General features: G+C 53.5%; 1 protein-coding gene and 3 long non-coding RNA genes across 17 annotated transcripts; 1 reads left to right on the top strand and 3 right to left on the bottom strand.

Moving 5' to 3' along the window:
* Nucleotides 1-3,427: 3,427 nt before the first annotated feature.
* LOC105496189 (nucleolar protein 4 like) lies at nucleotides 3,428-152,405 on the bottom strand. Of its 14 annotated transcripts, XM_011766356.3 has the most exons (13): nucleotides 98,915-99,791; nucleotides 96,837-96,945; nucleotides 95,455-95,554; nucleotides 91,223-91,378; nucleotides 84,409-84,520; nucleotides 74,593-74,702; nucleotides 34,469-34,610; nucleotides 16,019-16,296; nucleotides 13,892-14,077; nucleotides 13,619-13,810; nucleotides 13,200-13,322; nucleotides 12,538-12,739; nucleotides 3,428-8,138 (listed from the first exon to the last, which is right to left on the bottom strand). In XM_011766356.3, exons 3-13 carry the CDS (start codon nucleotides 95,494-95,496, stop codon nucleotides 7,918-7,920), a joined length of 1,764 nt encoding a protein of 587 aa, XP_011764658.1. In that variant the 5' UTR covers nucleotides 95,497-95,554; nucleotides 96,837-96,945; nucleotides 98,915-99,791; the 3' UTR covers nucleotides 3,428-7,917. The 14 variants fall into 14 exon arrangements, with proteins under 14 accessions (XP_011764658.1, XP_070935633.1, XP_011764655.1 ...); XM_071079532.1 differs by lacking the exon at nucleotides 95,455-95,554; XM_011766354.2 differs by lacking the exons at nucleotides 95,455-95,554; nucleotides 96,837-96,945; nucleotides 98,915-99,791 and adding exons at nucleotides 11,802-11,878; nucleotides 151,637-151,972 and having other exon boundaries at nucleotides 7,980-8,138.
* Nucleotides 10,230-13,923, top strand: LOC139358479 (uncharacterized). Its single transcript, XR_011613429.1, has 3 exons — nucleotides 10,230-10,385; nucleotides 10,479-10,714; nucleotides 13,653-13,923. It is a non-coding gene; the product is annotated as an uncharacterized lncRNA (long non-coding RNA).
* Nucleotides 152,406-199,020: 46,615 nt separating the features above from the next.
* On the bottom strand, nucleotides 199,021-221,212 carry LOC105496192 (uncharacterized). The gene is made up of 3 exons (XR_011613425.1): nucleotides 220,603-221,212; nucleotides 201,790-202,871; nucleotides 199,021-201,665 (listed from the first exon to the last, which is right to left on the bottom strand). It is a non-coding gene; the product is annotated as an uncharacterized lncRNA (long non-coding RNA).
* LOC139358477 (uncharacterized) lies at nucleotides 209,953-220,596 on the bottom strand. Its single transcript, XR_011613426.1, has 3 exons — nucleotides 219,427-220,596; nucleotides 217,480-217,703; nucleotides 209,953-211,679 (listed from the first exon to the last, which is right to left on the bottom strand). It is a non-coding gene; the product is annotated as an uncharacterized lncRNA (long non-coding RNA).
* Nucleotides 221,213-243,608: the final 22,396 nt, after the last annotated feature.

Raw genomic sequence — 243,608 nt, 5'->3', positions numbered from 1 at the left:
TGTAGCCTCTGGTGGCAGTGAGAGGAAGGTGCTGGCCCAGGGTGGGGTGTCTGATGCTGGTTGAGTGAGCCTGAGTAGATGGCCTGCTTCAGGGATTGACTTCTTGACTGAGAAGTCCTCAGACGTCTCTAGAGTACGTAAATACATTGACTTTGTGCTTATCAGAAATAATTTTATTAGTATATAAATAAGCCAAAAGACCGAATGATGGGAGTTTAAACATCTATTCATTTATTTTTTCCTGTGAATTGGAGGAAACACTTCGTGGTGGGATATCCTTTGGGCAGTTCAAGCTGCCATTTTGTAGTGCTGCTGTTTGATCGACATGCAGTTTTGAGAACTGATGATTCGGAGGCCCTGTAGTGACTGAGCAACTGCCCGGTGGTGGTGATGTGTCCTTGTGTCACAGGACCCATTTGCCCACTTACGTCTGCAGGAGCTCAGAATGCATTAGGGTCCCAGATGAGGGACCTTCCTGTGCCTATTGCCTCTCCTCAGGGAGGCAGAATGATGTAGTGAGTTCTTAGAGTACAGCCTCTGCGACACGCCAGCTCTGTGGTCTTGGGCCATGTTATTTAACCAGGCTGCCAACTATCATCTGTGAATGGTGTAATAGTTCCTACTTCACGAGGTTGTTAGTGCCTGCCTCCTAGGACATGATGACTGTTAGTTCACAGCAGGCCAAGACAATAATAGGTGAACTACAGTAGAAATCTAGACAGCTACTGCCACCTACTTCACTCTTGCTCCAGAAAGGAGCTGTCAGGATGTAGGCCTTGTGCCCGCTGCGCTGAGGGGTGATGCAGGGTATGAAGTCCCTTTGGACCCTGGCTTTTGGTCTCAGGCCACAGACCTGACCAAAGGTTGGTGTAGTCCTGAGTTTAGATTGAATATTTGGTCAGGAAGGCTTATTTTGCTCATGGTCCAAAGGACAGGGAAAATAATGTTTCAGAATATAGGAAAAGTGCTATTGGCCTGGCAAGGTGTCATTTATTTGCTATCCAGCCTGCTGTAAGACTGTGTTAGAGGGGTGTGTGGGTATGTGTGCCTGCTAAATAGAGCTACCTGCATCCATCAGGGGTCTTGATGGCCAAAGCATCTGCCTGCCCTGTCTCCCGGAGAGGAGGGGACCCAGGCTGTGTTGCCCTTATGTGTGGGTGTTGTTTGAAGCCATGGAAGGGGCAGGATGTGGAACTTTGGAGATTGCTCCAAAATTGGACAACATCCCCACGCTTCCTATTGTCTCTGGTAAATTTGAAAGCCTAGAATGAACATCTCTACCACAAGCCGTAGACGAACGCCTTGTAAGAACAACAGTTGTCAGTGCTGTGTTACCTGATATGGGTGGGTCTTAATCGTTTTTTTGGGAACTCTTCCCCCCATGGAATGCACATACAAAGCTTTTTGGGTTTTTTTTTTTTTTTGCAGACTCTCACTCTATTCAGGCTGGAGTGCAGTGGCATGATCACAGCTCACTGTAGCCTCGAACTCCTGAGCTCAAGTGATCCTTCCACCTCATCCTCCCAAGTAGCTCAGACTACAGGCACACACCACCACGCCCAGCTAATAAAATTTTTTGTAGAGACTGTTGCCCAGACTAGTTTTGAACTCCTGGCCTCAAGCAATCTTGCCGCCAGCACACCTGGCCTCACAAAGTTTTGTGTGCTGTGTCAGGATTTACCAGCTCCTTAGGCAGCTGGGGCCCTGTGTTTAAAAACTACCGGCTGAGAATAAACCTAATAAAATCTGTGTTTATACAAAAGATCAATTAAGGGAAGATAGGATTTTGCAAGGATTCTTCTTGCAAAGAAATGTAACTACTACGCTTCCCTAGTGCATTTTAAGTTGTTTTTCATAAAGGGAGATTTGCCTGTTTTGTCGTTGAGTACATTTTAGTTCACTCTTCTGAGGGGACATTCCCAGTTGATGAAGTCTTTTATCCACTGTTAACAACAGTGGTGTGGAGCCCTGTTTAAAGAAGCCAGACTGGAATCAGCGAGCGGGAATCCCAGTGCTCCGGTGGAACAGCAGCATTTCCTGTGGAAGGAGGTAAGTGTTTGCGGGGCTGGCCAGCAGGCCAACGGGGTCTGTGTTCTGGAGCTGTTGTCCCAGGTTGTGGGTTTCTAATAGTCTCAATAGTTTGAGCAGTCTCATTGGTGATCATTTTAGGCAGGACAAGGAATTTCCGTGGTATTAACTGAGGATTTGCTGCCCCTTGATTCCCCACATCCATGGGAAAACGGAGGCATCAAGGGCCATCTTCTGTGCCCGGACCTCCTCCTGTCTTCAGTGAGTCTCAGCCCCAAGGTCATGCCCTTTTCCATTTTATATATTTGGCTACTGTACGGAATTTCTATGAGAAAAAGGATTATGTCATTATTTAAAAATCAAGGTTGGCCGGACGCGGTGGCTCACGCCTGTAATCCCAGCACTTTGGGAGGCCAAGGCAGGTGGATCACGAGGTCAGGAGTTCAAGACCAGCCTGGCCAAGATGGTGAAACCCCGTCTCTACTAAAAATACAAAAAATTAGCCGGGCATAGTGGCCTGCGCCTGTAATCCCAGCTACTTTGGAGGCTGAGGCAGAGAATTGCTTAAACCTGGAGGGTTGGAGGCAGTGAGCTGAGATCACACCACTGCACTCCAGCCTGGGCAACAGAGTGATACTGTCTAAAAAAATAAATAAGGTTTTAATAAGTCCCATAAATGTATACACATATACACACACACACACAGAATTTTAGCAGTAAAATGTATGCTTTTAACATGCCTAAAGTTTTTAAATCCATGATCACGTTTGTTCCCAGCCATATTCCTACAACTTTTCCTTAAAGCTTAACCTAAACCACATATATAGGATGAAAAAAAATCAGCACAAATAAGTATCTTTGGAAAAAGTAGCCCTTTTGTTTCCTTCAAGGTGGGATCCAGGGTTTTGCATAGAATGGAATGTTAAGCACCGAAGGTTCAGAACCAGAGATCGTGTTTGCTCAGTTTTCCAAATTAGCACTTAGGGATTATTATGGGAATTTGGTTTCAGTCAATTGCCCACGTGCTAGGGTGAGAGGTTGTGGAAAAGCAAGTTTGTTGCTGGTCACTGAATTTCAGCAGGGCGTGTACTCCGTGTGCCTGTGTGTCTGCGTGTGGCGGGTAAGGGAACTGAGATTTAAAAGGGTGCATGAGAGCTCTGCATGTGCTCAGCAACTGAAGAGCGCCTGGGAAAGTTTCATTTCCTTCCCTTTCTAACAGATGAGGTGCTGGAATTACAGGTTCATTTGTTCTGGAAAATGTACTGAGGACCTTCTGTGTGCCATACTGTTGGCTAGTAGATTCCACTAGTAGAAAGATGTTTCAGTGCCAGACTAGATGAGGAAGGGTGAGAAGTGGCAGGTGGTGCTGCTGTTGATAGGACACAGTGGAAGCAGAGCATTCAGTTTGTTGTTCAGTGTTTATTAAGTAGATTCAGTCTTATATATGATATACAGATTCAAAAGGAAAAGGATTCCACATACTTATGAAATCAGTGCATTTAGCAAGTAATACCATGGAGATAACAGCTCGATTAACAGCTCATTGGTCTTTTGTTAAGTGAGGGAGAGAGGGAGTCGGCCTGTGCTAGTCATTCCACAAACAAAACAGAATTTAGTCGCATCACGTACAGAAGACACATTCTAAGAATTAAAATATTAAGCCACATTTACTGGTAAAACTCACTATATAGAACACAAATGATTTTTATAGAGAGCATTGAGGAGGAAGTCCTCACCTGCTTAGAAGAGCCACGTTAAGTTGCATAGGTGCATTATCTGTAAAAATATAATTTAGAGGTGAAGCCATTGATTAACAAAGAGTCACCTTTAAAAGTTGGTGCCATCCACTGTTTGCCTTAAGTGCTTACTATCTGGAGTCCTGTGCCCCTCCCCGGAGGTGGGACCTCATGAAGGAGCTGCCCCCAGAGGAACCCTGAAGAAATGGCTTGTACTGTCTGCACTGAAAGTCTTAACATCTCATCTCAGATACGGAACTCGTGCTCTTCCAAAACATGTCTAAATCACGCCAGAGGACTAAAGACCTCTTGGGTTGTCCCTAAATCCTGGTTGGCTTGATCCTGAAGGCCACGTGAGTCATTCTGACCTTCCCACTCCCAGGCTGCCCAGGGAAGAACTACATTCATCCCATAGCTCTGCAGCAAAGTCCTGCCCTCCCTTTTCCTCTGTCCATGCAGTTACCCACCAGCAGCCAATAGGAGGTCTCTCTTCTGACTCCTGCTCCTAAATGGACCACATAATAGAGGCATATGGGCCATCTACCAGGTGGAAAGTTTTTCAGCCAATATGAGTTCTATATGGTGTAGGTTTTTTGTTGTATTTTTAGGTGGAAACGTAGGTAAAAAGTGAGAGGTTTTTGTTTGTGGCTTTGCTAAGCAGATGAGCTTAGTGAGGTGCATCTTCCTCCTCAAGAGCAAGTCTTGCAGAACACACAGGGACTGGGGGCATCTGTACATGTAAACAGTACACTTTCACTGAGTCCAAAATTAGGAGCAAAAATACAAAGGTTCACATTGGTCTTAGGTAGATACAGGCGAAAAAGGATTGAGCTGTTTAGCTCAGAAACAACAAAAACAAAGTTTCTAAAGCACCACTAAATTATATAAAAATCAGACCATGGACGGATTGAAACTGGTATTCTGGTGAAATACTTTACTATTTTGTAAAAAGTTTTACAAAAAATTACAAATTAAAAGTATCAACCCTCTGAGTTCAAAGCAGCATTTTGAAAATGAACTGGTAGTTAATCCTATAACCACCCTTGGAGTTGTAAGTGGCCCTTGGGAATAGGGATGGATGGGTTCCACCTGTTTGAAATCCTCGAAAACCCTCCTAACTCCCTGCCTGTCCCCCTCCCTGTCAGCACTGTCCTTGGGAATAAACTGTCCTCTGTAAGAGTGGCGACGGTAAAATGAGTTTCAGATGGGTTACACACACTATCACTTGTCTACCTGATGGTCCACCACTAAGACCAATGCCCACTTCTCTGATGCTGCCCTTCTCATGGGATTAGCCCCTGCAAAGACTCTGGAATTGGAGTATCCTACTCTTGCATTTCCTTTTTAACTTAGGATCCCAAATGATTACTTTGTGCCCTGAGGCCCGTCAGAAGATTTTTAAATGGCTGCGGGACAGGGCTTTGGGAGCTCCTTTTGGGAGAAGGCAGTCTCTCTGGTGAGGGTGAGACAGCAGCGAGCTTGGTTCATCAGAACCAGCTCTTTGGTGCCCTCCAAGTCAGGAGTAGGGGGAAGGGGTTGAAGCTGTATCTTTTAAAACAAAAGCAAAACAGAACAAGTTCCCTGACTGAGCCAGCTAAATGGAATCCCGTTTCCATGCAGAAACTTGCTCCTGATTCTGCCATCTCCAGGGCTTCAGGTGTAGTTTCACTGGAAAGGAGGAGCCCACCCAAGAGATGGGGTCAACATGATGAAATCCCTTGTCCTGGAGGGGCCTGGGAGGCCCAATGGACTTTAACCACTGACATATTCTTTCCTTTCTCTTGAAAACACATTGAACCTATGCTCTTGCCGCAGTAGTAAGGCAGGCTAGAGGGTGGTCAGTTCCAACAGCTTGAACTCAGAAAAACGTGATTTCAAACTGTAGCTTATGCTGATCTTTAGATCTAATCCTTGTGTGGGTAGTGGGAGGGAGCCCCTCCCCAGTCTTTCTCACGCCTGTCTGCCAAGAAATGCAAACGGTCCACGTCTAGCTTGGGTACTGCCTCTGGGAGGAGAAGTGACATGTTAAGTAACTGATACCAGGAATTCTAGGGTGGCGATTGTCTCTGCCAGGTTTTAACATTAAGATTCTCACAAATTGCCTGGGGTAACATTTTGCAAAAGATCTCACTGATTACTTTGTAGTATTGTTCACACACAAAAATAAATATTTACACGAATTCAAATGTTGAGGGGAGTAGTACTGAGCAGGTGGGGCTGGATGTGTGGATGGCTGGGGTGTGGGAGAGGCCTTGGGCACTGGAGGTTGTGCTGTGCTAAGGGTGAGTCTCAGGTGTCCTGGCCCTGACCAGAGGCCTGGGGATTGGTCAGATGGAAGGCAGAGGTGGTGTGGCTGGGTGGGTTGTTGGAGGCCACTTGAGAGAGACGACCACCCCCAACCTCTAGGGGCCGGAAGTAAGCACGGGGTAGGCACCCTACCTTTCAGAGTTCTGGACCTGAGGCAGGATGGGGCATCTTCACTGGTGCCCCCTCCCTGTCCCTCCTCGGGGGGAGTCTGCCACAGTGCCGGGAGGCAGTGGCCACAGCTGCAACAGGCAATTGGCTGCAGAAAAGCTGGTTTGGGAAGGGATGCCTGTTCTAGGAGCGAGTGGCTCTCTGTGGCCATCCTAGGATCCACTCGGCCCTGGCTCCCCTGGGGCCTCGCTGCTCTGAGGGAGGAAAGGCAACAGAGGGCTTCTGCCAGTTCTGGGCAGGGGCGGGCAGCAGAGAGCTGCTGTCATGGCTACGGAGTGTTGCATGGAGAGGCCCTGGGGGCCTGCTGAGGTCTGGGCGAATCCCTGGTTTAGCAGCACTGGTAGGTATTGCACTGAGCAAGAGGAAGTGCCTATCAGGGAGGAAGGAAACCAGGCCAGCTTTTTCTTTTTGCCCTTTTTCACACTCCAGGGATTATGGGTTTCTTCCAGGACTGGCCCCTCCAGAAGGGCTGGTCTTAGGAGAACCCCAAGTGGCTCCTCCACTTCCGTTGATCCCTTTACTCCAAACATGGCGCAAGGGGATGGGAGCTGCAGTCCGCCCTGGAGCTCACAGCTGCCTGACAGCCGGGGCTCACCCTGAAGCAGCGGCCCCTCTTGGCAGGAGTCTTAGGGCCCAGGCCTGTGCACAGAAGTTCAGACCGGCAAGGGCCCTGCCGACCGGCTGCCATCTCCCAGCAGTCCGTCCCGTCAAGCAGCCGAGAGGGCCAGAGCTAGAGGACTGCAGTGGCTGGTTAGGGACAGGACGCTCTCTGGGTTCCAGCTCCTGGACACCCAGTCTGGACTTACCTCCCAGGCAGACACATTGTGTGGGGGAGTTGGGGTGACAGCTGTTCCGAACAGGCTCAGGGCACATCCTGGAAAAAGCCCACGCTGGAGTGTGAGGTAGAATACAGGTGACCATGGACTGGGGCTTCTGGAGAATGGGGTGGGGGTACCTCTTTTGTTTTGCTTTGCCATGGGTGTGGGTGAGGTCCTCCTGCTTGGCGGTGCCTAGGGAGGTGCCTGGTGGTGTCCCTGTGGCAGCACTGGGATCTGCAACAGGATGGCCTGGCCATGGGATAGTGGCCACAGGGTGCGCCAGGCATGCAGAGGAACAGCCAGCCTGGCACCTGCCCTGCCCCTGGCCCCAGCCCACATCAGTGTAGTGATATGGAATGTTAGGTATGGGGATACATCCTTCTGATCAGACAGACACAGACTAGCAATCTGTACAAACACAAAAGAATCCATTTTCAGAAAAATAAATTACTAAGGGGAGAGGAAGAAAGGGTCCACTTTGTTTTTCTCAATAAATATGCAATTCTGCTCACCTAAGACTTGAAAGGTAATTATCTGGGGGTGGGATTCTAACATCAGGGTCCACGAAGGTGATTCTAAACAGAGCTGCAGCCCCAGCGCCTTGTCAGGGGAGCCCCCAACCCTTCCAGAGCTGCCCCGTTGGCCTCTTCCAAGCAGGTCAGAGCACCCGTGTGGTGAGATTCCAAAAAAAAAAGTGTCCTTGTGCCCAAAGTCTCAGGTGCTTGGAGTGTGGCTAGAAACAGCTCTTTTGGATCCCACCTCTTTCAAAAACAAAAGGTACCAACTGGTGAGGCAGGAAGCTGGGTCCAGGCTGGGACAGCCTCTTTCCCTAGGGCAGTGCGCTCCAGGTGCCGCTGGGGTCAGTTCTGCTGTAAGATGAGGTTTTCCAGTTCGTCTGCAGAGCGCAGCAGGAAGGCAGCAGACTCCCGGTAGCCCGCGATGAGCTGCCGCACGGCGCTGATCTCTGTGGGACTGAGCTGAGCGGTGGGCACGGGCCTGCTGGTGCTGGTGCTGGAGGGGGTGGGTGTGGGGGTGGTGGAGGTGGTGGAGGCCCCGCCTTTCATGCTGAGGTCCGTGGGCCCTGTGAAGAGGGAAGTAGGGTGAGGAGGGAGCGGCCACCCTGCCTGGCATCTGGGAGGTGTGTCTTCCTTGGCGCTGTCATAACCTATGGCCTAGTGCCCACTGTGAGTTGAACACTGGAGTCTGTGGCTTTGGTCCATCTCCCTGATGCCTCTATCCCTAGTGCTTAGAACGGGCCTGCGGGCGACAGGGTTCTCAGGGAATCCTCAGGGTGATCTTGCAAAGATCTGGTTTTAGGTGAGGAAGAGGAGGACTTGGGGCAAAGGAACTCCTAAGATCTGCCTCTCAGTGTGGTGAGCAGAGCGTGGGAATGGGAAATACTCCCACCACTGAGGAACTGTGGGCCAAGTGCTAAAGCCTCTGCCAGCATGCCTAAAGGAGCAGCACCCATCCGTGTGCTCTTCCCCCACCCCAGACATCGAGGCTGGAAGGGGAGATGGTGTGCAGGAAACTCTGCAGGTAGGCAGGGGCCTAACACACCTGAGAGATGTGTGTGGGGAAAGCCCAGGAGGAGTTCAGAGTGGAGCCACAAAAGGCCAGGAGAAGAAACATCTGTGTGTGCTTCTGTCCAGCTGGAGAGAGACCAGCTGCCTTGGTTATCTGGGGGAAGAGGTACAGGCCAGACTGGCCAGGCCATAACTGCACCCCCAGGAGGGACCGTGGCAGCCAGTGGATGGAGGAAGGGGCTGGCTGTGTGAAGCCTCTTTCTGCTAAGCCTCAGCACCTCGAATACCCCTCCTGGGAGGAGTCCTGTGCCTGAGTGAGGTGGAGGGTTCATGCTGCTGGGATACGAGGGAGTGTGGGCCGAACGATCAGGACAAGACCCAGACTGGTTTCTGGAGAAACTGCCTGCCCTTTGTCCTCAGATGATGATGGCGAAGAGGGAGCCTGCCATCTTCTAAAACACACTAGGGGTGTGCGTATTGGGGAGGGGACCGCCAGGCCCTGTCCTCTCTTGGCCTTTCCCAAGAAGCTACTGGCTTTGGAGTCGGGCAAGTGTGGATTCAAGTCCTGCTCTGCTACTTCATTGGCAAATCCTTTAACTTCTGTGGGCCTCAGAGCCCTCGTCTGCCAAAACTAAGTGGCTCCTGTGAGCAGAAGCTAAGATGCCAGGTGTGAAACACTCGGCCCAGGCTAGGGCTCCTTCTCAGCCCGCAGGAGGCCTGCCTGCCTAGACTGGCACAGTAGGGAAGGGCTTCCAAACAGGTTTCACGGCTTTCTGAGTGGGCTCCCAGGAGACCTGGAAGCTCCTGGAATTTGAAAAGCATCCTGCAAGGTGTTCACAGCAAGAAACAGCCAAAGAAGAGAGAATCTGGGCAGGTGCAGGCAGCGCTGCCGCTTCCCTGGGAAGCCTTCTCTGATGCAGCCAGGTCAGCTTCTCTGTTCTCTGCCCTCCCCCTGGAGTCCCTTCCCCACAGCTTTCTCTTCCACGGGGGTGTGAGACTCCCCCAACTACCCTGAAGGTTCTGATGGCCACATTCACTCATGATTGCATCTCCATGGCAGTTTTTATGCTGCTATGAAGAGGGACAAGCTCTTGTCCCTGGAGGCATCCAGACTGGAAGCGACATCTTGGGATAAACTATGGAACCTGACTGCTGCTAAAAGGAAGCTGCTGCAGCCCCCGAATGGGGAAGGAAGCTGGAGCCTAAGATGGGACAGTTTGTCACATGGGGTTATTTCCTCTCTGGCCAGAGAACGTGGACACCAAGGAGGAGGTCCTAGGAACTATTTTCTAAACAGCGTCCTTGGAATTGAGAGTTAAGGAAACAGTTAAGTCTGTTAAAGTCAAACACGGGGAAGGGGTTGGGGCCGTGTCTAGAAACAGCAGCCAAGCAGGTCACTGACTCCCAAGGTGTTGTCACAATGGGGGACTGAGAAGCTGGGAACAGGAGTACCTCTGCTGGCTTCTGGATATTGCAGGGGCTGGACCCAGAGGGATGGGGAGGAGAGGGTCTGGTTCCCTCTAGGGTGGCTCTGGTCCCCTCTGCATCATGCTTGGGAGTGGCCAGAGCCTCCTGGCATAGTCAACATGAGCAGTGGCCTCAGGTCCTTCCTTTTCTCCTCCTCTCCCCAAGTGCTGTCCTGTTCATGCCTGTGCTCAGAGCTTCCTCCCTTCTCTCCTGGGCGGTAGCTGAGGCTTGGAAAGGAGAAGGTCCCTGTTTCCTGTGGCCAATCTGATCTGGAGACATCCCATGCAGACTCTGGTTACAGCCAGATGCTCAGGTTGCCGAGTGACTACTGTATGGTGGGTAGAGGGATAGGAGCGAGCATGAGTTACCCAGCACTCCAGGCAAGACAGGGTGAGCCTGATTCTATCTAAGCTGATTTGCATCTCCAGATGACAACATAATGAACAAAGTGAGGAGCTCTGAGCCATTAATACGGCTGCCCAGCCGAGATACCAAACTGATTGAACAATCACTTGAAAGTCTGAGGCTGGGGAGGCCAGTGGAGCTGGGTGGCCCTGCAACCACGTGGCTGCCTGTCATCTTCCTTCAACCACTGGAGGATCTAAACAATGTTCTCCAGACGAGGTACTAGTGCTCACGGACAGGGGCTGCCCCAGGCGAGGAGGTAAATGACCAGATTTCTGCCTCAGTGGCCTCCCTACCCACCATGAAGGAACCAGGGTATTCACAGATGGGAGACTGAGGCCCCAGGATGCACAAGGGCAGAGCCAGCTGCCTCCCTGAAGAATCATTATCTGGCTGCTGTTTGTGCCTCTTGGGCAGGTGTGAACGGGGCAGGCCTGAAACAGGCCCAGCCCCACCATGAGAGGCCCTTAGGAGGGTCAGGGGAACCTGGCAGCAACACCCCTGAGATAGGTCATGCTGGGTGGACACCAGATAGAGGCTTGTCACCATCACCTGCTGCTAGGAGGGAGCAGACCCCAGGCCACCCTCACTCATCTGCTGGGCCGCAGACTCCCACGTGTAGGGAGGGCAGGGCTATGGGATGGCTTTTCTTCCCGGAATGAAAGGAGCCCACCTAGGACAGCCACTCCACCTCTCACTGTGCTGGCCACTCTGGCCTTAGCTTCAGGGATTAGGGCCAGGCGGCCTCTTATTTTAGGTTAAGAGGCATTAGGAAGGGATGAGGAGTTAAGCCCAGGCACGAATCTTCCAGGGACCTGCATACACTTCCTGGTTCTGGGGGGTGGAGGGTCAAGGCGAGTGGAGGCGGCCTGGGTTTCCTGCCATGGGTGGGGACTAGCTCCCTCCCTTGCTCAGCCCAGGAACAGTGAGGGGTCTCCTGCAGCCAAGGACTGGGGCTTAGGGAATCCTCAGGCATGTTTAGCCAAGACCTCGCACCAGTGTTCCCCAGCTTACAGGTGGCACCTTTCTCCAACCTACTCAAGTTCCTCAATTCTTCCCTTCATTCCCTGGCTTCTGAACGACCCCCAAAGCACACGGCTTCTGCCTCCTGTTCTCCCCATTCAAACCTTCTTACAAGGGCAGACAGAATGACAGACCACACAATTCAAGGCCTTTCTGTGCTTAAAACCTAGCAGGGGCTCCTCCTGCACACAGAACACAACCCGAGTGCCTGGCCCAAGAGGTCCTGTGACCCACCAGGCTGACCCCACTCCTCCCCTGCTTCCCTTGGCCTCACAGTAAAGGGGTCTGAGGTTCCCCACTCCAGTTCGTGCTCACGGCAGCACCTGACTCCATGAGGAAGCCTCTGTCTCTTCGGGGGCTGTCTCCTCTAATGGTCTGTGCCCCATCTGCGCAGAGTAGCCTGGGAAGTTACCGGAAAAGCACCTACTGAATCACCCAGCTACAGCAGCGGAGCAAGGGAGCAGGTGTGCGCCATCACCCCGGGTGTCTCAGATGTAGGCTCCATGAGTTGCAGGGGCAAGAACTGAGGCCTAGCACCCGGGTGAGAAAAGCTTTCACCTAGAAAGGCAGGCCCTGCGCTGAGGCCTGGGGAGGGAGCCGCCCTGCAGGCCAGCGGGGCCACAGCTGGGCCAGGCCAGCAGCCGTCTCACTGAGCCTTGGTCACTATGGGTGAGATGGGGCTGTGGAGATTCAACTCAGGTCAAGAACAGGCCCTTGGCTGGGACTCGGCACCCACAGGGTCCCTGGGGGAGCGGAATCAGTGAGAGGCGCTGGGAGTGAAGGTGGGAAGCGGCGGAGCAAGCGCCACTGGCGGTGAGAAGGGGGTGGTAGCTTTTTGCTTTAACCAGCTAAGTCTCCTTCACCTTCCAATCTAAGGACCAGCTGAGACGATGAAGTGGGAGGGTGCCAGAGCCGCCCCTCCTGCTCCCTGTGCTGTGAGGCAGTCCCTTTCCATCACAGGCCTCTGCTTCCCCCTACCCCTTGCCCTGCCGGGGGCTGCTCTGCAGACCCAACTGGGTGCTGGTCAGGGAGCCAGAGTCCAGGCCTCCCCCGACTCACCATTACTGTGGTTTCCTGTTTGGAGGGAGGCAGGGGGCTGCAGGTTGCTGCTCAAGGCCCCGTACCCGCGGTAACTGTAGTTGAGGCCGCCGTTGGCGTACACAGGGTCCTGGGAGTAGGAGGAGGCTGGCAGTGAGTAGGTGGAGTGGGTGATGGCTGTGGAGTCCCGCGAGTGCTGCTTGTCCAGGGCTATGGGCTCATCCTGCAGAGGGGAGAGGGGGGCGCTGGGGAAACCAAGGGGCAGCTGGCCCCAACTACCATCCCTGGACACAAGGTGGATAAATGCTGCGGCCCCAGGACTCCTGGGACCCAATGCTGTGGTTTGACCTGCGGGATTCTGTCTGTCCCTCCCCCGGCCACCTTCCCCGCTGGGGGCTTTTCCCGACTCTGCTCATCTCGCTGTCAGCATATTTGATCTGGGCCCTCTAGTCTCGGGATGAAGTCCAGGCTTCCATATGAGGTCTGAAGACCTCTGAGAACACCACCCCTGACCTCCACGCACCTCCTCTCCTCGTCTTTGCTCTCCTGTTCCCCCTCTGCCCCTCCCCGACTGCACCCATCACAGCTCCCTCAGTCCACACCCGTCTGAGGCCTGCCCTCCCTGCACCTGCTGTCCCTGGCTGCCCGGGAGCAGCCCCTGTAGTGGCTGCTGTGGCAGGTACCTGTGAGGACTGGTAGATCTCCAGACGCATCCGCTTGGCTGCCTTTCTCGTCTCGCTCTCACAGGCAGCTGCCAGGATGTTCTCTGCCATGGCCGAGGTCAGGTGGGGTGGCGTGGGTCTGGTCTGCAGGCAGAACGGGGATGGAGCTAGCATGGGGTCGTGGGGGCCCTGGGCTTGTGCAGAGACCTTGCCCCAGGGGTGGGTGGCACAGGGTGGGGTTTGGGCTCCAGTGCCTCAGTCTACGGAGCTATAGGACCTTTCTAGGCCTTAGTTCCCTCATTTGCAAACCAGGGATTATGGTACTTGCTTCCAGGACTCCTGGGAAGACCCTGGGTGAAGGGGCCCGGGCATCCTGGGCGTGTGGCAGGAGGTCAGTGGTGGCGCCGAGGGGAAGCGTGGGCCAGGGAGGAGGGACTCACCATCTCCATGCCGTTCTTCTTCATGCGCCGGCAGGACTTGAGGTACGTGCGGATGCGCTTGCGGGCCCGCTCCTGGAACTCGGGGAACTGCCGGCTGCAGGACTCGATGATGGCCTGGATCTTCTCCTTGGGCTGCTTGGAGATGGGCACCATGCGGTCCAGGTTCTCGTCCACAAAGAGACGCACAAACATCTGCAGAGACACGGGCCATGGGAAGGGCCGACCCTGGCACTGCTCCCATCCCCATCCCACCTGTTTCCGGCCGGTGCTCACGTTGAAGGCCTTAAGACGCTCAGGGTCCATGCCTTCAGAGTCATTCATCTTGTCATTGTCCTCATGGTCGTCATGGTCATCATCGTCGTCATCTGCCGTCGGGGCCCGGCCCACTGTCAGGTCCTCAGGGCAGCCGCTGACCTCAGTCTTAATGGAATCGTAGCTCCCAGAGCTGTAGGGGGGGGACTAAAAGGAGGGCAAGAGGCAGAGGGTTGGGCCAAGCAGCTGCTCCTGCCCTTGCTGGGTCTCCTACAGGTGGTGAGCCTGGGGACCAGGGTGGCACGCACGCCCTGCTGCCACGAGAGCCACAGCTGCGAGGCCCTGAGCAAGTCACTCCTCTCTTCTGCTCCCTTCATCTGTGCAATGGGGACAGCAATGCCACCACCTCCTCCCTCCCTGGGCTGCCGAAGGGAGGACCTACTGCAACAGTATATGCAGAGACCTGGCTCCTGGGGGTGCCGAGCACTTAGGAGGGTGTCACCTGTTTCCTCAGCAGAGGTCCACACCAGGACCTGCCACGTGTGCAGGGGAAAGGCAGACACGGAAAGGACTCCCACCACCCGCCAGCCTCCTCTTGTGCCAAGATATGTTTTGGCTTCAGGGTTTTCCTCCCTGATCCCCAAGGGGCTACAACCCCAAGCTGACAACCGAGCTGTCACCAAAGCAGCGAGCATGCTGTCTGTCGGGAGGAGAACAGATGGGCTAGGCGAGGTAGCCAGCCAAGGCGACAGGTCCATTAAGCAGGATGTGTTCCCGCAGCTCCTGGCCTGGCCTTCTCCTGTCTGCACCCCCACCAGGACAACACAGTGGCCCCTTGAGAATATATGGGTAGAAAGGGAAAGGGAACCAGATCCAGCTTCCACCAGCAGTCTCCTGTCCTCCAGCAGAGAAGGGCTCCAGCCCTCTGCTCCCACCATGAGTTCCTCCCTGGACAAGCCCCCTTGCCCATCTCTCCTTAAGAGGCAGCTTCCTCTTTTCCTCTGTGCTTCCTCCATCTTCTCATCCTTCATGGCTCAGCTCCCACACCACCTGTCTCCTGCCCCTGCCTCGGGGCACTGCTCTGGGATGGCTGAGGACCACTGTTGTCTTTTGGAAAGTTTGTGCCTTCGATGTGTCCCAACTACTCATTCAGATCCTGACTGGCAGTAGCCTGGGGACACTGTCCCTGCCCTCAAGGAGGCTGGCATCTAGCAGGTAAGGCAGGCTCAGGGAACAGGTGGCTGCATGGTCAGACCTTGTGATGTGGCAGCATGGCCATGGCACAGCCCAGGGGGAACAGCACTCACTGAGGAGCAAATCCAGGAAGAAGTGTACTGCCTGGCACCTGGTCCCACAGCACGGCCCCTGACAGGCCTCTCTCCCTGGGACTAGGCCCACAGGGGTCGGTCCCCTAGGGTCACTGGCCTGGTGCCTGTCACTTCGTCCACATACAGACTTGGATGGGGCAGGATGCCAGGGAGGGAGAAGAGTCTGGCCAGAGGTGCGGGCTCCAGGAAGGCGCCTCTGGCCCCCAGGCCCAGGTGGGAGAAGAGGCACTACTGCAGGAAACCTTTGTGGCCCGGAGGCAGCTTGTGGAAGTGTGAGGGAGGCCCCAGGAAGCAGGGGGGATGCCCATTGGTAGCGGTACCTGCTGTGCCCACCCTCTATCAGCCTGGTCAAAGGAGGAGTTCCACTGCCCACGTGCCTGGGCCCTTGCCCCTTTTTTGCACCACCTATAAAATGGGGACAGGCACGCAGAGAAACCAGGCAGTGGGAGGCCTCGTACCTGGCTGTGCCAAAAGTGGCCACTTGCTGTTATCCACAGCAGATGCTGTTCTGGGGGAGGGGACGGGTCGTGGGGATGCATATCCATCTACCATCTCTACCAAGGCAGGGACCATCAGCTCCACTTCACAGATGGGGAACCAGACTTGGAGAAGGGGGCCTGGCTTGAGGGCACACTCCAAGCCATCTCCCATCCCAGAGCTCCACCAGGAACCCGATGGCATACCAGCCACAGCCACCACCCTGGCTTGGTGTCACACACATGGGCTGGCTCCAGCTAAGTTCTGGGTGTATACAATTTCATTCTCGCCTCACGACAGCCCTCTACAGAAAGAAAGAGACTGAGCCCCCAGCCCCACACACCTCAGGGGTGGTCTTCACCCCGTATTTGACTCGGCTCCGCAGCCCGTCGGCACCACAGCCATCGGAGGGGTAGGAGGGTGTGCCAAGTGCCGTGGCCGGCGGGAGCTTGTCACACAGGTTGATGGGCTGATCCTCGGCGGCCGTGGTGAAGTCCATGGGGGCCACGGCGCCGTTGCCATTCATCTCGGGGAAGGCAGGGTCGCCCTGCGTGCTGCTCGATGTGGAAGGGTTCAGGGTGGAGGAGCCATTACCGCTGCCACTCTCAGAGGAGGAGTCATCTGGAATGAGAGGCCTGGGTGTGAGGCCCCATCCCACCCACTGTGGCCACTGCAGCCACCTCGGTGTATCCCACCCTGTGTCTTCCTCATGAGTATCCCTGGGTGGGGATGAGTGCTGCTACCCCACCTCAGAGGCAACTTGCCCCAGCCCACAGCCTTAGCTGATGCAGCCACAGGGTCCCCTCTGCCAGAACAGAGGGGCCATCAGGAGGGGAGTGGCCAGGCAGGGCTGTGCAGGGCATGGAGGGTCTTCCTGCACCCCAAACTTGCAAGCGTTATGTCCAGGCTTAAGGGAGGCCCAGCTCCAGGGGTTTGGGAGTGAGTGGCCTGCCAGAAGGCCCTGGAGGCCCTCGAAGCCCGGCCAGGCTCTCCCTTCTCCCCAGCTCCCAGGACCGCACCTCCCACCCACCCTGCTCCTGCTGCCCGGCACTGCCTTGCAGCTTCAAGCTCTCAAAGCCCCTACCCACAATGGGCCCTCAAATGTCTCCTTCCTCTGCCCAAGGCAGGAAGGATGGCTCTGTTGTGACCTCCAGCCATCCACTCCCTCCTGCAAGCAAGCCCAGCTCAGCCCTGGCAGCCTAGGCACAGGCACGGTGGCCCCCGGATCCGTGCTCCGTGCAGGCCCCGTGGCCTGGGACATGCCAAGCCGGGGCTGCAGGGTCTGGGGTCTGCACGCGGCCCCCGAGTGGGCCTGCCCGGCCCTGCCCGGCGTCTCAGGGTGGGCAGCCTCGGCAAAGCACTGCGAGGGCGCCCCCTGCCGCGAAGAGTGCGGCACCGCCAGCCTGCGGGCGCCGGGGAGGAAACTTTAACCGGGAGACCAGACAGTTCCAGATACATTCCAGGCCTCTCTGCCCACCCAGCCCCAGCTCCAGCCCCGGCCTCCTGCTTGCTCGGCTGAGACGGCAGAGGCTGAAGCTGCACGGGAACTCCCGGGGTCACTGTCAGGTGAGCACCCGCGAGGGTCCCAGGGATGCACGGGTGACCCTGGCAGCTCCGCACCTGCACCCAGCGTGGATGGGGGAGGGGTGGTCACAGCGAACCCTGCCACCCCTTCCCCCCGGCCAGGGTCACGCTGGACCCCACCCCCACCCTCCCAGCCGGCAGATTATGAAGATTTAGTCCCCGGTGCAGGGCACTGGGCACGCGCGCCTCCAGAGCGTCCCCATGGCGACCGAGCGGCTCTAGCGCCCCAACCAATTGCTGGCTTCCCGGCTGCCCGGGGGCGGGTCCAGGCTGCCCATCAAGCAGCTGGGCCGGGCAGAGGGGGATGGGAGACCACGGTGGCGCAGTGCACCCCTCCCCCTCGGCTGCCGCAGGTCCCCTGGGCCAGGCGTCTTGTCCTCCTCCGGGCAGCCTAGCTCCACCACTCCCTCCATCCTCCCGCAGGGCAGCTCCGGGCTCTGCTCAAAGCCCGCCCATAGCTGCCCCTCACTGGCTGCATCCTCGGAGTCCCGGCCCGCGCTGGCAGTCCCCAGGACCCCACAGACTACTCGCGCCCAGTCTGGAGTGAACACATTCCTTAGCATCTTTACTGAGCACCTACTGAATGCTGGCCTGGAAACAAAGTAATGACTGCAACCAAGGTGCCAGACCTCCTGCGGGGACAGATGTGTCTTACTGAGCCTTGTGGGTAACAGGGAAGGTGAATTGTGAGAATGGGGGTGCCCACTGTCCTCCACCCGGGAATCAGACCAGCTCCCCATGCAGCCCCCGCTGGCTGCTCTCCAGCGCCCAGGCCACCCACATCCTGCCTGTGAGAGCCAGGCCTAATCCTCACTCCCCTGTCCCATGCTTTCCTGCAGCTGAATAAAAGTCCGGCCCATGGCCACTGGCACTCTCAGTCCTGTGACCTCTGCAGTCCCCCAGCCCAGCCTCACTATCCTCTGCTGGGGCTCTACAATCTGCCTGCCATGATACCTTCAGCTGAGCAGATGGCAGCCAGCCTTCAAGGTCTGGTTCCACGCTGCCACCTCAGGCTGGCACTTTTCTCCACTGTCCCTATGAAGGAGACATTCACGCCTCCAACCCCAGCTTGCTGTCCAGCCCTGCCAGGGACCCTCGTGCTTCCTTCACCTGGCCCAGGGTCATCGTGAGGGCCATCTGCCCCACCAGGACAGACCCTGTCACCAGAGAAGCCCCTGCACCTGAGGTCCATGGGGGACAGGGATGACACCCATACTGGCTGGTTACCCCCGCTCCCATGAGCTGCGGGGGCCCATCCTTCACCCACCTTGTAGGTGTGACTTCACATACCGACACCACCTTCACAGACCACTTGCTTGACCTTGGAGGGCCTTAGATTCCTCCTCTGGAAGGAGGGGCTGCTCCTCAGTGGGCATCGTGCCTGGCACACAGCAAGCCAGTGGTCACTGCATTCATCACAGGCACCAGGCCCAAGGCTGGCTGCAGTGCCACACCGTGCACGGGGCCAGAGGTGACATCCCATCATCCCATCACCCACCTCCCAATCAGGTTTTCCCGAGAAGATGGACTTGCCCTCCCTGGGTGTGAGCTCCTGAGACTCACACGCTGCTCAGGGTGCTCCTGGAGCCTCCGCCAGGTCAGATGCCTGACACGGGGGCCCCAACTCTCCAGCTACCAAGACCTTTGCCTCAGGGCTGTGCCCCCGGCTGCCTGGCTGGGGATTGACATGCGGAGGGCAGAACCTCCCCTAACTGTACTTAGACGCCACCCCAGTCTGGCCAGGGAAGTGGTTGGGTGGGTAAGACCCGTAAGGCACCAGGTGCTAGGACCTCGTATGGCCACGTGTTCCAAGCTGTTAGAAGAAACTGGAAATCTGCACCATTATGTAAACTGATTTTAAAATACTGGCGACTGATTTACATGGCTTATTTTTTTTTTAGGGTCTTGCTGTGTTGCCCAGGCTAGAGTGCAGCGGTGCCATTAGGGCTCACTGCAACTGCTGCCTCCTGGGCTGAAGCGATCCCCCCCCAGTGCACACCACGATGCTTGGCTAATTTTTCTTTTTTTTTTTTTTTTGAGACGCAGTTTCATTCTTGTTGCCCAGGCTGGAGTATAACGGGGTGATCTTGGCTCACTGCAACCTCCGTCTCCCAGGTTCAAGTGATTCTCCTGCCTCAGCCTCCCAAATTGCTGGGATTATAGGCACCAGCCACCATGCTCAGCTAATTTTGTATATTTTTAGTAGAGACACGGTTTCACTATGTTGGCCAGACTGGTCTCGAACTCCTGACCTCAGGCAGTCTGCCTGCCTTGGCCTCCCAAAGTGCTGGGATTACAGATGTGAGCCACCGCGCCCGGCCTCGGCTAATTTTTAAAGTTGTTTTTTTTTTTGTAGAAATGAGGTCTCACTATATTGCCCAGGCTGATCTCAAACTACCAAGACTCAAGCCATCCTCCCACCTTGGCCTCTCCATGTGTTGGGATGACAGGCGTGAGCCACTGTGCCCAACCCATTATTTGTATTTTTAAAAACCCCGACAAGTAAATGAGTACACAAATGTGGTCTATTCATATGATGGAATAGTATCCAGCCATGAAAAGGAACAAAGTTTGGATAAGTCCTGCAATGTGGACGACAAAAACATGAGGCTGTGGGAAACAGGCCAGACGGGCAAGGATGGCAAGTGATTCTGCTTCTGCACAGCATCTGGAGCAGGCAAATTCACAGAGGCAGAAGGCACAGTGGGCTCTACGGGCTGGGGGAATGGGCCGTTATTACTTAATGGGTGCAGAGTTTCTGTTGGGGGGGGGATGAACAAGCTGTGGAAGTAATGGTGCTTCTGGAGTGTACACTTAAAAATGGTTAAAATGGCAAATTTTATGTCACACATTTTACCACACCCAAAGAAACCCAGAACAAAAACAGCCCCTTAGCCCTAGTTTATAGACTAGTTTATATCTAGTTTATATCTGCCATTATCTTATTTTCTCACGCCGCACACACAGAGCCCACTCAGAGGCACAACATGGATCGCAAAAGCCTGCCTTCCTCAGTGACACCAGGGTCTCGCCTACCCCCAGGCTCCGCTCAGGCAGCCACCACCCCACACAGCTGCCCTGGCACGACGCGCTCTGGGGAGCTGCCTACAACCTGAGGCCCATGTTTTGCTGACTGGGGAGGACACAGGTTTGAGCCGTGGAGTGGCTGGAAGAGGCTACTCCACCTTCCGGAGCGTCCGTTTCCTTTCAGAGCGGGTCTCACGGCCATAAAACACGGTTCTAAGGTGCGGATGCCCGGGATGGGGCAGGAGCTCAAAAGGAAACTCCGGTTCCCTGCACCCCACCTTTTCTCACATCATGACTCACCCACTGCCGACGCACAAGGCTCTCCCAGACTGCAACGGGGGCTTCTGGGGATCCTGGAGCCCAGCCTGTGACAGTCTGAGGTGGGCCCAGTGAGGGACTACTGTGGGGATGGGGGTGACTGCTACCCTCCAGGCTTGTGCTCCAGCAGTGACAAATCAAACATAAGGGCTCCAGAGGAGACGGGCCTCCAAAGGGGTGTCACCAGTTTTCTGGCCCCTGAGCCATGGTCTCTCCCTACTCTCGGTGACTGCTGCTTACCCTTCCGTGCTAACCCGAGCACCACCACCTCAGGGAAGCCCTCCCTGCCTGCCCCAATCTCCACTGTGGCACTGGCTCTGGGCCATGGCTCTGCAGAAGCCATCCCAGGGATGGTGGGGCAAGGGCTGATGCCTCCTGAACCAGCAGGGGCAGAGGTGCTGCTCGGGGTGGGGTTGGTCCAGCCTGTCCCTTGGCCCCACAAGCAGTGGATTTGATCCCAGCTGTAGCCACACAGGCTGAGTTGACTCCAACTGGAAGCCAGGTCCCTCCTTTGGGCCCACCAGGCCCTTCCAGTGAGCCCCTACGGCTCACCCACCCGCCCCAGCTGTGACCCAGCCTTGGCACTTGCTGTTCCCTCTTCCTGCTCCACTCTGTCCTGGGTGTCCCCTTGGCGCAGTCCCTCACTTCCAGGGCTCTGCGTAAAGGTCACCTTCTTGGTAAGCCCAGCTCCCGCCCCACTCTGGCACACTGACCCCTCTACCTACTTTTTTTTTTTTTTTTTTTTTTTTTTTTGAGACAGTCTCACTCTGCTGCCCAGGCTGGAGTGCAGTGGCGCGATCTTGGCTCACTGCAAGCTCCGGGTTCACATCATTCTCCTGCTTCAGCCTCCCGAGTAGTTGGGACTACAGGCGCCCGCCACCATGCCCAGCTCATTTTGTGCATTTTTAGTAGAGATGGGGTTTCACCATGTTAGCCAGGATGGTCTTGATCTCCTGACCTGGTGATCTGCCTGCCTCAGCCTCCCAAAGTGCTGGGATTACAGGCGTGAGCCACCGCGCCCAGCCCCCTCTACCACAGTAGTATTGCAAGGAGAGGATAAGTGCTTGGAAGAAATACTACTGTGTTTATTGTGTCTCTGGCCTGTGCCCAGCCTTCACAGAAGCGGCCCCAGCCCTAGAGACCCAGAGTTGGTGCAGCTGTATTGGGTGGACCTGGATGGCTCCTGCTGCCCCCTAGATCACACCCCTCCCGCTGGTGAGGGCAACTGAGTCTTCCTGGGTGCCCCAGGGTGAGTGCATGCCCCAGGTCTGGCCAGTCAGCCCATCACAGCAACTGGTGAGAGCGTGTGACCAAGCTGGACCCGAGGACATCACGTGGGGGCTCTTGCTGCGATGGCTGGGAAGGCACTCTCTACCTGGGGTTGCTGGGCCCATGGTGCAGGGAGGCCCACGCTGGGGAAAGCAGGGCTGACAGGGGGCACAGATGATCCCCTGGAATCCATCTGTGCCTGCTACCTAGGAAGGCCCTAGAGGTTTTGGTGAGGGAACTGACAATTTCCTTATTGCTTAGGCTGGCTAGGGGCGGGCTCACACCAATGGCTTGGTCTCTGAGTAGTCCAGGGTCTTCTCCCTGGCAGGGACCTGGGGGCTGGGATCGCTCCGCATGGGGACCTCACCATGACGCCCAGCTCAGTCCTGAGGAGGCTGGTACCCACAGAAGGAGGTGGTGCCCACGGAAGGGCTGATGCCCACGGGAGGGACTGGCTGCAACCCTCGCACCCACCCCATACTGCACCTGGCCAGGAGAACGCGCCTGTCACTGGGGAAAGAAGGAATAGAGAGACTGGGGGCAGTTGGGTTTTGATCCAATTGGAATTCTGCCTCCCACAACCCTTAAAAAAAAATGTGATTTAGGCCAGGTGCAGTGGCTCACGCCTGTAATCCCAGCACTTTGGGAGGCAGAAGCAGGTGGATCACAAGGTCAAGAGATTGAGACCATCCTGGCCGACACGGTGAAACCCCGTCTCTACTAAAAATACAAAAATTAGCTGGGCGTGGTGGCACATGCCTGTAGTCCCAGTTACTCAGGAGGCTGAGGCAGGAGAATCGCTTGAACCCGGGAGGTGGAGGTTGCAATGAGACAAGATTGCACCATTGGACTCCAGTCTGGCGACAGAGTGAGACTCTGTCTCAAAAACAAAACAAAACAAAAAAACTGATTTAAAAGAGACATAGGCACACAAACCCATGCTGGATGGAATGCAGTGGGGCCTGGGCAGGGATGGTGCAGGTATAGGGTCCTGTAGTCTAGGCGACCTTGGGCACTGCCACCTCCTGGGCCTCCTCTTATCTACAATCCTGGGAGTTGCCGCTGACGCCCTCCCGGGCTCTGGCACTTTATGACTCTGTGAAGAAACCCAGCTGGCTCCATGGGCACTGAAGCCCCAGCACACAGGCCTCACAGGGTGCAGACCTCCAGCTGGGAGGCTCAGTGGGAAGCTGGGAGTTTTAGATGGACCCTCCACACCTGGAGCTGGAAGTGGAATCTAAGGGTGCCCAGGTGACCTCTTGTCCCCACCTGGTCCCCATCTTGCTGTTGCCAGGAGGCCTCTCCAGGAGGGTCACCCCTGAGGCCAGCCTGCCGGGGCCCAGCGTGATGGCAGCAGGGTGGGCCCGCCCCCAGCCTGTGGCTGCGTGGGCAGCAGAGAGGTGTCCTGAGGGGCCTTGGGGAGGCAGCCAGGGATGGACCCCCTCTGAGCATTTCTACAAAACTAGGCCTTCCTCACTGTGGCAAAGGGTGACTCCTTCATCTGGGCAGGACCCGGAGCCCACCACCTGTGCCCAGAATGCCTGCGGGCAGGGAAGGACTGCCGTGCCCATCTATTTGAACATGGGGCAATGTGCTGCTATTCAAACGGAGGAATTAGTGATGAATGGGGGAAATTGTTCCTGCCTCTGTCCCGTCTCCAGAAGGAGACAAAAACCCCTTTTACCTCAGCAAACAATGCCCTTATGTGGGCGCCAGTGCCCCGCAGCCCGCACAAGCCCAGCTCTGTGTGAACCACCAATCGCCACACCACGCTCTGGGGCCCAAAGCCAGTGGCACCCTCTCCCGGTGGGCGACTCCCGCCAGCTCCCAGGCTAGGCTCGGAGAATGGGAAGGCCCACCATCCCTGGGACCATAGGCCAGGTACACGGCCACTGGAGGCCAGCAGGCCCTGCGTGCAGACTGCCTTCTGTGTCCAGAGGTGTGGCTGCTGGAGGCAGTGCCACCTCCATGAGACTGTCACAGCAGCAGCCAGGCAGGGGACGGGAGGGGCATCAATAATTCACACACAACAAGGCGACGGGGGAGGAGGGGGTGGGAGACTGCTGCAGCCAAGGCCCACCATGGCCAGGGAGGCGTGGACAGCAGGGCTCTGGGCTATGGTCTGGGGGTGCTGACTCCGCTCTGAATTTGAGGCGTGCACCTCCCCAGGGCTGGCCCCCTGCCTGCTTTGACAAAGGCCAGCGCCCAGGCCGTGTTTACATGATGCATAGTTCCAAGGAGCACCAGGCTCAGGGCGGGCTGCCCAGCTCTTCCTCCGGACAGGCAGGAGGGGCGCAAAGGTCAAATGGGGGACACTAGGACCCTACCATCCTGGGTGATGAGGCCACACGGGGCACCTACATTCTCCACGTGGCCCTTAGGCCCCGGCAGCCTGCAAAGCTGCTCTCCTGAGTACCCTGCTCTGTCCCTGTGGTTCACACAGCCTGACCCAGCCCCAGCCGTGGGGCAGGAAGCCCATGCCCCCCATCTGGGTGCCACACTTGCCCCCTGATTTCCAGCCCTGGGGCGCCAATGCCTCTACCTCCACAGCACCTGCCTCCTCTGTGTGTGCCCCTCAGTGCCCGGGCAGCAGGCATTCCTGCTGAAACTCTGGTCACTCTTTCCTCAGGCAGGTGCCAATCTAGTTCCTCACAGTCAGGAGCAGTGCTGTCCGACAGAAACAGAGAGTGAGCTACATGAGGGATTTTAGTGCCCTAGTACCCACATTTTAAAAAGTAATAAAGAAACAGGTGAAATCAATTTTAATCATCTACTTTATTTAACCCAATATATCCAAAATATTACCATTTCAATAAATAGTCGACACCGTGTTATCAGAGCTGAGGTATTTCACCTTCTTTCCTATGGAGCCACGGAGACGCAGCATGTATCGCATGCCTGTCTGCACCAGCCTTTTCCAAGGCTTGGTAGCCGTCCCTGGCTACTGAATTAGACGTCGTACACCTAGATTTTCCCCTAAAACTGAAATCATTTCTCTCTGCAGTGACTCTGGGGGTCCTCGCCCCTAGACAGGTGTCCAAGCTGCAGATGATATTCAGGCCTTGGGACAGGTGGCTCAAGCGGTGGGGCCCTGGAGACAGACACCACCTTCAGTGGAGGGGAAGGCGGACACCAATTATGCGTCAGGTCCCAAGTGTCAGGCTGTGGGTAACTCATCATGCCTGATTTGCACAACCACCCTCTGCAGCAGACATCAGGGAGGAACCAGAGGCTCCAGGGGGAAGTCACTGGCCCATCACCCGGGATGAACGGCGGCACTCAGACAGCCCCAAAGCACCACCTAGGCCACCCAGTGCTCTCAGGCATTCTGGGAACCTCCAAGGCCAGCCTTGATTTGCCCATCTGTACTGTGGGACAATTCCCTACCCCTGCTACCAGACTGCCCCATTTCCTAGAGCCCCTCCCCCAACACCCACTGGCCCCTGATGCCCCGGGGAAGCGCTCCCAGGATGAACTGCCGGGATGTGGGTGTCCTCCCTGGCCCCGTCCTCCAGGCCAAGCACAGGCGGTAAGAAATAAACACTAATTCAGTGTGCAAAGATCGAGCTGAGACACACACAGCCTGCTCCCCATGTTCTCAGAGCAAATAGAGCCACTCCAGGCCACCATGTGTGAATGATTCATGGGGCAGGGCCCTGGCCCCAAAGCCCCTACAGGCCTCCTCCAGCCCTCCCGGGAGCCAGTCTGGGTTTGGTGCATTGTAGTCCTTAGGTTGGGGTGATGACGCCAACGTGGCCTGGTCACTTCCTGGTTCCTAGGAAAGTCACCCTTGAACAGGCTCCCGGTGGAGGTGCCTCAGGAGGGCCTGGCCTGACAGAGGAGCCTGCTGGACAAGAGCTCTGTATGTATCCTGGGCTGAGGGGCAGCCGCGAGGGGCAAGGGCACTGATCCCCACATGGCCCCACTGGCCCAGGCTCACCTTCACCTCCATTTTTTTTTTTTTTTTTTTTGAGATGGAGTCACTCTGTCACCCAGGCTGGAGTTCAGTGGCGTGATCTTGGCTCACTGCAACCTCCACCTCCTGGGTTCAAGCGATTCTCCTGCCTCAGCCTCCTGAGTAGCTGGGATTACAGGTGCCCATTACCACGCCCAGCTAATTTTTATATGTTTAGTAGAAGTGGGGTTTTGCCATGTTGGCCAGGCTGGTCTCAAACTCCTGACCTCATGTGATCTGCCCGCCTTAGCCTCCCAAAGTGCTGGGATTACGGGCGTGAGCCACCATGCCTGGCTCACCTCCCCACTTTCTCAGTAGGTGAACCTCTCAGCTCATCAGGCCCCAGAGCTTGTCCTCTGGAGACCCAAGGCCCCAGCACCCCGGACAAGGCCAGGGCTGTGTAGGCCCTGCTCGCTCCTGGATAAAGGGATCTCTCGGTGCTGTCTCCCAGCGTCTCTCACCCCTTGGCGGGCCAGGGCCCAGCACAGCCCAGCATTGTCTGTGCCGCCCGCGGCCCAGCTGATGATGGACACTTTCCTGTGACCGGGGACTGCCAGTGTGGCCTACAGCCAATCCCTGGAAGGCCTGGGCCCCAGCTCTCTGCTCCTGGGGGAGGGGAGGCCAGGAGGCCGCCGCCTGCTCATCTGTTGTGGGTGTTTGGAGCCTTGAGGAGGAACAAACAGCTCTTGCTCCTGGGGTGGGGGTGGGTGGGACCTGCACCCGGAGAATGGGGCCCAGTCCTGGTTTCTGGCCTCAGCTGTGAGAATTAGGGTTAGGGCAATGGACATGGCCATAATGAGCAGGTGTTAGGGAGAAGGCTTGGCTTAAAAGCCTACTGCAAGAGAGGCCTTTCAGAGGCCAACCCAGGGAGACTGGTACAGGGGCCACACCTCCTGCCATGCAACAGTGACCAGGGCAGATGTCTGGCCATGAGCGTTGGGTCCAGGGGGAGTCAGCAGCAGGCCAGAGTTCTGTGCCCCCTGGTGGGAGAGGGCTGCTGTGACCCAGGGATGGGCCCGGGGAGGGTGGGCATCACCTGAGGAGGGCACTAGAAGGAGCCGTGGCACAGGGGTAATGCGGGTGATGGTCTCTGAGCCCTGGTGGCCTGGCCGTTACTCCCACCAGCTCCTTCCCCACCAGCCGTATGGCCTCCTGCCTGATCCCTCACTCAAACGGCTTCACCCCTTACTGGGGACACCCCATGGCACCCTGAGTACCAGAAGCCGGAGGCACACTTCTGCCTGGCACCTTCTCCTTGGATGGCAACACTGACTCCTCACTGCCTTAGCTGCCCATCAGTGTGGGCACCTGGGATGGGTCTGGCATTTGCCAGATTGAGAAGCAGCATCTTGGGAACTCAGGGTCCCTGGACAGGGCCTGGCTCATGTGGGTGGGGAGGGAGAGACAGGGACTCAGGAGTGCCTGGGTCTTGTTGACACCAAGGACCCCCTAGCCCGGCTCCCTTTCCAAAGAAGCATGACCTGGACGGTGGCTGGGGGCTGAGAGTAGGGACAGGGACGCCGTTGAGGGTGGCTGTGAGGTAAGCTGCAGTCAGGGTCCCACAGGCCTCCATGGCAGAGGGGACCAAGGGAGACCAGGCTGGCTGAGGAGGCAGGACTGGACCAAGGGGGTGGTGTGCAGGGCTCAGAGAATCTGGGGGAGGTGACGAAGACTGCCCACATCCAGTCCCAGCCTGGCCCCTGGCGGGCCTCTGTGCTGTCCACATCTGGTCCTCAACCACCTGGCAAGGTGGGCCAAGATGATCACCCCTGCCTGTCAAGGGGACGGCACCTCCCAAGGCTGCCTGGCAAGGAGGGAGCTGAGCAAGATCTGAGCTCTGTGTGCCCCCACGCTTCCCTGCAGACCCCTTGGAGGCCAGGGAGGAGGCACCCAGGGGAGGGGGCCAGGCCAAGGAAGAGAGGCCAACAGTGCTGCCACTGTAAATACCGAGCCCTGGGCGCTCGAGCAACACACCTGCTCCCCAGAGGCCCGCCCTGCTGCCCAGTTTGCATTTCTAGGTGGCAGAGGGCCCCACCCGAGGGCAGCAGGGGCCACAAGGTAGGAAGCCTTGGTCTTCTCACTAAGAGCTCCTGGGGGCATGCCAGGGTGAGGGGCTGCAGCCCACAGGCCATGTCACAGAGAGAAGCTGTGGCCCAGAGTTGGGGGGTCAGCTAGCTCAGGACCATACTTCGGGGAAGGGCTGGCCAGATCCATGGCACAGAACCCAGGACCTGCCTACAGGATGCCACATATTGGGCCCGACCACTCCATCCTCCCAGAACCCTTCCATGCCAGACCCTCCCCAGATGGCCTGGTTGTGGCCTCTCTGCCCTTCTCTCCTGGTTGGAGCTTCTCTCCTGGGTCATAGGGAGCTTTTGGAAACATGTGACCCAAGAAACCCTGGCATTGGGCACCTCCTCCCTTCCCAGCCCCCTGCTGCCACGCCTCTGCCCGGCTTCCCAGGCCACCTCGTCCCAGGCCCTTTCTATGATCCCCCATCTATTCCAAGAGTGACTCAGTGGCCGTTCGTTGAGCACCTATTCAGTGCTAGGGCCTGGGAATAAAGCCCAGGACAGGAGACTCAGGCCACACGGGGTCAGCCCTGAAGGGCACCCTGTGGCACCTGCTTCCAGCAATAAAAAACAGGGACTTGGCCAGGCGCGGTGGCTCACACCTGTAATCCCTGCACTTTGGGAGGCTGAGGCAGGCAGATCATGAGGTCAGGAGTTTGAGACCAGTCTGACCAACATGGTGAAACACTGTCTCTACTAAAAATACAAAAATTAGCCAGGCATGGTGGCGCATGCCTGTAATCCCAGCTACTAGGGAGGCTGAGGCAGGAGAATTGCTTGAACCTGGAAGGTGGAGTTTGCAGTGAGCCGAGATTGTGCCATTTGTACTCCAGCCTGGGCAACAGAGTGGGACTCCATCTCAACAAAAAGAAAGACAAACAGGGACTCAAATGTCCTTCCATAGGAGTGGTCAAAACGCTGGCTCTGGGTAGACCCAGTCCCCGTGGTCTGGGCAAGTTACTTCCCCTCGGAGACGACATTTCCTGCCCTGTGGAACAGCGACATGTATAGCTCCGGGCTCACAGGGTCAGGCTGGGCACACAATGGGCTCAGGAATGGGCCCCCAGTCACTGGGCTGACTGGACAACCTTCGAACTGTGGCTGGCCCACATCAGTGTCAGGGAGGCCAATGACTACGTGAGAAAAAAGGTGGTGCCAATACTGCCTCATTGAAGAGAAAACGAGGCTCTGGTTACTTAGATAATATAAAAGTCTGAGAAAAATAGGCCCCCCAGACATCATTATTTTTCATTTTCTTTTTTCCTCCTTTCTTTTTTTCTCTTTTTTTTGAGACAGAGTTTTGCTCTTGTTACTCAGGCTGGAGTGCAATGGTGCGATCTCGGCTCACAGCAACCTCTGCCTCCCAGGTTCAAGAGATTCTCCTGCCTCAGCCTCCCGAGTAGCTGGGATTACAGGCATGTGCCACCACACCCAGCTAATTTTGTATTTTTAGTAGAGACAGGGTTTCTCCATGTTGGTCAGGCTGGTCTCAAACTCCTGACCTCAGGTGATTCACCTGCCTCGGCCTCCCAAAGTGCTGGGCTTACAGGCATGAGCCATTGTGCCTGGCCTTCTCCTTTATTTTTCTACAATCATTGTAATACTTCTGAAATAAGGGGAGAAATCAGGGACATTTCTACAAAGACATGGCTCCTGCCCTCAGCAAGCTGACAACCGGCAGGGGTCCCACACTGGTGCCTGTTTGGCTTCAACCAAACCCCAGACTCCTCCAGGGAGGTGGAGACAGGGCTCATCACCCTTGAGTGTCACAAGGCCAACGCTGGTGTGACAAAAGTGGCCAAGAAACTGGAAGAGCCAAAGGGCCCTCAGTGCCTTCGTCCTGCCCCAGGCCTGCACGGTGCGGGAGCCCCAGTGTGTCCCGAGGCCCAGGCTGGAGGAGCAGCTTCATCTGAGAGGCGCACACACCAGGCCCTGACCTGCCCCAGCCAGGGCTCCACACCACTCTTGCTCAGCAATCCCCCAACTGCCCACCCTGTGGAAGGTGGAAGCAGGCCCAGCGAGCAGACCCCCGCTCTCCCCTGGCGCTGGCTTCCTGTCTGCCCAGGAGGTGAGTAATGTCCGCTCCCTGCCCCCATGCATCCCTTCTGGAGGCCAGGCGGGCCTCACATTTTCCGCTCAGGAAGGGGCAGAGTGAGAGGCCTGCTGAAGCACATCCAGGGGAAACGGAAGGAGCGGCCCCGCCTGCCCGGTCAGGAACCCAGGCCAGCCCCGGCCTGCAGGAGGCGCACTGGCTCACCTGCCTCTGTGCATGCCTTCGTTCATTTTCTTTTTTTTTTTTTTTTTTGAGACTGAGTCTGGCTCTGTCGCCCAGGCTGGAGTGCAGTGGCCGGATCTCAGCTCACTGCAAGCTCCGCCTCCCGGGTTTACGCCATTCTCCTGCCTCAGCCTCCCGAGTAGCTGGGACCACAGGCGCCCGCCACTTCGCCCGGCTAGTTTTTTGTATTTTTTAGTAGAGATGGGGTTTCACCATGTTAGCCAGGATGGTCTCGATCTCCTGACCTCGTGATCCGCCCGTCTCGGCCTCCCAAAGTGCTGGGATTACAGGCTTGAGCCACCGCGCCCGGCCTGCCTTCGTTCATTTTCATCCACTCATTCACTCAACAAACAGTACCCCAGCACCTGCGCGGTGCCAGGCCCTGTGCTGGGTGCTGGAGTCCTGGCTCTCAGGGTGCTTATGGTACTTGGGGAGCAGACTGCATCAAACAGATCATCCCACCAGTGGGGGCGTAATTACAGACGGATGTGCTGTTCAGCCCCCAGGCAACGCCAGACCACAGTGCCTCTGGACAAGGTATCTCAGGCAGCCAGACTCCCTCTACACCCTATGATGTGCACAGAGCCCTGTTCAGACCCAAAAGAAAGCCCAAGCCCAAGCCTCGGCCAGGGCTTAGCTGAGGGTCTTTAGGGGACCTGGCCCGTGCCTGGGCAGGAAACTATGGCAGAAGCTGGCTTGCATGGCCCTGGGCCCCAAGGAGGGAGTGCCCCAAGTATGCAGAGAGGGCCTTCTTTGGTTCCCTAGCTCCCCTGCCCATCTTCTGGTGACCCTCACACATGGCCCCTACACCTGCCAAAGGGGAGAAAGGAGAAGCACTGGCACCTCCCCAACCCTGGCTGAGTTGCCCCAAGTCTCTCCCTGATTCTAAGTTTCCTCCCCATGAGATGAGAGCACTGTGATGGTGGCTCCCTGCCAAGCACCAGCGGCTATGATCGTGGGGACCCAGGAGCATCCCAGGACTTCAGAGTGTGGGGAGCTGGTGTAAAGAGGTCTGGGAGACCAAGACTCGCAGACAGTGGCAGGGCTGGGGGCAGAAACCCAACTGTGTTTCAGGACAAGCAGACACTCACCCCGGTAGAACCTCAGAGACAAGCTCCCCGGGGAGTGAGAGCTGGCATCCGCACAACGCACTCTTGGGCTCAGTGGTTCCGCCATGGGATTTGCTCTGCCACTCAGCCTTCATCTGCCTTTAAAGAAGGGCCCCGACAAATCCACAGCTGTAGATCTGTGCTAACCGCCTGGCTCCCTGAAATCACTCCCGGCTGGATTACTCGTCAGCAGGGAGGGGGTGCTGATACGGTTGGCATCTGGGTCCCCTCCAAATCTCATGGTGAGATGTGTCCTCCAGGGTTGGACGTGGGCCTGGTGGGAGGTGTCTGGGTCATGAGGGACTTGGTGCTGTATGGAGTGAGTTCTCACTATGAGTTCGCACGAGAGCTGGTTGTTTAAAAGAGCCTGGTACCTCTTCCCTCTCTCTTGCTCCCTCTCTCACCATAAGACATACCTGCTCCCCCTTCACCTTCTGCCATGTCTGTAAGCTTCCTGAGGCCTCACCAGAAGCCAAGCAGATGCTAGTGCCATGCCTGTACAGCCTGTGGAACTGTGGACCAAATACACTCTTCTCTTTATAAATTACCCAGCCTCAGGTATTCCTTTATAGCAACACCAAACGGACCAACACAGGTGTGTCATCGGCACAGCCTTGGGAGTCCCCACGCTCCTGGCAAAGAGAAAAGGCCCAGGTGCTCGGATGGGAAGGATGTCCCTAGAAACAAACAACCCAACTTATCCCCATCAGAGGCGGAGCTCCATCTGCTCTGCAATGGTGTGCTTGGACAGGGCTCAGTAAACGTCTGTTCATTTGTTCCTTCCGGGATAACAGACATTCAGCAGGCACCAACAATGGGCCAGGTTCACAACCGAGTCCCGGGGGCAGGGCAGAGACCGAGACTGAGCTTACGGCAGGCCTCTGACTTCCACGGAGGCCTGAGGGCCACAGCCCACACACCAAGCTCACCTGGGCATCAGTGGGGTTGGGGGGCTTCTGCGATGGAGACCCTCAGGCGGGGAGTGGAGCACACAGAGGGCTAAGATGGGTGCCTCTGCTTGGGCTGTCCCTACCTAGTCCTGCATCAATAACAGGGGCCTGAGAGTGCTCTGATGGGAGCCCCTTGACTCACTCACGGGAGCTGGACCTCACATGTCTGCACCGTGAGCACCTTCAAGAGGGGCTGGCTGTGTGTCTCCATGGGGGCCGGAAGATGGCCCAGGACTCCAGGCTGGAAACCCACTGCTCTGGACAGACACCAACAGGCCCACAGGCCCAGAAGGGGCAGTAGAGGCCAGGCCAGCTGCCTGGGCCTTCCCAAGGCCTGTGCCCTGCCCGGGGTCTCAGCTGGCCAGCAGGGTGGCCCACAACTCCATGAGTGCCTCGGAGCGGACAGTGAGGCCTACGGCCCCGCGGTCAGCAGCATCCTCACTGTCCCAGCTCCGGTGTCCACCTGGAGGGGAAGGCAGTGTGTGAAGGCAGTGTATGACTACCCCAGGCTGGCCCTGCACTGGGCTCTTGGGGACCTACGGATCCCCCAGCCTCCCTGCATCTCTCAGCCTCGTCCTCATGGCCAGCCAGCGTCCGGGCAGCAGGTGCTGAGGGAGCTCCACGGACCCCACAGAAATGCCACTGTCAGCTACCTGATCCTGACAGCCCCCAAATCACCAGACCTCCCCAGGACGTGTCTCCAAGAGAGATCCCACTCTCAAATGGTGGTCATGGGGAATAACAGCAAGAGACCTGCTCGGGAATGAGTAGGGGGACCACGGCCCCTTCAGCCCCACTGCTCTGGGTTTCTGAACAACTGTCCCAGACCCTTCTTGCAGGGACCACAGCCTGCAGCCCCAGTTGAGCTCTGCAGGCACAGCCCTCAGTGTTCCTTGGGTGTGGCCTCAATCAGCTCAGTTGAGGCGGGAGGTCAGCTGCTGAGCTTGTCCCAGTCCCAGAGCCCCCCAGAGCACGTGGCTGCCCCCGCTGGGTCCCCACCACCGTGGGAACGCTGGAAGGCAGCACTGGCCTGGGAGGCTGGCAGCACGAGGGGGTCGTGCAGACCTCACGAGGCATCAGGCACAAAAGCCTTTTCTTTGCCGGCAGCCACGCACCCCACTCCTCCTGCAGCCACTCCCTGTGCTCCCTAGCCCCTGGTCCAGACACCTCCAGCTGCCTCCAGGCTGGGTCTCCTCCCAAACAAAGCCGGATTCAGGCCTGAGAAGGCTGTCGGGAGGCAGGCGCACAGGTTCTGCCATGGAGATGAACTTTGACCCAAACAGCAAGGCTCCTACCCCTTATTTACTCTTTAAGGCTGACCCGTTTCACAGAGTTAACATTACACCCCTTTTTAACCCGTACCTCCCTCCCACATTCCAGGCCTCGACCTTCAACCCCTCCTAATTGCTGGCTCCGGCTCCTACACCCCAGTTCTCTGGGGCCCAGCTTACTCATCCCCTGCCCCCAACCATCTCCTCCGCGGAAACAAAGGCAATGCCGGGCTGCTGTGCTCACAGAGCCACCTCACAATCCTGGCACACCAAGGTAGATGCCAGGGCCCCAGAGCCCAACCACTTGGGGGAGTCCACATGGAGGCCAGGGTGGATCTTTGGGGTCTGATTCCTGACCCTAACTCTCCAATCCCTGAGAAGGAAGCCTCGATTCCAAGGGAGGCCGGAGTAGGCTGTCTGGCAGGCCCTGTGCAGGAGGACCAGGACTAGGGAAGAATCCAGACAGCTCCCCAGCCAGCCGCATCACATCCCAAGGGGCTAGGACGCATGTGGACAGCTGCACTGCCTGGTCACTCACCAGGTGACCCGGGCTATAGCCTCATACATGGCTACAGAAACACAGGTTGTTTCCCTTGCTGGGCAGCGGAACTGCTCTGGGTTAGGTACACAGTGAACCTTCCCAGGCCTGCCCCTGGTAACTCTGAAACCCATATCGCAGAAGCCCATGGCATCTCGGCTATCAAGCAGACCCCCGGCCTCACAGGCTGCCAATCCCATGGGCTCCCTCCCTCATCTTTGGGAGGAAGGAGCCAGGGGCTGGGGCAGTGGGGCCCATGGAGATGCTGAGAACGCTGGGGGCAGTGCAAGCCTGGGTGTGGGCCACCTGAAGGCCTTGGCCCAGATTCCGCCACCCTGGAGTATGTCCACACCTCTCACCTGAGGACAACTGGGAGCAAGGGGCCGGGCACAGCCCCTCCTCAACCGCCACCAAGGGGCACTCACCGTCCTCTTGACTGTGGAGGTTCTGTGGGCTCCGCATCCTCTCGTCCTGGCTGGGGCTCAGGCTGGAGGCCAGGTGCGGGTCAGCTGACATCCATGTGGAGTCGCTCATATCAAAATCCTCGCTGCTCACAGAAGTCTCATCCTGAGCAGGGACAAAGAAGGTGGGCATTCAGCAGGGACGGGCTCTCATCGGCCCGAGGCAGCCTTGTGGGTGGACCCCAGGGCCAGTGGGCGTTTGCGAGTACCCCGAAGGCCTCAGGGAACCCTCAAACCTTGAAGTGAGGGCTGGGTAGTGCTCCCCCTTGCCCAGTGGAAGTGGCCCCAGCTCTGGTTCCTGTCGGAAGCCAAGGCTAAGGGCCGGTGCTGTCTGTAATTGAAGACAATTATGAGGTCTCGCATCCTGCAGGGGCGGATGGCAGGGCCTGGCTCTTACCCTTGTGAGCCAAGGTTGAAACAAGTGCTGTAAACAAGGGCTGCCGCTCCCTGCTCCCAGCCCAGGGACCAGGGCTCACTCTGCACAGGACCCGGCGGCAAGAAGCGGGCAGCAGGACATGCCGGCCACCGGGCACTGAGGCTGAGCTGAGTGCCCCCAGCAGGCCTGGCGCCCTGACTCCCATGAAGCATGCATGGAATTCCTTTCTCCCACTCCCCCAGCCCAGAGGACATTTCTGTCTTCCTCCTTCCTAACCTTTGCTGTGCTTCAAAGATACGCTCTTGGGCAGCTTCCAGGGCTGAAAGGGCCAGCCCCAGAAGTGCAGAGAAGGAAGGGGGCGGGGCAGGCCAGGGTTCGGACCAGACCGCAAAGGGGGTTCAGCTCAAGGGCCTGGGGGGCCGCCAGGGCGTTCCAAACAGCCGGATGGCCTGCTAGAGAGGACCACGCCTGCCTCCTCTCCCCTCGCTGCTGGCTTCGGCGGCCCTTGGCCAGTCATCCGGGAACCCCCGGGGCGGGGCCCCTTCAACCCAGCCCTCCAGCGGGAAGGGCCCCCACCTCCTCCGGCCCAGCCTTTCAGGAGCAGCAAGCAACTGTGCCTGGGAGCTGGCTGTAAAACCAAGAAAGATGACCCAGCAGCTCCCACACCCGGAGTTCTGGCCTCCCCCCAGCAAGACACAATGGCCTCTGTGGGCCCCCAGTGAGGACCTCTGGCAGAGCACCCCCCAAGCCTCCCCTCTGGGGCCCCTCACAGACGCCTCTTTTATAGTGAGCAAACACACTTTGGTTGGAACTTTCTTAGGCTGCTGTCCCTGAGGCAGACACATCTGCTCCAAGTGCTAGGGAACCAGTGTGGATTCGCCTCCACTCCCTCCCCCACCAGCTGGGCTGGTAGGGAGTTTCCTGGAATTTATAGCTTCTGTGCAGTGTGGACCCTCTGCTGAATCCAGAGGACAGGAGCTGGGCTGTGACGACTGCAGTCCCCACGCGGCACACCCAGGGCCTCGGGGAATGGATAGAGCCCACATGTCCTCTGGTGTCCTCTCCCCACACACAGGCACACACACTCACTCTGCCTCCCTCCCACGGGCTGCCTGCTCCATAAACACAAGCACCTCCACCCACAGCCCTCCTTCATGAAAACTCACTCACACACCCAGACACACACACACACGTTCAAAAGGCTCTCCGCACAAAGGGTACAAAGGGACAACAAAACTCTCCCCTGTGCTAACTGGATGGAGGGAGACGAGGGGGAGGGGGAAGAGAGGCTGGCAGGTGGGGGAAGGTTCCTTGGAGCCTTGAGCAAGGCTGCAAGGGGCAGGCGGCTCCCCATCTTCCCAGCTGGTCCTGCCATGCTGGCTCCAGGAACCAGGAACAGAGCATCTCGCGTGGGCCCCTTGCTACTTCCTGGCTGCCCAGGGGGTGCCATGCTCAGGGTTTGACCTGAAGTCACAGCTGAAGGAGAAAGACTCTGGGTATTGTTCAAATGCTCATGACTTAAAAGACAGAGTATCCTAGTAACAGTTGAAAGCGCCACCTACTCCAAACTCCCCATCCATCCATTCGACAGGTATTTACTGAGCACCTACTACGGGCCAAGCTCCCCTCTAGGTGCTGGGAAACTCAGCTGTGGACCAGACACACTCCTGGCCTGTCTGGCACCCCTCATCCGCAAGGGAGATGGACAATGAGCAGAAAAGCATTGATAAGGGCCGCAAAGCAGACAGAAGTGGGGCGAGAGGGCAAAGGGACCTGTTTGCCAGGGCAGCCCAGGAAAACCCCATGGGTCAGAAACGCTGGAGCGGAGGCCTGCAAGAAGTGAGAAGGGGAGCCCGTGAGGTCTGTGTGGCTCCACGCACTTTCCAGGCACAGGCAGCAGCAAGTGGGGCACAAGCTGCTGGGTTTGAGGAGAGGCAAGGAGGCCACTGTGGGCAGGCGTGGGCAGGCACACGGGGCAGAGGAGCCACACGAAAAGGTCCCCTCCCACAGTGCACGCAACCCTGGCAGGGCCGTACCTGCCATCTCTAGCTTGGAGAAAGGCTCTTGAACTCCACTCAATACACGGGGGGTGGAGCAGCGGGGACGGCTCGCACACTCCGGCCTCACTCAGCCAACTTCAAAACCGTAACAACAGAAGGCAAAGCTTCTCAGGGGCCCAGCGCTCCCCTGGGCTTGTGGCATTTCACCCTCACTACAGGCCCACCAGGTAGGTACAGTTGTCAGCCCCGCTCCACAGATGAGGAAACCGAGGCTCCAGGAGGTTAAGGGGCTTGCCCAAGGTCATGGGCTAACATGAGGCACAGCCAGATCTGTGCAGTCGCCAAGGACTGGACACGCCCTCCTAACTGAGTTGGCCCTCGCCTAGAACCCACACTGCTGCTGTGAGCCACAATCCCAACTCCAAGCTGTATCCAGCTGTCGCTGTCTTGTGGATCTCTGCCCTGTCTTTCCCCGGAAAACCTTAGGTCCTTCCAACAGTGGGGACCAGACTGTACGTCCTCTGAATCCTGCACAAGGCAATGAGACTTGTTGAATCCACTGAATTGCCTGGCATGGTGTTGGTTGTTTAATGAGGACGCGGCATTAATTTGACAATTAAGGACTCTGGTCCCATTGCGCATAGTTCTTGAATGGAGGGCATCTGAAGCCCAGGATGCAGGCTGGTGGGCCGGTGGCAGCCGGGTGCCCTGTAATGCCTCCCTCCTGCTGCTGCCAGCCACCCCACACACAGCCAGGGTTTCTCTGGCTCACATCACTGAACTGCTCACCCAAACGCCCCTCCACCCCTCACTTCTTTGATGGGTCCCACTGGGAAAAGGTTGGCTACACCTAACCTGGCATCAAAATTACCTGATTTAGGAGGAGCACCCAGTGCCCACAGGCACGGGGCTTCAGGCTAAGGGTTTTATGAGATTTCCTCCCAAGACCCCATAACACAGGCACCCATGTCAGGCCTAGCTCCAGCTCTGACAACTGCCCCTGCGAGGCCTGCCCTGCCTGCCCCAACTGCCCAGGGGCACGGAGCCACCAGCACAGCTGGTGTGTAAACCCAGGCGGTCTGTGCCCAGAGCCTGTATCACAGTGTCACCGCACCATGGGCCACCTCACCACATCTCCTCCCTTCAATGGGAGGAACCAGATTCCTTAACGACCAAGTGTCTCAAGATGAGGCCCAGAGGGAACTCATGGGTGATGAGGCTATATTTACACACGCACACACACACAACACACATACACACTCATGCATGCTCACTTTCTTCAATGAGTTGATGTATATTTATTGAGCATCTACTATGTGCTGGCATTGTGCTAGGGACATAGATAACCAAGGCAGGGTTCCTTCACACCAGGCCTTGTTAGCTAGGAAAAGGGACCAGCAAAAATTCTGACCCATCTGTAGGTGCAGTGGGGAGAAACTGTGGACACACTGCCTCATTACCTAACAATGATTGTTCTCTCCCCAGCTCCCAAGGAGTTTTCCCACAGCCTCCAGGGTTCTGCCAGGTGAACCCCAGTTTTGTGAAAGAGGTTCTAAGATTCTGATATCTTGACTGCTATGGCTTTTTTTTAAAGACAGGATCTTACTGTCACATAGGCTGGAGCACAGTGGTGCAATCATGGCTAACTGCAGCCTCGAGCCCCCAGGCTCCTGCCTCAGCCTCCCAAGGAGCTGGCACTACAGGCATACACCACCACGCCTGGCTAACTTTTAATTTTTTGTAGAGACAAGGGCTCACTATATTGCCCAGGCTGGTCTCAAACCCCTGGGCTCAAGTGCCTCGGCCTCCCAAAGTGCTGGGAGTACAGGTGTGAGCTGCCACACCTGGCTGCTACAGCAATTTTTTTGTTTAAGTGAGAAATCAAGTCTATTAAGCCTAACTTTTCAAAAACACACGATACAAAAATAAGTTTTGGTCAGACTTACACAAACCCTTCAACACCCACACTTTCAAGGGCTGAGCTAGAGAAGACTTCCCAAGACCCTCTGCAACCTGTCTGGCGCAGCACAGTCCAGTTCATGGGTATAAGCCCCCCAGTCGCAGATGGGCAGACTGTAGCTCCAGTCCCTCACTCACACCCTAAGCCAAGGCTGGAGAAGCAGGCTAATCACAAGGCAGTTACAGGTACACACAGATCAGAATCTGTCAACAACGACTGTGCAGAAGGGGAAAATACACCCAAGTCCAGAGGGCCATGCTGGAGGCAATGGTGCAGGTTTGAGAGTGACCAAGGCCTCAGGCCTGCTCAGAGACCCAAGGTGCTCACTGGCTCACCCAGAGGTCACAGGGTGCCTCTTACTTTTCCCTTCTGGAATGTCAGATGAATTGGGGCTAATTTCTCCCTTTCTGTTAACAAACTTCAACAAAACTTAGAGAATAAAAGTGTGGGCTGGGTGCGATGGCTCACACCTGTAATGCCAACATTTTGGGAGGCTGAGGTGAATGAATTGCTTAAGGCCAGAAGTTCAAGACCCATCTGGGCAACACAGTGAGACCCTGTCTCTATTTACAACAGAAAAGTGTGTGCAGTCTATTACTTCTGGGTTCCCTCTCCTCAGGCCCCATGTGACTGTCCAGTCAGCTACCCCCCGGTTTCTCTAGCCTCTGCCCTTTGGAAACCCTGAAGCCCGTGGCCTTGCCCACCCAGCAATCATTTATTCCAGCACCAAAGCCATCATGGGTCACAGGGTAATAGAGCCAAAGCCAAATGCTCTTCTGAAAAGGGAACTTAAGAGTTAGGCAGGCAGATGGGTAGCACCCAGTCAGCCTCTGGGACACACCCCAACCTGGGAGCCCTGCCTCTGGGGCAGAGGGAGAGGAGCTGACCAGACCCTCCCTGCTCTTATCTTCAGTCCAAAATTCATGGGCAGGTTCAGTTTCTCTCCACCCAGCTTCTGAGGCCCTTCCTCTTCTGCAGGGTAACTAGCACAACCACTGCCCAGCCCAGGAGGAGGAGAAAACGGGAGACCAGAGGGGAAATGGTGGAAACGGGACTGTATCCATGGCTTGTAACTACGGGCAGGTGCTATCAGTAACCTGATTATTTTACAACTGGGGTCAATTTCTCTGCAACTGGGTTCCTGGTGCCTCTGAAGTTGAGCCATTTGCATCCTCCAGGACCCGGGATCCTGGGGCGTGCCTCACACAGTATTTTCCAGACCCTTCCTGAGAGCTGTAATTCTATCTCTACGGCTTGCTTGAGAAAGAAGAGGAGGAGGATTTGCTGAGAATTTAGTGCAATTGTAAGCCATAAGCCCTGACGAGGAGCCCTGGGTGTGTGTTTCAGAGGAAGGCGGGGGCAGGGATGTGCAGGGGATGTTTCTGGGCCGAGCAGGAAACAGACCCCTCTCCAGAAAGCCCCCAGGCTTGTTCGACAGGAGGCTAAAGCTCCCATTGGGAAGAACACCAGCCTCAGGCGGTTGCCCCAGCACCAGCTCTATCCCAAAGTGGAGTCTCTTCTCAACCCACTGGTAGGCACCACCTTCTGGGCACCTGCAGGCCCTGGACATTCTTCCGCAAGAGGCGACTCTCCCCCTTGTCTCCATGTCAGCGAGCATTACACACACAGCCTTCTGAGCATGCCAAGAAGGTACTGAACCGCATGTGACCCCAACTTAACCACTTCAGTTCATCAGATGGCTTATTAATGGGAGACGAAAAACCCCCAGGATCTAAAGCATCAGGGGTTCAAATCCTTGTTGTGAAAGGGCTGCACACATGAAATGTGAGGGTGGTCTGTGCCACAGATACATGAAATATGAGGGTGGTCTGAGCTCCTGGGGGTGTGGGGTCCCAAAGCTGTTGCTTCATGGCTACAACCCAAGCCCACATAGCCACCAGGGAAGGAGGCCAGCCTTCCAGCACTCCCTGCACAATTCCACTCCTTCCTGCGAACATGCCTCCTCTGCTTACTAGCCATGCAAGCACCAGCTCTTCTGGGAAATATGAGGCAGGGAGAGCGGAGACACAGCCAATCACCTACCATACTGGAGTCATTCTCGCTGTCTCTCCCTCACACTCACTCACACACACACCGCGTCTGTCAGAAGCGTATTCCCATCTACATGTGGTCCTGTTGTCCCTGCTGTCATGGACGCCTGGATGCTGGAAGTGAGCATTTCCCACACCTTCCCACTGTATATCGAGTGGAAAACAGGCTTTTGTTCCTAAGCAAAGGCACCTGGCTGCTCCCCATCAGCATTCCTCACCACGAGGGCCTCGCTGGTACCCCAGACCCTGCCATTAACAGGGGTTTCTTTAAAGTGAGGTTGGAGAGAGGAGCTTCAGCAGACAGGGATCTTCCAGCCAAAAGGAAGGCTGGAAGGGAGCCGCTGTGAGCTAATCCCCTGCAGGGCTGTCCTTCCAAGAAAGGCACCCAGACAACACAGAAAAAGTTCTTGAGCAACTCCCAGGCGGTCCAGCTCCACAGAGCCCCAGGGTAGTCGCCACAGGAAAAGTTCCCCAAAGGCGTCTTGTCAGCTGGGAGGAAGGCCGCAGTGATCTCTGTTCCCACTGTGCGGCACGAAGGTGCTGAATAGGGTGGTGTCGCCCAGCCCTAGAGGTGCTGTCTTAAAACCCTGCTCTATTAAGCAAGCCTCAGCCTGAGCCTGGATTAGACAGGAGCTTGATATTATTCAAGGACACATTTAGGCCCTAATGGCTTTCCAATGAAGGGGTAATTTACTACCCGGGGGGTTAAACTACCAGGGGGCCTGGGCCATAAATGGGCCTTTTCCCCAGACCAATTCAGTCCAGAATCTGGCCTGTGTCAGGGGTCAAGACAGGGGCCTGGTCCCATCACACAGACGGCTCTCCCCAGAAGAGTCATGAGGTCCCCCAAACACCTCTCCGCACACCCCCTTTTTGGTGTGTGTGAGTTGGGGTGGGGGCAGGCTGGGGTTGCCAGCTGATTCTGGGATAAGTAGGGCTTTATCTCACGGGACAATCTATTTCAAGCCACAATCCTTCTCAGAAAGGGGAGGAAATCACAGAGTCCAAACACCATTTCAGGTGAAATCAGGAGGTTATTCATCTCCCCTCAGAGCAGACAGAAAGGAAAATCAATGTTTTAGAGGGGGAAAAAAGGTTCCATTTGAATTAATGGGTTTGTGGCTTCTCCATTGATCTGAGCCTCTTCACACTTTCTTTCTGTGCTTTTGTGCTCTTGGGGAGAGGGGAGGGAGTAGGGAATGGGGAGGAGGGGGTGGGCCTCCCATAAGGAAAAGGACGGTCTAACCTTAACCTTTCTACAGGAATAATGCTAATTAGCGAGGCTTAATGAGAACTTCCCCCAGGAAGCGCAGCCCGGTAGGGACGGCCGGACTCGGGCAAACGCAGCTCTGGGTGGAAGCAGGGTCACTTCTGCTCCCGAGTGGCTGGAATAAATATGCGGATTGCACTCCCTCCTCCTCCCCACCCAAAGTGTCCAGCCTTGAGGACTAGGTGGAGGGAGGAGAGAGCGGGCGGAGGTGTAAATCCAACTTAACCCCTGCGCGCGCCCTCGAGCCGGCCGGCTGCCCCCGCCCCGCCGTGTCCCCTCATTAAGGAAGGCCCCTTCGCCAGGGGCCGCCGACGCCCGCGGCTTCCGGTCAGACGGTGCACCTGAGAGGGACACCCTGTCCCCTCCCGGGAAGGACCCGGGCCTGCCGAAGTGGGTTCAACTCTGCAAACCGCGTCTCAACTCCCCGCGCCGCGCCGGGGAACCCCTCCCTGCCACTCAACGCTTCCCGTCCTCACATCCCCAAACAGAGTCCACTTCCCTTCTCGTGGCGGCCGCGGCAACCCGAGCCCGGCTCCCACCCCGCCGCCAGCGAACGCCTCCCTCCCCGGGACGCGGTGCCGAGCCCGCTGCACACCGAGCGGCCGTCGCACAATACCGCGGCGCGGCGCGCACAATCACAGCCCCCCAGGACTCGCGGCGCGCACCCCGGGAATGGGGTGCGCCCCGCGACCCCGGGCGCTCGGGGCCAGACACACCTCTCGGGCGCCCCGCGGCCCCCACAATGCAGCCTTCATCGCCCCCCCCACTCTGGGGCACACTCACCCGCCCCCCGCCCCAGCCCACTCCTCCCAGGGCGCAGCCGCTCCCCCGCGCCCCCTTCCTCAGCCCTGGCAAAGGAAGCTCCCCCTGCGCCCCCCTCCCCAGAACCGCCCCCAGCCCCCCGCCCCCCTAACCGCAGCTCAACGGCCGGCGGCAGCAGCCGGAGAAGGGGGGCGGCGGCCGGGGCCCCGGAAACGGCCCGATCGTCGGGATCCTGGCCGGACTCCGTACCTGGGCGGGAGGCGAGGCGGAGATGGGCGGTCGGGATCCGCGAGTGAGCGGGGCGGGCGGCGGTGACAGCCCCACAGCTCCAGCTGCTGCTGCTGCTGCTGCTGCCGCCGCGGCCGCCCGGGGAGAGGGGCTGGCACCGCCGCGGCGCGTCACTGCCCGGCCCGGGGGCGGGGGTGGCCAGGAGGAGGGCCCAGGCGAGCAGCGGCGGCAGCGGCGGCGGCGCCGCGGCCCGGAGGAAGGGGGAGGGGGCACCGGGCACGGGGAGGCGGGGGAGGGGGGCGGGACCGGGCACGGGGCGGGGGCGGGGGGAGGGGAGCGCAGGGAGGGCGCAGGCAGGGGGAGTAGGAGGAGCAGCAGGAGAAGGTGGCGGAGGGGCGGGTGAGAGGGAGGAGTGGGCACGGGGGGGAAGGGGAGAGAGGAAAAGGAGGCACCCAGGGAGAGGGGAGAGGAGAAAGGAGGGAGAGAGGCGCGGGGGGAGAAGAGGAGGAAGGAGGGGGCGCTGGGCCAGGTAGGGGGGGATAAGGGCGCGCTGGACGCGCCGCCGTGCGCTTCGGTGGGGAGAGCGCTCTTAAGGGGGAAGCGCTTCGAGGAAGATCCTTGCAAGGGGCTGAGCCCGGAAAGAAGGCGCTGGGATCTGTGCCTACCCATCGCTCCCGGAGGCCGCGGTCTCTGGGTCCGGTGGGGGCTGGGGGGCGCGGGCACCCGGCAGGCTGTCTGCAGTCAGGCCAGGAGAGGAGACTTGGCCCAAAGAAAGTGACTCAGGCACCCTCAGGAACTCTCGGCGTCCGGGGCCCCTTCGGGCAGCCCTCGACCCCAGTGCGTCTCTTGGGTCCCCAGGGACGCGGGTACTTGTGGGGCGGGTCTGCCGGGCCTCGGGGTTCGGCTCCCCCGGGCGGCCGGAGCGAGACCCCGGGCTGGGAAAGCCAGGCACGTGGCCGGCTCTAGGCCGTGCCCCCGCCCCACCCCCACGGCAGGGCCCCCGGTGCTTGATCAAGTTCAAGCTCGAGCTCCTCGGCGCGCTGCCCACCCGCTGCCCCTGCGCGCCCCTCCCCCTCCCCCCTCCGTACCGTCTCGCTCTTCACTCTTCCTTTGTCTCTTTCCCACCACTTAGTTTACACCCCCTCCGCCCTCCTCCCTGCCCCCCGCAGGCGCCCGAGAGTCCGGGAGGCGCTCACCTGTTCGACCCAAACATCTACGCGACCCTGAGCGCCCGCCGCCCGCTCGCGCCCGCGTGCCCGCCCCCGCCCGGCTGCCGGTCATTGTGCTCCGCCAGCCCACACGGGGCCGGGTCCTGACGGCGCGCGAGCCACAGTTGTAAAGTAATAAGATAATCTCGGGGACGCCGCTCCAGCCCAGACCCGGGCACGCACTGTCCGCGGAGACTGCACCGCCGGGGAGGGGGACCACGCGGAGCCCAGATGCGGTCCCCCCGGCGGACAGACCCCTGCCCGGGGCGGAGGAGGCGGGACGGGCGTCGCGGGATGGGGGCCCTGGACCTCCGAGCAACCTCGGACTCGGCCCGAAAAGCAACACGCTTGTCACCAAACCGCAGAATTAGACCCCGATGGAGAAAATGGGTCAGGGGACCCATTCCCACCCCACCTCTACAAATCCAGACTCTCCGCTACCATAGATCAGCCTCGAAAAAAGCTTGTGCTTCATCAAGGATGGGGAGCTGCCCTCGTGGAATTCTGTGGGGAAATTGCAAAACAAAACAAAACAAAACAAAACAAAACACTAAAAAAACCCCGATAAGGATCCCACCTCCTGATTCCTCTGGTCGCACCCGAAGAGGAAGGGCAATTTCTACTGACTCTTTACGCTACCATTCATTCACGGTGGAACCAGCAGAGAAGAGAAAACGAGACAGCCACCGCAATTGTTTGCAATTTTGAAACAGACTGCCTTTAACCCTCCAACTTTTTTTCTGTAAAAAGCCTTTTTCTTTCTTCCTCTGAAAGCTTTGCATTGTGAACAATCCGTGGTAAACAAGGCTCCCTCTACAGCCGCGAGTGGGAAGTACAACCCCACAGGTTCAGAGCCCAGCGTTTACCCGTCAGGAAAATAAAACGATGACAAGACATCACATTAGCACCACGCAGGCTTCCTTCCGCACATGCTCAAGACTCTGCTGTCAATAGAAAACTCACACTTTCTTTTTAAAAGAGGGTTTAGGCACATTTACTCATTAGCACCTTTTATTCCTGAAATCAAATGTGTTTTCAAACCAATTCACTCTCCCCGGTTTACTAGATCTTCTCATCCTCAGTGGTGTGGGGCAGGTGGGAGGCTTTCTTTATCCACACATGCTGGTGCCCAATAATGATTTTTAGAATGAACTGGTGGCCACAGCTCTTAAGTTCATCCAGGAAATGTGAGTGTTTCCAACGTGGGAACTGTCCATCCTCACTCTGAAAATGAGATAATTCAGGCTCAGGATTTCCCTCTTTCCCCACCACATTTCCAGAGACCTTTGACTTCTCCTGGCCTGAATTACTATTTCACAGCAGTGGTGGACATCTGAGCTTGAAACACAAAGCCAAATCCAACTGAAGTTCAAAGGTGGAATTGAACCCAGATAACCCACCTCTTCTCTGACTAATAAAAGAGAGCTAGTATTGCCCAGGAGGGCAGAGCAGTGATTTTCTGTAGGCATGAAATGTGAACTCATTTACTATCCCTGAGATAAAACAGCCCAGCCCTGCTCAACCCACAGAAAACAGCTGAGAGCCCTGCAGAAACCTGGCTGTTGAGCAGCACCGCAAATTAGGCGAGTTTTCATGTGTGTGTGCTGAAACCCTGGGAAATCTCCCAGATCCTTATTCCTGCAGGAGCTGCCACTCCTGGAGTAACCTTGTGTAGGTTGTTTGCAGTGTCCTTGTGCCACTCCCCCCCTCCTTAAAGTGGCCACAGCATGAGTCCCAACGAGGAATCAGGTGACCTAGTTTCTTGACTACTAATTCTCCCAGTGATGTGTCCCTTCTTCTGGCCCCAGCCTGGTAGGAGAACATGGCAAAGAAAGCTGCTCCCATCTGCTTCGGAGGGGAGGGAGGGGGCAATGCTGCCCCAGGTCCCCTCCAGCCTCTGAAGACACTGGGTGCTTTTGTAAACAGATGATTGGGGTATGCTCTGATGGGGCTTTTTAAACAGCAAACCCCTTTCATGCAGCTTCCCATACGAAGTGAGCATGTCCCACAGGTAGGGACCTGGCCATGGGACTCTGGTTTGCCACTATTAGGACAAATAGGATCTTAATGTGACCACAGCAGACATTGTTCAAGCATGTCAAAGCATTAAAAAAAATTTATCCCCACAAATGACGTATTAATGACAGAGGAGAAAATGTACCTGCACAATGGAGCGATCTGGCAGACACTTCCCAATCAAGTGATCAAATTCAGCAGCCTCCAAAGTGGGGCCATCAGACATGATGTCCTCGGCTCCTGAAGGGAGGCAGTGGAAGACACAGCATCACTTGAGCCGTGTGCTTCCCCAACGCGCTTCATCTGAATCTGCTCCTCAAGAGACAATCAGACAAGAAATCCAGAAAGAGAAACTTCACAACACAATAGTCGTGGACTCTATAAAACATTCATTGTCACTAATTGACTTTCTAAATGATGAGATGAAAGAGAAATTACAGGTGGCTCACACCTGTAATTCCAGCACTTTGGGAGGCCGAGGCGGATGGATCACCAGAGGTCAGGGGTTCGAGACCAGCCTGGCCAACATGGTGAGACCTGGTCTCTACTAAAAATACAAAATTGGATGGGCGCGGTGGGGGCATGCCTATAATCCCAGCTACTCGGGAGGCTGGGGTAGGAGAATTGCTTGAACCCGGGAGGCAGAGGGTGCAGCGAGCCAAGATCATGCCCTTGCGCTCCAGCCTGGGCAACAGGAGCGAAACTCCATCTCCAAAGAATTAAAGAGAGAGAAATAACAACTAAACTTAATGTGTGACTCTTCTTAGATCCTGTAGAGGAGTGAGGTGCGGACAACGGGTAGGGGAGAGGCAGAGGATGGGGGTGGAGTGAGGGTGGAGGCCAGGGTGGGCTCTGGGCTGAGTGGTCAGGGAAGAGCTCTCCCAGGAGGGAGCCACTAGGTGTCCTAATCCCCAGAGGGCAGAAGTTCACATCTGGGTGAAGACCTGGGGGCACTGGAACAGCTGGTGCAAAGCTGCTGAGGAAGGGAACAGTGGCCAGAGTGGCTAGAGCAATGTGGGCCATGGGGAGGACGGGAGGGATGAGCGTCGGGGGGCAAACAGGGCCAAGTGTCCAACATCCTGAACACCCCCCCTGACCCCGTGAGGTGTGCGGGCTTTACACTGGGAGTGAGGAGAGGATGCAATGTGAATTACGTTTTTAGATCGGGGAGATAAGATTATAAAGGAGCAGAAGTGGTGACAGGGAGGCCAGCGAGGAGGTCCAATGGAAAGAGTGTCGTCAGATGGGACTAGTTCAAATTCTGGCTCTGACACTAGATGGATGACTTTGGGCACCATACCTAAACCTCTCTAAGCATCCGTTTCCTCATCTACACATGATCCACAATGTTTTTGTTTGTTTGTTTTGTTTTATTTTTGATCGAGTCTTGCTGTGTCACCCAGGCTGGAGTGCAGTGGCATGATCCGGGCTCACTGCATCCTCTGCCTCCCTGACTTAGTCAAGCCATTCTTGTGTCTCAGCCTCCCAAGTAGCTAGGATTACAGGCATGCGCCACCATGCCTGGCTAATTTTTGTATTTTTAGTAGAGATGGAGTTTTACCATGTTGTCCAGGCTGGTCTCAAGCTCCTGGACTCAAGTGATCCACCCGCCTTGGCCTTCCAAAGATCCACTATGTTTAACATGTGTTTAATGTAGCATTTGGCACCGAATTTTTCCCTTTGAGATTACAAACTGTGTTAGACAGTCTCCAAGATGGCCCATGATGACCCTCACCGCCCAGTTTCATACCCTGGTACCATCACAACGCACAGGGCTGTGGAACCAGTGGTGTACTGTGGAAATGAGCGTGTGTGACTGCCAAGGCTAGATCCTAAAAGACATCTTGATCTTTTCTCCAGAGGGAGTGCTTGGTAGATGGTAGCTTTTATCATCAACGGTATCAGGATTGTACATTTCATAATTGCACAGTCAGGATCACATCCCTCTCTCCAAATGCTACACCAGTTCACTCTGCCACCAGCAATATCTAGCAGCATTCATTTCGCGGCATACTTGTCACTGCTTACTATTAGCAATCTCTTTTATCTCTGTCAATCTGAGGGGCAAAGAATGCTGTCTCTTATTTTCCTTTGCTCCTCTTCACTTGGGAATGTAAGTAGATGTTTCTGTGCACTGTGTGTTTATGGGGCACTTGTATTTCTTTTTCTTTCTTTTTTTTTTCTTTTGAGAATAACCTGTTCATATCCTTTGCCAATTTCTCTATTTGAATTGTTGGTCTTTTTTTTTTTGGTAAGAACTTTTTGGAAATAAGTAAAATTAATCTTTTGTCATGTATTTTGCAAATATGTTTTCCTTTTGTTGTCTTTTTATTTAGTTTATGACAAGTTTTTTTAGCCATATGGAAATTTTACATTTTTATATAATCTGATTTTTTTGTTTTGTTTTGTTTTTTCCTTTAGGGCTTTAGGGCTCCAGGTTAAAACAAAAGTTTTTTTCCACTCTAAGATTACAAAAGTAATTCGCCCATATTTTCTTCTGGAAACTTTATATCTTCATTACATTTAAATCTTTATTCCATCTGTTAGTTATCTCAATGTAAGTAGCAAAGTGGGGGATCTAGCTTATTTTTTTCTAAATGGCTTTCTAAGTGGTGTTAATTCCATCTTTTATTTTTTATTTTTGAGACAGGGTCTCACTCTGCTACCCAGACTGAAGTGCAGTGGCACGATCTTGGCTCACTTCAGGCTCAATCTCCTGGGCTCAAGTGATCCTCCTGCCTTAGCCTCCCAAAATGCTGGAATTACAGGCAGGAGTCACTGCACCCGGCCTACATATCATTTTTGAAATAACTCATCTTTATCCACTAATTGGAAATGTCATCTTATACTAATTTTCTATTATGTATGGATTTTTATTATATTGTTGATCTACCTATTCCTGTCTCAGTATTATGGCTTTAAAATATGTTTTCTGGGCTGGGCGCAGTGGCTCACGCCTGTAATCCAAGCACTTTGGGAGGCCGAGGTGGGCGGATCACAAGGTCAGGAGACTGAGACCATTGTGGCTAACGCAGTGAAACCCTGTCTCTACTAAAAAATACAAAAAAACTAGCCGGGCATCGTAGCGGGCGCCTGTAGTCCCAACTACTTGGGAGGCTGAGGCAGGAGAATGGTGTGAACCTGGGAGAAAGAGCTTGCAGTGAGCCGAGATCACACCACTGCACTCCAGCCTGGGCGACAGAGTGAGACTCCGTCTCAAATAAATAAATAAATAAATAAAATATGTTTTCTGGCCTGGCATGGTGGCTCATGCCTGTAATCCCAGCACTTTGCAAAGCTGAGGCGGGCAGATCACTTCAGGTCATGAATTTGAGACCAGCCTGGCCAACATGGTAAAACCCCATCTATACTAAAAATACAAAATTAGCTGGGCGTGGTGGTACGTGTCTGTAGTCCTAGCTACTGGGGAGGCTGAGGCAGAAGAATCACTTGAATCCGGGAAGGGGAGGTTGCAATAAGCTGAGATCATGCCACTGCACTCTAGCCTGGGCAACAGAGACTCCATCTCAAAAAAAAAAAAAAAAAAAAAATATATATATATATATATATATATACACACACACACACACATTACACACACATATATATATATGTGTGTATATATATATGTTTTCCTACTAGGTAGGGCTAGCATCCATCTCTACCCCATAAACTGTCCCTGCCCACACCATAACAAAAATAATTAAAGCAGTATCACAGCCAAGAGGTGCTCTAGGTGCAGCATATTTATGGAGAAAGGAGAGATGTTTTTCCTGGGGGACTGGGGGTAAGAGGGAAGGTTCCTGGAAGAGACGACATTTACTGTGAACCAAAGAAGGTGGGAGGCTTGCAACAGGTGGAAAGTAGGGAAGGCATCTGGCTGGAAGAGGAGGACGTGGAGAACACCAGGGTTTCACATGTGCCTAGATTCAAAACACCTGACCTGCAGGCTGGGCCGCAGCGCAGACTATCCATTTGTTCTTTATATTAACTGATTTTTGCATAGCAGCCTGCAACCTCACAGTCAGTTTGACACCTTTGCTGAAATCTAGGAGAAACAGTCCAATACTATTTCCTCATTCTTCTCCATTTAGATAAATTTTCCATTACAAATACAACTAACTGAGCCTGACTTGTTGAAATACATTCTCCTGAAAACCACGATGAAAGGTAAAAATTACAATTTCATTATTCTCCTTTTCAAAAAGTCTTGCTTTAAAATGTCATCAGTTAATTCTGGTCATGTCACTCTCCTATTCCAAAACCTTCAATAGCTCCCAGTCACGGGGGGAATCGAGTTATAGCTCTCTCTGGTCTGGCATTGGGAGGCCCCACTGCCCTGTTGGCCTTATTTCCTTCTGTTCCTCTCTGGGAACTCTATTGCAGATGGACTCACCATCTTTTGTCCCCCAGTCACCCATGTGCAACTCCTCCATGCTTTGACCACACATGTTTTTAGGCCTGTGTACCTTCCAAAAATATGTACAGAGGCCCTACCACGCACCAGGCACCATGACAAGTGCAGGTGACATGGCAATGAACAATACGGACTCAGGGTTGACCACAGGGAGCCTCCAGGCCAGCAGGGGAGACAGAAATTAACCAAGTGACGTCATGGGATCCTGACCGGCCTGTGGGTCATGGGCAGTGTATTCCAATTTGTACTGGATAGTCCTGAAACGTTCTAGGAAGGAAGTGCCCAGGGTGTGAGAAGGACGTAGCAGATCTGGGAGAGCTCCACTGAGGAGGTGACATTGAAGTTGGGCACTGAAGGATGCATGGGTATTCCTGAGGTGGAAAGGTGCCTGGGCTGTCAACAAAGACAGCTTCCACCCCAGGCAAATCAACATCCCTCCAAAGACTGCCGCCCAGCTGGCTCTGAACTGATGCATTTGTGGTACTTCCTGTTTCTTGCATTAAACTTCATTTTCCCAACTGGGCCATTCGCTCTGAGGGCTGGGACAGGTTCTTAGAAGAGTTACCCTGCACACAGTAGGGATGCATCACTCAGGCCCCGTTCTGCCCACTGCCAACACAGCTCTGAAGTCTTCAACAGAGCTCAGAATGCAGCGGGCCATCCTGGACACAGGCACACTTTGTAACTCTCATGGGTAATGCACATGCCTCTTTTCCCTCCCTTCTTTTCTAGTGCCCTTGGAGAGGCTCAGAGAAAACACCAAGGCCAGCCACAACCCTGCATTTCCACTTGCAGGTGTGTACACAATAAAATGAACACAGATGTTCCCTAAAGAACACATAGTAGGCCGGGCATGGTGGCTCACATCCATAATCCCAGCACTTTGGGAGGATCACTTGAAGTCAGGAGTTCGAGATAAGCCTGGGCAACATAGCAAGACCCTGTCTCTGCAAAAAGAATTTAGCTGTGCATGGTGGCATGCACCCATAGTCCTAGCTACTGTGGAGGCTGAGGTGGGAGGATTGCTTGAGCCTGGGAAATCAAGGCTGCAGTGAGCTGTGATTGTGCCACTGCATTCCAGCCTGGGCCACAGAGCATGACTCTGTCTGGAAAGAAAGAAAGGAAAGAAGAAAAACACATAGCAGACTGGTAGGCTAGTCATAGCAGCACTATTCACAACACCTCCCAAATGTCTACCAATGAAGGATGGATACATTATGGGCGCTCCCATACCATGAAATACTACTCAGCCATGAAAAGAAACAAACTACTGATGCATGCCATAACACAGATGACTCTCACACACTTATGCTTGTGAGCAAATGAGCACATGCTGTACAGTTCCATTCTATAAAGTTCTAGAACAGCAAAATCAATGTATACTCCTAGAAGTCAGGTCAGTAGTCACCCTGGCCCAGGGACAGTGACTAGAGGGAGCACAAGGGTCTTTGGGGTGGTGCCGAATTTTTTTATTTTTTATTTTTTTAGATGGAGTCTCACTCTGTTACCCAGGCTGGAGTGCAGTGGCCAGAACTCAGCTCACTGCAAGCTCCACCTCCCGGGTTCACGCCATTCTCCTGCCTCAGCCTCCCGAGTAGCTGGGACTACAGGCGCCCGCCACCTTGCCCGGCTAGTTTTTTGTATTTTTTAGTAGAGATGGGGTTTCACCGTGTTAGCCAGGATGGTCTCGATCTCCTGATCTCGTGATCCGCCCGTCTCGGCCTCCCAAAGTGCTGGGATTACAGGCTTGAGCCACTGCACCCAGCCGATGTTTTGTTTCTTGATCTGATATGGGTCACAGGAGGTGGGGTCAGTTTGTGAACTTGGCTGAGCTGTGAAACTGAGTGATGGGTTCTCTTTTCTGAATGTGCTTTATGCTTCAGTAGAAGTTTCAAAAGGGGAAGCAGCAAGCCAGGCCAGGTTCCATGGCTGAGCAGCCTGGAGCTCGTTGTAGTCAATTACTGCGACCCACTGGACACCAGGTACCTGTGCTGGGCAGTGTTCATGTGTTATCTTATTTAATCCACCAAATAACAAGGTTGATATTCATTGCCATTGTGCACATGAAGTCTAAGGGCTTCTGGGAGGAAGATTAAGTGACTCGCTCAGTCACCCAAGAGTGGGGAAACTGGCACTCAGAGAGCAGAGGACACGTCCACAGTCATGGAGCTAGAATCCAGTGGCTGTGCTGGACTAAGATGTGTGGGTCTCCAGGGTGTGTGGTAGGCCCTGCAAAGGTGAGACCACTGAGCCAGGCCACATGGTGCTGTGCTTCACCGACCTCCAGCAGAGCAGAAGGAGGAACCCACCAGAGCGAATCGGATGCAGCCAGAGATTTCCCTTGGGCCAGGACCTGGGAATGGGCTGGGGCTGCTGTGAGGCCCTGCCTCGGGATGGACCCCAGGGCTTCTCCATACAAGCCTTGGAAGGAGGCTGGCCTTGGAAGCCTAAGGGGTGAAACTCTAGCTGGCTCTCCGGCAGGTGAGCAGAGGTAAGGACCCTCCATGGGCTGTGGGGCTGCGAGACTAGCTTACGTTCACTCGGTCCAAGGAAGCCATGCAGGGAAACGGGAGCAGGTTACCAAGAGAAGGCGGCAGGTAGCACCTCCTGCCAGGGCCCTCAGTCTCTTCGTGACAGAGCCCCCAGGTCTGGTGTGGATGATGGCCCAAGGCTCTGGGGCCTGGGATGCTGCACGGGGACCTTTCTGGGGCTGAATCTGGTGTGGGGGGTCATGTTCAGGTGTGGAGGGGAGTGGGCGGCTGTGGACACGCTCTGTTTGCACTCAGGCCCTTCGTCGTGTGAACTCGGGCAGGTGAGTTGACTCTCCAAGCCCTGGTCTCCTCATCTCTAGAATGAGGCAGCAGCAGCAGGGGCTTGTTTTTGAAGGTTGCTGTGATGGCTGAAGAGGGCTGGACTGGCGCCGGGCACAGAGCACCGCCCGAATTTTAGTTATGGATCATGATGGTACTATGAAAACTAAGTAATAACTCCATCATTAGTCCACACGCATTTACTGAGCCCCTACTATATTCCAAGGCCCAGTCCAGGTGCAGGGACCGCGGTGGTGAGATAAGCAGACCTGGGTCTGTCCACGTGGAGCCGATAGTGCTAGCGCTGCTGCGGCCTCAGCTTGTCCCTACCCTGACTATTGCTTTCTTTTTCCTTTCTCTCTCCCCACCCCTTCCCTTGAGAAATAACAGCATTAAGGTTGGAGAGACTAGGGCTCTCTTTCTTACTAATTCTATGACTTCAGACAAATTACTGGCCAGGCACGGTGGTTCATGCCTATAATCCCAGCACTTTGGGAGGCCAAGGCAGGTGGATCACCTGAGGTCAGGAGTTCAAGACAGTCTGACCAACATGGTGAAACCTGGTCTCTACTAAAAATACAAAAATTAGCTGGGTGTGGTGGTGCATGCCTGTAATCCTAGCTACTTGGGAGGCTGAGGCAGGAGAATCACTGGAACCCAGGAGATCGAGGCTGCAGTGAGCAGAGATCACGCCGCTGCACTCCAGCCTGGGCCACAGAGTGAGATTCCATCTCAAAAAAAAAAAAAAAACCCACACACAAAAACAAATTACTTAAGCTCTCTAAAGCTGAGCCTCAGTGTCCCTGTGTGCTGAGGAACTCAATTCTGTGTCTGGGGGGTACCTGGCACACAGAAGGCCCCCAACAATTGCTGTTCCTGCTCCCCTGCCTCCCTCTCCTCTCTTCTCCTTCCTCCCCACTTCCCCCGTTTCCTTTCCTTACCATTCTTTTTCTCTGCCCAAGCCTTTGGCATCTCAACACCCAAAGCGATTGTCAAAGTTTAGTTGATGGTGCCCAGGCTGTGGCAGAGACTGTGAACCAGTTTTCTTGATATTATACCCTGAATCAACATTCTCTCTTATCTTTTTCAGCCAGAGGGTAGAAACATGAAATTCTTTCTTTCCCAGCCTCCCTTACAACTGGGAACCACGTGACCCTCTTGCAGCAATGAGACAACACAATGCCTTGAACGTGGACAAGGTTAGAGCAATAGCAGGCAACTTGCAACCATGAGGAAAAGACTCAACAACATCACAGAGACACCAACCCAACGTTAAAAATGGCACCAGCGGCGGCTCCTCCATTCTTCTTGTTTTAGGGTAAAATAACTTCATGTTTTGCTATAGTCAGCTGGGTTTGGGGGCCTGTAGTCAAAAGCATTCCTGACTCGTTCACATGGCTCCTGTCCGCGGGTGGACTAGATGGCAAGGATCCCCGACTCCCATGTTGCCTTTTCTCTTTCAAGAGGACACAGGAGCCTCTTGACTCTTTGAAGAGGACACAGGGGTGCTACGTCCAGGCACCTGCTGTGCGTACTGTGGTGCCTGGGGAGCAGACAAGCATTTAGTTCCCTCACCTGTGGACTCTGCAGGAGGGAAAACTGTCATGGCTGCTGCACAAATGTGCCTGGGCACTTCCCCAGCTACAGGAGTATCCCAGTTAAAGGACATCTTCTGTTTCTATCTTACCTCTTCTTGAGGTATTTAGAGCCATTCTAAATGCCACAGCCTTAGAATGACCAGGGGCTGGCAGGGCATGGGCTCTGTGACTCATATCTGTCGAGGAGGCTGCTTGTGCTTGCGCTGGACCGAGCCCCTCTCCCCGACTGTCTTCAGCACCGCAGGCCAAAGCTCAGGGCTGCCCAGGCCTGTTCCTGGAGTGGTGCAGAAGGAAGCAGATGGGTTGCTGGGGACGAAAGGGGCAGGTGGGCGGGCTCTGGGCCCTGTGCCCAGCATTGCCAGCAACATGCCTGTCTGCTGCTGACCCCTGACCCACTGAACTTCCTCCCCAGAAGACAGTCCCTTAAAGAAAGGGGTTCCTCCATCAAAATGAAAAATTTGAAAGCCACAGATGTCTGACCCAAACCTGCTGATCTAGTAAGAGGGAAGCTGCAGCATGAAGAAGTTAGATGGCTGGGGCACAGTGGCTCATGTCCCAGCACTTTGGGGAGGCTGAGGTGGGTGGACTGCTTAAGCCCAGGAGTTCAGGACCAGTCTGGGCAACATGGTGAGACCCCATCCCTACAAAAAATACAAACATTAGCTGGGCGCAGTGTTGCACACCTGTGGTCCCAGCTACTCGGGAGGCTGAGGTGGGAGAATCGCTTGAGCTCAGGAGGTCAGGGCTGCAGTGAGCTGTGATCACATCACTGCACCCCAATAAAAGTTAGATGACCCGTGGGGCACAGGCACACCTAAAACCAGAGTTGCTGGACTCCCTCTCAGGTGCTCATCTCTACTTTCGACCTGAGACAGGCCCAGGTCCCTGCCCTGCTCCCCTCTGGCAGAGAAAGATCACCACTAGGCTTCATATCACAACACATGAGCATCCGGCTGGCAGGCCCTGGGAGCACTGCCTCTGAAGACGGCTCCCAGGCATAGCTCCCCCTCACTCCTCTATTCGAGCCCCACTGCTGTTCCTACCCCAGGGTCTTTGCACATGCGGTCACCTGTGCCTGGAAAGCCCTCCCACTTCATCTCTGCAGGGCTGGCCACTTCTCACCATTCAGGCCTTGGCTCGGATGCCGCCTCTTCAGAGAGGCCTTCTTGCCCTGAGGCACAATCTGTCATCTTACTCTATTTTAATTATCTACTCCAAATTTCTTCCTCTTGCATATTTTTTTTAATATTGCCTTGTTTATCATCTCCAGGCCTGTGAGCTCCTAGGGATGGGTGCCTCATCTGTCTCATTCACTGGGGTATCCTCTATGCTTGGAATGACATCCAGCATGTAGCAGGAACCTCAGAAATGATTTTTTGAGTGAACGAAGGAAGAAATTTCTTTCTTTCCTTTTTTTTTTTTTGAGACAGAGTTTCACTCTTGTTGCCCAGGCTGCAGTACAGTGGCATGATCTCAGTTCACTGCAACCTCTGCCTCCCGGTTCAAGCGATTCTCCTGTCTCAGCCTCCCGAGTAGCTGGGACTACAGGTGCCTACCACCACAGCCAGCTAATTTTTTGTATTTTTAGTAGAGACAGGGCTTCATCATGTTGGCTGGGCTGGTCTCAAACTGACCTCAGGTGATCTACCTGCCTCAGCCTCCCAAAGTGCTGGGATTATAGGTGTGAACCACCATACTCGGCCTAGGAAATTTCTTTAAAACTACACGATGCTGTGTTGCAGGGAGGACAAGGGTCTGGTGGGCCGTGAGCGGAAGCTGTGCTGTGTGCCTCTCAGTCTGAAGAGGGGTGGGGGAGCTACCCACCCGCTGGGATCCACCCAGTCACCCCGAGCAAAACAAAGCAGCCAGCACAAATTCACAAAGCAACACTGCGTCCTCCCGCCCTCAAAAAAAAAAAAAAAAAAAAAAAAGCCCGATAATGAGGTAAACACAATAATGACCAGGAAAAAGCTTGGCCATGCTTCTTCCAGTCCACCCAAAGCCATTATCTCTAATTGATCTCCAGACATCAGCTGCTGAAGCGTCTGAAACCCTCCTGCACCCTCCAGGTCTGGTTACAAAGCCCTGGGCCCACCCACCCGCCCCGTGGAGTCAGGTCTCCTGGAGCTGCTCTTTGCTGGGGGTGATGGGGCCTATCTGGGCCCCACAAGAAAAGGACCCATCAGGCTGACAAGAGTCAGGGTGGGTCAAGAACCTGTGGAAAAGCCACAACCACTAAATGCTCAGCTGCCGGGGGCTGAGCTGCCTGAGTTTCAGTGCCTTAAGCAGAAGGCTTGACAAAGCCATCAGGGGTCCTGCATTCAAAACAAAAAGCAAAGAAAACCAGGGAGGGCTGCAGAAAGCACCCTGCTCAAAATATCCCACTAGTTCTGGGTGAAAGAGGCACCCAAAAGCTGCAGTGAGGAGTTTAGTTGTGAAATGGAACAGCACTTAGCCACAAGATCACGACTCCCTTCTGGACCTTGATCAGGCTGTGGCGGTTACAAGGCGGCCATTGGTACAGGGACCATCTGGATATTTTGAGCTGCTCCTTCCTGGCCCAGCCCAGGAAAGACGTCTCCTTTCCTGTTAGGTCTCTCTTGTCCTTAGAAACAGAGCTGGAGTCTGCTCCCTGGGCTGCCTGGCAGGGGTGTTTTACTGCCAGAGCTCTGACCAGACAGAGCCACTGCCTCCCCTCATTCATGGACGCCCAGGTAGCAGCTCCTGACCACTGCAAGCTTTTCCCTTGACACACACAAAGCTACCCCAGGTCAGCCCTGCATGCAGGGTTGCTGCTTGTGGCACCGGGCAGCTCTCCTGCTTGCACCAGTAAATTACAAGTGCTTCGTACATGTTTTTCCCCAGATAATAAAGTTGAAAGGCCACCTCAGCATCCTCGCATTTGTGGGGGTGGAGGTCTGCAGCCCGGAAAGGGCTCCAGCCTCAAGGAACTGCTGGGGACAATGAGCCGTTCAGGTTTGGGGTATCTGCCAACCCCATCAGGCACTGGCTTTCCAAACAGGGTGGTGGCTGTTTTCCACTTTCCCACACAGTTTCAGGGAAGCAGGAGGAAAGAAAAGACAGACCTCTCCCAGCCCAGGTTGCCCTCACAAAACAGAAGAAATGCTCATTTTCTGTGAGCATTTGGAAACTGTAGTAAGTTTTTAGAAAGCACCTCAGGATGTTCAAGAACATACACTGATTGCAAAAATAATGCCCCATAACAAAAGATGTTTGACAATGAGCTTTTCACACCTCTCTCTGTTCTTAAAAAAAAAAAAAAAAAAAAAAAAAAAAAAAAAAAAAAAAAAGGTTTCTGAGAAATCATTCCCTCTCAAGTTTAGAAATGCCCTAGTTTCACAGGGCACAGTGGCTCATGCCTGTCATTCCAGCACTTTAGGAGGCCAAAGTGGGAGGATTGCTTGAGCCCAGGAGTTCAAGACCAGCCTGAGCAACACGTGAAGCCCCATCTCTACAAAAAATGCAAAAAATTAGCCAGGTGAGGTGGTATGTGCCTGTGTTCCCAGCTACTAAGGAGGCTGAGGTGAGAGGATCACTAGAGCCTGGGAAGTCGAGGCTGCACTGAGCTGTGATTGCAACACTGCACTCCACCCTGGGCAATGGGAGTGAGACCCCGTCTCAAAAAAAAAAAAAAAGATAAAAAGAAATGCACTATTTTCTTTGGGAGGCCCAGAAGTCCAAGATCAGCCTGGGCAACAAAGTGAGGCACTGTTTCTACTTTAAAAAATTGTTGTTTGTTTGTTTGTTTGTTTTTGAGACAGTCTTGCTCTGTTGCCCAGGCTAGAGTGCAGTGGTGCGATCTCAGCTCACTGCAACCTCCGCCTCCCAGGTTCAAGTGATTCTCCTGCCTCAACCTCCTGAGTAGATGGGGTTACAGGCTCCTGCCACCACCCCTGGCTAATTTTTGTATTTTTAGTAGAGACGAGGCTTCACCATGTTGGTCAGGCTGGTCTCAAACTCCTGACCTTGTGATCTGCCCACCTCGGCCTCCCAAAGTGCTGGGATTACAGGCGTGAGCTACTGATCCCCGCCAAAACAAAATTTTTAAAAAAGAAATGTCCTATTTTGCGTGATACCATTTTAGGAGCATGGGGAATGCTGTGCTGTCCATGTTCAGAGCCCCCCGATTCTGACACTGGGCTCATGGTGCTCCTGGCTCACAGTCCACCTCTGTTTGTCAGTGAACAAAGCAGCCTGGGATAAAGTGTCTTCGCTTAATGCTCATGTGGGCAGATCAGTGGTGCTGCTGCAGTATTTTTCCTCCACCAAAAAGGGGGTACACACATTTTCAGGCATTAAAGAAACAATTTTTGGCCAGGTGCAGTGGCTCATGCCTGTAATCCCAGCACTTTGGGAGGCTGAGGCAGGCAGATCACTTGAGGCCAGGAGTTTGAGACCAGCTTGGCCAACATGGTGAAACCCCATCTCCACTAAAAATGCAAAAATTAGCCGGCCATGGTGGCGGGCATCTGTAGTCCTAGCTACTTAGTCGGCTGAGGCAGGAGAATTGCTTGAACCCGGGTGGCGGAGGTTGTAGTGAGTCAAGATTTTGCCACTGCACTCTAGCCTGGGCAACACAGGGAGACCCTATCTCGAGAAAAAAAAAAAAAGGAAAAATTATGTTTTTCAAAGTAATGAAAACTTGAAAGCCAGCAAAACTTTTAAAAAGAAAGCCAACAAAGGAGAAATCACTCCTACTAGATATCAAAACATGTGATAAAGTTTTCACACTTAAAACAGTTTGGTGCTGCTACACGAATAGTCAAGGAGCCCAGTGGACCAAACAGAAGTAGATGCTGTTTTGGATGGAAACTTAGTAAGTTTTAAAGGTGTCATCTCAAATCAGTGGGGGAAAGTGGAGTATTTAACAAACAATGCTGAGACAAAAGGGTTAACCAGAATCTGTATCTCAGAATATGTCAGCATAAGCTCCAAATGGATCAAAGATTAAATATAAAAAATGAAAATAAAACCATGTATGCTTTTTTCTCTGTCGGCCGGAAGGGCCTGTAAGAAAGGACACTTCGGCCAGGCACGGTGGCTCATGCCTGTAATCCCAGTACTTTGGGAGGCCGAGGAGGGTAGATCACGAGGTCAGGAGATCGAGACCATCCTGGTTAACATGGTAAAACCTTGTCTCTACTAAAAATACAAAAAATTAGCCAGGCGTGGTGGCAGGCGCCTGTAGTCCCAACTACTCGGGAGGCTGGGCAGGAGAATGGTGTGAACCTGGGAGGCAGAGCTTGCAGTGAGCCGAGATCACACCACTGCACTCCAGCTTGGGAGACAGAGCCAGACTCTGTCTTTAAAAAAAAAAAAGAAAGGTCACTTCAGTACCAATGAGTACACACAGTACCCAGATCTTGTTGTTTTGTTTTGTTTTATATAAAATGTATAGAGATGAGGTTTCGCTATGTTGCCCAGGCTGGTTTTGAACTCCTGAACTCAAGAGACCCTTCTGCCTCGCCTCCCAAAGTGTTGTCATAATGGGTGTAAGCCACCATGCCCGGTCAGATATTTTGGTTTTTAATATGGTTTTCCAATAAAAGGAATCAGAGCTCCTTGGAGAAATGACTGATTCTAGGATTGGGGCAGGAAATATGCAAGATGAGCCTGGAGTCTTACAGTGCCAGAAAGCAAGGAAGCACTAAAAAAACAAGAAACGAACAAACAAAAACCCCAAACACCAATGAGGTATGGCAAAAGAGCACAGGAAACAACTGAAAAAGCTCCCGATGGCCAAAGCTAGAACAATTTGTACAACAAAATGAAGAAGTATTGAATGATTACCAAAGCATAAAATAAACAGCTATGAGTCCCGACTTCTATAAATGGCTGCATAAATTAACAAGTGGGGGAGGAGAAACAAATCTCCTATGCATGAGCAATCTAAATAATTTACGTCGATAATTCACCCTAAAAAAGGCAGAGCATGACTCCCCACTCTTCAGGTGTGGGTTGCACACGGTGCCTTCCTTCCCAAGTGCACAGTGTGGAAAGAAGGAAAGTCACTTGACAGCAGAGAAACCTGACAAGCATTATCTCAACCAGGTGTGATCAAGGCCAATGGTAACAGTCACAAATCATGTTGATATTATGGACCCTTAACAGGATGTGATTAAAACAATGCCCCATGTCTGTGGTCTTCCTCCTAATAACCCATAACCCCAGTTTTATATAGAGAAAAACATCAAATTTCTAAATCCTATAAAATACATGACTAGTACTCTTCGAAACTGTCAAGGTTATCAAAAACAAGGAAAGTCTGAGAAACTGTCAAAGCCCAAAGAAGACTAAAGGGACATGACAATTAAATGTAATTAAATGTTACAATGAAAATTAAATGTTGTATCCTGGATGAAATCTTGGAACAGAAAAGGAAATTAGGTAAAAGCTAAGGGAATCTAAATAAACTATAGACTTTAGTTACAATAATGTATCAATGTGGTTCATCAATGGTAACAAATGTATCACCTTAATGTAAGACATTGATAATAGGGAAACTGTGTGTGTCTGGGAGTGGGCAATGTGGATACTCTGTACTATCTTCCCAATTTTTCTGTAAAGTTAAAACTGTTCTCAAAAATAGTCTATCAAAAAAATGAAAACATAAAACTACTAAAAGAAAACGTGGGGGTGGAACGGAATTAGCCTTTTTAAGACTCAAATGCAGAAGTGATCTGAAGAAAAAAATTGATACATTTGAGTACATAAAAATAAAAATGACAACACACACAGCATAGGCAAGATCAAAAGAGAGAGAGCTACGGATGGGGAAAAGGAGGCAATGACTAACTCTGGGGAATCCAAAGAAAGGAAATGTAAGGAAACGTAATCATAGCATGCTAATTGGGTCAGCTATGAGTAATATGCACACAGTCATAATAATATAAACAATGAATAGCAATCTATCTAAATAGAGAGGTATAGATATGTTGTGGGATGGAGGAAGGAGAAATAATAAGTGTATTTATGAGAGGGTGTAAGAGTGCAAATACTTATTTCCTACAGCAAGAAATTAACAACAACAAAAGCCCCAATAGAAAAATCAAGAACTAATAGTACAAGCAGGTTATTTTGAAATAGGAGTTAAATACCAGAAGAGACAGCTAAAAGATAAGAAAGAAAAGAGGCTGTCCCTAGGGAGTAGATACTGAAGTGAGGAGGCTGGGGCAGGGTCTGCTATTTTTCTATATGATTTTAAAAAATGTATTCTAGGCCAGGTGTGGTGGCTCACGCCTGTAATCCCAGCACTTTGGGAGGCTGAGGCAGGCAGATCACCTGAGGTCAGGAGTTCAAGACCAGTCTGGCCAACATGGTAAAACCCCGTCTCTACTAAAAGTACAAAAATTAGCTGGGTTTGGTGGTGGGCACCTGTAATCCCAGCTACTCAGGAGTCTGAGGCAGGAGAAACACCTGAACCAGGGAGGCAGAGGTTGCAGTGAGGATCATGCCACTACACTCCAGCCTAGGTGACTCAAAATAATAATAATAATAATAAAGTATTCTATCTATTAAAATAAAAATAAATGCAGGCTGGGTGTGGTGGCTTACACCTGTAATCCCAGCACTTTGGGAAGACGAGGCGGGTGCATTACCTGAGGTCAGGAGTTCGAGACCAGGCTGGCCAACATGATGAAACTCCATCTCTACTAAAAATACAAAAATTAGCCAGGCGTGGTGGCAGGCACCTGTAATCCCAGCTACTCGGGAGGCTGAGGCAGGAGAATCTCTTGAACTTAAGAGCAGAGGTTGCAACAAGCTGAGATCACATCATTGCACTCCAGCCTGGGCAACAAGAGTGAAACTCTATCTCAAAATAAAAAATAAACATAAAAAAAAATGCAAATAAATCAAAACTGTTTAAAAAGGGGTAAAGGGGCCGGGCGCGGTGGCTCAAGCCTGTAATCCCAGCACTTTGGGAGGCCGAGACGGGCGGATCACGAGGTCAGGAGATCGAGACCATCCTGGTTAACACGGTGAAACCCCGTCTCTACTAAAAAATACAAAAAATTAGCCGGGTGCGGTGGTGGGCGCCTGTAGTCCCAGCTACTCGGGAGGCTGAGGCAGGAGAATGGCATGAACCCAGGAGGCGGAGCTTGCAGTGAGCTGAGATCCGGCCACTGCACTCCAGCCCGGGCGACAGAGCGAGACTCTGTCTCAAAAAAAAAAAAAAAAAAAAAAAAAAAAAAAAAAAAAAGGGGGTAAAGGGCCATCCAGAAGTGATTTCTGTAGGTGAGCTGCCCTAGGATTGTGGTGGATGGTCTAGGGGCACAAGGTAGAGGCTCACAGCAGCTTCTCCACCTGCATGCCCTCTCACAGCAGAAATGCGCCAAGAATCGTCCTCTGCCTAGGGAAATCACAACAGCAGGCTTGGTCAAGGACAGTATTTCAGTTGCTTTTGTTTTCTTGCTGTAGCATAAACCTTCCACAGGGCCAGGAATTTACTGAGACAGGACGAAGGTCTGGGCTATAGATTCTCAGATCCTGAAAATGTTGCCGATGGCATTTCAGGCCTTTCCTGTGGTCTCATGGTGGCAAGTAAGGCCCCTGCAGCTCAGCTACACAACAAGAGGAGGTAATAGATAGAGCAAAGGAAAGAAGCCAGAGGCGGACCAGCAAGGCTGGAAGTAAGGAAGACAGGTGGTGGGACGGGTAGGAGCCTGGGAGGCTGTGAACTGAGAGGAAAGTGGTCGCCTCAGTGGGAGAGCCCCATGGGGAAAGAATGAGGCAGACTAAAATCTAGGCAGCCAAAGCAGCAGACCCCACACCCTCACAAATGCTACAGGGTCTACCCCACTTATTGCTCCATGCACGTTTTTAGGAGCAGACACAGATGCTCAAAGTTTGAACAGTCTAGAGAAATGGCTATTCCAAGACAGTAGCAAAATCTGCAAATGGTGGAAAGAGAGTGGAGATGGCAAAGATATGCTGAGAGCTAGAAAGAAAGATTCTGCCTCTTACAGCAAAGCTTAACAGACCTCCTCACTTCCCGCAAGGGCTGACCTCCAAGTTCTGGAGTGTCACTGGGAAACTGTCTTTGATCATCATAAAATATCACACTTTTCCTTACTTAATGCTTTTTTTTGCCTTGAATATTTATTTAACATTATCACTACTCCCTCTTTTTTGTTTTAATTTTCCTTTTTGTGTCATTTTGATAAATGTCTTTTGTAAATACCAAATGCCATTTAAGAAGGCCCATCGGAGCCTTTTATGATACTGTGTAATGAAATTTAACCCATTCACTCTTTTTTTTCTTTTTTTTTTTGAGACGGAGTCTCACTCTGTCACCCAGGCTGGAGTGCAGTGGTTAGATCTCAGCTCACTGCAAGCTCTGCCTCCCAGGTTCACGCCATTCTCCTGCCTCAGCCTCCCGAGTAGCTGGGACTACAGGCGCCCGCCACCTCGCCCGGCTAGTTTTTTGTATTTTTTAGTAGAGACGGGGTTTCACCGTGTTAGCCAGGATGGTCTCGATCTCCTGACCTCGTGATCCGCCCGTCTCGGCCTCCCAAAGTGCTGGGATTACAGGCTTGAGCCACCGCGCCCGGCCCCCCATTCACATTTTTTATATTTAGTAGTTTGGTCTTGTTTGTGTTATGTTACTTTATGTTACTTATTTATTTATTTATTTATTTATTTATTTATTTATTTATTTTTTGAGACGCAGTCTCGCTCTGTCGCCCAGTCTGGAGTGCAGTGGCCTGATCTTGGCTCACTGCAAGTTTTTACGCCATTCTCCTGCCTCAGCCTCCCGTGTAGCTGGGACTATAGGCGCCCACCACCTCGCCCGGCTAGTTTTTTGTATTTTTTTAGTAGAGACGGAGTTTCACCGCGTTAGCCAGGATGGTCTTGATCTCCTGACCTCGTGATCTGCCCGTCTCGGCCTCCCAAAGTGCTGGGATTACAGGCTTGAGCCACCGTGCCCAGCCTACTTTATGTAATTTATTATATATACATTTATTTATCATATTCATTTATACTTATTTTATATGTATACATAAATCTCTTTTTTGTGGTTTCTTCATTTATTCCCCATTTAATCACTCTTGCTGGACTGATTAAGTTTTCTGTGTTTCTTTTATTCACTCTACTGGTTTAGAAGTTTTACACTCTATTTCTATTCCATAGAGATTACTCTTTAACTTTACGGAAACATCTCAGAACCTCTGCTGCTTCCTTTTTTTTTTTTTTTTTTTGAGACGGAGTCTTGCTCTGTCGTCGGGGGGAGTGCAGTGGCACGATCTCGGCTCATGGCAACCTCTGCCTCCCAGGTTCAAGCAACAATTCTCCTGCCTCAGCCTCCGAATAGCTGGGACTACAAGCACGTGCCACCATGCCCAGCTAATTTTTGTATATTTAGAAATGAGGTTTCATCATGTTGGCCAGGATGGTCTCAATCTCTTGACCTTGTGATCCACTCGCCTTGGCCTCCCAAAGTGCTGGGATTACAGGCTTCAGCCACTGCACCGGCCACCTCCGCTTCTTTAAGAGACCATCAAAGGTCACACACATTGAGCCACAGCAGGAGACGAGGCCATGTTTCCATTCCGCTATTACTCCTCTGAACTCCCACCTCACCTGGGCTGCAGGGCAGCCTGAGGAAGGAAAGAAGGGAGTCATCACTGCTATCAGGCCCCTAAACATGGTTGTCTAAGTCAGTACTCTTGGGTTCTCCATGGTAAGAACCCCACGAGTCAGCACTGTTTGAGTAAATGACAGTCTGTCACAGTAACCCATTAACACTCCTTCTCCTTTGTGTCTGCCCATATTTGGGGGGTCTTTCTGGGCAGGGGAGAGATTGAGAGGGTTCATAAGAAAAGAAAGAGAAAAGATAATGATTAAAAAGTAAATATAGTTAGCCAAAAAGGTGCAAACAACCCAAATGTCCATGAACAGATAAATGTAATAAACAAAATGTGGTCTAACCAAACAATGAAATATTATTGTCATAAAAAGGAATAAAGTTGATCAGGTACAATAGCACACATGCCTGTAATCCCAGCACTTTGGGAGGCTGAGATGGGCAGATTGCTTGAGCCCAGGAGTTCCAGACCAGCCCAGACAACATGGCTAAACCACATCTCTACAAAAAAAAAAAACAAAAACAAAAACAAAAATTAGCTAGGTGTGGTGGTGCTCACCTGTGGTCCCAGATACTCAGGAGGCTGAGGTGGGCGGATTGAGCTCGGGAGGGCAAGGCTGCAGTGAACTGTGATCGTGTCGTTGCACTCCAGCCTGGGTGACAGAGTGAGACCCTGTCTCAAAAAACTAACAAAAAGGAATAAAGTTCTGACACATGCTACCACATGGATGAACCTTGGAGACATGACGCACAAAAGGACAAAAGGACAAATATTGTCTGATTCCATGACATGAGGTGCCTGGAAGAGCCAATTGCATAGAGAGAAAGCAGAATAGAGGTTGCCAGGGCTGGGGGAGGGGAGGAAGGGGAATTATTGCTTAATGGATACAGAGTTTCTGTTTCGGGTGATGAAAAAATTTTGGAAATAGATAGTTCGTGATGGTTGTGCAACCTTGTGAATATACTCAATGCCACTCAATTATATACTTAAACGTGGTTAAAATGGCACATTTTAGGTTTTATATATTTATTACAGTTTTCTTAAAAAAATGAATGTGGAGAGTTTTTCAGGGTGGCCTTGTTTCCTTCTCCATTTAGGGGGATGGAAGCCTGAGAAAGTTCCTGCTCAAAATCCGAACCTCGCTCCCCAGTGATGACTGAGGAAGGACTCTCTCCTGGGCCTGGCTTCCAAGGAGGGGGCTTCCTCTGAGTCCTGGCCTCCTTCTCCTCCGTTCCCCAAACTGGCTCCAGCCTCCCCTGGCCCCAGGTCCTGCTCCAGCTGTTACCTCTCAGCTTCCCTCATCCAGGCCCTCTCTCCTTGCCCAAATACCATTTTAAAAATAAGCCAGACCCGGCGCGGTGGCTCACACCTATAATCCCAGCACTTTGGGAGGCCAAGGCGGATGGATCACCTGAGGTCAGGAGTTCAAGACCAGCCTGACCAACATGGAGAAACCCCGTCTCTACTAAAAATACAAAATTAGCCGGGCATGGTGGTTCGTGCCTGTAGTCCCAGCTACTCAGGAGGCTGAGGCAGGAGCATCACTTGAACCCTGGAAGCAGAGGTTGCAGTGAGCTGAGATTGCACCACTGTACTCCAGCCTGGGCAACAAGAGCAAAACTCTGTCTCAAAATAAATAAATAAATTAATTAATTAATTAATAACCAAGCCAGTGTCCCTGAACTGCCTGGCACTAGCCCCGTCTGTTTTCTGTCCCAGGTGACAGCTCTGTGGCTGCTGTTTTGTCCCCTCTCCTAAGAAGAGCTCACTGTCTGTGAAGGGGTCTTCTCCTCCTCTCCTGCCCTCCAGGACCCAAGGAAAATTCTGGGCCAGGACAGCACGGTAGAGGAGAGGGAGGCAGAGGTTAATGGGGGCAAGCTAGAACCTCCATCACGTGGGCTCAGACAATGGAGCCACACCACTTCACACACTGCTGTCAGGACCATTAAAACCATTAGCGGGACATTAGCTCTGCTCCAGGAACTGCTGAGAGGGAGGCAAGGGAGGTGCCCACAGTCCTTCCCTCCAGACAGAGCCCAGAGCTGAGCCCGGAGCCTCTTCCGGCCTCGGCTTCCTCTGGCATGGAGAAGGAGCACAGTTGTCTCTGCTTCCACAGCTAATTTCTACAAGGCGGCCTCAGTTCCAACACTGTCATCTCAGGAAGGATCATGTAGACATCAAATTGCCCCTGCAGACAACGTAGCATTCACAAGGGAGGTGGGTGATGCCCTGTCACAGTCCGCTCCCAATATGCCCTTATTTTCCTTATATTTAAGGTGGCTCCCAGGTCCCAGGCCAAACACAGCCCTCGACCTGTGCTTGCTGCCCTCTGGCACACAGGCCACCAGCATCTCTGCCAAGGGTGTCCCTCTACGAAGCCCACGGGCAGTGGGTGGTCCTCGCAGGCAGCTTGCATTTGCAGTCAGCACTCTGCTTCTAGAAAGCACATCCTTATCCAGGTGAGTGTGGGGAGAAACAGGGTTTGGCACAGGTTTGGGGCTGGGGAGATCTGGGCTCCAATTCATATTAGAGGCTGTGTGGCCTTGAGCAAGGGCTGAGCCTTTCTGAGCCTCAGTTGTCAAATCTGTAGAATGAGGACAGTAACTCAACCTAGTGAGGGATAAAGCATGTAGCGTGCTGGACACCGAAGAATCGCCTAATTAATTACCATCTGCCTGAAACAGCACCCACTCCCTCACTCCCGTGTCCCCACTCCGTTGCTCCTCTGAGCACTTCCTGCAGATCCCAGAGTGTTGATTTGTTTTTTTTCTTGTCTCTCTCATTGAACTGGGAGAGCCCGGTGGGCAGAGACTTGGACCTGTTCACCGCTGTCTCCTTGGCAGCTGGAGCAGTGCCTGGCTCAGAGTACACAAAAGGATATATGGACAGCTGTGTGAATGAATGACAGGAAAATCATAGAAGCAGCTCCTTCGATAGGTGGAAACAGCAAAGGGCAAAGAGACCCAGAATAATGTGGGTCAACAAAGCAGATTATACATATAGGATACTCCCCTCTTTCTTTAACAGTCTGGAAGGGTGTACACCAAAATATTCCATTGCCATGCTTTTGCTTTTTGATGACTGATTTTTCTGCTGAGTCTGTGTGTTACTTGTGTAATTAATTTTTTTTTTTGTATTTTTTTTAGTAGAGACGGGGTTTCACCATCTTAGCCAGGTTGGTATTGAACTCCTGAGCTCGTGATCCACCTGCCTCGGCCTCCCAAAGTTCTGGGATTGCAGGAGTGAGCCACTGCACCAGGCCTACTTGTGTAATTAAAAAAAAAAAAAAAAAAAAAAAGAGGCTGGGTGTGGTGACTTGCACCTGTAATCCCAGCACTTTGGGAAGCCGAGGTGGGCGAATCCCTTGAGCCGGGAGTTCGAGACCAGCCTGGCCAACATGGTGAAACCCCACTTCTACTAAAAATACACACACAAAAAAAATTAGCCAGGCGCCTGTAATCCCAGCTACTCTGGAGGCTGAGGCAGGAGAATCACTTGAACCCGGGTTTCAGTGAGCCAAGACTGTACCACTGTACCCCAGCCTGGGTGACAGAGCGAGACTCTGTCTTTAAATAAATAAATAAATAATACAAATAATAAGGGCCGGGCGCGGTGGCTCACGCCTGTAATCCCAGCACTTTGGGAGGCCCAGGTGGGTGGATCACGAGGTCAGGAGATACAGACCATCCTGGCTAACACGGTGAAACTCCATCTCTACTAAAAAACGCAAAAAATTAGCCGGGCGCAGTGTCAGGCGCCTGTAGTCCCAGCTACTCGGGAGCCTGAGGCAGGAGAATGGTGTAAACCCGGGAGGCGGAGCTTGTAGTGAGCTGAGATCGTGCCACTGCACTCCAGCCTGGGCCACAGAGCCAGACTCCGTCTCAAAAAAAAAATAATAAAATAAATAATAATAAGAAGAAGAATATGAATGAAAGACAACTAAATGAGACAGAAAACGAAATCAGTGGCTGTGTGAAGAGACCCCAGCAGGCCTCATGGCATCTTGCTCGCACCCTTGAGAGCAAACCTGAAGGATCAGCAGCTCAGAATGGCACTTGCCGGCCGGACCTGGCCCTAAGAGCATGGTCTGCACCCCTTTCTGGAGCCTCACTTCATCAGAGAATGTTAACAGCTATTGTCTGAGAGAGTCTACATTTCATGAAATCTTCCTTCCCTGCCCCTTCCAAGAAGATGGCTCCTTCCTCTGTACAACTACATACAATTTCCATTTTATATCTTTGTAAGAGTATTCCCAAATAAAAAAGTCTTTGATCAGGCCACACTCCACTCTTTTCTGCTCAGTGTGGCCACTTTGATGACAGCTCCTGTGGTCTGTGTCTCAGGCCGGAGGTCCCGAGAGGGTGGAGTCTAACCCCCATAGTGGTACCTTGTACATTGAGGACACTATCAATATTGGGTGCATTGAACCAGACTTTAAGAAGAATCTTCCGGCCGGGTGCGGTGGCTCAAGCCTGTAATCCCAGCACTGTGGGAGGCCGAGACGGGCGGATCACGAGGTCAGGAGATCGAGACCATCCTGGCTAACACCGTGAAACCCCGTCTCTACTAAAAACAAATACAAAAAACTAGCCGGGCGCGGTTGTGGGCGCCTGTAGTCCCAGCTACTCGGGAGGCTGAGGCAGGAGAATGGCGTGAACCCGGGAGGCGGAGCTTGCAGTGAGCTGAGATCCGGCCACTGCACTCCAGCCCGGGCGACAGAGCGAGACTCCGTCTCAAAAAAAAGAAAAAAAAAAAAAAAAGAAGAAGAATCTTTGTTCTTTCTGTGAATCTTGTTATTGAATTTTCAGGTTATCTAACACCCTCTGCAGAGAAGGACTCATTTTCTAGCACATTAATCTGATACAACTGGCCTACAAATAACATGATTCTGTCCAGCCCTCAAGAAAATCCCACCACCTGCACATTGATCAAAGCAAAGTGAGGGAAAATGTTCTCCTTGCCTTACCATTTGTCTCTTGGATACGTGATGTTGGAAATAAACAGATTATTGAGATTTTTTCTTACCCAAAGTTTGCAGACATAGAGCTTTGTTCAGCATTAATAAAATATTTATCCTGGCTGGGCACAGTGGCTCACACCTGTAATCCCAGCACTTTGGGAGGCTGAGGCAGGCGGATCATGAGGTCAGGAGTTCGAGATCACCTGGCCAACAGAGTGAACGATGTCTGTACTAAAAATACAAAAAAAATTAGCCGGGCCTAGTGGCAGCCGCCTGTAATCCCAGCTACTCGGGAGGTGGAGGCAGGAGAATTGCTTGAACCTGGGAAGTGGAGGTTGCAGTCAGCTGAGATCACGCCATTGCACTCCAGCCAGGGTGACAGTGTGAGACTCCATCTCAAAATAAATAAATAAATTAATTAATTAAATAAAACAAAATATCCTGGTTACCGGTTACTTTAGTATTGGGCTTATTTTCCATGTAACCTGCATTAGAGTTCTGCAAACACTACAGATGTCCTTTTTCGGCATTTTGTGGTCAGAGTGATGAAATGAAACCACTCTCAAAGCCTTGTCTTGGGACATGGGATTTGACAGCAGCCGAACCTGTCCTGCAGCTGTGTTTGGATGGTGGGGAGTCATTCAGCCACCCTGGCCTGCCTTTGCCGCACAAGAAATAAGCTAGTAATTCAAGTATATGTATTTTTAGTTCTAACTCAAGCTGAAGAATCAAAGATTGCTGGGTCCTTGGCCCTTCCTTGCTGCTGCAGATAAATAATCTGGTGAGCCATGTGATTTCATGTTGCGCCACGTGCCCAGCCATAAAACAGGGATAACGGTGCTGCCTAAGAGGCGGAGGCCTTGAGAGCTCATTGCTTTGCACGGAGTGCTGAAGACTGACAAATGAAGGGCTCTAGGCACGAGGCGGTAGGCTGCTTCACCTGCCAGGCGGTGAAAGGCAGGCCTGAACTTCCATCTCCTGCAGCACTCAGAAGAAGCTGGCTACATTCAGAGGCCCCCACCTGAAAACTACTAATGAAGCTGAGGAAGTCACATCCAGCCCCATTGTAAGCAGAGGCCACCTTGATCTTGGCCCTGCCCCAACTGGACTCCCAGAGCACCCTGGAGACAAACGCCCTCCACAGTCCTTCCTTCCTTTGGAAGCTGCCAGAGCCTCACCAGGGCAATTTCTGCATCTCACGTCATGAACTTCGGTTCATCCACAGATACTCACCAGGTGCTTATGCACCCAACACTGGGCTTTCCCCCTTTTGCTTCAGCAACAGGACTCCTCACATTCTCTGCTGCAGCCGCTGCAGCCACACCAGCCCCTCAAATCTCTTGCAGTCTTAGTCTTGGTCCTCCCTTGAGCCACAAGGCCTTCGCATAAGCTGTTCACTCGGCCTGGAACTCTCTTCCCTTCAGATTCCACTCTCAGCTGAAGCACCCCTTTCTGAGGCACAGCTTCCCTGATCCCTGCCTCAGCCCACCCTCCAGCCCACCCTAAGTACCCCCAGTGCCACAAGTCCTTCTACACCATCGCAATGCCCCATTGATCACTTCCTCCATTGTTTATCACCGTCTGCTGTGAGCTGGGCATTTGTGTGCGATCCTCTGGCTGGTGTCTGTCTCCCCAGATCAGAAGAAAATACAGGGATGCCAGCCGGAATCTCAGCACTTTGGGAGGCCTAGGAAGGCAGACTGCTTGAGCCCAGGAGTTCGAGACCAGCCTGGCCAACATGAGGAAACCCCGTCTCTACAAAAAATTAGCCAGGCATGGTGGCAGGGGCCTGTAATCCCAGCTACTTGGGAGGCTGAGGTGGGAGAATCACTTGAATCCAGGAGGTGGAAGTTACAGTGAGCTGAGATTGCGCCACTGCACTCCAGCCTGGGTGGCAGAGCGAGACCCTGCCTCAAAAAAAAGAAAGAAAGAAAGAAAGAAAGAAAGAAAGAAAGAAAGAAAGAAAGAAAGAAAGAAAGAAAGAAAGAAAGAAAGAAAGAAAGAAAATCTAGGGGTACTGCTGTTTCTGCTAATCCTGTTTCTGTGAGCCTGGCTCACAGAACAGAGCTCCATAAATATTTGTGGAATGACTGAATCCTCGTTAAAGCACCTAACCTGTAGTCTTAACTCCCCTCCTTCCATTGACGCAAGTGAAGATACAGTAAGGATTTTTAACCAAATCAAATATCTGATTCTTTAGTAAGAGATCACAACTTGCATGACACTGACCACTACTGGTTCTAGGGGTGACCTGAATTTAGTGCCATTCTGTAGGAAACAAAACCCGGGGGCTGTGCGCCCCGCTGTTTGTGCGGTTCTGTGCTCCATTCTTCCTGGGCACAGATGAGCACGGTGATGACTGTGTTTACGAAGCCAGGCGCCGGGGACAGTGAGGATGGCTACAGGAAAGAAAGGCCACAGATTGCTCTTCAGCAGCAGTCAGAGGAGACCTAACGCAGAGGCCAAACAGTGGTGCTGGGATTCTATAACCAACAACAAAAGTGACACCTCATTACCGACACTCCTGCAGCCCAAACTACTTTGCCTTTGTGCATTGGAAACCCAGACCAAGTCCATTTTCCCCACTGGAATTATTTGTGATGATGTGAAGTTTCTTGGAGATGCAACCATCCCAGAACAGGCACACTCAGATGAGAAGACACGGGAGACACAGTTCTAGCAAACAGTTCTACCGCTCAGAGCAAAGCCTATGTCACACAGCCTCTAGGGTCTAGGCACAGTGTGGGGACAGGAGGGCTGGCCGCCCCGCCTCCCGAAAGGAATACACAGCTCTGGAGGTTCAAGCCACCCGGCTGAAGTCCTCATACTGGGTATCACACCAGAGATGCCACCTGCACGTGCCCTGCTACATCACCATGGATCTGACCGAGGAGCCACCACCCCCTCGGAGCACGCATGCTGGGGTTGTCAAGGAGACCAGCGCACAGGACAGCTGCACCCAGGGCTGGAAGTCAGACTCGAGTTCTGCCCCATCTTTCAATGGGAGAGAAAGAATCCAGTCCCCTGCTAGGGCCACAAGGACATGATGGGTTTGGATGTCACAAGAGACGAGAACACTCCAAGCCGAAGGCAAGAAGTGATTACCCTGGTTTTAGGCAGTGGCGGGGGAGTGGAGGTGGAGAGGAACTCACCTAGTCCTTGTTTGAAAGACAGTCAGGGTACTTGCTTTGCAAAGGGTTAGGAGGTGGACTGTGTGGGAAGGCAGGCGAGAGGGAGTTTCTTTTCATAGCCTGTTTCCATGGTGTCTCATGGCCCTTGGCAAACCCCAGCTGGGGAGGCTTGGACGGCCAGGAGGCCCCAGGGCCACCCTCCAAGGACTATCCTCCTAGTCCATCTGGGCCCCAAGAGTGACAGAGGCCACAGGCAGGCAGCCACTCTCTCTTGCCTGCCTAGGGGAAGGTGGCCAGAGGCCAGCGATAAAGGGCAGAGCAGGGAGAGAACAACTCCAGGGGCCAGGGCTGCGGCTCCCTCCCTTCCACGTCCCCTCCTCCCCCTCCTCCCGCGAGCCCACCCAAGGGGAAAGTTTTCTCTCTGAAGACCCGCAGGGCTGTCTGCACAGGAGACCCTCTCACGAGAAACACATTCTTGCCTGGACAGCCCAGATAACCAGATAAGGGCCTCTTTGATTTCCCATGTGTTTACACAAGCTGTGGCCCCAAGTCTTGGAAAGAATCAACCACTGCCAGGCAAGTCAGGACGCCTCCAGGTGGGGTGAGGGGACAGGGCTGCCAACGCCTCCAGGTGTGGTGAGGGGACCTGGCCACTGACACCTCCAGGTGGGGTGAGGGGACACGGCCGCCTTACCTGCTCCTGGGAATTCATCACTCGAAGCTTCATCTGCTTCAGGTAGGTGGAGGTGAGGGGCATGTTGTAATCGATAATCCCAGAGACCAGTGGAGATGGAGGCTCGTTTTCTGGCAGAAAGAACAAAAGGAAAGCCCTTTCAGTCTGTCAGTCTGTGCTGCAGGCCTGTCACCCACAGGGAGCATTTAACAGAGCCCGTGGAAGAGGAAGCCACCTTGGAGGAGAAGGGACAGGTCAGAGATTGCAGACTCTGTGGCTCACCCGCATCTGGCCCAGAGATGTGGACTGTGTGGTGTCAAAAATATTTTTTTTATTAGATGCCAGTGTTTTAGAGATTTCATATGTTAAAAAACAATGAGGCCAGGCGCGGTGGCTCATGCCGGTAATTCTAGCACTTTGGGAGGCCGAGGCAGGAGGATCGCTTGAGCCCCAGGAAGGGCCACAGGCCCCAGGAGTTCAAGACCAGCCTGGGCAACACAGGGAGATCCCATCTCTACAATAATAAAACAAATTAGCCAGATGGGTGGTGTGTGCCTGCAGTCCTAGCGACCTAGGAGGCTGAGGTGGGAGGATTGCTTGAGCCCAGGTGGTCAAGGCTGCAGTCTCCAGCGAGCTGTGATGGCACCACCGCACTCCAGCCTCAGCAGCAGAGTAAGACTCTGTCTCTAAAAAACAAACAAAAAAACCCGAACAAACCCACCCCCTCAACACACACACTCGTATTTATATGAATTTTTGGCTTCTTTGAAGAGCATAAGGTCTGGCCACATGAGGCCCCCACTCCCGAAGGCAAGCAACCACTGCCGCTTCAGCAGCCACTTCTTTTAGGCACGGTATGTGGCTCCCATTTTGCCACAGTCCCCACCACTCCTTATAGTATTGCACAGCTTCGCTCATTTGCAAGTATCAATTATGATACTTGCCAGATCCTTGAAGGCATCTGTGTTTCCAACCATTGTCTAAGTCAGTTCTCTTCCAGGTGAACATATGCCACTCTCACCCCACCCAATCCTGCCACCCCACAGCATCCCCCAAAAACATCCTCAGGTGCCATATGGCTCCCAGGTCTGAGTCAGGCCTTCAGTAGCCCCCAAATTCTGGTTCCTCCTTCATCATATGCAGAGGAACAGTCTCCTCCCATTTATTCCTTTGTTGTCCTGAAGATCAAAGTGATGCATGTTCTTTTTGCAGAGAATTTGCAAAGTGCCGAGAGATGTAAAGAAAAAATTTAAAAACCGTAATTGCACCACGCAGCCTGGCATATGCTTCTGTTTATTTTTTCCCTGTGATTTTTCTTTTTTACACATGATCTTATAATGCATACAGAGAATTCCAGTCTGCTTTTAAAAAGTTTTTTTTTTTCTTAACATTTTGTCATAGGTATTTTCCCCAACATCAAGAATCTTATTTTGCTTTGTAAGTAGAATTTTTATGGCCATGTAATAGTTTACCATAATTTGCTTAAGTTACTATGTAATGATTGGCTTTTTAGGTTGTTTCCCATTGGGGCTCTTATAAACAGCACTGCAGGGGACATCCTTGTGCATAAATATTGCTCCGTATTTCTGATCTTATTTCTTGCCTTTTTGGAACAGATTACAAGAAATTAAAAGGTAGGGACATAATTTGATAACCATTAAAATCTCTGGCCAAGCTGCTGTAGGAATTGTTTCAATTATTTGTTATCTGGCCTCCTCCTCCTTCTTCCAAGGACTTCAGGCCAGATTCATTTTGCCCCAGGCCTTTAATCAAAAGGTGCCCCTGGTGCCTAGTCCCACTGATGGGTTGGGATTTCCGTGGCATGAGGAAAAGTGGGAGCAACTTCTAGACCAAGCACCCTCTACCATCACAAGGAGGCCCAGGAGACAGGCTGCAGGGTGACAGGGCGGAGGTCCGGGAGGTCCAGAGGATATCCAGGGGTGACTTATACTACCTGCCCCTCCAGAGCCATAGCCCAAAAGGGTCCCTGCAACCTTGAAAATGCGATACCAAGGGCAAGAAGCCAGACATAAAACGACAACCACTGTATGATTCCACTTACACGAAATATCTAGAATAGGCAAATTCAAAGAGACAGAAAGTAACTCGAGGTTACTGGGGGCTGGAGGCTGAGGGAATGGGACGTTATTGCTTAATGGGTACAGAGTTTCTGTTTGGGGTGATGAAAAGGTTTTGGAAATAGGTAGTGGTCATGATTGCTCAACAGTGTGAATATAATATCTTTAAAATGGAACAATTAAGCCGGGCACAGTGGCTCACGCATGTAATCCCAGCACTTTGGGAGGCAGAGGCAGGAGGACTGTTTGACCCCAGGAGTTCAAGGCCAGCCTGGGCAACATAGTGAGTCCCTCGTCTCTACTAAAAGGTAAAAAAAATGTTAGCTGGGTGTGGTGGTGCATGCCTGAAGTCCCAGCTACTTGGGAGGCTGAGGTGGGAGGATCACCTGAGCGCAGGATATTGAGGTACCACTGCATTCCAGCCTGGGTGAGAGAGACCCTGTCTCAAAAAAAAAAAAAAAAAAAAAAAAAAAAAAAAAAAATATATATATATATATATATATATATGAAAGGCAAGTTTTTATGCTGTAAGTATTTTACCATAATTTAAAAAGAAAAAAAGTCTGCAAACAAGGGGTGAAGCTACCCAAAGAGGACAAGGGAAGTTCCTGCTTGGCAAGGATAGGAACAGCCCTGCAGAAAAGGTGGGGACCCGGAATAGCTGGGGCCTAGAGGATGGAGGTCCGCTTTGACACTGTGTACTTCTGGTGACTTTACAGATTGAATAACATTTTGAATCAAGTTTTACAGGAATGCAGAACTTAGTTTTGCTCTTTAAAGCTACCCTGTCACACATAGAATGTTTCATTCTTTGTTGAGGAAGAAATAGATGTTGGCTGGGTGTGGTGGATCACACCTGTAATCCCAGCACTTAGGGAGGCTGAGGCAGGCGGATCACCTGAGGTCAGGAGTTTGAGACCAATCTGACCAACATGGTAAAATCCCGCTCTATGGCCGGGCACGGTGGTTCACGCCTGTAATCCCAGCACTTTGGGAGGCCGAGGCGGGTGGATCACCTGAGGTCGGGAGTTCGAGACCAGCCTGACCAACATGGAGAAACCCCATCTCTACTAAAACTACAAATAAAATTAGCCGGGTGTGGCGGCGCATGCCTGTAATCCCAGCTACTCAGAAGGCTGAGTCAGCAGAAGCGCTTGGACCCGGGAGGCGGGGATTGCAGTGAGCCAAGATGGTCCCACCTTACTCCAGCCTAGGCGACAGAGCAAGACTCCATCTCAAAACAAAACAAAACAAAAACCACGCTCTACTAAAACTACAAAAATTAGCTGGGCATGGTGGCACGTGCCTGTAATCCCAGCTACTTGGGAGGCTGAGGCAGGAGAACCACTTGAACCCAGGAGGTGGAGGTTGCAGTGAGCCAAGATTGTGCCATTGCACTCCAGCCTGGCAACAGAGCGAGACTCCGTCCCAAGAAAAAAAAGAAAAAGAAAAAGTAAACGTCACTAATGGAATGGCTAAGAAACTGGCCTGACAGGACCACCCCCTCCTCCTCCCTTTTTTAAGAGAGCCTTCCGCTTGGTTGGGTGGCAGGGATCCTCCGCACCGGTCGACGCGGTGGCAAACTCAAATGGGTTTCCACCCCACCATCAACCTAGATTTGACTTTCTTAACCTCAGTGGGGTTTTGAGCCCTAGCCCCATACATTGACCAGGCCGGATGCGATATGTCAGGCAGACAGTCTAGTGATGACATTGAGACGGTATCACTCAGAAGAGCCGTGGGTCCTGTTTTCAAAGGTGGATGTTCGGACTGAGAATTCTGCCATTTCTGTTTCGTCTAAGAGGAGGCTGTCTGGTGAGAAGCTGTTAAGCATCACGGTGAATGTGAAGGGTGCCCATCACTCTCGTGGCCCCGGTCGACCCTTCATTGGGTGTTGCAGGGATTCTCTAGGTTTGGGAGGCATGGAGGCGGGCAGCTGTGTTCTTTCATTGATGGTCGCCCCTGTCCTGACTGCAGTGTCATGCTGCTCATGAGAAAGTATCTTTAATAAAGCTAGTGACAGGGTAGCTTAGGAAAAATAAAACAGTGGCCAGGACAGTACCCTTGGGAGGCGGGACAAGAGGTCTTCCTTGGCCTGTACCTGCCCCAGCATCTCCAGAGATGAGAAACCACTTCCGGTGCCTGCAGGTGAGCCAAGAGAGCTCAGAAGAGGAAGGCAGGATGCCCTGGTCTTGGGGAAGCTGGAACATCCCAAGCAGACCCCTAAACCTATCGGAGAACACCTAACATTGCTGTAAGGTGAAATGCTGGATTTTGCCGTTCCAGAATGAGAGTTCTGTGAGGACCTCAGCGGGGAGGGGACATTCTAGGTGAGGAAATGAGCCATGGAGCCACGGGTGGGAGGTCAGAGCTCAACCACACCATGGTGAGGAGAAAGGCAGGCAAGCTTTTCAGCAGTGAGGAGCCCCAGGTGTTCTGGACTCAGTAAGTGGGTGCACACTGAGAGGATGGGCTTAGCGGGAAAGAGAGACGGAGCAGGGGCCAGTGGGAACCGCAGAGTCAGATGCTCACCAGGGAGAAAAATGCCAGGATGGGGGACGAGCTCAGGTGGAAACGTGAACAAGGAAGAAGTGGGTTCCTTGGGCTCCGCTGAGACAGGCTGCCCCCCTCTCCGCCCCATGATCACCACGGGGTGCCACACTCGAGCCTCCACAAATGACCTGACGGTGCGGCACTGCTGGACTCTGTTGCCATGGAGAAGAGTGAGCTAGGGGCTAGCAAGGGTCACGGAGCCTAAATCATCCAGCAGGTTGCTGGCAAGAGAAGCACAGGAAGTGCCCAGAGAGATGTTTCAAAATCTCTTTGCCAAGAAAAATGGAAACCAGCCCAGGCACTAGACCTAGTTTTATGCAATCTCGAGAATAATCAATGATGTGGGTGCTTGGGCCAAGCCAAGTTGTCCGCTGGCCTGTGCAGCTGGGCGCCAATGGCACTCATCAACCAATGCAAACTTCAACCACAGGAGTGACCCTCGTTTCCTCGCGGGAACACCAGGTGGTGATTCTCACAAGCTTTCACCTACAGCACGAAGAACTCTCGGTCCAGAGACAGGTATGAAAGATCTTCCAGGCAGGGGTGGGCACTGAAGGACGTGTGCACGATGGGGGCCTGGCACAGAGAGGCCGTGAGACCAGCCAGCCTCAGGGGGTTCAAATTTGGAAACAGAGATCCCAGGCCTGAGGCCAGCTGAAAAGCCGGCAAAAAAATCTCCTTCCTGGGGAAGTACATCAATGAATGGGCAAGTCTTCAAGGAGTGCTGACGTGCGTGCATTCGGGGCGGGGAACGTGAGGAAACTGTGTGCGGGGCAGTCCCCGGGCTCAGGAAACAAGGGTGAAGGATGAGCAGGGTGGGACGGATGTGAGGCCATTAGGGTCACTGGAGGAAAAGCTGAGAGGGCCCCGGAGTAGCTCAAGGAAGCTTCATGGAGAGGATCTGAACGGGACTCATGATCTATTGCTCAGCTGACAGCTCCTGAGCACCTGCTTAGGGCTCCATACACACCCTCTGGTTAGAGGCTTCCAGGAACCTTGTGAGGTGAGTGCTCCTAGTAATACCCTGACTTTACAGATGAGGCAACAGCACACAGAGGAGTTATGCAACCTTCCCACAGTCCCACAGCAAATGAGTGTGAGAGCCGGGAGAGGCCAGGCCGGCAAGGAGGAGCCAGGCATGGAGGCCTTGGAAACCATGCAGAGGAGTCTGGGCCTAGTTGCGAAGGGGCGGAGACCCAAGTGGACAACCTGCCTGCTGAGGAAGAGTTGGCATTGCTGCCCATTGGCTACTCCCAGTTTGCAACCATGCAACAATATTTTGTCACATCAAAGAAAAGAGAGACATGCCTCCAAAGGTCCCTTTCCACAAGAGCTGGGCTGGTCTGAAGTCACACCTAGTTTGCATGCTCTGTCCTCAACTCCTCAGGGACTGGTGGAAGAGTAGTGTGGAGTCAGGAGGCCCTGGAATTTCCCGTCCTCAGACTTCCTGATCCTCTGCCACCTCCTTTGTTTATGCTCCTGGCACTGGAGGAGGGCACGGGGCTGTCCAGGCCCCCCCCCACTCTGCTGGGGAGAGACCGCTGAGCAAAGAAGGCCACTCTACTTCCTTTGTTTCTTTTTAACATGAGGCCAGGAAGTCAGGCATTCTCCCAGTAGCCCTCAAAGAGCCTCCATCCTGTCCCCTGTCCCCACTCCCTCCCACCTTCCTGGGGCAGGAACACTGGGCCTGTCTCTGGGGCTGGTGCAGGCTCTGCTTTCCCAGCAGCTGGAGAGGGAGAAGGGAGGGCTGGCAATGCAGGGGTTCCTGGGAGACAGCAGGATATAGCTGCATCCAGAGGCCAGCATGGCGGGCAGAGATAGGACCTGCAGGCTTTCAGTGGGGGCAGGAGGCGGGGAACCTGGGGACGGTCCAGGAGGCGAGTGCCTCTGGCCACTTAGCAGACAGTGGAGCCTTTCAGACTCTAAACTCTCCACTGGCAGCTTCCAGAAACCAAGACCTTCCCTTCTAACCCTGTTCAGGGTGTGGACCCAGCGTGCTTGCCTGGCAGGACTGGGGGCCACATCTGACCCCACCTGGGTAGAAGCAGACCTTGTGTCTCTGTGGGGCCACCTGGACGTTGGCAGCCTCGTGTCTGGGCACCACAGGCCACGACACGGGCTGGAGGCAGGAGGCAGGGTGATGCTCCCCAGGCACCCGCTGCATCCCAGGTGCCCGCCACAACAGGCTCACCCTCACCACCCTGAAAGGATGGCATTTCTTCCACTTTGCTGATGAGAAAATGCAGTTTCCTGCCTGCACTTCTATCTCCTGGGAGAGCCTGGATGAATGATTTCACCTCAACGCCTCTCTGTGCCTCAGTTTCCTCACCTGTAAGCCAGGACTAACACCTCATAGGATACTCGTAACTGTCATGATCAGGAGCTGCTCAGAGAGGTTCCCTGTCCTGCCGAGGGACACGCAGTGGGGAACAGGGCTACACATCAGACCTGCCTGACTCCAAGGCCATGCCCTTCCATGCGCCACTTCCCCGGGCTCCTGCTCCCTCAGCGTCTTCGCCTCGCCCTGCAAAGGGAAGCTCCGCTACCTGGGACAGAGAGGTGGCATTGTGCCTGAGGATGGGGGAGGATGCGTGAGAATGGGCATGGTGCTCATCTTCTGTCCGGCCTGAAGCAAGCCCCAGGAAAGATAGGCTTTAGCAGCGAGCCCACAGCGCTGGTTTATATTCTAGATGGCTCCTGGCCTGTGTGCTCCCTCCCTCCCTGGCCTCTTTCTCCTCCCTGGGGGTGGGGCGTGGTGGTGGCAGCCAGTGAGGAGAGGAAGCAGGCCACTGCTGTGCTCTGCGTTGCCCTCCTGGCCACACAGAAGCCCGCAGATGAGGCGTGAAGCCTGCAGCATGGGGAGACCCAGCAGCCGTCAGTGAGGAGTGCAGGGGGAGCTGAGGAACGCCCTCCACACTGCAGTGGGATGCGTGGCAGGGGAGGGGAGTGGATGGCGCCTCAGACACCCCAGAGCAGCCCACAAACGGAGCCCATCTTGGCTTCACCTCTGTTCCTCCAGGCAAGCAATTCTGTGTCTGACTCCGCCAGTTGCTATGGAAACAACGAGGACAGGAACGGGAGGGGACAGGCGGATGGGTGGGCAGGAACCAGGCAGCCACCACTAGGACACACACCCCTGGCCCCTGTGGCCTAGACCCCAGCAGGGTGGAGAGAGCGGCAGGGAAAGCCCTCCAGCCCATCTGCAGGTACCAAATGCTGTCTTGGCCCAAGGGTTGCAGCCGCTGCCTGGCCAGGGGCAGGCCACGTGGGTAGCAGCATTCAGGATCACTGGCTCAGGCATGCATCGTGGGAGTGTCCCGCGTTATCACAGGAACCACAATAGCCACAGCTCTGTCTTCCTGTACCAATGCCAAGTACAGGGACTAACTCACATCTTGGTAGCCTTCTGATTAACCCCATTTCACAGATGAGGGAACTGAGGCTCAGAAAGATGAAGTCTCTTGCCCAGGACACACAGTAGCTGAATGGCTGTGTGGCCCTGAAGCCCTGTTCTTAACATGGGAACCAGCATTTATGAGGGATTAACTACATCCATTCCTGCCCCTCGTGCTTTGAAGTTGGCCCATGTGCCTGATGAAACAGCCGTGGCCTGATGGCTCCCAAGGGCATGGGAGCCTCTGGATTTGGTGAGTCAGCTGCTGTCAGAAGCCATTCGCGTGTGTCAGGGACAACGAACACGAGCAGAAAGCCCCGCCTGACGCCCATGCTCCTGATTCTTTGTTGTCTGTTCAGGCTTTGCTGTGGATTTTTCCTTCCCCAGATTCAATGGATGCTACTTGAGTGCCGCCTGGATAAACGGCGCACCCTTCATTCGAGTCTATCTCCATCCTCGGGCAAAACACCCACTGACTTCAGCACCTTCCAAAGGCCCAATGCCCAGGAGCTGGCACGATGCACCAGGCAGTCCTGGAAACCCTGATAAATTGCCCACCTGGGCACCATTTCTCAGGGCAGCGTTATAATTGTACCAGCCAAATGTGCTGGGCCGTCTCACAGTGCCAAAGCCACCTGCAAACAGATGGGCCCCCAGATTTACTGGAAGCCTCTGGGATGTTCAGTTTGAGGGGGTGTGGGGGTACTGAAGCGAGGTCCTTGCTGGTCTCACTGGGCAGGACAGAGCTGGAAGGCATGGACGTCGGTCCAAGGGACCAACTTTGGTGGTCATGAGTGCTCTGGGCGTTTTATTGTATTTATTTTTTGAGATGGGGTCTTGCTCTGTCATCCAGGCTGGAGTGCAGTGGCATGATCGTGGCTCACTGCAGCTTCCACCTCCCGGGCTCTACCAATCACTCCACGTCAGCCTCCCAAACTGCTGAGATTACAAGCATGAGCCACTGTGCCCAGCCTGCCCTGGACATTTTAAATTCTCACCAGTCGGCCGGATGCCGTGGCTCACACCTATAATCCCAGCGCTTTGGGAGGCCGAGGCAGGCGGATCACGAGGTCAGGAGATTGAGACTATCCTGGCTAACACAGTGAAACCCTGTCTCTACTAAAAATACAAAAAAAAATTAGCTGGGCATGGTGGCGGGCACCTGTAGTCCCAGCTACCTGGGAGGCTGAGGCAGGAGAATGGTGTGAACCTGGGAGGCGGAGCTTGCAGTGAGCCGAGATCGCGCCACTGCACTCCAGCCCGGGTGACAGAGTGAGACTCCGTCTCAAAAAAAAAAAAATTCTCATCAGCCCCCCATGGGTTTACTGATCAAAGGCCACATGGGTGTGCACAGGGTGGAAACAAGCACCAGGGAAGACATATCATTAGCAGGTATGTGGGTGGGAGGACGCATGCACATGTCTCAGGGAGTGTACAGGCCAGACCACGGCTCGTGCACGGAGAAGCAGTGGGAGGCATGGATGGAACTTTGCGAACAGGGTAGGCTGGCCATTCCCAGCTGGAATCTGGCTGTGAGGAGAGGGGCTGTCCTGGGCCTCGCAAGGCAGGGGAAACATGTTGTTTGCTTTTTTGTTTCGTATGGTTGGTTTTTAAGTGAAACTTGAGATTTAAAAAAAGTTAAACAAAACAAAACGAGGCTCTTTGGGCAGTACCACGGACCCATACTGGCCTCTGGGGCTAGCAATAACAGCTGCTGGACACTTTTCTGTGCCAGCAAAAGCTGGCATCTTCAGGGACAGTCTACTCTCAGCCGGCCCCCGCCCTAGCCCTCCAGCACGCCACCCCCACTACCTTTGGGTTCCAGGCCATTGGAGTTAAAGTGCATCCTCTTCTGACACTCTGTACAGCTCATCAGGAACCGGGTCACAGCCTCTCTCGGGAGGAAAGCATAGGTCTCTGCGATCTGGAGGAGACAAGAGCTTCACTTGTTATATGGATCCGTGGGGAGGCGACTTGGCCATGAGGTCACCAAGGTCTGAGCTTTGGTGGCAAGCGCTTTGGCTCTTGCAAGGAAAGTCAGGGATTTCAGGAGCAAGGGGCAGGTGTCCTGGATTCTCAGCTGTGGAAATGAGACAGTACTTTCGTGGAAAACCATTTGTTTTTAAAATCTCAATAAAGGAGGTTAAAAATTGAAAAAGCAAAGCCTTTAAACATTATCCAGTCTTTAACCTATATCCTAATAAGTAACATTCCTCAGAACATTTTATTGCTGCTATGAAAAAAATGGGCTTATAAACATTGCTCTAGCATAGGGTGAGCAGTTCCCCTCTTAGAGATGGATAGACTGAGACCCACAGATAAATTCACTGCCCTGGACCCATATACAGAATCAAAGGTCCTACAAACAATCTCCTGTGATGACTCACAGGTCAAGAACCTTCTTAGGGAGAGCTGTCAAGGGCTAGTACCAGGCACCAGACTTTTCAAACTAGATAGGCACTGCAGGACCCCCATGTTCCAGGCAACTATGGCTCAGAGAAGTGAGCCGACTCCCCAAGGTCACATGGCACTTTCAAGGTAGTGCCAGACTAAACCCCATGCTCCAGGTGACACCACTCCACAGTTGTCTCCAGAGGGCCTTCCCTAGTTAAGGAGGAGGACAGGGATGCAGGGGGCTGGGGGAGAGACACACAGAAGGGAGGGAACATGAAAAAAGGGCTGGGAGTGGGGAAGAAGTGGCTGTGGGCCCAGGTGTCCAGCCCTTTCCTCTTGCTCTGGGTTTTGGAAAAGCCACTGACCCTGATTTAGCTGTCTGGTGGGGCCAAACAGTCCCTTCAGTCCAGGTTCCCTGGTTTTCCATGTGCTTCCTGGAGCCTGGGTCCTCCCGCTTCTCTCCACTAAGGGGCAGCATCACCCAAGCGTTCCGCTGTCCTCGCCGCAGCCCACAGCCCGGCTGGGAAAGTTGGCCAAGGGTGAGGGGCTGCTCTGGGCTGCGCTGAGCCCCGCCTTCCCCCAGCAACTGCAGGGGTTTGCTCCTTTGGAAATGCACGAATGTCCTTCTCCATCTCTGCGATGGCTGGAGGGTAGAGATGGGCTAGGGCAGGGCTGGGGAGTGGAGTTGTGGGGGATGCAGAAGGCCTGGGGTGTCCCAGGCTGTGGCTGGGCCGTTGGAGGACCAGCTCAGGCACGGCTTCCAGCTCAGCCCACTGGCAGAGTCCAGGGGCCACTCTTGCCAGCTGCAAATGCGAAGTTAATTTTGGTGACACAATTGTTATTTCTCAGCTGATTTGATGCTCTGCGGAGCAGGCAGGCTCCTTGATGAGTTATCTCCCTTCCAAATTCCCTGTCTGATTGCCTTCCTCTGGAGGTCAGGGACAAGGGCAAACCCCGGTGTCTCTGACTGGAGCAGCGGATGGGAGGGCAACATCAGGGATGCAGCTGGTCCTTGTCAGGTGTCAAAGCCGAGGGATGGGGCTTTTCTGCCATGCACACAGAAAGCTTCATTCCCCAGCCCAGGGCTGCCTGGAAGTCTGGGGGCATGTTGCTCTCAGGCCTGCTGGGTCTGGAGGGAGATGCCTGGCTGAAGGGTGGCAGCTGCAGGAGCAAGCGTGCAGGAGGGAAGGGCGTGTGCTAGGCCGAGCAGAGGGCTGTAACTGACTTGGGCCGACAGACGCCCCTCGGCTACCCTGAGACGTGGCACCCTAGGTCAGGCCTCAGGAGAGCTCAGTAGAGGGCCCGGGAGAAGGGTTGCACAGTCAGCTGGGAGAAGAGGGTCAGGTCCCTACCATGAGGGCAGCCCTACTGAGTTACCCGGAGCTTGCCTGCTCACCTGCCAATGGGCAGAGAAATATTTTTTAAAAGGCTCAGGGGGTCCTCCCGGCCTGGCTGCTCTGCTGAGGGCTGCGCACAGGATGGGCAGGGCCCTTCTTGCTGTCTGGCCTGCTGAGGGAATAGGAATGGCTCCCTCTCCAGGGGTAGAGTGGTGGCCACATTTATCCTGGCCTTGGCAGGGACCCCAGCAGTGTGCAAAGGCTGGCTGGCGTGCCACAGGGATGAGGACTGCTGAGCACACACCTTCTGGCCCTGGGTCCCACAGACGGGTGGAAGGGGAGGATAGAAGGCTGACAGGTGAGAAGTCCTTGGAACTGCCTGAAGGCCAGGGAGGGAAGCCCTGCCCCGCAAGGCAAGGTGGGATTGTCTGCAAGCCTGGCTTAGAGCTCCCTGGGGAGTCCAGAAAGCAGAGTCCAGCCCAGCTCTGCACCGCAGTAGGGACCCACATAGAGGATAACAAACCCTCCCCCTGCAACCTTCAGCAGGCATCTTATTCATCTTCCCGGCTTGCCTGGGACCAGAAATGGGACCTCCATTTCTGATTGAATGCATGGATGCCCAAGGCCACAGGACCACAGAATGAGTCGAAACCAGGAGGACAATCCTAGCAGATGCTCTACTTAATAGGATGGTGGTTTTCAGATGGTTTTAGAGCTGCAGACCCTGTTCTAGAAATAGACTCATACACTGAAGCCCAAAACATGAAACAGATAAAGACAGAGCTGCTGTGTCTAAGGAGGGGAAGTTCCAGGACCCTTGTCCCTGCCCAGCTGCCCTCCGCTGCCCTGGGCTGCCTGCTGCCTTGCTCCCCGGGCCTCCTGCCTAGACATTGAGTCCCGTATGTGAATTTGCCTTTTACATTTTTCCTGGTGGTAAAAAACAGGGACTTCACTGGCAGAGAGAGCAGGAGCTATTTGCAGAGTCGCTGACTTGCAAGGCCCCATTTCACTCCCCAACTCAGAGGCCGACAAAGACAGATGAGACCAATTGGGGGGATTTGCACCACTTTACAAGATCCTCCTTCTGCCCTGCGGGTGGATTAGCACGTAGTGGGCCTGGAGCAGCTGCTGACCACATCTGGCCCCAACTCCAAAGTGGCCTGGGCAGTTAGATCCGGACTGTGGAACCCGATCTGACCTACCAGCACCCTGGGAGGGAGAAAGGAAGCAAAAGGGCTTGTTCTGACCCAGATGGGTGCAGAAATCAGAAAAGCAGGAAGACCCCTTGGAAAAAGGACTGGCCCTCTGTGTGAGTTCAGGAAACTCTGCAGGACCAGCTGGAACCTTCCTCAAACCCTGGTGCTGGCGAGATCTCCGAGATCCTCTGGACCTCAGGTCACACGAGAAGCTAAGTGAGACAGGGACTTCCTGCTCAAAATGGGAATCCCTGTATTATCCATTGCACATGGCCATCTAATTCCAGCTCAAATACCGCCAGTTTCAGAAAGCTCATTGGCCGCCCTATCTGATCCATGGCTGGACAGCAGTAGATGCAAAAAAGCTCTTTTCCCCACCAAATAACGTGCCTCCTTTAGTGCACTGAACAAGTCTGCCGCCACCCTGCCAGTCCTGACTTCTATAGTATCCCAGGCCTGGAAAAATCCAGAGGGGCCCTGTGCCCTCGAGACTGTCAGGCAGTCCGAGGATTCAGCTTTGGCAAAACACAGAGATAGATCCAAAAAGTCCTTGGCCAGGCTGTGCCCCTCTACAGCCATCAGCAGGGGTTTCCTTGGGGGCTCTTTCCACAGGCATGGATGGGTGGGGGCCTTGAGTTTGCAAAGTGGGGCTGAAGAGCTAGGTTTGGGTGGAGGAAAATGGGAGCAGATGAAGAGGGGCACAAAGGCATCCAGGCACCACCTCCTGCCCCCAAAAAAGGAAAAGGGTGGCATGAGAAGGGTGACAGATGGGGAGGAGAAGGGGAAAAGGAGAGAAGGCATGCAGGGGAGGAGGGAGGTGTGCCAGCCCCCTCGGCCTCACACCCACTGCAGGAGGGCCCTGGCCTGCTCAGCTCAGCCTTGGCCCTGCTGCTGAAATTCCAGCTCTGTGCGCAGCCCAGCTGGCTCAGTGCCAGTCATGTGCCAGCTCCAGGCTGGGCAGCGGGAAGTGGGGCACGCGGCAGGCATATGGACGAGAAGCCAGGAAGTGCAGAGCAAAGGGCTGGATGTCCGCTTGGCCCAGGGATGCAAGTGCTGGCAGAACCAACCCAGCCCTGCTCTCCCCACAGCATGGAGGCCGCAGACCCCTTCCTTCCTAAACCGCCCAAAGAGTGCCTGTAGGTGAGGCTTGATGCTGGGCACCGAAGGGGCCAGGGAAATCACATGATCCAGCTGGCTCCAGCCCATCCGCCTGGACAACAGCAAGTCGTGCGGCTTACTAGCTGACCACAGGAGGGGTGCAGAGAGGCAGGATGTGTGGTGGTCAGGGCACAGGCTCTGGGGTGGGTGGCCCGGCGCTGAATGTCAGCTGACCGACCTCAGGTAGATTATGTGTTTCTCTGAGCCTCAGTTTTCTCATCTTAAAATGGAGGTAACAACAGCACCTGCTTCATGCATGCAACCTTCATACATGTATAGGAAGTGCTGGTGTAGAGCACAAGCTGACTGCTCGGCACAACGGTGAATTTTTTTTAATTTAATTTTTTTTTTTTTTTTTTTTGAGACAGGGTCTTGCTCTGTCACCCAGGCTGGAGTGCAGTGGTGCAATCACAGCTCACTGCAGCCTCAAGCAATCCTCCTGCCTCAGCTTCCCAAGTAGCTAGGACTATAGGCATATACCACTGGGCCTGGATTTTTTAATGTATTCTTTATTGTTATTTTTGGAAACAGAGTCTCACTCTGTCACCCTGGCTGGAGTGCGGTGGCATGATCTCAGCTCACTGCAACCTCTGTTTGCTGGGTTCAAATGATTCTCATGCCTCAGCCTCCTGAGTAGCTGCGATTATAGGCATGCGCCACCACGCCCAGCTAATTTTTGTATTTTTAGTAGAGGTAGGGTTTTGCTATGTTGGCCAGGCTGGTCTCACACTCCTGGCTTCAAGTTATCTGCCTATCTCAGCCTCCCAAAGTGCTGGGATTACAGGCATGAGCCACCGCGCCTAGCCCCAATTTTTTGTTTGTTTGTTTGTTTTAAGAGAAGGGGTCTTGCTATGTTGCCCAGGTTGGTCTGGAACTTCCAGCCTCAAGCAATCCCCCCATCTCAACCTCCCAAAGTGCTGGGATTATAGGTGTGAACTACCGTGCCCCACCCACAATGGTAAACTTAATGCTGAGAAAATGTGGTCTTCTCAGTGCCAAGGGGCCCATGTCGGCCCCAGCCTGGGTGCCTCTTCCTTCTTCTATGGCCCTCTGGTGGAAATACCCTCAGAACTCCCTTCCCACAAGCCACTTCCCAGAGCACACAGACCGAGAAACAGGAGGGGCGGGGAGACCATCACCACCTCCTGCTTCCCTGGGCAGACACCTCATCTCTCTGAGGCCCTTGGCACATGGGTCAATCCTTAAAATCCATTTAGGGCAAAAGCCATTTTCTGAGGACAAGGACTAACCGGATGGTTGCATTAAAAACAAAAACAAAAACAAACAAACAAAAAAAGACCATAAGGGGAAATTATAGACTTATACAGCCACCTCCATGTAGTCCAAAGCTATTTATACAAAGAACTTGGGGTGGGGAGTTTCACATCTGCCTTGGGTGGGGAAGCCCAGACACAGAAGGGCACATTTCTAGAAGCTCCAGAGAAAGTCAGCATGGAGGACACCAGCTGATTGCAACTCAGCTGCCATCTGACCTTGGACAGGTGACCCAATTCTCCAGGTCTCAGTTTCCTTAACTGTGAAATGTGTCCTCAGTGCCTCGGTCACAGGACTGCCACAAGGCTTGAATGAGCACGAAGGGCTTGGCTTTACTGGCCTCCCCGGGCACTGGACAAATGGTTCAGAGCTGTGCATGAGCCGTGGATAGGCTCACATGTGGGTCAGCAGGGGATGGATCAGAACACAGGCAGGCCCCTCTGCAGGGTGAGGAGGGGCCTCTGGTTTGACCAGTCCCATCTATTTCCACCTCTCCCCTCTCCCGCATTTGTGACGCTCCCTGCCCCTAGGTTGCCTTCTCTGCCCTTATGCCTCCCCAAAGCATAGAATGCCAGCACAGGTGCCACCTTCTCCACACAGCCCCCCAGGCTCATCTGCATCTGGCAGTGCCTTTGCTAAATGCCCCTGAGCCTGGGTTCTTTCTCTCTCAAAGCGAGCCTTGGAGACACTTCTGCTTCTCATGTATCTTGTTTTTGCTCTCAGCCTCCCCACCCCAAATCCAATTGTGATCTCCTGGAGGGTGGGGAGCAGGTCCTTCGACTTCCCCTGGGAAACTCCCAGTCCTGACTTCACAGGATGAGCTCACACATAGGAAGAGCTCAGGACAGGCCTGGCATGCGGTAAATGCCATGCCATGGAGGCATTTGTTCCTCTGTTCATTATCTGCCCCCAGCACCCCAGCCCCAGAACAGGCTGCAGGGGGGTGGGGGGTCGGTGTCAGGTAGGAGCAAGTGAAGCAGAAACGGGGAAGAGGAGGGCACCTCCTGCCCTCATCCCTCTCCTTCCCTCCCTCTCACCCCCTTCAACCTGCTTTTCCTTTGTGCTCAGACCACAGATCCCCTCCCTTCGCCCTGTGAGCCATCTCTGGCTGCCGTGCCCTTGCCCTGTGCCCCCCTAGATCCCGAAAGGCCGTTTCATCACGCCTCAGCTCCCTGCCCCGCCCCCCCCAGCCCAACATGTGCGGAGCCCATGGCCTCCTGCCAAGGCCTGGGGCTGCCAGTGGAGGCAAAGGGACAGAAATCTCACCGCTCGGTAGGTTTTCTTCTGCCCAGCGTGCTTGGGGGCTTTGCCTGGCTCTGCTGAGCTCTCCACATGCATCGAGTAGATGATGTCAAAGAAATCTTCCACCACAGCGACCCGCTTCAGAGAGATGCCCTCCGGCTCCGACAGGCCATCTGCCCCCTGCGACAGGGTGGACAAGCTGTGTTAGTGTCAGGGATGATGGCGGGGTGAGAACTGGGCCCTGAGGCCGGGGCAACGGGTCAGGACTCAGGATGGGCAATGCCTCTGACAGTGGGTCTTGGGGTGGGGAGGGGAGGGAGCCTGCCGAGGGGGCTCCCTGGAGGGGGGACGCCAGAGTCAGGGTGGCTGCAGCTATGAAATCTACCAGCGACAATGGGCAGAGAACGGCGACAACGAAAACACAAATTAAAAAACCAAGAGGCTCCATGTTCACAATTTCAGACAGATTGTGCCAGACTCGGGCGGGGAGCTCTTGAATCACACGCTGTGCCAAGACCATCCTGGAAGTCTCTGGGGAGGGGGGAGTGCTAAATAGATGCGGCCCCATCAGGAGCTCGCCAATTAGCAGTAACCTTTCACTGCGGGCCTGGGCTGGGGTCCCGGGGGAACCACTCCGATCACCTGGGTGACTCCTGCCTCCGCCCTGGCCTTTCTGAAAAGCTTTTCGCGGCTGCCTGCCCTCCCCACTCCAGCAGCTGAGCGCCAGCAACTGCACCCGGTCTCTTTGTGTGTGGAGATGTACAGAATAACAGGCACGAGGCCACAAGGAGGTGGCAGGGCCGTGTGAACGGGGTGGCCATGGGCCCCGAGCCTCTTATCAGGCTGGCATGAGTGGTGTCAGCTGGCCCGACAAGGTGCACCAGGAGCAAGACGGGTCCTTCAATAGCAAACAGCTGCGGGGCTGACGCCTGTCCTCCCCTCCAGCAGGAAAGGGGCTGCAGGGAAACCACAGGGCAGGAGGCTGGGGGCGAGGCCAGGGCCCGGAAGGGAACAGACTGCTGGGGAAGTGCTCTGCGCAGGCAGTCCCCGCGAGGTACGCAGACCCAGGGACACTAGACTGTCAGCCGCCAGCTCCTTAAGGGGAGTCTTTGGGGATGTCAGGGGGCTTTGAAGATCAAGAACAAGCCGTATGGAGGGAATCTGGGGGGAAAGGAAGCAGGCTTTTCTCCAAAAGTGCCCAAAGACACATCTCCAAGAGAATTCTTCCCCAGAGGACCCCAACTCAAGGATGTCAGCAACAAGAGGATGTGGGCTTCGCCTGCTCCTTCTCAGCTGTCTCTCCAGCACTTAAATCAGTTCCTGACACATAGTAGGTAGTCAGTAAATAATGACTGGATGACTGAGTGGTTCTAAGTGGCAGCTGGGCAGGGTCACTTGGACACACTCTGCCCTGGTTTGAATACGGCTCATCATGGAAGTGGCCCTGTGACCCCAAGCACTTACTGTGCTTCGAGCCTCAGTCCCTTTATCTGTAAAATAGGGATAACAGAAGCCCCTTTCCCATGAGCTACTGCGGGGAAGAACTGAGATGTGCATGCAGCACTTAGCACTGAGCCTGGCGTACAGGGATTGCTAGATAAATATTGTTATTAAGAAGTGCTTTGCAGTTCGCCATGTTTCCCCCAGGTATGAGAGAGCTGAACACCGGGGCAACGCTGGGAGGTTGTTAGGGTCAGGACCTGCCTGAGGTGCGGTGGCTGGTGGGTGGCAGAGATGGCTTCAGACCTCGGACTTTGTAGTCCAAGGAGAATACAGGCCACACTGGCAGGGGACGCTCGCTCACAACAGGTTCTGGCAAAGATAGGTCTTGGTTTCACCCAGTAGCTTTCCTGACACACCACGATGGGCGAACAGCAGTGTCTCTTCACCAGCAGCCCATCCAAGAGCAGAAAGCAGATGGGGGGCAAAGGGCATCTGGGATGTAGGGTCCCGAGCCCCACAGCTAGTGGGCAGTGTCCCTAAGTGGTGACGCTGGGAGGTGACCTCACTGGCCCCAACCAGGCCCTCTTGCCAATGGCTTCCTGCCTGGTCAGAACCCATTTCAATGGGACATCTCAGATAGTGCATATCTCTCTTTGCGTGTACAGGAGAAGCCACTTGCTGGTCCGGCTTCCTCGCTGTGAGATTGTGGGCAAACCCTTCAACCTCCCCAAGCTTCACTTATGAGATGAGCTGTAAAGTTCCATGACTTTTCTTAACCTCTCTCGGGAATCAATTTTACCTCTTTTGGGGGATATCCCACCCCCTCTGACATCTCAGGCCATCTGTACGGGCTGAACAATGACTAACTTGCTCACTATTGACCCATAAATGCCCAGCATTACGGGGCCCTTCAAATACTGCCATGACAGGTTGAGATGGGACAAATATTATGATAGGTCAGTTAGACTTTTAAAAAAATTTTACTCAGCAAAGATCTGGATTTGGGATGTACAGTTACAAGCCACTTCTAACCAGAGGTTCACATTGGTGAAAATAAATAAAATGAACCTTAAGAATGAATATAGCTGGGTTTCTATTTGTTGATCTGGGCAGTAGTTATAGAAGTGTGTTCAACTTATTAAGTCATTAAATCTTAACATTTGGCTGGGCACAGTGGCTCACACCTGTAATCCCAACACTTTGGGAGGTCCAGGCAGCTGGATCACCTGAGGTCGGGAGTTTGAGACCAGCCTGACCAACATGGAGAACCCCGTCTCTACTAAAAATACAAAATTAACAGGGCGTGGTGGCGCATTCCTGTAATCCCAGCTACTCAGGAGGCTGAGGCAGGAACCCAGGAGGCAGACGTTGCGGTGAGCTGAGATCGCGCCATTGTACTCTAGCCTGGGCAATAAGAGCGAAACTCCGTCTCAAAAAAACCAAAAACCTTAACATTTACAATCTGTATATTTCTGTATATGTGATAAACTTTAATTTAAAAAACAGTTTTTAAAAAGAATATCATGGGATAGTTCCACTGAATTTTTAAATTCAGGTAAAATACATACACAGAATGCACCATCTTTACCATTTTTAAGTATACAGTGAAGTCCGCCACATTTGGATCACCTGAATCCAGAGGCATAGCTCTGGAGGCTTAGCTGCTTAAAGGCCAGTAGGCCTCCCTGTTCAAAATTGTTTCAGACCAGAACACAGATATTTCTGGAAAAGGAAGGAGATAAAATTTTGTGGGAAGGAATGGAGAAAGAAGGCAATCTGATGAGGAGACAATATTTTATGTAGATGAGATAGAAATTTCCCCCTAACCAGCTTGGGGGCCTTGGGTGGGTCACTTTATTTCTATACCTCTTTTTTTTTTTTTTTTTTTGAAACAGAGTCTTGCTCTGTCAAACAGGCTGGAGTGCAGTGGTGCAATCTCTGCTCACTGCAACCTCTGCCTCCTCGGTTCAAGCAATTCCTCTGCCTCGGCCTCCCAAGTAGCTGGGATTAAAGGTGCCCACCACCATGCCTGGCTAATTTTTGTATTTTTAGTAGAGACGGGGTTTCGCCATGTTGGCCAGGCTGGTCTGCAACTCCTGACCTCAGATGATCCGTCCACCTCAGCCTCCCAAAGTGCTGGGATTACAGGTGTGAGCCACTGTGCCCGGCCTATTTCTATACCTCTTGAAAAGTCAGTTTCTTTACCTGTAAAATGGGCCTAAAAAGTACTAGTTGGACATTCAAGGATCAAGCATGTATGTCAGGCATTCAGCACATACAGACTTGGTTAATGTTCATCTCTTTCCTTGGACCTCCCAAGTCTGGACATTTTGTGTTTAGGAATCTCTTCTTATCTCCAGTCCCTCTAACGCATCCAGAGGGGACCCATGACAAAATGGGTCCCCCTCAGTAACACCCACCATCAGAAGAGATGCACAGTCTTATTTAATTCCTAAATAATATGCTAAGGCTCCCACAAACTTGGAATAATCTTTCCAAAAGTCAAAGTGTAATTGACCAACCCAGATAAAAAAGCAAAACATACTGTCCCATATGGCCCCTGTCTCTATCCCAGCTTCCCACCTGCATTCTTAGGCCAACTCGTAAACAACAGCTTTGCACCTGGTCTGATGTGACTATAAAACAGGGAAGCAGTTTTCAGTAGTTCCTTCTTTAAAAATTGATCACTTTCTCTCTTGATGTTCAAATTTGGGTCGTGTAATCCAACTATCTCTACAGCAAAGATTTACATAGGAAAGGAGAGGGCCTGGAGCGACCAGAACTCAAACCACACAAGGGCTGCAGAGCCACACCTTGAACTGTCCTCTGGTGAGCTGGAGCCACCTGGATTCCATGTGTGCTACACCCTAGGGGAAGAACGCCAGGATGTCTGCGTGGCCTTCAAGGAGAACCCTGAGAAGACAGCAACAAAGGGATCCGACAGTAGTCACGTGCCACAGACATCTCTGCTATCCCTCGCATCCATGGAGGTAATAACCTTCATGCTAAAGGCTGCGGGAGAGGCAGGCCTGCCCTGGCTAAGGATCCAGACAGTGCTGCAAGGGAAGAGCTGCTAATAAAGGGAGCAGAAAGCACCTTCCCTGTAGCCTTGGGAAGCCCCTGCCGTCCACCTTCTGCCTGGTACCCAAATTAGCTTCATCTAATCCATTGCCCTAAGCAAACTGGGCAGTGGATTGACAAAGGAAGTTCACTTCATCTATAGGCTGGATCAAGAAGGGACCTGGAGTCTCCTGACTATCCCAGCTTCCTGGAAACACTCAGCAGGAGTAATGGAATGGAACCCTGCAGCACCCCATGGGAAAAACCATGAAAACACAGTCACTGGTGCAGGATCAACCTCTGGGGCCTTCCTGCATGGAGAACATTGCCATGGTAACACACGCCATCCTTTCGAACCATCCAACCCCCAAACAGCCTGCCAGAGCCAGGCCAACAGAATCAGACATGGCAATAGTTTTAAAAATGTATGGAGAAGCTGGGCATGGTGACACATGCCTGTAGTCTCAGCTACTCAGGATGCTAAGGTGGGAAGATCACTTGAGCCCAGGGGCTTGAGTCTAGCCTGGGCAACACAGCAAGACCCATCTCTAAAACAAAAATAAAAACAAACAAAAAAAAACCTACACATTTACGGAGCTACATTCTTGGATATCACCAACTCCCTTAAAACCAGCCTATTTGGGTTCTAAACAAAAAGCTAGATGGCAAGTCGTTGACAAAATCACCAAATGTCTACTTAAATACTGCTGATATTTCAAAATATTACAGCAGCCGGGCGCGGTGGCTCAAGCCTGTAATCCCAGCACTTTGGGAGGCCGAGGCGGGTGGATCATGAGGTCAGGAGATCGAGACCATCCTGGCTAACATGGTGAAACCCTGTCTCTACTAAAAATACAAAAAACTAGCCGGGCGCGGTGGCGGGCGCCTGTAGTCCCAGCTACTCGGAGGCTGAGGCGGGAGAATGGCGTGAACCCGGGAGGCGGAGCTTGCAGTGAGCCGAGATCGCGCCACTGCACTCCAGCCTGGGTGACAGAGTGAGACTCTGTCTCAAAAAAAAAAAAAAAAAAAAAAAAAAAAAAAAAAAAATTACAGCAGTGGTCCTTAGACCAGCAGCATTGGCATCACCAGAGAACTTATTAGAAATGCACATTTTCAGGTTCCACCTTAAACCTACCAAATCTGATGCTCTGGGAGTTTTAACAGGCACCCCAGATGATTCTGATGCAAGACAGATTTTGAGAATTGCTGATTAGAATGTCTCCATGATTGAAACAGGGAGGTAACTGTAGGAAAACAGGCATTGGCTCATTAAATATAGACATGCTCTGTGCTTCCTGGCCTAATATATTAATATTTTCATTTCCAATGAAGGCCAATTTTCCTAATGGTGAGAACAAAAGAATCTTATTGGGCAACATTAGTATAAACTCAAGACATCTGCCCAGAGACTTAATGTGGATTATGGATAGAAAGAGCAGGAACGCCCCGCATCCTGACATCAGATTTTTAAGTCCTCCCTGGCAAAGTTAATTAATACTTAAGCAGGGCATCCCTTGGCAGGTCCTTTCTGGCTTCCTCGGTTTCCTCAGATGGATCTGAATGCTCAGCACGAGAAGATTGCTAAGTCCCAGGCTGCAGACCTAAGGGGGGACCGGCATGTCTTACCGCGGCATTAGACAGGCTCCTGCCGGGGCGACCTCAGGGAGCTCATGAATCAGACTGAATCTTGCCTGTCTCCCCATATGAGCCAATTAAATGGATCCCTGCCCTTGATGGTGAAGTGAAGTCCAGTTGCTAATGGATTGCAGTTCTGTCATCTCCATTAGAACTTCGAAGTCACTTGCTGGTATGGATAAGTTACATACTTATCAAGGTGGGATCACAGTTTTAGGCCACCAGGGTGCCATTTAGTGTGCCACCATCACTATATTAGTAGAGTGTGCCTTCCAGCAACGTCGAGGCCATGTTGAGAGGATGCGGCTAAATAGCGGAGATATTTCTCAACTGGGTTTCTGCTACGGTAGAAAAATCAACAAGACTGTTATTGGAGGAGAAAGTCAGCCAGTAGAGCCCACCCCAAAGGAAGCAAATCTTTGGCTACCACTTGTGTGGGAGCCCAGGACTTCAGGAGGCTGACTGCACAGGCAAATGTGAGGATGCTGCTCCATCCCATCCAGGCCATCAAAGTGGCCGAGATCAGAGACAAAAGTTACCCTGCCTATTAATTACTAGCATGCTCTTCCCAACTTTTGCAACCATGCCATTCCTCCTGCCCCTAAACCCAGCTTCAATCAATTCAGTCAGGGCTGGGTGCAATGGCTCACGCCTGTAATCCCAGCACTTTGGGAGACAGAGGTGGGAGGATCCCTTGAGCTCAAGAGTTCAAGACCAGCCTGGGCAATATGGCGACCCCCTCCCCCCACCCTCTGCCGCCAGAAGGACTCTACAAAAAACTACAAAAAACCTAGTCGGGTGTGGTGGCATTCGACTGTCGTCCCAGGTACTCAGGAAGCTGAGGTGGGAGGATCACTTGAGCCTGGGGAGGTATAGGCTGCAGTGAGTCACGACCATACCACTAAACTCCAGCCTGGGTGACACAGTGAGACCCCATCTCAAAAAAAAAAAAAAAAAAAAAAAAAAAAAAAAAAAGCCAGAACCAGAGTTTTGGAAGCTTCTAGGGGGATTCCTGCAAAGTCTCATTTCAGCTCCTGGTGGGGCTGAAAAAAGAACCAAGGGGGAGGAGTCAGTCTCCTGCAAAGGGGCCCCAGAGGGAAAGGAAGGAGGTGGAGAGGAAATTAAAAACCACACTAAACTAAGAGAACAAAAAGAGAAGAAAACCAGAATGAAGACCATCACCCAAACACCCAGAATCCCTCTCTTGAGCATCCCCAAGAGAAGCTGTCATAATTTGTAAAGGGCAATCAGGTGATTGAAGAGAGGGTATTGCTTCACTGGGACAAAGGCAGTATTTTAATTTCTCTCGGTTCTGAATACTACCTACTGGGGACTGGAAACTGAAAAAAAATCCTCCAAAATAGGAATTTACCCCAGAATTTTAGGACCCAAAGTTCCATTGAGCTTCGTAGACCTGGATGGGGCAGAGGGATGTGACCACACTCTCCCCATAAATAAATAAATACATAAACAAGGCGCTGAGGACTCAATATAGCACCTGCCTCTTCTCCACCCTTGTGCACAATCTCCAACTGTTAGCGCGTAGCCGCCGCTGCCACCACCACCACCGAGTCGCACCTGCCATCTGGAACAGGCCTCACATATTCCAAGACCTCCTTTCTGCTTCGCTGAACCTCCATCTTCTTTCAAATCACGCCGGGGACCAAAACGCACACCCCAGGCCACAGAGAAAGGTGCCTGGGACCAGCCCCTCAAACGACAGCGCTACATTTGAGGATGCCATCTCCTCCAAGCAGCTCTGAGTCTTTTTTCTTTTTCTTTTGGGTTGTGTTAACTCTGGGATGTCTGGGATGGGTGTGGAGGAAGGAATGGGAAGAGAAAGGGGCACAGTGGGGCACAGTGGGCCACAGTGCCCCCAGTTAGAAGGAGAGGGGCTGGGGAAAGGCAGATCCGAATGATAATGACTTGTGAGGGCTAGAGAGAGGGGCACTGTCCAGCATCCCCGGCCGGCCGGACAGGACAGGGTCTGAGCCTGGCTGCAGGACTCTGGCCTGGCGGGGACAGGGAGGGGGGCCACAGGGGGTGCTCGAGAGGTGAAGTCACAGGCCTAAGGACAACCCAGCCCCCACCCCAGGCAAGGGGCTGTCCTGCCTGGGCCTCAGTTTCCTCCTGTGTGAGGTGACACCATAGGCATAACGCTTTCGCCACCTCATAGGATGTATGTGGGAACCCAAATGATGCACAAACAGCACCTGCCCTAGAAGACACCCAGTAAAGAGCTCTGTCAGCTACTCTGGAGACCCGCCTTCCAGAGCACCGCAGCCTAGGACAGGGAATCGGGAGTCACCGAGGCGGGTGTCCTAGGCAAAAGGAGGTAGCCCTGAGTCAGCCAGGCCCCGCGGGCGGGTCCCTCTCGGGCCGAGGAGGCAGCCCAGGAGCGCTAACGACCGGAGAGCCCCAGGTGCGGGCCCCACCCAGGGCCGGGGGAAGAGGTGGGGCTGGAGGGGGAGGGGAGCGGGCCGCGCTAATGACTGTTGACAGCGCGCGCTGGGACCCGGCTGGCCGCGCGCGCCGCTGACAGCTGCTCGGGCGGGGGGCAGGGGCGGGGGCGAGGCGGCCGCACTCTCTTCACGGCGCAGGCGCGTGCGCCACGGCAGGGAGGGGCGGGGAGGGGCGGGGAGGGGCGGGAAGGCGCGCGCGCGTGCCCCGGCGGGGAGGGGCGGGAAGGCGCGCGCCGGGCCGGGTTCGGAGGGCCTGCTGGAGCGGCTCGCGCGGGCTCCTCGCGGGCAGGCAGGTAATGAGAGTAACCATGGCAACCCACCAGAGGAAGTGTATTCTGCAGGAGACGTTAATCCCCTCTCCCCGGAGCTGGGACAGCCTGACTTTCCATTCTCACACAGTAATTAGATACCAGCTGTCAGTGCAGGGGGGACGGCTCCGCGGCTGCAGCCCGGCTGGGGGGGGGACGCACCAACGGGGCGGGGGGGACACGCAGGGACTGGGGCGTTAAAGACACAGGGACGCTCGGCGGCGGCGGCGGGCCGGGGCGGCTGGCCTCCCCCAGTCTCCAGCCTCCAGGCGCGCGCCCGCTCACCTGGAGACCCCGCCCGCGCGGGCCCCGCCCACCCCACGCGCACCTGCTGCGCGCGCGCCCGCCGGCCTCGCGTCCCCCTTCCGGCCCCGCCAACCCGCTCCCGGCGCACCTGCCCTGCCCCGCCCCCCGAGACGCTGCCCACCTGTCCTTTGTGCAGGGCGGTACCATTAGATCTTGCCAGCTCTCCTTCAGGGAGCGCCCGCTATGTGCCAGGCGCCGTGCCAAGCCTGATCTCCCGTAATCCTCACAGACCCTCCGCGGTCAGCGCTTCTGCTGCTCCCCGCCCAGGGCGCAGCGGGGTGTGGCCATTTGCCCAGGGTCACGCAGACTTGAACCCCCCATCCCTGTGCCCATTTAACAACCAAGATACAGCGCCTCCCACCGCGTCCATATCCACATCTGCTGTGACTCCGGGGCCTCCTAACCGTCCTGGGAGGCAAAACAGTCACACTGGTGGCTGGCGTCGCGGTGCACCTACTGTGTGCCAAGCACTCATGGCCTCAGTTCACTTTCGCAACAGCAACGAGAGATCTGTTGCCCCAGGGTGAGGAAGCGAAGGCACAGAAGAGCTGAAGCAATTTGCCCACAGTCACAAGGTACAGAGTGACAGAGCCGGGGTTCAAATCCAGGGAGTCAGACCCCAGGATCCCAACTACTGGGCTCCATTAGTCCCACCCCTGGATTCGTGGTGGCTGAAATCCAGCCCACACCTCTTCTTCCTTTCCACAGTTCAGCCCACGCAGGTTCTGTCCCAGCATCGTGAGTAGCTGCCTCTCCTAGCTATACCTGAGAAATCTAAGAAGTTTCTAGGCCTAAAGCCACTGCCACAATCTGCATCTCTTTTTTATTTATTTATTTATTTATTTTTGGGGACAGAATCTTGCTCTGTAGCCCAGGATGGAGTGCAATGGTGCGATCTCTGCTCACTGAAACCTCTGGTTCCTGGGTTCAAGCGATTCTCCTGCCACAGCCTCCCAAGTAGCTGGGATTACAGGCACACACCACCATGCCTGGCTAATTTTCGTATTTTTAGTAGAGACAGAGTTTCACTATGTTGGCCAGGCTGGTCTTGAACTCCTAGCCTCAAGTGACCCGCCTGCCTCAGCCTCCCAAAGTGCTGGGATGACAGGCGTGAGCCACCACACCTGGCCCACAACTCTCATTTCTGTCAGGCCTCTCAGAAGTTCCTGCTGTCAGTGCAGGAAGCTGCTTGGAAGTCATTCTAGGCCACTCCCTCCATTTCCCAGGTAGGGGAACCAAGACCATTCAGGTGCAAGGCTGGCCCAAGTCAGAGATGGCCTGGGAGAGCCTTTGGGGGACAGGGAGGGTTCAGTCCCCTCAGGCCTGGCTGTGCCCCCTGCCCCCCACCCACAATCAGTCCCAGGGTTGGGGGGTACACACCAAGGAGGGACAGGAAGTGTCCAAGAAGCAGAGCCGGCTCTGTGTCCCCAGTGGCGGCGGGTGTCTGGGGCAGGAGGAGGCTATCTGATCCCTTCCCCACTGCCCCGGCCATGACCTCCTCCCTCCCTCCCTCGCTCCCTCCCTCCCTCCTCCCTCATGGCTGGGGTAGCCAGCACCCTGGGCTGCAGCTGAGAACCCAGTGTTCCCCAACCCCGCCAGCATTCCAGTGGGAGGAGGGGTGGGGGGAGGCTGCGCCCAGAGCTTTAGGGACAGGGGCACCCCTGGGGCTGCTCCACCCTGGGAGGGCCAAGGCCAGGCTGCCTCCAACCTCACCGTTTCCTGCCTCCGCTCTCCCCATCTCTCAGTAGCAGAGCTGCCTAAATTTGGCTCCAGGAGGGAATGGGGGAGGCAGCGGCAGGCGGGTGCCGTCAGAGGCCAGGGCGTCGCTCCCGTCTAGCCGGCTGGCATTTTTGCTGTCTGGAGGAGGGCAGGGGGGCCCGGCAGCCCTCTCCCGGAAAGGGAGATGTTCGTACCTTCTGACATACACTGAGTAATGTGCAAACGACATGCAAACCGAGCTTCAAATCAGCATCTCAGCCAGGGAACAGCTTGAGAGCTGCTTTTGGGATGAGAGCAGAAGGACCAGAGCCCAGTGCCCAGGGGCTCCAGTGGGGGTGGGGTGGGGGGCGGCACAGAGTGTCTAGGGCTGAGCGTTGGGAGACTCAGTTTCTTGCCAGCTGTAGGGCTTTGTTCCAGTGGCTGGACCCTCTGGGTCCCAGCCCAAGGGCAGGGCCATGGCTTTCTCTGCCTGCTCCAGCAAAGCGCTGGGCACACCCTGTCACGTGGTTAAGCACGTGAGTTCTGCAGCCATCCTGCCTAGGTTTGAACCCTGGCTCTCCACAAGCCAGCTGAGTGAATTCCTCAACCGAGCACCCAGGAAAGCAGCTAGTGGAACTGGGTGTCCGTTTTAGAAGAGCGACTTCCCTTCCCTGGAAGTTGGGTGTGGGGGCGTGACCTGAAAGAACCTGGGCTTTGGAATCAGATCTGGATTCCAGGCCTGGCTCAGCCAGTGAGACTCTCTGAGTCTCACTCCCTTCATTTGGGAAATGGGTTCAGGATCTCAAGGTCAGCTGTGACGTCCATGTGATGACCTTGCACATGGCGGGCACACACAGGCCTTCCCATGGTGCAGCTTCACTGCTGTCTGCATTCATGTGACTCCTAGCTCCATCCTGTCCCATCACTCCTCTTCTCTTTGCTCTTCTGTCCTGCCTTTTTCGTCTCTAGATGTAAATTTCTTGCAGTCTTTCCCTTCTGTCTCTCTACTGGTGATCTTGGAAAAGTCATTGCCTCTCAGAGTCTCAGTCTGCACATCTTCTAAATGGGAGTAAATGAGAGGTGGACAACGAGCCCTGTCTGGGGCCTGGGGCTCATCTTTACAAGACCATCCACCCATCATTCCAAAGGGCCATCAGGGGCGGGCTGTGCCCTCAACTCTATCAGGCATGGCGTGTTGGGGGCTCCACTTCTCGGTAACTCTGTTTAACCCCAGATAACTGCTCTCCTGCCCCTCGGCCAGGGCTGATATGAGCTGAATCCAGCTTCCTGCCACCCAAAAGCCACTTCCTGCCAAGCTGATACCAGAAGAACTTGTTTTCTGTGCACAGAGCAGTCCCTGGTGGGGCAGCCACCAGCTTGCCTCGGGTGTGAACATTTTTTTCCATTTGCCGGTCTGTCTGCTGGGCTGGGCAGGGGAGGTTGGGGACTCTGACCCCTTCACCTCTGCACCTGCCTGTCCTGCCCTGAGGTAGCCTCCGGGCCCACCAGCCATCCCAGGAAGGGTACCAAGTGTCCCTCTGGGCCCGGACAGACGTGTGTAGGCCATGACACACACTCACACACACACACAGTCAGTCTGACAGAGCCCCTGTGGCCACTGGGCGTTTGGGCAAGGACTCAGGGAGAAAATGTGTGACTGTCACACACAGTTAAGGTCACAGAGACACGGACATAGCCTCACACATGCAACCATCTGCAGTCCTTGGACAGTCTCACACACTGTTACACACAGTTACACGCAGGCCCACAGCCACGCTCAGAATCCCACACCACTCCACACAGCTTCACACATGTACACAGCAATCTTCCTCCCAGCGCCCCCACACCTGCCCGGCACCGACCTTCCAGATGCGTTCACTGATTCAACAAATCCTTTTTGAGGGTCTTCTCTGTGCAGGCCCTGGGCTAACCCATAATCAGAATGACTGGAACAGGAACAAATAATTAGCTGAGCTGTGCTGTTGCCTCCGTTTCCCCATCTGTGAGATGGGGATCCTAGCCCTCCCCAATGGGACTGTCATTGTTAGGAGTGAATGAGTGGAAAGCCCTTGGTCCGTGTTTGGCCCATAGAGAGTGTCGTCTAAGTAAGGCTATCCTGGTTAGCCAAAAACATCCTGTGCCCAGCTCCACGCAGAACACCTGGCACATTATCTCCCTGAGCCCTTGCCCAAGACCCCAGCAGCTGGGGCCATCGCCCCCATTCCTCAGATGAGGAAACTGAGGCTCAAAGAGGCTCACAGTCTGTAGGTTGCCCCACTGACCTCGTGTCATGCCACAGTGCTGCTCCAACCTGCCTCACCACCCCCTACACACACACACACACACACATACACACACACACACACACACACACACACACTGTTCCCTCTGGCTGGAATGCCCTTCCCACTTGCATACAGCATGTCCAGCTCCTCTGAGCTGCCTACTTACACTTCGGTGAAATGGGGATACTAGCCCGTGTCAGCCCCTGTTTATATCCCTCAGGGCACTGAACTTTAAGAGCCAAGAGTAAAGACCGTTTTGTCCTGTTCTCTGGCACACAGTAGGTGCTCGACAACTATTTCAAAACTAAAGGACTAAGCAAGTGGCCTCACAGCTACTGAGGACGGAGTCTGGAACCGAACGCAGGGCACTCTGAAGCTGGAGCTCACTTCTACGCTATTGCCTTTCTCATGCTACTAGCAGGCACTGAATGTGTCAGTGAGTGAATGAATGAATGAAACCAAGATCTCAGGATCCCAGTCAAGTGCTCCCTGAGCTTCATTTCCTGGTAGCGTGGACATGAGCCAAGCTCCAGCCACCTTGGATGGTGACGGGGCTGATGGGCCGCCTGAAGCCGGCTGTCAGGAGCTCGTCTGGCCACAGCCGCCAGCAGGGGAGACCAGCTGGCGATGCAGGGTCCATCGGCCCAGGCCTGGAATCTGAGCTGCCTTCAGAGGCCCAGCTTCTCTTTGGGCCCCCACAAACTGGCCTTTGTTCCCGGGCCGGCCAAGACCCAGCAGCTTGGGCTTTCTGTCTGCCCGCGGCACCCGCGCTGAGCTGGCGGGGGTAAATGGGCCAGCCTCTGCTCTGTCCATGCCCAGGACGTCGCTTTAGGACTAAATGGAGATGTAATTTTCTATACAAATCCATGACAATTTAGATGGAGTGATTGTAATTGGCTTTTCAATGGGGGTTTTGTCCAGAGCTGGTGGCTAGAACTGGGTGGCCTGTTTGAGGCAGGCTCCATTTAAATGACAATAAAGCAATAATATTGAGGACTCTACAGTGCCCAGCACTCCTCCCAGCCCAAGTAGAGCCTCATGTTTATGGATCTGGTCCTTCCCTGGGGCTGTCTGGATAGGCGGGTGGTGGGGGCACTGAGCCCAGGAGACGGGTGCCCACATCTTTGGGCTTCGGGACACAGAGCTTCGGAACGGCTGGGGTAGGGTCCCGTGTCCACTGGCTTACCTGCGCCCTTATTCCTGACACTCTCACTAACTAGTGCCTCCTGGGGCTGGCTGCTAGTCCAGGTTTCGGGGGCACCAAGACAATGAGAGCTGCTCAGGCAGGTCAGAGGGAGAAGGCTACAATGGCCAGTACAGCATGACGTTTGAGAGCATGACGTTTGAGAGCATGACCAAGAGATGACCAATAGCCAGACAGCCTGGGCTCAAATCCTACTCCACTTCTTTAAAAAAGAATTTTTTTTGAGACAGAGTCTTGCTGTGTCACCCAGACTGGAGTACAGTGGCAGGATCATGGCTCATTGCAGCCTCGACCTCCAAAGCTTAAAAGCAATCCTCCCACCTCAGCCTCCCAAGTGGCTGGACCATAGGCATGTGCCACTATACCTGGCTAATCTTTTTATTTTTTTTGTAGAGACAGAGTCTCGTTGTGTTGCCCACACTGGTCTTGAACTACTAGGCTAAAGAGATCCTCCCGCCTCAGCCTCCCAAAGTGCTGGGATTACAGGTGTGAGCCACTGTGCCCAGGCCCTACTCCACTTCTGACTCACCTCTTGAACTTTAGCAAGTTACTTAACCGCTCCATGCCTCAGTTTCCCCAGCCATAACATGAAGCTGCAGTGAAAGTTTTTGTGAAGATGGAACACCTTAATAGTGCCTGGCATGTGGAAGGTGCTATATATAAGTCATTGCCATGATTCATTCCAAGCTCTAGCTCTGGTGTCAGGGTGACCTTGGGCACGTGACTTAACCTCTTTAAACCTCCACTGGCTTCTCTTTAAAATGGGGCTTTTAGGAGAACCGACCTCACGGGGTTGTGAGGATTTTAGAGAATGCAGGAAAGCGCTGAGCACACAGCCATGCTCGATAAACACGAGCTCTCTTGCTGGGGTGCTCTCGCCTTGAGGAGCTCGCCAGCGAGTGATCATTACCGTGTCGAGTGTGGGGGAAAGGGAAGAGAATAAAGCTCGCGGGAAGCCACCACAGAGCTCAGCTGGCTCTGCTGTCAGGGGATGCAATAGAAGAGAACGATCCAGAGGGCCCTCGGGAACAGGGCAGGGAGTGGGGCTTCATGAAGGAAGGCTTCACAGAGGAGGTGATATTTGGGCTGGACCTTGAAGGATGAGTGGCACTTTTGCCACCAGAAAGGGTGATACCCAGCCTGGCCAACATGGTGAAACCCCGTGTCTACTAAAAATACAAAAATTAGCTGGGGCCAGGCACAGTGGCTTACGCCTGTAATCCCAGCACTTTGGGAGGCCCAGGTGGGTGGATCACTGAAGTCAGGAGTTCAAGACCAGCCTGACCAATATGGTGAAACCTTGTCTCTACTAAAAATACAAACATTAGCTGGGTGTGGTTGCAGGCACCTGTAATCTCAGCTACTAGGGAGGCTGAGGCAGGAGAATCGCTTGAACACAGGAGGAGGAGGTTGCAGTGAGCTGAGATTGTGCCATTGTACCCTAGCCTGAATGACAGAGCGAGACTCTGTCACAAAAAAAAAAAAAAAAGATTAGCTGGGTTTGGTGGTGCACACCTGTAGTCCCAGCTTCTTGGGAGGCTGAGGCACGAGAATCACTTGAACCCAGGAGGTGGAGGTTGCAGTGAGCCAAGATCTCGCCACTGCACTCCAGCATGGGTGACACAGTAAGACCTTGTCTCAAAAACAAACAAACAAAAAAAACAAAACAGGGGCAGGCACTGTGGTTACAAAGTCAACAGGCAGACCTGGCTGCCTTCTGAACGAGTTATTTGTGCCCGTGAAAAGGGTGGTGGACAGGGAGCCTCTGCTGAAGGTGCGACGTTAAGTCACCTCTGATGGCCAACAGCCTGTGCAAAGGCCCTCAGGCAGGCAGGCGGCCGGTGTCGTGGGCAGTGGTGAGTGGGATGGTGGGGAGGCTGTGCTGAACATGCTGGAGGGATAGATGGGGTGGTGGCTGTATTCACGTGAAACAGGCAGCCATAGAGGGATTTTAAGCAGGTGGGTGACACCATCCAGAGGATATTTTTAAATGATCTCTCTGACTGCTTGTGGAAAATGGGCTATGGAGAAGAAGGGGTGAGAGAGAGGCAGGGAAGCCATGAGGAGGCAGCTGGATCACTGGGGGAGAGAAGTGGTTAGACCCAAGGTATAGCAGGGCCCAGGAGCTGCTGGAAGGATGATGGGAAGGCAGGGGGGTGGGTGGAGAAAGGAAGGGGAAAGGAGTACTAAGAGGCACGGGGCCTTTGAGGCATGGTGAGGGGCTGTGTGCAGCTGGTACCCGAGCAGGGTTGGTGAAAGGAGATAGCAGAAGAGAGGTGAGGGCCGCCTCCCACCTCCCTACGCCAGGCTAAGGCTCTCCAGCTTTGTCCTGAAGGCAGCAGGGTGTCAACAAGGATTTTTCTCCAGGCAGGAAAAGACCATGCTGAGATTTGTGCTTTTGAAGGATCATTTTGGCTGCAGGGTAGAGGGGTGGGAGGTGGCAGGTGGGCGAGGCTGGAAGGAGAGAGGCAGGGAGGGAGGGTGGTCAGTGGGGGCTCAGAGGCCTCAGCAGGCATCCTGGCCAGCTCCCAACTCCAAGAGCAATAAACCACTTTCTTGGGGGTCTAAAACCAGCCCCAGGTCACAGAGCTTGTCAATGGCAGAGATGGATCCCACCCTGGGGTGAACCTGAAATCCAGTGCACTGTTCCCCTTTGCCATCATCAGCCTTGGTCACTAGTAAAATCCATCACAAATAGCTTTTCATCACGACTCTCAGCCAAAGAACCCGTACTATGACACCAAGAGGTGAGTACTATTATTATTCCCATTTTACAGATCAGGAAACTGAGGCTAAGTCACCTGCTAAAAGCACACAGCTGGGAATTGACAGCCAGGTTCAGATCTAGGCAGTGTGACTCCAGACCCATACCACAGGTCCTAAGCAGGAGGTCTATGGCCAAGTGGGGTCTATGGGGAACCTACAGAGGTTTATTACAATTTGAGTTTGTTGCTGATACTTAAAAGTTGGGGCTGAGCATGGTGGTGCCTGCCTGTAGTCCCAGCTACCCAGGAGGCTGAGGCAGGAGGATCACTTGAGCCCAGGAGTTTGAGGCTGCAGTGAGTTATAATAGTGCCACTGCACTCCAGCCTGGGTGACAGAGTGTGATCCTGTCTCTAAAGAATAAAAAAATTTTTTTAAATGGGACTTTTCATGAAATAAGAAAAACGTGAACTTTGGACAGGACCACTTGATGTTGACAACCCCAAGCTCCAGTCCTTGAACTTCGCCCATCTTTTGGGGCCATTCACACGTGTGTGATGTCAGGTTGACATCTCCAGCATGGGCCTCTCCTCTGCCGCTGGACAGCCGACTGGACACATCTGAAAGCAAGTGTGTGTCTAGGGCCCCCTGGAGAGCCAGGGAGCACATCCATCCACTCATCCAACAAGCGTTTAGACCCCCTTTGCCCCACTGCCCACAGTCCTGGCCACCATCACCAAACTTCCTCCCCCAGAAGGCTTCTCCATCTCCCTTGCTCAGGCCAGACACCCTGAAGGCATCCTTGACAGCTCACTGGTTCTCACAGCCCACATCCCATCCATGGGCAAGTTCTGTTGGGTCCCCCTTTAAACTATATCCAGAATGCAGCTGCATTCTCCACTGTCCCAGGGGCTGGAGGTGCAGGGAGAGGCATGTGCCGTTAGTCTAGCGTGCTGAGTCTCAGTTCTCTTGTCTGCAAGAAGGACGGGCTAGAGCAAGATATTTGGATTCCCATTATTCTTGTGTCCAGATTTTGGAGCTAGGAAGAGCCTGTTTACAGGACACTTAGCTTGTAATTCTTTTTTTTTTTTTTTTTTTGAGACAGAGTCTTGCTCTGTCGCCCAGGCTGGAGTGCAGTGGCATGATCTCAGCTTACTGCAACCTCTGCCTCCTGGGTTCAGGTGATTCTCCTGCCTCAGCCTCCCAAGTAGCTGGGATTACAGGCAGGCACCACCATGCTGGGCTAATTTTTGTATTTTTAGTAGAGACGGAGTTTCACCATGCTGGCCAGGCTGGTCTCGAACAACTGACCTCATGATCTGCTGGCCTCAGCCTCCCAAAGTGCTGGGATTACAGGCGTGAGCCACCGCGCACGACCTTTTTTTTTTTTAGGCAGAGTTTTGCTCTTGTTACCCAGGCTGGAGTGCAATGGCGCGATCTCAGCTCACCGCAACCTCCGCCTCCTAGGTTCAAGTGATTCTCCTTTCTCAGCCTCCTAAGTAGCTGGGATTACAGTCATGCACCACAATGCCCGGCTAATTTTGTATTTTTAGTAGAGATGGGGTTTTTCCATGTTTTTATTTATTTATTTTTTGAGATGGAGTTTCACTCTTGTTGCCTAGGCTGGAATACAATAGCGTGATCTCAGCTCACCGCAACCTCTGCCTCCCGGGTTTAAGCAATTCTCCCGCCTCAGCCTCCCGAGTAGCTGGGATTATAGGCATGTGCCACCACACCGGCTAATTTTGTATTTTTAGTAGAGACGGAGTTTCTCCATGATCAGGCTGGTTTCGAACTACTGACCTCAGGTGATCCACCCGGCTCAGCCTCCCAAAGTGCTGGGATTAGAGGCGTGAGCCACCGCGCCCGGCAAGGCTGTAATTCTAATTCCCTTATGGCCTGGGCAGGACACAGGTGGGACACAGGAGGAGAGCATGGGTGTTGGAGGCAATGACAGTCTTGACTTTCAACTCCCTGGGTCAGGAGCTCCCTGGGATGGAGGCTGTCTTGTTCACCACTGCATCCCCAGTATCTGCCAGAGCTGACCACAGAGTAGGTGCCCAGGAAACGTGTACTGAAAGAATAAGTGATGAATGAGTCCTCCTGGTCCTCCAGAGGGACCTTGGGCATTCACTAACTTTCAGAGGGCCTTGATTTTCCCATCTGAGAAACAGGCAGGACAATCTAATGCCGCTGCCTTCCTTCTCTGTAACAACAGACATTTACCATGCGCTTACTGTGTGCCTCACCCTGCTCTAAGTGCTTTACATATATCAACTCATTGACTCTTCACTCTAGCCCCAGGAGGTTGGGACAACTCTCTTTTATGGGGGAGAAAACTGCAGCCCAGAGAAGAAAGTGACATACATGCCCAATGTCACACAGCACAAAGCACCTGAGCTAGAGACCAAAAGCACCTGAGCTAGAGACCAGCCCGGGCAGCCTGTCCCCAGAACTCTCATTCTTTCTTGAGAGAGGATCCCACTCTGTTGCCTAGGCCAGAGTGCAGTGGCTCAATCATGACTCACTGCAGCCTCAACCTTCCACATTCAAGCGATCCTCCCACCTCAGCCTCCCAATTAGCTGGGACTACAGGCACAAGCCACCATGCCCAGCTAATGTTTGTATTTTTTGTAGAGATGGGTTTTCACCATGTTGCCCAGGCTGGTCTTGAACTCCTGGGCTCAAGCCATTCTCCCACCTCAAACTCCCATAGTTCAGGGATTACAGGCATGAGCCACCATGCCTGGCTTTCTCATTCTTAAACAGTGTCCTAGGCTGCCCCTCAAGAAGAAATGAGGTTTGGGAAGCCTGCCCCAAGGAAGCGCCTGAGTTGCAGGTGGGGACATACTGGGCAGGACTGCAAGCTTAACTATCCTTCCATGGCTCTGTACTGCCCGTCAAATGCCATCCAAAAACTCATGCCTGGATTTGAGGCCCCTGGAAGCAGCTCCAGCCATGTCTCCTCCTCCTAGAGGTCCTAGCACAAACCTGACATTCCAGCCTCCCTGGCTGCTTCTCCTCCCATGAGCTCTGGGGCCATCCTGCCTCTGTGCCTGGACACACACTGTCCCCTCTGCCTGGAATGCCCAGAACTGAGTGGTTTCACTCAAATGCCCTCTCTTTCTCTACAGGAATCCTTCCCTGACCTTCCCCCAACCCCCAACCCAACATGTCTCTTGCCTTCAATTTCCTGTAACACTCTGCCAACAAGGATAATAATAGCCAATGTGTATTAAACACTCCTGATGTACCAGTAGGTACTATTGTCAATACTGTTTTACAGATAAGGAAACTTAGGCACTGAGAAGAGAAGCAAGTTGCCAAAGGTGCGTGGGATGGAGTCAGGATTGAACCTACATCTGCCTGACAAATTGCAAAGCTAGACTTCTAAGCCCCTAAACCAGACCACGTCTCACTGGCAGGCATACAACAGATGCTCATTCAAGACTCCCTAGTAACTGACTGCCTTTGGCTTCCACACTTAATTACCTTTTGCACACTTAAGTATGATCTTAGAGATTCTCCAGGGTGAATTGGCATTTTTCTGGTAGTTATTTCAGAAGTGGTCGGAGACACTCTCAAGGCATGGGGGCTGAATCAAATGGTGAAAAATAAATAGGATCAGAAGTCGGATAGATCATGTGAACTGAGATCTCTGTAAAGTGGGGATTTTAATTCTGACCTTCAGGGTCATTACGAGGGGATGCACAGTGCCAGCATACACTGAGTGCTCAATATACAGTAACCACGGTCATTACACGAATGGCTCACTTTCTAGACATTATTGCCGGGAGTGAATATTGGTTCCCTGTCTGTGGAGGGCAGTCTGTATCATCTCCAAAAGCACATGCCCTCGGACGCAGCAATTCAACTCCTTGGTATAAACTCGCCCATGCTTGAAATGGCCATCTATGTTCAAGGATGTTCACTAAAGTCTTGCGAGAGCAGAATATCACAAACAATCCAAATATCCGTTAACAGGGGACTGGATAAGTAAATTACGGTACATCCATAAAACTGAATACTACACAGCTGTAAAAAAGAAGGAGAAAGTTCTTTATGTTCTGACATACTTAGGCACTGACAGCACATAGATTTACTGTTCAGTGGGAAAAACAACCTGAAGAATGTAAGAGCTAAAACTATAAAACTCTTAGAAGAAAACATAGAGATAAATCTTTGTGACCCTGGATTAGGCAATGACTTGTTAGATATGACACCAAAGGTTCAAGCAGTAGAAGAAAAATTAGACAAATTGCACTTCATCAAAATTAAAAACATTAGTACTACAATGGACACCATTAAGAAAGCAAAAAGACAACTCACAGACTGGGGTAAAATATGTGCAAACCATGTATCTGATAAGGGACTTGTATCTAGAATACAGAAAAGTTCTTACAAGTCAATGGTAAAATGACAAGTAATACAATATTTTTAACAGGCAAGGATCTGAATAGATATTTCCTCAATAGAGACATACAAATGGCCAATAAGCACATGAAAAGATACTCAACATCATCAGCCACCAGGGAAACGCAAATCAAAACCACAGTGAGATGCCACTTACACCCACCAGGATGGCTCTAATAAAAAAGACAGCTAATAAGTTTTGGCCAGGCCTGGTGGCTCATGCCTGTAATCCTAGCACTTTGGGAGGCCGAGGCGGGCAGGTAACTTGAGGTCAGGAGTTCAAGACCAGCCTGGCCAACATGGTAAAACCCTGTCTCTATTAAAAATACAAAAATTAGCAGGAGTGATTGCCTGCACCTGTAATCCCAGCTACTCGGGAGGCTGAGGCAGGAGAATCACTTGTACCAGGGAGGCAGAGATTGCAGTGAGCCGAGATCACGCCATGCACTCCAGCCTGGGCGAGAGAGCAAGACTTGGTCTCAAAAATAAATAAATAAATAACAAGTTCTGGCAAAAATATAGAGAAATTGCAACCCTCATGCACTGCTGGTGGGAATGTAAAATGATGTACTGATTTGGAAAACAGGTAGTTCCTCAAAAAGTTAAACATAGAGTTGCCATATGACTTAGCAATTCCACTCCTACATGGAAGAGGATAAAAAGCATAAGTGAACACCAAAACTTGTACATGACTGTTCATAGCAACATGATTCAAAATAGCCGAAATGTGGAAACAACACAAATGTCCATCAACTGTTGAATAAATAAGTAACCTGTGGTATGTCCATTCAATGGAATATTATTAGCAATAACAAGGAATGAAGTACAGTCAAGTGTCAATGATGGGATAGGTTCTGAGAAATGCGTCATTAGGTGATTGCATCGTTGTGCGAACATCATAGAGTGTATCTACACAATCCTAGATAACACAGCCTATTACTGTACTGAATACTGTAGACTATTGTAACACAATGATATTTGATTTTTTGTTTTTATGAGGCGGAGTCTCACTCTGTCGCCCAGGCTGGAGTGCAATGGTGCGATCTTAGCTCACTGCAACCTCTGCCTCCCAGGTTCAAGCGATTCTTCTGTCTCAGCCTCCTGAGTAGCTGGGCCACTGAACCCAGCCAATATTTGTATATCTAAACATATCTAAGCATACAAAAGGTATAGTAAACAATAATACAGTATTATAGGTCAGGCACAGTGGCTTACACCTATAATCTCAGAACTTTGGGAGGCCAAGGAGAGCGGATCACTTGAGGTCGGGAGTTCAAGACCAGCCTGGTCAACATGGTGAAACTTCATCTCTACTAAAAATACAAAAAAGTGGCCGGGCACGGTGGCTCACGCCTATAATCCCAACACTTTGGGAGGCTGAGGTGGGTGGATCATGAGGTCAGGAGTTCGAGACCAGACTGACCAAAACAGTGAAACCCTGTCTCTATTAAAAATACAAAAATTAGCTGGGTGTGGTGGAGTGTGCCTGTAATCCCAGCTATTCAGGAGGCTGAGGCAGGAGAATCGCTTGAACCCAGGAGGCAGAGGTTGCAGTGAGCCGAGATCATGCCACTGCACTCCAGCCTGGGCAACAGGGCGAGACTCCATCTCAAAAAAAAAGAAAAAAAAATACAAAAAAGTTAGCCAGGCATGGTGGTGGGTGCCTGTAATCCCAGCTACTCGGGAGGTTGAGACAGGAGAACTACTTGAACACAGGATGTGGAGGTTGCAGTGAGCCCAGATTGTGCCATTGCACTCTAGCCTGGGAGACAAAGCAAGACTCCATCTCAAAAAAAAAAAAAAAAATTAATACAGTATTATAATAATTTAGGCTGGGCACGGTAGCTCATGCCTGTAATCTCGGCACTTTGGGAGGCCGAGGAGGGTGGATCACGAGGTCAGGAATTCGAGACCAGCCTGGCCAACATGGTGAAACCCCATTTCTACTAAAAATACAAAAATTAGCCGGTGTGGTGGTGGGTGCCTGTAGTCCCAGCTACTTGGGAGGCCAAGGCAGGAGAATCACTTGAACCCAGGAGGCGGAAGTTGCAGTGAGCTGAGATCATGCCACTGCACTCCAGCCTGGGTGACAGCATGAGACTTGGTCTCAAAATAATAATCATCATCATGATCATCATGATCATCATCCTCATCTCATGGGACCACTGTCATATATATATATGGTCCATTGTTGACCAAAATGTCCTTAAGTGGTGCATGACTGTACTGATACATGCTACAACATGGATGAACCCCGAAAATGTGAGTAAAAGAAATCCATTACAAAAGACCACGTACTATATGATTCTACTTATAGGAAATGTCCAGAAAAAGCCAATCTAAACAGACAGAAAGCACAGCAGAGGTTGTCTCCCTAGCTGGGGGAGGGAGTCAGGAGGAAATGAGGAGTGACTGTTTAGGGGTATGGGGGGTTTTTGGGGGTGATGCAAATGCTCTAAAATTGATTGTGGCAATGGTTGCACATCTCTGAATATATAATACTGAAAGCCACTGAATTATATTTATTATTATTATTTTAGGGACAAGGTCTCACTCTGTTGCCCAGGCTGGAATGCAGCGGTGTTATCATAACTCCCTGCGGCCTTGAACTCCTGGGCTCAAGTGATCCTCTCGCCTCAGCCTCCAGAGTAGCTGGGGCTATGGGTACACACCACTATGCCCAGCTAATTTTTTAAATGTTTTGTAGAGACAGGGTCTGGCTATATTGCACAACCTGGTCTTAAACTCCTGGGCTCAAATGATCCTCCTGCCTTGGCCTCCCAAAGTGCCAGATTACAGGTGTGAGCTACTATGCCCAGCCTGAATCATATTTTAAATGGGTGAATTGTGTGGCATGTGAATTATACCTCAAAAAAAAAGCTATTATATTAAAAGCAACCTATAGAACAATGTACAACGTATTTTGTGTAAAACTAGAAACAAAACCCAGAAATAGATTTGCATATGTGCATATATAAGTATAAAACATCTCTGAAAGGAGAACCAAGAAATAACAGTGATTTCGCCTGGGAAGAGGAACAGGGTAACTGGTAGGCAGGGCCAGAAAGGGGACTTTTTCTTTTTAACAGTACACTGGTACTTGATGAATTGTTTTTTTGTTTGTTTTGTTTTGTTTTGTTTTGTTTTTTAATAATGAAATTCTGGCAGTGCACAGTAGCTCACGCCTATAATCCCAGCACTTTGGGAGGCCAAGGCGGGTGGATCACCTGAGGTCAGGAGTTCTAGACCAGCCTAGCCAACATGGTGAAACTCTGTCTCTACTAAAAGTACAAAAATTAGCCAGGCGTGGTGGCAGGTGCCTGTAATTCCAGCTACTTGGGAGGCTGAGGCAGGAGAATCACTTGAACCCAGGAGGCGGAGGTTGCAGAAAGCCAAGATCATGCCACTGCACTCCAGCCTGGGTGACAAGAGAGAGACTCCATCTCAAAACAAAACAAAACAAAACAAAAAAACACCTTTTTTGGCTGGGCACAGTGGCTCACACCTATAATCCCAGCACTTTGGGAGGACAAGACGGGCAGATTGCCTGAGGTCAGGAGTTCGAGACCAGCCTGGCCAACATGGTGAAACCCAGTTTCTACTGAAATATACAAAAATTTGCCAGGCATGGTGGCGCGTGCCTGTAATCCAGTTACTTGGGAGGCTGAGGCAGGGGAATCGCTTGAATCTGGGAGGTGGAAGCTGCATTAAGCTAAGATTACTCACTGGCTCTCAGTCGGAGGATGAGCTTGGTTGGTGGCTCTGAAAGCACAGGAGATCCCCTGAGGAATCCTACTTTACAGTGTGCCAACCAAGCCCGCTCACAACCATCCTCAGATTCCTCACACAGGCCCCACCAGAAGGTTTCAGCACCACCCCATTTCCACCAGCAAGTCCAAAACAGGCCTAGAATCGGCTCACTTCTCACCCCACCATGGGCACCATTCTGGTCCAGGCTGCCACCCTCTCTCCCTGGTTCACCTGGATCACTGCAGCAGCCTCCTCCCAGCTTCCACCCTCACCCCCGACCCTAGTCTGTACCCCACACAGATCTGCGCTCACCTCTCATCACTCACCCCCACACCCAGGGCTCCAGCCCACTCCACTGGCCTTCTCCTGGTTCTACTCACCAGGCACTTCCTGCTGCAGGGCCTTTGCACTTATCCTTTTCTCTGCCTGGAATCCTCTCCCACCAGATCCCCACATGGATGTTCTCTCACCTCCAGTGGGTCTCTGCTCCCATGTCTCCTGGGGAACAGGAGGCCTCCCCACACCTATCTCAAGCAGCAGCCCCCAGCCCTAGCCCCATTCTCTGCTTTATTTTTCTATATATTGAACATTTACATTTAGGGTTCATGGTCTGTCTCCCACTCCTGAACATATAGGCTCCACGGAAGATGGGATTCTTTCCCTAGCACCAAGAACAGATCAATGCACATTGTAGGTGCTCAGAAATATTTGTCAAAATAAAACAGGGTCTTATGAAACTGTCACAGACCAGAGGAGGTTAAGGAGACATGACAGCTAAATGTAACGTAGTATTATGATTGGATCCTGGGACAGAAAATGGACATTAGGGAAAAACTAGTGAAATAAAAAAAAGTATGAGTTTAGTTAATAGTGATGTGCCTGGATGGGTTCCTTAGTAATATCAAATGTTAACCACAGGGGAAAGTGGGTAAGGAGTAGACAGGAACTCTCTGGACTATCTTTGCAACTTTGTAACTGTAAATCTAAACTGACCCTACAATAAACCATTTACTGAAATGTTAAGAATGTATTCAATGTGGCCGGGAGCGGTGGCTCATGCCTGTAATCCCAGCATTTTGGGAGGCCAAGGCGGGCGGATCACGAGGTCAGGAGATCGAGACCATCCTTGCTAACAGAGTGAAACCCCGTCTCTACTAAAAAATACAAAAAATTAGCCAGGCGTGGTGGCGGGTGCCTGTAGTCCCAGCTACTCGGGAGGCTGAGGCAGGAGAATGGCGTGAACCCGGGAGGCAGAGCTTGCAGTAAGCCAAGATTGCGCCACTGCACTCCAGCCTGGGCAACAGAGTGAGACTCCGTCTCAAAACAAACAAACAAACAAAAAGAATGTATTGGATGTAAGTGCAAATGAACAAACAGGCTCAGAGGTGAAGGCACTTGTCACAGGCTGCACAGCCAGATAGAAAGTGGCTCATCGGCAGAGATGCCCGGCAAACACCTCCCCAAGAGAAGGAGGCCCTTGTCACTGAAGATTCATTTCTTTTGCAATGAAAGACAGTGTTGTGTTGGGGGAGGGTGGAGCTTTTCTTCCCAAATATCACAGGAGGCTCAGAAGCTTCATTGAGGATCCACCCCTGGTCCTGTATCACTCAGAAGCAGGCACCCTCTCCTGGGAAACCCCCCAGGAAATCCTCCTTTTCTCCTTGCCTCCCAGGAGGCCCAGAGGGCCTCAATGAGTCACAATACTGTTTTGTCAAGAGTCGTTGGCCCTGGAGCTCAGGATCTCAAGCCAGGTCATCCAAATCAGAGTAGGGGACAAGGACGGGGGGCTAGGGAGACCAAAGGTGGTCCAGGAAGGGAGGAGAAAGGGACAGCTAATTCATCTTGAGCGCCTACTAGGAGCTGGCATGGGGCAAGACATTTTAGAAGTATGTGACCTCATTCCAGCTCCCAGCCCCAAAAGGCTAACTTTGATTACTGCTGTTTCCCCAATGAGGAAACCGAGGGCTGGAAATGGATCCAGTAACAAAGCAATGGAGCAGCCAAACTCGGATTCGGGCCTCCTCTTGAACCCCGCTCCGTGGCCTCCCTGCACCCTGACCACGCTGGCTTCCCCCAACCACATCTGCACCATGTGCCCCCTCTCAGCACCTGGCCTCTGCCCAGGCTGCTCCCTCTGCCTGAAACACCCTTTGTTTCCTGGTGTACGTTAACTTCTACTTGATCTTCAGGCCTCAGCTCAAGTGTTACTGCCTGTTACGGCCTGAATTGTGCATCCTCCAATTCATATGTTGAAGTCCTGACCCCTGTTAATGTGACTGTATTTGTGGACAGGACCTTTTTTAAAATTTTTAAATTTCTTCTGAGAGTGAGTTTTGCTCTACTGCACAGGCTGGAGTGCAGTGGAGTGATCGTGGCTCACTGCAGCCTCAATTTTCTGAGCTCAAGTGATTCTCCTGCTTCAGTCTCCCAAGTAGCTGGGACTACAGGCATGTAGCACCATGCCTGGCTAATTTTTTTTTTTTTCATAGAGATGAGGTCTCACTATGTTGCTTAGGATGGTCTCGACTCCCTGGGTTCCAGCAATTCTCCTGCTGGGTGGAGAGAGGGAGCTGGCAGGCCGAAGCAAGAGACTCTGCAGCCTGGACCAGAGTAGGGGCAGTGGAGGGGCCACTGAGAACCAGTGCATGGGAAGGTGATATGATCGCAGATGGAAAAAGTATATTCCTTCTTGGGTAGTGTGTCCTATATATCCAGATGTGTAAACTGAGGCCAGATCACAACAAAGTGCAAGGATGTCACAGGAGTGACAATGCACCTGGCCAAGACAGGGCCTTTCAAGACGTGACTAAGTTAAATGAGGTCCTTAGTGTGGCCGCACTCTGACGTGACCGATGTCCTCATAAGAAGAGCAGATTAGGACACAGACATTCACAGAGAGACCATGAGAAGACACAGACAGAAGTGACTGTCCACAAGCCAAGAAGAGAAGCCCCAGAAGAAATCAACCCTGCTGACACTTTGATTTTGAACTTCCAGCCGCCAGAGCTGTGAGAAAATGTCAGTGGTTTAAGCCACCGGTCTGTGTTACTCTGTCATGGCTGCCCAAGCAGACTCATTAGGTGGCCTCCGAGAAGCCCTCCCTGAACCCCCACTCCCAAGCTGGGACCCTGTGAATGCTATGTCCTTCACAGCACCTCTCATGACCACAGTATTCTGTGTATTTCTGTGACCATTGGGTTAATGGCTGTGTACCCCATAGATGGTGACAATCACAAGGGCACAGACGGGATCTGCCTTGGTCTCTGCACAGTGTCAGGTGCATAGTGGGTTCTCCCTAAATATGTGTGGAGTGAGATGAGAAGGGAAGAGCCAGAGAGGCTCTGCGGCCTCGGGAGCTCTCCTGCCTCCCTCCGTGCCTCTACTCCCCGACCAAAACAGCACCACCAAGGCTTCTGGAACGTTTGAACTTCAATCCTCTTCTTCAGCAAATATTTCCTTCCTGGGGGTTTCTCTGGAGCCCCTCAGGTCTGTCAGGCTCAGTTTTTTCCAGTGACTTTAAATCAGATCCTTGCTGAAAAATGTGAAACTCATTCCTGAAGTCAGCAAAAGACAAGGTGCCTCCGTCCTCTGCTACTTGTGTCTGTCTTTCCTTGAACCCTGTTCTTCCTGATCCCCCATTCCAGCCCTGCCCAAATCCTGCCAGCTTGGGTTACACTCCAAACTTCCCTTTTCCAAATGCTCATCCCCGGGGGCCCAGAGACTTGAAGCGGAGGCTCGGAAAGTGGGAGAGAGTGATCCAAAGTCACACAGCCGAGCAGAGGCTAGTTGATCTGTGAATCTCAACTCTGGCCTGGTCCCATCTCCAGGCGTATCAGCGAAGGCATCTGGTGACACAAGAGTCCTCAGCCCCAGGGGAAACTGCTCTACCTCCTCCGTTCATTCCACTGGGCAGGTCTGATCTGAACTGAGGTGGGCCTGGCAGAGATCCTGGGCCACCGAGAGCATGTGACCTGCCCAAGGCCACACAACCGGTTAATAGTGGAGCCACAGCTGGAAGTGCCGGAGCCACAGTGGCTGGCCACACGGACACCTTGCTCCTTCTGCACCAGCGACGTGACTATGCAGGAGGCAGCTTGTGTGATATTGATCAAGCTCCTGATGCAAAGCAGGGTGGGAAATTCTAGGAATCAGATAGACCCGATTTTAAATCCAGCCATGTGATCTCAGCCAAGGAACTCTGTCTCCCTGGGACTTTTCCTCAGCTGTTACAGGGGGTTAACTGTGTCTACCAGGTGGGGATATGCATGGGTCGAAACAATGTTTCTGAAATCCGTAATACAGAGCCTATCCACTACATAAAGCAGGGTCAAACTGCTGAGCTCATTGCATAAAGTGGGGTCCACCCTCACGCATCCCCGCCCTGGCCAGGGAGCAATCTCCCTGCCACCGTCCTGCCCTTGCAGTCCCATTGCCCCTGCAGTCCCATTGCCCCTGCAGTCCCATTGATTTGAGTCCAAGCACCAAGCCTCCTTATCACTTGTGTTCTGATGGTGCTGCAAGTGCTCAGTGCAGCTAATTAGAACTTTCTCAACATCTCCTCGGTCTCTATTTACTGCTTATACAGAAGAGACGCTCTGGAGGCAGGAGCCTCCTTGGCCTCCTGTGCAGCAAAGTCAGAGCAACCCCAGCCAGCCTCTCCGAGTCTCCTCAGTTGGGCATGCCCAGTGCTCCAGCAGGGAGAGGATGGCAGAGGGCTCTACCCACTGCCAAGCTCTGCAACCTCAGGCAAGCCCTTAATGGTGGGCAGGGGGCAAACTCAGACAATGACCAGTTCCTTCTAGCGCTAAAAATGAATTTCGCACACCGGCATTTGCCTACACATGCATCAAGTATCCTGCAAGGACAGGCAAGAAACCAGTCACAGGGGAACCTTCTGGGAAGGACGCTGAATGGCTGGGGGAAAGAAAAAGTTTGTATTTTTAAACTTTTGCATTTTAAATAATGTGAGCACAGCCAGGCGCAGTGGCTCATGCCTATAATCCCAGCACTTTGGGAAGCTGAGGCGGGTGGATCACTTGAGCTCAGGAGTTTGAGACCAGCCTGGGCAACATAGTGAAACCTTGTCTCTACAAAAAATATAAAAAGTAGCCAGGCGTGGTGCCACGCGCCTATAATCCTAGCTACTTGGGAGCATCACTTGAGCCTGGGGAGGTGGAGGCTGCAGTGAGCTGTGATCATGCCACTGAACCCCAGCCTGGGTGACAGAATGCAACCCTGTCTCAATGTAACAGTAATAATGTGAATGCACTGTATATTTAAACAAAGTTGAAATTAAAAATAATAAAATCTAGATTTCAAGTGAAGGGATTAAAATCCCCAGCTTCCCGAGTTTGCATGACCTCTCTTAAGGGATTCCCAGTGCTGCTGCCCTGTGTCATTGCTGCTGACAACTGACAGCTGGCCACAGAGGAGCTTGGCTAAGAGAATAAGCCCAGTAAGGGTCACTTCACCTTACGGGCCTCAGTTCCTCCTTACGATCAAGACAGCTGCTGAAATCCACATCGTAATCTCACCCTGATTTGCTGGTCTCTTCTTTTGATCAGATCTGGGGAGGGCATGAAACATTCTGTCATGGAGGCCCTAGGGTGTGTGTAAGGGGGTGAGTTCACAAGAGTCCAAGGGGCCTCAGCACCCTGAATGAGACTATTGAGGGCATCACCCCTGAGGCCCTCTTGTTTTACCGATGAAGAAACTGAGGCACGGATCTAGAAAGGGACTGTATGCTGAGATCACACAGCTGGCTGGGTACACGGCTGCCCCACCACCCCACACCACTCATCCCCTGACAGCCGTAACCAAGGATTCCAGCTGCACCGGCAGGTGGAGGATCTGGCCTGACTGTGGCCCTTTCCTCTGACTGGTGAGGCTGGAGGGTCAGCGGTGCTGGGTCTGGCTGGGCCTTGCAGGCGGTGGTATGGAGTCTGGTCTTTGTCCTAAGAGCCCCTGGGGAGCCACTGAAGGGTTTTAGGCTAGGAACTGATGATGTGTGATTTATGTTTCAGAAGATCGCTCTGGCTGCTGGGTGGAGAGAGGGAGCCGGCAGGCCGAAGCAAGAGCCGCTGCAGCCTGGATGAAAGCAGGAGCAGTGGAGGGGCCGCCGAGAACCAGCGCAAGGGAAGGTGAGCCGATCGCAGATGGAAAAAGTATATTCCTCCTTGGGTAGTGGGTACCAATTCCTCCTTGGGTAGAGGAATAATATCTCCAGGGGGCCCAGAGACTTGAAGTGGAGGCTCGGAAAGGGGGAGAGAGTGATCCAAAGTCACACAGCCAAGCAGAGGCTGGTTGATCTGTGAATCTCAACTCTGGCCTGGTCCCATCTCCAGGCATATCTCCAGATGTGTAAACTGAGGCCAGATCACAACATGATGGGGCTGTTGTAGAATAGAGTTGTAGCGTGGCCATAATGCCAAGATTCCAGATCACCTCCTCCAGGAAGCCTTCCCTGGCCCCCAGGTATCCCCCACGGGACTACCCTGGGTCATAATCATCGGGTTCTGGATGTCTGTCTTTCCCTATCATGAAGGCAGGGGCCACTGCTTTCCTTTCTGGACTCCCAGTGCTCAGCAAACAGCCTGGCACATAGTAGGACCTCATACCTCAACCTCCCTTCCCTTTCCTTTTCCTTCTATCTCCACACCCCTGCCCCAGGTCTTGCATTCAGGTATCCCCAAAGCCCAGCCCAGATGCTGGCACGTAGTAGGTACTCAGTAGATGTTTCTTGAATTGGATTCTCTTCAGGTCAGAAATCTAACACACAGTAGGAACTCGACAAATGTTCAGCCCTTTCTCCTCAAGGGCAGAGTCAATGACAAATTTCCCAGAGTTACTGGGAGCTCTCTTTGTTCCCGGCACTGCTCGGAGCACTTGAGGTAGGACTGTTATTACGTTCATTTTGCAGACCAGTAAATGGAGGCCTACACCGGGGAGGGAATTTGCCTGGACCACACAGCTGTCAAACAGTGGAGCAGGCATTGCAACCCGGGCCCCCAGGCGCCAGGACTGGAATGCATGGCCTAGTTCTGAGGGCCCAGTGGCTGCCACTGTCCCTGGCACTTAGTAGGTACTGAGGTGTGTCTGTGACAGGCCCCAGAAGGACACAGTCACCTCCAAGCTGGCTGCCGCCCTCCTCCCAGGCGTGGGCATCCCTCTCGCCTGAGTGGGCCAAGCTGTCCCAGGGGGCCGCTGCCAGCCTGGGCCTGCCCAGGCCCTGCCGCCCACACGGCCTCCCTCAGCCACCAACAGGCCAGCAGTGTGGCCTGCCCTGGGGGACTGAGCCTCCCTCTGCCTCCACGGTGGCCCAGACAAAGGTGGCGGTGTGCCCGGCCCCCTGGCACGCGGGCTGCCTTCTTGTCCTCCTCTTCTCACTCCAGGGCACTCGCAGAGGTTCTTTTCACAAAGGAGCTGGAGGATGGGGGGCAGGGCTGGGCAGCCCCAAGGCAGGGGAAGGGAGTGCTGGTAAGGCCACGCCCTGCCAGGCCTGACTCCTCTCCCAGCCCTCACACTGGCACCCAGTGGGCACCAATCGTGGCCTTCTGAATAATGACCTTGTGAGGGTGGGGCCCTGGCACACGTGGACACTGCTAATCCTCCTGACAAGAGATGGGGTTTCACACTTAGGCTGGGGAGGGGAGCGTGTCAAGGCAGCTATTATTTCCCCAATGTAGTCAAGAGGAAACTGAGGCTCAGAGAGGCTGAGCCACCTGTCTAAGGTCATACAGTTCAAAGTGGGGCAAACTCGCCCCCCACCCAGGTCTATCTGATTGCCACAGATGGCATGCTACCTGCTGCCCCAACTGTCACCTAACAAACAATTAATAATAAAAAGAGAAACAATGAACATTTAGCAAATTTAATATGTGGCAGGCACTGTGCCTAAGGCATTACCTATATTATGTGATTTAATCCTCACAACAACCCTGTGAGGTAAGAACTGTTATTATGTCCATTTCACAGATGAAGAAACTGAGGCCCGCAAGGTGGGGCAATGCACTGAAGGACAAACGCAAAAATTTGGTGGAGTGGGTTTCAACCCAGCCCTCCAGAACCTGCGCGCTAAACCACAGTTCTATCTTGGACGGTTGGATGGGGGATGGACAGAATGACAGATGGGATTGATGATTGACAGCTATGCCCCACGTGCACCAGGCCTGAGGCTGAGCACCTAGCAGGAGCTTAGCCAGCAGTGGCCACGAGAACACCAGGCTCTCACGCAGTGCCGGCTGGAGGGGCCTCATGTCCCCAGCAGGGCCGGAGCTTGGGGGCGGTGGGCAGTGTGCCTGGGCTGCTGGGGCGGCCCGACTCCCTCCGGAGCCGAGCCACGGCATGACGGATGTGCCCGCCACCATGGGGAGCCCAGGGTATAGCAGTTGCCTGGAAACAGGCTGCTCTTGTGGCCCACACTCAGACCTTTGTCACCATCTCAAGGACCTTTTTTTCCCTCTTCCTCCTTTCTCGCTGGAGCCAGACCCGGCACGCAGGTGAGAAACCGCAGCCAACCCCACCAGCAGCCCCCGTCACCAGGGACCGCGGGGGCCCTTGAAGCCTGGATGCCGGGGGAGGTAGGTGGGTGCTGGAAGGATGAGGGGAGCCTGCAGTGGGAAGACAGCACTCCATGGGCGGCCCAGCCGAGGCTTGGAAAAATCCCGACGCTGGAATGCTTCTCTCACTGGCTTTATTTTCCCCTAGCTTCCCTGACAAAAAACAAGGCTGAGTCCTTTTTCTTAATGGCGCAATACAAGAAGCATCAGCTTGCAGAGCCAAGGGTGTGCCCAAAGGATCTGGGCAGGGCTGGGCCTCTGGGGGGCCCACAGCAGGGGACAGGTGTGGTGCCCCCAGCGCAGCAGGCACTAATTGGCTCTCATGCTGGTGGCCCTGAGAGGGGATTAACTGGGCCCTGGGGAACTGGCTGGGGACGGGGCCACGCCCCAGCCAGGGTTGGGTTTGGGGATAGGAGTGTGGGGGAGCAACCAGTGAGGACTCTGGGGTCACCCCAGCATGGGCCCAAATCCCAGCTTCGTCTCTTGGGCAAGTTACTTCTCTCCCTTGTGACTCAGTTTCCTCCTCAATGAATGGGGAGAACCTAAAAGGGTGGTTATGAGAATGAAACAATATAATTCGTGTAAAGTAGCTAGCACATGAGCTGGGCATGGCAGCACGTGCCTGTAGTCCTAGCTATTCGGGAGGCTCAGGTGGGAGGATGTCTCGAGCCTGGTAGGTTGAGGCTGCAATGAGCCGTGGTCACGCCACTGCACTCCAGCCTGGGTGACAGAGTGAGACTCTGTCTCAAATAAATAAATAATAAAATATCTAGCATATAGCAAGTGGTCAGTGAAAGACCACGGGCGCGCTTACTCCGAGGCGCCATAGGGTGCCTGGCTCCAGGCAGGCCATCAGGACTATTCCACTCTCACCCCTAAGCACTCAGGGAGGCAGGAAGTCCACAGTCCACTCACTGGCCACAGGCAGAACTGAGGCTCCAGGAGGAATGGCATTTGCCTAGGTGACACTGGGGAGCGTGAGATGTCAGATTGACTTCCACCCACCACCCGCCCATCAGGCTTCCGGTTTCTCTATCTCAGCCACTATCTCAACCTCCCCGACTAACAGTGCTGTACGTTGACTCTGAAAATCAGACCTCAACACCGCCTGCCCCAAACCTTCCTGGGCTCCCCAGTGCCCATATAAAATCCAGGCTGACTTGCTGAGTACTAGAGGCCTGTGTGCCACAGCTCCACCTACCTCAGGTTTAAATGACACTTCCGTGACTCTGCACAGGCTGTCTCCTCTACCTGGGACACCCACCCTCTGCTTAGCCCCTTAGTGAGCCTCAGCCCTAGGGTATACTGGCCAGAAAATCTCCCCAGCCCAGACTCCCCAGGCCAAGCCAGGGACTCCTCCCCTGCTCCACACCCTCTCTGTAGCCCTGGGAGATCTCCTCCCCGGAGTCACCAGCCAGCGGGGAGAATGCTCCCAGCCTGGTATCCTATATCCAGAATCTCTGCCCTCCCTTGACCTCCACAGCTTCCCGGCTGGCACCCTTTGCCCTAGGTCTGGCTGCCACTCCTTTTCTCACTCAGCATCCACAGCCCTCCCCATTCTGCTCCTGTGGGAGGGGCCTTTCCCTGATCACCCCAAGCCACAAGCTGACAGCCCTTCCACCATGCTATTGCTCCAGGAGCTGCTGTGTTCCTGAGGAGGGCAGGGAGGGTGGAGGGGAGGGAGGGTGGAGGGGAGGGAGACTGGAGAAGGAGGGTGGAGGGGAGGGAGGGTGGGGAGGGAGAGTGGAGGGGCAGCGAGTGGAGGGGAGGGACAGTGGAGGGGAAGGAGGGTAGAGGGAGGGAGAGTGGAAGGAGGGAGAGTGGAGGGAAAGGAGGATGGAGGGGAAGGAGGGTGGAGGGAAGGAGAGTGGGGAGGGAGGGTGGAAGGGAGGGAGGGTGGAGGGTAAGGAGGGTGAAGGGGAGGGAGGGAGAGTGTAGGGAGGGATGGTGAAGGGGAGGGAGGGTGGGAAGGGAGGGTGGAGGGAGAGAGAGTGTGGAGGGAGGGTGGAGGGAGGGAGAATGGGGAGGGTGGAAGAGAGGGTGAAGGGCAGGGAAGGTGGAGGGAGGGAGAGTGGGGAGGGTGGAGGGAGGGAGAGTGGGGAGGGTGGAGGGAGGGAGAGTGGAGGAGAGGGAAGGTGGAGGGCAGGGAGGGTGGACAGAGGGAGAGTGGGGAGGGAGGGTGGAGGGAGGGAGAGTGGGGAGGGATGGTGAAGGGCAGAGAGGGTGGAGGGAGGGAGGGTAGAGGGAGGATGGGGAGGGAGGGTGGAGGGCAGGGAGGGTAGAGGGAGGGAGAGTGGGGAGGGAGAGTGGGGAGGGAGGGTGGAGGGCAGGGAGGGTGGAGGGAGGGAGAGTGGGGAGGGAGGGTGGAGGGAGGGATAGTGGGGAAGGAGGGAGAGTGGGGAGGGAGAGTGAAGGGCAGGGAGGGTGGAGAGCAGGGAGGGTGGAGGGAAGGAGAATGAGGAAGGAGGGTGGAGGGCAGGGAGGGTGGGGAGGAGGGTGGAGGGAGGGAGAGTGGGCAGGGAGGGTGGAGAGAGGGAGAGTGGGGAGGGAGGGTGGAGGGAGGGAGAGTGGGAAGGGAGGGTGGGAAGGGAGGGTGGAGGGAGGGAGAGTGGGGAGGGAGGGTGGAGGGAGGGAGAGTGGGGAAGGAGGGTGGAGGGAGAGTGGAGAGGGAGGGTGGAGGGAGGGAGAGTGGGGAAGGTGGAGGAGAGAGAGGGTGGATGGCAGGGAGAGTGGAAGGAGGGAGAATGAGGAGGGAGGGTGGAGGGAGGGAGGGTGAATGAGGAGGGAGGGTGGTGGGAGGGAGAGTGGGGAGGGAGGGTGGAGGGAGGGAGAGTGGGGAGGGAGGGTGGAGGGAGGGAGGGAGAGTGGGGAGGGAGGGTGGAGGAAGGGAGGGTGGAGGGAGGGAGCGAGAGTGGGGAGGGAGTGGGGAGGGAGGGTGGAGGGAGGGAGGGAGAGTTGGGAGGGAGGGTGGAGGAAGGGAGGGTAGAGGGAGGGAGAATGAGGAAGGAGGGTGGAGGGCAGGGAGGGTGGGGAGGAGGGTGGAGGGAGGGAGAGTGGGCAGGGAGGGTGGAGGGAGGGAGAGTAGGGGGAGGGTAGAGGGAGGGAGAGTGGGGAGGGAGAGTGGAAAGGGAGGGTGGAGGGAGGGAGAGTGGGGAGGGAGGGTGGAGGGAAGGAGAGTGGGGAAGGAGGGTGGAGGGAGGGAGAGTGGAGAGGGAGAGTGAAGGGAGGGAAAGTGGGGAAGGTGGAGGAGAGAGAGGGTGGATGGCAGGGAGGGTGGAGGGAGGGAGAATGAGGAGGGAGGGTGGAGGGAGGGATGGTGGAGGGGAGGGAGAGTGGGGAGGGAGGATAGAGGGAGGGAGAGTGGAGGGGAGGGAGTGAGAGTGGGGAGGGAGGGTGGAGGGAGGGAGGGAGAGTGGGGAGGGAGGGTGGAGGGAGAGTGGGGAGGGAGGGTGGAGGGAGGGAGGGAGAGTGGGGAGGGAGGGTGGAGGGAGGGAGGGAGAGTGGGGAGGGAGGGTGGAGGGAGGGAGGGAGAGTGGGGAGGGAGGGTGGAGGGAGAGTGGGGAGGGAGGGTGGAGGGAGGGAGGGAGAGAGCCTCACCTTTACAGAATACTTGCCCTGGGTCAGGCCCTATTCTAGGCACATGGCCAACCAATACCTTGATGACTCCATTTCATAGAGGACCGAAAGGAGATTGGGGTTGGAGAGATGAAGCCTCCCTCTTGCCTTAGGGCCTGAAGCCTCCCTGGGCTTTTCCGCTGCCTGTGCTGCCTGCGCTGCTCAGGCGACATTACGGGGTCTCCAAGGGCCATCACAGAGCTTGCATATTCCTCATGTTCTCTCACCTGAGCCAGCCAGCCCAGGCCCAAGGCAATGGCAGCGGTGGCAACAGCAGTAATCTTAACATCGGCTGATAACAGGCACCATTTAGGCACAGGGCTCCAAAACCCACATAATACTAAATATGAAGAAACTGTTGCTCAGAGAGGCCAAGTGACTTATGTAAGGTCACACAGCTGACAAGCCATAGCGCTAGGACTTACACCCCATGATGGAAAAGTCATGATGTCCCAGAGCCCAGGACATTGCCTGGTCTCCCGGCCAAGGTGGCAGCAGCCCCCAGGCAGCTGTGGCCCCAATTCTGGTCACTAGGCCCTGAGCTTGTCCCCGGCGGCTACCCGCTAATTAGCCAGGCGGCTCCTGCCTGCTCAGTGGCTGTTTTGGAGCAATTCTCCCAGGAAAGGCCGAGCTTGCAGGAGCAGGAAAGGTAATTGCTAATTTGCACGAGAGGAGACAAAGGGACAAAGGCGCCCTTGGCTGCCTGGGTGCAGCCTGAGCCGGCTTCACATCCAGAGCTCCCTGCCACTTGCCATCCACCACAGTGGGCCCTGGGACGTCTCTCTGTCCCCATGACACATCTGCACAGTCTGTCCAGTATGGGCCACCCGGCCACGCCCCAGGAAGGCCAGAAGAGAGCATTAACATGGCCCTGTCATCCTTCAGAGCACTGCAGGGGAGGTGGACAGGGAGCTATAGATTGAAAAAGCGGATGACTCCCACGAACATTCCAGCATCTTCTGGATGCTCTGCCTGTGTTGCTTATGGAACCTCACAGCCACTCATGGGTTGATACTGCTCTCAGCCCCATTTACAGGGGAGAAAACTGAGGTACAGGGATGAAGCGACTGCCCAAGGCCACCTGCTAGGACATGAAGGAGCCAGGATTAGAGCTCAGCCCATCTCACTGCTGAGCTTGTACTATTCTCATTATGATCTAAATTGAGACTGTCTAGTTCGAGGCTCCCATTTTGCAGTGGAAGAAACTGAGGGCAGAAGGCTACAGAATGGAAGAAGCTGGGCTTTGGAGTCCCAGCTCTGCCTCGTATGTCCTGTGTGCTTCAGGACACAATCTTCCCTCTTTGTACCTCAGTTTCTTCATCTGTAAAATGGGCTAGGAATCTCCGAGTTGTGTGGGCACTGGGGAAAGGATATCTGGCCCTTTGAGGTGCTGCTCAAAGGTGGGCTTCCTGATTGCTCCTTTGAGGGGTCCAGCAGCCCAGTGCCTCAGTGGGGCTGAAGCAGGTGCAGCTAGAGTCAGGGGCTAGGAGCCCTGTGAGATGAGACTCAGGCTGCAGGAACCAAGGAGCAGAGACTTGTGGGCAGGGCCCACTGTCAAGGGCTGGGAGGCTGCGCCGTGGCCAGGAAGGCTGGCCCAGGGAGGAGGGGGCCCGCCGGCACAAAGCCCATCTGCCAGTACCTGCCCGAACTGTGACTAGCACCCTGGGGCTTGGGATCAGGCAGGCCCGGGTCCAAACCCCACCAGGCATGCGCCTCTCTGAACCTCAGCTTCCTCATCTGCAGCTCCTCACAGGGCCGTCCTGAGGCTCAGAGAAGCTGACAGGGACGGGTATCTGGATGACAAGGCACTGGGGCCAGGCTGTTGAGGGAACAGTCTGGAGACCCCGCCCTCCCAGCCCAGCCAGGCCAGACACCGGATGGACACACAGGCCGAGTGGACGGTCACGTGAGGTACCTCTTCCTCTTCTTGCTGAGACCTGCCCCAGACTCTGCCTGCCTGCGGCCTGAGCTTCCCCAGGCTCCCGGCCTTTCAACATCCTTACAACAGACCTCCTGTCCCACCAAGCCGTGCCTTACAAAACCTGGCCGGGACCACAAATCTGAAAGGCGCTATTATTGCATAGCACACATGTGCAGGAGGTGCATGCGTGGGGCTGCTCGTGGTGAGGGGTGTAAGGGCGCTAGACGATTTCCCCTGCCCTGAACGCCCCGGGCTGTCTGAGCCAGGACAGCCTGGTCCTAGCCCCCCATCAGTCCTGTCTCACTGTTACCCTGGGCAAGTCACACGTCCTCTCCAGGCCTCAACTCACCCCCTCTGTAAACTGGGGCTATTGTTTCTTATTCCGTCTTCCTCATGGGGTTCCTAGAAGATTCAAGTGATAGGACAAATTTCCAACAACTTTGAAAACAATTCAGAGTCATACCAGAATGTTAGGTTCTGGTTTTAAACATTAGGCACGGTGGCTCATGCCTGTAATCTCAGCACTTTGGGAGGCTGAGGTGTTGGAAACCAGACTGGGCAACATGGCAAGACCCCATCTCTAAAAAAAAAATAATAATAAAAAAAAGAAGAAAAAAAAATTAGCTGGGTGTGGTGACGTACACCTGTAGTGCCAGCCTCAGGAGGCTGAGGTGGGATGCCTGAGCCCAGGTCAAGGCTGCAGTGAGCTGTGATCGCACCACTGCACTCCAGCCTGGGCAACAGAGCAAGGCCCTGTCTTAACAAATAAGAAAATAAAAATAAGGCCGGGCGCGGTGGCTCAAGCCTGTAATCCCAGCACTTTGGGAGGCCGAGATGGGCGGATCACGAGGTCAGGAGATCGAGACCATCCTGGCTAACACAGTGAAACCCCATCTCTACTAAAAAAAAATACAAAAAACTAGCCGGGCGACATGGCGGGTGCCTGTAGTCCCAGCTACTCGGGAGGCTGAGGCAGGAGAATGGCGTAAACCTGGGAGGCGAAGCTTGCAGTGAGCTGAGATCCGGCCACTGCACTCCAGCCTGGGCGACAGAGCCAGACTCCATCTCAAAAAAAAAAAGAAAAGAAAAGAAAAGAAAAATAAACATTTACTGAGAAGCTCCTATCAGCCAGGTCCCAGGCTGGGCACTTACACACACGCTTCCCAGAGTGGTCTCTGTAAGTCCCATTGCAACCCAGATCTATGGGCCTCCTGTCCCTGTTTTGCAGTTGAGGACACTGAAGCTCAGAGAGTGATCTGCCTAAGATCACACGGCTGGAAAGCAGTGGACCCAGGATTCGAATCCAGGGCCATCTGAGAATCCGCCACTCATGGTGAGGAGCTAGATGATGGTGGCCTCTTTTCCGAGTCCCCATGGGTCCTCAAACCCACTCAGCACTTTTAAGATATGGGCAGCAAGGCACCTGCCCCAGCCCCACGTAAGAGGCTGGCATCACTGACTCCCGTGGGGATGGGCTATGAGGGCTCAGAAATCATTTTGTTCTGAGGCCCAAGGTCCTGCAGAGTAAAATGTGGTCTTTTGATTCCCAAATACAGGGGGTGGGAGGAGCTGGGGACACTGGCCTCCTTGCGGTTCCTCAAACCAGACACACTCCTGCCTCGGAGCCTTTGCACTTGCTGTTCCCTCTACTTCGAATGTTTTTCCACCCAATTCCTGCATAACTTGCTCCTGCACCTCCTACAGGGCTTTGCTCAAAATGTCACATTTCGTAGATGAAGGCCTCTCACTGAGGCCCTCCTGACACCCTGTTTAAAATTCTAACACCTCCCGCCCCAACCCCTCAAGATCCCCTGGTTCTGCTTTACTTTTCTCCACGCATTTACCAGCGTCAGACACAGTGGGCCTGTTCCTTGTTTATTGGGTACTGTCAGCCTGCCCTAGAACGTCAGCTCTCTGAGAGCAGGGATTTTGTTTATGCCTCCAGAGTAGGGTGTCTAAGACAGAGCGGGTGCTTGGCAAATATTTGAACAAGTGAATCAAACTGAGGCCCAGAGAGGAAAGCTGGTGGGCCCCAGGCTGCACAGGAAGAGCAGGGGCAGTATTTATGTCCTGGCCTTCTGCCCCCAGCCCTGGGCATCTGTCCCCTCTCTTTACTGGCATGGGATCAGCTGGGTCCCTGCCTCCTTCCCCTCCTGAGAGATATGGGAGCCAGCAATGGGTGGGAGAACAGCCCCTGCCCTGGGGCCTGTGTTGGGGGAAACAGCAATGTGGTTGTGTAGAATGTGTCCTTCCAAGAGACCCTGGCTTCCCACCTGCCCCACTCCCCATTCCGGTTCCCAGAGGCAAGGCTGAGAACAGAGCCTTCTTTTCTTTCTTCCTCCTGATTTAGGGAACGAGATCTGCCCCAGACACACTAGCTGCCATGGCGAGGTGGCAGTTCCTTGCCTTCCTGGTGGCCTTCATGGAGGATGGTTCTCTCCTTTCACAGACAAGGTGCTGAGGGCAGAGGAGCCATGGCACCATTTGTCCAAACTTACTTGGGCAAAACCAGACCTCAAACTCTGCTCTGGCAAGTCAAACTCACACACTTTCCCTGTGCTGAGCCCCCCACAGAAGGAGGAAACTGCCTGCTGGAAGTGGCAGGTGGCCATAGCTGGGAGTACATCTGGTGAGTGTACATCTGGGTGCTGCCCTTTGCTCACAGGGGCCCTTGGGCAAGTTGCATAAGATCTCAGCGCCTCTGAGCATTGCTGCAGGAGCCCAGTGTGCAAACACACAGGGAGCACTTAGTATAGACTGGCACTCAGTGAGTGCTCAATAAACCTGAGCTGACACACTACAGTCAACACCATCATTGCCATCAACACCATCACCATCACCACCACCATTGTCATCACCACCACCATCACCATCATCATCACCACCATTACCACCACCACCACCATCATCACTGTCACCATCATCTTCATCACCATCATCACCACCACCACCATCATCTTCATCACCATCACTATCAACACCATCATCACCATCACTATCATCTTCATCACCATCATCACCACCACCATCTTCATCACCATCACTATCAACACCATCATCACCATCCCATCATCTTCATCACCATCATCACCACCATCATCATCATCATCTTCAACACCATCATCACCACCACCATCACCATCATCTTCATCACCATCACTATCAACACCATCATCACCATCACTATCATCTTCATCACCATCATCACCACCACCATCTTCATCACCATCACTATCAACACCATCATCACCATCCCATCATCTTCATCACCATCATCACCATCACCATCATCATCATCTTCAACACCATCATCACCACCACCATCACCATCATCTTCATCACCATCACTATCAACACCATCATCACCATCACTATCATCTTCATCACCATCATCACCACCACCATCTTCATCACCATCACTATCAACACCATCATCACCATCCCATCATCTTCATCACCATCATCACCACCATCATCATCACCATCATCTTCAACACCATCATCACCACCACCATCACCATCATCATCTTCATCACCATCACTATCAACACCATCATCACCATCCCATCATCTTCATCACCATCATCACCACCACCATTGTCATCACCATCATCTTCATCACCATCATCACCACCACCATCACCATCATCATCTTCATCACCATCACTATCAACACCATCATCACCATCCCATCATCTTCATCACCATCATCACCACCACCATTGTCATCACCATCATCTTCATCACCATCATCACCACCACCATCACCATCATCATCTTCATCACCATCACTATCAACACCATCATCACCATCCCATCATCTTCATCACCATCATCACCACCACCATTGTCATCACCATCATCTTCATCACCATCATCACCACCACCATCACCATCATCATCTTCATCACCATCACTATCAACACCATCATCACCATCCCATCATCTTCATCACCATCATCACCACCACCATTGTCATCACCATCATCTTCATCACCATCATCACCACCACCACCATCATCATCACCATCATCACATCAACATCATTGTCTCCATCACCATCATCATCACCACCATTAATACCACTATTGTTACCATTACCATCACCACTATAATCATCATCATCATGACCGCCATCACCATCCTCACCACCATCTCCACCATCCCCACCATCCCCAACACCATCATCACCGTCAGCACCACCACTGCCACCACCACCGCCGTAACTGTGTCATGTAGCATCTGTTCCCCACAATATGTCCTGAACTCTGCCAAGGCAAGAACCATATCTAGGGGTCTCAATAGTGCACCCCAGGAGGCCCTCTCCAGGTTGCTAAATGGATAAATGAGTGAAGAGTTCTTTGTGGAGGGCAAAGCAGCTGATGAGGAGGAGACTGATTCACCCCTCCAGCCCCTTCCCCTCATTCCTGTAAATTCTGCTCCCATTTAGGGCACTGCCCCCTAGAGCCTACAGCCTCCCTGGACCTCAGATTCCAGTCTCTGCCCTGCACACACTGGACCAGACTCACTCCCTAAACACCTCCCTCCCCTTGTTCTTCCTGCTCTACAATACTCAATGGCTCCCAATCCCTGAGATCCGGCTTTCTGGGGCCCCATTATGGGGCCATCCAGCCATATCTCCCCAGCCCTGCACCTCCCTTCAAGCCAGTTTCCTTCCCTCCTTCCCACCGCCTGTGCCCCTGCCCCACCTGGGCTTCCCAACATGGCCAAGAGGAAGTGGAAATCCTCTTGGTGGGGCTTGAGGCCCATGATGATTCAGCCCTGCTGACCCCACCAGGCTCCTGAGTCTCTCCATCCTGGGACTGGAAGAGCCTGCTCGTTGGGTAGGTCGGGCCCCCCTTGATGGGACTGCAGGCTGCTTGTGTGGGGGACCCTGGCCATCTCGCCAGCCCTCATGTTGGCCCCACAACAGCTCTGCTTCTCCATTTTGCAAAGGAGAAAACTGAGGCACAAAATGGATAAAGACAAGGCTTGAGGCATTCATTTAAAAAATATCCACTGAGTGCTAGGAACTCAGCAATGAACAAGACAACAAATATTCCTGTCCTTATGGAGCCCAAGAGAAACACGCACAAAAACACAGCGTTTGTCATATATCCATAAGAGCTCCAAAGTTAGTGTAAGGGCTGGAGAGTGATGGGAACCAATGACATTTTGAAAAGACAATCAGGGAGGGCCTCCCCGCGGAGGTGACATTTCAGCAGAGCCCAGTGAAGTCCAGGGGAACAGCCAGGAGGCCAGTGTGGCTGAAGGAAAGTGAGCAGAGGCCAAGGAACTGGAGACAGGGACCAGAGCTGGGCCTTGCAGGTCATGGTGACTTTTGCTTGGAGAGTGAAGAGAGGCCACAGGAGAGTTTTAAGCAGAGAAGGAGCATGGTCAAGTTTACATTTTTAACACAGCACTTTGGCTGCAGTGTGAAGTGGGGAGGAAGTAAGAGGGAGGACAATGAGTGCTACAGCTGGGGAGGCAGTGACAAGAGCTGGGGTAGGGTGTAGCGATGAAAAAAGCCTTGCACTCTCACACTCCCTAGAGCACTACTTCCTGGGAAAGGGGGGCTCAGAGGAGCCAGACACCAGGGCAGCAGGGCTGGCATGGGGGACTCCAGGCAGAAGCCATGTCCTGGAGCTCAGCAAGCCTGGCACAACCAGGAGAGGGGCTGGCTCCCTGAGCCAACCAGCTGGAGAGCATACCAGCCCCTAGGCTGCCCCTGACCTCCAGCCAGGGGGGTACCTGGTACTCCCAGCTCTGAGAGGGCAGAGATCAAGTCCTGTTCACCACCACGGAGGCAGTACCTAGCACAGCTCCTAGCAAAGAGTAGATGCTCTGGCAATCTTTATGGAATGAACGACGGGACCTGGTACATAGCAGGCACCAGTCAAAATGTGCTGAACAAATCAATGAATGAATGGATCGCCTGCAGCCCTGTATCATTTGCTGGTAGTTTCTCGTGTTAGTCTGAGTTTCTTAAAATAATTACAACTGCTGCGATCACAGACCCTTGCCAGGAGCCAGGCCCTGGGCTAAGTCTCTTACCAGCATGAAACAACCCCAAACAGCAGGTTCTAGTGCTAGGCCCATTGTACAGAGGAGGAAACTGAGGCCAAGAGAGGTTAATTAATTTCCCCGAGGTCACTCTGTTACTAAGCAGCACTGCCAAGATTCCAACCCAGGGCTGGGTTCTTCTCAGCTACGTGTTAATACCTCCTGAACCAGGATCTTATCAATGACACCGTCATTCCCAACTCAACTGTAAATCCTCCTGAGGGCAGGGATCCCTGGGGTCCCTGATGAACACTCCAATCCTCCATCACATCTTAGGCGCTGCGCTGGCTCTCCACAGCAGCTCAGAGAATGGCACCGCCTTCCTGATAAGGAGCCCAAAGGCTTGGAGCTTGGGAACTTTTCCAAGAATGGTACCGCAAAGGGGCAGCAGAGGAAGGTCTTGAGCCCCCATCTTCTGGGGCCTGGCCAAGGGCTCTTTCCATAGTCCCTTTCCCCTTCCTGTCCCCACGGCCACCCTGTGTACCCAGCACAGGGGCAGGGATTGAGTTCCCAAACCACGAGCCCTGCACGAAGCAGCAGCTACTTCCTGGGGCCCAGCGGGTATTCAGAAAACCCGCCCACACCAGAGGCCCTTCTCAAGGTCTGGGGCCACTGGATTGACCCTGGGCTGACCTCTTACCTCTACCTCTCTTTTTCCTGAATAGGCAAAACCACAAAAACTGAGCATTAGGACCTGCACGGGGAGCTGGGCATTTAAAACTGCAAGCAGGGCGTGCTTAGCTATATATGCACAATAATAATTGATAATAATAATGATAACAACAGCAGCCGCAGTGATGATGGCCAACACTCACCCAGCACTCAACCACCACCCTTAAGAAGCCCTCAATGCTCACTACAGCCTCCAGGAAAGCAGGTCCCATTAGTACTCCCACTTTTTTGGATGTAGAAACTGAAGCACAGAGAACTTCAGCAAGTTGTCCGAGCCACACAGTTGAGTATGCAGTGAATTCAGGATTCAAACCGAGGAACCCCACTCCAGAGCCAAATATATCGGGCACAGAAGGGAGTGGACCCCTCCAGGCAGGGGAACCAGGGGGCAGGAAATGGGATGGGATGACCACTTATCAGGCCCTAGGGAATTGCTGGTTTGCTTTTTGTTATTTTTGGGTGTTTTTTCTGTTTGGTTTTTTTTTTTTTTTTTTTTTTTTTGACGCGGAGTCTTGCTCTGTGCCCCAGGCTGGAGTGCAGTGGCGCAATCTCGGCTCACTGCAAGCTCCGCTCCCCCGGGTTCACGCCATTCTCCTGCCTCAGCCTCCCGAGTAGCTGGGACTACAGGCGCCCGCCACCTCGCCCGGCTAATTTTCTTGTATTTTTAGTAGAGACGGGGTTTCACCGTGTTAGCCAGGATGGTCTCGATCTCCTGACCTCATGATCCGCCCGTCTCGGCCTCCCAAAGTGCTGGGATTACAGGCTTGAGCCACCGCGCCCGGCCTCTGTTTGTTTTTTTTTAGTCGGAGTCTTGCTCTGTTGCCCAGGCTGGAGTGCAGTGGCGTGATCTTGGCTCATTGCAACCTCTGCCTCCCGGGTTCAAGAGATTCTCCTGCTTCAGCCTCCCAAGTAGCCGGGATTATAGGCGTGCACCACTACGCCTGGCTAATTTTTGTATTTTTAGTAGAGAAGTTTGTTTTTTGTTTCACCAGGTTTCACCATGTTGGCCAGGCTGGTCTCGAACTCCTGACCTCAAGTGATCCATTCATCCCGGCCTCCCAAAGTGCTAGGATTACAGGCGTGAGCCACCACGTCCAGCCAACTGCCGGTTTTGGTTTGGGTTTTAAATCATGTGCGTGTACTGCTTTAAAACAAACCTCTTTCGTGTACCTTCATCCACCTTGCCCCCTCCTAGGAGGCCTATCTCCTCTCCCCACTGCATGGCTCCTTTCCTCACAAGAGGCTTTCCCTGCTTCCTCCCCAGCCACCGAGGCATGCTCTCCCTGTCCTAACCCCCTAGGGGGTTGCCCAAGATCATGTACTGGCCGCTCGTCTGCTCTTGGGGCAGCTGGTAGCTGGCCTGGGCTGGGTGTGGGGCTGCACCTCCCCATTTAGGCCCCAACCGCTGCGGCCAGAGGCCTGGTTTCCCCAGGAGCCAGCAGGAGGCTCTCCCAGCTTCGGCTGATGTGGAGTGGCCAGCAGCTGGCTGTGGGGCTCCATGCTACTCTGTACCCTCCCTGAACTGCTGAATCTCTGGGGGATCCCTGAGGGTGAACCCTACCAATAGACCCTACTTGTGCCTAATATCCCAAGGTTGGCACCCTCTGCCAGGCAGACTCACACCCGACTCCCTAGCCTGGGATGAACCACGGTTCAAGACCAGGTAACGCCACAGAGGATCCCAGAATCTAAGCCTTGCTGGCAGAAGGGCGGCGATTTAAGGAGCTGAGGACACAAACCTTCCCTGTGCGAGCTCGAGTCTGTGCTCTGCCTCTTCCCAGCTGTGTGCTTTTGTTCATCTTACTTAACGTATCTGAGCCTCCGAATCTCCACTGGCGAGATAAGGATCACAGCGGTCACCAAGTTTGGACAATCACATGGGGTCGTGTGCATAAAGTGTTAGCACAGGGCCTGGCACTTCCTAAGCGCTGGACAATACTGGCTGTGTCATGACTGCCATTGTTCTCGCTCTGCAGCAGACAGGGACTGAGTACCTCACGTATTCCAGATTCTCCCCACAGCAACTCCAAGAAGCAGCTGACGTCGCTCTCCCCATTTTATAGATGTGAGAATGGAAGAAGTTAAGATGGATCCAAGCCAGTTGGTGAGTCAGGATTCGAACCCAGGGCTCTCGGACCCGCTCTCAGTCCCATAATGCAGAGCCTGGACTCTGTGGAGCCCACTGCCCCTCGCCCCTGCTCCCCATTGACCAGCCTCTGATTGGAGCAGCAGGACTCCCAGCCTCCGCTTCCCACCACCTTTGGCTCGGCGCCGTCCCTCTGCCCTCTGGCTTCCATCAAGGGCCCTCTCCTCCAGATCTGGGGGCTGGGGCCCTGTCAATCCTGGAGGCAAACCCAGCTGACCACCACCCTCCTGGAAGCCCCCCAGCCCAGTTTCCCTGCACACACTCTGGCTTCACTTCTACCTCTGCCCACTGCCCCTTCTGCAGTTCTCTGCTCCAGTGTCCCCTGCCCCTGCCCCGGATGCCATGTCCATAGGTTTGACTGCCACTGGCCACGCCACAGGCATAAGCAAAGAGCAGCTCTTGTTTCCCAAGCTGAGCACTCGGCATGGAGTCTCTCTTCACCTCCCCAAGGCAGCCCTGAGAGATAGGTCATACTATTGCATCCCCCCTTTTTTTTTCTTTTTTTTTTAGACAGGGTCTCGCTGTCACCCAGGCTGGATGGAGTGCAGTGGCACAACCATGGCTCACTGCAGCCTTAACCTCCCAGGCTCAAGTGTAGCTGGGACCACAGGAATGGCGCCACCATGCCCAGCTAATTTTTTTAGTTATTATAGAGACAGGGTCTCACTATATTGCCAGGGCTGGTCTCAAACTCCTGGGCTCAAGCAATCCTCACACCTCAGCCTCCCAAAATGCTGGGATTACAGGCATGAAACACTGTGCCTGGCCTGGATCCATTTTACAGATGAGAAAACTGTGGCTCAGAGAGGGGCGGCAACTTGCTTCAAGGTCATTCAGCTAATGAGTCACAGAGAGCCATTGAAACCCCGCCAGTCTGAGCTCCAGAGACCCACTCGGTGGCACTGCTTCACCTGGCTTCATCACAGCTTCTAGGGTTATTGATTCCACCACAGTCATAATCCCGATTACAGCTCCCTTTCATTGAGGGCTTGACTGTCCACACCTTGGTATAGATACTTCTATACAATAGCATACAAGGAGGATATAACTGAATCGATAGCTATTATCATCCCATTTTACAGATGAGGAAACCGAGGCTTGGAGAGGGGAAGTAACTTACCCAAGACTGCACAGCAGTAAAAGTGGCAGAACCTGGACCCAGCCCCTGGCTCCAGACCCCCACTGCTCTGCTGACCTGCAGGGGCCTTGAATCAACATAAAGCCCTTCACCCCCAGCCTGCTCCTGTCCCAACCTCAAGAGCTCCAGAGAACATCCATCCTCCATGGAGCCTCCCAGCCTAAGCCCTCTGAGCTATCTCCCTTCTCTCTCCCCTCAGCCCAGGCTTTCATATCACCTCACAGAGAGCCTCAGAGCCAACCTTGGGAGCTTCACAGCTGCCTGGCTTCAGGATCTTTGCTCTGAGAGACCCCAAGATGGAGCAGCAGCCCCTATTCTGTAGCCTGCCTGGCAGGCTTGGTTTTACACCATCTTCCCAGCTAACCCTTGGGGTATGGGTTTTATCACCCCCTTATATAGAAGGGGTCAGGGATCAAAGCAGGCAAGCCATTTGCCTAGAACCACACAGCTGGTGCCAGAGTTGGGATCCAAATGCAGGACTGTCCTTGGCCATACTGCCTTCTGGATGTCCCTACGGTGGCTCTGCCTAGTCAAGAGCCCCTGTTGCCCGGGCAGACCCCTCTCCACATCCCCATGACAATGACAATCCCACTGGTTAAACATTTCACATGGATTCTTGCCTTTAGTTTTTCCCAACAACCTGTAGGGGAGGAGCAATCATCAGACCCATTTTACAGACGAAGAAACTGAGGCATCTAGTGGTTGCTTAGCTGGGGGCCCAGCAGAGCTTGTGCCTTGGTTTGCTAACCTGTAGAATGGGGTCATAACAGCCTTTCAGGGTGCTTGAGGACGTGCAAGGCTGTGGAAGCCAGGGCCTCTCGGAAGCACCCCTGCAGGCTGTCCTCAGACAAGGCCAGAGGCCTGATTGTGTTGTTCTCGACTCGCCAGCATCCAGTTAGGGCCTGGCTTGCTGAAGGAAGGGCCCCATGTCTCCTTGAACATTTCCTCAGCCTGGGGATGCCGAGAAAACGATGAGTCATCCACCCAAGCACAGGCCTCCCAGGAGCTTGTGTCGGGTCCCAGCCGGGAGGGGAGGGTTCCAAGCTGGAGGCGGGGGGGGGGGGGGGGGCCTGGGTAACACGATGACTCCCACGCTGGCCCCACCGAGGCCTGAGTCACGGGGTCCCCTCCGCACCCTCCCACCGCCACAGGCTGCCAGCCGGGAGGACACCTTTGGATGCTGCATCCCAGATCCTGCCCCTGTGCCTTCACCCCAGATCTGCACCCGGGTTTCCTAAACCACTCCTCCCACCCAAGAGTCCCAGGGTTGACTGTGACCCTCTAGCCTCCCTCACCCCACTCCCACCTCACCAAGCCCCAGCCACTCAACCTCTGGTCCATTGAGGAAACCCGCCATGCCTTTCTCCCCTCATCTCGCTATGCCTCCGCCTGGTTTTCCTTCTCCGTCGCCCTCTTGCCTCTCACCACAGCATCTGAGCGTTCCTTCTAAAACCCCAGCGTGACCTTAGCTCCCTCCACATAAGCACCCTCCTGCGAGCTCCCTGCTGTGTCTGATGCGATGGGCTCCTCAGATCCCTCTCCTCCATCTGGCCCCAAACAATCGTGCCAGCTCACCCCCTCAGGACCCCACTGTGGTTCTCAAGCTGACTTGGCCATTTACTCATCTCCACTCCATCTAGAATGTTCTTCCAGACATGCTTCTCTAAGAAAATTGGCCCTGGGATCCGTTGTACACAGCCCACGCTGCCCCCACCAAAACCAGTCCCACCCCCCCGGAATGAGCTTCCCCATGCTCTGCTCTTGCTGAAAAGTCCTTTTGGGCCTTCAAGGTCCAGGTGAAATGGTGAAATGTCACTTCCCCGAGGACTTCTCAGGCCCTGTCCTGAGGGTGGGTCTGTGCCCTGGAGCTCCTCAGGGCCTCTGTGTATAACTGGGCAGTTCTCAGAACCCGGCTCTGTGACATCTGCTGAACCCCCCTGCCCAGTAGGGAGCCCCTTAAGGGCAGGGGCTCGTCTGGGTCCTGGGGATACAGCAGCAAAAAAAACAGATGCAGTCCGCCCTGCGGGTGCTCATGGCCTTGGGGGAGACAGATCCTAAGCACAGAAACTAGTGAAATACGTAGAATGTCAGGGGGTGATAAGGGCCACAGAGGAAAAATCAAGTAGAAAAGAGAGATGGGAGATGGTCCAAGGGATCTAAGGTGGTCCTCACTGGGTGATCAGGGAGGCCCACTCTGAGCAGGTGACATTTGACCAAAGACCTAAAGAAGGAGAAGAGCTGACCATGCAGAGATCTGAAGAAAGAGTATTCCAAGCTAGGTGAAGGCCAGTGCAAGGGGCCTGGGGCAGGACTGTATTTGGCATGTTTGCAGAATAGCAAAGAGGCCAGTGTGGCTGAGGCCAAATGAACAAGGGGAGAGGGAATTGAGAGTGGCGGGCAGCCAGCGCCAGGGCTCTGCAGGCAACTGGGAAAGCAATGGCTCTTGCTTTGAATGAGACGAGTCTTGGTGGGTTCTGGACAGAGGAAGAAGAGAACCTGACTTGGGGTTTCCAAGGTTTCCTCTGGCTGTTTGTGGGAAGAAGGGGTTATGTGGGCAGGGAAGAGGGTAGACACAGGGGGCCCCGTGGGGAGGCAGCTGCCTCTCCAGGCTTGGACCAGGCTGGAGGCAGTGGAGGCCATGAGACATGGTAGAATTTGAGATGTGCTTTGAAGGTAGAATCAACAGGATTTGCAAATGGGTTGGACTGGGAGGGAGAGGAGGTCAGAGAAAGGGGTCAGAAGTGACTCTCAGGGGAGGCCGAGGAAGGGGAAGGCTGCAGCTGCTGTGCAGGAAGGACAGCGAGGAAGTGAATGAATGAATGACCTGGGCTTGGGAACCAGAGGCTCGCACTCAGCTCTGGAGCTCAGTGGGACCTTGAGTGAGTTCCCTCCACTCTGCCTTAGTTTCCCCATCTGCAGGGGAGGAGCTCCATGTCCAGGGTGGCCAAGAGGACTAGTGCTCTGGGATCCACAACCATGTGGGTGAGAGGATGGGCCCAGCCTCCCACCTGCTCTGCCATCTCCCCACTCCCCCGCACTCCCGTCTGCTGGCCCAGCAGCCCGCCCAGGCCAGGCCTGCAGCTGCAGTTGAAATCAGAGGGGAAGAGCATGGACGAGAGGCAGCGGGGGCATCTGTCTCCCATTAGGCTGGGTCTGGCCAGGTGGGAGGGCTGCCTCGAGGTCTAGAAAGCTTAAGTGGGGTGCCCTCACTAAAGGTGAGCGGGCACCATGAGCCAGGGGTGGATGGAGAGCTAGGGCACCCCTGCTGCCTTCACTCCCAGGGGTCCTCCCATGGACCCCGCCTCCAGGCCCTGGGGTTTGGAGGGTCAGACAGAGTCCTGGAGCTCCAGCCCAGTCATGTGTTCACTGTGGGCCTTGGGGAGGTTCCCTGGCCTCTCTGGTACCAAGTTCTCATCTACTTCACAGAACCCAGGGGAGATTAAATGGAATAATGTATCTGGCACATGGCAGGGGCTTGAAAAATTGGGAGATGGGCTCAGACCCCTGCCGGAGGGAGGCAGTCATTACGCCCGCCATTATGTGTTCTCCTTACAAATCCAGACCCCAGGAACTCGGGTTCCCAGCCAGGGGGCCGGGCGGGGGTGCGGTCCATATGGAGAAGGCGGGGACCGGGTGGGGGTCGGGTCCATATAGAAGAAGGGCGAGAGGCTTGTCCCTCTACTCAGCAGGTGCCTGCCGGGCCTTGGGAAAGCCCTCCAGCGCCCTTCCTTGACCTCTGGGATCTGACACCTCGGAGGAATTCAGAGGCAGGGAGATGACTGGAGTCTTCTGTATGTCAATAACTAAAGCTAAGGAGGCTCACTGCAGGGCAAGAACCAGTCAGGGCAGCAAGAGACCCTGAGCCTGCAAGTTTCCAGCTCTGGGGGTTCATGCCACACCTCCATCCCTCACCAAGACTTCTGGGGCCAGCTGCAGTGTCCACCGCCTGTAAGCCCAGCTGTGTGGGAGGCTGAGGCAGGAGGATCACTTGAGCTCAGGAGCTGAAGACCAGCCTGGGCAACAAAGTGAGACTCTGACTCAAAAAAAAAAAGAAAAAAGAAAGAAAAGAAAAACAAAAAGACGAAAAGAAAAGAAAATGCTTTCTCTGTTCTATTCAGTGCAACATTTCTCAGGCCCCTGATAGTGCTGAAGACACAGAAATGACTCAGATACAACCTCTAGGGAACTCCTAGTTGCTGCCTACCTACTCTATGCCAGGGACTTGGCTGGGTGCCTCATCTCCACTGTGCCATTTAATATTCACAACATCTTTCATCACCATCCCCATTTTCCAGATGAGGAATACTGAGGCTCAGTGAGCTCACACAGCAGCTAACATTTCCTAAGATTTGCTACATTTGGGGGCCCTACGTGCATGAAAGCATTAATTTCCACATCAGTCCTAGAAGAGGAATATGATTACAGCTCCATTTTACTGATGAGAAAATTAAGGCCATGGGAGGCGGAGGTTGCAGTAAGCCAATATTGCATCAAAAAAGAAAGAGAGAAAGGAAGGAAGGAAGAAAGGAAAGAAGGAATGAAGGAAGGAAGGAAGGAAAGAAGGAAGGAAGGAAGGAAGGAAGGAAGGAAGGAAGGAAGGAAGGAAGGAAGGAAGGAAGGAAGGAAGGAAGGAAGGAAGGACAATTAAGGCCAAACTGATAAAAGGGCAGAGATGGGATTTGAACCCAGGGCCCTGTAGCATTAAAGCCCAGGCCCTTTACCTATTCTCTACATCAAAGTGGACTCAAGAGTTCTTGTTCTAATAAGCCACTGGCCCTGGTGGGTGCTGTCACCAACTTCCAGCTGCTCCTTTACCTGCTTTGGGGCCCATAGGCCTAGCCTGGTTCTCCTTTTTTTTTTTTTTTTTTTGAGACAGAGTCTGCCTCTGTCACCCAGGCTGGAGTGCAGTGGCATGATCACAGCTCACTGCAGCCTCTAACTCCTGAGCTCAAGTGATCCTCCTGCCTCAGCCTCCTGAGAAGCTGGGACCACAGATGCGTGCCACCGTGCCTAAGTTTTTTAAAATTTTGTATAGAGACGGGGTCTCACCATGTCCCCAGGCTGGTAGGCCTGGCTTTGACATGAGTGAGCAGGGTGGCCTCAAGCACATTCCTTAGCCACCATCCTCAAATGACAGCAGAGCCTTTTCCAGTTTGCCAAGAAATGGAGCTTTAGAGCCCATTTTCCAGAAAAGGAAACTGAGACTGAGAGAGGCGAGGCAGGCTCTCTGGGGTCATATGGCAATTAAACAGTTGAGTTAGGACCCCATAGGCCCTGGCCCCCTCCCTTCAAGTTCAGAGCCTTTTCTCCCAGGACCTTTCCGCCCCATGCTTAGCTTTGGGCTTTGTTATAGGACCATAGCAAGAGGCAGGTAGGGGGTGGTGGTGGGAAGCTGGAACAAGGAGATGCCTTGGCTGGTCATGTCATGTGGACAGGGGCATTGCACCACCTCTTAGGGCCACCACTTGGCTTCAGCCAGCTGCTGAGACTCCAGGGATGGCAGGGGCCAGGGCTGCAGCTCGGGTGACTTGGTGATGATGGAGGACACCCCGACAGCACCACACTGGCTGGCAGACAGGGTGAGTCCGATCCGGATCTCACATGAGTGCAAGCACACACAGTCACACCCGCGGCTGCCAAGGCCCACAGCCCAGGTGCTCACATAGATGCCGACAAACACACAGAGGAGCCTCTCCACCTGTGCCCTGCACACACTCCACACACACACTCACACAAGCATTTCCAGCCTGCACATAGATAGGAACAGCACACTCACACCCACACAGTTGCACTTTTACACACACACACACATGCATATTCTAGCCTGTGAGCACACACGTGCAGGATTCAGTCGCACAACCTCTGAGCTAAGATCTGGCTTGAAGAAGCCCAGGTATGCCTGAGGCCCTCCACCTTGGTCCCCAGACAGCCCCAGCCATAGGCTCCCCACCCCCCAATCCTCCCAGCAGCATTTCCGAGGTCCCAGATGGGCCTTCCAGCCTCCCAGACATGCAGGGACGGGAAAGCAGCCTGCAGGGGCCATAAAGGAGAGGGTTTTCCTGCCAGCTCCTACCCAAGGAAGAAGGGTGCACAGTGTCCCCACCCCTAGGCAGAGAGTGACCCAGGACTTAGAGGGGAGGCCCCAGGAAGGCAGAGCCTGACCTGTCTGCATCACCCTGGCACCGAAATGCAGCCCCCCAGAGTTACCCAGGACTATGCCACCCAAATCACAAGGCGTAACTGACAAAAACGCACGCTCTGCCACTCACGAAAAATGCAAACGGTGCCTGTGCCAGGCATCACTGTCAACCTTCTTCCCAAAGCCCCCCAGGGCCCAGGACAACAGAGGCGTCCTCTTCCTCCCCACCCATCTTCATGAGCCCTAGGAAAGCCCACAGACTTTGTGCTGTGCCAGTCCTGCCTCAGGCACAAGCCTGTGAATACAGACATCTTGATCAGAGGGATGCTTTGAAACTAATTCAGACTAAAGTGTAATGGACTGAAAGCTTGATATGAAGGACTTATGCTTTCAAATTGGATCAGGTTGCAAGACCCTTCAAAGTCAGAATGGAGAGGTATGCAAGATCCCTGGCATTGATGTGGACTAGGGGAAGTTCTGAACCTCCCTAAGCCTCAGTTTACTCATGTGAAAGTAGCAGTAATCACAGCACCGGCCTCTAGGCTGCTGTGAGAATTCCACAAGCTGATGCGTATCAGCACCTCAGCCCAGTGACAGGCACGCAGTAGGTGACCCCCGAAACAGCTGGTGTACTGATAATTCAGGGAAAACTAGGAAATATTGAGGGACTCAACCAAAGGTCACAGCACATATTACACGGTGCTAAGTCAGAGGCCATTTCCCGCCCAGACCAGCGGCCGCAGGTGTCAAAGGTTTACACAAAAGCTCTGGGGAGAAAGACTTAGGACTGAAAAGGCTTTCCACTAAATGAACGTTGTTGCAAACTGAGAAAAGACCACCATTAGTCAATTTGGGTAGCGGAACACCTGGGGTCCAGCTTGCAAAAGCCTGGTGTTGAGAGTGGAGTTTGGCAATCTCGAAGTTTCCCTTGGGGAATGGGGCTCTAATGGTGGGATTCCTGGCATGTGGCAAGTCCACGGAGAAGCTACAGTGGTGCACAGAGAACCCTGTTCCAGTCCTAGCTCCCGACAAATGGAAACTTCCTCCCTCTAGCCCTCAGTTTTCCCATCTGGAAGATGGTACAGTTGGGCTGAGCACCTCTATCTCTCCACAGAGTCTTGGGGCTCTCTGATCCTAGGAAATGACAGACAGCCCAGAGACCCACCTCAGCCATAACCTGTGGCCCTCGCAGGCTCTGCGGACGGCTCCACTCCGAGATGCCAGAGGAAAAGGAAAGGGGTTGTTTTACTTTGTGGCCAATGCCAGAACAGAATTGGAGGGTCTTGTCTCCAACGGGTTTGCTTCCCCCTCTCGGCAGCCCACAGGGGCTAGAGCAGGCCAAACGTAAGAAATAATAAATCCTCACCAGGCTTCGCCCGGCCAGGAGGCCCCCAGCTGGCTCTTGTCATAAAGAGATCTTATCCCCACCAGCACCCCTAGCTGCCCGTGGAGGACTCCGCCCTCCTCCCCTCCATACCCCGCTTCCACCTTCTACTTCCTGTGACAACCTGCAAACTGGAGGCCAACTTGCCTCTCCCCCCACGCCCAGGCTTCTCCTCGACCCCCGCCCTGCCCCACCCCCACCCGGGCCCCAGCTGCAGGAGGCCCTGCGGAGTGTAATTCCCCTCGCCCTCTCTCTGCCCTGGGCCCGTCCGGACAGATTAAGCCTTTGTCACACACACCCAGAAAAGCTCAGGGCCAGATGGGACGGGACAAGTGGTGTCAGATCATCGACCCGAGGCTGGCCGGGACTAGGAGAGGGCCCCGACCGCAGCACCGCATATGGCTGTGGGAGGAGGAAGGGAGGCCCAGGGTGGGGGCAGCCAGAGAGCAATGGGGAAGAGAGGTGACACACCATGGCCACCCTGGGGACAGAGGCTATATGGGGCCTGTCGCAGCTGGATGACCCAACTCCCACCTCCCTTCTTCCTTGGAATCGTTCTACCTGCTCTCTCTTGAAGCCCCCATGGGCTTTTTTATCCTGTCCTCAGCTATGCCCACCACTCCTGACATCTGGGTGACCTGGGAGCAGGCACAGAGCCCCACCTACCCCAGCACCCCAGTGCCCGCACAAGGCCTGTGGGTACTAAACAAATGCTTTGGACAAAGGTTTATGGCCCAATGACCTTCACAAAAACCCACCGAGGACCAAACTACAGGCTCTCTCCCAACTGACACCAGGGGCGACGATGTGTGTGTGTGTGTGTGTGTGTGTGTGTGTGTGTGTCTGTGTGTGTGTGTAGGCCAGGGACCGTAGGAGATGTCCTTTGCACCTTTCAAAGGAGGTCCCATTCAGCCCCTCCCAGGAAGAGGCCAATGGCTGCCCCAGAATTCCCAGCAGGATTTGTTCCTCTTGGATCAGTGAAAAGGAAAATGGAAATATAAAAATAATAACTGGGCCCCAGGAAGGAACTTGGAGATGGGGGTGGCATCTCCTGCCTGGCTCCAGCTGGCTGGGCGAGTGGCAGGTAACTAACGGGCTCTCTGGGGACCAGCAGGCCAGGCAGGCGGGCGTGGGGAGCCCGAGGGGCGGGCTGTCGAGGGAGGGCACGTCTGTTGTGTTTGTCGATCTCCTGGCAGCCTGGACTGGAAGGCCTGGGTCCCCTTTCTCTGCCTCCCAGGCAGGTGGTCCCTCAGGGAGGGCTCATTATTGGTCTGAGAGCCAGGGTGGAGACTGGGGACGGTCGCGCTGCCAGGGGCAGGCAGGGCGGGTCAGCGTGGGCCTCAGGGAGCGTCTGAAGCCAGCAGCCGGGCCGGCAGGGCCTGGGGTCCAGGCCTAACACCCAGTTTCTGCATGTGGCCTGGATGGGGGAGGGGGTGCTCAGCCTCTACAGCTGTGTGGATAAAGAGTGGACGACTGCTCCAGATGCCCACACCCTAGGGAGAAGTTGAGCTACACAGAAAGCCAGTGAGCCTGCTGCCAGGTTTGGGGGGGTCAACCCCCAACTCCAGGAGAGGGTGGACTCAGGGCTCCTGCCTCAGACTAAGAAGGTTGGGCCAAGGCTTCCAGCTCTTCAGGGAGGTGTAACCAGGATGGGGGGGGCACCTACCCCGGAAGCCCTGATGGCAGAGGGCACTGACCTAGGGTAGGAGGCAGGACCCAGCCAACCATCTCGTGGGTCACTAACCTCAGAAAAACCGCACTCCGGCGGGGCGCAGTGACCCAAGATGGGAGAACCGAGGAGGGGACCGACCTGGCAGGGTGGGGAGGGCTGACCCATGCGCCCCATCTGGGAAAGTGGGCACTGATTTGGGCTGGGGGAGGGGTCCTGGACTCGATCGGGGGAGGGGACAATGACCCAGACTCGCCGGGTTTGAGCGAGAGTGCGGATTTAGGCTGGGGGGATCCCAGCCTTGCGCGGGCTGGGTCACTGCCCCAGCTTCCCCCTCGGGGAACCCGGTCCCGGCGCGTCCCTCGGCCCGGCCCCGGCCCCCTGTTCCCGGTCCGGCCGGAGGCGGCAGCGGCGCAGATGGGCTGCTGGCGGCCGCAGCGCGGTTATCAGCGCTCCTCGCAGATGGGCCGCCCGCCCTCCGCGCTCGCGGCTCCCACTCCCCGCGGCCTGCAGCCCCGTCCCCTGGGCGCGGGGGGAGGCGCCTCCGGATCTGCTCCCCGGGCCCGCCTCCCTCCCTCGCGGCCCCCTCACCCCGCGGGCCGGGCCCGGGCGGCCGCGGAGGGGGAGGGGGAGGGGACAAGTGCACTTTTCGTAACGACCGAATCAATTGTGTGTGAAGAGCCCGCTCCGGCCGGGGACGGGGCTGAGCGCGGGGCGGGCGGGCCGGCCGGGGGAGGAGCGCGGAGGGGGGAGCGGGGGAGCGGGGGAGGGAGGGAGGCCGGCGCGGGGCGGCCCGGCTCTCGTGCTCCGGCCGGGGAGGGAGCAAGAAGGGCGGGGGGAGGCCGGCGCGGCCCGACCGGGCCGGGGGCGGAACGCACTAATGGAGGGTCTCGGCGACGGAAAGTTCAAAGCTCAGCAGCGCCCCGGGAGCGGCCACCCCCCCAGCCCCCACCCTCTGCAGAACAATGAGGTCCCGGCGGGGGAGCCGCGGGGCCCGCGCCGCACGCCCTCTCCAGGGCGCCCCGGGCCAGAGGGGACGCCCCCGCCCGGCCGCCCGCCTCCTCCCTTTAGGCTGCTGCGGTTCCCCGCCCCCTCCCCCACGCCACCCCGCCCGGACCGGGCCGGCCCGGGGGACGGGGGAGGGGAGGGGAGGGATAGGTCAGGCCGCCCCCGTCCCGGGGAGGGGGGAGCGAGGGGCCCGGGGGGCTGAGGGGGCGCCCCACCCACCCGCGGGAGGCTGCTCCTGCGCCAGGCTGCGGCTCCGGCCGCCCCTCCCCGGGCTAGCCCCGGGTGGGGTCGGGGCGACAGTGCCCGGGCGGGCCCCTTCCCCTGGCGCTGGGAGGCCCGGCGGACTCCCCGTCCCGCGGCTGCCCCTGCCTCCCTCCCCCCTACCCCGCGGCACCACCCTCAGCGCGCGCACACACACACAGACACACACACACACACACACACACACACACACACACCGCCCAGCCGGCCCGGGGGCGGGAGCGCGAGGCGCCCGGGACAGGCAGCCCCGGGGCGGGCGGGGGGGAGGCTCGGGCTCCAGAGCAGCCGCCTGCTGGCGGGGGGAGGGGACGGGAGGACGGAACATGCTGGGGTGAGCAGCCCGGGACAGCCTGCCCGGCCCGGCCACGGCCCGGGCAGCGGCGCGGAGGGGGGCAGGGACGCCCCGAACCCGGAGCGCTGCCCAGGCGAGCCGGGGAGGGCCGGTGAGCAGGGACGCGTGCGCCTCCGGCGGGCCCGACACACGGACAACCTCAGGGACACACGTTCGGACACACATCCACACCCCCACCCCGCCCCCGCCCGCCCGCCCCAAGCCCTGCCGCGGGACCCGCCCGCGGCCGCCGCGCGCGCACTCACCGAGCCCGTCTTGACCGGCACATACACCACTTGGCCCATCTTGGGTTCCCGGCCGCTGCCCAGGCGGAAGCCCTTGGAGCGCACCCAGAACTGGAACTTGCCTTTCTCGCCGGCTGCGGGGCCGCTGCCCGCGCCGGTCCCGCCGCCGCCCTGCAGGACCTCGGCGATCCGCTGGTATTTGCTGCGTGTCACCGTCTTGGTTTTGGCCGAGTCGCCGTAGGTGCGCAAGCACCAGTCCCGGAACTGGCGGCCCAGCTCCGAGTCCCCGGGGCTGCGCTCGCGCTCCCAGCCCCCGCGCAGCAGCAGCGTCGGCTTCGGCATCCTCCCGCCGCGCCCGGCGCCCTCGGGGGCGGGCCGGCCGCCGGGCCGCCCGGTGCCGGGACTGAGCTGGGCTGGGCTGGGCCGGGCCGGGACACGCCGCGGCCGCAGCTGTCCCGCGGTGTGGCTCCGGCGAGGCTGCTGGATGGGCGCGGGCGGCGGCCGGACGCGCGGGGCTGCGGCGCGCTCTGTCCTGCTCGGGCGGCGGCGGCGGCGGCGGCGTTGGCGGCGGCGGCTCCGGCTCGCCTCCTGCTCCGCCTCCTCCTCCCCCCGGCCGGGATGCAGGAGCGATGGAGGCAGCTCCGGGCCCGGAGGTGCAGAGGGGGCGGGCCGCCCCGCGGGCGGCCGGGGGAGGCGGGAGGCGGGGAGCGGCCCCGAGCGCGGGGAGCGAGACCGAGCCTGGGCGCGGGCGGCAGCAGTGGCTGTCAGCTTGCGCGGCTCATCCTGCTCCTGCTCCTGCTCAGGCTCCCGCTGCCGCGGATCTTCCTCCTCCTCCTCCTCCCGCGCCCGCCTCCACCACGCCGCGGGATCCCACCTGTTAGAGCGGCGCAGCCTTCGCCGCCGCCCGCCCCCCCGTCCTCCTGCGCCCGCCCGCCGGGCCCAGCCCCCGCCCGGCCCGGCCCCTGGGGGCGCGGGGGCAGCCGCGCCCGCAGCCGCCGAGAGGGCAGGAACCGCAGGAGCGTAGTGCCCAGCCCAGGGACCGCGTTCCGTCCGGCCGGGCCGGGCCCGGAGCTTCGCAGGTCCAGCTCCTCCTGGACGCGGCGGTCCTGCGGGGAGTAGGGCACAGACCCCGGCCCAGCAGCCGGCCTCCCGGCTGCCCCGCCCCACTTAGCCCGGCCGGGGAGGTGTAGGGCAGGCTCCCCGTCCCTCGCTCCCGCAACTGGCTTGACCTCTTTCCCGTGGGCCGAAGCCAGAAGAGCAGTGTGCCCCTGGGGGAACCCCACATCGCCGCCCTTCGGGGCCCCCAAACTTCCTCTCCTTTTGCCTCACCCTGAATTCCCCGAAGTTTGACCAGCTTTGCCTCTGCTTGCCTGCTCCGCTGCTCTGAGACAGGCCCGGGCCCTCTGGGAAGTCGCCTGTGGCCTCAGCCCAATCCCACCTCGGCTTCAGAAAGCACTCAACACATCCACAAACTCATCCTGAGACACCCTGCCTTCCCGCGTGCGCCTTGACCTGGAATCTCTTGCTGAGTAAACTCAGGTGGCCCCACCGCCCCCCTCCTACCTGGGCAGATCTGACCTTGGGTAGAGCTAGCTGGTCCCCTCCCCCTTAATGAAATTCCAACATAAATAAAGGCACAGGCCAAATTTCCAGGATTTCTGCACCCCTATCCCCCACTTCCTTAACAGTTCATGAGGAATTGCTGCACTTCCCTCCCAGCTGTCCCCTGGGATCCACCCCATGTCCCCACGACACTCCTGCAGGCAATTCACCATCCAAGTCCTGAGGCCCAGACTTTGGCTAGTGCAGGACCGTTTCCTGCCTAGGAACTACTGGCTTCTCCCATCCCGAAGTCCCCCACCCCAGGACCTACTACGCGAAATGTCCTGGCAACTCTGAGAGGCAGAGGGGAAGGCCCCATTTTACAGATGAAGGCCTGGGGCTTGGAGAAGTGGCCTGACCTGCTCAAGGTCATGCAGGAAGGAGGGATGGGTTTCAGTTCATGTACACCTGGCTCCTGCTGCCATATCACACACAAAGTCTTCCCCTTTCGGCGCTCAGAGAGAGCCCCACTCTGTAAATACCTGGCTCACTTCCCCCAATAGAAAGGGAGCTCCAGATGCTCAGGGCCATATCTGACCCGTCCTCATATGCACAGGCCCTAGCACAACACCTGGCACACAGTAGGTGTCAATAAATGCTGAAAGAACCCTTGAGGTCTCCCAAGTCCCAACCTCTCTCTGCATTTCACATGGGAGATTATTTTTAGATAATTTACATTTCATGTTACTTTATATACACCAACAACTCCACAGTCATTTTTCCTCTTTATCTTCCCAAGAGCTCTTTTTGGATCTATGCTGGTATGCATGCCCGTTTTTAAGAGGTGACCACTCAGAGCAGGGAAGTCACTACCCAAAGGCCAGCCCCAGGGGCGCAGGGGCTTCTGTTATTAAGAAGCTCAGACCCTGAGTTTTTCTATGTGTCCCTTGACAGTTATCCTTCCAGCAGACACTTCCTGAGAGCAAAGATGCTCTAGCCTGGCGATGGTAATGATAACTTGTGGCAAATACACCCTGTGCCTGGGTGATGGGGTCCTTGTATGAGCCCTGGTCTCTCCGTCCATTTCCAGGACCCACTTCAATAACCACTAAGCCGGACCACCTCTCCACCCAGTCTGGGTCTTTGCCTGCCTTTCAGAAGCTAAAAACCTGGTTGTCAGTCTTGGGCTGAGTTCTGGCACGGCAGAATGTATAGTATAATGAAAAGAACATGGGCTTCGGGTAGACTCAGATTTGGAAGTGAGTCCTGACGATTATTTGGCATGGCATTCTTCATGCTCACAGATCCCACTTGGCTACTTCCCGGTGGAATGAAGCCATCATTCCACCTTTGCTGAGTGACCTCAGGCAGGTCACTGAGCCCCTACTTCATCATCTGTATAACGAGACAGGATGTCACAGATGTAGAGATTCAACAGGATGAGAGTGCCTGACCTGTGACGGGTGCCCAATAAGTGCCATTTTCTCCCTCAGGGGGGCCTCGAAGTATTCAAGGAGGAAGACAGGCATTGTTGACACTTTTTGTGCTTCATTCATTCAATAAACATTTGTTTAGCAGCCATTGTGCAGCAGGGGCTTGGGATATGGTCATGGGATCCCCAAGGTCCCTGCCCTACGGGAGTGCGCCAATGGGTATGGAATATGGCTATTGAACAAACCAGCTATTGATCACAACAGCCCAGGGAATGGGCCACGAAGGAGAGAGGGAGCTGTGATAGCAAATAATGCATAGAAGGGGCTGCTTTTCTTAGGGGGATCGGGGAAGGCCCCTCTAAGGAGGTAGCATCTGAGCAGTGACTTAAATGACAGGTGCCAAGGCATGCTGGTCCTGCATTCCAGGCAGAGGGAAGAGCAAAGGCAAAAGCCCCAAGGTGGGAAGGAGATTGGCATTTTCTAGAAGCTGGAAGGCATCCAGTGTGGTGAGACTGAAGTGAGGGAGGAGGGGTTGGAGGGCAGGAGTCTTGAAGACCCTGGGAAATACTTTGGATGGCATTCCAGCTGCTATGGGAGCTACTGGCGAGTTTTAAACCAGCAAGACTGTGGGGTAGAGAAGAAGTGAGGAGCGGAGGACAGCTGCAGGGGTCCAGAGGTCTGTGGTCTTGTAGGTCAGAGGTCTGGAGTTTCCCCCACTGTGTGACAGCTCACTGTACCCGGCATGTCCCAGCCTCTTGCCCTGAGGGCTCCTGGGAGAGTAGAACGGCCAAGGAGTGAGAACGGCCTACTGCGGCCCATCCCCACTTTTGCAGAAACAGATCCTGGGTCTTCGGCCTATCTGTGTCACTGGGGTCCTTTAGGAGGGGCATGCTGGGTGGGGGAGGGGGGTAAGTCTCCCACAATGCCCAGCTCCTGGGGGTATGCAATCACAGTCCCAGGGGGCAGCTGCTCCTTTTTGATTCCCATTCCAGACACCTGCCAAAGGACAAAGTAGGCTGCCCCATGAATCAAAGGCCAGGAGATCCTCTGCATTTTTTAAAATTTTGAGACAGGGTCTGTCTCCCAGGCTGAGTGCAGTGGTGCAATTGCAGCTCACTGGAGTCTCTACCTCCCAGGCTCAAGCAATCCTCCCACCTCAGCCTCCTCAGTAGCTGGGACCACAGGCATGCACCACCACACCCAGCTATTTTTTTTAAATTATTTTTTGTAGAGACAGGGTCTCTCTTTGTTGCCCAGGCTGGTCTCAAACTCCTGGGCTCAAGTGATTCTCCCGCCTCGGCCTCCCAAAGTGCTGGGATTACAGGTGTGAGCCACCATACCCGGCCTCTGGATTTTTTTTTTTTTTTTTTAACACTTAGTCCAGGTGTCCAAGGGAGACTGGAGTCGAAGCGCAGTGAGTCTAAGCCCCCAGGGCTCACTCCGAATATGGATAGTAACGCCCTGGGTCACAAGAGCTTGGTGATGAAGGGTTCTCAGAGTATACAGTGCAAACCGTGCCTCTGATAGATGGGCAAACTGAGTCCCACAGGAGAAAAGAGGCTCAGGGCCGCAGGACAGAACTAGGCACCTGGCCTTTGCCTGATTTGGCCTGGATCACTTGCCTTTCACTGAGCTCTGACCCTGGGCCCAGATGAGTGGGAATGCCTGCAACTCGACAGTGAGGTGGCCCTGACTGTGCCCACAGGAAGTTCCAGGCCTGGGGTGGGGCAGAGTGACTCAGGCTCCCACAGAGGCCTGTCCACCCAAGGGCTAGGAAGAACAGAGAGGCCCCAGAGCCTTAGGGAGAGGTAGTTTCCATCACTGGGTGCTGGTGCCCCTTCCATCAAGGGTTTGTGCCACCCCCTGCCATCCCCCTATTCCATAGCATCCCCTTGCAGTCTGCCAGCCATGCTGAGCCGCTGCTCCGTGCCCGCCTCTCTAGAAAGGCCTCCTGACCTCTCAGGTTGGATCAGGGGCTTTCTCTGGTCACTCACACACAGAGCCTTGGGCTTTCCGCCTCCCAGGTCTGACCACAGCAAATCATGATGGCCTCATTACCTGTGTCGACCCGTGCCCAGCACAGGAGCTGAGGCTTAATCATTATTGAATAAATGGATAAATAAGCAACCAACCAAATGAATGAATGAATGGGCTTATCCTCAAAAAGCAGGTGCTAGACTGAAGTCTACAGCATTTGCCACCATGCTACTATGCTTCTTCCATAATCAGTCCATCCATCAGCATTTATTGTGCTTCTCCTAACGGGCTCTGCTGTTGAGTGACTGAGTCCCCTAATCTCTCTAAGCCTCAGTGTTCAATGCCGATAAAATGGGAATATTAACAATTATCCCTAACTCACAGGGCTGTCGTGAGAATAAGCACTCAACAAATGCTAGCTCCTATTGTCATTATGCCCATCCATCATCCAGATGCTTGTCTGGGCATCTTCTGTATGTCAGCCGCCATGCTTGGTGTTGGGAATATAGTAATAAACAAGAGGGACCTGACCCGTGAAGTTCAGGAACTAGCTGACTTTAAAAAGATCATGACAGACCAGGCACAGTGGCTCACGCCTATAATCCCAGCACTTTGGGAGACCAAGGCGGGTGGATTGCTTGAACCCAGGAATTCAAGACCAGCCTGGACAAAATGTCCAAACCTTGTGTCTACAAAAAAGTACAAAAAAAATTCGCCGGCGGTCGTGGTGTGCACCTGTAGTCCCAGCTACTTGGGAGGCTGAGGTGGAAGGACTGCCTGAGCCCAGGCGGTAGAGGCTACAGTGAGCTATGATTGTGCCACTGTACTCCAGCCTGGGAGACAAAGTGAGACTATCTCAAAAAAAAAAAAAAAAAAAAAAAAAATCATGACAAATGGGTTTAGAATTAAAAACAAAAAGTTGCCATGAGGCTGGGTGTGGTGGCTCACGCCTGTAATCCCAACATTTTGAGAGGCCAAGGTGGGTGGATCACCTGAGGTCAGGAGTTCGAGACCAGCCTGGCTTACATGACGAAACCCCCTCTCTACTAAAAATACAAAAATTAGCCGGGTGTGGTGGTAGGCACCTGTAATCCCCGCTACTCCGGAGGCTGAGGCAGGAGAATTGCTTGAACCTGGGGGGCGGAGGTTGTAGTGATCCGAGATCATACCACTTCACTCCAGCCTGAGCGACAGAGTGAGACTCTGTCTCAAAAAAAAAAAGTTACTATGAGAACACACGGCAGGGGAGCGGGGAGCCCAGATGAGCACCTTCAAGAAGCCCCACCCTAAGTGCCCTAAGGATCCTTTGGACCGGAGGATGGAGCACTGGACGAAGTGGAGGGGAGGAGAAAAGTGTCTCCAGTCCTGCAGAGGCCCATGCCACGCTGCCTGTGGAATTACGAATGAGTGGGAAAAAAATTCTGTGCACCTCACAGAGTTTGAGACCCCTCGAGTCCAGCATCCCCTTTTTTCCAGAAACTAAAGCATAAAGAGATAAGGTAACTAACTTGTCGAGGGATTTCATTCAAATGTCACCTCCCCTGAGGAGCCTTCCTTGACTGCCTTTCTTAAAAGTCCCCCAGTGGCCCTCCATTCCCTTTCCTTACTTGGTTCATCCTCATAGACTCAGTGCCACCTTCCTTTATAATACATATGTATTTGTTTCCTGTCTCTGTTCATCTCACCTACTGGAATGTACATTCCTAGAGGGCAGGGCTCTGTTCTGTTCACTGCAGTATGTCCAACATCCAGAACAGTGCTTGGCACGTAGTAGGTGTCCCATATGTGTTAACTGAACAAATGAATGAATGAAAATCCCTGAGTGTGTGTGTGTGTGTGTTTTGACTATACACTGCAATGAGATCCAGGAAGATTTCTGCTGAATTGGAGAAGCAGGGGCCTTTTTGCTTATATTCATTTTGTCTTTGGCAAGTCACTTCCCTTCCTTATGCCTCAGTTTCCTCATCTGTAAAATGGAGTTAGTGCCTGCTTTGCAGAATCTTTGCAAAGTGTTGATGAAATACAGTGCAAAGTGCCTAGGTGAGGCCTGGCACACAGTAGGTGGACAACTCTCATTTTGATGGAGCCCTTGTTGGGGGAGGTGTGTGGAGGGGGATCCCAGGGCCTGAGTTTCCCTGCAGGACACAAAGGAAGCTGACACTGGATCTGTCCCGTCACCTGAACTCGCCAGTAATTTATTGATGCTGGATGCTGGCACCCAGCAGCCTGCTGGGTCAGTCTCAGGGAGCAGGTGTAGGGCCCTTGGGCCTACCCCAACCTCACCCAGGCAGGGAGGGGAGGGGAGCCTGGGTCTGCCCAGCCCAGGAAAATTGATAGGTCAGCCCTTACAAGTCCGTCCCCTTCTGTGTGCCAGGCAGTGCAGGCAGAAAAAAAACAAATGTGGTTCCTGCCTGGCCTGAGCTCACAGAGGGTTAAAGTGGACATAATTCAAACAACCAAAATGGTGAGAGCTGCATGAGGGCCTGCTATGCACCAAGAACTTCGTACCTATAACCACATGTAGGCCTCATACAGGGCTTAAACGTGCTGAGGTCGCACAGCTAGTAGGGGCAGGAGGAGGGTTTGCACCCAGATTTGCCTGGCTCTAAAGCCGGGGCACATTACTGCCATCCCGCCCCACTCAGGCTGGCTGGGCCAACGGGCATAAACAACAACAACAACAACAACAAACGGGCCAGGCGCAGTGGCTCACACCTGTAATCCCAACACTTTGGGAGGCCGAGATGGGAGGATCATTTGAGGTCAGGAGTTAAGACCAGGCTGGCCAACATGGTGAAACCCCATCTCTACTAAAAATACAAAAATTAGCCGAGTGTGGTGGTACATGCCTGTAATCCCAGTTACTCGGGAGGCTGAGGCAGGAGAATCGCTTGAGCCTGGGAAGCGGAGGTTGCAGTGAGCTGAGATCATGCCAATGCACTCCAGTCTAGGCGACAGAATGAGACCCTGTCTCAAAAAAAAAAAAAAAAAACCACACACACTAAAAAAAAAGCTCTTGGCTAGACCCGGTGGCTCACACCTATAATCTCAGTGCTTTGGGGGGCTCCAGGTAGGAGGATTGCTTTAGGCCAGGAGATTGAGACCAGCCTGGGCAACATAGTGAGATCCCGTCTCTACAGAAAATTTTAAAAATTCGTGGGGTGTGGTGGTGTGTGCCTGGAGTTCCAGCTACTCAGGAGGCTGAGGCAGGAAGATTGCTCGAGCCCAGAAGTTGGAGGCTGCAGTGAGCTGTGGTTGTCAGAAATCTGGTCACAATCATAGTGGTCCGGGGGGCGTGGGGTGCTTTCAGTGGCCACTGCATTTCAGCCTGGGTGACAGAGTAAGATCCCATCTCAAAATAAATAAATAAATCAAAATAAAATGTAAGAGCTCTGGGAGTTGAAAACTGAGAGTAGGCCCTTTCCATGGGAGGCTTCCTTAAGGCTGAAACCTTTAACCAGCCTCCAGCGGGTGGATGGAGATACCAAAGGGAGAGTGTGTTTTAGGCCAGAGAAGCAGCTGAGTGGAGGTTTGGAGGGAAAAGGGAGCGATCTGTTTGGACTGCGGTGGGCACACCCACCTGGGAGAGCACCAGGGCCCTAGAAGCAGGCAGTGGGCAGGCTGGGGCTTTGAATGCTTGGCTAAGCCTTGGGCCTCCCTGGTGGGACATGGGTAGCCATGGGAGGCTGCTGAGCAATAAAGCCACTGTTTCCCCCTGACCTATATATTGTAAGAGGCCTGCTAGTTAGGCCAGAGGGTGCTTGGCCTTCGAGAACCTCTAACATCTAGCTTCAGCCTCCCCTCCCTCCACCAGCCCTCTGGACCTGGCATGTCACAGGCAGCCAAACACTTACAGCTCATTCTCACCTCTGCCCCTCTGTTCTCTTGGCCCCTTCTCCTGCAATGCTCACTCTGTCTACCCAGACCCTACCTAATTGCTCAGGTCTTCCTTCCAGGCCATTTCCTCCATGAAGCCTGCCCTGACCACACCAGCCCTCAGTTACATGCCTCAGCCTCAGAACTGCCGGGAGCCTGGGCTGGAAAAGTGCCCGTCCTCCTCTCAAGTCCGCAGCACTCGCCATCCACCAAGATGGGCTGCTGCTTTTACCTGCATAGCAACTTTCTTCTCCTGGTAACAGCATCCTGAAATCCCTTTGAGAAACCGCCTCCTTCATGTTCAGAACATGTTGCTGGAGCCGGACTGACCTGACCACTGAAAGCATTGAACGACTAGGCCACTGAAAGCATCCCGTGCCCCAACCACCGTGATTGTGACCAGATTTCTGAGAACACCAGCCGGGCGCGGTGGCTCACGCCTGTAATCCCAGCACTTTGGGAGGCTGAGGCAGGCGGATCACTTGAAGTCAGGAGTTCGAGACCAGCCTGGCCAACATGGCGAAACCCCGTCTCTACCCAAAATACAAAAATTAGCCAGGCATGGTGGTGCCTGCCTGTAATCCCAGCCACCCAGGAGGCTGAGGCAGGAGAATCACTTGAACTTGGGAGGCAGTGGTTGCAGTGAGCCGAGATCATGCCATTGTACTCCAGGCTGGGTGACAGAGCAAGACTCCATCTCAAAAAAAAAGATTTCTGACAACACCCTTTGAGGCCCTGGATTCAACCACACCTAAAGGCCCTTTTCATCTCCACTTAGGTCTCTCAGTGCTGGATTTCCTGCAACCCCATGAGCCCTGACGGGTGTACCGTTTGTTCAGTGCAGTCAGACCCCCTCTGGTCTGGCCCACATGGCTGTACCAGCCTCCTCTCTGCACTCCTGGCCTCTAGGTTTTCCCCTCTGGTACACCAGAATAAAGTTCAGACTCCTTGGTGTGGCATTCAAGGCCTTTCACCATCTTATTCCAGCCTCTACTTCTCCCTGTACCAGCCACACTGAACCTTCCATTCCCCTGAACAGCAAGACTATGTTCAGACTATGTTCAGATGCTCCCCGACTTACAATGTGGTTAAGTCCTGATAAACACATTGTATGTTGAAAATATCATTGTAGGCCGGACGTGGTGGCTCACACCTGTAATCCCAGCACTTTGGGAGGCCGAGGCGGGCGGATCACGAGGTCAGGAGATCAAGACCATCCTGGCTAACATGGTGAAACTCCGTCTCTAATAAAAAAGTACAAAAAATTAGCTGGGCATGGTGGTGAGCACCTGTAGTCCCAGCTACTCAGGAGGCTCAGGCACGAGAATGGTGTGAACCCGGGAGGCAGAGCTTGCAGTGAGCCGAGATCGCACCACTGCACTCCAGCCTGGGCAACAGAGCAAGACTCTGTCTCAAAAAATATATATCATTGTAAGTAAGTCAAAAGTCTGAGTTTGTTTGTTTGTTTGTTTGTTTTGTTTTGTTTTCTGAGATAGAGTCTCACTCTGTTGCCCAGGCTGAAGTGCAGTGGTGAGATCACGGCTCACTATAGCCTCCACCTCCTGGGCTCAAGCGATCCTCCTTCCTCAGCCTCCCAAGTAGCTGGGACCACAGGTGTGTGCCATCATGCCTGGCTAATTTTTGTACTTTTTGTAGAGATAGGGTTTTGCCATATGGCCCAGGCTGGTCTCAAGTTTCTGGGCCCAAGCGATCCACCCACCTTGGCTTCCCAAAGTGCCGGGATTACAAGCGTGAGCCACAGCACTCAGCAAAAATACGCTTTTAACTTACCGCATTTCCAACTTATTCTAACAGTGGGTTTACCTGGATGTAACCCCTTTGTAGTCAAGGAGTATACTGAATGCATATCACTTTGGCACCGTCGTGAAGTTGAAAAATTGTGGGTTGGTCCCTCGTTAAGTTGGGGATCATCTGTATATGCTGTTCCCCTCAATCCCTGGGACTGCCCTTCCCCACCAATTCTCTTCCTGAAAAACTCCTACTCATCCTTCAAGATCCCATCTGATTGTCACTCCGTCTGCCATGCTTCCCTTGACCGCTGGGCACGATAAGGTGTCTCTTCTCTCCTGGCACCTCAGGCTCCCCGGCTGGTCTCCTTCATGCAGTGACTACCTGATGTGGCTATTCTCTTCCACCTGGATACCTTCTTCCCTGACAAAGAGCCAGGTTCATATTCCCGAAATCCTTGCAAACCATTAGGTAACGATTTTTGCTGGTCACCTTTTCCAGTTAACCACTCACTGGGGTTTCTTTACTGCAGGACTTCTCAGAGCCTTTCATGTGCTAATCATAGCACTTCAACCCTCCCTGAAAGGGAGAGAATGCCAAAGCTGGCCTAGGCAACAGTTTGAGGTCATCTGGTCCATTTTAGGAATGGGGAAACTGAGGCCCAGAAAGGGACGGACTCATCCAGGCACGCGACGGCAGATCTAGGCCCTCAGTCCAGCCTTCTGTCCCCTAGTGCCCTCCTCTCTACATCCCACTGCTTCAGGCCCAAAACGTTAAGAGTGAGGGCTCTGGAGCCAGACTGCCTGCATTTGAGTCTTGGGCCCGCTCTCACCAGCTGTGTGACCTTGACTGAATGACTTAGCCCCTCTGAGTTTCAATGTCCTCATCTGTAAGGTGTTGACAATAACAGCACCTCCTTTATGGGGTTGTTGTCAGGGTGTAAGTGAAGTGGTCCACATAAAAGCACTTAGCATAGGCCGGGGAAGGCGGCTAACGTCTGTAATCCCAGCACTTTGGGAGGCTTATGTGGGAAGATCACTTGAGGCCAGGAGTTCGAGACCAGCCTGGCCAACGTGGTGAAACCCCATCTCTACTAAAAATACAAAAATTAGCCAGGCATGGAGGTGGGCACCTGTAATCCCAGCTACTTGGGAGGCTGAGGCAGGAGAATCGCTTGAACCCAGGAGGCGCAGGGTGCAGTGAGCCAAGATCCACTTTACTCCAGCGCCTAGGCAACAGAGCGAGACTCCATTTCAAAAAAAAAAAAAAAGCACTTAGCACAGTGCCCAGCACATAGTAGACCCCCAATAAATTGCCACCAGCATCTCTATAACCTTAGATTTCTCAGGAAATACCAGACACACTGAGCCTTGTCTTTAGAGAGCTGTGGTTCTCTCCGGAGAAAGATGCCAATTAAATACTAGGTTCAGGCTGGGCTGAACTTCTACATGGGGCCTGCTCCTCTGGAAGCCCAGATGTTGGGCCTTCCTCCTCCCTAACTTGAAAAAAAGGTGGTTTTTGTTTAGAGGAACTTTCCCCCCATTTTCATATTGGCTCTATAAATTGGATTTTGTTGAGTGGTTTCTGACAAGCAAGTCGTACAGGCAGGAGACGCAAGGCTGCCTGTAGCCATGGGGGTGGATCTGAGGCCTTGAGTTCTGCCAGCCACTGGCCGTGAGCTCAGCCCCTGGGCAGCTGCATCCCAGGGAGAGTGTGTCCTTGGGGTGATCCAGAAGGGCTTCTCCCCTTGGGAATTCTTATAGAGGTTTCCCAGAACCTTCCCTCAGAGGAAAGGCTCACTGGCAAATGGCCTGCCACCCTCCCCACCCCACCCCAGCAAACTCACACCCTGGGTTCAGATTTGTGGTGGTGTAGTAGGGGAAGTCCCTGAGTCTCCTACCCCCAGCTCAGTCCCCTTCAAGATGGATAGTCAGGGACCATGAGGTGGAACACAGAGCTTCTCCATATCTTCAGCAAGCCAAACAAGAAGCCAAGATATGAAAGCAAGAGAGATTTCAGTTAGACAGCAGGAGGGACTTCTGCCCTGCCAGATGGCTAAAACCTGGGCTGTGCTTGACCTAGGAAAGAGCACTAAGCTAGGAGTCAAGACAGCTTTGACTGACAGATCCCGTGGGACTTGGGGTCACTGCCTCATTTTCTCCCTCCCTCGGTTTGCTCATCCACGAAATGGGGATTATAATTCCTATTGGCCACAGAGCATTTCAAAGGCGACAGTGGGGTGAGGCCTTGAGACAGTGGCAGGAGGCTGCATCAGACCACCTCTGCAGGTTCCCTTTCCTCTCTCTTTAGAAGAGATTCCTAGGGCAAGGCCTTTGTCTCAGGCCCAGGGGCCCAGAGGTGAAGCGTGTGCATGTGCAGATGCACGCAGCACTCCGACCGCACTGCAGCCGCTAAGTCGGGTTGCTTTTCTCCGCCTCTTCTCAGGCCACTCCTCAGATGCAAAAAATGACCTGGGCAGAAGTTAGGAAGCCTGGGTCCTAGCCCTGGGTCCGTCCCTGACTTTCTCTGACTTTGGCCATGTCCCTTACCCAACTGGGCCTCGGTTTCCCCATCTGTGCCATGAGGAGTTTGGATGGTTTTGAGATTCTTCTCTCTTGGTTCTGTGAAATCCACAAGCAGTCCAGTGAGGTCTGACCCGTGCTCGCCTCCCTGGCCGTCACTGGGCAGTTCAGACACACTGACTTTCCTTTGCTTCCTGGAAATTTCCAGCTCCTTCCCACCCCAGGACCTTTGCACAAGCCCTTCTCTCGCTTACTACAAATTCACTTTTTTTTTTTTTTTTTTTTGAGATGGAGTCTTGCTCTGTCACCCAGGCTGGAGTGCAGTGGTGTAATCTTGACTCACTGCAACCTCTGCCTCCCGGGTTCAACTGATTCTCCTGCCTCAGCCTCCCGGATAGCTGGGACTACAGGCGCCCACCACCTCGCCTGGCTAATTTTTGTATTTTTAGTAGAGACGGGGTTTCACTTGTTGGCCAGTCTGGTCACGAACTCCTGAGCTCAAGTGATCGGCCCGCTTCAACTCCCAAAGTGCTGGGATCACAGGCATGAGCCACTGCGCCCGGCCAAATTCACCTCATTAACTCCAACTCATCCTTAACAGCACTCAGCTCCATCATCACCTCCCGAACACCTCCCCAGAACCCTCCTCCAGGACGCACTCTCACAGAATCCTATGTCCCTCCTTTGTAATACTTAACCACCCCTGCATTTCACATTTATGTCGTTCCTGGGTTGAGAACTGTCCACCGCACCCCTAGCTGTGAATTCTGAGGTCAGAGACTGGATCTGTCTTGGTCCCTGCGGTGTCCCTGACACCCAGCACAGGGCCTGGCACACAGGAGATGCTCAGCTGTTGAAGATGGGCAGACGACCTCCCCATTCTTTGGGGCCAGTACAGGGCTGTCTCTGCTCACAGAAGCTCCTCCCTCCAGGCACCCATGCAGAGCAGACCTGGTGGGGAGGGAGAGGGGAGGCCGCTGAGGACCTGAGGGGCTCCACCCTTCCCTGGGAGCTGAGGTGCTGAGAGACCCTGCCTTCAGTAGGTGGGCTGGGAGACAAGGGGAGCCCCGAGAGGGGCATGCTGTTTGCAGTGCACACCCACGTCTGCACTCTCTTGGGTGCTCTCCCAGCCAGCCTAGGGCTTTACAAGGGCAGGTAGTGTCAGCTCCATTTGCCAGACAAGGAAAACAGCCCCAGAGGGATGCTGGCTGGAGGAAGGCTCACATGGCAGGCACAGGACAGGGCTGAGGTAGGACCCAGGGGTGACGAAGCTGGAAGGGTTTTCTTCTCTCCATCTGACAAAGGCAGGAAGAGACACAGAGGGCAAGGATCAGCCTAGGGTGTTCTCAGCCAGTCAACAGCAAGGTGGGGACAATAGAAATCTGTAATTCTTTTTTCTCTTTAAATTGATGGTTTCGGCTAGACTGGTGGCTCACGCCTGTAATCCTGACACTTTGGGAGGCCGAGGCAGGTGGATCAGGAGATCGAGACCATCCTGGCTAACACGGTGAAACCCCATCTCTACTAAAAATATTAAAAAATTAGCTGGGCCCGGTGGCGGGTGCCTGTAGTCCCAGCTACTGGGGAGGCTGAGGCAGGAGAATGGAGTGAACCTGGGAGGCAGAGCTTGCAGTGAGCCGAGATTGCACCACTGCATTCCAGCCTGGGCGACAGAGCGAGACTCCGTCTCAAAAATAATAATAATAATAATAAATAAAATAAAATAAAATAAATGGATAGTTTCTTGCTCTGTTGCCCAGGGTGGTGTGATCGCAGTTCACTGCAACCTCCAACTTCCAGGTTCAAGCTATCCTCTCGCCTCAGCCTCCCAAGTAGCTGGGACTATAGGCATGCACCACCATGCCTGGCTAATTTTTTAAATTTTTTTGTAGAGACAGGGTCTTGCTATGTTGCCCAGGCTGGTCTTGAACTCCTGAGCTCAAGCGATCCTCCCGCTTTGGTCTCCTGAGTATCTGCGATCACAGGCAGGAACCACCACGCTTGGCTGGGAATCTGTAGTTTTTGAACTCTGATACCTTTCTCCTGCTAGGCTGAGGCAGAGGATTCCTGGCCTTGACCCTGGATGACCCTGAGGCTTCAGATGATGGGTCACACCACAGGGCAACCCGTGGGAGTGGATAATGTTGGCAGAAGTGCTCTAAGAGTTTGGGTAGCAGGATGGTGGCAGGCGGCCTGGGTTAGAACCCTGGCTCTGCCACTCGCCAGCTGTGTGACCTTGCTCGGGTGCTTTTAACCTCTCTGTGCCTCAGTTCCCTCATCTGTGAACTGGGGGAATTCTGAGTTAACTCGTCAATAGAACAAAGCACCCAGAGCAGGGAAGGTCTGAGACAGTTTCTAATAAATATGAACTCTAGAGCTCACCTGGCCAGGAACAAGGGGAGTGACTAAGTCCTCTCTCTGTACCAAGGCTCTGGAGTAAGAAGTATCAGCTCCCAGCTTCGTGCCCTCAGGGCTACTGGAGAAAAAGTCAGAGAAAGGCTTCAAAGATCACAGCGACTGTTCCTTGAGCCCACTGCTACTCCACAACCCACTAAATCCTCATAAGTGCCCTATAAAAAAACAGGCTCAAGGCCGGGCATGGTGGCTCACACCTGTAATTCCAGCACTTTGGGAGGTCGAGGTGGGCAGATCACTTGAGGTCAGGAGTTAAGAACAGTTTGGCCAATGTAGAGAAACCCCTTCTCCACTAAAACTACAAAAATTAGTTGGACATGGTGGCAGGCACTTGTAATCCCAGCTACTTGGGAGGCTGAGATAGGAGAATTGCTTGAACCCAGGAGGCGGAGGTTACAGTGAGCCAAAATCACGCCAGTGCACTCTAGCCGGGGTGACAGAACGAGACTCCGTCAAAAAAAAAAAAAAAAAAAAAAAGCAGGTTCTATTATTCTCCCACTTCACAAGTGTGAAAACCAAGGCTAAGGCCAGTGCCTTGTGTAAGTCCCACAGGCTCTGACTTGCAGAAACAGGTCTCATGCCCAGAGCCTGCTCTTGGGGTCACTTGCTCTGAAGAGCCCAGGAACCAAAGGGTGAGGACAGAGTTGAGTCAGCCCTGGAAAGTGGAGTCCTGGAGAGAGGTCCTGGGCTGGGGCTGACAGGCGGGGGAGAGCTTGGGCAGAAGGCATTGGTGGGAAGTGCAGGTACAGCCCTGTCTCCCGAGGAAACCAGGCCTGAGATGTGCCCTGTTAGTCAATCACATCATTTGCCTGGTGCCTGTAGGGGCCAGCTCCGTGACAGCAAGGCTGAATCTTTCGTCCCCACTGTATACAGCATCCAGCCCAGGCCCTGCCCACTGACAGGCACTCAGTGGAGGCTTGTTGAATGACTGAGTGGACCAGGCATCCTACTTTGTGGTCACCAGACTGCTCAGTGATCACGAGCCCCATGCTACAAGTGAGGAAACTGAGGCTCAGGGCAGGGCAGGGAACTTCCCCAGCCCACCCAGGTCTGTCTGAATCTTTTGTTTTTGTTTTTGTTTTGAGATGGAGTTTCACTCTTATTGCCCAGGCTGGAGTGCAATCTCAGCTCACTGAAACCTCTGCCTCCCGGGTTCAAGCGATTCTCCTGTTTCAGCCTCCCAAGTAGCTGGGATTACAGGTATGTGCCACAACGTCCAGCTAATTTTTTTGTATTTAGTAGAGGTGGGGTTTCACCGTGTTGGCCAGGCTGGTGTTGAACTCCTGACGTCAGGTGATCCACCCGCCTCAGCCTCCCGAGTAGCTGGGATTACAAGCATGAGCCACCGCCCCCAGCCTGTCTGAATCTTTACCCTCGTCCAGAAACATGATCTCAGGAACACATCTCTCCTTTTCCAGCCATAAGTACCTGAGAGAGACCCCAGAAAGTGGATAAGACTGCAGAGAGCGGGGAACATGAAGCACCTTGCCCAAGGTCTCACCAGGCAAGAGAAGGGCAGAGAAGGGCAGCTTCTCCATGGATTGTAATTCCCAAAGTGTGCAAACCTAAGGACTCTCTTTAGGGCTCAAGAGGTCTAAACTTATCCTTTTACACACAGAGAAACTGAGGGTGCCCCAAAAGATGTGTCATCTCCAGGGCCACCAAGTGGGTGAGGAACAGACTGGAACCCAGCGTAGCACATGGAAAGGCCCTGAGGCTGACACACAGTATGAGCTGAGGCCAGTGGGCTTAAGAGTGGCTGGGAAGGTGGGCTGGGGCCAGGCCAAGCAAGGAGTGTCGACTCCAGACCACAGCCATGGGGAGCCACTGGATTGGAAAGGTCTAGACACCATCTGGCTTGGGTTCTCAAGAGACCCCTCTGGCTACTGGGGACTGACTGGACTGCAGGAACGTGGAATGGGAGTCAGGAGACTTGGGAGGGTCAGGCCAAAAGCCCTGGAGTCATCTCTGCCCCTGGCCCTTTTCTCTCACCCCTTACATCTGATCCATCAGCAAATCCCTTTGGCTCCACCTTCAAAATATAACCAGAATCCGACCACGTCTCACTGCCCCATTGCTGAAACCCCCAGCACCTCTCCCTGCACCTGACCTCCAACCTGGCCCTACCGCCCACCCTTCATAACGCAGTCAGAGGGAAACAGCTGAAACAAGAGTCAGGTTGCACCCCTCCCCTACTCCAAAGCCCCTGTGGCTCCCCACCTCACTCAGAAGAAAGTCCTGAGTCTGGCCCTCGAGGGCCTCATGCTCTGGCCGCCCCACCCATTCTGGCCATGTGTCCCCAAGGCTCTCGTCCAACCCCTTGCTGCTGCACACTCACAACTTCTTGGCATTCCTGCCTCCGGGCGTCTGCACATGCCGGGCCCCCGGCCTGGAGTGCCCTTCCTCAGATGTCTGTGGGGCTGGCTCCATCTTCTCCTTCCTGTTGTCAGACGCCACCTTCCCAGGAGGCCTCCCCACCCTGTCTAACATGGCCCCACATCTCCTCCCGTCACACACACATGCCATTCTCCTCTCCATTTTCTCCAAAATGTGCGTCACTTTCTAACGTACCATTTAATGAACTTATTCATAGTGTTTATTCCCAGCTGTCTCCCCCATTAGGATTTCAGCTTCCTGAGGACAAGGTTCTTCGAGTGGCCCATGCCCAAAACAGGCCTGGAGCATGGTAGATGCTTGGTAATGACGTGCTGAACCTGAGTGGTTTTCCTAACAATTCTAGGTGGGAGGTCACCCTAATCTCCTGTCACAGAGAACGAAACTGAGGTTCATGGAGGAAAACAATTTGCACGAGGTCACAAGGCCAAGACGCTGTGGGGCTGGGGTTTGAACCCCAGCCCAAGACTCCTGCTCTGTCCGGCTCAGGCTGGCATGGGCTGGGAGCAGGACCTCTGAGCTGGCATGTGGCAGGGGCCCTGCCAGGCCCCCTGCGGTTGGTACCCTCCCTGAGAGGCCATGGTGGGCCAGGCCGGGAGAAGGCGGTGGCAGCCCTGGAAGTTCCACCCACTCCAGGGTGGTGTAAGAGTGGGTTGGGAAAGGCCCAGGGGCACCAGATCCATCCTACGGTTGCCCAGTCCTCGGAGCCTGAACGGCCACGGGTGAGAAAGGAAGTCAGCAGGATCCAAAATAGGCCTGTGTTTCAGGAAGTGAAACTGGGCATCGGGGACGCCAGGCTGGAGGAAGGTCTGGGCCTCCTGGGTTGAGGCTGTTGGAGCGGGGGTCTTTCCTTGCCTCCTTGGCCTGGGGACGGTGGGTCTTGGGACCGATCCCTGCCAGGACCTTGGGAATGGGCTCAGGCCCCTCTCACAAGATCCTGGACACATCACTTCAGCTTTCTGATCTTCAGTTTTCTCATCTGTACAGTGGGACTAAGGGTAGGACTTGCCTCACTGGGGACTGGGAAGGTGAACTGTGCCCTGAAGCCCAGGATGGTCACAGTCACTCCTGGTGTTGCAGAGCCATCATGGATGCTCCTCCTCCAGGAAGCCCCCCCAGATCCTTAGATCAGAACGAATCACTCCCTCCCCGGTGACCCCAGCCCCTCTCAGTTTCTTTCTTTCTATTTTATTTATTTATTTATTTTTGAGACAGGGTTTCACCCTGTTGCTGAGGCTGGAGTGCAGTGGTGCAATCATAGCTTACTGCAGCCCCGACCTCCCGGGCTCAAGTGATCCTCCTACCTCAGCCTCCTGAGTAGCTGGGACTACAGGCGTGTGCCACCATGCCCAGGTAAATTTTTTTTTTTTTGTATTTTTTGTAAAAATGGAGTTTTGCCATGTTTCCCAGGCTGGTCTCAAACTCCTGGGCTCAAGCCATCTGCCCATCTTGGCCTTCCAAAGTGCTAGGATTACAGGCATGAGCCACCTCATCCGGTCCCCTCTCACTTTCTTTTGGTTTCTGTTCACATATGTCTTTTCCACTAGAGGAGGCCAGGAGTCCGCCTGAGTCTTCTTGGTGTCCCCAGTACTCAGGATAGAGCCTGGCGGATGGGAGGTGCCGCCCATGGGCCGAATGAATTAGTGAAGGAGCCAGGGTCAGAGGCCTGTGGATGCTGTTGAGGCTGTGATCCCTGCCTGCTGACAGGCAGCTCCTCAGGGGTGGCCTGGAGTTGTGGCAAGAGTTGGCTCTGAAGGCAGGTGAGCCATGTTTCCTCTGAATCTCAGTTTGCTCATCTGTAAGATGGATGAGAAATGGGATCCACAGCTTCTGGGTCCCAGATCAATGAATGGATCGCCTGAGATACCGCTCTAGGAACCTCAGAGTGTGCCTGGGGCAGGGCTGCCTCAGAGTGGGACCCTTAGGCCCAGATGACCTGCATTGTACTTTCTCCCGCCCTCTCCTGCCCTGGCAAGAAGCAGGACTTTGTAGCAGAAAAACTCAGGTGTAGCAGGGCGGGCAGGGAAGGTGTTACCACCTAATAAAATCAGGACGCTCTAAATCACGATGAAGTGCACACGCTGCGGGGGGCCTTACACCATCCAGGCTTCACAGCTAAATCCCAGAGAGGTTAGGCTACGTGTCCAAGTTCACACAGCAAATTAGGGCACAGCACAGAGGGTGCCCAGCCCTCCCGACTTTCAGCCCCAGGGTTCATTCAGGCCATCTACCCTGAGCAATCGCTGGACACTTGTGAGCACATTTCACAGGCACCACAGGTCCACAACGTGAGACTCAGAACACCCATTCTCCAGATGAAGACATCAGGCTTTGAGAAGGGAAGGCTCTCCCAGGACCTTTCTCATCCACCGGAGGCCCCACCCTTGGACCTGCTTAAGGGCTCCTGAAGGTCCCCTGAAGGCTGGGCCTCCAAACCCAGGACTAAACTCAGAGCTGTGTGGCTCCTCCAGGAAGGACCTCCGAAGGGTCCATGTCATCCTGAACTTCCCATCAACCTTTTCATCCTGCCAGTCTCACCCAGGAGTCAGCTGCTTGTGTACACTGGTGCCTGGAAGTCCCACTGTGCACCCAACTAGCTAGACTCAGAAATGAGAACAAACACGAGATCCCCAGCATTTGCTGTGTGCTGGGACTGACCGCAGCTCGCTTGAGTCTCACAGGATCTCTGTGAGGTCAGCTCTGCGATCAGCCTCATCTCACAGATGGGGAATCTCATGCACACCCGTGACTGAACTCAGCTCTGAAGACCTGTTCCTCTCTCAGTTCCCAGCCCGGGGAGTGGCACCGCTGGCTGAGCACCAGGAGTCACTCCTGGCTCCTCCCACAGCCTCTCCCCACACAGCCTGTTAAATCGACCTCCTAATTTGGCCACTAACCTGCTCTGTGAACTCAGACTAGTAACTAGTTAATCTGTCAAACAGGATAACAGCCCAGGCCTGGGAAGAGTTGCAGGGACTCACCACCATTGCCCGGCTGTGTGACCTTGGGCAGGAGAACCCACCTCGCTGGGCTGAGGTTTCCATGTCTATAGAGTGCGGATGATAATATTGCTCACTGTCCAGGGCCATGGGAAGGATTCAGTGACCCCTCCCTCTTGTCATCCCTAAGACTTCACTTCAGAAACTCTCCCCATACAAAGTGCTGGGTTTTCTTGAATTTTAAAAGAACCTTTCTCTGAGCGCCCCTCCCTTCTCTGCTGTCCCGTTTTTCTCTGGCCGTCCGGTTTTTCTCCAGCCCTTTGCTGGAACGCCCTGAAAACGCACCTATTCTCACCGTCTCCAGAGTCTCTCTCCCCTCTTCTCCCTTCAATTCACTCCCCACAGGGTCTCCCCTCCCCCTCCCGAGGAAACGAAGAATCTCCTCGTTGCTAAACCTGCCCAACGCCATCTCTCAGCCCTCCCAGTCGACCCATCAGTAGCATCAGATGCAGTTAACACCTGCTGCTCCTTCAAACGCTGTCCTCCCCTGGTTGTGAGAAGAACCCTCCCGCCACTTCCCTGGCTGCCCCTCCTCAGTCCATTTTCTGCCTCTTCGCCCATTTCTCCCTCACCTCTCAGGGTGGGGACCATGGACTCAATCCCTGGGCTGCTGTCCCTTTCCATCTGCCTTCCTCCCTGGCTGACTTTAAAGACCGATTCTCTGCTACTCTCCACGCTGATATCAATAACCTGGACATCGCCCCTGAGCTCCAAAGCCACACATCCACATCCTCCTGCACAGCTCCTCTGGGCTTCTCCAGGATCTCCTGATATTTGCACATGGATCGGTTCCACCCTCAACCCTCCTCATCCCAGAGAATGGCGACTGCATTCTTCCCCTGGCCCAGGCCAGAACACTGGCTGTCATCCTCAACCCCTTGCCCCGTCCATCTCTAACTCTCTCTTGTCTGTCTCTAATTCCTTCTCTCTCTGCGTCTCTCTCTCTCTGCCTCTGTCTTTCTTTGTCTCTCTCCCTCTGACTCTGTCACTCCGACTCTGCCTCTCTTATCTCTGTCTCTCTCTGTCTCTGTCTCTCTCTTTCTCTGTCTCTCTCTGTCTGTCTTTGACTCTCTGTCTCCTTTTGTCTCTCTCTGTCTTTGACTGTCTCTGTCTCTCTCTGTCTCTGACTCTCTGTCTCTGTCTCCTTCTGTCTTTGACTCTGTCTCTGACTCTGTCTCTATCTCCCTCTGTCTCTGACTCTGTCTTTGTCTCTCTCTGTGTCCCTGTCTCTGACTCTCTGTGTCTCTCTGTCTCTGAATCTCTGTCTCCCTCTGTCTCTGACACCCTGTCTCTGACTGTCTGTCTCTATCTCCCTCTGTCTCTGATTCTGACTCTCTGTCTCTGTTTTTGACTCTCTGTCCCTGACTCTCTGTGTCCCTCTGTCTCTGTCTCCCTCTGTCTGTGACTCTCTGTGTCCCTCTGTGTCCCTCTGTCTCTGTCTCTGATTCTCTGTCTCTGTCTCTGACTCTCTGTCTCTCTCTGTTTCTGTCTCTCTGTCTCTGTCTCTCTCTCCCTCTGTCTCTGCCTCTGACTCTCTATCTCCCTCTGTCTCTGATTGTCTTTGTCTCTGACTCTCTGTGTCCCTCCGTCTCTGACTGTCTCTGTCTTTGACTCTCTGTCTCCCCCCGTCTCTGACACTCTGTCTCTGACTCTCTGTCTCTGACTCTGTCTCCCTCTGTCTCTGATTCTGTCTCTCTGTCTCTGTCTCTCTCTGTCTTAACTCTCTGTGTCCCTCTGTCTCTGTCTCCCTGTCTCTGACTCTTTGTGTCCCCCGTCTCCCTCTGTCTCTGTCTTTGACTCTCTGTCTGTCTCTGACTCTCTGTCTCTGACTGTCTCTGACTCTCTATCTCTGACTCTCTGTCTCTGACTCTCTGTGTCTCTCTGTCTCTGTCTCCCTCTGTCTCTGACTCTCTGTGTCCCTCTGTCTCCCTCTGTCTCTGTCTCTGGCTCTCTGTCTCTGTCTCTGACTGTCTCTGACTCTCTGTCTCTGTCTCTGACTCTGTGTCTCTGACTCTGTGTCTCTCCCTTACATCCCACATCACTGCATCAGTGAATTCCACGGACTCTGACCCCAAACACATCTCAGTTGCCAGAGCTGCTCCCATCCCCTCGGCCTCCCCTGGGCCAGCCTCCACCATCTCACCTGCATCTTCACTCTGCCACGCCTGCAGTCAGCTCTCCACCCGGCGGCCAGAGGGCCCCTGTCCCAGGAGAGTCAGGTCCGTCCCTCTCTGTTCAGGCCCTGCAGTGGCTCCTGTGTCACTCGGAAAAGCCCAGTCCTCATAGACGTCTTCTTTGAGACTGTACATCCCCGACCATGGCTTCTCCTGCCCAGTTTCCCTCCCCCGCCAGGCTGAACCCACTGTAGCTCCTGCCAGGGGTGTTTGCCTCCTGGAAAGTTCTTTTCCCAGCAGCAGCAGCAGCAGAAACGTCCTACCTTCTTTCGGGGCTTGGCGTAGGAGTCTCCTTCTGGGGAGGCCCAGCCCGTGCCCTGTCCACCATCCTGACCACCGCCTGGCCCTTCCCGACCTGTTCCCTCCTCTCTTCTGTGCTCTCCTCACACACCACCTATTTCATCTGTTTACCATGTTTGTAGTGGGTTCTCCCAGGAGGGCAGGGCTTTGGGCCTGTGTTCGCGCTGCCTCCCCCGGGCCTAGAATAGGGCCTGGCCTGCAGCCGGGAGCCAGGCCGCTCTTGGTGAAGGAGTGCCCAGGACGGGCACAGTGAGGGCATGCAGGGTGAGAGCTCAAGGGGCCTGGGCGCGGCTGTAGCAATGCAACCTATGCCTGCCAGTCCCTCAGCGGGGCCTGTGGCCTCCCTGCCTTCACTGCTGTCCACAGCTCTCACTGGCCCTGCCTCCCTCCAGCCCGTGGCCCCATTCAGACCCACCCCATTTCCCATAATGGATGCCAGAAAGGCCTTTAAAAAACTGAACCTAATTATGTCATCCCCTCCCCTGAGCCCTGCAGTGGCTGCTGGTGGCCCTCAGGATCATGTCCAGAGTCCCTGCGTGGCGTGGAGGCCCCTGGAGACCCAGCCCCAGCCCCTTCCCCTGTCTCTTCCTCCCCTGCAGGTCTGCCCCCATCTCCCCGGTGGCGGCCTGTTCCCCGCGCTGCCCTCACCCGCTGCCTGGCGGATTCTCCTCACAGCACTGTGCTTTCCAGGGCCCACTTGTACAGGCCCCATGCGAGAAGGACTTCAGGCCATGTATAATCCTCCAAGGGCCCATGAGGACAGCAGTGACAACTGTGGTATGAAGCACATACTGTGTGCTGGGGACCAAGAATGGAACAAGAAGGCATGCCGTGCCCTCACCCCTGGAGGCAGCTTCCAGCTAGGGAGGCAAATACGTCCTCCCCAGACCCCTCCCACAGATCCCCAAACTCTGCCTCTCTCCTTCAGCTCCCTGCTCAGATGTCACCAGCTCTCTGTGGCCTCCTCGCCACCAAGTCTAAAATTGCCATAGTCCCCCCAGCTCCTCACCCCTCTCCCTGCTTTCTTTGTGTGTCTCATCCACAAGGATGTGCCTTCTGGGAAGGGCAGACAGGAGCTGTCTATTCTGTTCCTTGCCCTGTCCCCAGCACCGAAGACAGTGCCAGGCACGGAGGAAATAATTGCTGAATAAAGAAATAAAATTTGTACATTCTATGAATACATAAAGTACAGCTCAGACACATGGTGTGAGGGGTGGCTCCATTCTGACTGCGGTGATCCGGGTGGTCTCTCTGAGGAGGTGGCACTGAGCTGAGACCCAGTGATGTGAAGGACTAAGCGTGTGTGGAGGAAGAATATTCCAGGTGGAGGAAGCAGTAAACAGCAAAGGCTGTGAGACAGGGCTGAGCTCTGTGTGTTCCGAAAACAGTAAGTGAGGCCAGAGTTGAGTGAACCAGGGGAGAGCGGGGTGGGTGGGACTGAGCTAGGGAGAAGTTTTACTAAGCCCTTTCCCAGGAGAGTAAACTGAGGCTCGGGGAAGCTAAGTGCTAAGTCCAAGGCCACAAAACAAGGAGTGGCAGAGGCAGGCTAGACCTGGGTCTACTGGCCTGAGGGGCCCTCTCTGTGCACCCTGGAGCTCACCCATGCTCTACTCATTAATAGCTAACCCAGGTGGGGCCCCGCTGCGTCAGGAGCCCCAGGTATAGGCTCAGCCCTGTGGCCTCTGGGGCAAAGCCTAGTGAGTGAGCCAGTGAGTGGGGCCAGCTGGGGAACAGCTGAAGCCCTGGTCTCCCTAGAGACCTAGAGATGGCCTAGAGCTGGGCCATCAGCATCTGGGGGAAGCCGGATTTGCTGGGGTCGGGCTGACAGGCTGGGCCATTACCCGCTGGGGGCCTAGAGCCCACGGGGAAGTTGGGCCAGGTTGCCCCTGCTAGAACCTTCCCAGAGTCTAGAGCAGGCGGCTGCTATGCCCTGCCCTCTGCGGCTGGGACTGCAATTACTCCTGCCCTCCCCGGTTCACTGCCTGTGGGTCACTCCCGCTGCTCCCAGATGGCCATGCTCATTCCCTCCCTCCACAGGCCTTTTGCCCTGGCTGGTCCCTCTGCCAGGGACTCTTCCCCTAATCCTTGTGTGCTGGCTCCTGCTCCAACTTGCACCCCAGCTCAAGGGTCACCTCCTCAGAGGCCCCCGACCACCTGTCTCAAGCAGCCCTGCTCCCACCCCCTCTCGCTCTCCATCTGAGGGCCCTTTAAGGTCTTCCATGGCATTTAACAAAAATACCAGGCACCCCATGTGTTGTGGATCTGTCTATTGTCAATGCCCTGTCCCTTCACTGGGGTGTAAGCACCCCATGGATCCTGTTCCCTGAAGTCTCCTCAGGGCCTAGCACAAGGCCTGACACTCAGTAGATGACTGATAAATATTTGTGGAATGAGAACTTGTCTACCCCCCTTATTGTACAAAAGCAGCAGTTGAGCTTCAGAGAGGGTAAGTCACTTGCCCAAGGTTACACAGCAAACCAGAGGCAGAACCACAGCAGGAGCCTGGCTCAGCTCACTTAACTCTGCATCCAGTGCTCTTCAGCCTACACCATAACTAGCACTCAGAGCTCAACCAGCCTCACCCCAGCCTTTCAGATACAACCTCTATCCCTCATCCCCCTCTTTCGGTCCTGGGAAGAAAGAAAATGTAAGTAGAAGAGGTGGAAGGGGGCAAACAAGGGAGAGTAAGGATCACAGGTGAACAGGTGCTCAGGATTCCTGTAGTCCCATGTAACAGAGTCCAGCAAGGTTGGGTGCCTGGCCGGGGTCTCTGGGCCTCTGGGCCCATGGACCAGTCTCGTCCTTGCCTGCTTGAGCTGGAAAGGGTTAAATTTTGTGCTTGGCTCCTGCCTTGCTGTGGACCGTGGCTGGGACAGAACATCTGTCTGTTGCTATGGTTGCCATATACTTGAAGGGGATGGCTGGATAATTATGGCAAATGCCGCCGAGCGAGTGAGCGGGTGCCCGGAAGTGGCTCGGGACCCTTGCCCGCCCAGTGCAGTGGCAGGCTGTGGACCCTTTACCCACTGGTTCACTGTGGAGCCCCTGGCCCTGGACTTGAGCTCCTGAGCTAGCAGAGGAGTCAGCTGGAGCCACTTAGCCTTTGCGTCAAGAGTGAGCCTGGCTACAGAGTCCCCCAGGAATCCTGGAGCAGGGCAGACACCAGCAGCATTGGGCACCGGAGCCTGTGGGCTGTAGGCCTGCTGGCATGGGTGGTGGTCTCGGATAATGCCTTGGTGCCACTGTGTCCTCCCCCAGGGGAGAAGCCCTGTCATCTGTCCCTGGCCCGTGAATGCCCCGGAGCCCAGGAGGCAGCAGGCGGAGACTGACTGCCCACGTCCTGCCCTCTTGGCTCTGCCTGCTCTCAGGGATGCTTCAGCTTCCTCGTCTGCTCATGGAGGATGACAGGGCCTCCCTGGCAGAGCTGAAGGAGGTCTGTGTGGACAGGGCCTGGGGAAGAGGTGGCTCTGGGACAGGAAATGGTTGCCCCGACCTCGCTCAGCAGGGGGTGGGGAACCTTAAGCTGCTGTGGATTTAGACTGTGGTCCTGTGAAAGGGCTGGAGATTGCTTGGCACAGCAACCAGCTGCATGATTTGTGCTTGGATCCAACCCTTGCCCAGTCAAGCTGTGGGCAGGCGAGGGGCTTGCACCCGGGAGTGCCAGCCTTTCCACCCCACCTCCTCCAGCCCCGCCATGGTAGGGAGCTGAGCTTCCTGAAGGCTCAGTGCAGACTCACAAGCTGGCAGACCCCAGAGGCCCAAGAGATGCTGGCTTCCAACTCCTCCTGTAACCACCAGTGAGACAGAGGCCAGGCACCCTCCCCAAGGTCACCCTCACAGGTTCCTGGCTCTTCCCTATGCTGCTGCCCCCTCTCCTGGCAACCTCCCTCCTCCCATCTGCCTCCCTCACACAACAATTTTGCAGTCATAATAACTGACACCATGCCGGGCACTGAGCTGTATGCACATGGCTTACTTCTTTAACAACCTACAGGGAGGGTGCCATTTTTAATGCTGTTTTCACAGGGAGATTATTGAGGCATGCAGCAGTAAAGAGAGCTTCCCAAGTTCTCCTGGCTGGGAAGTAGTACAGCTCAGAAGCTCCAAACGAGGCCACTCTGGACACTGACTCCTTTTCTGTCCCCCTCCCACTAAAGATGACCTCCTTGAGAGCCAAGATGGTCTTATTCTTCTGTTTCTCCAGCTCTGTGCACAGAGGAGGCACAGATGCACATTTAACTTTCCATGCATGCATTAATTCAATATGCACTAAGCACCTCTTATGCGCCAGGCCCTGTGCTGAGTGAATCAATGAACCCTCTTCCCCACATTGGGCTATCCAGAGGCTCAAAAGACATCTGTTCCAGGGCACAGAGATTCAAATGAAGGATGAAGTTACTCTGGCAGCCATTACCTCCCAGCACTCTCCCATTGGCCTGAAAGGGGCAGGGCAGTGGCCACACCCTCATGTTACAGCTGAAGAAATGAAAGCTCAGAGATATTAGGAGCCCTGCCCAAGGTCACACAGCTATGTCTCAGGTGGGGAAGCCTCTGGAATCCAGGAATTCTGCACCCCACAGAGCTCAGTCAGCAGAGAAGGCTGCCTGCCCAGGCATGGGGATGGCTTTGGTCTTGATGGAATCCCAGTTTGCCTGGGACCATCACAGTTATACCCCTCAGTCTCAGGCAAGCTGGACAGCTGGTCATCCTAACCCAGGACCTCCCAAGTGCCACGAACCCAGGCTTTGGGGTCCAGCTGCCTGGTCTGGGGTTTAGTTTCCCTCCCTTCCAAAGACTAGGATCTTGGATAAGGGAGGACTCCTCTGAGCCCCTGGTCCTCCCTGCCCCACCCAAGGACTTGTGGGCCCCACCCCAGGCTGCCTTAACAACTTGAAGTCAGTGGGCCTATGCCAGGGGAGCCTCTAGGCCTTCCCAGTTCCTCAGGGAATGTTGGCTGAGCAAGGAGGCCCAAGGTCTCCTTAAAGAGACAGGCACAGGCTATAGCCAAACTCCACATATTTAACAGGCAGCTCCTGTGAGCCATGAATCAGCATCCCAGGGCCTTTGGGCAACACAGAAGCATTTTCCCAGCCAGGTCTCTCTTGCAGCTGTTGGGGTGAGGGTGGGGGTGGGACAAGGAGGCTTGCAAGAAGGGGCCTGGGCACAAGAAGGCCGCTCCTCTGCCAGCTGCAGGGCTTCCTTGGGGATCTACAGGTGCCACGCACAGTTACCAAGACACATGGAGAAAGGGCTGCAGTGGGAGGCATGAGGCCTCTCTGGTTCCAGGCCTGACGCTCTTGCTGCCTAGTCATGTAATCTTAGATGGGCCCCTGAGCTTCCCCAGGCCTTAGTGTCCCTGGAACAATGGCATCTGCCTTCTGCAACAGCTAAGGCCCCTTCTAGCCTTGCTAAGATCCACTGACTGAAACTAGACTTCCAGATTCCCAGTGTTAGCTGGCTGAATCCTAGGCCTTCTGGTCCCTGGGTCTCAACCCTCAGCCTGCTAGAGTAGATGCTGAGGAATGCACAGTAGAAAGATGGATGGATGGATGAATGGGAGGATGGATGGATAGATGAATGAATGGGTAGATGGATGAGAGGCTGGATGGATAGATGAATGGATGGGTGGGTGGATGAATCAATGGATGGATGAATGAATAAATAAATGGATGGATAGATGCATGGATAGATGGATGGATAGATGGATGGATGGATGGATGGATGGATGGATGGATGGATAGATGGATAGATGGGATGATGGGTGGATGGATGGATGGATGGATGGATGGATGGATGGATGGATGGATGAGAGACTGGCTGACTGGATGGATGAATGAGTGGCTGGCTGGATGGATGGGTGGATGGATGAATGAATGGATGAACAGGAGGGTGGGCAGATGGATGGATGAATGGATAGATGGATGGATGAATGGATAGATGGATGGATGATAGATGGATAGGTGGATGGATGGGAGGCTGGATGAATGGATGGATGGATGGATGGATGGATGGATGGTTGGGAGGCTGGCTGGCTGGATGGATGAATGACAGGCTGGCTGGCTAGATGGGTGGATGGATGAATGAATGGATGGACAAGAGGGTGGGTGGATGGATGGATGAATAGATAGATGGATGGATGATGGATGGACAGGTGGCTGGATGGGAGGATAGATGGATAGATGGATGTATGGATGGATGAACAGATGGGAGTCTGGTTGGATGAACGGGTGGATAGATGAATGGATGGGAAGCTGGATGGATGAATGGCTGGCTGGATGAATGGACAAATGCATGGATGGATGAGAGGCTGACTGGCTGGCCATTTGGCTGGATGGATAGATAGTAGGGTGCATGGGAGGCTGGCTGACTGGATGAATGGATGGGAGGCTGGATGGATAGGTGAGTGGATGGATGGATGAATGAATGAATAAATAAATGGATGGATGGATGGACAGGAGGCTGATTGATGAATGGATGGGAGGATGGATGGATGAATGGGTGGATGGATGGGTGGAGGGATGAATGGGAAGATGGATGGATGGGTTGATGGATGGATGAATGGATGGATGGATGGATGGATGGATGGATGGATGGATGGATGGATGGATGAATGGATGGATGGACGGATGAATGGATGGGAGGCTAGATGGATTAATGGGTGAATGGCTGGATGAATGGAAAATAGATGGATGGATGACAGGCTGACTGGCTGGCCAGCTGGTTGGCTGGCTGGATAAGAGGCTGGTTGGCAGGGTGGGTGGGTGAATGGATGGATGGATGGGAGGCTGGATGAGAGGGTTGTTGGATGAAAGGATGGATGGGTGAATGGATGGATGGGAGGCTGGATGGGAGGGTGAATGGGTGAATGGGTGGATGGGTGAATGGATGGATGGAGAGAAGGGCCCCTGAACTGGTAGACTCCTTAGTGCCCAGCATGAGCCCTGCCTGGTTCCACTTAGGTAAGGGGCAATTTAGTGGGCAAAGGAGCCCTTCACTCCTCCCTTGCTCTTAGTTCTCATATCCACTCTACTCCCAGGGCCCATCTATTTTACCTCTAACTCTCTCTCCAACTCCCCTACCACCTCCCAACTAAGGCCCTACCCCCTCTAACCTGGACACCACAGCACCCATCACTAGGGCTCCCCACTGCCTTCCAGATCCTACTTCAGGTCATTCTCTGAGAGCAGTAGGAGGAGTTATGATGTAAATTAGCCCCCACTTCCCACTGCCTCAAGTCTCCCACTGGCTATCCTGGAGCTCCTTACTGGGACTGAGTTACCTCTGGCCCTCGTCTTCCACTGCCTGCACACAATCTCTGATCCCTCCATGCTCTGCTATTACGTGGTCTCCTTGCAGTCCCCAACAGGCACCACGCTCTCACCCACTCCAAGGCTTAGAACACTCCTCCGCCACCCATCCCCAGCCTCAAAGCCAACACACCCACACTTTACCCACCTACCTCCTACTCCCCTTCAGATCTCAAGTCAGCAGTTGCTTCCACAAAGAAGCCCTCCTGGACCGCCAGCCTGGACTTGTATTTATAGTTCTTCTTACAGCTGCAGGCATGTGCTTGCATGATTAGTAACATCTGTCCCCCGGGACTCGAACCGGCATGGGCCTAGGGCTGTCTGTCCCATTCTTCCATAGGCCCCTGTACCTAGCACAGCATCTGGGACTAAGTCAAGCTCATTGAGTATTAGTTTATTTTAAATATAAAAGTTTTAAATAAACTGCACTCAGGCTGGAATGCAATAGTGTGATCATAGCTCACTGCAGCCTCAAACTTCTGGGCTCAAGAAATTTTCCTGCCTCAGCCCCCCAGATAGCTGGAACTACTGGCGTGTGCCACCTTGCCTGGCTAATTTTTACTTTTTTTTTTTTGTAGAGACAGGGTCTCACTACGTTGCTCAGACGGGTCTTGAACTCCTGGGCTCAAGAGATCCTCCCCTGGCTGGGCACGGTGGCTCACGCCTGTAATCCCAGCAATTTGGGAGGCCAAGGCAGGCAGATAACCTGAGGGCAGGAGTGCAGGACCAGCCTGGTCAACATGGTGAAACCCATCTCTACTAAAAATACAAAAATTAGCCAGGCACAGTGGCGCACGCCTGTAATCCCAACTACTCGGGAGGCTGAGGCAGGAGAATCATTTGAACTTGGGAGGCAGAATTTGCAGTGAGCCAAGATCACACCACTGGACTTCAGTGTGGGGTGACAGAGCCAGACTCTATCTCAAAAAAAGGAAAAAGAAAGAAAGGGATCCTCCCTCTTCGGCTTCCCAAAGTGCTGGGATTACAGGTGCGAGCCACTGTATTTGTTGAGTGAATGAATGAACAAATGAACAGATGGAAGCCTGGATGAATGGGAGGGTGAAGGATGGCTGAAGAGAAGCAGAGTAAGGAGCCAGAAGGGAGAAGGTGAGGGAAAGGCTGTTTCCACAGGGTGGCTGGGGGTGGAGGAGCTTTTCTCAAAGGAGGTAACATCTGAGAAGAATCGGGGGCCATGGACTGTGTCTCATGCTTGTAATCCCAGCACTTTGGGAGGCTGAGGCAGTAGGATTGCCAGAGGCCAGGAGTTAGAGACCAGCTGGACAACATAGTGAGACCCTGTCTGTAGAAAACATGAAAAAGTTAGTTGGTCATACTGGTGCGCACCCGTAGTCCCAGATACTCAGGAGGCTGAGGCAGGAGGATCACTTGAGCCCAGGAACTCAAGGCTGCAGTGAACCATGATTGTGCCACTGCACCCCAGCCTGGGCTACAGAGCAATACCCTGTCTGAAAGAGAGAGAGAGAGAGAGAAAGAGAAGCATCAAGAGGGAAGGAGGGAAGGGCCTTGTGAGCGCTGGGGCAGAGGACACTGCATTGCAAGGACCTGCCCCACCCAGGGCCAGCACACATCTGGTACATCCAAAGGATACAGGAGTAAGCGAGGAGTAGCAGGGTACTGGAGAGGCCAGCAAGGGATCAACAGAGCCCCGGGGCCCTGAGGCTGGTCCCAAGGGTGATGGGAGGAGCCAGTCGAGGGCCTGGGACAGAGCAAGGCTTTGTCTGTCTTTCTCCCCTGAGTAGAACATAAGTTCAGGGAGGGCAGGCCCTGGTGTCCTGTGTGTGGCTGTGTATGCAGCACCTAGTGCTGAGTTCAGTGAGTGGCAGAGTGGATTCTACACTGGCATCTGAGGACACATCTGCCACCCCTACTCCCCAATACAGCCCATTTCCTGCCCAGCAGTCACAGTTCTTCTAAAACAGGTGGTGTCTTTCCTCTGCTTCAAGCCCTCTCCCGGCTTCTGGATCACTCAGAGGAAAAGCTCAAGGCCTTGTGATGGTTCACAGGCCTTCCGCAGGGATTCTCAGCCCTGGTACTAGTGACACTTGGGCTGATGACTCTGTTGTGCAGGCTGTCCCAGGCACTGTAGAACGTTTAGCAGCATCTCTGGCCTCTACCCACTACATGCCAGTAGCACCCACCCTCAGTGGCGACACCAAAATCTGCAGATACTGCCAAAGGTCTCCTGGGGGACAAAATTGCAGGGATAGGAGGGATGGAGACCTCTGTCCTAGACGCCTACTGAAAACAGCACCCCCGGCGGGGCGCGGTGGCTCATGCCTGTAATCCCAGTACTTTGGGAGGCTAAGGTGGGAGGATCACAAGGTCAGGAGATCGAGACCATCCTGGCTAACACGGTGAAACCCTGTCTTTACTAAAAATACAAAAAATTTAGCCGCGCGTGGTGGCGGGCACGGTGGCAGGCGCCTGTAGTCCCAGCTACTCGGGAGGCTGAGGCAGGAGAATGGTGTGAACCTGGGAGGCGGAGCTTGCAGTGAGCCGAGATGGCGCCACTGCACTCCAGCCTGGGTGACAGAGCGAGACTCCGTCTCAAAAAATAAAATAAAATAAAATAAAATAAAATAAAATAAAATAGGCCGGGCGCGGTGGCTCAAGCCTGTAATCCCAGCACTTTGGGAGGCCGAGACGGGCGGATCACGAGGTCAGGAGATCGAGACCATCCTGGCTAACACAATGAAACCCCGTCTCCACTAAAAATACAAAAAAATTAGCCGGGCGTGGTGGCGGCGCCTGTAGTCCCAGCTACTCGGGAGGCTGAGGCAGGAGAATGGCGGGAACCTGGGAGGCGGAGCTTGCAGTGAGCTGAGATCGCGCCACTGCACTCCAGCCTGGGCGACAGAGCAAGACTCCGCCTCAAAAAATAAATAAGTAAATAAATAAATAAATAAATAAATAAAATAATAAAAAATAAAATATAAGGATAAAAGTGTCTTGAATTTACCCAGGAAACATTCTAGTTGGGGTGGGATGCTCAGGAGAATGGGGTACAATTTCCTGAAGAAGAGAATGAACTTCTCATAAATTACCAGGAGGAAAATAGTGCATATCAGAATAAACTCTGTCAAGAAATATAGCAGGGCTGTCGAACAGTTAATAATTCAGAGCTGTTCCCTAGTACGCCTCAGGATTTAAAAAATATTTCCTTGGGATTGTTGTTTAAAAATGTCCGGGAACCTTCTCATTGTATTAGATGGTCATTAGCGAGTCCAGGTGGGGCTCCTGGTGGTCCCCCAGGAAAGCACCAGGGACACCCATCTCATTTTCCTCACAGACTCCAGGATGGGTGGTGAGGACTGGCAGGCTCAGAGGGGGCAAAAGTCCAGCCCCAGACCACATAGCTAGGAAATGGAGGCTGGAACTCCAATGGGAACCGAGGTTGGGCTGGTTGACTTTCAATGACTCCACCCTGACTCTGGGCAAGGGATTCCCCTTCTCTGCACTTCCAGTTTCCTCATCTGTACAATGGGGACCCATGAATTAGCTCAGAGAACAAATATTTATGGAGTACCTGATTTTTTGTTTGTTTTTTGAGACGGAGTCTTGCTCTGTCCCCCAGGCTGGAGTGCAGTGGCGCATCTCGGCTCACTGCAACCTCTGCCTCCTGGCTTCAAGCAACTCTCCTACCTCAGCCTCCCGAGTGGCTGGGATTACAGGCACCTGCCACCACGCCCAGCTGATTTTCTGTATCTTTAGTAGAGACAAGGTTTCACCTGGTCTTGAACTCCTGACCTCAGGTGATCCACCTGCCTCAGCCTCCCAAAGAGCTGGGATTACAGGCATGAGCAACTGCGCCCAGCTGGAGTATTTGTTGAACTCCAGGTGTCCGGATGGACGGTAGCCGAAACAGAGCCAGTGCTCTCACTTCATGGAACTCGGGCTGGTGGAAGAGTCAGACAGTGACCAAATACATCTCCTCAAAAATGGTAATCGGTATATCAAGAAAACGAAGGTGAGTAAAGGGACAGAGGGGAGGGGGAAGATTTCAGTTAGGATAATCAAGGAGAGCCTCCCTAGGAAGGTGGCAATTGATGACGGACCTGGAAAAACAGAGAGGGAGCTGAGAGGCTTTCAGAGGAAGAGGTCGAGAGAACCGCAAGTGCAGGAGGCCTGGGAGGGGCTTCGCCTGCAGTATTGGAGGAGCAGAGAGGGGCCAGCATGGCTGGAGCACAGTGAGCCAGCGGGAGGGAGGTGGGAGGAGGGGTCAGAGATGACAGCAGCGGCCAGCTCCTGGGAGACCCTGTAGACGTTTTCATTTTATTCTAAGAATGATGAAGATCTGCCACAGGGCTGGTTTGCAGGGGACGGATTGGTTATCTGTTTTATTGGTTTATCTATTTATTGGATTGGTTATCTATTTTAAAAAGATCCCCTGAATGCCAGGCACAGTGGCTTGTGCCTGTAATCCTAGTGCTTTGAGTGGCTGAGATGGGAGGATCACTTGAGGGTAACAGTTTGAGACCAACATGGACAAAATAGCAAGACCCTGTCTCTATAATTTTTTTTTTTAATTAAGGCTAGGTGTGGTAGCTCACACCCGTAATCCCAGCACTTTGGGAAGCCAAGGCGGGTGGACGACCTAAGGTCAAGAGTTCAAGACCAGCCTGGCCAACATGGCGAGACCCCATCTCTAAAAAAAAAAAAAAAAAAAAAAAATTAGCCAAGCATGGTGGCGCATGCCTGAACTCCCAGCTACTCTGAGGCAGGAGAATTGCTTGAATCCAGGAGGTGGAGGTTGCAGTGAGCCATGATTGCACCATTGCACTCCTGTCTGGGTGACAGAGGGAGACTCCGTCTCAAATTAAAAAAATAAAAAATTAGCTATGTTGGCCGGGCGCGGTGGCTCAAGCCTGTAATCCCAGCACTTTGGGAGGCCGAGACGGGCGGATCACTAGGTCAGGAGATCGAGACCACCCTGGCTAACACGGTGAAACCCCGTCTCTACTAAAAAAATACAAAAAACTAGCTGGGCGAGGTGGCGGGCGCCTGTAGTCCCAGCTACTCAGGAGGCTGAGACAGGAGAATGGCCCGAACCCGGGAGGCGGAGCTTGCAGTGAGCTGAGATCCGGCCACTGCACTCCAGCCTGGGCGACAGAGCGAGACTCCGTCTCAAAAAAAAAAAAAAAAAAAAATTAGCTATGTGTGATGGTGCACACCTGTAGTCCCAGCTATTCAAGAGGCTGAGTGGGAAGGATCACTTGAGCCCAGAAGGTTGAGGCTGCAGTGAACTATGATCACATCACTGCACTCCAACCTGGGCGACAGAGCAAGACCCTGTCTCTACAAAAAAATAAAAAATAAAATACCCTCTGAAAAGTCTCCAGATTAAATTGTCAAATGAAAACTGAACAAGACAGAACCACATGCACAGTATGCTACTGTAGGCTTAAAAAAAAAAAAAAAAGGTATGCATTGTATATGCATAAAATTATCTCTGGCATGAGAGATGAAAATAGGAGAAGCTGCCTGCCTGTGAGGAGGAGTCCCGGCTGGCTGGACTGGGTGGGAGGGATCGTTTCTACATTTTTTCTTGCACCTTTTGAATTTTGAGCCATGCAAATTTGTTACCTAGTCAAAAATAAATAAATAAATACTTTTTGGAAGTAAAGAAAAAAAGAAAAAAGAAAATGAAAAAGAAAGGCCCCTCTGGCTGCCATGTAAATAATGGAGTATAGATCTGCCAGGGAGGCTGGGGTGGGGAGGAGGCTGGGGTGGGGAGGAGGCTGGGGTGGGGAGGAGACTAGGGTGGAGAGGAGGCTGGGGAGAGTTGTTGGGGAGGAGGCTGGGGTGGGGAGGAGGCTGAGGTGGGTTGGTGGGCAGGAAGCTGGGGTGGGAAGGAGGCTGGGATGGGGAGAAGGCTGGGGTAGGTTGGTGGGCAGGAAGCTGGGGTGGGGAGGAGGCTGGGATGGGGAGGAGGCTGAGGTGGGTTGGTGGGCAGGAGGCTGGGGTGGGGAGGAGGCTGGGATGGGGAGGAGGCTGGGGTGGGGAGGAGGCTGAGGTGGGTTGGTAGGGAGGAGGCTGGGATGGGGAGGAGGCTGAGGTGGGTTGGTGGGCAGGAGGCTGGGGTGGGGAGGAGACTAGGGTGGAGAGGAGGCTGGGGTGGGTTGGTAGGGAGGATGCTGGGGTGGGGTAGTGGGGAGGTATTTTCAATTCCACTTTATAGATGAGGACTGTAAGGCTCAGACAGGCCAAATGCCAAGCCACAGACCATTCAACTGGGAAATGGAGGATGGGCTTGGATGAGAATCCAGGCCTATTAGGGTCCTCACTACCTCCCTTCTGTTCTCTGCTCTGTGTCCCCTTGAGGCCCCGGTATGAGGGATTTGGTTCCCTGCGTCCTGTACCGACAGCAATATCTTGACCACAATAGGTGCTCATAAATGTTTGCTGAGTGATGAATTTGTTCATTTGATCATTCATTCAACAAATGTATCAGTGACTCCTCTGTACCCGGCATGGTGCTAGGCCTTGGGATTCAGCCTTGAATAAGAGAAACCTCCCACCTTTTTGGAGCTCACATTCTCAGGGGCAGAGGTGTGAGAGGCAATCAAGATAAGTATAATATGAGCACTAAGAAGAGAGCAGACTCAAAGAATACCAATTGAGGAGGAGGTGCCTTCAGATGGTCAGGGAGGGCTTGGAGGAGGAGGGGATGTGAGAGTAGAGACTTAAAGACGTGTGAGTTGGGGGCCTATAATCCCAGCACTTTGAGAGGTTGAGGCGGGAGGATCTGTTGAGGCCAGGAGTTCAAGATCAGCCTGGGTAACATAGAGAGAGACTCATCTCTATCAAAAAACCAGGCGTGGTAGCGCACGCTGTGATCCCAGCTACTCTTGGATGCTGAGATGGGAGGATCACTTGAGCCCAGGAAGGTCGAGGCTGCAGTGAGCTATGGTTGTGCCACTGCACTTCAGCCTGGGCAACAGAGTGAGATCCTGTCTCAAAAAAATTTAAAAAAAAATTTTTTTAAATCTGTGTGGGCCGGGCGCGGTGGCTCAAGCCTGTAATCCCAGCACTTTGGGAGGCCGAGACGGGCGGATCACTAGGTCAGGAGATCGAGACCATCCTGGCTAACACGGTGAAACCCCATCTCTACTAAAAAATACAAAAAACTAGCTGGGCGAGGTGGTGGGCGCCTGTGGTCCCAGCTACTCCGGAGGCTGAGACAGGAGAATGGCATAAACCTGGGAGGCGGAGCTTGCAGTGAGCTGAGATCCAGCCACTGCATTCCAGCCTGGGCAACAGAGCCAGACTCAGTCTCAAAAAAAAAAAAAAAAAAAAAAAAAAAAAGGCTGTGTGGAGTTTGCCCTGGGGACATTGGGGAAGGGCATTGTAGGCAGAGGGAACAGCAGGTGCAAAGGCATGAGGTGGGCTCGTGCTTGAAATGTCTGAGTGACAGCAAAGAGGGGCAGTAGAGTGAGCCAGGGGGACAGGCAGCCAGACTGGGCCATGCCTCGTGGGTGCTGGATTCCTCCAGGGACGGCAGAAGGCTATGGTGGGCTCTGAGCAGGGGCTTATCATGCTCCAAATGAGGTTCAAAGTGAATGAAGCTGTGCCCTGTACCATCTGTGGGGTGGGAATGGTGGTGGCCTAAGCTGCACAGATTGCCTTGCAAGATTCTGGGAGAAGAAAATCTCAGAGTGCTGAGGCCAGAAGGACTGCCCCACCCTGCAAGGATCTTGGGTGTTTTGGGGGGGACCTGGCAGTGCAGACAGAGCCTGGGGTTCATGTCCTGACTCTACTACCTCCCAGGCACAGAGCTCAAGCCTGTCTGCTCCTGTGACCTCTGCTGTCTGCCTTGTCACAGGGGGACAGGGTCAGGGATGGAGAAGGATTCCTGAAGGCTGGCAATGCTTGGTGTCCCGCAGTGCAACTGCCGGTGGCAGAGACCGACCCGGGCAGCTGAGGCCCACCAGGAGGAAGCAACGGCCTGGAGGCTGAGGGGCCACTGCCACCTCCACTGCCTGTCGCTGCAGTCCTGGCTCTGCCTCCAGAGGCCTGGCTGTGGCCTCCTGTGCTTTCACCATCTGTGCACTGCGCTGGCCAGGCGTGCCCTGCTCTGGGGTGCCCATCTGGACGCCAAGCTGACAGCACATCCGGCTCAAGCAGGGCATCTTACAAACCATCGTTAGGCCTGTCAGGCTTCCAGCAATTTTGTTTGGTTTTGGTTTGGTTTGGCCCCACTCCTCTCCTAGGGAAGGGAGAGGACAGGGAAGGGAGAGGAGAAAGGAGCCCAAGCCTCCTGTCTACTCTGTCTGGGCTGGCCAACACTCACCATCTTATTCTGTCTTCTACCAGCCCCCATTGACAGGTGGGGAAACTGAGGCTGAAAATGGTGACTGTCCAAGGCCACTTGAGGGTTAAGTGGCAAAGCCAGAAGGTAAATCCAGGGCTGCTCTTGGAGGCTGAGGTGGGAGGATCGATTGAGCCCAGGAAAGGGCAAGGCTGCAGTGAACCATGGTTGTGCCACTGCACTTCAGCCTGGAAAACAGAGTGAGATCCTGTCTCAAAAAGAGAAAAAAATAAAAAAATAAAAGGCACTGTGGAGTTTGCCCCGGGGACACTGGGGAAAGGGCATTGTAGGCAAAGGGAACAGCAGGTGCAAAGGCATGAAGTAGGCTCGTACTTGAAATGTCTGAGCGACAGCAAAGGGGGGCAGTAGAGTGAGCCAGGGGGACAGGCAGCCAGGCTGGGCCATGCCTTGTAGGTGCTGGACCCTCTCCCTAGTCGCAGTTCCCACTGGCACCTGACCCCTGGTAGGGGCTTGGGTGTGGGTGGGGTAGAGAAAACAGCATCCTCATTCCAGATTCTGGGCCAGGAAAGGCTCTTGGCCCGGGTTCCTCTGTGGCAGTGGGGAAGAGGGCCGGCAGGCAGGCTGTGCTGTGAGCCTGGCTCCCTCCCCTGTGGAACGGCCATGACCCCGGCTCAGGTGACACAGCACCTGCAGCTCGAGCCGCCACCTGCCTGGCCTGCTGGTGACAATATTCCCAGAGCAGCGGGCAGGCCAGAGGGCCTCGGTTCACCAGCCCAGCCTCGGGAAGCCCAGAGAGAGAGGTCAAGTGTGCTGCTGCCAGACTTCCAGGAGCTTCTCCAATTTCTGCAGCCCCACCAACTTTTGGAACGGATCTAGGGCAGCCTGACTCCTGCTGGACCCTCACAAATGCCGGGTCCCATGTGCACACTTGAGGGTCGCTGCCGCCACGAGCAAGGCCTTCTGCCCTCAGCCTGTTGGGGGCCTTGGAGACTCTGGAGAAAACCCCCAGTGGTGCCACCAAGCCCAAGAGCCACCAGCAGCCAGCACCATTGTCGCCATTGTGGGTTAAGAACTGCCCTCTCCCACCTACCTTTTTAAAAAACGCCTATAATTTTACAAGGAAGAAAATGTGAAAAAGTCTTTTTTTTTTTTTTGAGACCGAGTCTTACTCTCTCCCCCAGGCTGGAGGGCAGTTTGGACGATCTTGGCTCATTACACCTCCACCTCCCGGGTTCAAGCAATTCTCCTACCTCAGCCTCCCGGGTAACTGGGATTCCAGGCACCTGCCACCACGCTCAGCCAGAAGATGTGGCCTTTTACATATCAGGGAAATAATAACTGGCTGGAAAGCAGGAAAGAGCATCAACTCGCTGTTAGACTCATTGGACCCGAACCCCGATCTCGATCTGCACTTCAGCCAGTGGCCTCAGCCTGCTCCCCTGGCCTTGCATTTGTCTCACTGTCTCCCCTAAAGACATCCCTTCCTTCCCTTCCCCAAGCATGTCCCCCGTGGGGTCAGCCCTCGCCTGGACTGTTGCAGTAGCTTTCAGGCCGGTCTCAGCTACCCTGCACACCTTCCGCAGAGGTCACAGAGCCTTTGTCTCAGACACAGGCCAGACCCCCTGCTCTTCCTCAAAACCCTACCATGGGCCGCTGGTGGCCCCAGGATTAGGTCTTGACACCCTAGTCTGGCCTTCAGGATCGTTCCTGTGCCAACTTGGCCTGTCTCTCCAACCCACCCCTTACCACTCCCTGGGTCATTAAGAGCATGGGCTTTGGGGTTGCTGTGTGACCTTGGGCAAGTTACTTATCTGAACTTCGATTTCTCATCCATAAAAGTAAAATAGGTCTGCCACAAGGGGAGCAGGGTTTCAATTGTGCGATTCCAATAAGCTCGTGTGTAGCCCTAGACTAGGATATACAGTGGGTGCTCAATAAATGTAGCTACCCTTATTTGTCACTATCCCATGAAAGGACTAAAAATCTTCCGCAGCATACTCTGCTGAGCCTATGCAGATGCTGTGTCCTCTGCCTCGGCAGCCTAGTGAGCTCCTATTAATCCTTCAACACCCCTCTCAGGCAATGCCCTGACTGGCCCGGTGTCAGCTGTCCTTCCTCAGAACACTCCTCCATATTGGCCAGATTGCTGCACTAGGATTCTTCCCTTTACTTGTCAATCTTCCACCATATGACTGTGGGTTCCTAGGGGCAGTGGCGATAAATGACAAAACTGAGCCAGCCAGGGAGGGCTGGGGTGATGAGGGAGGGGGTGTGAGACAGGAAGGAGGGAAAGGTGAAGGGAGAGGGGCTCTGCGGTTGGCCAAGGCAGAATAAAGCTTTCATTCATTCAACACATACATACTGACCTCCTCTATTTAAAGCCCCTTGCCAGCTTTCCCCAGCTTCTAGAATCACTCCAAAATCTCTCAGCCAGGTGTAGTCAAGCACTTTGGGAGGCCGAGGTGGGAGGATCACTTGAGTCCAGGAGTTCGAGACCATCCTGATCAACATGGTAAAACCCCATCTCTACAAAAAATACAAAAGTTAGCCAGGTGTGGTGGTGCACACCTGTAGTCCCAGCTACCTGAGAGGCTGAGGCAGGAGGATTGCTTGAGCTCGGAAAGTCGAGGTTGCAGTAAGCCAAGATCGTGCCACCGCATTGCGGCCTAAGTGACAGAGGAAGACTGTCTCAAAAACAGCCCTCTCCTCCGTGGGTGGCCCTGGAAGCCCCAGGAGCCTGGTCCTCCCTAGTGGACCTCTCCACCCTCAGTCTCCCTGTCCCTTTCTGTCCCTCCCTGTGCTCCAGGACTCTGGCTCCCCTTTGGTTCCTCAAGCAAGGCCACCTTCTAGAATGTGCTTCTTCTGACCTTTCCAGGATGACCCCAGGACAGGCCCCTATCACTCTGTATAAACAGAGTCTCATCACCCAGCGCGGGTTCTGCCTCAGCCCCGTGTCTCCTCCCTCACTCTCACCCAGCCCACACCCAGACGCACTTGTGGGATCAGGGGATTAACACCCACCTCAGTAGGCTGCGAGCTTCCCACTTCCCAGCACGCCTGTGGTGACTGGCGCCCACCTGGAGCGCCCCAGGAGACCAGAGCCAAAAGGGGCCTTGGTGAGCATCGAGGTCCGCCCCCACGTGTTGTAACAACAATAATAAAAAATAATATTTCCTACAGCAATAGCAGCTAACACTGCCCACATGCCAGGCGTTTCGCGTTCCATGTAGTTTCCTCGAATCCCTGCAACAACCCCATACAGAGAGCTCCAATTCCATCCCCATCTCACAGAGGAGAAAACTGAAACTGAGCGAGGCCGGCCGGGCCCCTGGGTCGCAGGCCGTGCACTCTTGGGTCACCACCAGGCTGTGCTGCCGGGTGACTGTGGTGGCAACACTGGACGGGGTTGGGGCTCCACAGACTTTAGCTCTGTGATCCCAGACAAGTCCTAGACCTTTCTGGCCTCAGTCTCCCCATCTGGAAAACAGAGCTAACCACAGTCTCTTCATCAGACTGAATGTTCACAGGAGGGAGGGGCTGTCAGGGCTTCCTAGTACAGACAGAGGGGATGGGTACCATGAGGGCAGGATTATGGGGGTTCCCAGGGCCTCCCCCACAGGTAAAGCCCCACCCAAAGCCAGTTCCGCCCAAGGCCTGCTCCAAGAGGACCCCTGCAAGGCAGGGTGAGTGGAGTCCTTCCCAGGGAGCGCCCAGTGCCCACACACTCCCTTCTAGAAAAAGAAGATGCCACTGTGGGCAATGAGACCAGGGGAGCCCGGGTGTGTGGCGGGCCGCCAGGTGGGGCACAGCACACCCTCCACTGAACCCTGAGCCATGGGGACCCTGAGCGTTCCCAGCCCTCCTGACACCTGCTCCCCCTTGCCACATGGGCCCTGGCAGTGGGAATGGGGCGTCTGCTGAAGCCTCCTCAGGGCTGTGCCAACCTTCCTATGCCCAGACAAAGCCCCCCTCCCCCGGCCTCTAGGGAAGGGGCGGGCCGGTGTGGGAGCTGACAAAGGGAGCCAGTGGGGCTGTGCCTGGGGCTCGTGCCACCCCACTCCCCGACCTGCCCACAGCGCCCACATCCCCCTCCTGCCACTTGGCCGGCTGGGGCGCCCGGCACCGTTGCTATGGCGGCAGCTCTGGGGAAGCTGCAGCTGGGTAATTATTGCGAACATCCATCCTGCCTCCAGCCCGCTCCAAGAGCTGGGCAGCGAGCAGTGGGGCCAGGGCAGCCCCTCCTCACCCGCCGGGCAGCCGCACCCTGGCCTGGCACGATGCCTGCCCGAGGTATGGAGGGGAGGACAGTCAGTCACACAGGCTTCTGCAGCAGACAGGAGCCAGCCCAGGGGCTGGCCAGGAAACCCCCACTTTCGCCCCGGCCCGCCAGTCCTGGGCCACCCTTGGAGCTGACCAGCCAGCCCAGAACTTATTTTTTCCAGCTATAATACACACACCGAACCAGCCAGAGAGCCTCCTTTGTTCAAATAGAATCCTTCCTCTGCCGTTTTGGGGGCAGTGGAAGCCAAAGCAACCGGAATGGGCTCTGGCCTCTCACCCAGGGACAGTCCGCTCGATGAGGCGGTTCCCCTGGGGCCCCACCGTGGGCCCTGCCACCTCCTCAGCCTCAGAAGCTTGCCCTGGCCCTGGTGTCTAAATATAGCTCTGCCGGGCCAAGCCTGAAGTCTCACACTCCCAACTGCCCCGGGTGGCCAGCGGAGGGCATTCATTCAGGCGTCCAGGAGCATTTCAGGAGCCACTTAGGGCCGAGCTCAGGGCCCCTGCTGTGACGCAGGTGTGCCTCTGCCTGTGGGGCTCGCGGACCCCCTCAGGAGACATACAGATAGGATTTGAGGAGCTAACTCCATTGAGGAAACACAGACCAGGACTCCCCTTACCCAGCCTGGGAGCAGGATGCGTCAAGGCAGAGGGAAAGGAAGGGGTCTAGGCTGGGGAGGGGACGCACCAAGGGGAGAGAGAGGAAGCGTGGTCTGGCGCTGGAACAGATCTGTGTGGTAGAATGTGGGATGCATCCCAGCAGGACATGAGCTAGGGAGCAGTGGCTGGGGGTTAGCAGGGTACAAAGCTCAGGGATGCCGTCTCCTCTCCTTTTGGCTCCACTGCCCCTGAGGGCCCTGCACAGGCTGGCACTCGGCAGGAGAGACTGCTCAAATCTTATTTTCCAAAGACTCCCGAGGCCAGGCTCGGTGGCTCACGCCTGTAATCCCAACACTTTGGGAGGCCAAGGCGGGTGGATAGCTTGAGGTCAGTTCAAGACCAGCCTGGCCAACATGGTGAAACCCCGTCTCTACTAAAATACAAAAATTAGTTGGGCGTGGTGGTACGTGCCTGTAATCCCAGCTACTTGGGAGGCTGAGGCAGGAGAATCGCTTGAACCCAGGAGGTAGAGGTTGCAGTTAGCCAGAATCACGCCACTACACTCCAGCCTGGGCGATAGAGCAAGACTCCATCTCAAAAAAAAACAAAACAAAACACACACACACACACATACACAAAGAATCCTGGTGATCAGAGTGGAAGTGGGGAGAGCACAAAGGAGGAGGTCAAGGTGGCGGGGGTAGCAAGGGGCCACGGGCGAGGCAAGGGTCCCCTGGGGCTGCAGTTGAGAAAGGAAAATGAAAGAGAATCCACAGGACACGAGGGATGAGAGCACGGGAAGGATTCAGGCTGCTTGTGCCCCTCCCCAGGCCTTGGTCATCGAGCCGCTGACCAGGGCCCTGCTTGTGGGACAGACGCTCTAAAATAAGAGAGTAAATATCTGTTGAAATAGACCCCAGCCCCTGTCCCCACCACCAAACATTAGGGCCTCAGGGAGAAGGCCTTCTGCTCAGCTAGTGCGGGTGGAGAGAGAGCAGCCCGGTCCCTGGTACAGCCTTCTAGGCAGGGACTGGCTTGGCCTCGATGGCCTTTGGACCTCGCACTTACAGTCCCAGCAATAAATCTTCCCAACAGGCCAGCGTTTTCTACCTGCAAAGTTCTTTCCACCCAGCATCTTCTGCTAGCTTCAAACAGCCCTGGCACTGAGCCAGGCAGGGAGGCACAGCCATTTCAGAGGTAAGGAAACTGAGGCTCAGAAAAGTGAGGGGATCTGCCCAGGCAGGGAAAGGAGAGGGACCATGACTAAGCACCCACGAAGTTACAGGGGCCTTTGCAAACATCACCTAGGGCTGCAGCTAGAAGGCAGACAGTAGAACTTGAAGTCAGGAGTAGAACTTGAACTTCCGACTGACTCCCTGGTCCTCGGGTCCCCTGCCCTCCTGAGACAGAGGCTAACAGGAGCCAAGACTGGGCCATTCCTTTTAGCAGCATGTTTTCTGAGACGATAAGCTGGAGAGGGTGGGGCAGGAGGTCCAAGACAAACAAAAATGCACTTTGGAATTATCCAGTCTGACTGCAACCACCTCTATCTTACAGATGGGGACACTGAGGCTCTGGCCTGGCCCAGGCCCAAAGAACCCACTGTTTCCCAGAACTTGGAGTAGCTGAGACTGGGTAAGTAAGTCCCACTGATCCCAGAACTCTTTTGGATCCAGCTGTCCACATAGCACCTGGGGTTTTCATTGGGAATATTGGGGAAGGATTCTGGATACAAATTTGGGAGACAGCACTCTGAGCCAGCCCTGCAGCTAATGTCAGCCATGGGGACTCGTAGGCCACTGGGTTAGAACGATGCGGATCAGGCGTGATGCAGAGGAGCATGTGAGAACCAGCACCAGCCACTGGTAGGACTCGCATTAGTGCAAGTGATGACGATGATGTGTGTCAGGCACCATAAGGGAGAAGATGGTGGTGGGCCTCCAAAGAGTGCCTGGAGCATGGCGAGGCTTCCGGGCGGCCTGGCGAGGCTTCTGGACATTGCACCACGACTGTTATTATCCTCGTCCCTCTGCACCAGATCTCCATCCTGGCTGTTTTTCGCAGTGTCCCCAGAATGACTGTGAGGGAAGCTCTATTATTATCTCCATTTTCAGGTCGGAGGGCATTTAGATGGGAGAGAAATTTGGGGATTGGGCGAGTTCTTCCCCTTCTCTCTGAAACTGCCCCAGGCCGGGAACCCTCTCTCCCACCCACCAACAGGGCAAGCCAAGATGGTTGAAAAGTTCTCCTTGGCCCAGCTTTAAAAGCCAACCCAACAGAGTGATTGGAACTCCAAGAATAAGGAGAGCTTAGTTTGGACTTCCAGAGGGCAAGTTTTTAGTATAATAGCGATCACAAATTTGGTACTCGTCCTCTTTAGTAGTGCCAGGGGTTCAGCTGGGTACCTATCCTGGAGAAACTGCTAGAGTGCACAGTGAGGCCTGCTCAGGGCTGTGTGTGGGCGGGAAACAATGGAAATGCCCATTCATAGGCCAGGGGGCAAATAAGGGATGAACCAGTTCCCATACAGAATACTGCACAGCACAGAGGAGGAGGCAGGTCTGTATGCACTGGCTCAGAAATGTCCATGACACATTGTTCAGTGAAAAATAAGGCATCGGCCTGGCACGGTGGCTCATGCCTGTAATCCCAGCACTTTGGGAGGCTGAGGTGGGTAGACCACTTGAGCTCAAGAGTTTGAGACCAGCCTGGATAACATGGTGAGACCCCCTATCTCTACAAAAAAAAAAAAAATACAAAAATTAGCCAGGTGTGGTGGTGTGTGCCTGTAGTCCCAGCTACCTGGAGGCTGAAGTAAAAAGATCGCTTGGGCCTAGGAAAGCAAGGGTGCATTGAGCCAAGATCACATCACTGCACTCCAGCCTGAGGAACAGAGTGAGACCCTGTTTGAAAAAAAGAAAAAAGGAAGGAAAGAAAGGAAGGAAGGAAGGGAGAGAGGGAGGGAAAGAAAAATAGCCCGGGCATGGTGGCTCAGACCTGTAATCCCAGCACTTTGGGAGGTCAAGGCGGGTGGATCACTTGAGGTCAGAAGTTCGTGACCAGCCTGGCCAACACAGTGAAACCCCGCCTCTACTAAAAATACAAAAATTAGCTGGGTGTGGTGGCGTGCACCTGTAATCCCAGCTACTCGGGAGGCTGAGGCACGAGAATCGCTTGAACCTGGAAGGCAGGGGTTGCAGTGAGCCGAGATCGACCCGCTGCACTCCAGCCTGGGCAGCAGAATGAGTCTCTATCTCAAAAAAAAAAAAGAAAGCATCTTGCAGAACAAAACATACAGAATGTTACTACTCATGTGAGAAGCACACTTAAACACAATATGCACATCTAAACAGATATAGATGGTCTCGGTATAGGTGTCAGTACAGGCATGATACAGGTGCGGGTAGTGGCATAGGAATAGCTACAAATATTGGTACAGATATTGGTATAGGCATGGCATAGGTATAGGTATATACACTGACCAGCTGACAACAATGGTTTAAATAGAATGGGGCTCAGGACGTAAAGAAGAATTACTTGGCCTTTTATTCACTACATTTTATTACTGTTTGAGATTTTACAATGAGAATATTTTCTTGAAATATTTGTGTGATGGTAAAAGTTAAAGAAGAAAAGCGGCTGGCCACATGGCTGGTAGCCTGAGGCAGGGCTGAGTCTGGGCGCTCACAAGAGGCAGGGTCTGTGGGGGTCAGGCCTGCTTGGTAGTCTCAGGCTGCGTCTGGAGCCTCTTCCTAAATCAACTGTGGCTCCCTCTCCCCAAGGGCAGAGCCAGAACTGGTTTCCGTAGCAGCAGCAGCATACGCAGGTCCCTGCAATCTGGAGGTATGTGAAACCGGGACATTTACCCAGCACGGTGGGCCCAACTCTGCCACCTCTGCTCAAGGCAGGGCAGGACCTCAGAACTGGCCAGAGGGCGACCTGAGACATGCAGGCAGAGAAGGGAGTCAGGGACCTCTGGGACACCCAGGGCTTAGGCAGGATGCTGCCTGGAACCCAGAGCAGTCTCCCCAGCCTGAGCTTGCATTTGAGCCTCACAAATACCGCACTGGGGGAGTTGCCCCTGCACTCCCAGCAGTCAGCAAGGTCAGGAGTGGGAGAGGGGAGAAGGCCTTTCACAGAGCACTCCTTAGATGCTGGGCCCTGAGCTAGACACAGTTCCTACTCCCTAACTTTGGCCTTTTAATCTTGTTCAGTGAGTTCTTTTTGACACATGGAAGCTTGGGAAGTTTTTTGGCCAGCTACTGAAAACAAAGGGTTAAAATAATTCAAAGAAGGCAAAAGGATGTATAGTGAAAAGCAAGTCTTTTCTCCTCAGCCCCCAGTCCCCTCCCGGGAGAACCCATGTGTGCACTGGAGCACGTGCATGTGTGTTCCTGCCTCCCCCAACTTGGTACTAACAGAAGCGCTCCCCACAAAGATGCCTTTTGCCCCACAAAGGCCAGAAAAAGGTATCTGGCCTTTTTCACACACACAAAAAAAACACATGTATCTCAGAGCTTCTTCCACAGCAGTACACGGGACCGCCTCGTTCTTTTTCATGCCTGGAATTCCATGGCATGCAAAAGTCTTTAGTATTCATGTAACCAGACCTAGAATTCTGGCTCCATGGTTTTCTGCCTTTTCCGTAGGCTTATTTCTGTTCTGCACAACAGCCCTGGGAGGCAGGTGGTCCCTGTATTAGAGATGAGAAAACCAGGGTGACTGGATTAGTCCATTCTCACGCTGCTATGAAGAAATACCCGAGACTGGGTAATTTATAAAGAAAAGAGGTTTGATTGACGCACAGTTCTGCATGGCTAGGGAGGCCTCAGGAGACTTACAATCATGGTGGAAGGCACCTCTTCACAGGGCGGCAGGAGAGAGAGTGATGCTGAGCAAAGGAGGAAGCCCCTTATAAAACCTCAGATCTCGTGAGAACTCACTCACTATCATGAGAACAGCATGGGGGAAACTGCCCCCATTATTCAATTATCTCTGCCTGGTCCTGCTCTTGACACGTAGGGATTATTAAAATTCAAGGTGAGATTTGGTGGAGACCACAGAGCCAAACTATATCAGTGACCCACCATCCCAGTTTGCCTGGGACTGTGCCAGGAAAACCCTCAGTCTTGGGAAAACCAGGATGGTTGGTCACCCTAAAGGTAAACTGAGGCTTGGAGGGATAAGGACATTCTCCAAGATCTTGTGGTTGAGCTGTGGAGGCCTGGGATGGCCACTGAAGTCCACCTGATGGTGATGATACTCTAGGAGGACAATGATCATATAGTAAGTGTCTCCTCTGTGCCTGCCCCTTCTTCAGCCCTCATAACAACCCCAGGAAGCAGACAATGGGGCACAAACAGAACTTGTGACAGGCAAACTGGGGTCAGATCTCAGCTGCAGGGCTTAGCTGTGTGACCACGGTGGTCAGCTCCCTCTCAGCCTCCTGTCCTGGGCCCACAGCAGACATACAACAAATGTTTGTTGAGGGGAAAAAAAAACGAATGAATGAAGTATTAGTATCCTCATTTTATGGGAAAAACTGAGGCACAAAGAAGCTGCCCTGGCACAGGGTCACAATTTGAACCTGGACAGGGGCTCCAGAGCCCATGACACATTTCTCTCTCGTAGAATGTCCTTGTCTATAACCCAGTGGTGCCTCCTCCCTCTGACTCCTCGGGCCAGTCCCCCTGCCAGCCCCCTTCCCTCATCGCATTGCACTACCTGGTTCCCCAGTCCCAGCCTCCTTTCATGGAAGGAGGTCTTGCCGTCCCTGCCTCCCCACTCCTGACTTGGGGCCCCTACTCTGAACCCCTCCACCCCGTCCGCCTGGACCAGATGCTTCTCCCAGGTCCCCGATGCCTGAGCTTCCGCTTCCCCACTCGGGCTGTTTCATGCATTCATTCATTTGTCCAACTCTTCACTCCTTTGCTCAACAAACATTGACTGAAATTGAAAAGAGCCAGTTCTACCCCTGGTGGTGGGAATTCCGAGATGAATCCAGCCTGAGCTTTGTCCTTGGGGGACACAGAAAACAACAAAGAAATGGCACTTGTTACCCAGAGACCCAGAGAGATTCAGCTCTGATGGAGATGGTGCAGGCACAAGCTGCTGGGGCTTGAGTTCAGGGGTTGCGGGGAGGTTCCTAGCCTGGGGGCTCTGGAAAAGCTTCCTGGAGAAGGTTATGCTGGAGTCTGGAAAGATAAGAAAGAATTAGCAAGACAGGCATTGGGAGGGGAGGCAAGGGGTACTGTGACATCATGGACAAAGCAGTGGAAGAGAGAGTGAGACACTGAAGAAGTGCACGTTGTTCCTTACAGCTGGGTCCAGGCTGTCCTCAGGTGTGGACACGTGGCTCTGGGAAGCCCAACACCCTCCCTTGAGTACCTGGCCAACTCTGGGCACAGCAGGGCTTCCAAGCATTTCATGTCTAGAAATGTATCAGAAAATAAACAAAACAATCAGCAATGTGGACATGAGGTTACACAGGACGGAGGATGTTTACTATGGTGTTTTTATCACAGAAAACGAGTGAAACGGCCTCTGTGCCCAGGTATGAGAAGGGGCCATACTTGCCAAGGGGCCATGACCGGCTGGAGCCATCCAAAAGGCTGAGAAGTCAGATTTCAGAGACTACTTAAAGGCACCAGACAATGCATCTGATGTAACTGTAGGTAAAAGACAGCAAGAGGCAAACTATTTTTTATTAGGAGATCTACATGCGTATGTATATATATGAAAATATATTAGGAAGAAATGTGTCAAATGCTTCACAGTGGCTATCTCTGGTGATGGACTAACCTGGGGGTTTTATTTCCTTTTTAAAAATAATTTCAGCCGGATGCAATGGCTCACACCTGTAATCCCAACACTCTGGGAGGCCAAGGTGGGCGGATCACTTGAGGCCAGGAGTTCTAGACCAGCCTGGCCCACGTGGCAAAATCCTGTCTCTACCAAAAATACAAAAATTAGCCGGTCGTGGTGGTGCACGCCTGTAATCCCAGCTACTCCGGAGGCTGAGGCAGGAGAATCACCCGGGAGGTGGAGGTTGCAGTGAGATAAGATCATGCCACTGCATTCTAGTCTGGGCAATAGAGTGAGACCCTGTCTCAAAAAAATAAAAAATAAAAATGGGCCAGGCACGGTGGCTCATGCCTGTAATCCCAGCACTTTGGGAGGCCAAGGTTGGCAGATCACGAGGTCAGGAATTCAAGACCAGCCCGACCAACATGGTGAAACCCCATCTGTACTAAAAATACAAAAATTAACCAGGCATAGTGGCACATACCTGTAATCCCAGCTACTCGGGAGGCTGAGGCAGAGCTGCTTGAACCTGGGAGGTGCAGTGAGCCGAGATCGCGCCACTGTACTCCAGCCTGAGCAACAGAGTGAGACTCCATCTTGGAAAGAAAAATAAATTAATAATAATAATAATAATTTCCTCAGCCGGGCACCATGGCTCATGCCTGTAATCCTAGCACTTTGGGAGGCTGAGGCGGCTGGATTCCTTGAGCCCAGGAGTTCAAGACTGGACAACATGAGGATACTTTGTCTCTACAAAAATACAAAAATTAGCTGGGCATGGTGGTGTGTGCCTGTATTCCCATACTCAGGAGGCTGAGGTGGGAGGATCGCTTGCCTAGGTGACAGAGCAAGACCCTGTCTAAAAGAAACATTCCTGTGTTCTCTGATTTTGTAATGGTGGGCCAGTCTCACATTTTCATTTTCAGAGACGGATTCTAGGAGGCAACTCCATGAGGCCACAACTTCTCTTTCCAGCCTCCTCCCGAGCCATGCCTCCTGGCCCAGCACAAACCCCCAGGGAGCCACCCGGAATGACGTGTGGCCCTCCCGTCCTGTGTACAGTGAGCCCACGTGCTCTGACTCCTGCTGTTTCTGTCTGAATGCCCTCTGCTTTCTCTCTCCATCTGGCACAGTTCCCCCAGCCCCCAGGCCCGCCTCAGGGTCCTTCCACTGGGGAGGTCATGCACACAAAGCACACTTGCCACTGAACAACGGGTGTGCACGCCCAGATACTTGCCTGGATGGCGAGCTGCTGGGGGAAGGACCGGCCTTACCTTTCTTCCCCAGGGGCTGTATAGGTCCCAGGATTTATTTCTATTTGTTTCCCACTTCCAATACCTTATTCTGAAAATGTCCAAACCAAAGATAATGGTATAATGAACACCCTTCACTCAGATTTGCCACAATTTGCTTTTTCTCTCTTACTTTGTCTTGCTGAACTAGTGCAGACATCTGAACACTTGGCCAGGGCTGGGGATTTGGAAGGTGCTTAACGCCTGCTGGAATCAACGAAAGGGAGAGCAAGGACACGGCGCTGCTCCCTCTGCCTTTGGCCCCAGTGGATAACCTTGCACAGCAAAGCGCTGGCCTTTCTAAAATGCTAACACAGAGGAGCTGCCCACCTACTTGGAGGCTGGCTGCCAACAGTCAGCACAGCCCCTCTGCAGACACGCAAGGCCCCTGTCATCCCTTCCTGCCTCATCGCTCACTGAGCCCTGGAAGACAGCCTCGTCCTCACATCCACCTGCGACCCCCATGTGCTGTTGGACTTGAGCCATGGAACCTCTGTCCTCCCCGCTCACCCAGGGAGGCCTCACTTCCCTTCCATGTCCCTTGCAAACCTGACATCCTCAGAGAAGTGGAGGACTCCCCTGATAGTTGGTCTGACCCTTGGCATCAAGAGCAGCCTCTGTTGGGGTGGCCCATTCATGCTGGTCTGCCCAAGACTGCCCAGTTTGAGCACTGAAAGTCCAGTGTCCTGGAAGCCCTCAGGCCTGGGCAAACCAAGAGGACTGGTCACCCTGGCTTCTGTTGACTCTCACTGGGTGGGCAGGACATGTTCACATGCCCACTGCTGGGAGACAGCAGCCTGAGAGTCACCCGGGGCAGGGGCTGGGCTGCTCTCTACCTCCCCAACCCTGCCAAGGCCAGGCCACAGAACAGGCCCAAGGACAGGTTTGCTGACGCTGGCTGACTGCCTAGAGGAAAGAAGAAATGAACGAGTGGACAGGGCTGGGTGCAGTGGCTCATGCCTGTAATCCCAGCACTTTAGAAGGAGGGCGAGGCAAGTGGATCTCCTGAGGTCAGGAGTTCGAGACCGGCCTGACCAACATGGTGAAATCCCATCTCTACTAAAAATACAAAAATGAGCTGGGCATGGTGGCAGGTGCCTATAGTCTCAGTTACTCGGGAGGCTGAGGCAGGAGAATCACTTGAACCCAGGAAGAGGAGGTTGCAGTGAGCCAAGATCATACCACTGCTGCACTCCAGCCTGGGCGACGGAGCGAGACTCTGTCTCAAAATAAAAAATAAATAAATAAATAAAAGAAAGAAAGAAAAATAGGCCGGGCGCGGTGGCTCAAGCCTGTAATCCCAGCACTTTGGGAGGCCGAGACAGGCAGATCACAAGGTCAGGAGATCGAGACCATCCTGGCTAACACGGTGAAACCCCGTCTCTACTAAAAAATACAAAAAACTAGCCGGGCGTGGTGGCAGGCGCCTATAGTCCCAGCTACTCGGGAGGCTGAGGCAGGAGAATGGCATGAACCCCGGAGGCGGAGCTTGCAGTGAGCGGAGATCCGGCCACTGCACTCCAGCCTGGGCGACAGAGTGAGACTCCGTCTCAAAAAAAAAAAGAAAAAGAAAAGAAAAATAAATGAATGAGTAGACAAACAAACAGTAATCTTGCCTCCTTCAAATCTGCTCAGATGTCATCTCCTCCATGAGGTCTTCCTTCCCTGACTGCTGTCTCAGATGACAGCCTCCCCACTCCCCACCCGCACTTTATAGGCTTCCCCGGCATGTATCACCGACTGACATTCTCCATGTCATTTGCTCACTTTCACTAGGGTCCATCTCTTGGACCACCGTGCCAGCTCCACATGGGCAGGGGTTTTTGTCTGTTTTGATCACTGAGGTATTTCTGGTGCTTAGAACAATAGGTGTTCGGTAAGAATTCATTGAATGAATGAATCCTTGCTTTCCTGCAAAAGGTGGAGCCTCCTGGCCTTCTTCTCACACATTTCGTCTTTTGTTTAATTTGTTCCACAGACATCAGTGCCCTCTGCGTCACTGTGCATGCATGCATGTGCATGTGTGTGGGTGTAGGTGTGTGTGCATGTGCCTGTGTGTGTGCCTGTTTGTGTGCGGGTACACGCATGCACGTGTGTGTGCATGTGTGCGTTGTGTACATGTGTGTTTCCGTGTGTGCGTGTGTGTGTGTGTATGTATACAAAGCAGAGTGCCCAATCTGATGGCAGGAGGGGCAGAGGCCAGGGTGAGGACTCAAAGAGCCATCATGCCTGGTTGTGTGTGAAGCCAAGGACCTGGCATTTGGGGGTAGGACCCTGAGCTCTTTGCAACAGCCTTAAAAGAAAGCCTGGATTGTAATAACCATGGCCAACATATATTGAACACTTGCTATGTCCCAACCACTGTTCTGTGTGCTTTATGTATGTTTTCTCAGTTAATTCTCAAATCTCTGAAGTATAATTGTCTCCATATTGCAGATGAGGCTGGGGAGCCTGAGTGACTTGCTCAGGGGACCACAGCGAGAAAGTGGGGGTCACAGTCAGACTCTGAAGGGTGCTGCTAACCCTGGCGCTGGAGACTCCGTTTGCAGAAGAGGAAGGAGGATCAGCGAGGTGAAGTCACTTGCCCAGGGTCACAGAGGTGGTCTGCTGAGATTTTCAGCAGGTCCAGGATGCCAGAGGAGGCTGAGGTCCCACTCAGTGGCCACCCTGGAAGAGGTGAGGGTAACCAAAGGGAAGAGGACAGAGACCCAGGGCCAGGCAGGAGCTCTGCTTGAATGCAAAACAGCTGCCCAGAACTTGAGGACAGGAGGGACCAGGTCTGCCTGGGGAGATGGAGGCCAGCTTCTCAGCAAAGCTGCCCTTGCTTCCTCTTCTCTCCTGAAAAATGGCCACAGAAGCCGTGGACCACCTGTTTCCAGGCCTCCACATGGGCTAGCTGCCATGCACTGGCCCTAGAGAGAAGCAGGGGGCGGGCAGCGGCCCCTGTCCCAGGCCCCTCCTCCCGCACTCGGCAACATCGGCCTGACTCACCTGGTGATACCAAGTGTGTATTCTGTGTCAGGAGCTGTGCTGTGCAACTGAAGATGCTCTGACTTACTTAATTCTTACACCCAACAAGTTCAGACAGGGAAACAGAGTTCAGGCAGCGAGGTACCTGCCCAAGCCACTAGCAGAGGGAGGGTACCAGCCCTGACTATCTGGCTCCAGAGCCTGTGCCTCTAGCCCCTACCCAGGATGCAGGGCCCTGGTTCCCCTGGCTCCCTGCCACGAGCCTGTGTAGTCCCTGGCAGCAGACACCACCCACGGTGTTCCACAGCCCAGCAAAGGGCTCGGCACACAGCAGGCTCAGCTGAAAACAATCCTTGCTCTTTGAGCTATGGGAACAGTGACTTCTTCCTTTGGATGTTTCTCCCTCTACCCAAGTCTGGGAAACAATAACACAGTCTCTCAGTTGGACAGTACACACACCTTTCAACGCTGCCCCTCCTCGGAAGGCCAAGAAGTGGGCAGAACATGGGCTTCCAACCAGGCCAACCTGGAAATGAACCCCAGCTCCACTCTGCAAATCACTGCACCTCCCTGAGCCTCAGTTTCCTCATCTGTAATATGGGGTTCATAACTGTCATTATGAGGAGCATGGTGGGGTCAGCCTGTAGTCCCAGCTACTCAGGAGGTGGAGGCAGGAGGATTGCTTGAGTGCAGGAGTTTGAGTCCAGCCTGGGCAACACAGCAAGACCCTGTAACAATATTTTTTTTTAAATAGTGGAAAAAAAAAAAAAAAAAGCTGGGCGCGGCAGTTCACGTCTGTAATCTCAGTACTTTGGGAGGCCGACGTGGGCAGATTACTTGAGGTCAGGAGTTCAAGACCAGCCTGGCCAACATGGTGAAACCCCATCTCTATTAACAGTACAAAACTTGGCCAGGCGCGGTGGCTCACACCTGTAATCCCAGAACTTTGGGAGGCCGAGGTGGGCGGATCATGAGGTCAGGAGATGGAGACCATCCTGGCTAACACAGTGAAACTCCATCTCTACTAAAAATACAAAAAATTAGCCGGGCGTGGTGGTGGGCGCCTGTAGTCCCAGCTACTCAGGAGGCTGAGGCAGGAGAATGGTGTGACTATTGGAGGTAGAGCTTGCAGTGAGCCAAGATCGCACCACTGCACTCCAGTCGGGGCGACAGAGTGAGACTCTGTCTCAAAAAAAATAAAAAGTCCTGGTGAGGATTAAAGGAGACAACAAGAGCTGGTGCCAGGCACACAGTGGGTATGCTCAGCGAGGGTGTATCTGTCCACCAAGCACCGTAGCCACCCCCAGGGCTCTCCCAAGGCCACCTTGGCCACTGCCCCCCTACTTTGAAAGTACGGCTATATAAACCATGATATGTTTGAAGCATACAGAACACACAGAAATGAGCTGTCCCCGGTGGGAGCACTCCACTCTGGCACACATGCAATCATAACAGGCCCTCGGATTCCTGAGTGTTTTCTGAGGGCTGGGGTCTGTACCATGTGCTGTACGTGGGCAGCCTCCTTCCTTTCATCCTCACGGCTTCCTGTGGAGGTTGGTCCTCAGTTACCCCAATTTATAAATGGAGAGACTGAGGCTCCAAGAGATCCCACAGCCAGGGAGTGGTGGAAGTAGAATTTGTTTTTATGTAGATGTGTATTTATTGACATCAAAGATGTTTACAATATATTATTAAATGAAAAGCAGTCCACAGGCCAACAGAGTATAATTTGGGAGAGTATTATTAAAATATTAACAGTAGTTATCCCTAGGTGATAGGATTGAGGGCCTTACAATTCTTTTCTTTTTTTTTCTGCTTATCCATATTTTCTAATTTTTTAATAACAGCTTTATTGAGATAGAATTCACATCACATACAATCCACCTGTTTAACACATGCAATTCAGTGGTTGTTAGCATGCTCACATAACTATGAAGCCATCACCATCATCAACTTTAGAGCATTCTCAGGCCGGGCGCAATGGCTCACACCTGTAATTCCAGCACTTTGGGGGGCCAAAGTGGGCAGATCACTTGAGGTTGGGAGCTTTGGGACCAGCCTGGCCAACACCGTGAAACTCCATCTCTACTAAAAGTACAAAAATTAGCCGGCCATGGTGGCGTACCTATAATCCCAGCTACTCAGGAGGCTGAGACAGGAGAATCACTTGAACCTGGGAGGTGGAAGTTGCAGTGAGCCGAGATCATGCCACTGCACTCCATCCAGCCTGGGCAAAAGAGCGAGACTCTGTCTCAAAACAAAAAACAAACAAATAAAAAAACCAAAAAACAACAAACTTTAGAGTATTTTCATCATTCCCAAAACAAACCTCCTACCCACTAGCAGTCACTCCCCATTTTCCAGAACCCACCTCTCCAGCCCTAGGAAACCATATTCTGTCTCTATGGATTTCTGTGTTCTGGACATTTCATACAAATGGATTCACACAATATGTGGTCTTTGTGACAGGCTCCTTTCACTTAGCATAATGTTCTCAAGCTTCATCCGTATTGTAGCATGGATCAGTATTTTATTCCTTTCCATGGCCAATAATATCCATATTATATCTGTCAATTCATCATATTGAAAGACAGTCAGGCTGGTGTGGTGGCTCACACTTGTAATCCCAACCCTTTGGGAGGCCAAGGTGGTCGGATTGCTTGAGGCCAGGAGTTCGAGACCAGCCTGGGACACACAGTGAGACCCCATCTCTACAAAATGCAAAATAAAAAATATTATCTGGGTGTTGTGGTGCATGTGTGGAGTAGCCTTTAGTCCCAACTACTAGGGAGGCTGAGGTGGAAGGATCACTTGAGCCTGAGGTTTCAAGGCTGCAGTGAGCCGTGATCACACTATTGCACTTCAGCCTGGGTGACAGAGCAAACACTCAAAAACTCAAAAACAAAAACAAACAAACAAACAAACAAAAACAAAAAAGAAGAAGAAGAAGAAGAAAGAAACAGACATTCAGGACAACCGGGTTGTTTTCACATTTTGGCTATTAGGAATAATGCTGCTATTAACATTTGTGTAAGTCTGTGTGTGGATATATGTTTTAATTCTCTCAATTATATATCTAGGAGTGGAATTTCTGGGTCAAATGATAATTCTATGTTTAAACTTTTGAGAATGTGTCGGACTGTTTTCCAAAATGACTGCACCATCTTACATTCCCACCAGCAGTGCATGAGGGATGCAATTGCTCTATGTCCTCACCAACACTTGTTCTAATTTGTCTTTTTTATTCTAGTCATCTTGTGGATGTGAAGTGGTATCTCACTGTGGTTTTGATCTGTATCTCTCCGATAGCCAATGATATTGAGCACCTTTCATTTGCTGATTGGCCATTTATACATATTTTTTGGAGAAATATGTGTTTAGATCCAATTGCCATTTTTAAAATTGAGTTATTTGGTTTTTTTTTTTGTTTTTTTTTTTTTTTGAGACAGAGTCTCACTCTGTTGCCCAGGCAGGAGTGCAGTGACATGATCTTGGCTCAGTGCAACCTCTACCTCCCAGGCTCCAGTGATTCTTCCACCTCAGCCTCTCGAGTAGCTGGGACTACAGGCACCAGGCACACAACACCATGCCTAATTTTTGTATTTTTTGTAGAGATGGGTTCTCTCTATATTGCCCAGGCTAGTCTCAAACTCCTGGACTCAAGCAATCCTCCTGCCTCAGCCTCCCAAAGTGCTGGGATTACAGGTGTGAGCCACTGTGCCCAGCCAAAATTGGGTTGTGTCTTTATTATTGTTGTTGGAAGTAGGATTTGGAGCCAGGTCTGGCCCTTGCTTTACTATCAAACGGTGGACACAGCACACACCCCCATGGCATACACCCCACCGCCAGGGACATCTTGAAGCCCCCTGTGGACTTGGCCCTGCTCTGAGCAGGTAGAAGAGCAAGTCCTGCTAGGGCCTGGCCCACAGGAAGTGCCCAGTGAATGTCTATGGATGGACAGACAGACAAGTATATCTCCAGGAACAAGTAAGCCAAAGGGGAAGAAAAAACACACAGACCAAGAAGTCCGCACCCCAGGAGGAAGAAACTGCTGAGGCCTGGCTCCAGGAGGTAGAGATAATGCTCTTGGCACGGCGAGAGGCCACCAGGCAACTGCCTCTCGCGTCCTTGGTGGCAGTAATTTATCTCGCCTGTTTTTACATGACTGACTATTGGCCTGTCTGAGGCTGGGAAGGAGAGGCCATGGAGATTAGCAGGGAACCCGTGAGCCTATCTGTCTAGGGACTTGTAAGGGGGGCAGCTGGTCAGAGGCGGGCAGAGAACTGGTGGGGTATGTCCCTGCCCGCCTCTGGCCCCAGAAACTCACTGCTTCATCACCAAGGGTGCCTGCATCTTGAACATCCAGCTCTGGATTCTGACTCCCTGGGTTTGAATCCCAGCCCTACTATCTCCTTGCTGTGTGACCATGGACAAGTTACTCTCCATCTCTGAGCCTCGGTTCACTCACAGCCTCATCTGTAGAATGGAGACAACCAGAGTGAGAACGAAATGAGACCCTCAGGCTGTGTCTTGGTGGGGCCAGGCTGCCGGTGGGAGGCTACAGACAGTGGGCAGGAGGGCTCACCCACAGGGCATCCCCAGACCCTGGACTCAGAGCCTGTCCCCCTGGGAAACGGAGTCACAGACTCCTGAGAACGCCTGAGACCAGCCACCGCAGGAAGGTGCACCTCGGCCCAGTGCTGTGAGAGTGTGGCTGCTGGCGGAGGCAGCTCCAAGAGCCTGCGCGGTAAAGACAGGCTGCGAGGGGGTGCCAGGGCAGCCTCTGACTCAGGCAGCCTGGGATCTGTGTCCCACTCTATCTTTTACTAGCTGTGAACCTTGGGCAGGCACTTGGCCTCTGTGCCTCAGTTTACCCTTTGGAAGACAGAGATGACAGTCGTGCTTACTTTATAGGGTGGCTGTGAAGATTAAATGGGTTAATAGAGGTAAAATGTCAGTTAAAATCTCAGCCTTAAAATAAAGCCCAGAGCATCTCCTGCATTCATTTAACTTCTTTGGACCCCAGATTCTCCCATATTCCCCCGGATTCTTCCAGCTGGGCTCTGTGGAGGATGGGGAAGTGTTAGACTATTCTGGCATTTCCCAAAATGGATTCCGTAGACTTCTAACTCACGGGATGCTCTAGGAAAATAAGAAAGGGTACCATTGTCACGTAGGCCTGGGTGCTGGTGTAGACCCAGCCGCTTCCTGGAACTAACACACACACACACACACACACACACACACACACACACACACACGAAAGGTTCTGCAGAACCCTGCAGTGAAGAGCCCTGTGGATGTCTGCATTGTTGTTTCCCAAATTTATTTGACGAGGAACACCCTTTTCTGCCCAAGGTCAATTTAACATCCTCCTGGAAAACAATGACGGTCAAGGTCATTTCTATCTTGCAGCTTCCATGAATCACAGAAAAGACGGGAAGATTTGCTAAAACTCAACATCATCACCTAGAAGAAGTGCCTTCCTGTTTTTAAAACCCTTTCACACTTACCACCATGAAAGCATCATGGCCCTGTGGGGTGCTGTCAGCCCTGCCACAGGGATCCGAGAGGGTCAGAGTGGGAAGGCCACCCCAGGGATACCCCACGCCCATGACTGCCCAGTTAGGACTGGCCCAGGTCCCCTTCTACCCCGTGTAGCTGCCTCTGGCTCCCCCAAACCAGACAGAACACCCAGAAGGTTGTCAGGGCAGAAGGTGGCATCTGTGAGGAACCTTCTAGAACAAGAGTTGCAGCCAGGCACGGTGACTTACATCTGTAATCCTAGCACTTTGGGAGGCCGAGGTGGATGGTTGCCTGAGCTCAGGAGTTCGAGACCAGCCTGGGCAACATGGTGAAACTCCGTCTCTACTAAAATACAAAAAATAAGCCAGGTGTGGCGGCATACGCCTGTAATCCCAGCTACTCGGGAGGCTGAGGCAGGAGAATTGCTTGAACCCGGGAGGCAAAGGTTGCAGTGAGCTGAGATTGCACCACTGCACTCCAGCCTGGGTGACAGAGCGAGACTCCATCTCAAAAAAAAAAAAAAAAAAACCAGGCCGGGCGCGGTGGCTCAAGCCTGTAATCCCAGCACTTTGGGAGGCCGAGACGGGCGGATCACGAGGTCAGGAGATCAAGACCATCCTGGCTAACACAGTGAAACCCCGTCTCTACTAAAAAAATACAAAAAACTAGCCAGGCGAGGTGGCGGGCGCCTGTAGTCCCAGCTACTCAGGAGGCTGAGGCAGGAGAATGGCGTAAACCCAGGAGGCAGAGCTTGCAGTGAGCTGAGATCCAGCCACTGCACTCCAGCCTGGGCGACAGAGCCAGACTCTGTCTCAAAAAAAAAAAAAAAAAGAAAAAGAAAAAGGAATTGCCAAAAAGAAGACCTGTACGTTGAGCCAGCCCAACCTCAGGCAAGGGAGATGTCAGAGGATCAGGAGTCCCCTGGGGGCACCTGCAGAGGAGGCCCTGTGACCCCGAGCCTAATTAATTGGGAAAGTGCCTCATTCAAGTAGCCCCTCACACCTCCCTGTAAACATCTCAACAAATCTAACATCCAGCCACCAGATTATATCTCCCAGACAGCAGCCTCTTGAACGTAGGACAAGGGCCAAAATTCTTCCCTAGGCCTTTCGAGGTTTGGAAAAGGAGCTTGATCAGCTAGTCAATGGAGGAGACTGACATTTATTGAGCACCAATGATGTCTCATGCATGGTGTACCTGTATGGTGAGATCTCAATTCTGATAATCCCTCTTCACAGATGGGGGAAACTGAGTCTCTCGGTGGTAAATTAGCATGTCCAGGGATGCAGCAGGGCTAGGATTCAACTCCAAGATTGGGTTTGGCTCCCAGCCCCAGTGCCACCACACGCCCCGAACCCCGTGCCACATCCCACTCTCTGGGCCCCCTTCCCATTCCTAAGCTAGGTTCTCAGGTCCTCAGATATGAAAGGAATTGGAGGGGGGCTAATGTGATCTGGCCCCTAACACCCTGGCCCACACTGTGGATGGAGAAACTGGCACTTGGGTTTGTCACTCAATGTCCTGGAGAATCGAGCTGTTTCAGCCCCTAGTACACTGATCATCCGTTCAGGGAAGGCAGGTAGAGAAATTCATTTTCTGGGTATGCTAAGCCAAAGGCCATGCCTAAGTCTTTGTGTGAACACTGTGATCATTCCCAGCTGCCCTCAGGTGCAGCCTCCTACCCAGCATCCCACCCGGCTCGCTGACCTTCCAGAATCCTGGCACTCAAGCTGGGGGTATGTGGAGGGGAGGGGGGCCCATCACACAAACCTCCGCAAAACCCCTATTCCTCTTCTTGATGACCCTGCCCCCCGGGGGGATATTCTCCCAAACTGGGACTTCCCAGAATTTCTGGGTCAGCAAACAGAGTGGCTGAGTGGCTGAGTGGCTGAGTGGCCGCGGGCAGGGGCCAGGCCCCCCCACTCCTCTCCTGCGAGACCTCTCCCCTGCACTGCTGCACGTCCTCCTGCCCGGCGCAGAAGCAGACATTGGACAGGAGAGAGAGCCAGCGCCAAGCCCTCCGAGCTTTCCCACCACACCACCCATCTTCAGGCTGTCTGAGAGGCACGCTTTCTTTCCTCCATCCCTGGCAGCAGATCCAGGTCACAGAGAGGGGCAGCTGTTTGCCCAGGGCCACACCGCGAGGCGGCGGTGGGCGTTACACCCGGGTCTGGCTGACTCCAGAGGTGGGGTCCTTTTTCCCAGTCCAGTGCAGTGGCCAGCAGTGTGGAGGATGGGGAAGTGTTAGACTATTAGTGTGGGATCTGGAGCCCGGGCTCCCCAGCTTCCTCTCTGGGTCACTTGGGGTAGACGCCTCAACTTCTCTGTGCCTCGGTTTCCGCATCTACACAGTGCTATCAGAGAGTCCCTGGCTTCAAATTCTGGGTAAGCTGTGTGGCCTTGAGTGAGTCACTTAACCTGTCTGTGTCTCTGCTTTCTCCAATTTAAAACAGAGTGCTTGTATCCTTAAGGCAAGGGTCAGTATGAGGATATTTTTTTTTGAGACAGTCTCGCTCGATCTTTTTATTGAGACAAAGTCTCGCTCGATTTTTTCAGACAGAGTCTGGCTCGATCTCAGCTCACTGCAACCTCTGCCTCTTGGGTTCAAGCGATTCTCCCACCTCAGCCTCCCGAGTAGCTGGGATTACAGGCACGTGCCACCACCACATCTGGCTTATTTTTGTATTTTTAGTAGAGATGGGTTTTCACCATGTTGCCCAGGCTGGTCTCGAACTCCTGGCCTCAAGTGATCCACCCATCTTGGCCTCCCAAAGTGCTGGGATTCCAGGCATGAGCCACTGCGCCCGGCCCTAGTCCTTCATTTTAATCCTTACAGTTACCCTGAGGGAGACATGGTAAAACCCCGTCTCTACTAAAAATACAAAAATTAGCCAGGTGTGGTGACACATGCCTGTAATCCCATCTACTGGGGAGGCTGTGACAGGAGAACTGCGTGAACCTTGGAGGCAGAGGTTGCAGTGAGCCGAGATCCTGCCACTGCACTTCAGCCTAGGAGACAAGAGCGACTCTCTGTCTCAAAAAAAAAAAAAAAAAAAAAAAAAGAAGAAGAACTAGGACTTGGCTTGGTGGCTCATGCCTGTAATCCCAGCACTTTGGGAGGCTAGGGTGGGAGGATCACTTGAGGCCAGGAGTTCCAAACCAGCCTGGGCAACATAGTAATACCCTGTTGCTACAATATATTAAAAAATTAACTGGGTATTTTAGCACACGCCTGTAGTTCCAACTACTCAGGAGGCTGAGGTGAGAGGATTGCTTGAGCCCAGGAGATTGAGGCTGTAGTGAGTCAAGATTATGCCACTGCACTCCAGCCTGGGTGACAGAGCAAGACCCTGTGTCTAAAAAAGTAAAATGGAGAACTAATGTGTAGAAAGTGCTAGATATAGTTCCCCACCCAGAGTTGAAAGGGTGAAACTACCACAGGTCAGGGGATTGCTCAGGGTCAGGTGCATAGCCTGGAGTGCAGGAGTGTTGGTCCCAGCTCCTTCCTCAGCCCCACCACTCACAGCAGGGGGCATCGCCTTCCCCCACCCTTCCAGGCTCAGAGGGCATCAGGTCCCTCAGGGTATCTCCCCAATCCATTGATGGCACCTACAGCACCCTAGGCAAGCTAACCCCTACCCACTTCTCCCACCGTCTGTGCCCTCTGAGGAGCAGGCTTTCTTCCACCATCCCTGGCAGCAGATCCAGGTCCCAGAGAGGGGCAGCTACTTGCCCCAGGCCACACAGCGAGGCAGCGGTGGGTATCACACCCAGGTCTAGCTGACTCCAGAGTTGGGGTCCTTTCTCCCAGTCCAGTGGCCGGGGTGTGGGATCCGGAGCCCAGGCTCCCCAGCTTCCTCAACAGCCTAAGTCCATCCTGCCTCCAGGCCTTTGCACTCGCCATTCCCTCCTCCTGCCCTGCCCTTCCCATCACTCACGTTCTGCTCAGCTTTGCCTCCCTCAGAGGCTCTCCCGGACCACCCCTCCTGAAATGCCCCGATCCCTATTCTCTCTGTCTCTTGCCCCTGATTATTTGCTTCATGCACTAACCATTGCCTGAAACTGTCTTTTCTTTTTCTTTTCTTTTCTTTTTTTTTTTTTTTTTGAGACAGTCTTGCTCTATTGCCCAGGCTAGAGTGCCGTGGCGCAATCTCGGCTCACTGCAAGCTCCGCCTCCTGGGTTCATGCCATTCTCCTGCCTCAGCCTCCCGAGTAGCTGGGACTACAGGTGCCCACCACCACACCTGGCTAATTTTTTTTGTATTTTTAGTAAAGGCAGGGTTTCACTGTGTTAGCCAGGATGGTCTCGATCTCCTGACCTTGTGATCTGCCCGCCTTGGCCTCCCAAAGTGCTGAGATTACAGGCGTGAGCCACTGTGCCGGGCCAAGAAACTTTCTTTAGGGAATAATTTAGAAATTATTTTGCAACAGAAAAATTGCACAGATGGTACAGGGAGTTCCTGTTGGCCCTTCACCCAGTTTTTTCTTATGTCAACCTATTACCTAACCATGGTAAGTGGTCAAAACCAAGAAAGTGACATTGGTACATTATACTGATGAGCCACAGGCTTTACTCCGATAAAACCGTGTTCTTCCTTACTCATTTGTTCTCAGCTGCCTCCTCAACGAGGAGGCAAACTCTGAAAGGCAGGGAGGTTGCCTCTCCCACTGACATCCATTTCCTCATACCTGGCAAGGAGTGCTGATTGGATAAAGGAGGGAAAAGAATGGCAAAAACAGCCAATGACTATCAAGCACTCCTGCCAGACAGTGTTCCTAAGTGCTTTAAACACTGTAAGTCCCAGCCGGGGCAACACAGTGAGACCCTATCTCTACAATAATTTAAAATTAACTAGGTACGGGAGCACGTGCCTATAGTCCCAGCTACCAGGGAGGCTGAGATGGGAGGATTGCTTGAGCCTGGGAGGTCGAGGCAGCTGTGAGCTGTGATTGCACCACGGCACTCTAGCCTGAGCAACAAAGTGAGACCTTGTCTCAAAAAAAAAAAACCAAATCCAAACAAAACCAAACCCAAACACATTGTAAGCCATTTAATCCTCACAACAGCCCATGAAGCAGCTATGAATCATAGGGAAACTAAGGCATGGTACGTTTTGGAGGCTGGCCCAAGGCCACAGAGATGGACAGTACCAGAGTGGGTGGGTTCTAGCACACTCCTCCTGCCCCTGTCACAACACGCTGACGGCACCACAGGGTAACACAGCAAATGCCAGTCCCTCCATGTTCTCAGTTCACGAAACAGTGGAAGGGTCGCACCTCCCACAGCCCAGCAGGAGCACAGGCTTGGGATGGAGGCTGAGCCTCTGCATCTTGCTTCTGCCCACAGTGACTAGTGGCTACCCTGGCCCTGCACAGAATGACACAGGGGCTCTGTTCCAAGGGCCCTCAGCCTCACCCTTCTTCAGGGAAACAGAAGGGGGCTGGTTCGGCCCCAAACCGTGGGCTCCGGCCAGTGCTCCCGATTCCCCAGATCCTGCAGGCACAAAGCAGGCCTGAGTCCGCCCCCCTCCGTTGGCCCACAGCTTGCACTGGGACTCTAGGATCTGGCTGCTGAGGGCTGGGTACAGAGCATGGGCCCCTCTCCTGAAGTCCAGTGTTCTCAGAGGAGCTTTCTGGGCTCTGGAAGAGGAAAGAAGAGGAAGACATGGTGTCCCTTTCCGGATGTGGGGTGCAGTGACACACAGGAGTACTGCAGCCTCTTCCCAGCACCCAGGGACCAGGCCAGAGAGACGTCCCAGCACCTCCCAAGGGAGAAGCCACTCTCCAGCAGCTGGACAGGACCAGAGCCTGCCCCGCATGTCCGGCCGGGGTTCTACCCAGAGCCAGCCTGGCGCAGCCTCGGTCCCTAATCATGTTTGCTGGATGCCTTGAATACAAGCGCCGGTGCCCAGAGTCTCCTTGAGGTTTCAGCTGGGCATGCCGGGCCCATCCCCCATTCTGGGGAGCAGAATAAGTATGGGGAGTGGTGACAGGGGACACCATGAGGTGGTGGTGGCCTTGGTGAGACAAGCAGGCAGAGCTGGGGGTGGGGGCGCCCTGGGCTTGGCTAATTAAACAGCTACCGTGATGAATCGGGGAGAAACTGCTGCTTGCTAATTAAAGGTGCAGGCAACTTGCCTGACAAGGATGGGAGGCAGAAGTCCTGGAACCATGTTGAGGGCCAGGCCAGCGAGGACAAAGCTTGGCCAAAGCACCCCACCGTGCCCATTCTGGGCATCCCTCCCATTGCCCTCCCCCACCCAGCAGGGGCCCGCAGCCCCCTCCCCACTTCCCTATCTCTCTGACCCACCTTGCCAAGCCTGGGGCCTCCAACTTCCCCCCTGCCCCTCCCCACCAACCCAAATCCTTTCCTGATAAGGGCCTGGGTGTTGCGGAGGAGGAGACTGGCTCTGGTGGCTGGGCTGGGGGTGGACTCGCTGAGCCTTTGAGGTCCTCCTTCCCACCCCACCGCCAAAGTCCCAGAGGTGGGCAGTGAGTCCAGTCAAGGCTGACGTGACTTATTGGGAACAAGACCCCCAAGAAGATCATAGAATCTTAGTACCTGAGACTCGCAGGGGGCTTCAGGTCTTCCCTAATTTCCCAGCAGTCCCCAGTGTCAGCCCAGGTATGAGAGACAGGGACAGCACCTCTTTCCGGGCTCAACATTCCAGTCTTTGTAAAGGGAAAACTGGCCAGGCGAGGTGGCTACTGCCTGTGACCCAGCATGTTGGGAGGCTGAGGCAGGAGACTCACTTGAGCCTGGGAGTTCAAGGCAGGCCTAGGAAACACAGGAGACCCTATCTCTAAAAAAAAAATTAGCTGGGTGTGTTGGCTTGCGCCTGTGGTCCCTGTTACTCAAGGGGTTGAAGTGGGAGGATCACTTCAGCCCAAAAGGTCGAGGCTATAGTGAGCCATGATTGCCCCACTACACTCCAAAGTGGGTAACAGAGTGAAACCCTGTTCAAAACATAAATAAATACATAAATAAAGGAAAAGAAATGAGAAAATTGGAGCAAATGATCTCTGAGCCTTGAAGATTCTTACGGGGTGGACAAGAAAACTCCCTGAGGCTGCTCATCCCTGCCCCAAGTCGGTTCAAAGCAGGGCTATAGGCTCAGACACCTTTGCCAACCAACGTGACCTCAGGCAAGGGAGCTCATGGTCACATGCCTGGGTTTCCCCATTGGTAAGGCTGGAGATGGCAACAGTGCCCACCTCAAAGAGCCTCTGAGAAGACTGGGGGAGATAACAAAGCTGAAGTGTCCAGCACAGTATCTGGTCTGACCTGAGTAGCCAGCCACTGCCATCTGAAAGGTCTGGGGAACTGGGGGGTAACCTGGCACCTAGCCTGCCTGAGTCTTACCTCTTCATGTGGCAGCTGCAGTCTGGCACTCTGAGGAGAAGGATTAGAGAGCTTAAGTGTCTTCCGCAAAGCCACACTGCTACGGAAGAGGAAGAGGGAGCCCTGGATCCCTTGAGTGAGGAGAGGATGGGATCTGGATTCCTATGTTGACATTTGTGGAGCATCTGCTGGATGCAGGGTCCTGAACAAGACCCTAGGAAGGGACTAAGATGAATCTGAGATTCACTCTGCCTTTAAGGGGACCCCAGTCTAGAAGGGGAGAGAAAACACACATACAAACAACTGGAATGCAAAGCAAATGTGGCTGGGTGCGGTGGCTCACACCTGTCATTTTGGGAGGGCTAGGCAGGAGGATCACTTGAGGTCAGGAGTTTGAGACCAGCCTGGCCAACAGGGCAAAACCTCGTCTCTACTAAAAATACAAAAATTAGCTGGGCATGGTGGTGCACACCTGTAGTACCAGCTACTTGGGAGGCTGAGGCACGAGAATCGTTTGAACCTGGTGGGGCAGAGGTTGCAGTGAACTGAGATCGCGCCAGTGAGCTGAGATAGTGCACTCTAGCTTGGGCGACAGAGCAAGACTCCGTCTCAAAAAAAAAAAAAAAAAAAAGCAAATACCCCTGGCATCAGAGGGGGCCCAGTAGCCCTCCATGCAGGGGGCTGGTGAGACTCTTGGGATGGTAGGGAGATGCTGCTGTGTCTCGGAGCTCAATTTGCAAAGCAAAGGTTTTGATTTTATTTGAAGGGTAAAATCAGCCCTGGGGGGTCATGGGGGTGCTGATGGAGCCTCCTCTGGTTTTTTTGGGAAGTTCTGGGTGTTTCCTGATGTCTGTGATTTCTGCTTCTATGGTTCTAGGATCTATCCTGGAGGTATCTAGGAGCCCCAGATGCTGTGGTTTTGGAGACTACACTGTCCAGGCCCCCAGTATGAATACATTCACATCCACAAAGGACAGTGAGGTCCTCATTCCAGGTGGCCAGACACCCACCAGTTTGGGGGGCTTCCTGCTGCTGGGCAATTTGGTGGGGAGAGGATGCAGCACCAGTGAGAGGCCTGCTCAGAGATGGTGGAAGCCTCCCAAGGCTGAGAGACGCAAGGCTGCTGGCCCTGATGCTGCAAAGCCTGAGTCTCAGGCGGCAACCCAGAGCAGGCAAGGTGAGTGCTAGGTCACTCACCTTGGGGATGGTGCCTCCATTACTCCCTTCCTGGAGATCAGAGCTCAGCCAGAGGAGCGGGCGGGTCTAGTCACAGGAAGTCTGTGCAAGCACAGCTAGCAGCTCCTGGAAAATAGGCACTGCTCTCAGCCTCCCCAGGGCACCCTGCACCCAAGCTGGGTCAAATGATGGTCTGGGGCGCCCTCTGGTGGCTTCTCTGGGCAGTGGTGGATGCTGAAGCCACTGTGAATTTAAGGGTGGGTGGGGCAGAGATGGTCAGAGTTGGAAGATTTCAAGGTGGACCACTCTTTCCACTACCCAGATGGGCAAACCAAGGCCCGGAGGAAAGTGACCTGCCTACAGTTGCACAGCCAGTGACTTATACAAGAACAGAGCCCAGAAGTTCCTCTGTACCAGTGCTTTTTTTAGGGGGTCTCAAGGCATCCTACCCCAGGGGAGGGAAGGCTGAGTGTCCGGGGCTCACTCCCAGTGCATGTGGACAGCTGAACTGTAGGTCGCTGAGTATCTGTGTGACATAGCACGCAGCACTTCCCTCCCAGGCTTGGGTTCTTCGCCTCTAAAGCCTGGGGTTACTGTGTTGGCAAGGGATGGGGGACTAGGCCTCCTGCTTGTATACTGCTGGAACTGAGGATGTAAACCAGCCAGTCTTTCAGGGAGTTCTTTTTTTTTTTTTTTTTTTTTTGAGGCGGAGTTTCGCTCTGTCTCCCAGGCTGGAGTGCAGTGGCTGGATCTCAGCTCACTGCAAGCTCCGCCTCCCAGGTTTACGCCATTCTCCTGCCTCAGCCTCCCGAGTAGCTGGGACTACAGGCGCCCGCCACCTCGCCCGGCTAGTTTTTTTTTGTATTTTTTAGTAGAGACGGGGTTTCACCATGTTAGCCAGGATGGTCTCGATCTCCTGACCTTGTGATCCGCCCGTCTCGGCCTCCCAAAGTGCTGGGATTACAGGCTTGAGCCACCGCGCCCGGCCTTTCTTTCAGGGAGTTCTAAGAAGAGTGTTCCTACAGCTGGTATCATACTTCATGGTGAGAGATTGGGGGCTTTCCCCAAGACCAGGAACAAGACAAGGATGTCCACTCTTACGGCAAAGTTGGATTCACAACTCGTATTCAACATTGTACTGAGTACAATGGCAAGAAAATAATCATTCAGGTTGCAAAGGAAGAAGTAAAACTATTCCTATTTGCAGATGACATGATCTTATATATAGAAAATCCTGGTTGGGCACGGTGGCTCATGACTGTAATCTCAGCACTTTGGGAGGCCAAGGCAGGCGGATCACCTAAGGTCAGGAGTTTAAGACCAGCCTGGCCAACATGGCAAAACCCCGACTCTACTAAAAATACAAAAATTAGCCAGGCGTGGTGGTGGGCCTGTAACCCCAGCTACTCAGGAGGCTGAAGCACAAGAATTGCTTGAACCTGGGGTTCAGAGGTTGCAATGAGCCAAGATCACACCACTACACTCCAGCCTGGGCGACAGAGCAAAAAAAAAAAAAAAAAAAAAAAATCCTAAAGAATCCACTAAAAAAAATATTGTAACTAATAAATGTGTTTGGCAAAGTTGCAGGATACAAGATCAATATACAAAATTCAATTGAGTTTCTACACATTTGCAATGAACACTTCAAAAATGTAATTACGAAAATAATTCAATTTATACTAGCATCAAAGAGAATAAAATGCTTAGGAATAAAAAGGAGGCCGGGCGTGGTGGCTCACGCCTGTAATCCCAGCACTTTGGGAGGCCGAGGCGGGCGGATCACAAGGTCAGGAGATCGAGACCACGGTGAAACCCCGTCTCTACTAAAAATACAAAAAATTAGCCGGGCGCAGTGGCGGGCGCCTGTAGTTCCAGCTACTTGGGAGGCTGAGGCAGGAGAATGGCGTGAACCCAGGAGGCGGAGCTTGCAGTGAGCCAGGATCGCGCCACTGCACTCCAGCTTGGGCGACAGAGCGAGACTCCGTCTCAAAAAAAAAAAAAAAAAAAAAAAAAAGGAATAAAAGATGTACAAAACTTATAATCTGAAAACTACAAAACATTGTTTAAAGAAATTAAAGATGCCATAAATAAATGGAAAAATACCAATGTTCATGCATCTAAAGACCTAATATTGTTAACATGGCAAGACTCCCCAAATTGATCTTCAGATACAACACAATCTCCATCAAAATTCCAACTTGGTTCTTTACAGAAATTGACAAGCTGATCCTAAAATTCATATGGAAATTTAAGGGACTCAGAAAAGTCAAAACAGTCCTGAAAAAGAATAATGGTGGGCCAGGCGTGGTAGCTCATGTCTGTAATCCTAGCATTTTGGGAGGCCAAGGTGGGCAGATCACTTGAGTCCAGGAGTTTGAGACTAACCTAGGTGATATGGTGAAACCTCATCTCTACAAAAAATACAAAAATTTATCTGGGTGTGGTGGCTTGCGCCTGTAGTCCTAGCTACTCAGGAGGCTGAGGTGGGAGGATCACTTGAACCTGGGCAGTAGAGATTACAGTGAACCAAGAATGTGCCATTGCATTTCAGCCTGGGTGACACAGCAAGACCCTTCCCCAAAAACAAAAGAAGAAGAAGAAGAAAAAAGAGAACAATGTTGGAGTGCACACACTTCCAATTTCAAAAACTACTACAAAGCTACAGTAGGCCGGGCACGGTGGCTCAAGCCTGTAATCCCAGCACTTTGGGAGGCCGAGACAGGCGGATCACGAGGTCAGGAGTTCGAGACCATCCTGGATAACACGGTGAAACCCCGTCTCTACTAAAAAATACAAAAACTAGCCGGGCGAGGTGGTGGGCGCCTGTAGTCCCGGCTACTCGGGAGGCTGAGGCAGGAGAATGGCGTAAAAACCCGGGAGGCGGAGCTTGCAGTGAGCTGAGATCCGGCCACTGCACTCCACCCTGGGCGACATAGCGAGACTCCGTCTAAAAAAAAAAAAAAAAAAAAAAAAAAAAAAAGCTACAGTAATCAGGACAGTGTGGTACTGGCATACGGACATAGAGATCAATGAAATATAAACAAGAGTCCTAAGAGTCCAGAAATAAACCCTCACATTTGGTTCACCTGCAAGAGCTGAACGTATTTAATGGTGGAGTTCAATGGGCAAAACACAGTCTTGCAAAAGAAAGAGGTCAGACCCCTGCCTCACACCATACACAAAAATTAACTCAAAATGGATGAAAACAAATGTAGGAGCTAAAGCTATAAAACTCTGAGAACATAGACATAAATCTTCATGACCTTGGATGAGGCAACAGTTTCATAAATATGATACCAAAAGCACAAGCAACCAAAGAAAAAATAGATAGACTGGGCTTCATCAGAATTTAAATTTTCAGGTCAGGCATGGTGGCTCACACCTGAAATCCCAGCACTTTGGGAGGCTGAGGCAGGAGGATTGCTTGAGACTGGGAGGGCAAGGTGGCAGTGAGCCAAGATTGCATCACGGCACTCCAGCCTGGGCAACAGAACAAGATCCTGTCAAAAAAAAAAGGTGTTTCAATGGACACTATCAAGAAAGTGAAAAGTGTCCCACAGGATAGGAGAAAATAGCTGACAATCATATATCTGATAATGGATTCTAACCAGCATATATAAAGAACGCTTACAACTCAATAATAAAAGACAAATAGCCCAGTTTAAAAATGGGCTGAGCCAGGTACGGTGGCTCACTCCTGTAATCCCAGCACTTTGGGAGGCTGAGGCAGGCAGATAACCTGAGGTCAAGAGTTCAAGACCAGCCTAGCCAACATGGTGAAACCCCATCTCTACTAAAAATACAAAAATTAGGCAGGAGTGGTGGCAGGCGCCTGTAATTCCAGCTACTCAGGAGGCTGAGGCAGGAGAATCACTTGAACCCAGGAGGCGGAGTTTGCAGTGAGCCAAGGTCATGCCACGGCACTTCAGCCTGGGCAACAGAGGAAGACTCCATCTCAAAATTTAAAAAATAAAAATAAAAAAGGGCTGATATGGTTGGGATGTTTGTCTCCTCCAAATATGCTGAAATATGATCTCCAATGCTGGAGGTGGGGCCTGTTGGGAGATGTTTGGGTCATGGAGGTGACTCCCTCATGAATGGCTTGGTGTCCCCCTCGCAGTAATGAGGGAGTTCTTGCTCTGTTACTTCACAAGAGAGCTGGTTGTCTGAAGGAGGCTGGCACTTCCCACTCCCTCTTTTGCTCACACTGGTTCCCCTTTGCCTTCTACCATGACTGGAAGCTTCCTGAGGCCTGCTCCAGGAGCAGGTGCTGGTGCCATGCGTCCTGTACAGCCTGTAGAACTGTGAGCCAAATAAACCTCTTTTCTTTACAAATTACTCAGTCTCAGCTATTCCTTTATAGCAATGCAAACAGACTAATGCATAAGCATAGGATGTAAATAGACATTTCTCCAAAGAAGATATACAAATGGCCAATAAGCACATGAGAAGATACTCAACATCATTAATCGTTAGGAAAATGCAAATCAAAACCACAATGAGATACCACTTTGTACCTACTAGGTTAGTTATAATAAAAAAGACAGATGTAACAAGTGTTGATGAGAATATGGAGAAATCAGAAACCTCATACACTGCTGCTAAGAATGTAAAACGTTTTGGAAAAAGCCTGACAGTTCAAAAGGTTATATATAGAGTTATATGATCCAGCAATTCAGGTATACTAAATATACTAAAAGGTATATATCCAAGAGAAATGAAAACATATATTCACATAAAAACTTACATAAGGCTGGGTGCAGTGGCTCATGCCTGTAATGCCAGCACTTTGGGAGGCCAAGGCGGGTGGATTGTCAGAGTTCAGGAGTTCGAGACCACCCAGGGCAACATGGTGAAACCCTGTCTCTACTAAAAATAGAAAAAAAAAAAAAAAAAAAAAAAAACCAGCCAGGCATGGTGGCATGTGCCTGTAGTCCCAGCTACTCAGGAGGCTGAGGCAGGAAAATCACTTGAGCCTGGGAGGCAGAGGTTGCAGTGAGCCAAGATCGACCACTGCACTCCAGCCTGGACAACAGAGTGAGACTCCATCTCAAAAAAAAAAAAAAATCTTGACTATTCATAGCAGCATTATTCCCCCAGAATAGAAACCACCACAACCCAAATGTCCATCAGCTGATGAATGGATAAATGAAAGGTGGTATATTCATACAATGGAATATTATTCAGCAATAAAAAGGAAGACTAAAGTGCTAACACATGCTATAACATAGATAAACCTTAAAAACTGCATGCTGGGGCCAAACACAGTGGTTCACACCTGTAATCCCAGCACTTTGGGAGGCTGAGGTGGGAGGATTACCTGAGGCCAGGAGTTCAGGACCAGCCTGAGCAACACAGTGAGACCCCATCTCTACAAAAAAATTAAAAATTAGCTGAGGCCGGGCATGGTGCCTCACACTGGTAATCCCAGCAGTTTGGGAGGCTGAGGCAAGTGGAACACTTGAGGCCAAGAGTTTCAGACCAGCCTGGCCAACATGGTGATATCCTGTCTCTACTAAAAATATAAAAATTATCCAGGTGTGGTGGCAGGCATCTGTAATCCCAGCTACTTGGGAAACTGAGGTAGGACAATCATTTGAACCCAGGAAGGGGAGGTTGCAGTGAGCTGAGATCACACAACTGCACTACAGCCTGGGCGACAGAGCAAGACTCCATCTCAAAAACAAACAAAAGGCCGGGCACGGTGGCTCAAGCCTGTAGTCCCAGCACTTTGGGAGGCCGAGACGGGCGGATCACGAGGTCAGGAGATCGAGACCATCCTGGCTAACACGGTGAAACCCTGTCTCTACTAAAACTACAAAAAAACTAGCCGGGCGAGGTGGCGGGCGCCTGTAGTCCCAGCTACTCGGGAGGCTGAGGCAGGAGAATGGCGTGAACCCAGGAGGCGGAGCTTGCACTGAGCTGAGATCCGGCCACTGCACTCCAGCACTCCAGCCTGGGCGACAGAGCAAGACTCCGTCTCAAACAAAAAAAAAAAAAAAAAAAAGGAGTTTGAGACTAACCTGGCCAACATGGCAAAACCCTGTCTCTACTAAAAATACAAAAATTAGTTGGGCATGGTGGCAGGTGCCTGTAGTCCCAGCTACTCAAGAGGCTGAGGCACAAGAATTGCTTGAACCCAGGAGGCAGAGGTTGCAGTGAATCAAGATCATGCCACTGCTCTCCAGCCTGGGAGACAGAGTGAGACTCTATTTCAAAAAATAATAAATAAAATAAAATAAAAAATGAGCTGAGCATGGCAGCATGCACCTGTGGTTCTAGCTACTCAGAAGGCTGAAGTGGGAGGATCACTTGAATCTAAGAGTTGGAGGCTGCAGTGAGCTATGACTGCGCCACTGCACTCACTCCAGCCTGGAGAAGAGAGCAAGACTCTATCTCTGGGAAAAAAAAAAAAAAAAGCTTTCACTTTTTCATTTATATGAAATGTCTGGAATAGGGAAATCTATAGAGACAGAAAGCAGAAAACAGATTAGTGGTTGCCTAGGGCTGGGGAAGAGGGTTCAGGAGCAATGGGTATAAGGTTCTTTGGGGAGTGATGAAAATGTTCTAAAATTGTTGTGGTGATGGTTGTACTTTGTGAATATAATAAAAACCTTGAATTTGTGAATTATATGGTATATGAATGATATCTCAATAAAGTTGTTATTTTTTAAACGCCTGTCCTTTGGACCCATGACTCTATTTCTAGAAATTTCTTCTAGAAATCATTCAAGTGCACAAGGACATATGGATAAAATTTTTCATCCACACATGGTGGCTCATACCTGTAATCCCAGCACTCTGAGAGGCTGAGGCAGGCAGATAAAGCCCAGGAGTTCGAGATCAGCCTAGACAACATAGCAAGACCCCATGACTTAAAAAATATATATCTAAAATTAGCCAGCCGTGGTAGCACACATCTGTAGTTCCAGCTACTTGGGAGGCAGAAGTAGGAGGATTGCCTGAGCCCAGGAGCTCGAGGCTACAGTGAGTTGTGGTCATGCCACTGCACTCCAGCCTGGGTGACAGAGTGACACCTTATCTCAAAAATACAAATTTAAAAAAAAAAAGGTTTTCATTACAGTATTGATTGTAACAGCAAAAGTATGAAAGCAATCTAAGTGTCCATCAGCAGAGGACAGGTCAGTTATATCCATCCCTTTGATGGAACAATGGAGTCATTAAAAATGATGGAGAAACTTTTTTTTTTTTTTTTTTTTTTTTTTTGAGACGGAGTCTCGCTCTGTCGCCCAGGCTGGAGTGCAGTGGCGCGATCTCGGTTCACTGCAAGCTCCGCCTCCCGGGTTCACGCCATTCTCCTGCCTCAGCCTCCCGAGTAGCTGGGACTACAGGCGCCCACAACCGCGCCCGGCTAATTTTTTGTATTTTTAGTAGAGACGGGGTTTCACCGTGGTCTCGATCTCCTGACCTTGTGATCCGCCCGCCTCAGCCTCCCAAAGTGCTGGGATTAAGGGCGTGAGCCACCGCGCCCAGCCATGATGGAGAAACTTATAGCCCCAACTACTCAGGAGGCTGAGGAGGGAGGATTGCGTGAGCCCAGGAGTTTGAGACCAGCCTGGGCAACATAGTGAGACCTCATCTCTAAAACAAAATTTTAAAAATAAATAAATAAAAAGGAATCACATTTACTAACATCGATGAGGTCCAAGATATACCACCAAGTCAAAAGAAAAAAAAAAAAAAAAAAGCAGGTTAAAAAATAAGTAGGCTAGGCGAGGTGGCTCCCGCCTGTAATCCCAGCACTTTGGGAAGCCAAGGCAGGAGGATCACTTGAAATCAGGAGTTCCAGACCAGCCTGGCCAATATGGCAAAACCCCATCTCTACTAAAAATACAAAAATTAGCCAGACATGGTGGTGGGCACCCCTAATTCCAGTTACTTAGGAGGCTGAGGCAAAAGAATCCCTTGAACCTGGGAGGTGGAGGTTTTAGTCAGCCGAGATTGCACCACTGCACTCCAGCCTGGGCAACAGAGCTAGACTCTGTCCACCCCCGCACCAAAAACAAAAAAAAGAAAGAAAGAAAAAGAAAGCCTGTAGATTAAAACAGGTACTTAAGAGACTTTAAGAAGAGAAAATTTCAGCCGGGCACGGTGGCTCACGTCTGCAATTTCAGCACTTTGGGAGGCCGAGACGGGTGGATCACCTGAGGTCAGGAGTTTAAGACCAGCCTGGCCAACATGGTGAAACCCCATCTTTACCAAAAATACAAAAATTAGCTGGGCATGGTGGCAAGCACCTGTAATCTCAGCTACTCGGGAGGCTGAGGCAGGAGAATCACTTGAACCCAGAAGGCAGAGATTGTAGTGAGCCAAGATTGTTCCCCTGCACTCCAGCCTGAGCCACAGAGCAAGACGCTGTCTCAAAAAAAAAAAAATTTTCAACATCTAGGAATGGACATTTGAGTAATAACAAACAAGAAAGTGATCAACTTAAAAGTCAGGATAACTTTGTGGGGACAGGGAGCTGTGAGTGAGGTGGGCACACAGGGCTCTGGGGTGGCTGGCAAAGCTCTAGATCCTCATTTGAGTGGTGGTTCCCAGGGGTGCTTTGTCATAATTCATGCCATTGAACAATTATTTTATAGGTTATTTCTGTATGTGCTATATTTTATAATAAAGGTGATTTAAGAATAAAGTATACTCATTCTGATTTTTAAAAAGCAAGTATAGGCAGGGCGTGGTGGCTCACGCCTGTAATCCCAGCACTTTGGGAGGCCGAGGTGGGCGGATCATGAGGTCAGGAGATCGAGACCATCCTGGCTAACATGGTGAAACCCCGTCTCTACTGAAAATACCAAAAATATTAGCCGGGCGTGGTGGCGGGCACCTGTAGTCCCAGCTACCCAGGAGGCTGAGGCAGGAGAATGGTGTGAACCTGGGAGGCGGAGCTTGCAGTGAGCCGAGATTGCGCCACTGCACTCCAGCCTGGGCAACAGAATGAGACTGTCTCAAAAAAAAAAAAAAGCAAACATAATAGGATTCCATTCTTATGAAAAAATCTGTATCTATATGTGTATAACAAAAATACCTGGAAGTTTACGATTTAGGGTACTCTTTTTATTTTTGAAGACCAGAGCTCACTCTGTCATCCAGGCTGGAGTGCAGCAGCAGGATCACGGCTCACTGCAGCCTCAAACTCCTAGGCTCAAGGAATCCTCTCAAGTAACTGAGACTACAGGTATACACTACCATGCCCAGCTAATTTTTGAATTTTTTTTTTTTAGACATGGGGTCTTGCTATATTGCCCATGCTGGTCCCAACCTCCCGGGCTCAAGCAATCCTCCCACCTCAGCCTCCGAAAGGGCTGGGATTACAGAAGTGAATCACCACACCCAATCTAGGATACTCTTAATTTATGTTTTACTGAATTTTCCAAATTTTGTTACTGCAGTGGACAATAATTACTTCTACAGCCAGAAAAAACAATGAAGCTTTTTGCTGTGTTGCAAGCATTCCTTTGGCCCTGACATTGTGTGAGCAGAAAGGGTAGGTGGGAAACGACCCTGGAGCCACCGGCAGATGGAGCAGGAGAAGACCAAGGCTCAGTGTCCTCCGGCCTTGGTGTCCAGGGCCAATTCAAGGCCCAGCCCCCACTGCAGCTTCCCAGAGACTCAGACCCGCTTCTCTTTCTTTTCTTAATTTTTTTTAAACGGAGTTTTGCTCTTGTTGCCCAGACTGCAGTGCAGTGGCGCAATCTCAGCTCACTGCAACCTCCGCCTCCCGGGTTCAAGCAATTATCTTGCCTCCGCCTCCCAAGTAGCTGGGACTACAGGCATGCGCCAATACACCTGGCTAAGTTTTTGTATTTTTAGTAGGGATGGGGTTTCTCCATGTTGGTCAGGCTGGTCTCAAACTCCCAAACTCAAGTGATCCACCTGCCTTGGCCTCCCAAAGTGCTGGGATTACAGGCGTGAGCCACTGCGCCTGGCCTAAGACCCCTTCTCTTTCAGGGCAGCTGGTGCAGCTGCTGCACAGCTGACCCCCTTGGCTCATGCTCCAAAGGCACTGGGAATGCAATCCTGGCTTGATGAAGGTCACCCTGTTTCAGGCTGTACAATTCACCAACAAGGAGAAGCCCTAGGCAGGAGGCCTGGGGCTGGGGGCAGGTTATCATCCTGCCTACTACTAGCACAAAAACATTATCACAGCTCAGTAAACATTTTCTACGCATTAGGCAGTCAGACTAGGTAAAGTATGTGATTTCATTTTATTTCCTCCTCCCAATGACCTGAAGTGACGGGTGGGATCACCATCTTCATTGTACAGTTGGGCAAACTGAGACTCAGGGAACCTACATGAGTAGACCCAGGTGCTCAAAGCGGAGGTGCCTGCAGCAGCCACCATCTTTGAGACTGGACGTGGCCAGACCCCTCATGGGTGGACCTCGGTGAATTCTGCCAGGATCCCAGGAAGGGTGGCTTCCCTCATTTCCCAGATGAGGACCCTGAGGATGAAAGGGGAAAGCCACTTGTCCATGTCCCACAGTGACTGTGTGGCAGGAACAGGTGCAAGCCAGGGCCTGTGCTCTCAGCTGCCATACCAGGCAGCCTCTTTCACCTACAAGAGGCCATGGGCATGTTCCCCACCTCTGTGGCTGACACTAGTAATATCAATTAATAATAATAGATAATAGCAATAATTATTACGAATTATATGAAACATATATTAACATCATCATCATCATCCACATCAACACAGTTGTGTTGTAACCTGGGGAGTGTGTGTCAGTGACCAGTGTGCTGTCCTGTATGCCAGAGCATTTGCTCTTCTCAGCAAATCTATAAGTCTTCATTCTGACTTTATTTCCACCCATTTTAAAGGCCCGGGGAGCAGAGCACATGGGGACCACACCTCTGGTGCACGGTTGCCACCCCTGTCCTATACAGGGCAGCCCAGTGGGAAGTTCTCCAAGGCTGTGTGGTAAGCACCTTTCCCATTGCAGGGAGGTGGGGGAACAGCTCTCCAGAGGATCTGGGTCCATCTCCCAGCCGAGCACTTAACCGCAGGATGTGCCCTTCCCAGCAAAAGACAGCTCACTGAATGACAGAGCCAAGGGCCAAGGTGCCAGGAACAGCAACCACGGTTTCAGGGGATCTGTAACTGCCTCCTCAGCCAGTCCAGGCGCAGGGTTACTCCATGCCCTTTCACTAGTCAATCAGTTGGCCAGCTCATGCCAGAGAGCTCACACCTTCGAGAGGCCACACTGCTGCCAACAAGAGGGGTTGCTTCTCCCTGAGTGTCCATGGCCTGCCAGGCACTGACTGTGCTAAGCCATCAGCACTGAGCCTCACAAAACCCTTTCAATGGCCCCATTTTACACAGGAGACAGCAAAGGCTCAGGGAGGTCAAGTGACTTGTCCAAAGTCACATGGACAGGAAGCCTCATCGTTTCCTGGTGGCCAGTTTCTACCAAGAAGGAGTGGATTAGTCCATTCTCCCGCTGTTAAAAGGACATACCTGAGACTGGGTAATTTATAAAGGAAAGAGGTTTAATTGACTCACAGTACTGCATGGCTGGGAAGGCGTCAGCAAACTTGCAATCATGGCAGAAGAGGAAGCAAACATGTCCTTCTCACATGGCAGCAGGAGAGAGAAGTGCCAAGCAAAAGGGGAAAAGCCCCTTATAAAATCATCAGATCTTATGAGAATGAACTCACTATCATGAGAACCGCATGGGGGTAACTGCCTCCATGATTTGATTACCTCCCACTGAGTCCCTCCCACGACATGTGGGGATTATGGAAACTATAATTCAAGATCAGATTTGGGTGGGGACACAGCCAAACCATATCAAGGAGGGAAAGAGGAAGGGACAATCAAAGGTGTTCAGAGGGAGGAAAGACCCACTGTACGGGAGGCGGCAAGAAAGGAGGGCCCGCATCACCAGCTCTGACTCTCTCAGGGCCCAACTTAGTCATCAGCCCACCTATTCTCCACTCATTCATACATGTGTGGACCTTCTCCAGGTGCCAGGCTCTTTGCTGGGCATTGAGGGCTCAGAGGTGAACCACGCTCATCTCTGCTCTCACAAAGCTCATGACAGCAGGGCAGAATGGAAAGGGAAACAGATGGGCAGATATCACTTGCCTTGGTCTGTATTTATTAAAGGTCTAAGTAGGCCAGGCTCAGTGTTGGGCACTGAAGGCACCAAGTAAGTGAGAAGCTCAAGGTCCCTGCCCTTCTGAAGGATATACTCTAGTGATGTCCAGCCCTGGCCCTCCAGAAACCCTGCTTGCATGATCCCTGAGCCCTGAACAAAAGGCAGAATTTCTCTGGAAAGACTGGGAGAAGCAGCAAATCTAGGGGTTCTCCATGAATCCTCCTTGGGCCTGGTTCTGGGTTACTGAGCAGGAATTTGTCTGGGAGAGCAGGGGACCCTGATTAGTGCCTTTCCTGGGGACTAAATCAGGGCCCTGGGAGGCCAGAGCTGTGCAGAGGGGTCATCTGGACTACAGGATGGTCAGCAAGGGCCAGCCATTCAGGATGCAGCTACAGACCCATGGGGCAGGAGATCCAGCAGAGGATCTCAGTCAGGATGGGCCACGGCTCTAACAGAAGGGAGGTGACTTGCCCAAATCCCCCGACTCCACACCTGTGCTCCCCATGGACAGAAGCATCAGCTCAGAGGTAGCACTACCTCACTCCATCCTAGCCCCAGAGGAGGCCGATGTCAGCGTTAAGACCCATTTCCCAGCCCAGGAAATGGAGAAACAGAGCCGCAAAAGGACTTGCCCAAGAGCACCACCCACTCAAGACACAGGTAGAATCAGAACTGGGGGTTGTCCAGCACTTTCCATCACCCGCTCACAACCCAGGATGGCAGATCCAGCCTGGTGGGGGTGACACAGGATGGCACCCAATCTTGGGGAGCAGCACGAGCCAGGGGCGCAAAAGGAAACTCTTTTCCTAAGCTTCCCCTGGTGGTATGGGGGTTTACTCTTTGTTTTGGGGGCTTGTTCTAAATGCTAAACTTGGCTGACTCTGGGCACCCTGCCTATGGGTTAGCCCTGCTCTGCAAGGAGCAATAGAGTTAAAAATAAACAAACAAGCTGGGCACAGTGGCTCACATCTGTAATCCCAGCACTTTGGGAGACCAAGGGGGCAGGTGGATCAACTGAGGCCCAGAGTTTGAAAGCAGCCTGGCCAACATGGTAAAATCCTGTCTCTATTAAAAATACAAAATTAGCCGGGCGTGGTGGCGGGTGCCTGTAATCCCAGCTACTCTGGAGGCTGAGGCAGGAGAATCAATTGAATACCGGAGATGGAGGTTGCAGTGAGCCGAGATCATGCCACTGCACTCTAGCCTGGGCAACAAAGTGAGACTCTGTCTCAAAAAATTTAACAAACAAACAAATATATGTTAAACCTTTGCAATCACCCTGAGATGTTAAACTGAGGGGCCCTTCTCAGTGTGAATGGCTGACAGGAAATCCCAGAATTGCCCCCATCTCAGCAGTCAGGAAGGAACAGCTTGGCCAAGAGTGGTGGCTCACGCCTGTAACCCCAACACTTTGGGAAGAGGAGGCAGGAGAATCGCTTGAGCCCAGGAGTTCAAGGCTGCAGTAAGCTATGATCGCACCACTGCACTTTAGCCAGGGTGACTGGTGAGACTCCATCTCTAAAAAGGAACAGCTATATATATATACACACACTTTTTTTTTTTTTTTGAGACGGAGTCTCACTGTCTCTCAGGCTGGAGTGCAGTGGCTCAATCTTGGCTCACTGCAACCTCTGCCTCCCGAATTCAAGTGATTCTTCTGCCTCAGCCTCCTGAGTAGCTGAGATTATAGGCGCCCGCCACCATGCCTGGCTAATTTTTTGTATTTGTAGTAGAAATGGGGTTTCACCAGGATGGCCTCGATCTCCTGACCTCGTGATCCACCCACCTCGGCCTCCCAAAGTGCTAGGATTATAGGCGTGAGCCCCTGCGCCCAGCTAGATTTATATTTTTATGTGGAATTTTAAAAACTACTGAATTCCCTTGGTAGAAATGAGAGTCAAAATAAGAGAATAAGAAAAAAAAAGGAAAAAAAAAAAGAATGGCTAAATAAATTATTAATAGAATATTTTACAGTCATTAAATAACTTCAAAGAAAATGTTAATGCTATGAGAAAATGTTCACAATGTAATGTTGGGGGAAAGCCAGCTACAGAGTACGATTACAATTAAAATGCACACATATATACATATATGTATGATCTATATAGAAAAACAGGCCTGGAGAGAAACATAACAAAATAGCACCATAGTTATCTCTGGGCATTGGGATGACGGATGATTTTCATTTTCTCCTTTCTACCTTTTTGTAGTTTCCAAAGTTTACAATGAGTACAAATTGCATTTATAATTAGACATAAACCAAAAAAGCACGAGCTGGGCTGGGGCTGGATGGCAGGGTAGGGGCTCCATCAGCCCAGGTTTATCCCCTCCACAGCCAGGATGGAGCTGCTTGGGCACTGGGCTCTGTCCTCACCAGCCGGCCCAGTCAGGCCTCCCGGCCTGCACCAAGGTTACAAGATTCACCAGGCATTGCTGTCCTCGGAGGCCCCAGCCATGGGACACTGCCCTCGAGGAATCCAACCCCTGCCCGGGGCCCTCTGGAGAGTCACTTGTAGGTCATAAATGTCCTGGCTGGGGACACTGGGAAATGAACCGCTCAGGGCTGAGAATCAGAACATTTATTATCTGCTGTATGAGAGAAGCCATCTTCTTTGTTCCTTTTGTTTGGGACGGCTGAATATAGCAGGTGGGCTGGGGAGAGCTGGCCTTTGTCACCCTCCCACTGTGGCCCCACAGGCTCTCAACCTCCCCATGTGGGAGTGGAGCACCCAGCTGGTCTGTTCTCCCTGGCCTTTCCGATCCCAGCGCTCTGGGTTTCTTCTAACCTGGAAGGTGAGGGCCCTGGGTGCTGACCTGCAGCTTAGGGAAGACAACCGAGTTCACTTAAAAGCAGTGTTGGAAAGGCACTGACAGTGAGATCCGGGCCGGCCTCCTACCTGGGACTCCTCATGCCCCCAACTCTTTGTCTCAGCACAGGGTGAGAAGCCAGTGGTCTCCAGCCTGGACCCCAGCACAGGTTTCCAGGGAAGGGGCTCCCTGCTTGCCAGAGCCAGCCATAGAGTTCGGCAAGTTCAAGAATGGTGCCCTCATGTCCTTCCAGCCCCAGCCCTGCCACTCCACCTTGGGATCCTGGAAGCTCCTGCCCTCCTCCTGGGCTATTTTAGCAATCAGGTCACCTGTTGGCTTGCTGTGAGCTTGAGGATGATGGAAACCCACAGGCCTTTTTTACAGAACTGGTGGTATCTCCCCCTCCTCCAGATGGCAGCCACAGGCAGGCTCCTCAGTGTAAGAGAGGGCCAGGCAGTGGCTTAGCAGTCCCCCACAGTGTGGGGCCCCTCCTCTCGCAGGAACTGAGGCCACGCGCTACCACCCACACCATCCCAGCCAGTGGTCCTGCAGATGTGGCTGACAGCAGGGAGGAGAGCCAGTCACAGGGCGTTGGGTGCCTGAGCACCCACACATGCCCACGCTGTGCTCCATGGGTGCTGTTCACAAGGCCCTCAATCCAGTCTGCACGAGCCCCAGGCAGTGAGTCGATCGTCATTTAGAGCAGAGCTGAGTGACTGGCCAAGGTCACCATGCTAGTGTGCAGCAGGGCTGAGACGGACTCTGGAGCTGCCCCAGCAAAGCCCAAATCCATTCTGGCTGCACTGGTGTTTACCCAGGGCCCTGCCCTTGGTGGCCACTGGGTGTCTGGTTCCTGATCCAAGCTGCCAAATAAGTTCCCCTGATGGAGCTTGGGGGAGACTTTGTGCCCTGGTTCTACCCACACAGCAGGGTCCCAGGTTCCTAGGACCACGCAAGGCCCAAAGCCCCTGTCTGATGACCCGTGGGTTCTGCTCAGAAGATTCTGATCACCTACCCTTGTTTGGACTAAATCCTAAGTAGCAGCAGATAGGTCCGTCTGGCTGAAGGCTGCCCCAGGCTCCAGCTGCAGAATGCCGGCCAGTTCCCATCCACCCTCCTCCAGACACCTGACAGGGAGCAGGTGGCCTTTCTGGCCAGCCCCAGCCAGGTGCCAGACCAAGAGCAGAGAGCCTGTGCTCAGGAGCCTCCACTCGATCCAGGGAAGAAAGACATAAACATGCAGGGGAAAGGGCTTTTGGCGACAGTGCTGGGGAGGCCCAGTGACCGGGCCGGAAACACTGTAGGAGGTGGGAGGGAGACAAGGCCCTGCCCAAGGCTGGGAAGAGCAAGGTGCGGTCCAGGAACCAGACAGAAGCTGGTGTGGCTAGAAAAGCGCTGCCCAGGGGAAAACAATGCAAACCACAAGTGTGAGCCACACAGGGCATTTGAATTTTTCCAGGAGCCATGACAAAAACAGTTTTTTAAGGCTGGCCGCAGTGGCTCACACCTGTAATCCCAGCACTTTGGGAGGCTGAGGAGGGTGGATCATGAGATCAGGAGTTCGAGACCAGCCTGGCCAAGATGGTGAAACCCTGTCTCTACTTTAAAAAAATTTTTTTTTTAATTAGCCAGAGGCTGAGGCAGGAGAATTGCTTGAACCCAGGAGGCAGAGCTTGCAGTGAGCCGAGATCACGCCACTGCACTCCAGCCTGGGCAACAGAATGAGATTCCTTCTCAAAAAAAAAGGTTTTTTAAAAGACGAAATGAAATTAGCCGGGTGTGCTGGTGCATGCCTGTAGTCCCAGCTACTCAGAAGGCTGAGGCGGGAGGATCACTTAAGCCCAGGAGACAGAGGTTGTAGTGAGCTGAGATCATACCATGGCACTCCAGCCTGAGCAACAGAGCGAGACCCTGTCTCAATAAAAAATAAATAAATAAAATTTTTTTTTTTTTTTTTTTTTTTGAGACGGAGTCTCGCTCTGTCGCCCAGCCCAGGCTGGAGTGCAGTGGCGCGATCTCGGCTCACTGCAAGCTCCGCCTCCCGGGTTCACGCCATTCTCCTGCCTCAGCCTCCCGAGTAGCTGGGACTACAGGCGCCCACAACCGCGCCCGGCTAATTTTTTTGTAATTTTTAGTATAGACGGGGTTTCACCGTGGTCTCGATCTCCTGACCTTGTGATCCGCCCGCCTCGGCCTCCCAAAGTGCTGGGATTACAGGCGTGAGCCACCGCGCCCGGCCAATAAAATTTAAAAAAATAAAAAGATAAAGTTTGTTGGGTGTGGTGGCTCATATCTGTAATCCTAGCACTTTGGAAGGCCGAGGCAGGAGGATCTCTTGAGCTCAGGAGTTCAAGACCACCCTGGGCAATATGGCAAAGCCCCATCTCTACAAAAAATACAAAAATTAACCGGGCATGGTGCCACATGCCTATAGTCTCAGCTACTCAGGAGGCTGAGGTGGGAGGATCACTTGAGCCCAGGAGGTTGAGGCTGCAGTGAGCCAAGATCATGTCACTGCACTCCAGCTTGGGCGACAAAGTGAGACCCTGTCTCAAAAAAAAAGAAAAAAAAAAAAAGGCCAGGCGCAGTGGCTCACACCTGTAATTCCAGCACTTTGGGCGGATCACAAGGTCAGGAGATTGAGACCATCCTGGGTGACACAGTGAAACCCTGTCTCTACTAAAAGTACAAAAAAATTAGCCAGATGTGGTGGCACGTGCCTGTAGTCCCAGCTACTCAGGAGGCTGAGGCAGGAGAATTGCTTGAACCCAGGAGATGGAGGTTGCAGTGAGCCGAGATTGCACCACTGCACTCCAGTCTGGGCGACAGAGCAAGACTCCATCTCAAAAAAAAAAGGATGAAATTAATTTTAATTATATATATATAATTAAACTATATACAACTATATATGTGTGTATGTATATACATATGTGTGTATGCATATATACACACACACATATATATATATAGTTTTGTTTTGTTTTTTAGAGATGGGGTCTTCCTTTGTTGCCCGAACTCCTGGCCTCAAGCGATCCTCCTACCTAGGCCTCTCAAAGTTCTGGGATTACAGGCATGAGCCACCACGCCCTATCTGATATATTTTATATAATCCAGTGTAATTAAAATATTATCATTTTAATATAGTCAATACAAAAATGAATGAGATGATTTACATCCGTTTTTAAATACTCTGACTTCGAGATCCGGTGTGTATTTTATAGACTGGCCACATTTCAAGTGCTCAGCAGCCACAGACAGTCATGACCACTGGCTGGGACTGCGCTGGGGCAGAGCACAGCGAGTGAAGGGGAGGAGATACGAGGTAAGGTTGAAGCAGTGGGAAAGGGTCACCTGGGATTTTATTGCAAGAGCTTCGAGAGTCATGGGAGGGCTTTAAGCAGGGGCATCATGTGATCTGACTGCTGTCTTTGAAGCTGACTCTGGCTGCTGCCTGGAGGGCTTCGGAGCAGGTGAGATTGGCTGCCCAGTGAGATGCCCAGATGGGCGGAAGGTGGCCTAGAGCTGCGTTGATGGCAGCCGCAGAAGAGCTTCAGGGAATACTGACAAGGCTGTGGACAGGCAGTGAGACAGGGAGGAAGGCCTGGCCGTCTGCTTTTCCTCTCCCTGTCTTTGACCAAATTTCCATTCATGTAACCCTGTTCCTACAGCTGCCTTCCTTCCAGGAAGAGATCTGCACAGTTGCTATTTAGCAAAGCCTAGAAGAACCCAACCAGGATAATTTTGCCAAGGGCTAGAACTGAAATATCTGCCACCTTCTGTAGCTCACAGAATCACTGTATTTCTGAGCAAGAAGTCTTTTTTTTTTTTTTTTTTAGACGGAGTCTTGCTCTGTCGCCCAGGCTGGAGTGCAGTGGTGCAATCGCAGCTCACTGCAACTTCCGCCTTCCCAGGTTCAAGCAATTCTCCTGCCTCAGCCTCCTGCGTAACTGGGACTACAGGTGCGTGCCACCACGCCCAGCTAATTTTTTTCTATTTTTAGTAGAGACAGGGTTTCTCCGTGTTAGCCAGGATGGTCTCGATCTCCTGACCTCATGATCTGCCTGCCTCAGCCTCCAAAAGTGTTGGGATTACAGGTGTGAGCCATGGTGCCAGGCCTAGAAATCTTCTAGCCACTCAGTATCATACAGTGATTAGGTGGTCTCTGGGGCTAGCCTGCCTGGTGTGAATCCCTGCTGCCCCTCTAACTAGCTGTGTGACCTTGGACAAAATACTTAACTCTTCTGGACTTCCATGTCTTCATCCGGACACCAGAGCATTAATCATCTGTATCTCTTGGGGTGACTGGGAGGGGTAAATGGGTCTGTAAGAGGCACCAAAGGCACTCCTGTTATCTATTATTGTTGATGTTGCCACTGTTATTAACCTACGAGAACACTGAGCCCTAGGGATAGGAAGGGACCTATCCAATGTTACACAGCAAACTTGAAGCACGACAGGAAGCAGAATCTAAATTTTTAACTTCTGAGGCAGGGCACCGTGGCTCTCATCTGTAATTCCAGCATTTTGGGAGGCCGAGGCGGGTGGATCATTTGAGGTCAGGAGTTCGAGACCAGCCTGACCAACATGGTGAAACCCCGTCTCTACTAAAAATAGAAAAATTAGCCAGGCATGGTGGTGGGCACCTGTAGTCCCAGCTACTTGGGAGGCTGAGGCTGGAGAATCGCTTGAACCTGGGAGGCGGAAGTTGCAGTGAGCTGAGATCACGCCACTGCACTCCAGCCTGGGTGACAGAGCAAGGCTCCGTCTCAAAAAAAAAAAAAAAAAAGTACATCTTCAATTTAAATAGCTTTAGTTCTGCAGGAAAAACCATGAACCACAGTGTGCCTGTCCCTATTTCTTACTCTTGTTCCCTTTTACTCCCTCCCGAATTTCTCACCACACCTGGCCTTTGTGTTCTGGGACTCTTCCTTCTCTGCCCTCCCCACTCTCTCCCCTGCTCCCTGTGCACCCACATCTAAACAGACCTAGCGCAGGAGAGGGGCCTGGTGAAGACAGCTGGTAGGAAGGCACTGGACTCCGGCTTTGAGAGCCAGAAGGCCTCAGGGAGTGAAGAATATGGGACCAGCAGGATCTAGGGGCTGAAATGAGTGGCCATAAAAGAAGCCCCCTCAAGCCCCAAGACTCCTTGGTAGTAAGGGCTGGGCATCTCTCTGTGTCCCACCTCACATCCTGGGGTGGGTGGGGAGAGGAAGTAGGGAGGTGGGGAGGGGGGACAAGCGACAAGCCCGCCCTCCTGAGGAGGCCCAGAGCTGGGACAAACGGCAGGAAGAGGCTGAGCCGGGCCCTCGGAGCCACAGAGGCAGGAGGGAGTGAAGAGGCCCTGCGGCTGCCGTGGGGACAGTCCAGCAGCCTCCTCCTGCTCCCCTCAAGACTGGCCGGAGGTGTCTCAGCCCCCAAAGCCAACCACAGAGAGAGCACAGGGCGGAAGTGGCTGGGGCCTCAGCCATAGCTGCCGGAGACGGTCTCAACGGCCACACGGTCCCCACGTTCGGGGAGCCTCACCGCAGCCCCGTGGGCACAGAGACCCAGGTGGAGCTCCAAGAGACACATGAGGCACAGGGAGGCTAGGACAGCGGCTTCAAAACCACACACTGGTCTTTCTGCTGGCTCTTTTGGTCACCCCACGCTTTCAGCAGACACAGGCTGCATTCCACCCACCTGCAGGCTCCTCTGCCCAGCACTGGTCTGTGCCACCTGCCCCTGGCCATTATGGCTCCGGTTGCAATGACACGTTTGTCTGGGAGATTCTTCAAGGGCACATAAAATATATCTGCCTTTGCTCACTGTAGCGTCCCTGAAGCAAAGCAGAGAGCCCGCCAGGGTAACCACTCAGAGCTGAGTGGTGGTGGAATGAGTGAAAAGGCTGCAGCTGGAAGGGCTGGGAGGCGGGGGGCAGAGTGGGGGCAGCCAAGGGTTTTGGGGATCAGACAGACTTGGGAAGAAAAGCCGGCTCAGACCCACTGGCTATGTGACCTGGCCCTGCAGGCCCACCTCAATGGTCTGTGAGAGCTGAGCAGGGGAGACACTGTTTGGAAAAGACTGGGTCCCTGAAACTGTTGTCGTTTAATCCAGCCATTTTTTTTTTTAAGTTTAAGAGACGGCGGTCTCCCTATGTTTCCCAGGCTGGTCTTGAACTCCTAAGCTCAAGCAATCCTCCCACCCTGGCCTCCCAAAGTGCTGGGATTACAGGCGTGAGCCACCGTGAGCTCAGCCCCAGCTCTTTCATTTATGGACAGGACACTTCAGGGGAGGGATCCACCCTGTCTCATCTTGGTGTTTAATATTTAAATGCACCAAAAAAGGAGTGCAAATTGGTGCAAGCTTTTCTGGAAAGAGACTTTGATGTAATCTGCCTAAAAGTAAAATGTTCATGTCCAGCAACTCAGCCCTTCAGCTTCTAGGAATTTTGTTCTGCAGGGAAAAAAAAAAAAAAAAAAAAAAAAGCTGTAATTTGTGATTAAGATTGTTACTGGGTGGCAGGCAGGGGGAGGAAAGTATTCCGCGTTTCCAGAACCACCCACCAGGAGGCGCTTTGGGTCAGGGGCCCAATCAGGTTAGCCTAGAGCACCTGGATTTAAGTGGCAAAAACAAATGACAATCTCTAGCCCAATGTCTCAAAGAACATTCCAGTGTTTTACTTCATCTCACCCTCGAAACTTTTTTTTTTTTTTGAGACAGAATCTCACTCTGTCACCAAGGCTTGAGTGCAGTGGTATAATCACAGCTCACTGCAGCATCGACCTCCCAGGCTCAAGCAATCCTCCCACCTCAGCCTCCTAGGTAGCTGGGACTAGGTGCACATCACCATGCCTGGCTAATTTTTGTAGTATTATTATTATTATTATTTGTAGAGACAGGGATCTTGCTATGTTGCCCAGGCTGGTCTTGAACTCCTGGGCTCAAGCAATCCTCCTGCCTCGGCCTCCCAGTGCTGGGATTACAGGAGTGAGCCACTGTGCCTGGCCATGACCAAAACTTTTATTAGAGACAATATCTACTTGCTTGGTGCCCTCTCTGACCTTCCTCCTAAAGAATCCCCCTTCAAAAGGAAAAAAAGGCCATTCCAATTTGAGAGAGACTGTGGGGTCCAGAATAAACTAAGTTAAATGAAATCAAACCTGGACCATGGGCTTCAGGTGTGTTATTAACCCCCTCCCTCCTGTCCTGCTGCCTCCTCAGCTCTGCCCTTTCACTTACATCCACGTCTCTAAACCCAGGCATTCTTCCTTCTCCCTTGGGTCTCTGTGTCTTCTGTCTGCCTCAGGTGTCCTTTCACACACTTACCCACCTGCCTAGGGAATACTCCTGGGTTCCTGGGCAAACCACCCAATTCTCCTCCTGAACCCTCCCCCAAAAGGCTCCCTGCACGTTCCATCTCGTGAGGGCCAGGCTGTGCCCAGGTGAGGACACTCATCACCTCCACTTTTCCCATCACACTGGTGTGTGGAGCGCCCACCCCCACCTGGGATGTGGAGGGATGCTCATTGCCCAGCAGTGCCTCTCCCTGGGCCTCAGTTTCCAAGTCTAGGGGACCCCCACACCTCTCTCAGATCTGGCATGCTGTACTTTACCCCATGTCAGCAGTTCTCATTCAGCTAGTCTTTCAAGGAGGAAAAAATAATTAAAAATCATCTTTCTTTGTTCTGGCCTCTGGTCTGTTTACAATGACAGCTCATGAGGAACTGGGTTCTGAGCGAAAACAAACAAAATGCCTCCATTTTGTAGGGGGTGAGGTCTGGAGGGGAAAGAGGGAGATAGGAAAGAACCTGTGGTGGCCTATTCTCTCCCCGTGACAGGAAGGCCTTTGAACCACAATTCTGATTGTGCTGTTGCTACCTCATTTCAAATCCTTCTGCCTGCCCCACCCTCCAGAAGCAGTGCCTGGCATGGTAGGGAAAGCCCCATCAGCTCTGGCCTGCACGACTGGCGCTCCAGCTTTGGCTGTCCTCCCGCAGCCCTGGGATCCCTGAGCCTAGAATACGCCACGCCCATCCCCCACCTTCCCCACCAGCCTAATTCCCCTTCCGCTAGCAACGCTCAGGTTGGGGGTCACATCTTCGAGACGCCTCCCTGCCC

The sequence above is a fragment of the Macaca nemestrina genome, chromosome 15, assembly GCF_043159975.1.
Source record: "Macaca nemestrina isolate mMacNem1 chromosome 15, mMacNem.hap1, whole genome shotgun sequence".
Classification (NCBI taxonomy): domain Eukaryota; kingdom Metazoa; phylum Chordata; class Mammalia; order Primates; family Cercopithecidae; genus Macaca; species Macaca nemestrina.
The sequence above is the reverse complement of the archived record's forward strand: the minus strand, read 5'-3'. Positions and strand labels throughout refer to the sequence as shown.

Coding starts and splice junctions, on each gene's coding strand:
- LOC105496189 (XM_011766353.2), bottom strand. CDS start 151,957: ATGCCGAAGCCGACGCTGCTGCTGCGCGGGGGCTGGGAGCGCGAGCGC. Junction 74,703..84,408: donor CAATGGCCTGGAACCCAAAG/GTAGTGGGGGTG, acceptor TCTTTCTGCCAG/AAAACGAGCCTCCATCTCCA. Junction 16,297..34,468: donor CCTCCACAGTCAAGAGGACG/GTGAGTGCCCCT, acceptor CTCTCATTCCAG/ATGACTCCTCCTCTGAGAGT.